At 42.4% G+C, this 224,147-nt stretch overlaps 3 protein-coding genes across 5 annotated transcripts; 1 reads left to right on the forward strand and 2 right to left on the reverse strand.

Moving 5' to 3' along the window:
• Window positions 1-14,934: 14,934 nt before the first annotated feature.
• On the reverse strand, window positions 14,935-31,508 carry LOC121293805. Its single transcript, XM_041217141.1, has 5 exons — window positions 31,348-31,508; window positions 27,672-27,806; window positions 22,256-22,335; window positions 21,182-21,561; window positions 14,935-20,022 (listed from the first exon to the last, which is right to left on the reverse strand). Exons 2-5 carry the CDS (start codon window positions 27,722-27,724, stop codon window positions 19,894-19,896), a joined length of 642 nt encoding a protein of 213 aa, XP_041073075.1. The 5' UTR covers window positions 27,725-27,806; window positions 31,348-31,508; the 3' UTR covers window positions 14,935-19,893.
• An 8,757-nt stretch (window positions 31,509-40,265) lies between these two features.
• LOC121293719 (transmembrane channel-like protein 6) lies at window positions 40,266-125,891 on the reverse strand. Its single transcript, XM_041216931.1, has 21 exons — window positions 125,514-125,891; window positions 83,370-83,547; window positions 81,225-81,367; window positions 80,278-80,388; window positions 77,645-77,800; window positions 74,667-74,769; window positions 69,652-69,745; window positions 68,967-69,218; window positions 63,791-64,020; window positions 61,854-61,998; window positions 60,895-61,050; window positions 56,075-56,250; window positions 54,233-54,317; window positions 52,644-52,741; window positions 50,819-50,914; window positions 50,280-50,355; window positions 49,810-49,943; window positions 48,853-49,020; window positions 45,031-45,109; window positions 43,762-43,860; window positions 40,266-43,110 (listed from the first exon to the last, which is right to left on the reverse strand). Exons 2-21 carry the CDS (start codon window positions 83,423-83,425, stop codon window positions 43,090-43,092), a joined length of 2,478 nt encoding a protein of 825 aa, XP_041072865.1. The 5' UTR covers window positions 83,426-83,547; window positions 125,514-125,891; the 3' UTR covers window positions 40,266-43,089.
• LOC121293720 (transmembrane channel-like protein 7) lies at window positions 125,532-189,151 on the forward strand. 3 transcript variants are annotated; one of them, XM_041216932.1, is made up of 17 exons: window positions 125,542-125,665; window positions 134,426-134,625; window positions 144,664-144,916; window positions 148,884-149,032; window positions 153,062-153,223; window positions 155,206-155,300; window positions 158,912-159,051; window positions 161,527-161,668; window positions 163,337-163,510; window positions 167,793-167,956; window positions 169,806-169,926; window positions 171,369-171,466; window positions 179,335-179,518; window positions 181,128-181,258; window positions 182,361-182,516; window positions 186,616-186,694; window positions 188,212-189,151. In XM_041216932.1, the coding sequence occupies exons 2-17, from the start codon at window positions 134,586-134,588 to the stop codon at window positions 188,401-188,403; spliced, it is 2,280 nt and encodes a 759-aa protein (XP_041072866.1). In that variant the 5' UTR covers window positions 125,542-125,665; window positions 134,426-134,585; the 3' UTR covers window positions 188,404-189,151. The 3 variants fall into 3 exon arrangements, with proteins under 3 accessions (XP_041072869.1, XP_041072866.1, XP_041072868.1); XM_041216935.1 differs by lacking the exon at window positions 134,426-134,625 and having other exon boundaries at window positions 125,532-125,665; XM_041216934.1 differs by lacking the exons at window positions 125,542-125,665; window positions 182,361-182,516 and having other exon boundaries at window positions 134,427-134,625.
• Window positions 189,152-224,147: the final 34,996 nt, after the last annotated feature.

A 224,147-nucleotide genomic window follows, 5' to 3' on the forward strand; every position in this document is an offset into this window, starting at 1 on the left:
ACACCCACAATGCTGTTAGGGAGGGAGTTCCAGGATTTTGACAGTGAAGGAACGGCGATATATTTCCAAAGTCAGGATGGTGTGTGGTTTGGAGGGGAACTTCCAGGTGGTGGTGATCCCATGTGTCTGCTGCCCTTGTCCCTGAGTTCCTGCAGTACATCTTATAGATGGTACACACCGCTGCCACTATGTGTCGGTGGAGGGAGTGAATGTTTGTGGATGTGGTGTCAATCAAGTGGGCTGCTTTGTCCTGGATGGTGTCAAGCTTCTTGAGTGTTGTGGCAGCTGCACACATCCATGCAAGGGAGAATTCCATCACTCCTGACTTGTGCCTTGTAGATGGTAGAGTGGCTTTGGAGAGTCAGGAATTGGGTTACTCGTTGCACAATTTCTAGCCTCTGATCTGCTCTTGCAGCCACAGTATTTATATGGCTAGTCCAGATCAGTTTCTGGTCAATGTTAACCCCCAGAATGTTGATAGTGCGGGATTTAGCAACGGTAATGCCATTGAACATCAAGAGACGATGGCTGGATTCTCTCTTGTTGGGGATGGTCATTGACTGACACTTGCATGGTGCGAATGTTACTTGCCACTTGTCAGCCCAAGCCTGGATATTGTCCAGGTCTTGCTGCATTTCGACATGCTCTGCAGCAGTATCTGAAGAGTCGTGAATGGTGCTGAACATTGTGCAATCATCAGCGAACATTCCCACTTCCGACCTTATGATGGAAGGAAGGTCATTGATGAAGCAGCTGAAGATGGCTGGGCCGAGGACACTACCCTGAGGAACTCCTGCAGTAATGTCCTGGAGCTGAGATGACTGACCTCCAACAACCATAACCATCTTCCTTTGTGCTAATTTTGACTCCAACCTGTAGATAGTTTTCCCCTGATTCCCATTGACTCCAGTTTTACTAGAGCTCCTTGATGCCACACTCTGTCAAATGCAGCCTTGATGTCAAAGGCAGTCACTCTCACCTCACCTCGGGAGTTCAGCTCTTTTGTCCATGTTTGAACCAAGGCTGTAACGAGGTCAGGAGCTGAGTGCCCCTGGTGGAATCCAAACTGGGCGTTATCGAGCAGGTTATTGCTAAGCTTGATAGCACTGTTGATGACCCCTTCCATTACTTTTCTAATGATGGAGAGTAGACTGATGGGATGGTAATTGGCCGGGTTGGATTTGTCCTGCTTTTTGTGTACAGTACATACCTGGGCAATTTTCCACATAACTGCGTAGATGCGAGTGTTGTAGCTGTACTGGAACAGCTTGGATAGAGGCGCGGCAAGTTCTGGAGCACAAGTCTTCAGTACTATTGCCAGAATATTGTCAGGCCCCATAGCCTTTGCAGTATCCAGTGCTTTCAGCCGTTTCTTGTTATCACGTGGAGTGAATCAAATTGGCTGAATACTGGCATCTGTGATGCTGGGGACTTCCAGAGAGGGCCGAGATGGATCATCCACTTGGCATTTCTGGCTGAAGATTATAGCAAATGCTTCAGCCTTCTCTTTTGCACTGCTGTGTGGGCTGCTCCATCATTGAGGATGGGGATATTTGTGGAGCCTCCTTCTCCAGTGAGTTGTTTAATTGTCCGCCACCATTCACGACTGGATGTGGCAGGACTGCAGAGCTTCAATCTGATCTGCTGGTTGTGGGATCACTTAGCTGTCTATTGCTTGCTGCTTATGCAGATGGCATGCAAGTAGTCCTGTGTTATAGCTTCACCAGGTTGACACCTCAATTTTAGGTATGCCTGGTGCTGCTCCTGGCATGCCCTCCTGCACACTTCATTGAACCAGGGTTGATCCCCTGACTTGATGGTAATGGTAGAGTGGGGGATATGCCAGGCTGAGGTTACCGATTGTGTTCAAATACAATTCTGCTGCTGCCGATGGCCCACAGCACCTCATGGATGCCCAGTCTTGAGTTGCTAGATCTGTTCGCAATCTATCCCATTTAGCACGGTGGTAGTGAGGGTCTCCTCAATGCGAAGGCAGGACTTCATCTCCACAATGACCGTGTGGTGGTCACTCCTACCGATACTGTCATGAACAGATGCATCTGCGGCAGGTAGGTTGGTGAGGATGAGGTCAAGTATGTTTTTCCCTCTTGTTCCCACACCACCTGCCAAAGACCCAGTCTAGCAGTTATGTCATTTAGGACTCGGCCAGCTCGATAGTGGTGCTACCAAGCCACTCTTGATGATGGACATTGAAGTCCCCCACCCAGGGTACATTCTTCACCCTTGCCACCCTCAGTGCTTCCTCCAAATGGTGTTCAACATGGAGGAGAACTGATCCATTAGCTGAGGGGAGGACGGTATGTGGTAATCAGCAGGAAGTTTCCTTGCCCATGTTTGACCTGACGCCATGAGACTTCATGGGGTCCGGAGTTGATGTTGAGGAATCCCAGGGAAACTCCCTCCCGACTGTATACCACTGTGCCCCCATCACTGATGGGCCTGTCCTTTCAAAGAACAGGACATACCCAGGGATGGTGATGGTGGCATCTGGGACATTATGGGAGGTTTTGCTGGAACTCGATGAAGTAGTAGTTATGCCAAGGCTGGAGTGTTGCATGTAGTTCTGGTCACCTATTGGAAAGATATGCTTGCACTACAGAGGAGATTTCTTAGGTTGTTGCCTGGACTGGAGAATTTTAGAGATGAAGAAAGGTTGGATAGTTTAGAGTTGTTTTCTTTGGAACAAAGGAGGCGCAAGGCATTTTAATATTTTGTGTATTTCTGTGATGCTGTAAGGCCCTCTTTTGTTTCTTTTAAATGAAGGGATATTTCAGAACACACAAAATATATACATTCCAATGAGAAAGAAAAATTCCAAGAGGAAGACCCACTATCTATGGTTAACTAAGGAAATTAAAGATAGTGTCAAACTTAAAGAAGTAGGATATAATTATGCAAATACGGCGACAGGTCAGAAGATTGGAAAGAATATAAAGAACAGCAAATGACAAAAAGATTAATAAGGAAGGAAAAATTAGAGTACAAGAGAAAGCTAGCTAATAATATAAAGATGGATAGTAAAAGTTTCTATAGATATTTAAGAGATAACAAAGTGAGCATTGGTCCTATAGAAAGTGCACCTGGGGAATTGATAATGGAAAGTAGGGAGATGGCGGATGAATTAGTTATTTTGCTTCAGTCTTCACTATAGAGGGCATAAGTAACATCCTGGAAATAGCTATAAATCAGGAAATGGAAGGAAGGAACTCAGGAAAATTACAAAGACCAGGGAAGCGGTGTTGAGCAAATTGTTGGGGCTGCAGGCTGACAAATCCTGAGATCAGGACGGACTTCATCCTAAAGGGTCTTGAAAGAGGTGAGATAGTTGATGAACTGGTTTTAATTTTCCAAAATTCCCTTGATTCAGGGAAGGTTCCATTAGATTGGAAAATAGCAAATGTAACTCCTTTATTCAAAAAGCAAGGGAAACAGAAAGCAGGAAACCAGAGGCCAGTTAGCCTAACATCTGTCATAGGGAAAATGTTAGAAACTATTATTAAAGATGTAATACATAGCAGGGCACTTAGAAAAATTCAAGGCAATCAGGCAGAGTCAACATGGTTTTGTGAAAGGGAAATCATGTTTAAACCAATATATTAGAGTTCTTTGAAGGATAAAGCAGAACCAGTGGATGTACAGTATTTTGATTTCCAGAAGGCATTTAATAAAGTGCCACATCAAAGGTTATTTTGGAAAATAAAAGCTTATACCGTAGGGTAACATTGGCATGAGTAGAAGGTTGGCTAGCTAATAGGAAGCATAGATATGGCATAAATGGGTATTTTTCTAGTTGGCAGGATGTGATGAGTGGTGTGCCACAGGGATCAGTGCTGGAGCCTCAACTTTTTACAATTTATATAATGACTTGGATGAAGGGACCAAAGAAATGGTGGCTAAATTTGCTGACAACATAAAGATAGGCAGGAAAGTAAATTGTGAAGAGGACATTGGAGTATAATGTGGGCAGGTGTCAAATTGTTCATTTTAGCAGGAAGAATAAAAAAACTTTTCTAAAAGATGAGAACTTGCACAGCATGAATCATTAAAAGGCTAGTATGCAGGTACAGCATGTAATTAGGAAAGCTAATTGAGAGGGCAATTGATTACAAAAGTAGGGTGGTTATGCTTCATTGTACAGGGAACTGCTGAGATCACACCTGGAGCATTGTGTACTGTACAGGTCCCCTTAAGGAAAGATGTAAATACATTAGCAGTTCAGAGGTGATTTACTAGACAAATACCAGGAATGGGGGAGTTATCTTATGAGGAATGGTTGGACAAGATGGGCTTGTATCCATTGGACTTTAAGAGAGGAAGAGGCGACTTAATTGAAACCTTTAAGATCCTTAAAGGTCTTGACAGGGTAGATATGGAGGGGATGTTGCCTCTTGTGGGAGAATCTAGAAGTAGGGGTCACTGTTTAAAGATATGGGGTTGCTGATTTCATACAGATGAGAATTATTTTCTCTGAGGGTAGAGTCTTTGGAACTCTCTCCCTCAAAAGGCAGTGGAAGCAGAGTCTTTGAATATTTTTAAGGCAGAGCAAGGGGTGAAAGGTTATCAGTGGTAGGCAGGAATGTGGCGTTGAGGTTACAATCAGATCAGCCATGATCTTGAATGGTGGAGCATGCTCGAGAGGCTCAGTGGCCTACTTCTAATTTGTTGGTTTGTATGTATATTCATATATGTATTATATTTATACTTCTGTCAAAATGCAACCAGTTGTGAGGTGGATCAATGTTTTGACCTCAGAACCGGATGGTAAGAACATGAGAGTGCGGAGAATATCAGACAAAGATTTCTGAACAAAGACAACAACATTGAGGCTTAAATGGACCTTTAAAAAAAAAATGAAGATTAGAGGATACACACATTCATGTCAAGACATGTCACTGGGGCAACTATTAACCACCAGCCACTGATTACAGAAACTGACAATGGTCTCTTGGCTTTGTGTGAATGGCTTTCTTCTTGCCTTAAGACACAGAAATCATATCCATTGCTGGTAGGTGCCTGGAAACACCCGTGCCTGGAGCAGGAAATGACCATGTGCAGGTTCTCTTTGCATAGCCCAGGGCGGGATTGATAATCCAATTGGATGACTTGATTTAAGGCTTTGGTTTATATGCCAAGACACCAGGGTCAGAAAGGGGTATAAAGCCACAGCTCCAAAGGACACTTAGGACCGAGATGAGAAGAATTTGTTTTTACTCAGAGGGCTGTGAATCTGTGGAATTCTCTACTCCAGAGGACTGTGGAAGCTGTCATTGACTCTGTTTAGAGATTGACATTTCATTTATATTGCATTCAGCCATTCACACCTCAACTGGATATATCCTTTGCTTCTTTATTGGATTTGCTCCCATTCCCATTAAACCCACTGTCATTTAATCACTGCTGCCCTCCACACCACCATACCATCCTCATGCCCCCTCCACACCAAACAACTTACTCAAAAATCAGAGCTTTTTAAAAATTCATTCACAGGATGTGGGCTTCGCTGGCTGGGCCAGCGTTTATTGCCCATCCCTAATTGCCATTGAGAAGGTGGTGGTGAGCTGCCTTCTTGAATTGCTGCAGTCCACAGTACTGTTAGCTGAAACATGAATGCGTCCTCTCCACAGATGCCACCTGCTCTGTATTTCCAGCATTTTGTTTTTTTGTTTACTGCTCACTGCCAGCATATGCAGTATTTCGCTTTTGTATCACTGAACCCAATGTAGTTTCACAGCAACCTGGTAGCTTTAGGATCAGAGATCAGCATTTTGTTCCAGGTTTATCAAATGAAATTGAAATTCCCCTGGCTGCCACAGTGGGATTTGAACCAGGGTTGGAACATAACTGGTCCAGTAACAATACCACTATACTATACCTTGCAGCCATTCTTTATTACCATCCCATTCGAACAAAACAGGCTTGGGAATGGGCACTAAGATTTTGTGTGAAGGGCCAACAGCATAAAGCAGGAACACCAAGTGGGGAATAAAATACTTGACCCTGTCCTCACCAATCTGTTGCAGATACAGCAATTCCATGACAGAATTGGCAGAGCTGACCACCCCATAGTGCTTGTGGAATCCCATCTTCACGCTGAGGGCATCCTCCAGCATGTTGTGTGGCACGACCACAAAGCCAAATGGGACGGAATCAGAACAGGTGCAGCAGTACCAACATGGACATCCATCGTGTACTGTGGGTTACTAGCAGCAGCAAAATTGTATTCAACCACAGTCTGTATGGCAGGCTTTAAAACACGTTAATATCCAAATAAATTGCAACATTAACATTTCTTGTAAAGTCAACCTGTTTTTTCAATGAGTGGCTAAAAGTGGTTTGGGTTTATTCAGTGCAAGGAAAGGTCCATTTAAGCATTTATGGTCAGTTATCCAAAGATCAGCTGAATAACATGCACTAAAACCGTTTAAACTCAGAACAAATGAGTTCAATTAATTTAGTACTTCTCTCCCAAACATTATAAAGGCTTTAGCCAATCATACATTTGGGGAACCAATGATTTCAATTAATTTAGCACTTCTCTCCCAAACATTATAAAGGCTTTAGCCAGTCATACATTGGGGCAATAAGATTTACAAGAAAAAATGTCTGAACGCAGTTTTCCAAAAGCTGCAATAGTGATCAGCTGAAAATCAGTTTAAAAAGTTAAAAATCTATTCAAGCTTTTCCAGCACTGAACATAGGAAAAAAGCAGCATTTTTTTTAAAAAAACATCGTTTTATTTGAACATCCACTGGATTGCATACCACTACAGTTCATGGGGATGAACACAAATGAATTTTCCAGGTTCATTTATGTTGAAGGATTGCCCACTTGACATTCCATCATGTTTGACTTTCTTATAGATACTCCAGTCAGTCAATACATGGTCCCATGTCTTCAGCAATCAGCAAAGCTTCAATATACAGCTCCAAAAATGAATATCAAATTCTCAGCTAATTATACATTGTATAAATGCATTACTAATCTACCCCCAAACTGTAACACCATGGAATTAAAGATTTACATAGCAGCAGGTAGAAGAGCGTCAGTCACATTTCCCTAGCCATCCTGAATATGGGGCAGCTCCCTGAGGCAAAGTGCTGTCTCAGGGAATTTACTGACAGGTAAGATAAGTCAAAAAAGGGAAATATTAAAATTAACATGTCCCCCTCATGCGACAATGTCACACGAGGTGAGACATGTTAATAAGAAACAAAGTTTACTAAATTTGTAAAAAAAGACATGAAACTTCATCCCGCCAGCGGATGAAGTTTCATGAATAATCTGGAGCCCTCTGGGGCTCCTGGCCAGCCTTAAAAGTTGGACGGGCAGGTCTTTAACAAGGTTAATTAGCCTGTCAAGGGGCTGATTTCGCTGTCCACCCGCCTTACTGAAGATTTAAATGGATCAGGATGACGTCAGGGGTTCCTCCCAACATCAGCCCGCGTCATTTTCGCCTTAGTGAGTGGGCCCTGCCCCCAAACCATCGAGGGAAAAATCCTGGCCAGGAAGTTATAGGAACTCAAGGGATCACTGAATCAGCACTGCAATTGGTCAATCCATGATCCAAGTATGTTCACTGATATGCAATGAACATATTCTGCTATCAGGTATTTCCCAGAGGAACAGTGATCTAAATGAGAAGACAAATACTATTTGCCACAGTTAAGTAGAAATGCTAAACAAAAACAGAATTACCTGGAAAAACTCAGCAGGTCTGGCAGCATCGGCGGAGAAGAAAAGAGTTGACGTTTCGAGTCCTCATGACCCTTCGACAGAACTTGAGTTCGAGTCCAGGAAAGAGCTGAAATATAAGCTGGTTTAAGGTGTGTGTGTGGGGGGCGGAGAGATAGAGAGACAGAGAGGTGGAGGGGGTTGGTGTGGTTGTAGCGACAAACAAGCAGTGATAGAAGCAGAATATCAAAAGATGTCAACAACAATAGTACAATAGAACACATAGGTGTTAAAGATAAAGTTGGTGATATTATCTAAACGAATGTGCTAATTAAGAATGGATGGTAGGGCACTCAAGGTATAGCTCTAGTGGGTTTTTTTTTTTATTTTATATAATGGAAATAGGTGGGAAAAGGAAAATCTTTATAATTTATTGGGAAAAAAAAAAAAGAGAAGGGGGAAACAGAAAGGGGGTGAGGATGGGGGAGGGGACTCACGACCTAAAGTTGTTGAATTCAATATTCAGTCCGGAAGGCTGTAAAGTCCCTAGTCGGAAGATGAGGTGTTGTTCCTCCAGTTTGCGTTGGGCTTCACTGGAACAATGCAGCAAGCCAAGGACAGACATGTGGGCAAGAGAGCAGGGTGGAGTGTTAAAATGGCAAGCGACAGGGAGGTTTGGGTCATTCTTGCGGACAGACCGCAGGTGTTCTGCAAAGCGGTCGCCCAGTTTACGTTTTTTGCCCCCAGTTTCATTTTATCCTTCGGCTCATCCGACGCCTCAACAAGAAACTTTTTCTCTTTCTCTCAAGTGCTAAGGAACGCAAGCTCCAACAACTCATCGACACCAACACCCATCTAGGACCCTCCACCCCTGCCTGTCCCTCCGTCCCCACCCCATCTTCCAATCCCAACCCCAGCCGTGTATTCACTATACCCCCTGACCTTCCCCTCTCCGATGCTGAACGTTCAGTGCTCAGCAAAGGACTTAGTTTCATACCCTTACGCCCTCACCTCAATGAATTTCGGGCTCGGCATGATACTGAACTCTTCTTCCGCCGTCTTCGTCTCCGGGCTCACTTCTTTGGGCAGGAGTCCTCTCCCAGTTCAACGGATCCTTTTACCCATCTTCAATATTCTCCCTCCACCTGGACCCCTCCCTCTGGATTCTTACCTTCTCTCGATCTTTTCATTGAGAACTGTCGGCGCGACATTAGTCGTCTCAATTTCTCTGCTCCTCTCACCCATTCTAACCTGTCTCTCTCTGAACTTACTGCACTCCATTCTCTCAGGTCCAACCCTGACATTGTCATCAAACCCGCTGACAAGGGTGGTGCTGTTGTTGTCTGGCGCACTGACCTCTACCACGCGGAGGCTGAGCGTCAACTCGCAGACACTTCCTCCTACCTCTCCCTGGACCATGACCCCACCACTGAACATCAAGCCATTGTTTCCAGGACTGTCACTGACCTCATCTCCTCTGGGGATCTCCCTCCCACAGCTTCCAACCTGATAGTTGCCCAACCTCGGACGGCCCGCTTCTATCTCCTACCCAAAATCCACAAACAGAACTGCCCCGGTAGACCGATCGTCTCAGCTTGCTCCTGCCCCACAGAACTCATTTCTCGTTATCTTGACTCCCTTCTCTCTCCCCTTGTCCAGTCCCTTCCCACCTACATCCGTGATTCCTCTGACACCTTACGTCACATCAACAATTTCCAGTTCCCTGGCCCCTACCGCTTCCTCTTCACCATGGACGTCCAATCCCTCTACACCTCCATCCCCCACCAGGATGGTCTGAGGGCCCTTAGCTTCTTCCTCGAACAGAGGCCCGAACAATCCCCATCCACCACTACTCTCCTCCGTCTGGCTGAACTTGTTCTCACGCTGAACAATTTCTCCTTCAACTCCTCTCACTTCCTCCAAATAAAAGGTGTGGCTATGGGTACCCGCATGGGCCCCAGCTATGCCTGTCTCTTTATGGGGTATGTGGAACATTCCTTGTTGCAGTCCTACTCCGGCCCCCTTCCACAACTCTTTCTCCGGTACATCGATGATTATTTCGGTGCTGCTTCATGCTCTCGTCAGGACTTGGAAAAATTTATTAATTTTGCTTCCAATCTCCACCCCTCCATCATTTTCACGTGGTCCATCTCTGACACTTCCCTTCCCTTCCTTGACCTCTCTGTCTCAATCTCTGGTGATAGACTGTCCACCAATATCCATTACAAACCCACCGACACCCACAGCTATCTCGACTACAGCTCCTCACACCCCACTTCCTGTAAGGACTCCATCCCATTCTCTCAGTTCCTTCGCCTCCGTCGCATCTGTTCCGATGATGCTACATTCAAAAACAGTTCCTCTGACATGTCCTCCTTCTTCCTTAACCGAGGTTTTCCACCCACAGTCGTTGACAGGGCCCTCAACCGTGTCCGGCCCATCTCCCGCGCATCCGCCCTCACTCCTTCTCCTCCCTCCCAGAAACATGATAGGGTCCCCCTTGTCCTCACTTATCACCCCACCAGCCTCCGCATTCAAAGGATCATCCTCCGCCATTTCCGCCAACTCCAGCATGATGCCACTACCAAACACATCTTCCCTTCACCCCCCTTATCGGCATTCCGTAGGGATCGCTCCCTCCGGGACACCCTGGTCCACTCCTCCATCACCCCCTACTCCTCAACCCCCTCCTATGGCACAACCCCTTGCCCACGCAAAAGATGCAACACCTGCCCCTTCACTTCCTCTCTCCTCACCGTCCAAGGACCCAAACACTCCTTTCAAGTGAAGCAGCATTTCACTTGCATTTCCCCCAACTTAGTCTACTGCATTCGTTGCTCCCAATGTGGTCTCCTCTACATTGGAGAGACCAAACGTAAACTGGGCGACCGCTTTGCAGAACACCTGCGGTCTGTCCGCAAGAATGACCCAAACCTCCCTGTCGCTTGCCATTTTAACACTCCACCCTGCTCTCTTGCCCACATGTCTGTCCTTGGCTTGCTGCATTGTTCCAGTGAAGCCCAACGCAAACTGGAGGAACAACACCTCATCTTCCGACTAGGGACTTTACAGCCTTCCGGACTGAATATTGAATTCAACAACTTTAGGTCGTGAGTCCCCTCCCCCATCCTCACCCCCTTTCTGTTTCCCCCTTCTCTTTTTTTTTTTTCCCAATAAATTATAAAGATTTTCCTTTTCCCACCTATTTCCATTATATAAAATAAAAAAAAAAAACCCACTAGAGCTATACCTTGAGTGCCCTACCATCCATTCTTAATTAGCACATTCGTTTAGATAATATCACCAACTTTATCTTTAACACCTATGTGTTCTATTGTACTATTGTTGTTGACATCTTTTGATATTCTGCTTCTATCACTGCTTGTTTGTCGCTACAACCACACCAACCCCCTCCACCTCTCTGTCTCTCTATCTCTCCGCCCCCCACACACACACCTTAAACCAGCTTATATTTCAGCTCTTTCCTGGACTCGAACTCAAGTTCTGTCGAAGGGTCATGAGGACTCGAAACGTCAACTCTTTTCTTCTCCGCCGATGCTGCCAGACCTGCTGAGTTTTTCCAGGTAATTCTGTTTTTGTTTTGGATTTCCAGCATCCGCAGTTTTTTTGTTTTTATCTCTGTGTTTAATTGACTGCCACTGCTCTTCAAGAAATGCCTACCTCCTTGAAGAAGTTCTGTTCCTCTCTGCGACAAGATTTCCGGATTTCTCTGTTGCCTTGTTCACCTTCATTGCTTTCCATTTCTCTCCTAGTGTTTGACAAGGTGTTTACTAAAACCCGCTTTCACAGCCATATCTCCTTTCTCAGTGACTGTCTCCGTCTCCGACTTACCCCACATGGATTTCAACTGAAATTCCACCCCTCATGTTTCGAACCCACCCAGGATTACAGGTATCTCCGGGACATAAAACGTTTCTCGGACTGCTGTTCCCGTCACATTCTGAAATCCACTCTCAGTGCCATGCGCCGCCATATGAACACACTCGACCTCTCCCTCCAGCAGCACCGCCGTACCCTTTTTCAAAGCTGCGCGTGCCCCCAGTTTCATTTTATCCTTCGGCTCATCCGACGCCTCAACAAGAAACTTTTTCTCTTTCTCTCAAGTGCTAAGGAACGCAAGCTCCAACAACTCATCGACACCAACACCCATCTAGGACCCTCCACCCCTGCCTGTCCCTCCGTCCCCACCCCATCTTCCAATCCCAACCCCAGCCGTGTATTCACTATACCCCCTGACCTTCCCCTCTCCGATGCTGAACGTTCAGTGCTCAGCAAAGGACTTAGTTTCATACCCTTACGCCCTCACCTCAATGAATTTCGGGCTCGGCATGATACTGAACTCTTCTTCCGCCGTCTTCGTCTCCGGGCTCACTTCTTTGGGCAGGAGTCCTCTCCCAGTTCAACGGATCCTTTTACCCATCTTCAATATTCTCCCTCCACCTGGACCCCTCCCTCTGGATTCTTACCTTCTCTCGATCTTTTCATTGAGAACTGTCGGCGCGACATTAGTCGTCTCAATTTCTCTGCTCCTCTCACCCATTCTAACCTGTCTCTCTCTGAACTTACTGCACTCCATTCTCTCAGGTCCAACCCTGACATTGTCATCAAACCCGCTGACAAGGGTGGTGCTGTTGTTGTCTGGCGCACTGACCTCTACCACGCGGAGGCTGAGCGTCAACTCGCAGACACTTCCTCCTACCTCTCCCTGGACCATGACCCCACCACTGAACATCAAGCCATTGTTTCCAGGACTGTCACTGACCTCATCTCCTCTGGGGATCTCCCTCCCACAGCTTCCAACCTGATAGTTGCCCAACCTCGGACGGCCCGCTTCTATCTCCTACCCAAAATCCACAAACAGAACTGCCCCGGTAGACCGATCGTCTCAGCTTGCTCCTGCCCCACAGAACTCATTTCTCGTTATCTTGACTCCCTTCTCTCTCCCCTTGTCCAGTCCCTTCCCACCTACATCCGTGATTCCTCTGACACCTTACGTCACATCAACAATTTCCAGTTCCCTGGCCCCTACCGCTTCCTCTTCACCATGGACGTCCAATCCCTCTACACCTCCATCCCCCACCAGGATGGTCTGAGGGCCCTTAGCTTCTTCCTCGAACAGAGGCCCGAACAATCCCCATCCACCACTACTCTCCTCCGTCTGGCTGAACTTGTTCTCACGCTGAACAATTTCTCCTTCAACTCCTCTCACTTCCTCCAAATAAAAGGTGTGGCTATGGGTACCCGCATGGGCCCCAGCTATGCCTGTCTCTTTATGGGGTATGTGGAACATTCCTTGTTGCAGTCCTACTCCGGCCCCCTTCCACAACTCTTTCTCCGGTACATCGATGATTATTTCGGTGCTGCTTCATGCTCTCGTCAGGACTTGGAAAAATTTATTAATTTTGCTTCCAATCTCCACCCCTCCATCATTTTCACGTGGTCCATCTCTGACACTTCCCTTCCCTTCCTTGACCTCTCTGTCTCAATCTCTGGTGATAGACTGTCCACCAATATCCATTACAAACCCACCGACACCCACAGCTATCTCGACTACAGCTCCTCACACCCCACTTCCTGTAAGGACTCCATCCCATTCTCTCAGTTCCTTCGCCTCCGTCGCATCTGTTCCGATGATGCTACATTCAAAAACAGTTCCTCTGACATGTCCTCCTTCTTCCTTAACCGAGGTTTTCCACCCACAGTCGTTGACAGGGCCCTCAACCGTGTCCGGCCCATCTCCCGCGCATCCGCCCTCACTCCTTCTCCTCCCTCCCAGAAACATGATAGGGTCCCCCTTGTCCTCACTTATCACCCCACCAGCCTCCGCATTCAAAGGATCATCCTCCGCCATTTCCGCCAACTCCAGCATGATGCCACTACCAAACACATCTTCCCTTCACCCCCCTTATCGGCATTCCGTAGGGATCGCTCCCTCCGGGACACCCTGGTCCACTCCTCCATCACCCCCTACTCCTCAACCCCCTCCTATGGCACAACCCCTTGCCCACGCAAAAGATGCAACACCTGCCCCTTCACTTCCTCTCTCCTCACCGTCCAAGGACCCAAACACTCCTTTCAAGTGAAGCAGCATTTCACTTGCATTTCCCCCAACTTAGTCTACTGCATTCGTTGCTCCCAATGTGGTCTCCTCTACATTGGAGAGACCAAACGTAAACTGGGCGACCGCTTTGCAGAACACCTGCGGTCTGTCCGCAAGAATGACCCAAACCTCCCTGTCGCTTGCCATTTTAACACTCCACCCTGCTCTCTTGCCCACATGTCTGTCCTTGGCTTGCTGCATTGTTCCAGTGAAGCCCAACGCAAACTGGAGGAACAACACCTCATCTTCCGACTAGGGACTTTACAGCCTTCCGGACTGAATATTGAATTCAACAACTTTAGGTCGTGAGTCCCCTCCCCCATCCTCACCCCCTTTCTGTTTCCCCCTTCTCTTTTTTTTTCCCAATAAATTATAAAGATTTTCCTTTTCCCACCTATTTCCATTATATAAAATAAATAAAAAAAAAAAAAACCCACTAGAGCTATACCTTGAGTGCCCTACCATCCATTCTTAATTAGCACATTCGTTTAGATAATATCACCAACTTTATCTTTAACACCTATGTGTTCTATTGTACTATTGTTGTTGACATCTTTTGATATTCTGCTTCTATCACTGCTTGTTTGTCGCTACAACCACACCAACCCCCTCCACCTCTCTGTCTCTCTATCTCTCCGCCCCCCACACACACACCTTAAACCAGCTTATATTTCAGCTCTTTCCTGGACTCGAACTCAAGTTCTGTCGAAGGGTCATGAGGACTCGAAACGTCAACTCTTTTCTTCTCCGCCGATGCTGCCAGACCTGCTGAGTTTTTCCAGGTAATTCTGTTTTTGTTTTGGATTTCCAGCATCCGCAGTTTTTTTGTTTTTATTTAAGTAGAAATGCTGACTGCTCAGTGTCATCTCCTGGTCTCAAATTTTCACTTAGCTAAATCAGGTAAGAACTACAAGGTTGTAACTGCCAATCATGCTTTGAAGCTGGGAATATTCTTGGTGATGTGCAGACACCAGCCAAGTCCAAAGTGCCAAGTGTGATCTATATATATTTAAACAAATTCAGTCATTTTAATTTTGTAGTTCCATTAGGAGTTCAATTCCCCAAGTATTTCAAAGGGTCGATTGAATTTTAGCTCAACAAAACAAAATTTTTACCTTGGCTGCACACTCTGGTTTTATTCAGGCGTTCAATTTCACAGGTATTTCAAAGGGCCGATGGAATTTCAGCTCAACAAAATGAAACCGCACACTTGGGTGCTTAATTTCACAGGTATCCCAAAGGGTCGATTGAATTTTAGCTAAACAAAATGAAATCACACACTTGGGTGCTTAATTTCACAGGCATCTCAAGGGGCTGATTGAATTTTAGAGATACAAAACAAAATCTTTACCTTGGCTGCACACTTTGGTTTTATTCAGGCGTTCAATTTCACAGGTATCTCAAAGGGCCGATTGAATTTTAGCTAAACAAAATGAAATCACACACTTGGGTGCACAATCGGGTGCTTAATTTCATAGGTATCTCAAGGGCCAACTGAATTTTAGCTAAACAAAATGAAATCGCACACTTGGGTGCTTAATTTCACAGGTATTTCAAAGGGCTGATTTTGTTTAGCTAAAATTCAATGAAATCGCACACTTGGGTGCTTAATTTCACAGGTATTTCAAAGGGCTGATTGAATTTTAGCTCAACAAAACAAAATCTTTACCTTGGCTGCACACTTTGATTTTATTCAGGCGTTCAATTTCACAGGTATCTCAAAGGGCTGATTCATTTTGTTTAGCTAAAATTCAAATCGCAGACTTGGGTGCTTAATTTCACAAGTATCTCAAAGGGCTGATTGAATTTTAGCTAAACAAAATGAAATCGCACACTTGGGTGCACAATCGGGTGCTTAATTTCATAGGTATCTCAAGGGCCAACTGAATTTTAGCTAAACAAAATGAAATCGCACACTTGGGTGCACAATCGGGTGCTTAATTTCATAGGTATCTCAAGGGCCAACTGAATTTTAGCTAAACAAAATGAAATCGCACACTTGGGTGCACAATCGGGTGCTTAATTTCACAGGTATTTCAAAGGGCTGATTTTGTTTAGCTAAAATTCAATGAAATCGCACACTTGGGTGCTTAATTTCACAGGTATTTCAAAGGGCTGATTGAATTTTAGCTCAACAAAACAAAATCTTTACCTTGGCTGCACGCTTTGATTTTATTCAGGCGTTCAATTTCACAGGTATCTCAAAGGGCTGATTCATTTTGTTTAGCTAAAATTCAAATCGCAGACTTGGGTGCTTAATTTCACAAGTATCTCAAAGGGCTGATTGAATTTTAGCTAAACAAAATGAAATCGCACACTTGGGTGCTAAATTTCACAGGTATTTCAAAGGGCTGATTGAATTTTAGCTAAACAAAATGAAATCACACACTTGGGTGCTTAATTTCACAGGCATCTCAAAGGGCTGATTGAATTTTAGCTAAACAAAATGAAATCACACACTTGGGTGCTTAATTTCACAGGCATCTCAAAGGGCCAATTCAATTTTAGCTAAACAAAATGAAATTGCACACCTGGGTGCACACTTGGGTGCTTAATTTCACAGGCATCTCAAAGGGCTGATTGAATTTCAGCTAAATATAATGAAATCGCACACTTGAGTGCTTAATTTCACAGGCATCTCAAAGGGCTGATTGAATTTTAGCTAAGCAAAATGAAATCGCACACTTGGCTGCTTAATTTCACAGGTATTTCAAAGGGCTGATTTTGTTTAGCTAAAATTCAATGAAATCACACACGGGTGCTTAATTTCACAGGTATTTCAAAGGGCTGATTGAATTTTAGCTAAACAAAATGAAATCACACACTTGGGTGCTTAATTTCACAGGCATCTCAAAGGGCTGATTGAATTTTAGCTAAACAAAATGAAATTGCACACTCGGGTGCTTAATTTCACAGGCATCTCAAAGGGCCAATTCAATTTTAGCTAAACAAAATGAAATTGCACACCTGGGTGCACACTTGGGTGCTTAATTTCACAGGCATCTCAAAGGGCTGATTGAATTTTAGCTAAACAAAATGAAATCGCACACTTGGGTGCTTAACTTCACAGGCATCTCAAAGGGCTGATTTTATTTAGCTAAAATTCAATGAAATTGCACACTTGGGTGCTTAATTTCACAAGTATTTCAAAGGGCTGATTGAATTTTAGCTAAACAAAATGAAATCGCACACTTGGGTGCACACTTGGGTGCTTAATTTCACAAGCTTCTCAAAGGGCTGATTGAATTTTAGCTAAACAAAATGAAATCGCACACTTGGGTGCTTAACTTCACAGGCATCTCAAAGGGCCAATTCAATTTTAGCTAAACAAAATGAAATTGCACACCTGGGTGCACACTTGGGTGCTTAATTTCACAGGCATCTCAAAGGGCTGATTGAATTTTAGCTAAACAAAATGAAATCGCACACTTGGGTGCTTAACTTCACAGGCATCTCAAAGGGCTGATTTTATTTAGCTAAAATTCAATGAAATTGCACACTTGGGTGCTTAATTTCACAATTATTTCAAAGGGCTGATTGAATTTTAGCTAAACAAAATGAAATCGCTCACTTGGGTGCTTAATTTCACAAGCTTCTCAAAGGGCTGATTGAATTTTAGCTGAACAAAATGAAATCGCACACTTGGGTGCTTAACTTCACAGGCATCTCAAAGGGCTGATTTTATTTAGCTAAAATACAATGAAATTGCACACTTGGGTGCTTAATTTCACAAGTATTTCAAAGGGCTGATTGAATTTTAGCTAAACAAAATGAAATCGCACACTTGGGTGCACACTTGGGTGCTTAATTTCACAAGCTTCTCAAAGGGCTGATTGAATTTTAGCTAAGCAAAATGAAATCGCACACTTGGGTGCTTGATTTCACAGGCATCACAAAGGGCTGATTGAATTTTAGCTAAACAAAATTAAATCCCACACTCGGGTGCTTAATTTCACTGGTATCTCAAGGGGCTGATTCATTTTGTTTAGCTAAAATTCAAATCGCAGACTTGGGTGCTTAATTTCACAGGTATCTCAAAGGGCTGATTGAATTTTAGCTAAACAAAATGAAATCGCACACTTGGGTGCTTAATTTCACAGGTATTTCAAAGGGCTGATTGAATTTTAGCTAAACAAAATGAAATCACACACTTGGGTGCTTAATTTCACAGGCATCTCAAAGGGCCAATTCAATTTTAGCTAAACAAAATGAAATTGCACACCTGGGTGCACACTTGGGTGCTTAATTTCACAGGCATCTCAAAGGGCTGATTGAATTTCAGCTAAATATAATGAAATCGCACACTTGGGTGCTTAATTTCACAGGTATTTCAAAGGGCTGATTTTGTTTAGCTAAAATTCAATGAAATCACACACGGGTGCTTAATTTCACAGGTATTTCAAAGGGCTGATTGAATTTTAGCTAAACAAAATGAAATCACACAGTTGGGTGCTTAATTTCACAGGCATCTCAAAGGGCTGATTGAATTTTAGCTAAGCAAAATGAAATCACACACTTGGGTGCTTAATTTCACAGGCATCTCAAAGGGCCAATTCAATTTTAGCTAAACAAAATGAAATTGCACACCTGGGTGCACACTTGGGTGCTTAATTTCATAGGCATCTCAAAGGGCTGATTGAATTTCAGCTAAATATAATGAAATCGCACACTTGGGTGCTTAATTTCACAGGCATCTCAAAGGGCTGATTGAATTTTAGCTAAACAAAATGAAATCGCACACTTGGGTGCTTAACTTCACAGGCATCTCAAAGGGCTGATTTTATTTAGCTAAAATACAATGAAATTGCACACTTGGGTGCTTAATTTCACAAGTATTTCAAAGGGCTGATTGAATTTTAGCTAAACAAAATGAAATCGCACACTTGGGTGCACACTTGGGTGCTTAATTTCACAAGCTTCTCAAAGGGCTGATTGAATTTTAGCTCAACAAAATGAAATCGCACACTTGGGTGCTTAATTTCACAGGTACCTCAAAAGGGCCGATTAAATTTTAGCTAAACAAAATTAAATCCCACACTCGGGTGCTTAATTTCACTGGTATCTCAAGGGGCTGATTCATTTTTAGCTAAAATTCAAATCGCAGACTTGGGTGCTTAATTTCACAGGTATCTCAAAGGGCTGATTGAATTTTAGCTAAACAAAATGAAATCTTTACCTTGGGTGCCCATCAGGTGTATAATTTCACAACTATTTCAAAAGACCAATTGAATTTTATCTAAACAAAATGAAATCTTTTCCTTGGGTGCACACCTTCTTGAGGCTGTTTGTTTGATCGGACATAATTCAAATATCACTTACAAAAACGGCACAAAGCTTCGTCTTGCAGTCAGCAGTCGCAGTGCAAGACGAAAAGCTTCAACGTCTGTTTTCAGTGATACATATTGCAATAATACCTCACAAAAGCTGCCATGAAGCCATACAAGAACTTCAAGCAATTGCACGTCGAGTGTGGTCCATAAAAACCTGATCAAGTCACCCTAAACCTCAATGCAAAAGGACTCAAGGCTACTGTCAATTAGACAAGGCAAATCCCATTTTCGGATTAAAATGTGAAAAATGCAGAGTCTCAAAAATAAAAGGGAAAATAAAGAGATATTTCAATTAGCAATAAAAATTGCAAAAATAAAGGGGGAAGAAAATAAGACAGCAAAAACAACTAAAATATTTAAAATTCATGACTGGTTATCCTGGAATAAAGCCAGCTTGCGTATCAACCCTTTCCTCCATCAGGTTGGAAGGGAGTTGTATAAACAGGAATGTAAGTATTCCAGAGTAACACTGTTAGTGTTGCTCTGTCAGAGGCGGAGTCTTTGACATGAGACATATGAGCAAGTGCGGCCTCAGTTTCTCAGTCACCATTTAAGTGCAACAAGGAAATAATCCTTCAAAAATCAATTCTAACATGGTCATTTTCACATTAGAATAAGTAGCTGTGCACAAACTGAACACTGCACTTCCAAAAAAGGCATTAAACCGGTTGGGATGTCCTGCGGTGGTGATTGACACCAACCTTCTTCGATTAGTACGGTAACCGAGTTCGCCACTCAAAGACCAAGAAATTACAAGAAATTCAAATCATCAATCAGTTGCTTCATTTCAGCTGCATTCTTGCTAATGAAATCCCTAGTGTCCTGAGAAATCTTTTCCAATCCTGCTTCCTTCAGGGCTGATTGGTATTCTTCATTAGTCTGAAATAATTGGAACAGTTATTAGTTACATCTTTACAGCTATTGTATTATGCGAGTTGGAGATTACGGACAAGAATTCATATCATTATAAATACTTTAGCTCCAGGCATACTGTAGAAGATACATCATCAGCAAAACCGTCAGCTCCATGAAGTTTAAATGTTATTGCAAAAAAAAAATGGAAGAATCAGCCAAAGCACGGTGAGCTCGAACACCAAGAAGCTCAACATCATCTAGGACAAAATAGCCTGCTTGTCTGGCACCCCAATACCTTCAACACCCACTCCCTCTGCCACTGACAGTGATAGCAGTGTGTACCATCTACAAGATGCACTGCAGCAACTCAGCAAAACTTCTTCAAAAGCACCTTTCAAACTCGTGACCTCTGCCACTTAGAAGGACAAGGGCAGCAGATGCATAGGAGCACCACCACCTCTAAGTTCCCCTCCAAGCCACACAACATCCTGACTTGAAACTATTATTGCTGTTCCTTCACTGTCACTGGGTCAAAATCCTGGCATTCCCTGCTCAACGGGGCCAAGGTGTATCTACACCAGACGGACTGAAGCAGTTTGAGAGGGCGGCTCACCACCAATTTCTCAACAGCAATTAGGGATGGGCAATAAAAAAAAAAATGCTGGCCGTACCAGCAATACCCACATCCAGTGAAAGAATTGATTAGGTATTTTCTGCCACAGCTTTTAGGAGTACAAAATAGCAACAAAGCAAAAACCCAATAACACTTAAGCAAGGGTAACTCTGGGATTAATTCCACAAAGATCCCAATCAGTGTTGGGAGCTTGTTTTGCATTATGAGCACTTGCTTGCAGCAAACTCCATTTATTATATTCTGTCAATGGCGAGTTAAAGCTGCCATACTGCAAAGTACATCTGCTAAATGCAGAAATATTAAATGTTCATGCTAATCACAGATCTCAAAACAAATAGTGTCATTCAATCATTTATAATGAAGGACATATAACTGTTTATGCAAAAGATAAAGCCACGTGTTTAATGGTTCAGAGGTTCCTTGCTCAAAAAAGGAACTTTCATGGCTTACGGTGAGCCTTGTTTTCAATATTGTTGTCTTCACAATACCATGCTGAATTTTAGCACACAAGAAAACAGAACCCTAATGTCACCATAAAACTTTATTTACCTTTGGCCTGAAACCTCTGCCATATTCATAGATTTCAGTTCCAGGGAATGTCACGCCTTCCGTAAAGAGCTGCTTTAAATTATTGGCAATTTTGTGCAACATTTCCTCTTCATAGGCAAATACTGGACCATCTTTTCCAGCGAGAATGACAAGTTGAAGCCCTGGAGCTAGGGACGGATAACCATCAATGGTACCCAGGACCACCATCTCCATTCTCTGCGGCAGGTAGAGATCCTCCCAACATTTAAGCATGTCAGGCCTTCCCCAATAAACTGTATCATCCAGGTCTCCAATTATAATTGGCAAGCCCTTACGAAGAGGTATAAGCTTTCCTTTGTGGGTGTTCACATTTTTTGTTACCAGTTGTAGATACTTTCCGCCTAGATTAAATAAGAGTTATCAATAACTGAAATCAAATACCTATTCAGTGGCTAAATACACTAGATAAAATGGTGCTGGAGATAAGCAATTTAGAAAGATTTCAGTTTGATCATTTTGTGCTCTGAGCTAGCCAATTTTAGCTAGGAAAGCAATCAAGAGATGAGCTGTGGGTATAGAGAAGGGAAAAAAACCAAAGCCTGTCTCCTTCTGTCATCTAGTGATACCGGCAAGGAACATATGTAGAGCAGATTTCACTTGACACCATCCCAAATGGGGAATACTGATGACTGAACCAATTACAAAAGCAGCCATTTTGCAAAGAGGTTGCTGGCACAAGCAGATCTAAACTCCAACACAATTTTAAACCATCTTCAGGAAAGGACATGAAAGAGCTGGGGTCAGGGAACGTACAATAAGAACATATTCCCTGGGTAGTTGGGTGGGAGATAAACAAAAAGTGAGCAAGCTAGCCAAACAGACAGATGTGCTCATGAAATTGAAAACCAAGCTCCTGTTAAAAGGAGATCTGAAGTGACTACCTACCACTCATGCAGAGAACATTGCAATATGGAGGAAAAAATAAAAGTAGAAAAACAAGAGAATGTTTCTCTCTACAATTGAGGGTGCAAAAAGATGTAAAAAGCTGGTTTTAGCCCATACACAATAATAATTTGCATAAATGAAATCTTTTACCTGGTGTCAGATTGCAGAAGTCAGTTATGCAAGATTGATCTCCTGGCTCTTGTCCTGTGATATTTTCACTACGGTCCTTCCTAAGGAAGTCAAAAATAAAAATTTACATATGCTATACTACACACAAACAGGTGAAATTGCTCAAGTCAAACACTAGAATATTTGAATTCTATCAGTATACACAAGGACATGAACTGATTCAAAGTGATCATAAAATGTTATTTCATAATGTAAAACAATCGTGGATTCTAAATAGCTTATGAGAACAAACCTAAGTCAACAAGTCAAAGGTAGGCTGTGTGACGTTCTCATTTTGAGATTGGATGCTAAGATCAAATAAGATTACCTTTCAATTATTGTGATCATGAAGCAAATCTACTGTATTTGCTTTGTTCCTTTAGATCTTGGGCATACTAGAAGTATCACATAACGCCAAGAACTCACTTCGAGACCTCATTTCATCTGCTTGGAACTGGACAAAACTAGCTCAAAAAACACAAACCAAATTGGGTGTGGCTCATTCCCAGTGTTGAGTTAACTATGTTTGGATGTGAACAATAGTGCGCTGACAGCATCCAGAATTATCACACAAATCCACTGTCACAATAAAAAAAGAGTATAGTGGTCTTTGACACCCAGAAGTTTTTATTCATTGTACACAAAATGTTCATCAGTATGACAGAATAATTACAGATAGTGCAGCACTCTTACAAAATTAAGACAATATTCATGCTCAAAATATTCACTGATCCCACTTCTATTCATGCTTAATAAAAGTAGGAGCCATATAGTTTTAAGTCTATACTCTCCCAACAGTGGAGTTCATGCTCCTAAACATTTCTATTCTTAAACAGAATTAGAATGCGTTGGGAGTTCGGCATACTTGGAATAAGAGTGATATAATAAGTGAATTTGCTGTCTCAGATTACCAAAAATGAAAGTTGTAAACTTAGGACAGCAGCAGAACTACACCAGTTTCTCAACCCTCATCACCACCCAAAACAGGACTAAACTGATCAATTATTTCCAATGAAACTGGATTATCTACTACCAGCCTAAAGCAGCATGTCCAGTGACACCAATTATATTCATTCTAAAAGTTCAGTGCAATATTCAAATCTGCAGTAATAATCATTTCATCTTTGTCTTCATTGTAAGATAGCAAATAGTGGTGCCAAGTTTCAGGGTTGAGAGACAGTACAATTTGCTGCAATTGTGCTAAAAATGTCAGGGTTTTCAGTGTTTTACAGCATTACGTTTCATCTTAACGTGGAGCGTGGAGGGGAACAAAAAAAGGATGGTGTTTACTATCTCTCCTTAAACTTGCCCCCTCAAATTAGTGGCACTGGGAGCATAAAGGCTGCTTTGTTTAGGCAGTAAGTTAAAACAAAATGGAACAGGTACACTAAAGGTTAGGCAAAAATATATTCAACACCAAACATGAATAGAACCAAGATCAGAACATTTTTACAGCCCTAATGGTGAATTAATATTCCCTTGATTACCATGAATATACTTTAAATAAACATAATTTTCTGTTAACAACTGCTTGTGTGCGTGTGTGTGTGACAGGAATAAACCATAAAACTGTGAGGTCATACATGAAACCTATTTACAAGGCAATTTTGTAAGGACACTTTAATATTTCAGACTGAAAAATTCCAAATATGAAGAGAGCTAGAAATTCTATAGCATTTTAACATAACTAGACAGACAATCAAATAAATAGAAAAGGAACAAGAGGATTAGGAAGTAACCAAGCTTTATCAGGGCTTGGTTTTAAGGATGGTCTCAAAAGGAGATGAGATAGAGGCAGAGGGTTTCTTAAGTGTGTGGCTTAAGAACCTGAAGGCACAGTTTAAAAAAAGTGGGGCATAAAGGGAGGGCAACACAAAAGGCCGAAGACAGAAGAGCAAGTTCTTGGGGGAGAGAGAGAGGAGAGATGGGAGAAAGGCCATAAGGGGAATTAAAACACAATCAAGGACGAGATTTAAACCTGAGGCAGTGAGGGCCAGGAAACAATACAGGTCAATGAAGATGAGTGATGAGAGCAAGGGTAGGTCATAGGTAGATCTTTCGATGAGCTATGGTTTAGAATTGGGATGTTGAGTGGCTAGCCAGGTGAACACTGAAATGACCAAGTTGGGATGGTGCATAGGCATGGATAAGGAACTCAGAGGCTGTGGGTTGGAGGAAGAGGTATTACAGAGGTGGAAGCAGTTAGTTTTTGTGATTGACAGGATAAGAGTCAGAAATTCAACTTTCCAAATAGGACAAGAAGCTATGTACAGTCTGGCTAAGCCCAAGATAGTAGCCAGGAGGAAAATGGACTTGCTGATGAGAACTGAAGATGATGGCTTTGATCTTCACTGTTTAGCTAGAAGAAACTGCAACTTATCTAAGGCTGTATTGGACAAGTGGTCTACTCTTGCACTGCCCCAATGGTCAAAGAGAAGCAGACAGCGAGAGTTGGAGATCAGAGCACACTTGGAAGCTGACAAGTGAATGACAGTGCCAGGGAAACAAGAGTGGTTCTTTGGGGACACTGTAAAAAGGTGAAAACTCCAAATCTGCACGGGGTAGGCAAAGGTGGGACCAACTGAGGGCAGGGAGGTTACCGAGGAGGGGAATGCACTAATCACAAAAAGCTTCTCATAACTTTGGTTAGGACCATTTCAGTGATATGGAGGAAACCCAATTGCATTTGGGAGGTGAATTATGGAGGCAAGTTGTTTTGCAAGAGGGTCATAGTTGGTAAGAGTAGGAGGGGTCCAGAGAATCACATGCTTTCCAATACTCAAATTTATCCATGTATAACCAATGTAGATTTAGCAGAGCACAGTCTTACCACCAACTCAAATACTGCAAGTACTTTTTCTGGCTTTTCTTTCTCTTTGAAATGCTTCATCTTCAGAGGACTTCTGTAGATGGCACTGTTTAGCCTATCACAGCCTGCTGGACTTAACATGAACAGGTCAAACATTGCAGCAACTTTTCAGGTCATCTTCGGGTGAAAACAAGTTTAAAACAGATGAAGCAGAGATGTCAGTTCATGAGACAGTTCAGTTTCACTTTCGGATAAGTCAGCAAGACATGGAAAATACCGAACTCCTCAAGATAGCTTCAGTTCCTTGTAATAGCATGTTAATACTTTTAAAAATTATTCCTAAGTAGCATTCTTCCAATTTATTCAAAGAGCTTTATCTTCAGATGTATTAAATGTTCAAAAACCTCTATTTGTAAACAATAGGTTTCTGGTGGCAGAAGTTTAAAACCGGGGTAGAAGTCACTTAAAAAAAATAAAAGCAGATTTGTTTTTTTTTTTACAAGCAGTTCTTCAGCAGCTCAGACGCTAGCTGGTATCCTGTAGAGATCAGTATTCTTAATTCTGGTCGCCATAGTCAAGCCAGTCACTTCCAGGGATAACATTTATTCTTATGTATATTACTGTTTCATACAGTCTGTTGTTGAGCACAAGAGCTTGTACTTTTTAAACTTCTGTTGCAATCCCAGACCAGAACGAACACACACACACGTCAACAAACTGTAAGTACTATCTTATACTCTTAACATCCAGAATTAACATGCAAACATGAATTAACAGGCAAACCATGGTCAAACACACCACAAACTGCACACTGAACAGCAGACACAACAAAGACAGATCCCACGAATTTTGCAGCAACACACCCAGATGTCAATGAGTCAAAAATTATTTAAAACCATCTCCATCGAGGGATTTCAGCTCTTCTTTTTCAAAGATCTGGCTTCCAATTTCCCTCAAAAGCCATCCCAACTCAGACTGCCTCACCTTGCAGTTGCTCAATCGCTTCTCCCAAAACTGCATCCCACAGGATTCACAAGTTGGCACTCCAGTATCTAATCACTGGTACAATACTAGGTCTCAAGCTGCCTAGAAGAGAACCCCTTTGCCTTCCTTTGCCCCAATTGCCATCTCTTCAGCAGACAGCTTCCTTATGGCTTCACTGAGTTGCTGGGGCTTCCTGAGCCTTAACTGCCCAGCAGTATGGAGCCAGTGACACCTGCCGCAATCTTAGCTCCCCGCGGGCTTCTGAGCCTTCAGGTCCTCAGGCCTAACAGCAGCACTTCAGCTGTATGCAGCTAGCCACTTTTTCCTCCAATTGCTGTCAACTAACTGTTCACTGACCCTTGAACCGATCTGAGAAACCCATCAAAACATCCCAACAGGGACCTGCCTGTTCCTAGGTCGAATCCAACATAGCAACCACTGGAGCATTGTGCCTTGCAAGTTATGATCGCCAGTTAATTAACTGGTCATTCCCCACAGTTACTAACTTACAAGAACACAGAAACAAAAGAAAATTTAAAAAGATTGAATCACTCTTCACAAACGTTTGCAGTTTTCACAGAAGATTGAATTGTTGAACAGAACACTGATGTTCCAACAACAAAAAAAAAATCCCATGTAATAGATTATTAGCTGTTCAGTCATCAAATCAGTGCCTCAAATTGCAGAGAGATGGACTCAGGGAACGCAAGCCCATTCTTGCAAATATCCAAGGATTTCATACAAAAATAATGGAATTTGGTTTAATCCATCTAATAATTAGCTCTGCAACATTTTCTGTCTTTACTTTCTTCACTGTATCCAGGACTTTATAAAATCAGTGCCTTGATAAATCCTGTCAAATAGAAGTTCTCCCATTCGCAAATAAGTTTCAAAAGGTTATCAATTTCTAAGGTCCTTTCTTCCTGTCAATTCTTGTTGTACTAGGTACAGAAGAGTATTTATGGCTTGCTGAGTAGAATGAAAATGGGAAGATTATCAAATCTGGCAAGAAGTTGTGTACTTCAGGGAACAGGCAAGACTACAGTTGACTTCAATGTCCTCAGGGATCCTGATTACGTTCCAGCAAGTGTCAGTGTATGGATGCGAGTGAAGTTCCGCAGTATTGCTTCCCAGAGTCCATGTTAACATGCTTTGTGCAAGTTTACATATGAAGGATAGACATCTCGGCATTTAGATGTGGGAATTTGTGAAACTAAATACAAATCATTCTTCCAGAAGACAAGATGGGGCAGAAGATTTGAGAATGGGATAGAACAGTAGAGTCCCATGTTCAACCCTTGTCCTATTCACAGGTAACTCAAATTCAGCCTGTGCAGCAACAAAAATTCAAACCTGCCCCTACATTCCCTGGGCTTGGGGGGGTAAGGAGATAGAAAGACAAGGGGAAGTAGAAATGCAAGCAGGCAGATCTCTCTCCACCCTTGTTGGAGACGCACTTGGTTCGACTGGATTAGAACTCAAAATCATCCACTTACTGAAAAGATTATGCCTTACCATGTTTAACATAACACATTGGACCAAATGGCTTTTTCCTCTTGACAACATGCATGCCCTTTCATTTGAAATTGAAGTCAAAACACTTACCAGCTTTGTTGTACAAGGGGAGTCAAAGGAACCTGTTTCACAGCAGCAGTCATACTTCTTTCAAATGCAGTTGGAAAAACTGTAGCTCAACGAACCAAGCAGGAAAGGATAACTCACAGAAATAGTTACACCACCCTGCAGAATAGGCAAGTAGGATAGAAGCACAAATTTAGAATCTGCCCCATGTGCAGGAACACGTCAAATACAATTAAATAGTAACTATTCACATTTGTGTTGCATCTCCAAGGTAGAAAAATACTTCAAAGCACTTTTCACCTTTGCCTTCAGTCCCCTCCAGCCTTGATAACTATCCTCCCACTCCCCCCATTTTTCCTCCTAGCCTCTGCTCTTGCCCGAGCCCTCAGGTTATTTTCATTTGCTCCTGACTTCGCTCCTAAACCTAAGTCCTGGGTTCCATCTAGTGGCACAAGTTGGTCAGTGCAGGTAGCAGCAGCCAACTGCACAGATAAACCTCAGCCACTAGATGGAGTCTGGTCAATTTAAGTGCAGTGTAGAGGCAAGGACATTAACTAAAATTAGAAGAATTTGTATGTTGTATTTCTTTTAAATTTAACGATGTATTTTGTTTTCCAAGTTATTTCATCTAGGAATGTACAGTGCTGTATGTGTTTGGTGCAGTATTTCAATGCATATTTTTTTTAAACTGGGTGAGAAATGTCCGAAGGAACGTAACTGGTTTTAACACTGATTCATGTGTGAACCCACGATTCACTCAATGACGTTTCGCTTAATCACAATGTTCAGGAATGCAACCACAACTTGTCATTTTAATGTAACAATAATCATCTCATCAGCTGCTGATTTATAAGAATGGCATTTTAGTCCAGCTTGGAATTCTGCAAATTTTAGCCTAGATTAATTCAAGCAAATTTGGCACAAACCAGTAAATATCCCAACAAGCCACAGGTTAATATGGATAACTTTTGATATTAGCTTTCCCCAATTATAGCAAATTGCATTCACCGAATTGGTGCAATAATTATGCAGGACAATATTCAAGATTTATTATTTTAATTTCTAATAGTTTTGGTTTCTCGAATAGAAATTATAATCCTAAAGCACAGGAGAAAATAGCCTCTCCAGTTAATCCACCCACCCTTTCCCTAAAAACCTATAAATTATTCTTTCCCCCCCAGAAATTTTTATCCAATTCCTTTAGTTTCTATTGAGCTTGCTTCCATCACCCTTCAGGAATGCATTTCAGATCATCACCACACCACCCTGGATTTTGTCCCCCTCATTTTCTAGAGCCTCAAATTTAAGAATGTTCTCGCGACCTTGCCACATAGTACAATCTAAAGTCAAGTGGAATTTTAACACTATTTTGATAAGAATTTTTGCAATCGAGTAGCAATATATTAAAAACTTCCTTCAAAAAGAGGGAGCTTGGACATACAAAGGCTTATTTTTATTCATTCATGGGATGTGGGCTTCGCTGGCTAGACCAGAATTTATTGCCCATCCCAAATTGTCCCTGAGAAGGTGGTAGTGAGCTGCCTTCTTGAACCGCAGCAGTCAATGTGGTGTAGGTCACCCACATTGCTATTAGGGAGGGAGTTTCAGGATTTTGAACCAGTGACAGTGTAGGAAATACGATACGTTTCCAAGTCAGGAAGGTGACTGACTTGGAGGGGAACTTCCAGGTGGCAGTGTTCCCATCTATCTGCTGCCCTTCTAGATGGTAGTGGTTGTGGGCTTGGAATGTGCTGTCTAAGGAGCCTCGGTGAATTTCTGCAGTGCAACTTGTAGATGGTACACACTGCTGCTACTGCGCATCGGTGGTGAAGCTGAATGTTTGCAGACGGGGTGCTGACCAAGCGGGGCTGCTTTGTCCTGGACGGTGTCCAGCTTGAGTGTTGTGGGAGCTGCACTCATCCAGGCAGGACAAATTCATCTTATTTCAGGTATATAGATAACCCTATTACTTGTTTGCTTAATAACATTTTATTTCACCAACTGTTTTAGAGCATACTAATTTTGTTTAAAACAGGATGCTTTTTAGATTTGTATGATACAAGTTTTTTTTTACACTTAGTTACCATGACTCACTGGGCTAGTATGAAGGGCCAGCAACAAGAGACAATGTGTTTTCCAGAAAACAAGTTTGTTTGACTTCCATGACCACTCCATGCCCCAAGTCTTTGGCAAAATGAGACCCAGAAGTAGGTCTCCTAGTAATCCTCTAAAAGGCAGCCACAGCAGAAGTATTTTTAAGGTACAAAAGCTTTTCAATATATATTCACCTGCAACCAAATTAATTGAAATTTATACAGCTCTCTTCTTTATAAACGATTTAAAGAATTCCTTGCAGTTCCCTCAGATTCCAAAAAATAACATTTTCAAAAGGAATAAGTTTGAAATTAGCTTTATGATGCTTTGACAGTTATTTAAATTGGAAACATAGGATTACAAGTAGAACTTAAGAGGCACAATGAACCTTTTTTAATTCATTCATGGGTTGTGGGTGCCACTGGTGAGGCCTGCATTTATTGCCCACCCCTAATTACCCTTGAAAAGGGGATGATGGATGAGCTGCTTTCTTGAACCACTGACGTCCGTGTAGTGTAGGTCTCAGCCACAAAATTGTGGTCAGTACGAAAAATGAGGCACTTAGTTAAAACAAAAGTTACATTGACTGAATGACAAAGTCCCCAATGCTTATGGTGAGCACATCCATGTGGGCACCAAAAAAATCCCCAAATTTCCCTGATCACACTGCAACTTTTCAATTAACGAGGCAGCTGAAAAAGATTGCTATCTTCCCTCTCCCCCACACTGTCATCAGCTGCTTTCATTTCTATTCTTATTCAGGTTCCATGAAGTTTCCATTAAATATTTCTGAATCCCATGGCATTTAATAACTATCCTGTTGTTGAGCTGCTGGATTTAAAAATCATCTCATATTTGCCCTGCCTCAGTCGTGAGACCTAAAGCAGCCACCGTCAGGAGTTTCAGCATATTAATGCGTATTTTCCACTGAGCAAGGTCAAGCCTGAGCGAACATTGATCGTGGTGCTGGTGGGCGGAGCAGGGGGGGGTGGAGAGTGGGCAACTTCCTGGATCCAATCTTACGTCAGTGGCCTGCCAACCCGGGGCTCCGGGCCAACCAATCGGACGTCGCCGCCGCCACCCCAGAGCTCCGGGCCAACCAATCGGACGTCGCCGCCGCCACCCCAGAGCTCCGGGCCAACCAATCGGACGTCGCCGCCGCCACCCCAGAGCTCCGGGCCAACCAATCGGACGTCGCCGCCGCCACCCCAAAGCTCCGGGCCAACCAATCGGACGTCGCCGCCGCCACCCCAGAGCTCCGGGCCAACCAATCGGACGTCGTCGCCGCCGCCACCCCAGAGCTCCGGGCCAACCAATCGGGCGTCGCCCACCAACCGTTTGTTTGTCTGCTGATCGTGAGTGCTGCGCATGTGCAGTGCACCCCACCCACCATCGAAAGCGCCCAAAAACGACATTAATCATCAAAAAGACTATCACCGAAATATATATATATAAATATTTTTTTTGTGAGGAAAATAAGACTGGAATTAAAATCCACACATATCAAACTGCGACATAATACGATATTTTTTAAAAAACGCAGCGCACTTCGCTGTAATTTCAAATGATAAAAATATTTTTAAAAATCAATTTAAAACTATATTACCTGATTATGTACCAATAATCACGGTAAATCTAAATATTTCGGTGAAGTATCCTTTCATCCCGGCTCCCCGAAGCGGAACTGCCGACAAACACCAGTCACTCACTCAGCTCCAAACGCTCAATGCTCCCAAATTTCAGCTGCGTCGTCGGCCGGAAACAGGCGTCTCCAACGTCACATCCGGACACAACTTCCTCACATTACCGCACTGCGTGCACTCACATTACAACACTCCACATGCTCATATTGCAAATCCTCACATTACAGCACTACAAATCTTCACACTGCAAATCCTCACACTCAACACTACAAACCTTCACATTACAAATCCTCACATTCCAAAATCTCACACTCAACAATGCAAAACCTCATATTAAAATCCTCACACTTATAGAGTCATAGAGGTCTACAGCACAAAATAAAGCCCTTCAGCCCATCGAGTCTGTGCCGGTCAAACAAGTACCTAAAAATTCTAATCCCATTTTCCAGCACTAGGCCCATAGCCTTGTATTCCATGGCATTGCAAGTGCACGTCCAAATACTTCTTAAATGTTATGAGGGTTTCTGCCTCTACTACCCTTTCAGGCAGAGAGTTCCAGATTCCCACTACCCTCTGGGTGAAAAAATTCTTCCTCACATCCCCTCTAAACCTCCTGCCCCTTTCTTTAAATCCATGCCCCCTGGTTATTGATCCCTCCACCAATGGGAAAAAATCCTTCCTGTCTACCCTATCTATGCCCCTCGTAATTTTATACAAATAATTTTATTTGCAAATCCACATTACACATCCCACATACTTATAGCATCTCCATACCTATCATTAGTGCAAATCCTCACATTTATAACATTTCATCCTCTACATTTTTTACATTGTGGATCGTCACAATTGTTACAAATCTGATCTATGTCTATTTTAAGTTCTGAGCTAGGAACTCCTTTGGTAACTATATTATATTGGGTTTGGAGGTCTTCTGGGGCAGGGGGAGCTTCCCTTCCTCTGGGACTGAAGCTCTGGGTTCAAGTCCCACTTCAGGACTTGATGGCCACTGAAGGTGTATGCATAATGTGGCCAAACAGGTTGATTATCAGCCTGTAAATCCTTCCGATTATTCCTGATGGCAGCTGGTCAGCCATACTGCAGGAGGCAACGGCAAACCACTGAAGTACTTTGCCAAGCATAATCATGGACCAATCCAATTGAAGTCCATGGTCGCCAATGGGGTGAAGTACCTGAAGGAGAAGGAGGATCTACCCTGGCCATGTCAAGAATTTACTCAATTTAATTCAGGTCATAGGAAGTGGAGAGTGAGCATTCACACGAAGAGTGATCGTGTAGAGTGAGACAGGTGATCACATAAAAAAGCTGAAACATGAACTGAAACATACAACCACGTGTGCAAAACTTTAGCATTTCAATTGAACTTTGGATCAGGTCTTCCTGACTTGCTGAATGTTTGCAATATTTTTGTTTTTTGTTGCATCGGGAGTAAAGCTCGTTACAGAGTGGAGTCAATAATAGTACGATGAGCAGGGTGCAGGATATTCGTGATCAATATCGTGAATAACAATATCAAGTATCAATCTAAATATTAGTGAGTAAAGTGAACTAGTGGATTTTACAATGAATATTCTGATCGATGAAGGGTGAAGGATCACCACCGCTGAACTTGTGTCGGGTCGACTTTTGCCAGCACGGACACGGTGGGCCGAATGGCCTCGTTCTGTACTGTTATGACTGTTTGAAGTTTACTGTTCTGAATTGCCAGCTGTTTTTCGGAAATGGCGGTAATGTTCAGGTCAACAGCAGTTGACAAAATGTGGGTGAAGAGAAAGAAGCCGGGGAACTTGCCTCTGTTGTGAAATGTTAAGAGCTGGTGTCGCCATGATTGCCTTATGTTATTAACAAGCAATGAGCACGAGGCTGATGGGCAAACATGTTTCGGAGTCAGGAGATATGTTCAGAATTCCCATTGTGGAGTGAACTTCTGGGCTGCACTAACATCACTTTTCAAATAAAAAGTGCCTTAAACCCAAATCAAGGTCTGCAAGCACCAAAAATCAAGGGGGGAATTGTATTGTGGCGCAGGTGAATAGAGTAAAATAACACAGCATGTGTCAGTAAACCTCCCCAGAGATTGGTGGCAGTGGGCAGGTAGTCCTTCTTCCTTCTCAGAGCTGGTGTTAGGAATTGCCAGCGAGGGGATTCAGGTATGGTGGGTCCATTGCTGGAAACTGATTGAGGAAGAAAAGATCGTTAGTCCACGTGGCGCTTTTTTAAAAAATAGGAAATTGAGTCAGAAGTGAAGCGTCTCGATGCAAGAGAAGGACTGGGGACTTCTCTGTCCAAGGGAAGTCGATAAAATGACTCAAAGGGGCAAAAAGTCTGTGGAAGAGAGTTCACTTTAGGTAGCTTTTGGACAGGGGGAGTAAATTGATGACTCAGGGTTACAAGCACTACGGGATTAAAGTCTCCAGAAATTAATGATTAATCCTCAAGCAACCAGGATAAAATGGGTGGTTTTATTAACATTTTCTTTACCTACTTTGGAAATAGAGGATGGATGTAGTAACAGTCAAGAATCATCCAATCAGGTATCAAAGCGTGTTCTTTCCAATTGGTGTGGGAAACAGAACAGTGCCAGGATTGACATGGCGTGTGACCAATGGCAGGAGTGTGGGGTGGAGCAGGCGGGAGGCCATTAGATGAAAACTGGAATATGTCCAACCAGAATTGACAGTTCTGGACTCCACTAGCATTGGTAGTTTTACTGATGTTATTGTAGGTTGTGGTTTCTTACCCTATTCCACAGGTTAAGCAGATAAATTGCTGCTCTTCAAATTGGAAAAGAGAGAAAAGCAGCATATTTTAAATAGTGAGAGACCAAGAAATGTTGGTATTAAGAGGGACCAGCATATCCTTGTGAATGAGTCACAGGAAGTTAACCAGCAAATACAAGAAGCAATTAGTAAAGCAAATGGTATGTTAGCATTTATCACAAAGGGATTCGTGTATTAAAGAAGTCTTGCTACAATTATACAGGACTTTGGTGAAACCGCACCTGGGATACTGTGTACTATTATGCTCTCCTTGCCTTACTGAGGGTAACGTAGAATCACTTGACTGACTCCTGGCAGAAGGACATTGTCCCATGGCAAGAGATTGACAGACCAGATCTATATTCCTGAAAGTTTAGCAGTTTGGGAGATGATCTCTTTGGGACATATCAAATTCTTAAGGGAGTTGGCATGGTAGATGCTGGAAAATTTGGGGAGTTTAGAACTTAGTGGTTACAGTCTCAGGACACAAGGTCAGCTATTTAGGACTGAGATGAGAAGAAAATCCTTTGGCCAGAGGGTTGTGGGTCTTTTGAATTCTCTACCCCACAGAATTGTGGATGCTCACATTGCATATATTCAGCACAAATACACATAGATTTTTTGGATACTAAAGGAATCAGGAGATTATGGAGTTGGTGCAGGAAGGTGAAGCTGATGGGGTCAGTCACCATTTTATTGAATGGCAGAACAGGTTCAAAGGGACGAATTGCTGTCTATTTATTATTTATTATGGGTACTGCACGCAGTTCTGGTTTCCTTTTTATAGAAAGAAAATGGAGACACTCAAAAGATACAGATTTACAGGCACGTTATCAGACTGAAATGCTATACTTATCAGGAAAGACTGAACAGGCTAGGGCTCTTTAGAAAAAAAAATGAGGGCTGAGGGATAATGCGATAAAGATCTTTAAAATTATGAAAATGTTTCAGAGTAGACATAGAGAAGATGCTTCTATTTGTGTGAGGACCCAAAGGTATGGATCATAAGAATAAGATAGTCTAACAAGTCCAATAGGGAATTCAGGAGAAACTTCTTTCCCTAGAGTTCGATAAGAACGTGGAATTGCAGCCATAAGTAAATGAGGCAAATGGCATAAATTTATTTAAGGGTAAGTTAGATAAACATGAAGGAGAAAAGAATAGGTTTTGCTGATATGTTTAAAGTTAGAGGCTCAGATGAAGCATCAACACTTGCATTGAATAGTTGGGCTGAATGGCCTGTTTCCGTACTATACATGCTGTGTAATTGGGGAGACACAGACTAGTGGTATTGTTGCTGGGCTAGTACTCCAGAGACCCAGGGTAATTCTCTGGGGACATGGGTTCGAATCCCACCATGGCAGGTGATGAAATTTGAATTCAATAAAATATCTGGAATTAGAAGTCTAATGATGACTATTAAACTATTATCGATTGTCATAAAAACCCAGCTGGTTCACAAATGCCCTATAGGGAAGAAAATCTACTGTCCTTACCTGGTCTGGCCTACATGTGACTTCAGACCCACAGCCACAGCAATGTGGTTGGCTCTTAAAAATGACCTCTGAAATGGCCTAGCAAGCCACTCAATCCCAAGGGATGGGCAATAAATGCTGGCCCAGCCAGCAACACCAACATCCCATGAACAAATATATGCAAAAAAAAATTACAGCCCACAAGATGCCTTTGCCTGCCACACAAGTGCATGCTAGTAATGGGTGTACCCTGCCTGTAAAAACCTGCCCAACAAGGAACAAGTTGCTTTCTGTCTGATCTGCCCAGATGTCAATTCATTTTAATTCAAAAAGTGTCACCTGTCTTGATAAAACTGATCCACCCATAAGGAGAGGTGACTAATAAAACAATTCTTCGGGTACATTCTGAATTTAACCCATCCCTTTCCCCATAAAGAATTTCTTTATTTTATGGTTTCCTCCTTTTCTCTGCTTTTGTGCCTGATTACAGAATATGCAAGCATTAGGATGGTTAGGAAGTTAACTGTTGCTTGGAACTCTGCTCATGTTGATTGATTAATTGGGGTACAACACCCTGTTTTGTGATTTTTCTTTTGTTCTACCTGCATAATCAAATATTATTTACTGTTTCAGAAGTGCAAGCATAATCCTATACCCAGTCAGATGGAATGCTGCACCATGTGTACTTAATGTGTGCAATAACTACAAAAGATGTTTTAATTTAGAGAAAAATCCATTTTTCTTTCCAGACTGCAATCATAACTTTTATGTTCAAGGTTGTTGTCACAAATGTTTAGTTATGATATTATAGATTCTGTTAAAAAGCTAATCTTTCTTTCAAATGGACACAAGAGCAAGGATATCAGCGCAAAAGATGAGGTTGAAGCATTCGCAACCATCTTCAGCCAGAAGTACCAAGTGGATGATCCATCTCCGCCTCCTCCAGAGGTCCCCAGCATCACAGACACCAGTCTTCAGCCAATTCAATTGTAATGCCAAAAAAATGGCTGAAGGCACTGGATTCAGCAAAGGCCCTGATAAAATTTCAACAATAGTACAGAAGAATTGTGCTCCAAACTAGCCACATCCCTAGCCAACTTCTTCCAGTACAGCAACAACACTGACATCAACCTGACAATGTGAAAAATTGCCCAGATATGTCTTGTCCACATAAAGCAGGACAAATCCAACCCAGCCAATTGCCACCCCATCAGTCTATTCTCAATCATCAGCAAAGTGATGGGAGGTGTCGTTGACTGTGCTATCAAGTGGCACTTATTCAACAATAATCTGCTGGTCCTCAGTTTAGGTTTTGCTAGAGTCACTTAGCTCCTGATCTCATTACAGCTTTGGTCTGAAAATAGACAAGAGAGCTGAATTCAACAGGTGAGATGAGAGTAACTGCCCTTGACATCAAGGCAGCATTTGACCAAGTGTGGCATCAAGGTGTCCTGGCAAAACTGGAGTCCATGGGAATCAAGGGGAAAACGCTCCACTGGTTGGAGTCATACCTATTAAAGGAAAATGGTTGTAGTCTTTGGAGGTCAATAATCTCAGTCCCAGGACATCGCTGCAAGAGTTCCCCAGGGTAGTGTACTTGGCCAAACCATCTTCAGATGTTTCATCAATTATCTTCCCTCCATCATAAGGTCAGAATTGGGGATGTTTGTTGATTATTGTACAATATTTAGCACCATTCATGACTCCTCAGACACTGAAGCAGTCCATGTCCATATGCAGCAAAACCTGGATAATATTCGGGTTTGGGCTAAGTGGCAAGTAACATTCTTGCAACACAAGTGCCAGGCAATGACCACCTCCAAAAAAAATTACCATTGGAGTCCCCCACTATCAACATCCTGGAGTCTACCATTGATCAGAAACTGAACTTGATCAGGTTCCAGAGCCTGGGAATTCTGTGGAGAGTAACTCACCTCCCGACTCTCCAAAGCCTGTCCACCAACTAGAAGGCACAAGTCAGGAGTGTAATGGAATACTCTCTACTTGCCTGGAGCGCAGCTCCAACAACACTCAAGAAACTTGACACCATCCAGGACAAAGCAGCCAGCTTGATTGGCCCTCCAAAGACTATAGGGCCTGACAATATTCCAGCAATAGTACTGGACTTGTGCTCCAGGACTTGCCATGCCCCTAGCCAAGCTGTTCCAGTACAGCTACAACGCTGGCACCTACCCAACAATGTGGAAAATTACCCAGGTATGTCCTCTACACAAAACAGGACAAACCCAACCCAGCCAATTACTGTCCCATCAGTCTACTCTTGATCATCAGTAAAGTAATGAAAGGGATCAAGCTTATTGATGCTCATTTTGGGTTCGCCAGGGCCACTCAGCTGCTGATCTCATTACAGCCTTGGTTCAAACATGGACAAAAGAGCTGAACTTCAGAGGTGAGGTAAGAGTCACTGCCCTTGACATCAAGGCTGCATTTGACCATGTGTGGAATCAGGGGGCCCTAGCAAAACTGCAGTCAATGAGAATCACAGGGGAAACTCTCCACTGATTGGAGTCATATCTAGCACAAAGGAAGATGGTTGTGGTTGTTGGAGGTCAATCATCTCAGTTCCAGGACATCAGGGTAGTGTCCTAGGCCCCACCACCTTCAGCGGCTTCAGTGGGGATGTTCACCGATGATTGCACAATGTTCAGCACCATTAGCGACTCCTCAGATACCGAAGCTGTCCATGTTCAAATGCAGCAAGACTTGGACAACATCCAGGCTTGGGTTGACAAGAGCAAGTAACATTCACACCACACAAGTGCCAGGCAATGACCATCTCCAACAAGAGAGAATCTAACCATCGCCCTTTAACATTCAATGGCATTACTATCACCAAATCCCCCAATATCAACACCCTCTGGGGGGTTACTATTGACTAGAAACTAAACTGGACTAGGGATATACTGTGACTACAACAGCAGGTTAGAGACATTTGCAGCACCTCCTGACTCTCCAAAGCCTGTCCATCATCTACAAGGCACAAGTCAAGACTATGATGGAATAATCCCCACTTACCTGGATGACAGTAGCTCCAACAACACAAGAAGCTTGACAACATCCAGGACAGAGCATCCCACTTGATTGGCACCCCATCCACACACATTCACTCCCTCCACCAATGTCACACAGTGGCAGCGGTGTGTACCATCTACAAAGTACACTGCAGGAACTCACCAAGGACCCTTAGAAAGCACCTTTCAAACCCACGACATCTGGAAGGACGAGGGCAGCAGATACATGGGAACACCACCGCCTGGAAGTTCCCTTTCAAGCCACTCACCGTCCTGACTTGGAAATATATTACCGTTCCTTCACTGTCGCTGGGTCAAAATCCTGAAATTCCCTTCCTAACAGCACTGTGGGTGTACCTACACCACATGGACTGCAGCGGTTCAAGAAGGCAGCTCACCACTACCTTCTCAAGGGCAACTAGGGATGGGCGATAAATGCTGGCCCAGGCAGCGACACCTACACCTCATGAATGAAAAAAAGATTTCTGACAGGTTGGTACAGAATATTAAAAATGATTTCATGGATTGAAAAGAAAAACTGTCTCGGCCACAATTTTGTAATGTTCTGCTTGCTAATATAATCTCTGTGGTACCTATAGCAATATTCTGCAGGCATCTCATATATATCAAGATGTGCCCTGCATAGAGTACACCAATGAAAAGAAAGTATCCTGCTCCTCTCCTACACTTGTAATCGTTGCAAAAAGTTATAATTGTTGCAAGATGAAATCACAGAGAAAGGGATGCTTTTTAAGAGCATTTCATATTCAAAAATACATCGGCCCTGAACTTCTGTGGTGTGGCAGTCGGATTCCTACTCAGCTCCTTGTTTCTTAGCTTAAAATCCAGTCAATCCTTTCTTGCCCAACCTTCTGACTCAGGCTGGGCGAGAACAGTGGAGTCCAGACGCCTTGTGTCAAGGGCTGGAGAGTCAGAGATAAGGAAGCATGCCCCCCTTCTCTTTTTTTTTTTTACAGCACTAACTGCTGTAAAGCAGGTAAGGTTAAAAATTCCAGCCACTTTGAGAAGCTAGGGAGAAGGTAAGTTTTTCAAGGTATATGCATAGGATTGGGGAGAGGGGGTGGGGTGTAGGTGGAGTCAGTACTGTAGCTAGCCAGGAGTTAGAATTGGTTTTAATTCTTCTAACTTTTCCTGGGTAGCTATTCTGATAGGACAGCTGGAACCATCCAAAGTTTGCCATTTATACCGTACAGGGCAATGGCCCAATGGAAGTTTGAACTTTCCAGGAAATTGCCGTGCAACCCTTACCTGGGGACTTCCGGGTGGAGGGGAGGGGCTCCCCAGCACATTAGTCACCACACCCCAGAGCTTGGAATTTACGGGCCATTATATTCTAATATACTGCTCATGTTTGCTGCATTCCTGACTTGAGGTCTACATAAATAGACGTAAAGATGAAACTTTTGATATTTCTCTCACATACACTCCTGAAAGATACATCATCATATATCTGGGGCTTGTACAGGAAAAGTAAGTACAATGCCATCCAAGAATGTACATAAGATTTGCTGCCACAAATGTTCCATTGGAGTGATAGAATTGGAACCCAGTATTTCATTGACAACACCAATGCATATTTTTAAGTTTCAGGACATTTTAATAGTTCAGCACATTTTGTAACACAAATGTATACAAGTTGAATTCAATGGCACCCCCTGGTGTTTGGTAACAGTGGAACATTGTAACCCACTGTTATTTAAAACAAAATCATAGTTCACTTGGCCAGTGTTGAGCCTCATTTTGGTTTGTATAGTAAAACATTTCAGTTTGTTCTAATTCAATAACAATTGCTACAGTGAAAGGAGCTTTATTTCATTCTTTATATAAATATAAACATAGTAAAAATACCGTAAATTCTACATTCTATTAAAACTATGAACATTGACTACATGATCCAGAATAATTCCTTACTAAGATTCATAAGAAGAAATGCTTTGAATCTGCAGTGAGTGGGAATTGGCTTTATAGAAAAATGTCACTTTCCATTTGCAGGTAGGCAGTGGACATCTCTTACTTCAAGCACCAAACACATTCAACAACATTAAAATTGTGATATTTTTAATCTATACAAGACCCTATTTTTCAATAGACAATTGACTTTTTAAGGAATATATTGCATTGGTATCCATTGTATAACAACTGCATTTATATTGTACCTTTAACATAAAACATTACAAGGTGCCACATAAGGAGATGTTATGATAGATGACCATAAGCTTGGTCAAAGAGGTAAGTTCAAGGATGGGTCTTGAAGGAGGAAGGAGAGATAGTAAGGCAGAAAGGTTTAGGAAGGCAATTCCAGAGCTTAAAGCTTTGACAACTAAATACATGGCCACCAAATGCGCAGCGATTAAAAGCAGGGATGCTCAAGAGGCCAAAACTAGATGAGTGCAGGTAACTGAGGGTTTTGGGGCTGGAGGAGATTTCAGAGATAGGAGGGGTGAGGACATGGAGGGGTTTGAAAATATGGATGATAATTTTAAAACTGAGGTATTGCTTAACTGGGCATCAGTGTAGGTGAATAAGCATGGAGAAATGGGCGAGTGGGAGTTTAGTCAAGACTAGAGATAACAAAGGAATGGGTGAGGGTTCCAGAAGCAGATAAGCTGAGGGAAGGGAGGAATTGGGCAATGTTACAGAGGTGGAAATAACCAATCTTGGTGGTGGCACAGATGTGGTAGGAGGATCAACTCAGTGTCACAAACAAACAGTCTGGTTCAACTGCAAATACTTGCCAGGGAGAGGGCTGGAGTCAATGGTTCAGGAACAAAGTTTGTGGCAGGGACTGAAGACAGTGGATTCTGTCTTCCTAATATTCAGCTGCAGAACAGTACTGCTCATCTAGTACTAGATGTCAGACAGGCAGACTGACAGTGTAGAGACTGTGAAGGGGTTCAGAGAGGTGGTAGTGAGGTAGAACTGGGTGTCATCAGCATACATGTGAAAACTGACTGTTTTCAGTTGATATTACTGAGGGGCAGCACGTAGATAAGAAATTGAAGGCGGGCACAGATAGATCCTTGGGGGTTCACCAGAGGTGGGATGGGAAGACACTCAAAAAGTACACAAAAAGAATAGTGATCACTATCCATTTTTGAATTGTGCTGTTGTGCAGTATTTACAACATAATACCTTAAAATCATAGTTTCCACTCCCTAGCTCAGACAAGGAGTCATTGTTCACCTAAACTTAGTAGGTTAGTAGATCAGTACTGGACAAAGGGAGAAGCTGAAATATCAGTTTGTTCCCAAGATGTGCATTACACATCTGTGCTACAACAACAGTTTGAAAAGTTAGCATTTCAAACTTTGTGAATACAAAAAATGTCTGACCTCCTGGCATATGGCTGTCACAGTACAAGTAACAAAATTCACAGACTGCTGTGGAGGTATTTCCCAGATTAGTTATCCTGGTCTCCACACAGTACAAGGTAGGGCTTTATTCATACTAAAGTCGTCAGTAGCTTAGTTCTGAATTTTTAAGGGACAAAACATAAGCAACAAATTTGCTCCATTTACTGTAAACTAAAAATCTGAAAACGTCTGTCAGTGCAACACATCAGTATTTTGTTCCTAGTCACTGAATATTTGCATCTGTAATTACAAATGCAGCAAAATAAGCAAAACATTAGTATAAGTTATATGAACCCACCATGCTACATAGAAGGTTACTTCGTTAAAAAAAGCTCAAGTCTGATTTAGGCCACCGTTTTAAGCATAATGTTAAGTGAATTGAAATCCGTATTATAAATATGAAAGTCAGAACTTAAGGTTTACCTATAATTTGTTATGCCCTGTTTTGCACTTTATATTTGGGCACCACATTGTTGCAATAATGCCTGCTGCTGCACACTTCCACCACAAGATGGAGCATCAGAACACCAGACCCCTCCAGCACAAACAATGCACTTGGAGGGAAATTCAATCAGCCCTGAATTTCTGCAGGCAAGACCATTGAACAACCACTGTTTCTTTTTTTTTAATAAAAACTGTGCAATTGGTAACAAGGTTCATAATTGGAAATTCTCAACGAGTCTGCAGCAGGTTGCCTCTCTGACTCATATTTGCCATCCAAGGAAGCACTCGAGTCAACTAACACAGAATTCACATCCAAGAAAGCAAAATGCAACAATGGTAAAATCAGTTTGAGATATTCCAGTAATGCAGTGCTATGAGGAGATCAATATTACACCATGCAACTTGTTGCAGCAGTGATTCCAGCTTTGTTTAATGTGCTTGTACCTTTACTGACTTAAAGTGCAGACAGCCGAATAACACATCAAAAAAAGATACGATTCCAGGCATCTCCTAATAATTCACAGTCAAGTTATAATAACTGCTTCACTGTTTTTGTTTTAATTGCTGATTTTCTCAACAGCACAAATTATATCTTCTTCCCTTCTAGTAATTGTCAGGATAAACCTAATAAAATGACACAGATAAGAGGAGTTAACAGAAATGAGCTGCAATACATTTAAAAAGACAATAAAATTCTTAACCAAATACTGCTCATTAACCTGTCAGAGTAACTCTACTATCTTGGCACTGAACTTGCATTTCTAAAAACCTTTACTATTTAAAAAAGATAAAATGAGTATGGGGAACTGGGTGGTGTAGCATGTCACCATTGCCCTTCACCTCTGGGGCAAGGATTCAAATTCTGATGGGAGAAAAGCCACTCCTGATGGATACGAGGAACCTCTGCAGCATCCGTTTGGATTTCAACGGAATGAAAACTGTGCAGGTTATATAAAGCACGGGCAATCCCCTCCTCGAGGTGGCCGCTTAAGCAGCGAAGTGGAAAATTAACCCCAATGCACTCATTTGTGTCCCACCATCTCCCCTAGATGGTTTTATTCTGCAAGTTTGCTTTTTCTTCTGGCGTTTTTCATGACCTCGGCATGGCACAATGTCCTTCACAGTCAGTCAATGAAGTACTCCAGAAATGCAAGTCACGGTTGTAACATAGGAAAAAGTGTGCAGGGGTACCGAGCAGGGTATACACGCATGATAATCAAAGTCAACACAGCTATCCCTAACCATATAACACACTTGGAAAACAATTCCAGTCACCTCATCTTCCCTTTGTGTGCGCCTCTTCTTTTGAAATTTAAATTTCTTTCTGTTGAAGTCTTGGAGTTTACCAATAAGAAACTTCTTGTCATTTCCTTCCTGTACCAAAAAAAAAATCTGTATGCATTGACATGGAATGTTACATGTTAAATATTAATTCAAGAAATATCTGCTACGATTGCAAAAGAGGTTGTAATAAAATCTGGTTGAGAGCCAAGGGTCAAATCCAAGTTTGTACAGAAAATTCTCTCTTTAACTCAATTCATCAGCCTAATTGATAAGTGATTTAATCTGAGATCTAACTATGAGGCAATTTGATTTTTAATACAAAGGCCCAGTGGCAATTCAAGTCTGAAAGTATCTAACTTTATAATAAACCCTGATCCACCATTTCAATTTATTAAGGAAAACAGTGAAAATAGCTTTCAATTGAAAGTATAAATTAATTTGGGGAATTATAATTTAATATAAGCATTCAAATTTATAAGGGCTTTATTAGAGTAAATAACTGTTTCCACTAGTGGAGGAGTTGGTAACCAGAGGATACAGACTTAAGATGGTTGGATAAAGAACCAAAGGGGATAATGAGGACTTTTTTTTTTAAAAAAAAAGTCAGTAATACAGAAAGCACTGCCCTTTAGCAGCTTCAATCATGACTTTCAAAAGGGAATTGGATATCTACTTGGGAAAAGATGGGAAGTCAGTAATACAGAAAGCACTGCCCTTTAGCAGCTTCAATCGTGGCTTTCAAAAGGGAATTGGATATCTACTTGGGAAAAGATAAATATGCAGGGCTTCAGAGAAAAGATTGGGGGAGCAGGGCTACGTAGGTAGTTCTTTTAAAGAATCAGCACAGGCAGGACAGGCTGAATGGCCTATCAAATTATCTCCTGGAGCTCAACTATACATTCACAACATAGCATCGTAAGTGTTCCATTTTGTATACTATTTCCACATGCTTAACTCAAAATTTTAATAGGAATGAAACTGAACATGATATCAACAACGTACTGTACAAAAATTCTTATCAAGATTCTTTCTCCACCACTATCACAGTTATATTGACCCAATGATGTCGACAATTCCATCTAGGTGATTTAATACAGGAATTTGAACTCTGCAGTGTTCATCGATGGTATTTTTTGGCATTGTGCTTTTATTCATACCCTTGGTATGCCAAATGAATAATCACTTTAGTGAAAGGTGGATTATTCACATTTAAATAAATAAAACATTAAACATACGTTGATCAAAAATTTGGATACTTACATTGGCAATTTGTTCATTTAATAGTTTAATTACTTTCCTTTGACCATCAACAACTTGCCAGTGGAAATAAATCACTATACTGAAAGAAAAAAAGAACAGAATGCCAATGTTGAACATTAACTACAATTCAGTATGTAAATCCTGATACTGGACTCAAATCCATGCTGTCTTTATCTTTTTCCACTGATACGCAGATAAATAATAAGCAGAAACCACAATAATCTTCTGGTTTCAGTATAATTTTTTTTCATGGTGTTGACTCTGCCCAGATTCCACATCTAAAAATTGCAGCAGTGACTTGCACATTATTGTTCCGGTGAAATAAAAGCAAATGCCCGTTACTCCTCATTATAAAGATAGAATTCTAAGAATTCACACACACAATCCTTACTCAATTAAACTAATCACTGTCACCTACAACTTAGCAAGGGCAAATTGTATCATACTTAAATGACCAGATTGTCCAGCTGTTTTATATTAAGTAGTTCTGAAAACCACATTGTGGTGTTGCGTTTCTGGGTTTCATAAAATGCCCGAAGAGCAGTTAGGAGCTCATTTTACCAAGCTTGAAGGGGGAAGGTTATTAGCATTAGATGCTTGGATCCAAGTCACCAGCTTGTTGGATCCTGTTTGCATGCTTGTTGTAAGGGGTGGCCAATTTGGTACTAATGATAGAGTCGAGTAGCAGACACTTCATAGGTAGAAACTCTGTTTCAGCAGCAAGTAAATGTGTGCTTGCACTTCAGACTCTACCTCTACACTACTGCTACCAACTACTGACTACAGAAGTAGCCTGTGCTACTCTGCTATTGGCTACTAAGATCCTGTGATCCTCCATTATAGTTTTCTTCTTAAAGGTATATTACACATCAGATTGTCACACACTTAAACCACTTTACATCTCCAAGTTATTGCTGGGGGTCTGATGCAGCATGACAAAAATTGTAAACCCCATGAAATGCTCAACTTATCCATACCCAGCTTTTACAAGACCACTGCAGGAGGATGCTACAGTAAATATAACAGGTCAGCAATATTTACATATACAGTTTACTTCCAAAAATATTAATGAAATCTGTTACCACGGCATTTTTTTTGCCTATGCATGAATCAATGATTCGCTGATTTCCCCAAGTACTATTTTTCTGTTGCAACCCTCAGAAATACAGAGTTCCAGCACCCATGTAAGTCATTCAACCCAAGCAGTTCTAGTAGGCGTTTACTCTGCACACAAAAAAGCCCAAATCTTATTAACCACCCTGTTCCCATACCCTTCACCTCCTCCTTCTTCGTCCAGTTATCCAATCTATGCTTGAATACTAGCAGTTTCAGAATTGTTACGATGCACCAGCTCTTCAAATGAGCATCATGACTTAGGTGCCATTCTCCTGCTTTATCCCCGTACCCTTGCACATTGTTTCTATTCAAATAATCATCTATTGCCCTCTTGAATGCCTAAATTTAACCTAGCTCCACCACACTTCCAGGCAGTGCATTCCAGACCAGAAATACTTGCTGTGTGAAAAAGTTTTTTCTCACATCACATTTGCTTCTTTTGCAAATCGCTTTAAATCTGCGCCTTGTTCTCGATCCCTTGACAAGCGGGAACAGTTTCTCCCTATCTACTCTATCCAGCCCCCTCATGATTTTGAAAGCTTCCATCAAATCTCCTCCTCTCCAAGGAGAACAGTCCCAATCTCTCCAATCTATCTTCATAACTCAAAGTTTCTCATCCCTGGAAACATTCTTGTAAACCTCTTCTGCACTCTCTCCAACCCGATCACATCCTTCTTATAGTGTGGCGCCCACTGTACACAATACTTCAAATGAGGCCCTTTGAGCCTGCTCCAACATTCAATAAGATCATGGTTGATCCACTTGTGTTTTGAGTACTACATTCCCATCTACCTGCGATAACCTTTGATTCCCTTGCTTAACAAGAATCTATCTACCTCTGTCGTAAAAATATTCAGTGACCCTGCTTCCACTGCCTTCTGAGGCAGAGAGTTCCAAAGTCGCACACAACCCTCAGAAAAAAAAAATTCTTACCTTTGTCCTATAAGGACAACCACTTATTTTAAAACAATGCCCCCTAGTTCTGGAATCATCCCCAAGAGGAAACATCCTTTCCATATCCATCTTGTCAAGGCCATTCTGAATCCTATTTACTTCAATCAACCTGATTCTTCTTAAATCCAGAGAAAGAAGCCTAGCCTGTCCAACCTAACCTGCTCAATTGCAGGTATCAATCTAGTAAACCTCCACTGAACTGCATTTACATCCTTCCTTAAATAAGGAGACCAAAACTGCACAGTATTCAAGGTACAGTCTCACCAATGCCCTGTATAACCAAAGCATAACATCCTTACTATTCCTCTTGTAATAAAGGATAGCATTCCATTAACCTTCTTGACTACATGCTGTACCTGCATACTAACTTTTTGACTCATGCATGAAAACACCTAGATCCCTCTGCACCTCAGAATTCTGCAGCTGTTCTCTATTTAAGTCATACTCTGCTTTTTTATTCTTCCTGCCAAAGTGAACAACTTCACATTTTCCCACATTATACTCCAATTGCCAGATTTCTGCCCACTCATTCAATTTATCCACATCCGCCTGCAAACTCCTCATGTCTTCTACACAACATACTTTGCTACTATCTTTGTGTTATCTGTAAATTTAGCCACCATGCCTTTGCTCCCCTCATCTAAGTCATTGATACAAATTCTAATAAGTTGAGGCCCCAGCACAGACTCCTGGGGGACTCCACTGGTCACATTCCCGCTGTTAAATCTCATATTCAATCATGCATCTATGGCCCCTTGTACTGGAAACTTTCTGGGGGGTTGGGGGGGCATACAGTTTTAATGTGGGTGAAATATATGGGTTTGGGTGCTGGCGAAATCCCAGTAAATGCGAGTGTGCTAAGAAATTAGCTCCAACCTGCCAACTTAACTGTAGCCTGTTAGGCTACATGTGAACAACCCTCTCGGAAGATATGGGTTACCAATTTCAATATGTTAATTGCTCAGATATAGCAATATTAATATGGATTTTGCTGTTTAACTTTGGCTCCACAGGTTTCCCATGCTTCCTGGAACTCACCAGTCAGTGGTCAGTAGAAAGGAAATGGATAAAATTAAATATCACCATTGTCCAATTATCAGCCCAATCACAGTCATTGTAACCTTAAACTGAGGTGCATAACAACATGGTGATAACAAGGAGGATTTTAAAAAAGGTTTTCTCTAAAGCATTTTCAGATACAGTAATTTGTCAAAGGTTCTGACATGTTAAGAGGCTAAACAAGTCATGAACAAGGATCATAAACCAACTCAAACTATATGGATTTATGTTTGAAAAAGTAGCAACTCATGATTTAAATACAAGCTTCCTTAATTTATGATTGGTGGGGTTGGCATTACTGCAAACCATAGATTTTGTGCTGTATAGCAAACCAAAGGAGAAATGTTCTCCAATCTTATTAAGTTAGGCAAAGCCATTTCCACCACAAAATACACCTAGCACCTTGAAACATTTAAGGTGCCTGGTAAATACCAATAATGAACACTACTTTAGCTTATGCTCTTGTGACACGATGCACAAAAAGTGTAATGTTTCCATCAAAGATACATCAAAATTTAATGATATTTGTCTCCTTATTTAACCATGGATGTCTGTCAAGGCAATGCTATCATTTGAAACAATGGAGACAGATCCTATTCGACATTTTGTAGCTTTAACAGCAGTTTTTATAGGTATTGTAGAATACAGAGGTAGATCTTAAAACTGAGAGCTCATTAAAATACTTAAACTTACAGTAAGATGCCTGAAGCCAAGAGAAAGATGAAAGGATTTCTCAAGAAGATCCATGAAAGCTTAAAAAATTTAGAACCATTTTTATCCAGTTGATGGACCCAGAGCGATGCAGAATCATACATAGCATCCAGTGTTTGGAAGGGACCACAAGTTGGTGATGGCTTTATGCTAATTTAAGAAAAAAATCAAAATCAGGCAAAAAAAAGACTTGGTTATGTTAATATTCACTGTTGTAAGTCAGTTTCAGGGAATATGAAAAGTGGGAGATGGCATTTGGCAGTCATTGTACACCACTTTTACTCTAAATCGCAAAATGGTTCATGGTTATAGTCAAACTCCACTTGAACAATAATCATCATTAATTGAAAATGGGGTGAATTTTGCCTCATATAAGAACTGGTTAGAAAAGGAATATGACAGAGGCTTCCCTTACACTTGTACATTATCTGTAATTTCTGAAAGATAAGTTCAGCAAATAAATGGCTGGACAAGTGTTAAATTTACACTGGTAATCAACAGGCTGAAAATATCAATTACCTTTAAGCTAATATCTATATATAGTAATGACAGGGCAGATACAACTACCGCAAATATTGTGCAGAATAACCACCCTACTGTCACGAAGCCAGAACACTAAGTCAGCAGAACATGGACTCGGACATCTCCAACACTGACACCTTTATCATTCTGTAATTCACCATGGAAAATGGAAAATTTTCTGAATCTTATTAGGCAGCCCATGCAATTAGTGAGTTTAGAAGTGAAAAATTCAGCCAATATAGTTTTAGACAGATTGTAGTGTTGGATGCAATAGAATCTTAATGGCTCCATTAAAAACTTAGTTCCTGAATTTAAACAGATGACTAGTAGCAAGAACCAAAAATAAATTCTCTCTTCTCTGCTGAATCATAACTTGCACCCAAATTTGGCTACAAAATTAACTATGCGTATACTTACTACCATATAGTGTAGGAATAAACCACAGAGGCTCCAAGGAAGGATGGGAAACACAGAAGACTAATAAAGATGGTCTTCATATGAGATGCCCGCCAGAATTTATGTGGAGGCTGACAGTTCTTCATCAAGCTGAGCTGAAAAAGACCCAATAGTTTTGTTAATGTATATACGGTGCACTGCAAAGTACAGATCAATCTTCACAGATTGCGCAAGTGGCTAAACATTTTTTAACAACTGGACAAGTCTTGATTCCTAAGCAACTTGTTGAAAAGTACATAAAGCCACGACATGTACAAAGGTTGCCAATGATGGTGACTATTCTATGAAGGACAAACACGATTATCATAAATCAACAAACAGCACAGACTGGAGTCAAAATAAATTCAAAGCAAAGGAAATTTCTAAAACTAAACCAAGCCATCTCCTGTACATTCTATAATTTTCAGCCATTTTATAAACGTGAAAATTACCTTTTTAATATAGAAGACAATGATAAATTTGATTATTTGAATTGCAGGTAGCAGTGGTGCAAACAGAAGACCCAACCTACAAAATAAACAGAACTAAATTAAATTAAAGGAAGTTCATCATAATTCTGTTGTCTTTTTTCCCCTCTTTTATTCTTAAGGATAGACTTTTCACTGTTACTGCTGCACGGAACTGGCAGCCGATTCATATGCTGCATAAGTACCCACTCTTCCTAGCCAGTGCGTTATTTACATGTGAGGAGCATCATCACTCAAGCCCAGCCTAGTGCTCATTTGAAATCACGCTTTCTGGGCAACGGAGAGGACACAACAATCGGTGTCAGCCAGTAGAGCTGCATTCCCGTCACTGCCCACCCAAAAACGACTAACCCATCATAGACTGATTCCAACTTGATGTTGTCCCAATAATGTATTGTTCACCACCACACCAGCTGGTGCAGTTACCATGAAACCACTGGTCAAGCTTTTCAGCAGGTGCCATTGTTTCTACATCAATGTAGCATGGTCAAATATGTTATTACCATGTGATAGTCTGTCCAAAGATCAAATCCAACACATTCCTGGCAATGTCAAACTCAGGCTTTCTTTTCCTTTTCAGCAGTTTGATGCAAATTACCCTGGATAGTGAAGGAAGGAGAAATGCTCATTAGAATAGTATTGTAGCTTACTCTCCAACTTTACTGAACTGCTTTCTCTTCTGCACAAAACAATCACATCAACAAAGGAGTATAGAGAGAATGTCGACTGATTTTGACTTTTCAGACTCCAACTCTAGGACTGCTCAGGATTCTTTGACAAGTTACTTCCAGTAAACAGAGATAGCTAGCAGACCAGCCACTCTAAAGGTTTGTATCATATTCCTGCAACCTTTTCTGCATGTACAATCTTGAAACTTAATGGAATTTCAGTATTAGTGCATCTTTTAAAAATCAAAGGATGCATAGTGCTTTGCAGCACAGATGTAAAGCATTGTGCTATAGTGGAAATAAGGTTTGATCTCCACTCTACTTAGTCCCTGAATTCGCCCTTCTGACTATGAAGGAACACTGAGTCAAGTCCACAGCAACTCCCCTTTTACGAATGAACTCTGCTGTTAAATAGCATTTTAACAATTGATGGTATTGAAAATGCACGATAGAGCATTTAGAAGAGAAAGTTAGATTGATGCTTAACGTGGAACCCTTTGCTAAAAATAGTCCTGATAAAAAGGTCTCTTTGAAAACACAGCCTTTTTAAGATGTTGATCAAAGTTTTCTCCATTCTTCTAGATGAGAGGGAGGGTGCATCTGACAACACTAAAGGCAAATTGGGAAGCACTGCTCTACCCCATTGCCACTGATTCCAACCCCTGTTACCTCCCCCCACCAACCAGCACAGCCACTCATTCAGGGTTCACCCAGACCACGCCTTGTAGCCCTTCTTGCAAACATTCAGGGCCAAATGCAAGTGTCAGTGGGGGTAGTGTTGACTCCTCCTGCCTCAATAAGGGTCATGTTGACTCTACCTCCCTCAATAAGAGTCATGCTGAATCCTCCTCCCTCAGTGAGGGGAGTGCTGACTCCTCCTCCCTCAGTAAGGATAGTGCTGACTCCTCCTCCCTCAGTAAGGATAGATAGATAGAAAGGACTGGATGGTGATTCCACCTCAGGCCATTCTTGTATAGTGCCTAAAAGCCAGACTAGGAACAGGCAGGACACACTAGAAGTATCAATGGAAAGACGAACAGAGTTAACATTTCAGGTCTGCAATCTTTCATCAGAACAGTTTTGAAATGCTAACTCTGCTTCTACTCCACAAGATGCTGCCAGATCTGAGTATTCCCAGCATTTTCGGTTTTCATTTCAGATTTCCAGCATCCATAAATATTTTGCTTTTGCGTAGGCTAGATGCAGCAGATTGTGGCTAGGAGTGGAGGGCTTTGAATAGAGAAATGGAGACTCAGAAATTTTACTATGTAAAATGATGTTTTTTGTTTTCAGTGTTTGGTTAAACTGGGTGCAACATCAACGATTTGGTTTGAACCAAGCCAAACTCAACAGTATGAGGGAGCAACATCATCACAGGTGAGCCAACAACATGACTAAAAGGAACCAGAGTTAGTGATGACAACTTAATATTCCTCACACTGTCAGTGTCACCTAATTATACCAAAGAAAAGGTACACCTCAAAGAAAGAAAGGAAAAACTAGTAAGTGTATAACCCGAAGCTAGTTTTACATGCCTCAGTGTAAAAGCTATACGTTTGGTAAAACAATTGGTTAAAAGTTGGTGTGGCCTACAGACTGTTGAAACAGCATAAGTAATTATCAATAGATTAAAAAATATCTTCTTGTGTATAAAACTCACCTCCAGACATATTCTCCAAAAATTGTATCCAGTATAATGAATATAAAGTCTATCACCATCAAACGGTACAGTTCTTGCCCTACAAAAGTCTCCCAGCACTGAGGCAAAAAACAAACAATGCATGGATGGTTAAGTGTTTGACAATACAAAATTCATAAGACAGGTGCTATATGTATCCTATCTTCAAATGCAAAAGATTAATTTTTAAAAATTCATTCATGGGATGTGGGCGTCGCTGACTAGACTAGCATTTATTGCCCATCCCCAATTGCTCTTGAGAAGGTGAAGGTGAGCTGCCTTCTTGAACCGCTGCAGTCCATGTGGAGTACGTACACCCACAATGCTGTTAGGGAAGGAGTTCCAGGATTTTGACCCAGCTATAGTGAAGGAACGACTATATATTTCCAAGTCAGGATGGTGAGTGGCTTTAAGGTGAACTTCTAAGTGGTGGTGTTTCCATGCGTCTGCTACCCTTGTCCTTCTAGGTGATAGTGGCCGTGTGTTTGGAAGAAGCCTCGGTGAATCCCTGCAGTGCAGCTTGTAGATGGTACACGCTGCTGCCACTGTACATCGGTGGTGAAGGGAGTAAACATTTGTAGATCAGGTGTCAATCAAACAGGTTGCTTTGTACTGGATGGTGTTGAGTTTCTTGAGTGATGTTGGAGCTGCATTCATCCAGGCAAGTGGAGTGTCACACCCCTGACCTGTGCCTTGTAGATGGTGGAATGTTTTGGGGAGTCAGAAGGTGAGTTATTCGCTGCAGGATTCCTAGTCTCTGACCTGCCCTTGTAATCACAGTATTTATATGGCTAGACCAGTTCAGTTTCTGGTCAATGGTAACCCCCAGGATGTTGATAGTTGATGTTGCCATTCCAAGATCAATTGTTACATTATTATTACATAAGGTTATTCAAAATGGAAATGAAATGGATCATCTAGCTATTCTGTTCAAAAGGAGATCTGTCTAAAAAAAAGTCAACCAAGACAAAAGAAGCAGTGAAGACACTTGAGTAGCCTTGGTAACAGTACTAAAAAGCACATTTATACCAGACTTGGACTCTGGTCTGCATTGAAATTCCAGAAAAAAAAATAATTTATAAAAAAATATTTCATAAAATTTTTCTGAGGTTAAAACATAATTCCAATAACAGCATTTCTGTTTCACCTCACAACACTATTTATAATGCTTGGATTGAATTAGAGGGAATAAAAACAAGATAACTGTCATCCGTGTTAAGCTGCTGATTTATGACAATGATGAGAAGAAATTATGGTTAAAATGACCCATAACAATTAAGATGTCAACCACATTTCAACATGGCTTCATTTAAAATTTGTGCCAATCTACAACTATAAACAAAAGGCAAATTTGTGCTGTTTTTAAAAAGCCAGATGGTTTCCCATGAGTATGATAATCTAAATAAAATTACCAGAAGTACAAGTATCTTCTGTATTCTTAGAACTGAAGTGGGGATATCAAAGGTTCAATGAAACCAATCTCAAAAACATTCAATTTTTGTAAACAGATTGTGTAGGAGCTTCTGTTATTTTGGTTTAATTCATTCCTGACATTTTTTTTAAAAACTTACTGATATTTCTGCTAAAACTTTTACATTTCCTCCCATCCAGTGGAAACATAGCACTCCCAAAATGGACATCTTCAACAGCAGGTTTCTGTATTAAAACAAAATCACACAATCACATCAGAGGGAAGATAAAATTGTCTATCTATCGTGGGACCTTTAAAACACAGGGGCTTTTGTTGCTTGCACAACAAGGCAAAATAGTTTGGATTGGCACTTGGTCTGGATTTGCCACCACGAGCAAACTGAGCTTCCGGTCTACAGACCAATCCACAGTTTAGTTTACACAAAATATTTTACCGCACATTCTGAAATTGGCTCGGGGACACTGAATAATAACGTTACCATTGTGTGTGTGCAACATATGTGTGAATGGTGGTTTGATTACCAACTTGTACTATACAAAAAAGAGAATTTCACCAAGAGTTGCTGAAAAACAAACCTTTTGAAGGAAGTAGATGAACTTGCATTTATGTAACAGCATTCATAACCTCAGCCAATAATGTAACTTTTAAGTGCAGCCATGATTATAAAATTTGCACATAGCAAGATTCTACAAATAGCAATTGGATAAGGGACCAAATAATATTGGCTAAGGGATTATTGTTGGTCAGGACGCTAGGACAACTTCCTTGATGTTCTTTGAATAGTGTCATGGGATCTTTGACATACATGTGAGAGGACAGACTGGGCCCCCGATGAATATCTCATCTGAATGGCATCACCTCCTACAGTGCAGTACACACTCAATTTTCGCTGAAGCATCAGCCTAGATTGTATGCTCAGGTCTCTGGAATGGGCCTTATATCTACAACCTTCTGATCAAGTACAAGAATATGATCACTGAACTAAGGTTGACTATTCAAAACTAATAAACATGCAAATTTTTCTTAATGGACCTTCTGATTTAATGTCACTTAGTGATTTAATTTTCAGTAAATTCCCCACAGAAAGAGACATCTGTTTAGAGCCATTCTTAAATTTGTGGCCATAATAAGTTAAGCAATGACTACCTGTCTATGGCAATGTCATTACCTGCAAAGCTTTAAAAGCAACTCCCTATAGCTCTTGGCTTCCACTTAAAGCTACTGTTGGTGCAGTTTCACAGAGCAAATAATTAAATTAACACACACACTCAAATTTGTATAAAGCAAGAATACGCAAATTCAAAATGAGGTAAAATGATAGCTTTAAATTGAAGAGATGAACACTGCAAATGTGAGAGAGAAAATACTAGCAATGGAGAAAACTTTGATCAACATCTTAAAAAGGCTGTGTTTTCAAAGAGACCTTTTATCAGGACTATTTTTAGCAAAGGGTTCCACGTTAAACATCAATCTAACTTTCTCTTCTAAATGCTCTATCGTGCATTTTCAACACCATCAATTGTTAAAATGCTATTTAACAGCAGAGTTCATTCGTAAAATATAAATTTAGGACCATTGTTTGGTCTTCTGTTTTTATTTTTATCTCACATATCATGTATTTACAGCATCAAAGGTGACCACCACCAAAAGGTGCTCCAATGTGCTGTTCAATGGTGCACTTTAACATTGTGGTTTTTTTCACCCACATCTCCATCTAGTGGAATCCCAATCACAAATTTACTGGGGTAGCATGCAATATGAAAACCAGACACTTTGACACAGACGCAAGAAAGAACCTAACAGCGTCATCCAGGAACACTCACATGATAAATGTTACAACTATGGACTTTGGTACCCTCCTCCTCTCATTTGGATAAAGAGCTTGCATATTCAGCAAAAATAAAACACGACATAAAACAACGTTTGAAAATTTTGAAAGACCATTTTGTCCCTAACATTAGCAAAACAAAAGTATTCATACCTGGTAATGGAAACATAGATCTGTTGCTGTGGGAAGTCATATTTTTCCAGTAACCCAATTAGGTTATAAATATACGGCATCACAAGATTAATAACTGACACAAGCATGGGAAGCATTAGCAAGCTGCACTCCACTTGCTTCTCGGGCGTTTCCTCTTGAATGTTTTCTGAATAATCCTAAAACAGAAAACATTTTAATCAGCTGAGGACAGACTTTTAGAGAATCAAAAAAGCACAAAAAAAATGCAATGGTTACCTCCATCATATAAATACATATTGCCTCTTTGAAATTTGAAAAATTGATTTGCAAAGCTTGCAAAGTTGCTAATTTCACAGACAGGGTGAGACATTCCATAATGTCAAAATTTTGTTCACTTGTATAAATTAAAATTGCAATCTACGTTTCCTTGTAGGACAGATGATGTTTATTTTAATTTGGAAGGGAGAAGGTAGAAATTCTCATCCAGCTTTGAAGCTTCACATTATAGAATGAACAATTTAATGTAAGAAAGAGTGAAGAGAGTTCAGCACTGATCTCATCAAGTAGGGTAAACAGTTAAATGGTATTGAAATATTCCCTCAGTCAACAAACCAGAAAGTAAAACTCCATGAATTTTTCACTTTTAAATCAAGATTTAACAGAGCAAATGAATAATTGGGTCATACACAGGGGGTTATGGTTGCAGCTGTCAGTCCTGTCATTTGATATCAAAGCGATGAAACTCATAAATCACAATGGCCAGAATTTTTCTGTCAGTGAGTTGGGGGCGAGGCCCGCTCGCCAACGCGAAAATGGCCCCCCATTTAAATTTTCAGGAAGGTGGGTGGACAGTGAAATCAGCTGTCCGCCCGCCAACTTGTCAATGGCCAATTGAGGTCATTGACAGGATAATTAAGACAATTAAAGACCTGCTTGTCCAACCTTAAGTTTGGCGGGCAGGCCAGGAGCCCCGGCGGGCTTCTGAAAAAACATGAAACCCCATCCACTGGCAGGATGAGATAACATGTCTGTTTTTAAAAACTTTAAAGTTTCTGTGTTTCTTATTAACATGCCCCATCTCGTGTGACATTGTCACAAGGGGGACACGTTAATAATTTTAATATTTTTCTATTTTTAAAGCTTTTTAGACGGTCAGTAATCTCCCCGAGACAGCACTCAGCGCACGTGTGCGAAAGAGCGCACTCTGACAGTTGGGGAATCCCTCCCCTCCACCCACTCAGGAAGCGCATGGCACTTCCTGTCGGGCAGCCCGCTGGGCGGGGCCTTAATTGTCCCGCCCACTCAAAATGGCGGTGGGCCCCATTTCGGCAGCAGGGGTCAGCTGCCCACTCGCCGCCGAGCCGGTGGGGCCCAACCACCCGCCAGCCAAGGGCAAAATTCTGCCCAATGAGTTTAACTTGAAATTTTCACATTTAAATCGAATTGGGAGGTTCTTCCTTTTTCGAAATGAATACTGTTTAGCACCAACTGTGAATCTTGGGTTACAAAACAACCTCAGACCACAAGATCTTGGAAATCTTTTGACGTCAACATTTGTGGTTCCTGCCTGACACACACACAACCCCTTTTTCGTGCTATAATTATCTAATTCATTTTCCAATGAATGTTCATGAATTTACGATAAGACTGCAATAAAATTCAAGCAACAATTTTTGACTCATTATTTGAGTATTAAAGGATACTTTGAACAATAGATTTATTGGATTCACCACTTTACAGGTGTCAATTTAAAAACCTTTAACATACACCAACAGATACAATGTAAATTATACTGTTGTTTCTTTCATGTCAACATGGGATGAGAGTGCAACAAAATAAACTGCGGCACCCAGATAAGATTACCTCAGTTTCTCCCAAAGAGTACAGCTCAGATCAGACTCACTAAGTAACATGCTTTGATGTGCTGTGATGTCTCTCACACACAGCCATCTCCAAGTAACACACTCCTCAGAGTTGGAGAAAGAATAGGAGAGAGGAGGAGAGATTCTTCAAAATTTTGCAGTGTTTTGCTGACTGCTCAGTTTATGGTGCTGTCTCTTGCAGGAATACCGGCCAAATTCTGTCCCTCCCTTCACTGTGTTTTTCATTTCTTTTTTTCCCAAACCAAACCCAACAAAACAGCTGTTCTTTTTGTTTTCAAGTCTTACGTAGGGTTAGACCACAAGCACAAAATGGCCCTTTCTCTTTACAGATCCAATACATTACCTTTTAATATTTCAGATTTCCAACATTTCTGGAAAAAAAATCTTGGCTTCTATGTTCCCATATTTCATCTGCACATTCTCCACTATTGAGGTTGGCATACTTTGTCATCATAATTCCTACCTGGGAACAGAGCTGAGGCAGTTCGGGGGCTAGGAGCATTTCAGCTTCCGAAGAAGCCGAGTGGGGGAAAAAAAACAACTGTGACATCACAGTAAACCAGCGAGTTGATTGGCTGGTAAGTGCTTGGTGTAAGGGACAATGTGTCAAAAGCCAGCTAACAAGTAGTAAAACGTTAAAATATAAGATAACAAAATAAAGTAGTTAACATAAAATAATTAAAGTAAATGATAGGAAACAAAATAGTGATAAATGGTTGTTTATCAGGTTGGAGGAAGGCTTGTAGTGGAGTTCCCCAGGGGTCAGTGTTGGGACCCTTGGTCTTCCTGATAGATATTAATGACCCAGGCTGTGGTGTGTGGGGCATGATTTCAAAATTTGCAGATGATACGAAGATTGGAAAGGTTGTCAACTGTGATGGGGAAAGTCTTGAATTTTAAAATATGTCCTTTTGAAATTCAAAACTTTCCTCATCAAAATAATTGACAAAAGGAGTAAATGTGATGAGGAAAAATGTTTTCACCCAGAGGGTGGTAGGACTCTGGAACAAACTTCCTGAAAGGGTGATGGAGGGAGGTTCGATCAAGGTATTCCAAAGGAAATTGAATTGCTGCCTGAAAAGAATGTGCAAGGTTACGGGAATAAGGCAGGGAAGTGGGATTAGGTGGAATGCTCTTTCAGAGATCCGGTGCAGACCAAATGGCCTCCTTCTGCACTGTAAAGATACCATGATACCGTGAAGATGCATCTACAGAATAAGGGAGTAACTTGGGTTGATTACAGGGCAGGAATTTTATCAAGGCTTTTAAAAGATTTATGATGTGACACTGAAATAAACTGTAGTAGTTTAGAATAACTTTCTACATTCAAGGTATGATTTTTAACCTCATTTCATGATGCACCATGAAATACACACACTGACTTTAATCATCAAATACTGAATAATTTTCCCAATAGCGAGTGCCACAGACAATGGAAATTGCCTTTGCACTTTATCATGCTGGAATGGCCACAATCTGATCATTGCTGGCTATACAGGGAGTATGGTGAGACATTTCAACAAGGAAGTGATGCAGCTCAGTACATTGCTTGCACAAAGATTCAGATAACAGAACCAGTGCATAGTCAAATCTACAATGACAGGAGCAGAGATTTAACAATCATGTTGCAAACTCATGAGATTAGATATTTTACCTGCAAACACAGTAGACTTTGTGAAACTGATGCAATTCATTTAGTTGCAAGATTATTGCATTTGGCTTAACTGACTATGACAGTGAGTCAGTGTCAGCTCATTTTGCCTAGGTAGGCAATGAGGCAGGAAGTCTTGGGGCGCAGTGATAGTACTCCTACCTATGGGCCAGAAACTCCGGTTCAAATCCCACCTTCGGACTTGATGGCTGTGGAAGGTGCATTCAGAATGTGGCTGTACAGTTTGATGACCAGCCTGTAAACCCTTCCAATATGCCTGATGGCAGGTGATAAAAGTAAGAGTGTTTCATGGTCAGCCATACTGCAAATGGAAGTGGCCAAACCACTGCAGTACTTTGCCAAGCATAATCATGGCCAATCCAAAGGAAGTCCATGTTTGCCAACACCCTCTCAGGGCACGGTACCTGAAGGAGGAGGAGGCAATGAGGCATTTCAATCAACACCTTTGGTTTTGAGAGGTGGAGAAATACATTTTGCTTGGGTTCTTGCTTCTGGCCATCGTTTAATCAGCCCTGGCAGACACTGGGAGAACAGAACTGGACTTGGCATTGGTGCTCCCATACGTCAGTAACCCAGTGACACTCCTCGCATAGGCTTAAATCTGCAAAAAGTTGGCCAATTGGATGAGGTGCCAGAAAATGCCTACCGAACAAGATTAGGGAGAATATTGATAGAAAAGTTGAAGAATTGTTTCTCAAAAGTAACCATATTTATTAAATAGTCTTGCAAAAAAATCATATCATTTGCCATTATTTAAAAAAATCTGCTTCCCTCCATTTTGGAACTCAACACAATAATATTTCTTGTATTTATTTTCACTGTCACTTATAAACATTTCTTTTTAGTAAGTACTGGTTTCTAGTGAACTTTCTCCAAAAGAACAAACTGTATAATTTCTCAATGACAATGTCTAATATTGGTCCAAGCTCAAGTAATTAGATAAAGTTAGATCTGTTTTTTCTTCCTTCTCTATTCAGTACTGAGGGAGGAGGGAAGTTCCCTCTACAAACATCCACTATGAGGGTTGATACAGTTTAGAAAAAGAAACTTGCTACAAATGTTCTTAATTGACTGGAGTATAGAACAGTCTTGGGGTTAGCATCAGTGATCGATCAACTCTTAAGGGTATGATCTTCACTTCTAAGGGTATAAGCAAGCAATGCGAAATTTATCAAATTTTTCCACGAAGCAGATAAATTAGTTCACCCCGACTGAATGTTTCTTGATCATGATTGCACATTTATGAGTGGTCAATGATTAACAGAATCACATCACATAAAACCCACCTTCAGCATGTATCGTGAGTAGTAGTAAACTCCAAAGGCACATCCAACAACACTCCCCAAGGACAACAGCCAGCCCAGAACATGAACTGACAGATTAACCAACCACTGATAAATGCTCGAGCGAGTAGCACGAAAATCATGCTCAGTAAGATATTCCTAATTGGGGGGGAAAAAAAACAGTAATGTTTTAGCAGAAGTAAATATACTTAGGATATTCTTTAACTAAACCGCTCAACAGTGCAGCCCTTCCGCTGGCCATTAATTGGCCAATTCAGAAAAACAATCACTGCTGGGTGACTGTTTCCCCACAAACAGCGGTATGTGACCCCCATTTGACCGCAATGACCCAAAACTCTGCCCCATATTTCTGCTAAATTCTGGTTTGTAACAAAACATTCTTTCAGTCCTGAACATGAAATTGATTGCCTTGTTGTTTCCAACTTCAACAATAGAAATTGTGAAAAGGCAACAACAGAAGGTAGCATTTCGGTGGGATAGTGGTTCCTCTGATGAGGAACCAAAATAATCAAAAACAACAACTATTTTAAAACAAATTAAATCACTGTCTCTAGTGACTGCCACGAAAGAATACTAGCTATTTTAACTCCAATGCCCATTATGGATTAAAAGTGAATGGAAAATTAATGGAATCAAAGGGGGAATTTAGAAAAGTAGCCAAGAAGTAACAAGATGATGTTAAAAGTTCCATATCATTATTGTGTCATGGCCTTTGGTACCACATGACTAATCCTCCCCAAATCCAGTGTCATCTTGCATCTGTATCGGAGACTGTTAACACCCTATTCTACTTCACATAAAAGTGCAATAGCCAGAGTAACAGGTTGATGGAAGGTGGCTTTCTGGTTGTGAATCAAACATGCCAAACTGGCAGACCAACAGATGTGTGAATGTCTGGTTCAATCGCACAACACAATAGTTAGCACTAAGACACAACTCACCTTTAACTGGGTGCTGATGTTCTCGTAATTTGACTCAACTGACTGTTTCTGTGTCATCTTAAAATCCCACGAGCAGAACACTTTGGCTACCAGATTCCCGTAGTTGCTGCCCACTCTATAACTCTCTCCAAAAGCTCTGGACAAGCTGAAAGGTTAAAATTCTTAAGTTATTTATGGCTGCCACAAGCTGCAAAATCATTTCTGCACATATTATGAAAAATAGGCTTCAATTATTTTTCGCTCAGTGAATCTTGAATGGATCTATTCAAATTCAAAAATCTATTCAAAATTCACAGTCATTTGTTGGAATCCATAATCACATCGTGAGACATACACATCAACCCTTTAAGACCCTCAATTTGCCTTAAAAAGTCAAATCTAAACCGTACGTTTTTTTACCACCTAACTGGATTTGCTATTTTGTGGTTCGGTATCAGGGGACATTTAAACTTTTCATCTTCCTTCTTACATAACTTAGATACTGTCACACAGTTTTGACACTGATACAGGAAAAAAATATTTTGGTCTTTATTGACATGATTTTCAGCAAAGGAAACAATCTGGACCCTCCCTCAGCTACACAATGTTACCAAAGATAGCTGTTGAGCAAAAACAATAGTTTTGCACACTTTCACCCAATATCATTTATATACAATGATGAGGCATGACTACATTTTTGATTAGATCTGCCATTTAGTGGTTAGAGTTTCAAACAACAGAAGAAAATACACATCAAGCTGTCAGTATCTCACCTATTCTTTAAAAACTACAGCAGGATTAGTGTCAGATTGTCACCACACCTCTAAATCTATGCACAGTCTCTATTCTACAGAGAAGCTTAAAAAGAACCTGATCACTAATAATTGTAATCAATTGGCATTTGACATTGCTATTTCTTCTGGAAAAAAACCAAATGGTGTGAACAATCTTGGTTCACAAATGCAGAACACAAATTGCTGTCCCAAATGTTGTAAACACAGAAAAGAATGAACCTAGAGACTTATAGTGCATTTATACACAGAATCTTTTGCTCACGTCCACTCAAAAATCAATGGTAAATTGTGAACATAACCAGTAATTTACTTATATCACTGGAGACTGTACACACCATCAAAACTTCAACCTCCATCTCAGACAGCAACCTGAATGGAGAGTATGGTGCTTTTAGAGGTACAGAGTGGTAATTTGTTTGGTGGCTAAGATCCAACAAGATTCTATCACTGTTGTCCTTTATGGACATTCCTCAACTACACAGTGAAAGATTACAAACTGAGCAAAATAGTTTATGTTTGTGATTTTGAAGTAACTACACTTGCAAAACTGTTTTAGGATGGATCTGCCGGTGTAGAAGTGGCCCTGCAATATTACTAAGAGGCTGTTTTTGATGCTGGGAAGAGCAACAGGCACTAGAGACAGACAACTTCAGAAAACAGTTATTGAACATAAAACACTAAAGGTAGTCAATGGTGATAAAGGACAAATAAGCAACTCAGGAGTCAGAAATCATGAGAGTCCCATGATCCTGCTGGCAGCAGAGACTGCATGTGCCGGAAACCATTTTGAACAAGGTCTCAAGCAAAAGTCATTATTTTCCTGCACGTTTTATTTACATTATATAATCAACGATAAGGGGTGCCTTTGATCTACAGTCCCACTGTTCAAAATCAGTTCTGATGGAAAGTTCATTGACCTGAAGTGTTAACTCTGTTTCTCTTTCCATGGATGCTGCCTGACCTGCTGAACATTTCCAGCATTTTCAGCAACTGCAGAACTTTGCTTTCGTCCAACTTCAGGATCCCCAACATATAAACATACATAAATTAGAAAGCAACCCCAAAGTAGCACAACATTCATTCCCCCATGAAATATGAAAAATTAGAGGTCTACTGCCGTGGCTGGTCAGTACAGAGTAACATAAGTGGAAAAAGATATTTTACCAATGGACCAGGATGATGCAGGTGACGAAGAAAGAAGTTCCAAGCGTGTAGATATATGCTATCGGCATATTGTACCATACTTTAAGGGCATCAGTATTGGATCCTTTACTGTCCAAAATATTCCAACTGCTGTTTGTAACAGCACTGATGTTGGATACTCCACTGTCCAAAATATTCCAAGAGCTGTTTCTATAATATCCATAGTATAGAACTGTGTCTGTGAAATAACCCTAAACAAGAAAATAAAACACAAGTTGAACAGCCTATGACAACATTGTAAGGGTGTTAACTCAGTCTGCTATTTTTTTTTGCAGCGAAGAGCACACACTTCCCCTGAACTGTTTGTAGCTTCTCATAACATCAAGCATCCTGTGCTTTGTTCCTTCAAAGCCATTTCTTTTCATCAAACTCCTGTAATGATAAACAGTTGGGAAGGTCAGGCACCAATGTGCTGGGTTCCCAAGTTGGGTAACTATGTTCTTTCATGAACAGCAGCAGAGTCTTGAGAGATATAAAACCAATGAATGTTTTCATATCATCACTTACTTTGAAACAGATACTCTCCACATTTGATTTCCATATGTATTCCTTAAAAAAAAAGTAACAAGATAATTTGTTCTCACACAAGGAGGCAGGGATGAAACAGGTCTGCTTGACCTCTGCTTTTTTTTGTCCCTCGCTTCAGTAACTTTCCCCTCCCTTTGTGATCATTCAACAAAGGTCTGGAATGCAGCCAAGGAGATTTACAGACACCAATCTACACCCTACCCGTGGGAGCATCAAGTTATCGACAGAATCAGATTTTGCTGCAAATTGGCTGCTAAATCTTTCTACTCTTGACCATCCTAGGAGAGAAATTTGCAACTTAAATTCTTCCCCATCACTTGCATTCATTTCTGTTGTACTACATCACCAAGAGGTTTGCTTCAATGTTGGTTTCAGGCGCAAGAGAAGTCCAGAGATCTAAGGTAGCTTTAGCACTCCTTCCTCCTGTCTGCCCATTTACTCGCCCACTAATAAATTACAGTTACATAAACATCTGCAAATGTATTCACTGTCTTTTTATTAAGACAAATAAATTGCGAGAAACTCAACGTAAGCTTACGACTGTTCGAATAATGTAGCAAAAGGACAATTTATCGTGATAGATAACTTCAGGTTTAATAATGAAAACAAAAATCCCAAGAACAAGTTTGACCAAATTTCACTTTAAAGCAGTTTTTATTGAACACCATTTCTCTTTTCTTTTTACACATTTCCTCAGGGGAGAAAACTGGCAGACACCCTACTCCCAGCCCATAAACTTCCGTTCTGGAGTCTAAGTTTGGTGACAGGAGTGGGAAGTGAGAGCGATTTGAGCTGGGGGTTGGGTGGTGGGCGGTACAAGGTGCAGACAGCCAGTTGCAATCATGTCCTGTCCCCACCCACCCCCACCCCCCTCAAAACCAGCTTTTATTTCACCTCTTTTCTATTTTTTCTTAGTTCTGTTGAAGAGTCATACAGACTCAAAACGTTAACTGTGTTCCTCTCCGCAGATGCTGTCAGACCTGCTGAGTTTTTCCAGGCATTTTTGTTTTTGTTTTGCAAACATGTGCTGTTCAACTCGTTAAATGCTTCTGCGAGGAGCTCAGCAATTCTCACAGTGGGGGTGGGCAGGGAGTCACTGTCGCCACTGTTACCTCATGGGTCGAAGGTCCAGGCTCCAGATTTCAAGGACACCCAGAGATTCTGCACCATCCTTTCCACCTTCACCTAACCGCTTGCCCACGAACCATTCCACCCTCCCTTGGTCATCCTGCATGCAATCCTACACTGCCACCAGTCTCAAGCATAGGCTGGCACTTACAGACACTCCCCAAAGAGGACAATGCAGTGGCAACTCACCGTAAATCATGGAAGAAATCTGCCTCGACAGGTGCACGTCAGTTCTGCCCAGTCGTAAAAGTGAAAAGTCCTAACTTCTCACTGGCAGGGAACTTAATTGGGAAGGGGAACTTAATTCTGGCAAGCTGCTCCTTTAATGAGCATGCTTGGCATGCAATAGGACTTCCAGACATTATTTGTCAGGAAGCTCGACTCTCCTTTGAAACCCAGGGAACTTAACTGCAAAAGTTCAACCCACCATCAGAAGACTGATTTTTGGCCCCAAGCCAAATTAAGATACCCCGTTCGCCAAGCCTGCCGCTGCTGGCGGACCAAGAAGATTCCACCCCTCGGCCGGGATTTTCCGTGCCCGCCAGTGTCGGGCGAGTTTGGTGGCATGAGCCAACAATATGGCATGATCAGTTTCACGACTGGTGTGAAACCAGTTCACAATCGTCCGCTCAGCACGCCGACAGTTCTCCACCACCAGATGCCTCATTGTAATACATCAGCATGTCATTATTAGGCCTGCCCGCTGGAATCGTTCCCCTCCCCCACTGCATTGTCCACCCACATTGGCGGAAAACATGCCAACGTGTTCCACAACAGCACATAAACGATATGAACCTGGCTGGCTGCACTTGGCTCGGGACTTCAAGGTTCGTTTGCCTACCTTGCTCCGCGCCAGGCTTCACAGGCAGCACCACATCACTTTTATGGGGGCTCATGGGTCGGTATCTACCTACCAGGTCAGCCGTATGCGGGTGGCTTTTCAATGGCTGCAGGGCTAGGTCTTGCTTGGCGAAGCGGGAGAGTTGGCCTCAGGCAAGGGAAGAGGCTGCGGGACGAGGGCTGTACTGGGGAAGGAGGGTAACCCAGGAGTTGTGTGGGGGCACATGTTGATCTGTGCAAGTGGCCTCAAGTTGGTGAGGGCTGAGGAGGTAGTCTCCAGAGGAGATGAGGCCAGATGGACATGTGAGGGTATGTGTGTGAGAGAATGGATGATGATGTCCCTTGAGCTGGCAGTGAGTGAGGTCAGTAAATGTGAGAGCTTATAGAGAGTGCGCGAGAGCTTATAGAGAGTGCGCGAGAGCTTATAGAGAGTGCGCGAGAGCTTATAGAGAGTGCGCGAGAGCTTATAGAGAGTGCGCGAGAGCTTATAGAGAGTGCGCGAGAGCTTATAGAGAGTGCGTGAGAGCTTATAGAGAGTGCGTGAGAGCTTATAGAGAGTGCGTGAGAGCTTATAGAGAGTGTGTGTGAGTTTATACAGAGAGTGTGTGAGTTTAGAATGTGTGAGATAGTTGTCATACCCTGGCTGTATAGATGAGATCATTCATCCTCTATCTGCATTAGATGGCCAGCCTCTTCTGTGCAACATTGGCACTGAACACCACTGCCTCCATCTCCCAAGCCTGGTTGGTCACACCACTGCCCATCCTGTGGCCAGAGTGGGGGTAGAGGACGTCAGACATCATGGCAGACCTCCACGGCATCCATAAACCTGGGGGCCGCAGTCTTTTTGCCTTTTGTGGACATCTTCCCTGCAGTAGTCGTGGGTTGGAAGCACTGAGTTGTGTGCCCACGCCTGGACTTCAAATATGGCACCCAGCATGATGAAACGGCGAGATGAGGGTGTGGCGGGTGAATGAGACCCTACCCACCATGGAAACAGCGTGTTTCCCGGGAATGCATAACTAATACAGTGGGACAATGCGGCATGAAAACCCACCATTGCAGCCATCGGGTAAACTCACTTGCTACCACACTCAGAAACCGGGGACATAATTGTCCCAGATTTGCACTCCCAATATCACTCAGTGATCCACTGGAAGGAGCTATGCAAGAACCAGCGGGACTGTTACCGTCTGGTAGGTAAATACTTGGTTTGCCTTTGTCCTGCCATCTGATCGTTTAATCCAGCAAATATTATTAACTCTTCCCTATCATAATATGGTAATACACCAAAGCATACCACCATAGCACCTTAAGAAGAAATTAGTATCAAAAAATGCAAGGAGTTTTCCTCGTATTACCCTTTTATATTGGGCTTAGCATTTAATATTCGTGGCCACGTGCTTCTCTTATAGGCCTCGCTCTGGGCTCTTGGATTCTTTGGATCAATACCATTGGCTATCATGAAGGGTTGGAGAGGAGGAAGAAGGGTTGGGGGTTGTCTTTGTTGAAGGATTTATGATGATGAGGTCAGCTGGGTAATGTTGATTAGGGCCCTGTTTATTTCACCATTTCTCTCACTGCTTTCGGCCATTTTTGGTGTGGTTAATTTGAGTCACGTCTTTCACCACCATCTTGAAATTTGGTACTGAAGGAAGAGGGAAGCTCTATTCTCAAAATGGAGAAAGCGGAGCTGGAGTTTTAGTCCAGTGCAAATGAGCGTGCACAAAATGAGCCTGTAGTGAGCACGGCACTTGTTGCTCCTAGTTCATTTTCTGTTAAACAAATCGTTAAATGAGATGAGCAGACCTTGGGCAGCAAACAGACACAAAGTACATTTTGGACTTCATAAATTCTCCATTTCGCAAGGTGCAAAAATACACTAACCTCTCCAGTCTGGAATGTTTGAAACCAAGACGTTTCTGGGTTATAGAATAACATTAGAATGTCTAACCAGAAGTTTGTGAACTGGTCAATAAATGTGTACCTGAGACATAACATATGCCTAAGATTAAGACACATAAGTGCACGTTTTCAAATCCATTGATTTGAAAATATTGCACTAATGTGCAGGGGTCCAGAATAAAATTAAGCATCATCAACATTTAAGCAATAGAATCCATTATAATGTTCCTTTAGGCCTGTAAATCCAAACTACAAGTGTCTTCAAATGTAATGCATTATCTCAAGCTCTTATCGAATCTGAATCCGCTACTCCAGTCTTCCAATGTGACCCCATTTTAACACACACAGCCCATGTGTGTGTTATAATCAGCCCCTCTCTTCGCACACACTAATCCCCACTGGCAACTGGTGATGGAGTTACATTTGCTCATCTTTGCCTGCACCAAGTCAGTGCATGCACATCCAAAGCCCACTCAGCACTCACTGATAAAAGTGTTTCTTAAAGTTAAAGAGCACTTTGGGCTCACCATCCGCCCCTTGTTCTTTGGTGGCACCGATCCAGTGGGTCCAGGGATGTCCTATCAGAGCCTCCAGACCAGATCATCTCCTCTCCACAGTTAACATTCCTGTCAGAGAAGGTGGAACCCACAGCCCCAAAAGCTCCCTCGGTGACCTCTCAGAGCAGAGCAAGCCCTCAAAGCAAAGTGGGTAAGAACCGTGGTTTTAGGTCACTTACAATGCCGGTCAGGAGCTCCAGCCCGCTGAAGTTTACTCTCATGCTGACAGGAGGATGAGTGGCTTGGGGAATAACAATGAAGAGTAGGTTCATGACAAGGTGGAAAACATTGAATAGCAGCAGCATCTTGAGGAAAATGAAGTACGAAAGCACACCCGTTCCAAAGCGACCACCAATTTGTTTCTGGGCAATCTGCCACAGGTGAAGCGAATGCAGAAAGGAAAGAAATCCATACCAACATTGCCTGGCAGCCTAATAATAAAACACAAAGATGACGTTAAACAGTCCATGGGAAGAGAAGTCTTTTTTTTTTTTTAAATCCTTGATTTACAGGATAATTGTTAATATTGGCAGAAACTCATATGTACCATATATTTCATTGTCGATATTTTAAAAAAAAAATACATTTGGGGAAACCTGTAAAACTTTGAGGAAATAATATTTTCTACAGCTGCACTTTCAGATATGTTTTGACGCTATTTTTATTTTAAAAACATACAAATATTACTTTAACCAACTGAGTACAAATTAAAGTTTTTAGAAAAGGGACAAGAGATTGGATAGAAATTATATAGTTCCTATTATTATTAGTAATATATTTAAAATAGTAGTACCAAAAAAGTAGAAATATATAATATTTAAAGGGTTTGACGGTTTTTAAATAAAACCATTTTCAGCTGCTTACAATCATCATATTGTACTTTGTGTGACTCCAACAAGACAGATGATTCTTTTCAAGCAGGTCACTACTGCAATCTCTACAGTTTGATGTCATACGCCTGTAGGAACACAGAAGCATTAGATGAATTAAAGCCCCTTAAAGCAAGTTCAAACTACCAACCTCCACACTTCTTCCAACAACATTTTTGGCCCACATGTATCCCCTCTTCAGGTTACTTAACATCACTGAAAGCACGGTCAAGTAACTTGTTTCCAGCTAGCTACAAACATGCTTTGCTCTCTCTTACTTGAAGCAGGGAAGTTTCAGGTTATACTTCGAAGCAATGCACTCTCTAATTTTATTTTTGGAGCATGCAGGCAACTTGTTTAAGTGTGTGGCCTCTAAATTTCTTTGCTCAACTGCACAAAAACTTAAAGGGACCGAATTGCGTGCAGCCTGCGCAGATGCTTCTGGGTTGCTGCACAGCCACACGGCTTAGGGGGAACGCTGCTAAGAATCCACTCCTGTCACCCTTTGGCATTACAGATGAGATTGAGCATTTGCACGCCCTATAATAGTGTTCTTCAGTAGTAGTACCATTATATGCCCAAAGGTTGAGCTCACCTTCACAATTTCTTTCAATAATTTTTTTGTGTAACTTTACTTTTGTGCACATTAGTCAGCCTAGCTTCGGTAGCCCTGCACTCCGGATGGCAGGAGGTCGGCGCAGCTAAGTGGACTACTCTACCTAATTTTGTCACCAGAGCTTACATCAGTCACTTTCAGGTGCAAAGCAAAGTGTTACCTTTACTCCATTCTTGAAGCATATTCAAAAGTCCGAGCACTCCCAATGCACTGTCTATTTTTCCCACTTCTCATGCCAATAATAATTAAGTACCTACTCAATATCGAGAAATTCCTCTGTGCTTTACATCTAAAGTCCTGTACCCATTATGATCTTGCCTTTGATGAATGTAACTCATGAAAGGATTCCTATTACTGACAATTTGGGGACTTTTTTTGCTGTAGGTCCACAGACGACATGAACTGGATCAAAATTATCTAAATTTCTTTTATATAGAGCATTTGCAGCTTGAACATCAATTTCACCCAGCTGAGCTAGGTTTGAATTCACCTCCCAGTTATGACTGCGAAGAGATGGAAGACAATATTGTATTGATTCTTACTTTCTGTTAAAGCATGAAAAACTCAGTTCTTAAAAGCCTGTCCAAATCCTATATGATGAGCAGAGTAAATCCTTAATGCGATGGATAGTTCTGAGGCAAAAGGACTGCTGAGTATTTTGTGGTTATGTAATTGGCCTACTAACATTATACTGAAAATTAATCCGATCAATGAAAGCCCACTACTAAATCAGTTTCAGAATGTCTGAAGGAATAGGACTCTTAAAAAGACACATTGTAAAAGACCATACAGTGAAAGGGTAGCTCACCATGGCAACAAACATTTGTACCTTTACTATGGTAAAGCATCTGAAGATATTTCACAGGAGCATTTTCAAACAAGGGCAGATGAGCGAAAAGCTAGATTTTCACCGAGGTGAAGAGGGCTCAGATAGCTGAAAGCAATGCTACCAGTGGTGGAGAGATCAAAATTGAGGATACTCAAGAGGCCAGAAATGGAGGAGAATTGATATCTCAGAGGAGATTACAGAGATTTTGCCAAGGGTGGAGAGAGAGAGAGAGAGAGAGAGAGAGAGAGATTGGGGTATGCCATGGAGAGATTTGAAAACAAAGATGAGAATTTCGAACTAGAGACATTGCTTAACAAGAACGAGTCTAGATCAGCCCACGGTCATTTGAACACCTGTACGCAGTACATTGTGGATCCAGAGAAAAGAAAGGATGTGTCAATCAATCCTGCAGTATGTTTGTATGAATTAATTGGCAAGTCACTGCGGTTCTATGTCTTTTAAAAGCTAGGCAGCTTTCAGAGTGGGTAAAGTCACTGCTCCAACCTCGCCTTTGGTTTTATGTCGACATTTCACCTAGTCTTTTCCTCACTGTTTACTATCTCACATCTTCATGCCTGTGTGTGCTTACAGATTGCCTATGAAGAAGCTGACTTGCCTACAAAGGAAAACCACAAGGTATCCATCTAAAATACCTGGAATCTTCCCAACAAGCCCGAGTTGACAGTGATTACATTACTTAAATTACAGGGTTAACCCAAAGTAGACATCTGTTTTCCAAAAAAGTTTTGTTTTTGTGAACTCATAAGCTGTGTTACATTGATAAATCCTAATCTGTGCATAAACCACATGTTTAGATTTTAATGTATTAATAAATTATTGGCCCTTTATAAAGCCATGATTTGTGCCTGAAGCTTCTTTAGGATGAAGAGCCCATTAAGGTGAGAAAAATAAACCTTGGAGATAAAAAGGTAATTCCTCAAATTGAAGTATAAAATCACTTTGTACCTTTTTGCTCTTCCAACATTGAGTTTTTTATTATGTGGCTGAAAAATTAGTGCAGGATGGAAGAGAAAAGGGCTTAAAATTATATTTAAATCACCTGACTGAACACATCTTTTATCAACTGTTTCTTACAATCTTTGCTTCCCCTATATTCTTGTATCCTCTCCCCAAGGTGTATAGGATGTCATAAACACTTTAATCACAGAAAATGAATCATCTTCAAGGGCCGATGACATTCTGAAAGAATGTGTGTTTTAAAAGACACTGTCCATCAAAGGGTTAACGCTGGACTCTGATTGCTATTCCGGGGGAAAAAGCATTCTTTTACAAGAAAGGGTAGTTAAACAGTTGTAAAAAACTGTAAACCTCTTGACCCTGGTGAACTGTGCACAGAGGGACTCACGTGGGTTTTAAGGCTCTGAAAAAGCCATGCCTGGAACAGTGCTTTAAAAAAAGTGTGTTTTGCTTTTAAGAGGAGGACCAACTGCTTGAGAAGGGAGACAGCAGCCTTTTGCAGGCCAGAGCCAGTCCAAAGCCGAAAGTGAATACAAGCTGCTCCTAAGTTGCTACGTGCTTGAATAGTGTTCCTCAAGCCCACCTGAAAAGCAGGTGCCAGAATCACTGATTGTTTCACAGATCAGTGCTGAGACCCCAACCGTACAACCCAGATGTCATTTCAAGGACTCCACCATCTATCCTTTGCCTTTGAACCACTGACTATTGATAAGCTTTGCCTTTCTATTTGACAAGACTGGCTTTATAATAAACCAAAAAGTTTTTGAAAGAAGCCTGGTTAAAGACTCTTTTATTCTGGGTACCAGTAGTGAAGGTAAACAATTGGCCATTTTGGTGAGTAAATTAAACTTCTAAAATATTAGTACAACCTGTGGAGTCGTGGGACTAAATCAACTGCATATTCCTCCCAGCCCGGTCATAACAAGGTATGGACAGTTTTGGGCTTTTGCCTAAGAGGCCATTTCCCTTTGAAGATGAAGTCTAAATCGGTTGGTATTTTGATCAAACGGGTTCTAAACAAGCAAGAACCACATTGCACCCCTTGTGCTTTTCAGTAGAATTATCGTCTAGAACCTTTTCTCCGGCTGATGGTTTCCTTTTGCTCAAGTCTAGATTCTGAGCCCAACTGTTATTGCCCTACCTCTGCCCAGCTAATTTAGGTACAAATAAAAGATCAAACCTAGGGCCTTTCTTTGTCTGTTAAAGCTCAGTAGCAGATACTGCATTTTCTGGGAAGGTCACAGATGTATATAACCACCCATAATACCTAATGTAACATTCATGGAAATTCCCATACCTTTCATAGAGTTTAGCCTTGCTTTGGCTTCGAGGTATGTTTTCAGTAAAGTGCCCAGGGAGAACAAAAAACAGCAAATCCTTTCTGGTAATTTTATTTAACCTACCGAAAGTGATCCTACGCCTCAGTCATGTTGGGAGAATTTAGACTATTTTTTTCCCCTCAGACTATTTGGGGGAGAAAAATGTTACATTTGTGTTTTACTTCAAACACTTTTTGAAAAGGATGAAATGAAAGGTGGTTAAAATGTAAATGATCATGAAGTAGTTTCCTCAAAGGCTTTAAACAATGCACAAATTGTTAGCCTGTCTTGATAATCAATAATGATCTCACGTGCATTGTGTTGGAAGATCCCTAGACATGAGCCCGCAGTAGGGACTGCCTGGCATAGGCCAACCTCTTGGATTTTGAGCATAGGAGCTCAAAACAAGGGCCATGCACAGATGGCCCAATTTTTAGACAAAATTATGAGAGAAAGATTTCACCAAGCTTAGATGATTGGAATGAGGACGGTTGTCAGAAATTATTTTAAGTCATGCAAAATGACTGATAGAAAAATGTAACTTGTTCCTTATTTTGCATTACTGTGCCAAGATTTATTAATTTTAATAAGTAATATAGCTTCACAATACACCTTGATTTAAACTTAAAATATTGAATCGATTTATTACACTAACAACAAAGAAGTAAATAACCCAAGTGATGTAATACAGTTGTATATGTACCAGAGAACTACCGATATCTATCTTCTGGAGATGATAAAATAATAAAAGATCTTAACTCTTAAGCATTAAACTAAATCTTTGTAAAACAACTTTTGAATATATATTTTCGTTTCCTTGCATTTTGTGAGCACCTACATTAATTCAAGTGGTTTCTTCCAAATCTAAACAAAATTTCAAATTGATTTCAGTATCCAACAGATTTGCACTTTGTACAATACTAGATTTTCCTGAATTTTGATTATATGGCCACTCAAAATTTAATAAAGGAACTATTAAAAAAGAATCAATCGCACACCACTGCTTAAGTCTAAACTATTCCTCTCTCCAGCTTGCACCCAATAATTTTTGCAACACTATATCAAAGTAAGGTTGGTGCAGGAATCTGAATTACAACTTTTTAAATTTTTTATGAAAACAACTGAATTTAAAGAAACAGTGACCAAACTAAAATTAGACAAAAGTTTTTTTCACAGCCTTCTTCTGTTGACTGCAACAGCATCGATAAAAGAATAGGGGCAGCAAAAGTAAATCAGTTTAGTACCACACATCAAATTATCCATCTGACCTGAGTTCCCGCTTCATAGAGAGGTTCAGTGGCATAGTCCGCAACATCCTAGTGCATTCATTCCCTGTTAATTGCTGTAACTCAGCCAACAGTTTTTGCTTTTCTGAAATACAAAATCAAACATGACATATACAATCCTATTGCAGCAACGAAACAGCAATCGATATGTACAAATCAAGACACGGAAAATCATTCAACTGCAGAACTGAAAGCGTCTTCTTACTTTTAAAAGATATTTTGCAACTTTTCTCAAACATAACTACTGAGAATTAGAGTATAAATTTTCAATCACGTTAAGAATCTGGTGGAGGAAAAGGCTCACAACAGATCATACTGGGACTGGGCCTCCCTGCATGTGACATTTTGGGACAAAATGTATTTTTCTGGGAACCCTGGCATACAAATGCTAACTTCTATCCCACTGAGAAACCACAACATTAACTGCTGAGATTTGAAGTGGAAAAATCATTTCATCTAATCCAAGTGAACGAGAGCCTTTATTTTAAAGATGTCTCTTAATGCAAATACCAGCTATATCAGATTGGCATCAGCAAGTTATTTTTCAGACCCGCACAAAACTTTGCATATGTACAGGATGGACTGGCAATAACTGAAATTGGGTTAGATGAGGCTTCACTTTTGCAAGATTGCTCCAATTCAGTGCTTAATTTTAGAGTTATGGAGTGCAGCTGATCTGAATTTGGGACCTCTGGGTGAGCTGAATTCAGAGGTTTTTGATTTTCTAATGAACACAGTTAAAAGTGGAAAGCTGAGCCTGTCAGCTTTGAGCAACTGTTATTGATTTTGATATTATTCTGAACTTAAAAAAAAATAGGGGAGATTGGGAACATCTGCAAATCCTCTGAACCACTTTGCTTTTGCAGTCAAATGAATCATGAATTTAAATAATCCCAGGGCATTTGTTCACCAATTGCCAAGGCTGCCAATATCAACATTACATAGCAGGAAATTTCTTTGGCTGGAAAAAAAGACTATAAAAATCCCTGACAAAGGATTTTTCAAAAAAAAAAAACGGGAAAAGCAATGATGAGGTACAATTTAACACTTTAGGGAATTTGGTAAAGTCAGAGCTTTTAGGTTTCAAATCTTGCTATGGCAAGTAGAACCTAAAGGGTTGCTTTATTCAAATTGCAATGGTGCTCCTTCACATTTTTCAAAAATAAAGTGGCCCACTGGACAGCAAGAGCATAAGGCTGATAGCTCAATAATCATATTGTCGGTTTGACCTTTTACAGTGAACAGGCCTGCTCTTAACCCAGAGGGTCATTGTTCAAAGACCAGGGAAAGCAAAAGTAATCACTCTCAGTACCTATGTTTTTTCTGAAAATTTCCATTTTACCATCCACTCCTCTCTTTTAGATATACTTTGAGCTGAGTTGTCTCCCTAGCTAAAGGACAAGACAAGAAACATACTTGTCAGACTGTAAATGCTGTCGTGTATGTGGCTGTTAAGAGAACACCACAACAGCGAATCAGGGCAATCTGGCTTCCTTCTCACTTTCCCTCCCTTTCTTTTGAATCACATCCAGCCACCTCTTAGTGACACTGGCAGTTTCAAAATTTCACACTGGACAGACAAACCCACATCACACTGTTCTACTGCAATAGAAATTAAATTAGGACACCATGGTGCAGAACTTCTGATCTCCGGATGGTCCTGTTGCCAAAGTAATCCCCCCGCTCCAAGATGCACTGCGGGACCCCTGTGAATACATGGGAATTACCCAGGAAGTTTGGACTTCCGATGGCCAGTTCTCCTGTGTTCAGAACCCTCTGAAAATCTCCAACACTGAATCAGAGTCTGACACTTTGGATAGTTCTAACTTACTTACCTGGATAGTTACCCAGGAAATGTTAGACAGAAAAACAGTTCCAACTCCTCCCCCCACCTCCTCTGCCCCACCGCGACAAGACTATACTTCCCGGCCCACTGACTCCACCCCCTTGACTCGCTGGCCAAATCTGACTTGACCTCACCACCCTGCCACTACCACCCTACCCATCCTGCCCTATCTAGCTGGCACCCTACCTACCACCCTACCCACTTAACCTCACACACACTCATTAACTGACACGCATGTCCTAGAGCTTTTCAGTGTGCTAGTGAATGAAGACTTAGCAGAATACGGCAGCTAGCGCCATAAAAAGTGAGCATGACTTGGCTTCCCCCCATGATCCTGCACGACGAGGAAGGGCACTGAGAACAGGTACGCTCCGCATTTCTGAAGTGGCCCGGTTTGGAAGTCCGGGCCAGAAACGCAGAGCTCTGGTGCTGTGTAAAAATTAATAGCAGCGGTGTGTCAATCCGATGATTGCCATTCCTTGGAACTTTCAGCCCAAAGTGCCTCAAATTTGATCCAATCGCCTAACAAAAAGATACAATTTGCCACTGCCAAAATATTAATCATTCTCCGAGGCCGCTTTACCACCATGTAACAAATGAGTAAGATGGTAGGATAAGTAGTGGCAGATATTTAAGTTGATATTTCATAATTCTCAACAAAGATATATGCCATTGAGGAAAAAAGGGAAGGATAAAATCAGCGGCTAATGAGGGATGTTCAGTATAGTATCAAATTAAAAAAGGTATACAATGCTGAAAAGATTAGTGGTAGGCCAGAAAATTGGGAAAATTTTTAGAAACCAGCAAAGGATGGAGAAAAGAAAAGGTCAAAGTTGATGAGAATTAAAGGTAGCATGAAAAAAAAAATGATAAGAGCTTCTACAAGTATATAAAGGGTGAGGCTGGGGAATTAATAATGGGAAAGGAGAAGACAGCAGAGGCTTTGAGGGTATATTTCAATTTGTCCTCATGGTAGAAGATACTAAAGCATCCCAAAAATAGTAGAAAATCGAGGCGGGTGGAAATGAGGCACCATTTGTACAACAAATTAGCACATTGGATCAGTGTTTCTTCTATAATTTCCAGATAACTTCACTCTTGCACTCATACTTGCCTATTTCTTCTTCACAATTCTCATCTAATGCAGCTACATCCCGTATGCTGGGCCTCATAGATCGAGACATATCTGTCAGAGAAGGCCGAGCATTTTTTCGCCGTAATCTTAATGTGCGATTGTAGTACTCAGAAATAACAGCACCTCTGGAACGACCTGTAGTGACATGAAATCCAGTTGCTTAAAATTGTCCTGGTGCTTTCAATTACTTTGAAAAACAGGAACATTAACCTTGTAAATCGAACACCTATATTAATTCCCTCATAGCCTTCTGGTTCGCACTCTCTGGTCTTGGTCTGAGGGACAAGAAAGATTGTAGACTTTTTTTTAAACAAAACAGCACGAACAACCACAACCTTCCCCCAACAAAGTGTTGTGATACCAGCTGTTAATAAAATGAAGTGGGGCTAGAGATGAATTCTATAGCAGATATCTTTTTGTGTATTTTTCTTTTTCTCCCTTGCGTCATTTCTTTTCAGCACACAACGAATTGATTACTCACTGTCTGGGGAAGAAGCGAAGTGGGATTGTGAACAGAGCCGCCTTTTCCCTGCTGTGGCTATACACCAACCTCAAAAAGCCACTCCTCACAAGGTAATTGTTTGAACTTCCTACATGATTTCTTACTCAATGCCCAATTTGCTGAGCTTAGTGTTTTAGTATGAAGCTTGCATTGGGGACTCACCAACAGGAACTAGAATGTTTATCCTCAGAGTTGAAAGGTAACTTAAGACATTGTAAATTTGGCATCTTGTTTATGAAATTATCCCATTTCATATTGCCAGATAATTTACATAAAAGATCTTTTTACAAAAGTGCAAAGAACCATAAAATGGCAACCGTGCTCTTTGCTCCCTTTTTATTTGTAGCAGGGTGAAATCGCTGAAGTGCGGGTATTATTGACCTCAGGATTTGTTCAGAAGAGTGAAGAACTGAAACTAGGGGTAGGATTTTCACGTCCTCCTAGAGTTGAACATGGGGTCAGGAATTGCCGAAACGCTTTTTTTATTTCACAGAAAATAGGCCCACACAATCTTCCCATTGGTAGGAAGAGGTTGGAGTTCGGGCTGAGTCTCAACATCACACGCATGCTCTATGACGTCAGAGTCGCTACTGACAGCCCTCAGGGAAATTCAAAAATACTGGGGGAGAGGGAATCCGTCGACTCGGGTGGGTTTTGAAAGACTTCTGAAAACGCACCTTCTATGAGAGTTCATGAACCTTGGGGGGAAACTTGCTGATGAGTTGGGAATATTCAGACAGGTAAGTATTAAATGTTTTGGCAACTTCAGATGTCATTATTAGATGCTGTCTTATAAGTTAGATATGCTTTTACTGCAATGAATGATCATAAGGGTGTGTCCTGCAAAGATAAGTTGACCTTGATCAGTATTGTGTAAGTTGTGAGATGTATTAGAATACTTATCCCATTTGGTAAAGTGTTATTTTGTATTCAAAACCTGAACAAAACTGCTTTTGGGAACTCTAGTGTCATGATTTGAAGTGATACAAATGTCCACAGTGCTTCAAATTTGAAAAAGAAATTGGTCTGCAGCTTTCACTTAAAAAAAAAAGAGCTACCTGTTCCTGGACAGCTTCAATCGACAGATCATCTGGTGTAGTTTAGAAAAAATAGCCACCTGTTTCTCCAGTTTCAACAGGCCCTATTGTTTAGAGTTATGACAGTTTGTTTTGAAAGTAGAGCCCATTATGGATACTTTGAGTTTCAAAAGCTTCTGAACCACACATCCCAGCAAGGGGTTGTGTACCTAGCTTCAAGAGGCTATTAAGTAGTATCTGTTTTTGATGTGGTTACTACATAGATGTTTGTTTGTTTTGACAACTCAATGACCACTTGAGGAGATTCATGTTTTTTCCCCCCATTGTGTCTGGAATTTTACTTCCAGTCATTCTTTTGAGTAATAGTTGTATTAGATTGTTAGAGGTTAACTTTTTCTTACCCCCACATCCATTTCAAAGACTTCCCATTGTTATTACATGGCTCCTGAGGTCTGTGCAAAGTGGATACTGGGTGAGTGGCTATCAAGGGTACATGGGAGGGCATTGGGGATATGAGGGAGTAATAGGGATTATGAGGGGGCATGGAAGGGACATAAAAATAATATGGAGAGCTAGGCCAATTCCCAGCAAAGCGAGGCAGGCCTTCTAACCAGCCCATCTCAGCACCTTCACTCCTCTGATGCAGTCTTTGGAGTCAGGAAACCTGAACATTGTCTGCCCACATCTCCAGGAGATGAAAATATGGCAGATATGGGTGGAGGTGACAGGCTCAGGTTTTCAAAATTGAGAAATGGCCAGTCTCGCATTTCCCAAGCCCAACACAAAAATCCAGCCCTGGAAATGAAAGCATCATTACAACAAGAGCAAAAACAACAAGCACTTCTAATAAAAAAGAAAATGGATAAGTCAAAGTGCAGTGTGGTTTTATTGACATTGGTGGTATGATGGTAGGGCTGAAGTTAAGATTGCATCTTGTGGGCACCTTCCACCATACTTATAAATATATTCTCAATCTCTCTAAAAGTTGTATGGAAGACTATGTATTTATATCGAGTGATACAAAATAAAGTTCATGCAAATAAACTGGTACAATCAATAACATTAAAAATCACCTATAGTTCTGCTGGGCATGAAGGACAGCACTTTCAAGGTAGCAGGATCATAGCAGTCATCATTGAGCTTACATTGTGCACGAGGGGGTGATCTAATGTAACCTTCATTTCCTGAACAAAATCAGAACACAAATCATTTGCAGCAGCCAGTGCTCATTTTATTTTCTTTTGTAAATTCCAACTCCATATGCTCTCCATCACCAATATCACCCATTTCCACCTCCACCCATGTCTAGCCTATCTGGAGCTGAAACCTTTTGCTAGCTCCAAGCTTCCAATATTCTCCTGAATGGGCTCTCATCCTCTCTGTACTTTAAAAACTATTCGACTTGTAGCCCACCAGGTTCAGCTGTCACTTTTCTCATAGCTGACTTGCATGAGCTCTCAGTCCCCAATGCCTCAAATGTACAATTCTCATCATTGCATTAAAATCCCTTCATTATCCTGTCTTCTTCCCATCTCTAAAACCTCCTCTAGCCCTCCAACTCTCCAAGAGCTCACTGCTCCTTGGACTTTGACATCTTATGCATCCTTCTGTTCCTTCGCCCCATTTTCAACTACGTCAGTCTTCTGGGCTCCTGCTCTTGGAATTCCTCACAGAAACCTCTCTGCCTCTCCATCTCCCACTCCTCCTTAAAACCCATCTCTTTGGCCAAAGCTTTAGTCATCTCTCCTAACATCTACTGCTTTGGCTCAATGATTAGTTTTCTATGATTCCACTCGTGTGAAATAAAAAAACATTAGATTTTTATATTAAAGATGCTATGCAAATTCAAGTTCTTGTTAATTTCTTCGTACATAAACCAATTTTGCTCTAAGTGTTCTTCATAAATGAAAGTAAGATTCAACTCTGATCATAATCATTAGGCTTGTAAATACACACAAGGAAGAGGAAATTATTGTTTTATAACACACAAACAACACTGAAATGTTCTGAATCTTATTACCTATTCCTGCACCCAGCTGATCCAACTCAATCATCACTGATGCTTCAGATTCTAGGGCACTCTGTTCAGAGATAAGACGGGCAAAAGAATGGTGCACCAAATCTTCTTCAAAGCAGGAATCAGGAGAAGCAGGGCCATAGTCACTGGAATAAAAACATTTTTTCATTGGAAGTACCACCCCTACTGGATTCTCAAAATAATAAACATAGATAATCATTTCTCCTCAAGAAACAACTGATCTTCTCATGCCCAAAGTAGAAATCAGTTGCCAGCTCAAATCCTATCCTGATACACAAGACACATCAGAACTCCTTAGCACCTATTATGAATCAAGAAATGGGTCTGGCATTTGCCCAAGTCATTACGTCCCAGCTTACTTTGCAAACAGATCTCTGAAATCCAATTCTGATCGGACTTGAGAGATGTTTGCAAAGTAATCCGGGACTTAGACAAATGTCAAACCCATTTGTTGGTTCATAATAGATGCTTAGGAGTTCTGATGTGCCTCATGTGGTTTTATAAAATTAATATCAATAAATCCAGGCACTTTTATAATGGACTAATGTGCCAAACACACATTCATAAGTTTTAACAGAAGCAAGCATTAAGTTGTTGAAGTCAGTCCAAATAAGACAATTTTGGACCCTTTTATGAAATGACAAACAGACAAACCAGTTAGTTGGAGCCCCCTGATTGGATTTCCTTGCAGAACTCATTAGCAAAAAGGCTACAGGAGCACCCTTTGAATGGCGGGGTGAGGGTGGTAGCTATCCAATTCCTGTCAGTCATCATCTTTCTCAGAATTACACTGACACAAGGAGCTTCATCATGTAGCAGTATCTGGCAGAAGGTTAAATACAGTTTTCAACAGAATGTCAAGAAGTTTTAGATTGTTCTATTCATAAAATCTTCTGAAACACGGACACACCTGGTCACCAGGTCAGTCTGCTTGACAGTGATAATTCATTCAAACAACAGGTGGGTAGCTTTCCAATATAACCATAAAAAGGATGCTAATCGCCACCTTATGTGCTTGACTAGACACTTTTGCATTAAGTGTATCTTGATGAAATTATATTTATAGCCAGGTGCCTAGCACATGCTAATTATTTCTACAATATAGCTGCTTGGCATCAAGTGGCCTGAGTTGACCCGCTGGTTCTCTATGTATTTCACGCAGAGCTGGAAGAATCAAAGCCGTTTCCTCAGTACACAGTTGCAGAAGTCATTCTGAAGGTAGTAACTTTCTTAAATGAATCCAATTTTAAGGCAAAATGAAGTAAAGAGAAAAATCCATAAAGTTGACAAAAATATCCCAACATCTTGTTGGAAAGTTACTCCTTGGTAAGATTACTGTCAGAATGGTACACTTTTCTGTTCAATCAAGCATAAGCTAAGGACATTACAAATGTAATTTCTATGATGGTCAAACAGCTGAGCTGTAATTCCGCTTTCACCGGAATTAAAATACAAAATTAAAGTTCCAAAATTCAATTAGGCAAAATGCATTCATGCTTTTGATCTGAAAAGCACTGACCACAATAATATTTAGGACACCAAAATATTTGCTTGAGGGAAGGAATTTGAGGGTCTTGGACAGCACAGGGATCACCCAACAGAAAAGTTCTCTCGTCTTCCAAGGCGGTGTCTTTCTTGCTGTTCAAGTCTGAACTTTTTTTTGTATCAGGCAAGGGGAGGGTGCGGTGGAGGAGGAACGAGAACCAACATGGTGTGTAAAATTTCAGGGAACGTTCATCAAAGATCACAAGATTGACAGATTCCTCAGGGGGCGAAATTTGTTCCTGTTCTTACTGAAAATTTTGAGTAGAGAGTTTAAAGCAATCACTGTCATAAAATATCACTTGTCCATTTAGAACATCTAACTGCAGTGGCACGATGCCACCCTTAATAAATCAAGACCTAAAGGCTTGCAGTTTATCAGGCCACTTGAAGTCTGCCCTGGTGATTAGTAAATATTTTGATCCATATTATTGTTTACAGTTCAACACTGATTTGGAGTTACAATCCCATTTGTATTCATTGGAATAGCTAAATTGAGCCATTCAAAAAGGGAAGGGGGGAGGAGGCGGGCTGCAATTTCTCATGGAAGCAGGAAGCAACTCTCCACAAGAACAAATTACTCACCTAATCTCTGGGATCACATCATTGATATCTAGGTGAAAGTCCACACTGTGCGCCATGGTGTTTAAGTGAGCCCTTTAAAGGTTTGCAGCTTGGACTAGGTTAGCGGCTGCTCAATCAGCTTCGGCCACCACTTTCAATGAACCACTTCATAGCTTTTTTGTCACCTAATGGAAGAAGACTGAAAAATATGCTTTATTATACTTATGCAGATCAAAATAGACATTGTGTACCAGCAGATGGAAAAAGTCACTTTAATGCATATCTCTCCTGTCACTCAACAACAAATTGAGTTTACAATTTGCTCTTATATGGCACATTTAATGTAGGAAAAAATCCTGCAATGCTTCAGAGGCATAATGAAACAAAATAGAAGTTGAACTTGAAAGTAATATGCCAATTACGGGCCGACTGAAATCATCATCCCAGCTGTTGGTTGTTCTACTCATATAATGGAATGCCAAAAAATGTTTTAGTAAAAAATTGGTGATATTCTGCCTCAGTCACATGTACGACTGATTGAGGCACCACTTCCACATTAAATATTTCAGACAATAATTTTTTTTTTAAAATATGTTCAACAAACTGAACATGTTTCTAGCTCTTTTAAGGACACGAAAAAGCATAAAAATTAATGCAATCTTAAAAGATGGAAAGCAGTGTAAAGGAGATAAAGAGTAATGTGAAAGTGTTTCTTTTCCTCAAAAATTGTGCAAAAAGATAGGCTTCACCTCTATGAACGTAGAACAATTCTGCTCCATTTTCTCAAAACAATATTAAACCAGAATTAAACATGAAATAATTTTTATGGAGATAATGGCCAGGTTTTGCTGTAGAAATAAAAGTGAGGTTATCAGCTGTTATTAAAATGAGAATCAGATAGCAACTTTTGGTGACTGCATATTTGCAATTAAAATTGGGAATCAGGAAAGTGTTGTATGAGTTACCCAGCTCCTCCTGAAGCTGCCCTACACCAGAATCTTGCTAGAGATTCTGTATGAAATATATGGAACCACGTGAAGTTGGGGTCCTAAGGTGATAGATGCTCAATAAACTAGCCAAAGATAGGACTTCTCATTCTGATGGAGTAAACTTTTAAATCAATCTCAATTAATACCAATCAGCCTTTCTGGCACTGAAAATTAACTTTTATAAGTTTGGAGCTACATTCCTTCAGATTTTAATTGCTGGAGCTTTTAAGAAGAGAAATAGATTTTTTTCTCACTTTTTCGTTGTGGCTTCTCTCTTTCTCTTAATCCCATCTTTCTTTCCTTCTCTTCATTTCACTCTCTGTACTGTGATTTGACACTGAATTGAAGTATTCAACTGACACTTCCCGGTTCAGATTACACTGTGCTTCAACAATTCTTCAGTCTGATTGGTTAAGGTGGCGAGCTCCCGCGGTGTGGTGCGGCGCACCTGGATCCAGTGCCGCAAGCGCTGCAACGATTTGTTGCGCTCTGGCAGGGTGGAGTACCATGTTGGCATTGGCCATTTAACCCAGCAGGTTGGCTTACCCATCTGCTGCAAGCACACGCACCCCCCCCACCCATCCCCAAGTCTGAGTGCAGTGACTGCATTGGATCATTGACAGCATGTGTCCTTCGCTGGGTGGGCCAGCAGATATCGCCCAAGCTGAGGTCAGCCTGAGAGGCTGATGAAGAGATGTGTTTTGACCCTGTAACATTTGTTACACTGAGTCCCACATAACTGGAGGAGCTGCACCCAGGTGCTGTGTCAGGACATGTCCAAGTCAGGGTGATGAGATGCTGGGGGGGGAGCTTCAAGGTGGCGTGGCAACGAACTATCTGCTCCCCTCTGCGCTCCACATGCTTGCGCCTCCTTGCTATGGAAGGATATACCATGTGGTACCTAATGTGATGTAGGCAGCATATGTCCAAGGGGAGGGTGGGAAGCAGGCCTAGCATCTTTTGTGTGTGTGTTTGGCAGCAGCAGGGTGAGGAGCCCTGATATGTCCCACTCTGGTTGGGGTGGGCCGTATGCCAAGAGAGTCCATGTGCAATTTGCACTAATCAATGCTCGTCTCTCATTTTCAAGAGAAGAATGCTCATAACGCGGCAAAGCGTGCGAGGACTGGCGGCGGCCAGGTGCAGATCGCCATTTTTAGCCACTTCAAAACAGGAGACCCTGGATCTGGAGAGGCACCATGAGCCCAGGTCCACTAGTGTCGGTGAGGCTGGGGTGCCACGGCCAGGTATTTATGCCCAACAATGAGGTCAGCATTGTTCTCCCAACAACCATAGCACTGTTGAATGTAAATTGATTTAATTTTGCAACAAGGCTTGACCATTGCTTATGGAAGGATGAGCGCATCATGATCTAGGGGACAGGGTTGCACTTTGTCATTGTCTCCACGTTAACTGATCCACTGTCCTTGTTCTCCCTTTCAGCATCATCGGAGCAGGGCCGGGAGGAGGAGCAGCAGAGGCCCCCTCTCACACCTGAGGGACCTGAAATCTCACCAGCGTCACACCATTTCTGCGAGGCAGGCACCAGTGCAGATACTAGCACCTCTGTGGAAATTCGAACATCAGCTAGTGAGCCGGGGCACAGTGGTGAGGCCACTTCACAGTCGCTGGAGGAGCGGCAGAGACAGAGAGTGCTCATGGTACCAGCAGTCGGAGGACTGCAGGGGGCCAGGCACATGCTCAGTCGGTGCCTGATGATGTGTCTATGGAGTCATCCACAATGCAGCAGCTGCAAGAAATGCAGCTGGGTGTGCGGGAACATCTGGGGGAGATACATGGGGCTATGCTTGGCTTGGTGTCCACGGTGGAGAAGACTACATGGACAATTGCCAAAGCAATGAGCCATATGTCCGAGTGCCATGCATCCTCCATGGACAGTGTGGCAACTCTCGTGGAGAGGTTCCTGCAGGAGACCTGTCAGGGCTTCCTGGGGATGCGCTCTGACCAGCAAGCCCTCACATCGGCATTGACCTCAGCTGGTCAGTGCATCAAGTTTCCCAGCTCGGTGCCCACCCATCCACGGTGAGCAAGGAAGTCCAAAGCGACCTCACGTCAGCGCAGCAGCTGCCTGTCATCTCTGCGGGCGCCTCTCAGTGCACTCTGGATGAGGGCGGCAGTTCCTCCACCCCTCTCCCAGTGACCGTAACATCCAGTGATGCTGCAACAACTGGGGAGATGCCAGCTGTGGAACCGGCAGCTCCCTCCCAGGCAGGGCCAGCACAGGCTCCACAGGCCAGAGGACGACCGCCAAGGTCATCGAGACCAACAGGACAGCTGAGTCAGCAGGCATGGGGTGTCCACCCACACAGGTTGGCTGTCTCCCTCAAGAGCCTCCTTCGGCACTGCATCTCAGACATATTGAGCTTCCCCGCCTGTATACCTTGGCAGTAGGACAGTGGTGTCTTCTACGGCCCCTTCCGCCGCGGACTACCTCTTGGCCCTGAGCCCCTTGTGCCTGCGCCTGTCCTCCCAAAGGTGGCTCCCCTGGAGGCTGAATGTGCAATCCTGGCCTCCTCCCCCTTCTAGCCCTCCCTTCTTCCTCAGAGAAGCTGCCTCCAATGGACAGTTCAGCTCCCATTCCCAGGCTAAGGGAAGGCTTCCTGAAACTTGCAGGCCCAGAAAAGATTACCCAAAGCAGAGTGCTGACCTTAAGGTTGAGTCCAGAAAAGGCAGCTTGTATGTGCTTTGAAATACTGCAGATCACACAGGCATGTTTCAAAAAAATAAATACTTGACTGTGCACACTCGTGACCCCAGTGAACTCTCTTATCCCACCCGTGGATGAGGTTAATACAAATGTGTCCTACCTGCCTGCCCGTTGTGCCCATGTGTCGACCCGAAGATTGCACGGGTGCTGAAAAATTGGCGTCAGTTGGTGAGTCAAGGGCCTTAAGTGGCCTGTTAACTAATGGCAGGCACGCGTCAGACATCATCGCGCACCCACCTAGCGAAATACCACGATGGTGTGCAGTGACGTCGGGACGCTTGCCCGATGTTACTGCGCATCATTTTACACGCAGACATGTAGGGTCCACTCCCGTATGCCAACGGGAAAATTCTGCCCAATGAGGAAGTAACAAAGTCAATGAACTACCTTCACTACTCAGCAGTTAAGTTGCAAATGCAAAAGGCAAGAACGATCATCTTGTATAGTACTTACAATCCATCATGAAAGCATCACTCAGCTGAAGCAAATAACAAAGGAACTGCTACTCTGGCTGAATATTTAATGGTTTTCAGTATTCTGTTGGGTGGAGGTATCAGAGGTACAGAAACGAAACAACTGCTTAAAACTAGAGCAGGAAATCCTCATCATCTGCAGGAAAGTAACTAACTGGGTGACTTCCTTCTGTCATCTGTTGTGTTATCTTTCTCATCAGCAAAATACGGTGTCTTACAAACCTTTGCCTGTCGAGTTTCCCTTCTGATCTTATAATTTGGAATTATATTTTTTCTGTCAAGATAAAAGCAGCCTAGGTATCATACTGCATTTAAACTAAGTAATGAAAATGTCCCTTCTCCCAGCTGTGATAATCCTAAATCATAGCACCACCAATGGTTACACTGGATCAACGCCAAAGAATATATAGAAAAATACATCAAAATTCATATTTTAAGAAAGTTAATTAACTCCAAGAAAATTTAAAACATGATTTGTACTGAGGCACATGAACATAACTTCATGCTGATCATCCTGTGCTTCTCCCAATATATTAAGGGTGAAAAAATGTTTCACTTTGACGTTGGTGGTGGTGGGGGTGGGGGGGTTTGCAGGGCCCGCATATCAGTGGGTAAAATGACGCGCGGTGACATCGGGTGAGTGTCCCAACCTCACCGAGCACCATCGCAATATTATTTCGCTGGGCGGGCACGCGATGAAGTTCGACGCATGCCTGCCGATAATTAACGGGCTCATTAAGGCCCTTAAATTGTCAATTGATGGCAATTTTCAGCCGCCCGTGTGATCTACAGGTCGGCGCACGGGTGGGTAAGAGACTTTTTAATCAAACTCCTCCACGGGTGGGATAAGAGGGCTCAGTGAGGTTGTCAATCTGGTCTGTGAAGTATTTGTTGTAGAAAGTTTTCTTAAACTTGCCTGTGTGATCTATAGCAGTTCAGAACAAATTCCAACAGTTTTCTGTGTACTTTTAACCCTCAGCTCAGCACTCTGCAGTCAGTAATCTTTATCGGGCCTACAGCTTTCCAGGGACCTCTCTTTAGCCTGGGTATGGGTTCTGACATGTCTACTGGATGCAGCTCCTCTGAGGAGGAAGGGAGGTCTAGAATGAGGAGGAGGCCAGGAGTGCACAATCAGCCTCCAGGGGAGCCACCTTTGAGAGTACAGGCGCATGCACAAGGGGCACAGGGCCAAGAGGTAGTCCGAGGCGGAAGGGGCCACAGAAGGCGCCACTATCCTGCTGCCAGGGGATGCAAGCAGCGAATATGACTGAGGCGCAGTACCGAAGGAGGCTCTGACTGTCAAGGGAGGCAATCAACTACATCTGTCAGATGATTGGCCCTGAGATCTCTCCCATGTGGGTGAACACCCCATACCAGTGGCTCTGAAGGTCACAGCTTCCCTCAACTTCTATGCCTCTGGTTAACTTCCAGGGGTCAGTGGGTGATCTTCGCAGTGTCTCCCAATCAACTGTCCACACTTGTTCTGGATGTGGGCAACAGCTGCTCCGCCCCTCTCCCAGTGACCACTTCATCGGGTGAGGCTGTGACAATTGGGGAGATGCCAGCTGTGGACCTGGCAGATCCCTCCCAGATGGGGCCAGCACAGGCTCCACGGGCCAGAGGACGACCACCAAGGTCATCAAGGTCAACAGAGTCAGCAGGCTGTCTCAGATGCCACTCTGAGCGATGGGGTGCCACCAAGATGTAGCACACGAGAGTCGCCACTCTCTCCATGGAGGAAGCATGACGCTCTGCCATGAGGCTCATTGCATCACTGATGCTTCACGTGGACTCCTCCACTACGGACACCAAGTGAAGCATAGTCTCATGCAACACTCCCAGATGGTCCCGCACACCCGGCTGCATTTCCTGCAGCTGCTGCATCACAGACGACTCCAGAGGCACGGACTGAGCATGTGCCTGGTCCCCTGCAGTCCTCCAACTGCTGGTGTCACTGGCACTCTCTGGCTCTGCCAGCTCCTCCAGCGATTGTGGTGCCTTCCCCACTGTGCCCCAGGACACTAGCCGATGTTGCAATGCCCACTGAGGTGCTAGTATCTGCGCTGGTGCCTGCCTCACAGAAATGGTGTGACACAGGTGACCGTTGAGGGCCCTCAGGTGTGAGACGGGGCATCTACAATTGTTCCTGGTCAACAGGCTCTGATGAAGCTGAAATTAACAACAAGGACAGTGGATCAGTTGCCATGCACACAGTGACACACTTCATCCCTTTCCCCTTGGCTCATTATGCACTCAACCTTCCAGAACTATGGACACAAACATTGGTGGGGTGACACGTAGTAAGGAGGATACCTTAACATTACAGGCGGATACAGACGGGCTGGTCAGATGGCCTAAGGAATGCCAAATGGAATGTAATGTTAATAAATGTGAGGTGATGCACTTGGGCAGGGGAAACAAGACACGGGAATACACGAAGAACGGTAGGACTGTGAAAAGTAAGTAGGATCAGGGGGACCTTGCTATGCATGTTGACAGGCCCGATAAGGTAGCGGGAAAGCTACAAAAGGTGTTTAAGAAGGCAAATGCCGTACAAGCCTTTATTAGCCGAGAAATAGAATATAGGAACAGGGAGGTCATGTTGCAAGTGCAGAAAATGCTGCCTAGGCCACAGCTATAATTCTGTGTGCAGATGTGAAATGCGCTTCATGGGAGGGATGTGATTGGTGGGGAGAGAGTGCAGGGGTTGTTGACCAGGATGCATGCTGGGCTGGAGAGTTTGACTTATGAGGAGGCATAGTATAGACTGGGTTTATTTCCCCTGGATCAGAGGAGATTGAGGGGTGACATTATTGAGGTTTATAACATTATGAGAGGCATAGATAGGGTTGACAGAAAGGAACTTTTCCCCTTGGCCGAGGGATCAGTAATCAGGTGGCATTGATTTAAGGTAAGTAGTATGAGGTTGACAGGTGAGGTAATGAGCAACTTTTGCACACAGTAATGTGGGATGCACTGCCTGAAAGGGTGGTGGATGCAGAAACCCTCCTAACATGTAATAAGTATTTGGATGTGCAGTTGCGATGCCATGGCATACAAGGCCCTGGGGATAGTGCTGGGAAATGGGACAAGGCGACTTTGGAAGGGCTTGACACACACATCTTCAAAGGGCCGAGGGACCTTTTTCTATGACTCACACCTCTGACTCTATCACTCTGTGACCAAGCAATGTTGCAGCAGCAACAAATTAAACAATCAGTGCTATGGATGTTGGGAGGACATAGCGGATATCATTGTGCGCCTCAAATACCTGGCCGTAATGCCCAGCATAGGATGCCTGACTGAAGAGCAAATTCAAGCCCTCACACCAGCTCTCAACCACGTTGTGGTAGGGGATGGGTGAAATGGAGCAGATGTGGGGTAAGTCTGAAGGGCCATTGTGCTGCTCCTCATTTTGTTAACCAAGTTAGAGCCAGCCATCTTAGCAGAGGCTTTGGATATGGTCAACCTGAGAAGGTGCATCATCCAGCAACATCTGAATAGGTGGGTGAGAAAATGGACAATTAAACAAAACACATCACCTAGCCAACTAAACTGGTCAAGTCAAGAAGTGAATTTTTGGGGATTTTTCCACTGATAATCAACAAATGATTTTAGCAGTTGATCCTTGTTTACGTTTTTTTTAAATTAGCATTTTTAGACCCTGTTTGTATCTTAGGGCAGGAGCAGGAGTAGCCACGGATCCGATTGGGGCCGCGCTGCCATTTTGGGCGGGCGGGGCCAATTAAGGCCCACCCAGCGCATTTCCCGACTCCTGCGAATAGCGGGAGCATGCGGGCTGCGGTGGGTGTGCACAGACCGCCAGGTCCAATGGCGACCTAGCAGTCTGTTTAAATGAAGGTCTGGCAGCCTCCTGTTGGCTGCTGACAACGGCCACTTCCAGGTCACACCACTGGGGGGGTCCACCACAGGAGCGGGGCAGGCCGCAGGGCCCGCCGCAGGAGCGGGGCAGGCTAGCGGGGGGCCTGTGCACCCCTCGCTTTTGCTGCCCTCCTCAAGCAGGAGATGTTGGTCCCCCAGGATGGGAGGAGGAGGCCCCCCCACATGGCGTAGCGTGCCTGGGAGGAGGTGGCAGAGGTGGTGAGCTCCCGTGACGTGGTGCGGCGCACCTGGATCCAGTGTCGTAAGCGCTTCAATGATTTGTTGTGCTCTGGAAGGGTTGGCATTGGGCATTTAACCCAGCAGGTAACCTTAGCCTTTGAGGCCCCCCACCCCCACCAAGTCTTACTGTCATGACTGCATTGCATCATGTTGGGCATTTCTCGTACACTGGGTGGGCAAGCAGATAGTGCCCATGCTTAGATCAGCCTGACTGGTCCATGAGGAGATGAGTTCTCCCTCACACCATGTGTTGCTCTTAGTCGCACACGACTAGTCTGGGGGCAAACTGCAGGAGATGTAGCTCGGCGCATACTCAGAACTCCAACACATGTCCTATTCACGGTGATGAGACTGTGGAAGGGGAGCCTCAAGGTCTCATGGCCAAGAGCCATCTGCTGGCCTTGATGCTGCACGTGGTTCTGCCTCCTTGCTATGGGAGCAAAGACTGTGTTCCCTAATGTGATGGACGCAGAATGTGTCCATGGCCGTTGTGGGGGGGGGGGGGGGTGCGCAGGCGTACTGTGTGTGACTGATCTGGAACTTGTAAATTTTGAAGGGTTTAGAATTAAGGAAATTCTCTGCTGCACTGCAATTTGCAAAAGGTTTTCTTCAAACAATGATCGTCACTCATTTCAGTTTTGAACTTCTCATTAAAACACACCCACACAATCAAAGGCAAACTTATGCTGCCTTATTTAAATTTAACTCTTTTTTTTAAACCAGGAAATGGGTAAACTGTGCTTCATTATAAAGGGACACATATCTGATTGGCAAAGTGAACGTGGTGAAGATTCTAAGTTGTGATACTGGACAACAGTTCAACTACTTTTAGTTTTGACTAGAAGCCCATTTCTTTCTGCCAATATAAAAGATGCAAAGCAGGAGCTCGGAATAATGCACTGAACAAGGTTACGAGCCTGACAACAGATCACACACACATGCAAATATTTAACTATGGATCTGAGAGAGGTATGCACCTTTATCTGACTTGGTAAGAACTATTACCCCACATCACTCAAAAAGGTATACTTAAAAAAAATATAAACAAACCATGCAAACTGCAGCCTGTGTAAACTTCAGGTTTCAATGCTACACCAGTAATGACTAATGGGCAACTCTTTATCCTTCCCCACAGAGAAGAGAAAATAATGCATTATAATGATCGCAGTATTCAGATTTTGAATCTTGTGTACAGAATCCCCATAAGTACTTGTTTTTTTTCCCCCAAAAGTGAACTAGCTGGATGTTTGAAATCATACTGAACTGTGACTGTTACGCCAAGAAAAAAAATCATTTTGCGCAACCTCTGATGTATATTTGAGGCAATTTTTCCACACAATTTAGTCAGAGTAATTCCAGACACAAGGCGGGACACAGAATGTCTGAGGCACCCAGAAAGGAGTTCCTTTCAGACTTCCCAATTAGTACAGCAGTTAATTGTGTAATTTTCAAGCTTGCACTCAAAACCTGTGCTACCTGCTTCATATGGTAAATAGAAGTGACTCGAGTACAGGATTTGGTGTTCTTGGATTAACACTCTGTCCCTTCACCTCTGGTATCTGGGTTCCCTCCGCTGGCTGCCAAAGTCTGATCTGAAATAAATTTGTGCAACCTAAACCGAGCTGTAAAGAGAGGTGACAGTGGTGTAATGGTAGTGTCACTGGACTAGTAATCCAGGCTAATGCTCGGAGGACATGGATTCAAATCCCACTGCAGTTGGTGAAATTTAAACTCAAATTAATAAATCTGGAATTGAGAGCTAGTCTCCATAATGGTGACCATGAAACAATCATTGTTGTAAAAACCCATCTGGATTCCCCTTTAGGGAAAGGAATCTGCCACCCTTAACTGGTCTAGCCCATATGAGACACCAGACCCACAGCAGCAATATGGTTGACTCTTAAATGCCCTCTGAAATGGCCTACTCAGTTCAAGGGCAACTAGGGATGGGAAACAAATGCTGGCCTTACCAGCAACGCCTACATCCCATGAAAGAATAAAGAAAAAACATGGATGGTCGGAGTAAGAAATGGAAAAGGTCACACTCGTAAGGAAGCTTCCAAGGTCTGGAGTAGAGTCACCCCGTTAGGTCAGAATTGAGAATGATTTGCTAATCTCTGCCATGTCTGACCAGGGCAGACCTAGACCCATGGTATGGCTTGTCTGGAAAACAGCAAAACTGTGCACAAAAAGCATTGAAAGATTATGGTGAAAGGAGGACAAGATGCCAGGACCTGACAGGATTAGTCAGAGGGTCCCAAAGGAAATGAAATAACAGAGGCCATAGAAAATATCTGTGTTTTAGAGAGCGCACATGCATGCCTGGACTGGAAAGTGGCCAAATGATCCTGGTCGACTTGAAGGCTCACTTGCAGACATCCTTGTATTGCGGACGTGGCTGACCTGTTGGCCTATTGCTGATAGCAATCTGGCCAAAGAGCATGTCTTTGAGGATGCGGTTATCACCCATTCAGTTCACAACACTATAGAAAGAATATCAAGCCAATAGAAGATGCACTGCAGATTCATGGTGATGTTGCCTAGTATGAGCAAGTACAAAAACCAAGACAGACTCTAAAAAAAATGTGGATGTTTGCACTAAAATAGGGATAATTATTGGATGATTTGATAACAGTGTTTACATTTACAAAGGAATGGGCCAGAGAAAATTCAACGGCCTGCGCCCAATGGGTGAAGTGGTCTAGAACAAGGGGTTATCAATTTTATTATTAAATGTCAAATATTTAGAACAGAGAAATTTTGTTTATGCAGAAAGTTCAAGGCTGTGAAATGTACCATTGAAATGCACCACAGGCTATGTTGCCATTTGAGAACAGGTTGGACAGGTAGCTGAAGGAAAGGAATGTCGGATCATGCCATGTGGAATTAGCATCACTGTTCATGTGGATGATCAACATTTACAGACTGGTTGGACCAACAGGCAAGCTTCAGTCTTGAAAGCAGACAAAAATAGCAGCAGGTTTAAAGAGGAAGCATTACTGAAAGCTTGATCAAAGAGGTGGATTTTAAGGAGCGTCTCAAAAAGGGGGACAATTTAGGGAGAGAAGAATGTTCTAAAGGCACAATGATGAAGGGAGAGTTCAGAGGGTGTTGGATTGGGGGTGGGCTGTGTCTTGCTTCTTGTTTTAAATGATGCACGCAGGCCGTCAACATTGTAGCTAAGCAAACTTTATTAATAACACATTTTCCTAACATGAACACACATCTGCAGTGTTGGAACTCCCTCAAGGCAGGCTCCAACATGCGTTACCTAACCTTCAACCTCCCCCCAGGTCAGGTAACCATGTATATAATAGAGTACCGTATAGCATCTAATACTGGAGAGTCCACACCACAATCGGCTATTATCACGACAGGATGTATGGCTGAAGGTTCAGAGATGGGAATGGATGAGGCTACAAAAGAGGCTTAAACCAGAGGGCGGGAATTCTAAATTGAAAGCTTTGGGAATTGCAACCTCGGTGCATTTCCCATTCCCTAACCTAGAGGCGCACCATGCCCATTCCTGCTGAGATCCACACAGATCAAAAATTCAAACCTGGGACATGCCTGGTCCAGTCAGGTCAGCCAATCAGTGGAAAAACTGAGTGATCAAATAAAGCCACTTCCAGAAGACAACTAAATAAATTAACCATTGCATCAGTTATACTTTTACAGACAAATATTCGTTTCTATGCTAAAATTCATTTGTTTCCAAAAAGTAAACGTCATTTTGTAGTAGCTGCCTACTGCTAATGGTTGAAATTGTGGAAATTCTCATTTTAATTTTAAGTGAAGCTACCAAATCATTTTGCTTCTCACTTTTTTTTTTACAATCTGTCTTTTCACCTCATTTCATCTATGTTCTCATTAAGTTGCTACTTTTCTTACGCTTTCTTCTATTTCTTGTTACCCCTCTCATTTTCATCACTCTTTCTTCTTTATCTTCATTTTCTTGTTTTCAGGGCATTTCTCTTTAACCGAACATGTACGTTTTGTCCACAACATTGAAAGGCAGAAATGTTGAAATTCCAGAACAAAAAAAAAATACAGCTTCAACTATAAAATGCTCTGTGCAAATCTATTTGACAAATGCACCCTTTCAAATACATTAGAACATTGATGGGATGGCAGAGGCAACACATTGGCCTAGTTTCTGTGGGCAGTGGTGAAGCAACAGAGTTCACGAATGACCTTAAAAGAAAGCTGACCACAAAGATCTAGTAATTCTGCAGAGTGGACTTCCGTTTCCGGACGTCAATTTGTTTCAGGCACCAAATCAAGGAGACCTTCATGCATGCGGCAGTGATGTCATCAAGCAGGATAGGCAGCCAATCACATTTAAGTATTCTCATAGAAAGCAAATCAGGAAATATAAACCACTGAATCTCTTCACTTTTAATTTTTAGATCTTTCATGTAGTGAACTATGATTAGGACAAACATATGGGGTGAAGGTAGCAGAAGAAAAGTCAAAGAAACCTTAGAAATGATTTTTGAAATGTGTAATTGATCAAAATGGAGAAATGTGACATTCAGCTACTATAAAATACTCCTAAGGCCACTGAGGGTTTTTAGTAATAATTTGCAAACTTAATAGACCATTAAAAGCCCTGTTACAGCTTGTTAAACAAGGTGCAACACTTGAGGACTTTTATAGTGAAGCTAACAGCATTAGGAGGTGGAATCTCTTGGATCTCATCTGCGATGGAAACCATTTGCAAGGTAATCAAAACAACGTTTTTAGTTCCCATCTCAAAACAGAACACTAACATGACCTAAACAGTCAATACACAACGTTCAACTGTAACATGTAAAAACCAGAATTATCTATTAAAAAATGCATAAACAGGACCCATAAAACAAAAATCTTCTAGATGAAAAGGATATATTTCTGTAATGATAAAATATGAATGGTTTAAGGGGTGTTACGAGGTGACTCTTTTTCTCCCCCACTCCTCGGTTGATTATAACAAGTCTTTTTTTAAATTTAAGGATGAACGTGTCAATTCAGTGCATGTACTTAACCATTTATGTGCTAATTTAAAGAATTCAGTCCGACAGGCTCTCTCGAGTTTAAACACAAAAAGGATTAGTTTTTAATTGTGTTAAAAATCCACCCAGGTAAAGATTTTAAAAATTTAAAAAGGTAAACACACCGTCACCACACACACACACAAACAAACACTTTACAGAATGGAGGAGATGGAATTGATGAGAGTTACTGTCTGTAAGGAAATAAAGAAATATATGCTCCGACATCTCTGGTGGTCTTGAAATTCCAGTGGAGGTTGCAGCTGATGTAAGATGTAATTTCTGGAGACAGTCTCCTTTAAACTGTAATCTGTCCTTAAGCCCCAGAGGTTCCTTAGGTTGAAATTCTCTTATCTCTGAAGTACTCCAAAAACGTAACAGAGATAGGGTCTTGAACTCGAAATTCAGAACAGCAGCAGAGATGGTGTTACTGCTCCATTCTGCAGGCGACTTCTGGCTGCTTCAAAAGCAGCCAGGATGTTGTAATAATTACATGATTCTCTCTCCATAATGATTTGAGTATTCCATAAAAGATAATTGATTATCTCGTGTCCGGATACACCTTGGCTATTGACTTATGACCTAGGTGATTATTTCTTTAAAATCCAAGCCATCACTTCTGAATGGTCCTTTCCTCCTCGTGATGAGCTCAGAAGAACATAACACCACCTAAACATAGCAATTGTCTCAGTAGATTGTCCGTCTCTGCCTGATAGCATGGAATGTAGCTTTATAGTAATGCAAATGGTGACAGTCATACAAGTTTCAGGCCACCTTTGAAGAAATTCTTGACATCAGCAATGTGAAATTCCATAGGTGGTCTGCCTGGGCATGTCCTAATTGTAATTCACACTGGAAACTTCCAGAAACTGACCATGATGTAATTGCAGGTGTCAGGTGACCTGTGGCAGCCATTTTAAGTCAGTGCCTTTGCTTGGAAAATTCCTTGGATGAAATTAATACTCCACATGCACATGACACATCGTCATGACAGGAGGTTGGGTTTTAACTGGTTTTCAAATAGGTACCATAATGACTCAAGCCATGTAGACACACAATCTCATTATATGCAGTTGTGCTTATGAAGGCAAGGATGGCCAAACTGACATTAATTTCATGTACCATGAAAATGCTATATCAGTATCATTTTCCAAACAACTTTGACAAATTCCAGTGCATCGCTGAATTGGGATTATTTGTACCAGTAATGGGAATAAACAAGTGGAGCACCTTAGAACCACACTCATTGGCAGTTCAAGAGTGAGTGTTCTGCACATTTATTGCGCACTTGGCACAATTGTGTTGAAAGAGGGCTATAACACTTAAGGTTTTTGTATACATGTGAAGGTCTTTTAATGTAAAACCCTAAAAATAAAACTGCACCAATATATTTCAGACTGTGCAAAATATCTTTTTAATAGGACATTTAGAATGGAAAGACATTTTTTGAAGAGATGTGCTAATGTTATACAGGTTTTCCCTCGTTTTCAATCACTCCAACAGTGATATTGTCCTTCAGCTGCCTGGACCCTTGGCTCTAGAATTTTCTCCCTAAACCTCTTTACCTCTCTCCTCTTTCAAGGTGCTCTTAAAAGCTACCTCTTTGACCAAGCTTGGTCATCAGTCCTAATATCTGCTATTGTGCCTTGGTTTCAAATTTTGTTAGATAACGCTCCTGTGAAGTGTCTAGGGAAATCTGACTATATTGAAGCTGCTTGATAAATGCATTGATTACCAGGAGAAACATCACAAATGATTAATCAGGATTTTTGTATTTTTATCTCCTTGGATATAAATGAATTTTAGAAGCAGCCTGAGTTTAATGAAACAGCAGTTTTTCAAAAACACAATTTCTTCACTTTCAGTAAATGCCTTTTTTGTCTGGGCATGTCAAGGCGTGGTCTGTTTCATGTATTTTGTATTTGCCAATGTGCTTTTTCAGGATGCACATATGATGATACATACATTAGAGAGGGTTGTGATTAGTCAGCATGTAGTCTGACGAATAGTATTCGTCAGGCTGAGTGTTTATAGCTTTAACATGTCCTCCATGTTGGTCCGATTATAGCTGCAGCTAGTGCTCACATGGTTAGCCGGGGCTTCCTGAAAGAGGGAACAAAAAGTAATGCTTTTCTGCCTCAAGGGATTTGCTTTCTGAGTGCTATATGCATTCTGTGTATGTAGTGTGTGCGTATATTATGATTTCAGTAACAAATAAATATGAATTGGATGGAAATTGGCCATTTTAAAAAAGATTCCTGCCTGGACACTATCCCTGACTCTGCTTGCTTAAAAGTTGTTCTCCTCCAACACCTTTCAGTGCTGATGAGAGATCATTAATTGAAACAATAACTCTCATTTCCCTCTCCACAGATACTATCTGATCTGAATATTTTCAGAATTTTCTGTTCTTATTTTTAACAAAATTGCTGTTAACAATAACTTGTTCAAACTACTAAATCTTTTGAACATGTCTCATAATGCATTCCAAAAATAGCCAAGGGCCGCGATCGGAAAGTTAAAATACTAAATGGATGGGCATTGATAACCCAAAAGAGAGATTGTTCTCATAATTGACTTTCCTCACATTAGCATATCAATCACAGCTCATATGTGGTTCAACAGGACATTTGCTACAAGGTAATAAAGTCAGAAAATGCTGGAAAACTCAGCAGGTCTGGGAGCATCTGTGGAGAGAGAGACAGAAACAGTTAACGTTTCGAGTCCAGATGACTTCTTCAGAGGTAAAGTAGAAATGTGACGGATTTTATACTGTTTAAGAGGGAGTGGAGCAAAATAGAAACTCAGGGATAGGTGGGAGCTCAGGAGAGAATGACAAAGATGTCTGGACACAAGACAAACAGAGTGTTAATGGTAGTGCTGTTTAACATCTTTGTCAATCTCTCCTGAGCTCCCACCGACCCCTGACCTTTTATTTTGCTCCAACCCTCTATTAAACAGAATAAAATCCATCACATTTCTACTTCTCTTTAACCCTGAAGTCATATAGGACTCAAAACGTCAACCATTTCTCTCTCCATAGATGCTGCCAGCTGTTTTTATTTCAGACTTCCAGTATCTGCAGTATTTTGCTTTTATATTTGCTACGAGGAGCTGCTTTGATGACAAAGAAAGAGACTTTAATAGGGTATTCAAAGCAAGCTTTCAAAGAGACCAGGATGAGAACGGGTTCTTTTTTCTCTCCATCGCTTTAGAATAACTTAAATTTTACAGCAGCGTCATATCCTGATCACACTTCCTGTCAGTAATAAATCTTTGTTTTCTTCCTGTTTACACAGGAGTACGAATGCAGCAAGGAAACATAAAAGCAAAGCAGTTTTCACCTATTTTCACATTTTGACTGAAGAAGTTTAAAAATTAAAGCTTGTTCCTTTGCTTATCCATGGCTTTTTATGGCTTCTCTCCAATTCTGTTCAGTCTTATCTTCCCTTTCTGCATTACAATGGCTCGACATGTCATATTGATATCGGAGCATTTTCATGCATCATTAGTGCTCTAATAGCTAGTAAGATGCTTTGGAGGACAGTGATGCAGTAAACTCCCCTTCCTTCCTCTTCATGTTTCATGAATACATCTCTGTCCACATCAGAACAAAGAACATAAAAGTCTAGGTTGAAATTAAAGGTCACTGGCCATCCAGTCAACTTCATCCATCCAGAGCATGTGGCCAACTACTGTATGATGGGTTATGCTTCCCCTTGCTCATCTCATTTATGAAACATTATATTTCTCCCTGAACCTCTGGGGGAGTTGAGAAATAAAATCAGGCAGTTCTGCTAATATATTGATAACTCTCAAACTTCCAGATCTTCACCCTTCAAAAAAATTAGGAACTTAAGTGCTAGTTTCTGTAGTTAGAAAACCTGCTGTGAATTTTATTTGCATAATAGGTGGTGGTGTTATATTGCTCCTTAACATGCCACTTATATAGTTTTAATGGCAAATAAGTCAGTCACATTTAAAGTACATTTGTCTACAAGAGGAACTTTTAGAAAAGGTACATACTGGGTTTCTGGAAGTTAGTGGTTTGACAGACAGACAGATATTTATATAGTGCTTTTCATCACAACCAGCAGACATCTCTAAGCACTTTACAGCCAGTAAGATACTTTTTGAAGTGTAGTCACTGGTGCAATGTAGGAAACGCAGCAGCAAATTTGTGTACAGCAAGTAATTACAAACAGTAATGTATAATTGCCAGATAATCTGCAATTGCGATGTTGATGGAAGGATAAATATTGGCCAGGACACCAGAGATAACTCACCTGCTCCTCTTTGAAATAGTGCTGTGGGGTCTTTTACATCACCTGAGCAAGCAAATGGTGCCTCAGTTTAATGTCTCATCCAAATGACAGCACCTCTGATAGTGGAGTGCACACTAAGTAATGCACTGGAGTGCCAACCTTGATGTTTGTGCTCAATCCCTGGAGTGGAAATTTATGCCTGGAACCTCATGACTTGAGGCAAGGGGGCTACTAGCTGAGCCATGGCTGACATGTTTGGAAAAGCTCGGAACAAATAGCAAATATTCTGGCATTGTGATTGCTGCGTAAATTGTAATTTCTGGTGCATATTTTAATTGTACAGCTGCAGCATTTTCCACCCAACCACATCAGTCAACGTTATATGTTCTTGTCTCAGTGTGGCACACAAGTCTTAAATTAGAACTGAAAAGTAATTAGACTGTGCAGCAAAATTAGGGAAGAATAACAAGTGGTTTAGGGACAGAGGGCATCAGGGTAGAGGTGGGAGTGGAGGCAAATTCATTTAATACTCAAATGTTTCAAAGATTAAAACAAAGGCGGACTTGAATCGAAATCTGTGCAGAATGAGGAGCCCCTGAAATTATCCAGTTTATTTCTCGTTTAAGACAGTCTTTACTGGCTCTACACTTCTTGCATTTCTCATTGTTTTAAGAGTACAAAATTAAAGTCATTAAAAAAAAAATCCTATTTTTCTGAGTTGGGCACAACAGAAAAAAAAATTGTACATTTCAGCCTTTTCAGAAAGGTTTCAAAATACAACAATACTGTTAATTGGAATTCAGCTGGATTTAGTGTTATTTGCTAACAAACGCAAAGGGAATAAAGTTAGATAAGTCCTCTAAGCAGTAAGTAAGGTTCTCCAAAGTATTTATTTTAGGTCATTCTGCTGTTATAAACGCAACTGTTGATAAGCTGCAAAAAATATTCTGGGCTTTTTTGTGTAAATTGTAAAATTGCAATGCTCTGCACCAATATAAATACTTGGCCAAATAAGTAACTGGAAATTTCTGACATTAAGAACTTTTCTGCAACTTTCACAACTAACTGTACAGAACTGTCTCCTTTCCTTAAATTTTAACTAAATACAGCAGATTTGTATTAGAACAGCAGTTGCAATAGGATGGGGGAAACTCACTCCACGCCCACCATCACCAAATAAAATAATTGCGACAACTCTACATTTGGCCTCTAAATCTATTACAGGACAAAAACTCTCTTAAGTGCAAATGGTTCAATCTGAAGATGCCATAACAAGATATTGTACACACAGAACCTTCTAGAATAAGGACTCATTGTTGGAGGAAGCTTCATCTTGGCAATCAGATGTCAGTTACGAGTCAGTGATCGTTATCTGCTGAGGGCAATGTGTTACTGGAACAGACATATTCTGGATAACACTACTAGGGCAGGAACACCCATCATTCAGATAAAAGCAAAAAGAGAGTGGATGTTGGAAATCCAAAACGATAACAAAAATACCTGGAAAAACTCAGCAAGTCTGGCAGCATCTGCAGAGAAGAACATAATTAACGTTTCGAGTCTGTATGACTCTTCAACAGAACTAAGTGAAAATTGAAGAGGTGAAATATAAGCTGGTTTAAGGGGGGCGGGGTTGGAGAAGTAGAGCTGGATAGAGGGCCAGTGATAGATGGAGACATCATTCATATAGATTACTGTCAGAAGAAAATAATCCATTTTCTTAAGTAAAATATTGTATATTTCAGGTAAGGAAACATATCTTAAAAGATACGTAATATGCTAAACAAAGCAAAAAAAAATCTGATTTTGCTAATTACAGTAGTTTTTCTTCCAGCTGTCTCCTCCCTCATATACAGACACAATATTCACATTTCCCTTTCAACAGCCAATTATTACTTCATAATTCAATGCCTAATAAATAATCCTTCAGTTCAAAACAAGTTGAAACAACAAACAAGCAGGTGGCATTCAAATGTTCACCCTCAAGGTGCCAGACATATTTGACTTGAAACTAATGTCACGTTCCAGTTCAGATAATGACATATAAATTTCGAAGAATCACTTTGTAAGACCAATTGCTATGTGCTTTTTCCATTGAATAAGCAGTTTTAACAGTTGCGGTTATAGATTTATCAGAATTTCTAAAAAAAATTCCCCATTCTTTCCTTTGCTGTTAATTTTTTTAATACCGAAGGCCAAGACTGTTCAGGAAAAGTATCCTCACAAAACCAATCCAGCTGTTTGCCACCCCATCAGTCTACTCGTGATCATCAGTAAAGTGATGAAAGGAGTGCTCAGTGCTGTCAAGTGGCACTTGCTTAGCAATAGCCTGCTCACTGACGCCCAGTTTGGGTTCTGCTGGGGCCACTCAGCTCCTGACCTCATTACAGCCTTGGTTCAAACATGGACAAAAGAGCTGAACTCCAAGGTGAGGAAAGAGTGGCTGCCTTTGACATCAAGGCATCAAGGAGCCCTAGCAAAACTGGAGTCAATGGGAATCAGGGGGAAAACTCTCCGCTGGTTGGAGTCATACCTAGCACAAAGGAAGATGGTTGTGGAGGTCAGTCATCTCAGCTCCAGGAAATCACTGCAGGAGTTCCTCAGGGTAGTGTCCTAGGCCCAACCATCTTCAGCTGCTTCATCAATCACCTTCCATCATAAAGGTCAGAAGTGAGGATGTTCACTGATGATTGCACAATGCTCAGCACCATTCGCAACTCCTCAGATACTGAAGCAGGCCATATCCAAATGGAGCAAGACCTGGACAATATCCAGCCTTGGGCTGACAAGCAACATTCACAATACACAAGTGCCAGGCAATGACCATCTCTCCAGAGAGAAAGAATCTAACCATCACCCCATGACGTTCAATGACATTACCATAATTACCAACTATCAACATCCTGGGGGTTACCATTGAGCAGAAGCTGAACTGGACTAGCCATATAAATACTGTGGCTACAAGGCTAGGTCAGAGGCTAGGAATCCTGTGTCAAGTAACTCACCTCCTGACTCCCCAAAGCCTGTCCACCATCTACAAGGCACAGTCAGGAGTGTGATGGAATACTCCCCACTTGCCTGGATGAGTGCAGCTCCCACAACACTCAAGAAGCTTGACACATCCAGGACAAAGCAGCCTGCTTGTTTGGCACCCCATCCACAAACATTCACTGCTTCTACCACTGACACACAGTGGCAGCAGTACATACCATCTACAAGGTGCACAGCAGGTATTCATCAAGGGTCCTCAGACAGCACCTTCCAAACCCACGACCACTACCATCCAGAAGGACAAGGACAGCAAATACATGGGAACACACCACCTGAAAGTTCCCATCCAAGCCACTCACCATCCTGACTTGGAAATATATTGCCATTCCTTCACTGTCGCTGGGTCAAAATCCTGGAACTCCCTCCCTAACAATGCTGTGAATGTACCTGTGAATGCAACAGTTCAAGAAGGCAGCTCATCACCACTATCACCTTCTCAGGGGCAATTAGAGATAAGCAATAAATGTTGGCCTAGCCAGCAACACCCACATTCCATGAATGAATAACATATAATGTTGTTAATTGACTTTTTAAAAAATAAGCATGTATCTTCACCATATCACATACATTGCGCTGTTCGACATGGCCTGCTCTCAGTCTTCTTGTAAGGATTAGACTCTAATTTTCACAGCCATTGTTACTGCTATCCCACTTTCAATTTGAACAAATCTAGGAATCTGCCAAGTGCATAACTCCACATTGTAGTGCAGTGTGCCTTCGTACTGCAGTGTGATGCTATCTTCCACTTAGACCCACATCCACCTCTGGATATCTTCCAGAAAGATGTCATCTTGAAAACTCACCCATCTTTGTATGTAAAAGCTCAAATGCTCTGTTATCCATTATTTATTACAGAAAGGCAAAAAGACATGAAGTGAATTAGGCAGTGGGACAACTGTGATTTTACCAGCACAGAAAATTCACGCCACATCTACCCGGTCTCCTTTTATTCTTTTCTTATTTTCACAGCTGCAACTTGACTTTATTTCTTCCCAATTCGGTGCTGTCAACCTTCCTGGTGGCTCAGGGTGGTACTTGGAATCTCATGCGCGCTCCTGCCAGCAACCCAGAAGAATTTCAATTTTTAAAAATTTTGTAGCAGTCCCCTTACCCATTATTGATGTAACTGGCAACCACCCCAGAGTGAGGTCTCAATTCCCACTGCTGCAGAGGAGGCCACCCCACATAGAAGGTGACAGAAAATGGGACCAGCCGAGACCCTGGGTGGTGTTGGGGGTGGGTGGGTGGGTGGGTGGGTGGGTGGGGGTGGGGGGTGGGGGGGGGGGGCGGGGGGGGGGGGGGGGGGGTAGAGAAATGTGGACTGTTTGCTTTTCATTGTAGCGAGGTTTGGTCAGTCGAAATTGTAATGAAGAAATTAGCACAACAGGGTGCAGGCAGTGATAACAGTAACAAGGGCAGATATCTCAGTTAATTTTCAATGCTATGGCAATCATCAGCAATGCAGGAAGGCTTCAATACTCAATAGGCAGATGTGAGATGGTACAACACCGAAATAGACTTCCACAAGCAGAAGGTGTTGTGCATATTTGAAGATTAGAGCGTGACCGTTTGCCTCTTCTAAAGCGGTAACCTGAAAGCCATGTGTGAACAAGGGAAATGGGGACTGGGTGGAAAGTGAATTTGAGATCAAAGATCAAGCATAACCTATTGAATGGCGAAGCAGGTTCAAGGAACTATATGCCCTACTCCTGTTCCTATTTATGTCCTTTCATTAAATTAATTCATGCGATGTGGGTGACAGTAAGGTGAGCATTTATTATTCACCAATACTTGCTTGACATGATGGTGGAGGGCCACATTCTGGAACAGTACGAGTGGTTTGCTGTTCCAGTTGATAGAGAAGTTCAGAGTGAACCACATTGCCATGGATCTGGAGTCAAATGTACACCAGACTGGGTAAGGGCAGCAGATTTCCTTCCTCAAAAATACATGGTTTTTAATGTCTTTAAAAACCCATTTGGTTCACAATCTGGTTTCTTGTCGAAACTACGTCTCATTTAGCCAGTTGAACTTAAGTTCCCTGGCAGCGATTGTGGTGTTTGAACCCATGTCTCTGGATTTTAGCGTTCCTGGATTACTAGGCTAGTTATTTAACCACTTTGCTACAGTAAAACCTATGTTCTTCTGTCTGGTGGAAAAAAGAAAACCACAATAAAGAAAAAATGAGGAACTCCAACTGTGCTCAAGTTAATTACCTGTACCTTAGTTAGCTGAGCAAGTACAGGGAACTCAAGTGAAAACAAATCCTTCAAACACTTTCCAAATTTAATAAAAAATGGGGTTAACTGCAACTTGAGAGCTCAAGTCCTGAGAAAAGGCACACCCGGTGAGAAGCTAGAAGAAAAATGTGTTTCCCATTTAGTAATTTTGTTGAGGCCTGCGAAGACATCAAACACATGGTTTCTGCTTTTCTATGTTTTCTCCCATCTTAAAGGGACACAGTCGCCATGGAATGTAGGAATTAGGAGTGTTCCTACATCTTAGGTGACGTAAGGCAGGCAAAGCATGTCCTTTGTCTGTTTCTTTGGCTAGGTTTTCCGGGAGCAGATTTCCAGCCTGCAGCCAGAGGCTATAGCTCGAGGGGCGCCACTTTGCATCGAGCATAGCTGACCAGGAGACTCTCCCACCTCCTAGCACCTGCCACAGGTGAATTGGAAGGATTTACAGGTTAACCATCGACTGGCTTGGCCATGTTATGAACGCACCTTCTGCGGCCATCAAGTCCCGAGTGAGATTCGAACCTGGAGCTTTTGGCTCAGAGGTACGGACGCTGCCACTTCACCCCAAGATCTCCCTGTCACTATGGCAATGCATTTAATAATTTTTATGCAGAGAAATGGGCGTGATATGATTGTCACTGCAATTGTCCTACAATTATATTCTCCTTTGGTATTAGGAATAGAGGAAAAGTGCACTGAAAATACTGCCGGTCCGGTAAACCGGTGGTAGCAGTTAATAAGTTGTTCCTGCTCTTTAACAGTCCAAACTGCGCCATTAAATAAGATTTGCATTTTAAATGCACAAGGAAACTTTTTTTTTAAGAACATAGGCTTCTGCTGTTGCACAGCATACCTAAGTAAATCGACCTTGCTACAATATAGACAGATGAGAAATAACTACTGAATATTTATTTCATCAAGCTGAGATTGGCTCAACACATGGTATATTTAGTTTTCTAGTTTTGAAACCTATATCAGCAACGGTTAAGATACAGCAGAGAACAGTGCTATCATAATACACTTATCACAAAAACTCTCAACAATGTGCCTCAATGCCACCCAAACATATCTTATGGAGCTAAAAACAAAAAAACTGCGGATGCTGGAAATCCAAAACAAAAACAGAATTACCTGGAAAAACTCAGCAGGTCTGGCAGCATCGGCGGAGAAGAAAAGAGTTGACATTTCGAGTCTTATGGAGCGACTTGCAATTTCCAAACCAGCCATTAAGAATGCTAAATCAGTGGCAATTACGGCCATGTTTCTGATATAGCCCAAAATTGGGATGAGTCTGCCTAGAGCAGTTTTATTTTGATCCTGACTTCCAAGGCTCCAAGTCCCCTTTCTGATTTTTAAAAAAAAATGTTTACAGGATGTGAGCATTGCTGGCAAGGCCAGCATTTATCATTCATCCATAATTGTTCTGGAGAAGGTTGACTAGGTGCACAAAGTAAAGTAACTAACTGAGTCCCTTGAAGAAACTACAGTAGTTGCCAGACCAGAGGACAGACTAGTTGCAGTGGGACATACTTTCCATGATTGGGCCATCACTAAGATACAGCAAACAATAACAAACAAGCGATAAACAATCTCCAGGGCATATCAAAGGAGTAGACATAAACATAATAAACCCACGGAACCACCAAACCCGAAAGGCGAAAGGCGCTGACAAAGAAGAAGTAGGAGCTGGCACAGAGCCTGTGTGGGTGGATATTGATGGCAGAAAATGTGATAGGTTACAACAAATTAAACAGAGATGAATGTAACTACTGTAAGGAGATCATAAAGAGTGATCTAGGTTAGTGTCTCATCAAATTACTTTGTTAAGGTTTGTTAATTACATTTTTTTTTAAAGTTAATTCATGGGACGTGGGCATTGCTGGCTAGGCTAGCATTTATTGCCCATCCCTAATTGCCCTTGAGAAGGTGGTGGTGAGCTGCCTTCTTGAACCACTGCAGTCCATGTAAGTATACCCACAGTACTGTTTTGGAAGGGGGTCCCAGGATTTTGACCCAGGTGACAGTGAAGGAACGGTGATATATGTCCAAGTCAGGATAGCGAATTGACTTGGAGGGGAACTTCCAAGTGGTGTCCTTCTAAATAGATAAAAACAAAAAAACTGCGGATGCTGGAAATCCAAAACAAAAACAGAATTACCTGGAAAAACTCAGCAGGTCTGGCAGCATTGGCAGAGAAGAAAAGAGTTGACGTTTCGAGTCCTCATGACCCTGCGACAGAACTTGAGTTCGAGTCCAAGAAAGAGTTGAAATATAAGCTAGTTTAAGGTGACTGGGGGGGGGGGGGGGGGGGGGGGGGGGGGGGGGGGCGGCGGCGGCAGAGAGAGAGAGAGAGAGAGAGAAGTGAAGTGGAGGGGGGGGGTGTGGTTGTAGGGACAAACAAGCAGTGATAGAAGCAGATCATCAAAAGATGTCAACAACAATAGGACAAAAGAACACATAGGTGTTAAAGTTGGTGATATTATCTAAACGAATGTGCTAATTAAGAATGGATGGTAGGGCACTCAAGGTATAGCTCTAGTGGGGGTGGGGAGAGCATAAAAGATTTTAAGATATTCAAAAATAATGGAAATAGGTGGGAAAAGAAAAATCTATATAATTTATTGGAAAAAAAAGGAAGGGGGAAACAGAAAGGGGGTGGGGATGGGGGAGGGAGCTCATGACCTAAAGTTGTTGAATTCAATATTCAGTCCGGAAGGCTGTAAAGTGCCTAGTCGGAACATGAGGTGTTGTTCCTCCAGTTTGCGTTGGGCTTCACTGGAACAATGCAGCAAGCCAAGGACAGACATGTGGGCAAGAGAGCAGGGTGGAGTGTTAAAATGGCAAGCGACAGGGAGGTTTGGGTCATTCTTGCGGACAGGCAAAGCGGTCGCCCAGTTTACGTTTGGTCTCTCCAATGTAGAGGAGACCACATTGGGAGCAACGAATGCAGTAGACTAAGTTGGGGGAAATGCAAGTGAAATGCTGCTTCACTTGAAAGGAGTGTTTGGGCCTTTGGACGGTGAGGAGAGAGGAAGTGAAGGGGCAGGTGTTGCATCTTTTGCGTGGGCATGGGGTGGTGCCATAGGAGGGGGTTGAGGAGTAGGGGGTGATGGAGGAGTGGACCAGGGTGTCCCAGAGGGAGCGATCCCTACGGAATGCCGATAGGGGGGGGTGAAGGGAAGATGTGTTTGGTGGTGGCATCATGCTGGAGTTGGCGGAAATGGTGGAGGATGATCCTTTGAATACGGAGGCTGGTGGGGTGATAAGTGAGGTCAAGGGGGACCCTATCATGTTTCTGGGAGGGAGGAGAAGGCGTGAGGGCGGATGCGCGGGAGATGGGCCGGACACAGTTGAGGGCCCTGTCAACGACCGTGGGTGGAAAACCTCGGTTAAGGAAGAAGAAGGACATGTCAGAGGAACTGTTTTTGAAGGTAGCATCATCGGAACAGATGCGACGGAGGCGAAGGAACTAAGAGAATGGGATGGAGTCCTTACAGGAAGCGGGGTGTGAGGAGCTGTAGTCAAGGTAGCTGTGGGAGTCGTTGGGTTTGTAATGGATATTGGTGGACAGTCTATCACCAGAGATTGAGACAGAGAGGTCAAGGAAGGGAAGGGAAGTGTCAGAGATGGACCACATGAAAATGATGGAGGGGTGGAGATTGGAAGCAAAATTAATAAATTTTTCCAAGTCCCGACGAGAGCATGAAGCGGCACCGAAGTAATCATCGATATACCGGAGAAAGAGTTGTGGAAGGGGGCCGGAGTAGGACTGGAACAAGGAATGTTCCACATACCCCATAAAGAGAGGGGCATAACTGGGGCCCATGCGGGTACCCATAGCCACACCTTTTATTTGGAGCAAGTGAGAGGAGTTGAAGGAGAAATTGTTCAGTGTGAGAACAAGTTCAGCCAGACGGAGGAGAGTAGTGGTGGATGGGGATTGTTCGGGCTTCTGTTCGAGGAAGAAGCTAAGGGCCCTCAGACCATCCTGGTGGGGGATGGAGGTGTAGAGGGATTGGACGTCCATGGTGAAAAGGAAGCGGTTGGGGCCAGGGAACTGGAAATGGTTGATGTGACGTAAGGTGTCAGAGGAATCACGGATGTAGGTGGGAAGGGACTTCTAAATAGTGCTGGTTGTGGGATTGGATGGTGCTGTCCACGGAGGCCTGGTGAGTTCCTGCATTACATCTTATAGATGGTACACACTGCTGCCACTGTGTGTCGGTGGTGGAGGGAGTGAATGTTTGTCGATGTGGTGCCAATCAAGCAGGCTGCTTTGTCCTGGACGGTGTCAAGCTTCCAAGTGTTGTTGGAGTTGCATTCATCCAGGCAAGTGGAGAGTATTCCATCACACTCCCGTGGATGGTGGACAGGCTTTGGGGAAGTCAGGCGAGTTGCTTGTCACAGGATTCCAAGCCTCTGACCTATCCTTGTAGCCACAGTAGTTATGCCTAGTCCAGTGCATGCCTAGTCCAGTTCAGTTTCTGATCAATGGTAACCCCCCCACCCCAGGATGTTGATAGTGGGGGATTCAGAGATGGTTCTGCCATTGAACGTCAAAGGACGATGGTTCGATTCTCTCTGGTTGGAGAATATTTGTGCCATACAAGTGCCAGTCAAAGACTGTTACTTGGCACTTGTCAGCCCAAGTCTAGATATTGTCCAGGTCTTACTGCATTTGGGTATGGACTGCTTCAGTGTCTGTGGAATCACGAATGGTGCTGAACGTAGTGGGGATGTTTGCTGACGATTGCACAGAGAGTAACCAGGTGATGGGCATTCATTGCCTTTGAGCATGGGACACCAGTTGGGAGGAAGGGGAGCTGTTATACTGCACAAGTCAATACACTCTTTCAATAAATAAAAGTTCTGTGTCTCGGTTTCTGGTTCACCAACCGGCTTGGATCCCATTAAGAACCTATGCCAAAGTCTCAGTTGCAAAGGGACCAACCTACAGAAAAACACACAGGAGTGTTCACTTCCCGAAAAGGATTTATTTTCATAATTTTCCAATCTTTCATTCTCAAGTGTGAAGAAGAAACCTTTTCCTCCCCTACTGCGTAGGGAAGACCATGTTTAAGGTCAGCCAAAAGTTGGAAATAAAGCAATCAGATTATGCCAAACCAGTTTTAATAAACTTGAATTTGTTTGCAAACTGATCTTGGATGTTACAGTGTCATGGAGACACTGATGTGAAAGTTTCAAAACAAGTGGCAAAGTTGTTAAAAGTTCTATTTCATCTTTATGGTAATAAGAGACATTGTTACCCCAGTTTCTCTGGCTAAGCTTTTAAAATCAATTACATAAGTGTAAAAACTTTAAAGTCAAAAGGGACTCACAAATTTATTAACGTCTACTTAAGAATCAGTCAGAAAACTTGCATCTACACACCCACTTTAACAAGCTGACAGTCTGACAAATACAGGCACAGCATTCCTGCTGTTGCACAATATTGTGGCATCACCTCTCCCTTCGATAATGAATGACTAAGAGCTATGAGACACAGTCACACCTTTTGAGTAATGCAAAAGGAAATAATGTTACCACTTTCCCAATTATAATACTTAAAAACCAAAGTCAATTACAGCTGAATCCAAAAACACAGACCATGAGAACTCACTTCAACAAGGAACAGTTGAAGCAAATAGCATGTATGCAGTTAAGGGAAAGCTAGATAAGCAAGGGGAAGAAAGGAATAGAAAAATATATTGATGGGGGCAGATGAAGATGGGAAATGGTGTGGAAAGAGATGGCTTGTATGGAGCATAATATTTTATTTGGACCAAATCCATTCTAAGCAAAAAAACTGCAGATGCTGGAAATCCAAAACAAAATCAAAAAATACCTGGAAAAACTCAGCAGATCTGACAGCATCTGTGGAGAGGAACACAGTTAACGTTTCAAGTCCGTATGACTCTTCAACAGAACTAAGGGAAAATGGAAAAGAGGTGAAATATAAGCTGGTTTAAGGAGGCAGTGGGACAGGTAGAGCTGGATAGAGGGCCAGGGATAGGTAGAGATAACCAAAAGATGTCATAGACAAAAGGACAAAGACGTGTTGAAGGTGGTGATATTACCTAAGGAATGTGATAATAAAGGTACAGATAGCCCTAGTGGGGGTGGGGTGGGGAGAAGGGATTGAAATAGGCTAAAAGGTAGAGATAAAACAACGGATGGAAATACATTTAAAAATAATGGAAATAGGTGGGAAAAGAAAAATCTATATAAATTATTGGAAAAAAGGGGGATCGGAAAGGGGGTGGGGATGGAGGACAGAGTTCATGATCTAAAATTGTTCAACTCAATATTCAGTCCAGAAGGCTGTACAGTGCCTGGTCAGATGAGGTGCTGTTCCTCCAGTTTGCATTGAGATTCACTGGAACAAGGACAGACATGTGGGCATGAGAGCAGGGTGGAGTGTTGAAATGGCAAGCAACAGGGAGGTCTGGGTCATGCTTGTGGACAGAGGGAAGGTGTTCCGCAAAGCGGTCACCCAGTCTGCGTTTGGTCTCTCCAATGTAGAGGAAACCACATTGGGAGCAGCAAATGCAATGGACTAAATTGAGGGAAGTTCAAGTGAAAGTCAGCACTTCCCTTCCCTTCCTTGACCTCTCTGTCTCAATTTCTGGTGATAGACTGTCCATCAATATTCATTACAAGCCGACCGACTCCCACAGCTACCTTGACTACAGCTCCTCACACCCTGCTTCCTGTAAGGACTCCATCCCATTCTCTCAGTTCCTTCACTTCCGTCGCATCTGTTCAGATGATGCCACTTTCAAAAACAGTTCCTCTGACATGTCTTCCTTCTTCCTTAACTGAGGTTTTCCACCCACGGTCGTTGACAGGGTGATCAACCGTGTCCGACCCATCTCCCACACATCCGCCCTCACACCTTCCTCTCCCTCCCAGAACCATGATAGGGTCCCTCTTGTCCTCACTTATCACCCCACCAGCCTCCGCATTCAAAGGATCATCCTCTGCCATTTCCGCCAACTCCAGCATGATGCCACCACGAAACACATCTTCCCTTCACACCCCCGGCGGCATTCCGCAGGGATCGTTCCCTCTGGGACACCCTGGTCCACTCCTCCATCACCCCCTACACCTCAACCCCCACCCATGGCACCTTCCCATGCAACCGCAGAAGGTGCAACACCTGCCTTTTTACTTCCCCTCTCCTCACCGTCCAAGGGCCCAAACAGCTGCCTTGCTTTACCTGCATGAAATAGTAGAAGAAATAAAATCACCTTCTTATAAAGTAGATGATGTGGTTGACATTATAAATGTCAAAGCAGCATTTCACTTGCACCTCCCTCAATTTAGTCTATTGCATTCACTGCTCCCAATGCGGTTTCCTCTACATTGGAGAGACCAAACGCAGACTGGGTGACTGCTTTGCAGAACACCTTCGGTCTGTCCGCAAGCATTACCCAGACCTCCCTGTCGCTTGCCATTTCAACACTCCACCCTGCTCTCATGCCCACATGTCTGTCCTTGGCCTGCTGCATTGCTCCAGTGAAGCTCAATGCAAACTGGAGCAACAGCACCTCATCTTCCGGCTAGGCACTTTACAGCCTTCCGGACTGAATATTGAGTTTTTAGATCATGAACTCTCTCCTCCATCCTCACCCCCTTTCCAATCTCCCTTTTTTTCAATAATTTATATAGATTTTTCTTTTCCCATCTATTTCCATTATTTTTAAATGTATTTCCATCCATTGTTTTATCTCTACCTTTTAGCCTTTTTCGAACCCTTCCCCCCACCCCAACCCCACTAGGGCTATCTGTATCTTGCTCGTCCTGCTTTCTACCCTTAATGTCACCTATTATCACATTCCTTAGATAATATCATCACCTTCAACACCTCTTTGTCCTTTTGGCTATCTCCACCTATCACTGGCCCTCTATCCAGCTCTACCTGTCCCCCACCCCCCCCCTTAAACCAGCTTATATTTCACCTCTTTTCTATTTTTCCTTAGTTCTGTTGAAGAGTCATACGGACTTGAAACGTTAACTGTGTTCCTCTCCGCAGATGTTGTCAGACCTGCTGAATTTTTCCAGGTATTTTTGTTTTTGTTCTGTTCAAATAACTTAATTCTAGGTGCTAAATACTTTATACCTGTAATTATAATACTTTTGCATTGCCAATGCCCATATCATAGAATTACAAAAAATGTATGCAAATATGTGCAAAACTCTCCTAGTGGCGAGATTGAGATTCAAGATGGACAGGATTTTACTCGCTGCACTGTGCACCCTCCAGTTACTGATTCCAAATTTGCAGTGTGGTAAGACTACAGACCTACTTCCCCGGTACACTTCCTCAACAAGTGTCACTGCAACGTGCACAACTGAACGTTTACACAGGCTTCACTTTCTTTCAATCCTTACTTACACAAGTATATCTCCTATTCCAGACACCTATAAAATCATTCTCCGTATTTTCTGTAATGTATAAATTTGAACTGTTATGTCATTTTACAATTTATGAACTTAAACTATATTTTTTGGGGAAAAAATATTTCTCCAAATTAGGAATCAAATGGTTTAATTAAACGGTATGTAATTTGAAAGTAACAAGACAGGACAGGTTCTTGAATTAGCAACCCAGAGGCCTGGACTAATAATCCAAGCATTGTGAGCTCAAATCGCACCATGGCAGTTTCAGAATTGGAACTTAATCTAAAAAAAGTAATACCTGAAAAAATTGTCCAGTTGTGCACGTCACTGTGACACTTGTTGATGAAGTGTACTAGGGAAGTAGTCCTGTAGTTTTACTATATACACTGCAAATTGGAATTTAATCGAAAAAGAAATACATGATGCATCAAAACCATCTCAAGTGACTTTATGGCTGAGGATATATTTGTCTATCCTCACCCCTCTTTCCCCAACTCTTAATAAAATAGCCCAATGTGAAGATCCAATGTTTGATTCCTGGCTAGTGTCAAGTTGCCTGATCTCAAATAATGCAACAACAGTACTTTAATGGTCAGCTTCAAATTTTCACCAGCTATAAAGGGAAAGAGCAAATCAGCATCCTCTCTCCCGATTGCTATCTAGATCAGGATTCGCTAACAATCACCAGCAGTAATTTTAACTTTGTTTGATGTCCATCAGCTGGTTTCACATCCCTCATGAATGTTGCTGATTCATTGTGCAAGTCTAAAACGGGTGATAAAGGAAACACTACCCCCATTATGAGAGATTTTAAGATTTTTCTTCTAAATCGAGAGGTACGATATAAAAGTTATGAGACTCACACGAAAAAGGTGCTGCAGGGGTACCAAGCCCTCTTCAGCCTGTGTAGTGTAGATGCCTGAAGTATTGTACCCCAATCTCAGACAGACAGTCTCTTTAGGGGAGATGGGAAGGCAAATTGGAGATTAGTTACCTTCCAGAATAACAAGTTCTCCTTAAATTAACTGTGGCACTGATCACATTGCACTTTGACTCCTCTATTTTTTCCATATAGTTGCCCCATCAAGTGTGGATTTCCAATGATTGGTGGATTACAGGCTGTAGAATTACAACATGGTTCAGAATGCCTGAACTCAAAAATGACAAAACAGAAAATGACAGTGATTAAACACTGACTGAATCAACCAGAATTTTTTTTTCAAATCATGTTGGGAAATAGTGCTCTAATTAGATTTCTTGTCCGTTTCCAGTGATAAGCTCAATTAATTGCAGCATTTTCTAAAACTAATTTAAAGAATGTGGGTGGTGCTGGCAAGGCCAACAATTGCTATCCATCCCTAATTGCCCTCAAGAAGGTCAGCGTGAGCCAATCTTATTGAACTGTTTTAATCCTTATAGTGCAGGTACACCCACATTGCTATTAGGTGGGGAGTTCAAGGATTCAGACTCAGCAACAATGAAGGAATAGCAATAGAGCTCCAGGTCAGAATGGCATGCAACTTGGGAACATCTCCAAGTTCCCCTCCAGGAGCCTGTTGCCCTTGTCCTCCGAGGTGGTAGGGGTCGCAGGTTTGGAAGGTGCCAAAGGAGCCCTGGTGAATTGCTGCAGTGAATCTTGCAGATGGTGCAAATTCCAGCCACAATGCACAAGTGGTAGGGGTGCATATTTAAAGGTGGTGGATGGGGGTGCCGATTAAGCTGACTGCTTTACCCTCGATGGCCTTGAGCTTCTTGACTGGGTGCAGCTCCAACTCCATCCAGGCAAGTGGAAAGTATTCCATCACACTCTTGAGCTTGTGCCTTGTAGATGGTGGACAGGCTTTGAGGGACCAGGAGGTGAGTCACTTGTTATAGAGTACCCAGTCCCTAATCTGCTCTTGTAGGCAATGTTTATATGGTTGGCCAGAAACATAGCTCGGCCAATAGTGGTTCCCAGGATGTTGATGGTGGGGGAGTTCAACAATGGTAATGCTGTTTAAAATTCATGGGGAGATAGTAGGATTCTCTCTGGTTGGAGATGATACTTGCGTGGTGTAAATGTTACTTGCCACATCAGCTCAAGCCTCAATTGTTGCCCAGTGTCTTGATGCATGTGGGCACAGAATGCCTTATTGTCTTAGGAATTGCAAGTGGTAGAGAACACTCCTCTTTCAACCTTTTGATACAGGGAAGGTCATTAATCAGCTGAAAATGGTTGTGTCTAGGACACTAGCCTGAGAAATTCCTGCAACAATGTCCTAAGGCTCAGATGACTGGTCTCCAAAAACCACAACCACCTCCCTTTGTGCTAGTTTGACGCCAACTGGTGAAATTTTATTCCTTATGCCCACTGACTTTAATTTTACTAGGGCTCCTTGATACCACATGGAGACAAAAGCTGCCTTGATGTTAGTCTCAGTTTACCCACTGGAATCCAGCTCTTTGTCCATGTTTGAACCAAGGGTTGAATGAGGTCAAGAGCGGAGTGATCCTGCTGGAACCCAAGCTGGGCATCACTGAGCAGGTTATTGCTGTTTAAGTACTGTTTAAAAACACTATCAATGACATCTTCCATTACTTTGCTGCTGATTAAAGGGTAAACTGATGGGACAGGAAGTGGCCAGATTATACCAATCTTTTTGTGGCCAGGACATACCTGGGCAATTTTCCATATTATCAGGTAGACGCTAATGTAGCTAAACTAGAATGGTATGGCCAAGGGTGTGACTAATTGGAGCTGTTTATATGCTCAGACAATTTTGCACGCTTAGAATGCTCCTTATCTACTTGTTCACACAACATGTGTCTATTGCAAATATCCCTGTAAGATCTGCAATTTTCTTCTGTATTTTACTGATTACATTATTTCCCCCACAGGCATTTCCTGACACGGTTCCTGGCATTTATAGCTTGCCTTTTGTACATTCCAATGTGCTTCACAATCAATTAATTATTCTTGAAACGTGATAAAACATGGTTTCCAATTGATGTACAATGCCCGTTAAAAAGAGTAATGAGTTGATTGACCAGCCACCGTTTTTGTGGAGTTAATTGATGGATGAATGTTGGCCAATGCAACAGAAAACACTGTAGCACTTCTAAGTACTCCACTGAAGTGACAACTAACGTTACTTGGTCAAGTTCCTGCAGCAATCTTCAACTGTCAATCTTCTGACTCAAGGCAAGAATACTGCCAAAGCTTCAACTGTTGGTGTCACGCCCACCTTTCATTATTTGCATACTTCTTGATTTGATTGGTGTGCAAAGCACCCTGAGACCTGACCAGATCTTATGCAAGATAATTCTTATGTCTGAACCAAATGAAGTGTCGGCAGAGTCATTTATTAGTCATAGTTTGAAGGAAAGATACCCTTTCTCTCTAACAACAGGACTTTTGAGAAACCCACAACAATGGCTCCCTCTAAAACAGCAGGTTTTAGTCAAAAGGCGAATACCATGTGAGCCAGGTGAAAAATCAATACCATCGGGAAAAAGTAAAGCAACGTTTGCTCTTGATAAATGGGTAGCAAATCCCGAGAAAATGTAACCCCTTTTACGGTATGATATGCACAAGGGCTTGAAGATTATTTCCTGACAAAGCATCACTACAAAAGAAACAAAACACTTCGCCTGCAAAGAAACCCTGAACTTAATTTTCAGCTTTATTGCCTTTGCTAATTGATTCACGGAGGCAACCATACAAAAAGGTTTAGCACTGTTCTTTAGGTACCTTTTGCCATTTTCTCCAATCACCAAGAAGTACATCAGTGAGCTTTTCCAAAGGATTACACAAAAGCAGCTTGGACCAGTTTTACTAAAAGATGTTGCACTGATTAAATGTAATGTTTACATCACAGAGATGCAGAATCTGTAGCACAAGTTACAATTTAGGTCATGTCAATTCAAGCCAAGGTCAATTATTCTGTGAATAATTTTATAACACTCAGGCTTCACAACAACTGCAGAATGTCAGCATTTTTAAAACTTGAATGTTTTAATTTACAAAGCACACCACCATCCTCTCAAGTCGCTTAGTATGTTAATACTGTTTTCAATGAATGTCCAGGTACCACATTGACAGAACTCTGCTGGCCCTGAGCAGACATCAATGTGAATGAGGCAGCACAACTCAGTGCTCAGTGATGTCAAGCCTCAAGTGTAGCTGCAGCAATTAGTAAACATATTAGTGCAGTAAAAATTATAAACTCTAAGCCATTTTATATTGCACACTATGCATTTAACATTTCAAACTGAATTATAAGCACATTAGTAAATTAGGTGAAGGATTCACTCAGGAATAGATTGTACTGTGCAAGAGAAATGTAGTGATTGTTTACAAGATGTTTATGCAAGATTTTCTCTCAGCCAATCACAGAATTGTTTTTAGTAAATATTGATCAACGGAACACCAGTTGTTAACCTTCAGGTCTTCTGACAAAAATATACTTAACATCATTAGATTTTTGGTAGCACGTCCAAATTATGGTCAACAAGTTTGAAATATCATTTTTTGGCTGAGGTATGACTTCTCAGTCCCATGTCCTGCTACACAATAAGATCAATGGAATATTGATGCAGAACATGATTGGGACATTAGCAACGGTCTTTTTTGGATTTCACTTATGATTTTGTTTTAGAATTCACTTCATGTTTTGTGGGCCCAAATCAAGCACTTGTCAACTGCTCGAAAATATTACTTGTTTAAAAACCTACATTTATATTTTTGCTTAAAAAATTGATCTCAAATGTGGCTTTTTACACAGGTATTTACAGTAGCCATAATACATGAAGCTCAATTACAACTGACAAGATTTAGGCCACAAAATGTTATGCTGTTTTGTAAGGGAAACAATAATGATCGATCTGAAACACTGATAGCTACTATCAGTATATTTTCCCTCATGACCCAAAGAATTAAACTTTCTTGACTGTCTCTTAGTTAGAATGCAGGATACGGTGGGATCCATTCTCTTGCTCCATCCTGTGCCTGAGTGCTAGGCAAAGAGCCAAAGCTTGTTCTTTAATTTCAAGAATGAAGTTCCTCTGACAGCAATCTGCCTGTATTTGTGGCTTCAAGTCAATAGCAAAGACCCAAAGCACTGCAGGCTCAGACTCATCCCCTGGCAGGACCTTGCACCTGTGAAAAAAGGATTGCAGCTGTCGCTGGGCCTAAGACGACCAAAGCAGCAAACTTCTTTCAAACAGAGCTGCAATAAAATAAAGCCTCTCATGCTGCACCCAAACAGTAAAAATAGAAGCCTACCAGCTTTGGTTCTCTGAACTCCTTTGTCTGTCCATCTCAGATTCTCTACATCCCATTTTTTCTTTTAAAAAGACACCCATCAAAATAAGCACCCCTTCAAGCATGGAGAAGGGGGTGGTGGTGGGGGGGAGAAAATAAGGAAGAAGAACCAGTTACATTCTACGCCAACCCCCGCCTCACCTTTTTTGCTTCCATCTTCTGCAGAGACAAGCACTTTACCCACAGGCGTCGCCTACCCCTTTTTCTGTCCTTTGTGCCTAGGAACTGAGCATTCCCCAGATACACTGGACTGGAAAAATTGGTACTGATGATTTATGAATGCTTAGGCTATTAGGGTGAAAAGCGAGCTTGATGGACCAGCTGTTTCTCCCACCTCACCTTGTAGATTTTTTATGCAATTAATAAATGACTGACTACTCTATATCACTTCTAAATGTTGAATAGGTGTCAAATGTGTGAATTCTACAATGTTCAGTATCACAATTAGACCCCTCTCAGAATTAACTACAAAGTGCAGCTATCATTGATAAATGGATCTTTATTATCCCAATTCACTGTCTCCATATTGTATAGTGTAAACACTAATATCAGGGGAGCAGGTACAGATTCCAAACTAAGTAAATGCACACAAGTTTCACATTTTTCTCAGATCTCTTTTTAGACAGAGGGCTTGCTAATCCATTTTGTGACAGATGCAGCACCAAGTAAAACATCCAATTAGAAGAGGGGACTGGGTCTGACGGTATTCCACTCTACTGCAACAAAAAATGACTTTACACTTCAAATATATGATAATGAAACTAGACGCTAGAAAGAATGCAGGCATGTAAAATTCAATTCTCAGTTCAACAAACCAGATATATTCTGTGGCTGTCATAATAATGAACTGCACTGCCACTCAACAGGCTATTTGACACAGCGATAGGTTCACACTCAGAGATATGGGACTAAGCTATGCCATTGGAGTGCAGAGCACAGGTTGAGAATATCAGGCTGTTCTCCTGAACCTCTTCACAACTGGTTCAAAAGTGGGATCAGAGGAAAACGGTCAAACATCAGGCCTCTACATCAAGGAAATGTGTTTATTAAGTAACAAAACCGAAACAAAAACTTGTCACTTCAATTTCTAATTTTGTAGAATTGTTCTTTATTTCAACAGCTGTTAGTTCAGATATCATCTGACTGACAGTGGCCACAACAGCTGGAAAAAAACGACAATGCATTTCCCTTCAGAATAATTTGCAACTGTGGTTTAACTTTATAACATGTGCTTATGGGGGAACATGCTTTTTGTCTGAGGACAACTGAGCTGATTCAGTCCCTTAAGCTTTGTTTTGCCAACAAAGGGCAATTGAATTCACATCTATTTCTGCACAACCAACACCCTAAAAAATGAAGCCATTTTCAGACAAGTCAATTCATGAGCCAATTGCATTGTGGGTACTGATTCTGGAACCATGAAAGCAGAAAACAATTAAACATCACATGAGGTCATACCATCTATTTCGACCAAAGGTCAAAGGCAGCACATTGCAGCATCTACAGTGAACCATCACAGACCAAGGAGCTTTACAACCAGTTGTCAGTAATGTGGGATTGTACAGCTATCTAACAAACTACCAGTGGCTGAAGTCTGTACCCAGTACAAACTAAGGTGTCACTGCCACAGCTAACAGGCAACAATCTAGGTTTGAGATAAGAATTGATTTTTTTCTAAAGTATTCATAAACAAAATGGTAATAAGTTCATAAAAACCACAGATTATGGTAACTGCCCAAAATTTACATTTATGACTTTGTTCGGCTGTGTAAAGCCTAACTAGTTTCGATTTGTTACAAACTTGCCCTCCTGGATGCCTGGTAAAGAGCCATCAGATGTTGCTACTTTTCAATCCACCACAGATTCATAGATTATTGGATGTAAATCAGTTTATATATTGCAAAAGCAGAGCAAAACTTGAAGTGTTTTTAAAAATTTCAGCCCAACTTCACTGATGGGTCATGGGACCCATACAGAAAATATTAATCTTTTCCTTCTCAAATGCCAACAGATTTGCAATGTAGTCCCAATATTTATTTTAAGGTTTCCAGTTTCTTTCCCTTAAAAAAATAAATCATCTTCCTACGATGGATCATGCATAAATTCATGGTCTGAAAGAGGACCAAGCCAGGTAGATAAAAAGGATTCTTGGTTCCATCTCAGGAGTTAATTAACCTCACTTGGTGCAGAGAGGAATCCCACCATTCCCCTCAGTGTCTGCCAAGAAGTAGGCTGAGCTAGGAGAAAAATGATTTACATTTATATAGTGCTTTTCATGACTACCAGACGTCTCAAAGCACTTTACAGCTAATGATGTACATTTGAAGCGTAGTCACTGTTGCAATGTGTTAGTTCCAGTTATCATTACAATTTGCTGAGAACAGTGCACACGTGGGAGCTTTGTGGTGGACCTCGCCGGAGGACATGACCAAATATCCCTACTGACACACTGTCTAGAAAGGCTCACACACGGAGATTGGACTCGGGAAAAATATAGCAAAGCTATTGTCGCTTTATCACAACATCAAGCAAACTCTGCACCTTATGGAAAGAAAACAACATTGAGGGGCTCAGGAGGGGAAGGAAAAAAAGCTTGGATTTAAGGAAACACTTGAAGTTTCAGATACTGGGTATGACAGTCCTCACTCAGTTTTATAAAGCCATTATGCACATAAATGCAATGGCTTACTGGGAATGTTGTGTAGATTGCAATAATACTGCAGCCTGTGTACCTTTTTCCCAGCATTGTCACCATAGCACCATGAGTTGTATCATGTATGTTGCAGTCAGACTGCAATGGCTTTATTATTGAATAAAAACAGAAGTTCTAATTCAGACTATACATAGACCCAAATGCTTAAGAGTTGATAAAGTGAGAAAGGAAGTTCCTGATTTAATATGAGCAACTTGTCAGTTAAATATGATCAGTGCTGCCAAGAACTGAGTCCAGATGTGGTTTGCAGGGGTCCCATTACCAAATACATTTTTCAGAATTGAGTTTTGTACGTCTCCCTCCAATTCCCTCCACCACTTCCACGCCACCTACACTTCCCCAGAAAGCAGACACAGGCTTGGCTAAAACCACATTGCCCTTTTTGACCAAATGTGTCATATATAGGGCAGGGGTGTGGAAACTGCAAATAGCTGAAGCCTGATAATCTCCACCCAAAAGTTTGACCAATAATCAACTTCAATTGTGTTAGGCAGCAAGCTCCATTTTATAAAAACAAAAAACGAAAAACTGCGGATGCTGGAAATACAAAACAAAAGCAGAATTACCTGGAAAAACTCAGCAGGTCTGGCAGCAACGACGGAGAAGAAAAGAGTTGACGTTGAGTCCTCATGACCCTTCGACAGAACTGTCTGTCGAAGGATCATGAGGACTCGAAACGTCAACACTTTTCTTCTCCACCGATGCTGCCAGACCTGCTGAGTTTTTCCAGGTAATTCTGCTTTTGTAAGCTCCATTTTATACCACACACAACCCTACGGGCTATTTTACAGTTGGCAGTGTTGTCACAGGGCAATGGAAGAGCTTCAGGTAGTAAACAGTACAGCATTCAAATGTTTACTGTGCTGTACTAAATGTTTGACCTGACACCTCAGATATTGGCCATGTCCAGGTCCATGCCTAATATTGTGTGTTTGCAGGTCTCCTGGGAATCTGTGGCATGACCTTAAACAGTTTCCTACCAGCTTGCTTTGCCAAAACCATTACAAATTAAAAGATAGGTTAAATGTAATTACTGAAATTGTTTTAAAATTACTCAAGTTTTTAAAGAAGTGTTTCTTACTCTTTTCAATGATAGTTCTTGTCATGAACATTTGTTTTTATGATAAACAATATTGCTCCGAAGGTTTTAAAAGTACAATATGACATACTTGCCGAAGACAAGTACAGTCATGCAATGTAAAATCATAAAGAAAACAAATACCATTACTTCTGGCTGGCTTTGTTAATTCAACTTCACTGGCCAATGAGAATTTACAATGACTATAGGGACTGGCCAGCTGCCAGGTTTGACAGAGCAGTATTCTTTCCGATTGGAGTCACTCCACGAATGAACTGCAAACACTTTTGTGCAATTATGCATGTATTTTTTTTAAATGGCATCCAAAACAATAAACACAAGGGCAGAATGTGCTTTAATATTTAATAGGCCACGTGAACCATGTCTCATAACCTCTGATAGCAAGTAGCCAATCATACTTGTATTTCAATTGTGACTAATTATTCCAAAAAAGTTCTTTTGCAAAAGAACTGGATAAACCACTCATTAGGTCAAGGATTAAAGGTTATAGAAATGCTAAAACATCACCTTCAACAGTATAATTACTGCAAATAGGAAAAGTCATTCCAATGAAATTTAATGCCAATTATTCTGGATTTTCACTCAAATGTGTTCAAGGGCATAATGCTTTCAAGGACAATTGTTAAATAATTAAATAAGCTGCAGAGGGCAGTTTGTTTAGTAAGTAAAAAGAGTTGGGTCAGTGGATTGTTTTCCACGTATTTTTTTTAAAAAAACCTATCCTTCTGGCTGAGGCAAAGTAGCTGCAAGGGATCTTCAATTTGACTGAAGAACCAGATGTCTTGCTTTTCTAACACAACAATGTTTGCAGAATTGGGTGGAGAATTTTCCATCCAATGTGCAAAATTATGGCATGAAACACAGCAACACTTAAACTGTAACAGTACATTTGTACAATGTGTTATTCTTTATAATAACCATACATACACACTATATTAGTGAACAGGCGAAGAGTAGAGAGCCTATCTCGCCTGCTCCCTCTAATTTGGGAGCACATAACATCACAAAACACATTAGTGGTTTTCTTCAAACACCCTTGGGCAACATCTCAATTTGTATGACAGACCTCATAGCCCTCTTCTGTACCTCAATTTTCTACAATTAGTTCTGGTTTCTCGCAAAGAGTGAAAACTAATATAGCTGCCACCCCTGTTTGTGATGGTCTTAAGCTCCTTTCCCTTCTGTGTAACTCTTTCGAGTACAAACACATTTCCATCTGTTCCTATTCAAATGAAGTTACATTGTTTCATAGTTTGCCATTGTGAGATTTGAACTCTTGATCTTGGGGTTACAAACCAGTACCATAACCACTTGGCTATTTAAGCCAAACCATGAGGCTCATTTATCGGTTCTAAACAGGTTTTAACTACTCAGGCAAGGCTGGCGAGCCGCCAAACGTTAAGTGGCTCTTTGCAAAAAGCTTCCAAATGGAAAATGTATCTGCCCCAGGAATACGAATGTAAGAACTTAACGATGCGGGAATTGGAATTGGGGGAACCTCCCGAACGCTGGCCCCTCTCGATTGAGTTTGAAAGGCTGGAATCTCCCTGGGCTTCAGGACCCAGGTAACCGGATCGCACGGAAACCGAATGAAGCGGGCGTCCTGATAACAATAGCTTCGAAGTTGCTGAGCGTCGCCCAGTGAAGGGATTCTGCTCGAGGCTGACTGTTTACTTTTACGTTGTTAAACAGCACGAACCAAATGCCGCCTCGAAACACTGTATCCAAAAAAAAGAATAATAATTATTACCTGAGGGGTTGTATCGCTCTGTGTGCTCGGCTTCCCAGCTCTGTCTCTCGGTTGTAATAATCTTGTTGCACTCCACAAGCGGACTCTCCCCGCCAGCAGAGCTCTGCACGGACCCGCCTCAGCCTTCTGGGAGATGTAGTTCACCTTCCTCGGTAATTCATTCCATTGAACATTCGCCAAAAATGTACGTTTGTAATTTGCAATTGACCGTCGACTATTTATTTCAAAATCTAAAAAGAAAAGACTTGCATTAATAGAGCGCCACCTCAGGATGTCCCAAAGCGCTTTACCGCCAATTAAGTACTTTTTTTTTTGCAGTGTAGCCCTTGTCGAAAGCAAGCCTTTAACTCTTGTCAACCGCAAATGTTGATAGAATATGGGATAAACATAAATTTCCTGCAGGAAATGGGTGGTTGTGGTGGTAATGTCATTGCTCTCCCAATCTAGGGGCCAAGGCTAATCCCCTCTGGCATGGGTTCAAATGGCAGCTGGTGGAATTTTAATTCAGTTAATGAATAAAATGTTTGGAATTGAATGCGCCTTTCAGTGATGGTGCCATGAAACTATCATTGATTTTCGTTAAATCCCACCTGGTTCACTAATGGTGTTGAGGGAAGGAAATCTGCTGTCCCAACCTGGTCTGGCCTACATGTGACTCCAGGCCCATAGCATTGTGGTTGACTCTTAACTGTCCTTTGAAATGGCAGAGCAATTAGGATGGGCAACAAATGCTCACCTTGCCAGTGTCATCTGTGACAGAACAAAAGAAAAATTAAACATTGGACAAATCAAAGCCATTGTCCTTGACCACCACCACAAACTCTGCTCCCTAGCCCTCAATGCCATCATCTTTCTGGCTACTGACCCAGACTATTTGCTTGATGTTCTATTTGGCCCTAAGCTTCAGACCACATATTCCCTCCCTTCCACCTCCATAATATGGCAGATCTCTGCTCCTCCCTCAGCCGAACGGCTGCAGAAACCCTCATTCATCCCATTTTTTTCCTTCTTACTCCGTTGCTCTAATACTGTCCTGATTGGCCTCCCATGCTCCACCTTCAAATAACTTGATTTCATCCAAAGCTTTTGCTGTCTGTATCCTAACTCAAACCGATTTCCATTCCTGTGTCGCTGGCTTGCATTGGCACTTGGTCCACCAGTGCCCCAATTTAAAATTCTCAATCTTGCATTCAAGATTCCTCCAAGCCCTTACCCCTCCCTATCTCTGTAACTTCCTCCAACCCTACAACCCTCTGAGAACTTGATTTCCTTCACTGCACCATTAGTGACTGTGCCTTCCACAGTCTAGGTCATAAACTCTAGAATTCCTTCCATGTACATTTCTCCTTTAAGACACTTCCTAAAATCTACATTAACTATACTATTACCACCTTCTTTGTTTCCATGTTGGTCTTTTTACTGTCTGATTACATGGCATGGGATATTTTGTAATATTAAAGGTGCTTTTAAAAAGCAAGCCATGCTGTAGGTTAGAATATTATATAATTATCTTAGAACTTTTCTTTAGAAATAGTACTAATTTTGTAAAAAACTTGGGGCATTTTATTTTAAACATACTGTTTGATTTGTGTTGGGTTAGCCTGAGTCCAGATTCCATGTGAAAGCTTAGTTACTTGTCCCTTAATTTCAGCTTGAATGGCTGACGGCTGAATGGAAAGAATAACAGTGACATTGTACAAAATACAATTCTGAAAATTCATTGACAATCTTTTAACTTTCCTTCAACATCCTGCAAGGACTCCCCATGCAGCCTGATCCCGCCCATTCTAGTTTCCTGTTTACACCTTTAGACAAATGTCAGAAAGTTCTCTCGAATTTCCATCCTGCTACACAGTATAAATAATTCATATTTAATTTTTCCAGTCGTATATGTAGGGTTTTGTAAAGCAGGAGTGATGATGGCAAGGTGTTAAGATCATGTCTACATTTTTTTAAGCTCAGTCACAGGATGTGGGTATCACTGGCAAGATCAGCATTTATTCACTATCTCTAATTGCCTTGAGCAGGCGATGGTGAGCTGTTTCTTGAATACAACAGTGACTTGCTAGGCATTTCAGGAGACAGTTAAGAGTCAACAAGGTTATTGTGGGTCTGATCAAATACAGGCCAGGCAGATTTCCTTCTCTAAAGGACATGAATGAACCAAATTAATTTTTCTATTCATGGTCACCATTACTGATTAGCTTTTTAATTCCAGACCTGTTTAATTGATTGATTTTAAATTCCCCAGCTGCCATGATGCAATTTGAACTCATATCGCTGGATGATTATTCCAGGCCACTGGATTATTAGTCCCATAACATAACCACAATGTATTGTATCCCTGCAATGGCTACAGTTCAATGGGCCCCTCAAGCATCCTGATTGGGAGTGACATTTGCTTACTGTTTTTAATCACTGGAAATAATTCATATGCTCAAATAGGTTTGCAGTTGAGGCTGATCACATGTATCAGTTTTTGACTCAGTGATCCAGACCTCTGAGACAGATGATTTTGATTCAAGATTTAAGCACATAATCTTTGCTAATGCTTAAGTGCTGTTTACTGAGGTATTTCTGCATGCCCAGAGATGCAGTATCTCAGTTGAGGAATGAAACCTTGTCTTTGGTGTTGCATGGACCGAAAATGTTCCATGGCATTATGCAATGAAAAGCACCTTGGCCAATATTTATACTTTAATTGAAACAAATATAAAATGGATTAACTGATCCTTTATCTCACTGCCGGATGCAGAATTTTGCTATGTGCCAATTGGCTGCTGTGCTTTCTTACATTACAACACTGACTACATTTTGAAAGTATTTCATTGACTGTGAAGCCCTGATGCCCTTTGCTATGTCCTGAGGACATGAAGGGTGCTATATAAATGCAAGTTCTTTCTTTAACATTTCTTCAGTGTTGACAGATCTGCATCCTCAGTGAAGTAAGTTGCTTCAACTGGCTGCTGGTTTTGTACTGTATAATTTGGCCACAAACGATTATAACAACATGCTTTAGTAGTGGCAAGTTTCCAACTATTCCATATCAATGCCAAGCAGAAGACTGAAAAGTGTCAATGGGGCTGGATACATTTGCAGAAAAGTGAAACTTAAAAACTTAAATGAAAGATAAAAATAGTGTAGAAGTATGAGTACAGCTTCATGCATTTATTGTACAAAATACAATTATGATCCTACTGTTCATGTATCAAAAATATGTCCTTGTAAGCAAGGTATCACATGGAGAGCTCAGAGCTCTACAAAGGTTCAATGACAATGGGGAGACATCACCAGGAACTAGGTACTTCAATTGGTTCCAATGATTCAAAAGGTTGAACCCTCAGATAACCAAATATAAATACAGACAGTAGGGTCTTTAGATAGCAAGCCATGTCATCTAATGCAGACATTTCTGCTTGAGCAACATAACAAGTGACCATTTTTTTATGTTTTGTAATATTCTTTTAGATATTTTATGAGTAAAGTATATTTTTGCAAAGAAAAGCATAAAAAGAAGTCTTAGTGCATGATTCAGCAGAAGTTTGTTACATACTAAGTATGTTGAGAACAACACGAAGAGCTCTTCATTATATTCATCGACCTGACTAAAACATTTGACTTCGTACATCGCGAGGGTCTCTGGATTCTGCTCCAAAGATTTGGATGTCCAAGAAACTTCAGAATCCTACAACTGTTTCATGGTGACAGCTTGGACAATTTTAAAAATGTTACCTGTGATCAAACATACTTGGACGGGGATGTGTGTGCTCCTTACCCTCAAAGCAATTAAGTCACCTTAAGTAATCCAACAGCAAGCTTTTTGTATTTAAAAAGGAAAAGGCTAGTTTATTTTCTTACACCCTTTGCCCTGGAGATCAATAAAGAAGACAACATTTCACTCACTCTCTCAATCACATACTCTATCTCACACACACGCACACACACACACAAAACCAGCTACAGATAAAGAATAAGAATCAGAATTATAAAAATGGAATTTAACTCAGTCTCTGTTTTGGTGCAGGCCAGTTGTTTCGTTGTTGTGTTGTACAGTGAAACCTTTTGTTTCTTGAAAAGGCAAATTTGCATTTTTACAATGAAGGAGTCAGCGGAGTTTTGCTTATCTCCTGGCCTGACAAAAATGAGAAAGAGGGGCCTCTTGTTCTGTCAGGTGACAAGATGATGTTTTATAATCCACAAGAGGAGTCAAGTGATCATCAGGATCCATTTTGATTCAGTCTTTTTAGACAATAATTTTTATTGGAAATATAGATTTTTAAAGAGTCACAATATCAACTTGTTAGTATGGCTGTGACAATGGCATGACTGCAACTGTCATGGGTGGGACATCTGAAGGAGACAACTTCAAAATCCTTACCGGGGGTCATCTCCCAGACGGTGATTATTCACCTCATCAAAGATCTACTGCCCTCTGGTGTCAGAATTAAAAACTGTCCAGATGGAAAACTCTTTAATCTCAGTCACCTCCATGCCAAAACCATTGGTTTGCATGATTTACAGTTTGGGAATGACTGCACTAGATTTGTAAACCACTCTTCATCTCTCAATTCTGTATACAAGAAACTTGGCCTGCCTTTGAATGTTGTTAAAAAAAAACTCATATCAACCCACGCCTGGTCAGTCAAATACTCCACTGCCCATATACGTTGAAGGGAAGAGCACATCCCAGCCTTAGCAGCCACCTCTCTTGAAAGGCCAGCAGGGAGAACCAGTACCAGATCAGCTGTACCAGCTCAGCCATCTACAAACTAATGCAGTGAGTATTTGACAACAAAGACATCTGCATGTCAACAAAAGTCCCAAGTGTGCAGAGCAGTTGCCAGCATACCCCTGTACTACAGTGAGACCTGGACTGTGTATCAGTGACTTTTAAGAGCGCTGGAGAAATTCCATCAGAAATGCCTCCGCTGCATCCTCCGGGTTCAATGGAAGGACTGTTGAACAAGTGCTAGTGTCCTTCTTGATGCCAGTTCCTCAAGCAAAACTCCTGCAAAGTCAATTTTGATGAACTGGGCACTGTCCGGAGGGCTAAAAACCATCTCCCTCACCAGGTCCTGTTTTCTCAATTGTGAAACGGCCAACATTCCAGGGGAGGGCAAACAAAATGCTTCAAAAACACTCTGAAGCTCCCCTTGAAGTGCGGCAGCATTGACATAATGACTGGGAGGAGCTTGCTACCAGTCGTTCAGAATGGTGACAAATTATCCGTCAAACTGAATTATGTTTTGAGTCACAACTTCTTAATGATGAAGTAGTGTGGTGGCAGAAAAGGAAACGAAAGGGCAGAACATGGCAGACACTCATGACCCTGAATAGACATCATTGTTAAACTGAGGGACAAACAATTGTATTACTAAGTAGGATTTCAGCAGAAAACCAGAACCAAAGTTGTTTACCACAAGAAGTTCTGAAACTCCCAAGTTTGACAAGTGAAATTTGCTGTACGTCACTCAATAAAATCTACATCAAAAAATTTTCATAACTTGTTCCAGTGAACTACCACAGCAAAATTAGTTTTATTTTATGGAAAAGGTTAAGAATAAATATTTCATCACTGGCTGTATCTCCTCATCAATACAAAGTTTGTAGCAAACAAACTTGTAGCAAATGAAATCACTGAACTTATGGCCAAGGAATTGGATTACATATGTACAAACATATGAATCAGGAGCAAGAGTAGGCCACTTGACCTCTTGAGCCTGCTCCATCATTCAGTATGATCAAGGCTGATCTGAATGTAACCTCAAGTTCACATTCCTGCCTACCCCTGATAACCTTTCACCCCCTTGCTTATCAAGAGTCTATCTACCTCTGCCTTAGAGATACTCAAAGACTCTGCCTCAAACACTTTTTGAAGAAGAGAATTCCAAAGTCTCACAACTCTTTGAGAGGAAAAATATTTTCCTAATTTCTGTCCTAAATGGCTGACACCTTATTTTGAAACAGTGACCCCAATATCTAGATTGTCCCACAAGAGGAAGGATCCTTTTTACATTGACCCTGTCAAGTCTCTGCAGGATCTTATATGTCTCAATCAAGTCGCCTCTTACTCTTCTAAATTCCAGTGGATGCAAGCCTAGCCTGTCCAGCCTTTCCTGATAAGACAACACACCGATTCCAGGCGTTAATCTAGCAAAACCTTCTCTGAACTGCCTCCAATGCATTTACATCTTTGTAAGGAGACCAATACTGTACACAGATGAACATGAGAAGGGCAAAGGCTCAGCGTGCATGGGAGACCTCTTGCACATGGTTCACAAGGGCCCTGGCAAAGATCCTTGCCTCCCTGCACATATATTCCCGGGGACAGAGACCCAGCCTGGGCTGTCCCTCAGAAGCTGATGGGAGGGATGGGGCTGAGGGACTACCGTACAAATAAACCACATCAGACCTCATTATAGTGCAAGTGGACTATTTTTAAAAAAGTGTCATAACATTAACAATCGTAGTGCACCCATACAACATGTGATGTCCAAAATTTTTAATCTTGCGTTCCCTACCACTTCTTCTCGGTGCTCCATTGACATCCACAGCAGTGGTGGAGGTAGCCTGCTGACCAGTTTGCACTGTTGTGTTGGATGACCTTGGTGACCGCCCTCTGGGAACCTGAGGCCTGGAGGACCCTGGCTTACTTTAGCTGCCCTGTTTTGGGGTAGTTGCTCTCTCAGTGGTCACAGAGGATGAAACTGAAGGGATCATTGGCAAAGGGGAGTCAGAAGGGCCGGACACCCTCAGAGAGCCCTGAGTTGCTCGTCCTCTCTTTGGGTGCCCGAGGGTCCCTGCCTGACTCCTTGAGGGGAAAGGGCACCTAGAGGGAGGTTGAGGTGCCCTGTTTCCCTTTCATGTAGCCACTGCAAAAGCTCACCCATAGCTACAGCAATGGAGTGCAGGTCTGCGCGTATCTCTGGCAGAAACTGGGCATTCTTTTGGACCAGGTTCTCCATGGTGTCCGCCACCCATGGTGTCAGCACCACTTCATCAGAGAACAAGCAGATTGACTCCTTTACCTCATGTATCACACTGTTGAGGGCCTCCGCCACCTCTGCTTGATGTTCCCTTGACTCTTGCATCTTCCCCAGAAACTCGTGGACAACACATCCCAGCGTCTTGTCATCCAACTTGGACATCGCAGATGCCTCTTTCCCAGCTGTCCTCTGAGTGCCAGCGAGCTTGGTTAACCCTGCCTCCTTTTGCTGCAGACATGTGTCCATGAGGTGACCATCAGAATGTGAGACCTGGCCTGAACTACATCTATTGCCCACTGACGTTTGTGTTTCTGCACTGTTGGAGGGTGCAAGTGACTGCTGTGATGCCTCTACTGGTGCATTTCCTTCCTTCTCTCCAACGTCCTCAGCCCTCTATGGCTGGGAACTGCTGGACAGAGTCTGCTCTTCTTCCCTTGCCCTCTTTCTGCTGGCACCTGTAAGTGAGAGAGGAGAGAGTGAGAGACTGCATGAACTGCCTCCAACATGGAGGAACACATGACCTTCAGGTTTCTATGTGACTACGCTATGCATGGATCCTTACTGAATGGAGGCCACCCACCAACTTCTCCATCACAGCAGACTCGGTCTGGTTCCTCCCCAGCCAGTTGGGCTGCCCAGTCTTTGAATTCGGTCAGGTTCCTGAGGTCAGGCCAGCCTCCTCCCTTCTTCACTCTCTCTCTCTCTCTCCTGTTGTGCCTCAACTTTTCCTGCACAAGGATAGAAAATAGTGTTGAGAGCAATTGGGTTTCATGTATCTTCCTTATGCTTCCAGTCTTACAAATAACCTGCTGGATTGTGTGCCATGTGATTGATGCACTGCAGGTTGTCTAGAATGGTTCTGGGGCAGCACCCTCCAGAGCGGTGAGCCCATGCAGATAGGCGGATAAGGCTCACAGAGGCATTTCAATAACAGTGCTTGCTGGTGGCCTCCACACCTAACCCCCTCCCCACATCACCCCCAACCCCAGACAGCAGCTGAACTCTGTATGTGGAAGGGTCAGGGGCGCACAGTGGCCTCTCCACCTAAGAACTAGAGGGACTGCAGTGAGACTACGAGGCATCGCCTTCTAATGTTGAGTAACCCTTTTTTGCATGGGCCACATGGATGGTGGCCTTACCACTAAGTCCCTTGTCCCCTGTTCAGTTAGATGAATGTGAGCAGTTCAGTGCTCACTTACCCTGTTGGAGCGGATGAGGTCATTCATCCATTTGCAGCATTGCAGGGCAGTCCTCTGGTGGAGTCCCTGGGCACTGACCTCCCTGGAGATTTCCTCCCATGCAGGGTTGGTATAATAGCTCGGCCTCCTCCTTCCATCCCCTGGATAGAGGATGCTCCTCCTGGACGCTGCAGCATTGAGAAGGACATGTTACTGAATCTGGGGACCAGAGGTCCGTGTGATCAGTGGGCCACCTTCTGCTTCAACGGTGGAAAAGTGTGATGTTTGGGCACCTTTTCAAAATGGTGTCTGGATATGATGGCAGGGGCACATGCCATCCAGTCTGCCCTGCCATGGGAAACCCTCGACAGCATAATTAATAATTGGCATCTTGCGATTTGGCGTGAATCCCCACCAGCCTCCGGAGCGGGAAACACTGCCTGTTTTCACCCTTTGTATCTGTAAGATGATGTCTTGAAATATTTTTCTATGTTACAGGTGCAATATAAGTATAACTTGTTACCCTGTTTCCTACGTCGAGTATTTTACAACATTGTGAAAATGTCAAATGTGTCTGAAATGGTTTAAGTTCATCCTTGTAATATGGTAACAACAATTGAGTCAAATGAGGATGGTAGATATGTGGTTTAATAATAACCTTTAGTTATGCAGTTTCCTTTCAGCTTGCAGTTTGCAGCTTGCTGTACGTGTTTATCAGCTTCATGCAACAGTTGCCTCTTCATTTAAGGAAATTGTGTGGTGTCTCTGGTTCCTGTCACATGATTGGTCTCTGACATACGGATAAAACTCCCCAAAATGAGTACCTTCAGAGAGATGGCTGAAATGTTGCCATTGAAATGAAGATTCTGTCCGCTATACCCAAAATCTAATGGGAGAAGTTGCAAAGTATGGAGCAAGTGGTTACATATTGTACAGATATAGATTCAGGTGAGATTGAACTGATAACTAAATTAAAGTGCGAGGGGGAAGGGCGGTATTTTTGGACCTCAACAAGTTATGTTCAAAATGTACGATTCTTTCTCACTTGTTCTGAACAATCATTTGTTGAGTCTTGGTGGACATTAGTTTAATAAAGTAACCAAATATAAACACAATCTTCATAAATTTTAATTTTTTAATCAGCTCATTGAACTTCATGTTTAATTGCATCAAACTATGTAGGTTTCTATTTATGTAAAATGCGGTCATCAGCAGCTCGATGAAGGGAAGTATTTTCAACTCCCTGACTGAACAAGTTTAGAGAAAGGAGTCATTACTTGGTTGCAGTTTTCTTCTTTTATTCTAGGAATTTTGTGACTTTCTGCCCCTTTCGCAGTAACTGGAGCTTTCCTCTTAGCTGCAGATTGTTTCCCCACAGAAATGATTAGGCAGCTGGTTCCCAAACATCTGCTGATGCCACTCTTAAGACTTATTTTGTTTTCTGCCGTGTGGTCTGAAATACCTTACTGCATATAACCAGCACCATTGACATATTGAGAAGTTGTTGCTTGTTAGGTGTTGAATGAAAGTGGCCACAGGTAAGTTGCTCAGTGAGTTTTCCCTTTTTGTCAAGGAGTGCGGGGGGAGATGGGGGGGGGGGGGACAAAACAATCTTCTACCTGGCACCTCCTTGAAATGATAGGATAATGGGAACTTGGTGTGTGGAGAATTGTGGATTGAACCATGTTGTCACACATTAACACATAAGCACACATTATTGGTGCTACAACTCCACCAGTACTCAGTCTTTAATTGTTTTAAGTTGAGTTGCAATAAAAAAGATATTGAACAAGAAATTGGGTTCATTAGTGCCCCTTTTAGCACGATGAGTGCCCTTAGAGCCCCAAAATGGCGTCCACAGCGCACATGGACATTTGTGGGGTGAATCATGGAGAACATCAACGTGGGCTTTAGCGCAACAAAAACAGAAACAGAAATACCTGGAAAAACTCAGCAGGTCTGGCAGCCTCGGCGGAGAAGAGCACAGTTGATGTTTCGAGTCCTCATGACCCTTCAGCAGAACAGTTCTGCTGAAGGGTCATGAGGACTCGAAACGTCAGCTCTTTTCTTCTCCGCCGAGGCTGCCAGACCTGCTGAGTTTTTCCAGGTATTTCTGTTTCTGTTTTTGTTTCGGATTTCCAGCATCCGCAGTTCTTTGCTTTTATCTCTGGGCTTTAGCACACGTGTACACACAGTGAATGTCCACCAGAAGCTTGTAGGGCAGGCAGATCATGGTATCAACAGCATGCATCACTGATCTGATGCCAGCGGTTCCACTTTGGAGTTCAGTGCTCCAGCTAGTGCTCTCTCTTAACCTCATACAGCAGAATATGTATTCAGCAGCAGGAAGGACCGCACCCCCCAATACCCGCCCACCAGTACTGTTTAAAGGGATCATCAGGTAAGTTGCTAGTTGACTTCTTCAGGTTGTTGTTATGATTCTACAACAATTTAGTACTTTCTGTAGTTGTTTACAGTTACAAAAGTATACAGGGCATGGTATAGCAGGTCCTGCACCACAACTGCCATCTCAGAGCAGGGCAAGGACTGCATTGCCAGTGATGCGAAGGTGACTCTGGCAATGAACTTTAATTCCAGGCTGGAGCTGGATCAAGCATAGTTTTTGCCCAAATTGCAACCTTCCCCATGATGTCATTAGCCGCATGCTCATCACTTTGTCTGTGCCCCATGTCAACATTGCCCTATACCAGAAGCAAAAGTGATTCCATTCCTTCAACGTCCAGCTGCTGTGTGACCAAAGGCAGTCATTATGCAGGTCAAAGCCCCGTATGCTGGCAGCAGCCATGATGCCTCCATTCTGTGGCAGTCCACCGTGTCAGCTGCATTTGAGCCATCAATGCAAATCAAAGACCACCACGTGACAAGGACTATCTGCTAGTGAAATGCTGATGATTGGGGTGTGCAACCCATGCACAAGTGAACAGCGTACTTACAATGAAAACCATGTTGCCACACAAAGAGCAGACCACTGGCATGCTGAAACAATGCTTCAGCTGCCTGGGCTACTCTGGAGGTGCTCTGCCATATTTAGCAGAGTAATGTCAAGATTTGTGATGATCTGTTTATGTTGCATATCCTCCCCATCATGAGCAGCCCTTGCCACCGGTTATGTGGCGAATAGTTGAGGAGCAGGAGGATGAGGAGGAGGAAGAAGAGGGAAAGGAAGAAGAAGAGGGGAGAGAACCTAGCCAGCCCAATACCAGCCTGACGGCAGCATCGCTGGTGGGAGGCTGCTGCCTTTCAGTGGAGGAGACAGCACATGTTCATGGAGGACAACCTCAAGCGGTTCTGTCCCTATAAAATCTGCCTTTGGACTGCGCCATCTCAGCATTGGTGGCAGCAGTCTAGGCTGGATGGCTGACATGCAACAGCAAAGGCAGTGGTGGAGCGGCAGGGTGGGGGAAACAAATGCTGTCCTCCTGAGTGAGGACAGCAGATTCACGATCCATGGAACCACTGCCCACACGCCTGGGGCAGCTCCTCAGTAATCCTAGTAATTCACTGGAGGACAGATTACTGGACTGCTGAGGCACCCTCCAAACCCCTTTGCACACTTTAATCCACTGCCTCGATGGCAGCAGCCTGAGTTTGCATGGCATCAAGCTGACTGTATGATAGAAGTTTGAGCTTCCACTCCAACAATGCAGGCCTTGGGTAGCTGCTTCTCATGCGGCAATGGAAGCTATGACATCAGCCATTAAATGCTGCATCATGGTTAGGTCCCCAAGTGTGCAAATGGAGTTGGCCAGCACTTCCATACTGGGAAGGATGGGTTCCAAGTTCCACAGAGTTCCACACCAAGTTGATGCTGAACTCCTTCATGCTGCTTGAAAATGACTACAGGCATTATTTGCATCTGTCTTTACCAAGGAACAAGATGCTGTGCAGGTCATGGTGAAAGAGGAGGTAATTCAAACACTTGAAAGTTTTAAAATTGATATGGATGAGGTCTTGGATGAGCTGTCCGTACTTAGAGTTGATAAGGCACCAAGACTGGATGAGAGGCATCCAAGGATATTGAAGGAAGTAAGAGTGGAAATTGCAGAGGCACTGGGCATAATTTTTCAGTCTTCCTTCATCTCAGGGGTGGTGCCAGAGGGCTGGAGAATCGAAAATGTCACACCCTTGTTCAAAAAAAGGGTGTACAGCAACTACATGCCACTCAGTGGTGGGCTGCTTCTAGAAACAATTATTCAGGACAAAATTAATAGTCATTTGGGCAAATGCAGGCTAATTAAAGAAAGCCAGCACGGATTTATTAAGGGAAAATAGTGCTTAACTAACTTGTTGGAATTTTTTGATGAGGCAACAGAGTGAGTTGATGAGGGTAATGCTGTTGATGTGGTGTACATGGGCTTCCAAAAAGCATTTGATACAGTGCTGCACAGCAGACGTGTGGGCAAAGTTATAGTTCAAGGAATAAAAACAACAGTAGAAACATGCATATGAAATTGGCTGACTGACAGGAAACAGCGAGTAACAGTTAATGGATGTTTTTCAGGCTGGAGGGAGGTTTGTAGTGGAATTTTCCAGCGGTCAGTGCTGAGACATTTGCTTTTCCCAATATATATTCATGTCCTAGTCCTTGGTGTACAGGGCACAATTTCAACATCTGAGGATGATACAAAACTTGAAAGCATTGTGAACTATGAGTAGGATAGTGTCGAACTTCAAAAGGCCACGGACAGGTTGCTGGAATGAGTGGGACAAGTTGCAAGTGAAACTTAATTTCAAGAAGTGTGAATTGATTTGCTTTGGTAAAACTCAGGGAGACAATATAAAATAAAAGGTACAATTCATGGGTGCAGGAGCACAGGGACCATAAATCATAAATCATCTGGTAGGACAGATTGAGAGCACGGTTAATCAAATACACTGTATCCTAGGCTGTAATAATAGGGACATTGAGTATAAAAGCAAGCAAGTTATGTTAAACCTGTATAAAACACTGGTTTGGCTTCAACTGGAATATTTTGTCCAATTCTGGGCACCACACTTTAGGAAGGATGTGAAGGCATCCGAGAGATTGCAGAAAAGGTTCATGAGAATGGTTCCAGGTCTGAGGAACTTGAGTTATGTAGATAGATTGGAGAAGTTGGGACTGTTTTCCTTGAAGAAGAGAAGGTTGAAAGGAGATTTTATAGCGGTGTTCAAAATTATGAGTGATCTGAATAGAGTAGATAGGGAGAAACTATTGCTATTGGTGTAAGGATTGAGAACAAGAGGGCACAGATTTAAGTTAATTGGCAAAAGAAGCAATGTCGATATGAGGCAATACTTTTTCACGCAGCAAGTGGTTAGGATCTGGAATACAATGCCTGGGAATGTGGTGGAGGCAGGTTCAACCGAGGCATTCAGAACAGATTTGGATTGTTAACTGAAAAGGAAGAATGTGCAGAGCTGTGGGGAAAAGGCAGGAGAATGGCATTCTGTAAATTGCTCCTACTGAGAGCCGGTGCAGACACGATGAGCTGAATGGCCCATTGGTGCTGTAACAATTTTGTGATTTTGTGATTCTGTGATTATGGTAGCCTAATGTACCAGTCCTTTCATTGTACATATCCCTCAGAGTTCTTCTGTAAGCTGCCCCCTCAAAGTGCTCATCTGAATCCTCTGTGCAGAACCCATGTGCGATTTCTCTTTGCAGCAGGCTGGCCCCTGCACTATCCTTGCCCTGGCTGCAGTCCACTTGTGTCCGGTGTCTCACCATGTAGTTTAAATTATTCTCTAGGATATGCACTTTGTTAGTGTCTGAGATGATGGATGCGAGTGTGAAATCAAGTGATGGTTCTGTATCTTCATCATCATTCTCTTCTTGGTGTTCCTTAGGTTTTACCTTTTGCTGTTGGAAAGGAGAAAGGCATAAGAGTGAGGTTGTGGCGTACGGAATGGTGAAAGCAAGAACTGCATGCTTACACCAACCACAGGTTGTAAATCCGAAGAGAAGGTGGGAATGAGGAGGAAGTTGGATGTGGAAAAACAGATTAGGGTACGAGGAAACAATCAGCTAACAGCTTTGATAGTTTCAGCTGGCCACAGCCTCAGCAATGGGTAACCCAATAATGACCAACACCACCTCCTCCATGGGGTTAGGACATACAGGCATGTCTGTTTTCCTCAAGTTAGCTCCTGCTGACTCTGGTTGTGCATCAATTGGTCGTGCCAGAGATAGAGAAGTGTGTCAGTGATTGTCATGAAATCTGTTTGGGTGATGTGCATGCTGAATATCTGGCAGTGTGTGCAAACTGCAGGATGTGTTTGTGAGGCTTGCAGCAGGGGTAAGTGTATGATGATAGGTTGAGCATACAAATGTTAGGTTTGATTCCTGATTGATAGAGATTATTGGTAGGTTAGTGATAGGAGTGTAGTGAATTGAGTAATGTCTGAGGCTACTGGTGCAATTAGTAGGATATGGCATTTGAAGATGCCGTTACTGACCTTGACCACTCGTATGAGGCTATTGAACTTCTTGTGACACTGCATGCAGGTCCTGAGGGCTGGACTTTTAGCATTGACCTCTACTGATATCTAACCCCACTACCTTTTGATCATGTGGCTGGAAGGTTTCCAGATACAGGACATCTCTCCTAATTTCCACCTTTTCCAGTGCAGCATCCAAGAATCTTGGAGCCAGTTGTCTTCCATGTTGTGCCATTTCAAAGTTTCCCAAGTCAGATTCACTTCCTGCACAACTGCCAGCACTTACTCCAGCCACAATGCACACCACCCCTAACCCCACCAAACCCCCTTTAAGAGATGCAGGTTAGTTTCTTAAGTCTTGCCAGCAAGTTAGAATTCTGGGCTCCCTGTGGATGTATGCAGCCCATGAACAATATAGTTAATGCTGGCTGCATGCAGCAATCATTCAAATGAGCAAGCAGCACAAAATTGGCACATTGCTTGCATTAAATTGAATGGGTGAGGGTTAATCATACAATATGATCCCTGCCTGTATTTGGGGTCTATCCAATTTATCCCCCCATTGACTTTAACAATTTCCAGCCTTGATTACAACTCCTAATTTCTCTAAAGTAGTTAGTGCTGGCAATGTGGGATAGGTAGGCCAGTATGGCCGGGGATAAGGGGAGAGAGCATGCTGATCCTTTGAGTGGGCACCACATGGTGGAACACCACTTTTGTGGTGCTCTGCACTGTTGACCTGATTATTTTTTTTCTTCTCCTTCCACAGATCATTGGATTATGCTTTGTCTGACCAGTTTTTTATCCTTCCCTGTTTACCTGCCTGCCTTTAGCTGTTTAACTGTGCCTTGTCACTGGACTAATAATCCAGAAGCCCAGACTAATGCTCAGGAGACACGGATTCAAATCCCACCTATGGCAACTGGCGGAATTTGAATTCAATTAATAACTCAGTAATAGTGACCATGAAACTATCATTGATTGTTTAAAAAACCCACCTGATTTATTAATGTCCTTTAGGAAAGGAGATCTGCCATCCTTACCTGGTCTGGCCTACATGTGACTACAGACCCACAGTAACACGGTTGACTCGAAACTGCCCTCTGAAATGGCCGAGTAAGCCACTCAGTTCAAAGGCAATTAGGGATGGGCAACAAATGCTGCCTTGCCAGTGACACCCACATCCCATGAAAGAATAAAAAATATCTCTTATTTCTTTGATTCTCATAAGATGCCCCCACTTGTCCCCTGCTAATATCAAAGTTAATAATTTCCTGTTTGCCAGTTCATTACTCTGTAGGTCATCCTATTTATTTCAGTATGATTCTGTTTTGCACTATTTTCCTGCCTCCATTCAATTACTGTGTTCCCTTTTTACTACTGTTCATCTACAAACTCTCCTAGTCTTGAGAAAGGTTCTTTTGGCCTGAAATCTTGACTGACTCCTTTTTTCCACAGATGCTGCCTGACTTGCTGGGTATTCCCAGCTCGCTCTGTTTTTGCCTTTTTATTGGATCATTGTTTGCATTGTACATTTGATTTCTATATTTACAGTTTTGGACAGATCATTTTGACAGTAGATTACAAGCTTTATAGCATTACCCTGCTTTAAGTATTTGATTATTGGGAATGTACATCTTTCTATAGGTTTGTACTAGTCTAAGTGAGGTGGTTAATCACCCATTTTACATCCTGTTAGAATCCAAAGAAATGTTGGGATTGTTGAAGGGAGATAGCAATAAGGACAATTTGTTACATTAATACATGCCAAAATTAAGTTCCAAGCTCTATTTGTTTTGTCCAGCATTCAAATGTCACAGTATTGTTTTTAAAATCTTTGCACAATGGCGTTCAGTTACACATGGGACACAAACTTAAGTTATATGATTCCCTTCAGTGGTGGCGGTTAGCATGATGCTATTTGACTTTAATAGACTTATAATGAAGCTTGGATCTGCTATCATAAATTTTTAATAGTCTTACCTACATCATTCACCCAAACCCCATTCTGTATCCATTGTGGCTTTGAATGGTCATTTCTGTTTGTTTCACGTCTGTTTCTGGGAAATCTCTATCGAGGCTCAGATTAGGGATCTCACTGCAGCAGTTGTGCTGATTCTTTTGTTAAGATAAAGTACAGACTTGCATTCATATAATGCCTGTCACAGCTTCAGGGTATACCTAAAAGCTTTACACCCAATGAAGTACTTTTAAAGTGTCTTCACCATTGTGATGTAGGAAATGCTGTGTTCAATTTGTAAGCTGCAGGGTCCCACAGTCTCCAGTGCAATAATGACCAAGTAATCTGTTTTAGTGTAAAACTGCAGGCTTTGTAAAGATGGAACCCAAAGACAATTCTGGATATACAGCATGGCTCGTCAAGGTATCTTTCGAGGGCTCATTCAGGCGCTACTTTTGCTGCCCGTCCAATGTTACGGTTGGCAGGCAGCCGAATCGGCCAGGCGGCCTTTGGGTTTTTTAGGAAACCTCATCCACAGGCGGGATGAGGTTTCTGACATTAATTTATAAAAAAAAACGAAACTTGTTTTGACGTAATTTTTATTATGATTCTGTTCATGCGAGTGCGTCCAATGTGAGGACATTTTGTGTCCGATTTTCAACATCTTTATTTTTGATTTTAGAATTGTTCAACTCCCTGAGGCAGCTCCCTGTCTCCAGGGAGCTTTCACTGCGTGCTCCCCCAACGCATGCGCAGAATTTTACACTCGCCCTCCTCCCGCTCCCTCAGCGTTAATTGGCCAGCCAGCATGAAATCGTGGTCAAGGATCGATCAGAGGCGGTGGGCCGCTTCCCGGCCGCCCCTGGGCCCGCTCGATGACCTGAAAATCCTGCTCTAAATGCCTCATTATCTCCAGTTAGTATGGAAGAATGAATTTCTGATCTGAATTAAAACTACACGGCAATGTTTGGCTGCACTTACTAAGTTGTAGAAATGGAGTTATGGCATTAATCTAACAGAAGTGCAGTGTATGGTGCAGTTTAATTATCAGTAATTGGTTCCCGGCCCGGCAACATTGCATCATTGTGTTCAAACCCCTCGTTGGTCAAGCCTCTCCCTATCTTGTTGCTTTCTCAGGCACTCCCTGCCTTCCTTCAATCGTGGCCTTTTGTGAACACACATGCCTTCAGCTGCCTCTGGAAAAATCTGAAATCCCTCCTTGAAATTCTCTGGCCCAGGTTTTTGTCCCCCGGTCGGATTCGCAGAGTCGAGAGATTTCTCACACTGGCGAACCCGGCCTTTACAAATGGCCACCCACAGGTGGGACTTTTGGTTGGGGTCGGTGCGGGCGGTGGTGTGGTGACCCCGGAACGAATATGCAGGCTGCCAGGTATGGAGGTGGGCTCAGTGTAAGGCCTGCCTTTGTGCTCTAGCACTGTGTTTAAACAAATAAATAATAATAAAACAAAAGAAATGCCTCCATCCCTCACCCCCTCAGCTCCCTTGCACTCCCAAGCCTCATCCATGCTAACATATGCCAACCCATGCCCCCCCACCCACCACACTTTGCCCTAGCCCCCTCCATGCCAACTCACCTAATATCCTTGGAGGGCTCCTTTACAGCTTTGACACTTCTGGACAGGTTTGACAGCTTTGACAGCTGTTTTGCAGTTCCTTGACAGCTGGACAGTTCTTTGATAGCTGGACAGCTCTTTTACAGTCCCTTGACAGCTGGACAGTTCTTTGATAGCTGGACAGCTCTTTTACAGTCCCTTGACAGCTGGACAGTTCTTTGATAGCTGGACAGCTCTTTTACAGTCCCTTGACAGCTGGACAGCTCTTTGACAGCTTGACAGTTCCAATGAGTTTGTGCATTAAAAGTGCATAATCTTGTTCACTTCCAACAATCTCCCACAAGTGTCCCAGCAGGCTATCCAAAGGGGTACCTTACCACGGCTATCCAAATGAATCCGCCAAGTTTACCTGTTTTAATCTGCACACTCTGGATTCCACACTTCTGTTCCTTCCAAAACTCCTTTTCAGTGGAGGCAGCTGGTGATTTAAATGGCCAGCTGCCTTTGCGGATTGTGCATGCATGAACCTCGGCCCAATTCCAGCCCACCCCCGTGAAGATACTGGGTTCGGGGGTGGGACTTAGAAATTTCGACCATTTCCTGGATTTTTACCATGACAGAGAGCCTCTCCGATGTGACGCAAATCTGGGCCTCTGTCTCTCCATTTCCCACTGCTCCTTTAAACTACTCTTAAAAACCTATCTCTTTGACCAAGCTTTTGATCACTTGTCCTGATATGACTCGGTGTCAAATTTTGTCTGGCAATGCTCCTGTGAGTTGCCTTGGAGTGTTTTTAAATGCAGTATATAAGTGCAAATTGTTGTTGAATAGAATATATACCAGGAACTGACAGTTTTTGAAGTGGGTGCCACTTAATGGTTTATTTCCTATAAACCAATGATGCCCCACACATATAATCTGGTTAATCCTAATAATTACTCAACAGACCAATTTAAAGATTTATCCAGATAGTTGCTGGACAGTAAACAGGTATTTGCTCTTTCCTGACAGATCAAAACTCATTGTCCAATGTTTCTCTGCAACCCTACTATCAAACCGGCATTTTCCAGGAACTGCCAAGTCACAAGGCAGTGAGAAGAAGAACAAAATGTCTGTCTTCCAAAAAAGAGTATTCTTCAATTCGCAACTCAGGAAATGAGACTTCAAATTTACAGTTCATATATGAAGAGGTGCTGCTATTTGAAGATAGCAAACAATGCCTGACAGACCTTCCTATTAATTTGGCAGAGAAAAGGAAAGTGAGGTCAGTTCTATCTCTTTACAGTCATGTCTTGCATTTATATTTAGTAAGTTCAGTAAAATATAGGCAACTGTGCTGTCTTACCATTTTATATACAATCTGCTTAGATTTGAATGCTATTTTCACAACATTCATCTATAAGAAGTAGGTGAATAAAGCTTTAAAAATTATAGGATTATTCAAAAGATCCCAATGCACCTGCTGCCATCAAACAATCCCTGACCACTTGAATGCCTTTGCTCCCAGAGTGTTCCATTATCCTAAACATCCATGGTTTCTGCTCTCTTACTTATATCCACCTCCCTCCAGTGTGTTCCTTGTTTTTCCCTGCCTGATTGCCCTCCCGCTGATGTGTTCCTGTTTCCCCAACTTGGGATGACAGCTCCTGCAGGGTGTCATCTGGATGAGAACACAAGCTCATATATTCAGGGTTTCTCAGGCTGTTGTGAAGCTTTGCATCCAGTGGAACCACCATTTCATTAGGATAGAAGCATTGGTGGCAAGGCTAGCAGTTGTTGCGAAGGTGGTGGTGAGCCACCTTCTTGAACTGCTGCAGTCCATGTGGTGTAGATACATCAGCAGCGCTATTGGGAAGGGAGTTCCAGGTTTTTGACCCAGTGACCATGAAGGAACGGCGATACAGTTCCAAGTCAGGATGTTGTGTGGCTTTGAGTGGAACTTGCAGAAAGTGGCGTTTCCATACGCCTGGCTTTGGAGAGTCAGGTGGTGAGTTACTCTTCACAGAATCCCTAGATTCTGACCTTGCTCTTGTTGCCACATTATGACTTGGATGAAGGATCAGATGTATGGTTGCTAAATTTGCTGATGATACAAGGATATGTAGGAGAGTAAGTTGTGAAGACGTCAGGAGTCTGCAAAAGCATACAGATAGGTTAAGTGATTGGCAAAAATTTGGCAGCTGGAGTATAATGTGGGAAAACATGAACTTGTTTATTTTGGCAGGTTATTATTTAAATGGAGAGAGAGATTGCAGAACTCTGAGGCACAGGGAGATCTGGTGTCCTGGTACATGAATCAGGAAAAGTTTGTATGCAGGTACAGCAAGTGTTTAGGAAGGCAAACAGAATGTTGTTGTTTTTTGTAGGGGAATGGTATATAAAAGTAGAGATATTTTGCTCCAGTTGTACAGGTTGTTGGTGTGAGACCACATCTGGAGTACTGTTAACAGTTTTGATCTCCTTATTTAAGAAAATATATAAATGCATTAGAAGCAGTTCAGAGAAGGTTCGCTAGGCTGATACCTGGGATGGGGGGTGGGGAGGGGCGTGGTTATCTTACTAGGAGAGGTTGGAAAAGCTGGGCCTGTACCCACTGGAGTTTAGAAGAATGAGAGGTGGTCTTATTGAAACATATAAGATTCTGAGGGGACTTGACAGGTATGGGGGAGGATATCCAGAGAATGTTTTCCCCTGTGGAGGAGATGAAAATTAGGGGACATGGTTTAAAAATAAGAGGTCTCTCTTTTAAGACAGAGATGAGGAGAAAGTTGTTCTCTTGCTGCTTGGAATTCTCATCCTCAGAAGGTGGTGGAGGCTGGCTCTTTGAATTTATTCAAAGCAGATAGACCCTTTATAAGCAAGGGAGGGGTGAAAGGTTATCGGGGGTAGGCAGGAATGTGGAGTTCAGGTTATAATCAGATCAGCAATGATCTTATTGAATGGCTGAGCAGGTACGAGAGGCCGAATGGCCTACCCCTGCTCCTAATTCGTATGTTTGTATGTATGTAGTATTTACATGGCTGGTCATGTTAAGTGTGTACCCATGCTGTGGTCAAGCAATTGATATGTACTCATACATTTCATAGTCAGTAAGGTTGCTGTTTATGGGATGGTTCTTGGTACCGAGGGGTGAGGTAAGTAGACTATCTTTGGGGTTAAACAGGCTTTAAGATGATATCTCTAACAATGAAAGGCTGGAACTGAGTCATCCATCTACAAGACTTGGTAACCAATTACCTGAGCATAACCATGCAATATTTCAATACTCCATTCTGGATTATAAATGAGACTTTGTGGAGAAAACATATCAAATCACCAACTAATCCTTTGGGGGGTCCAAATGCCTTGACATTTGTTAACCTGCACTATTATTCTCTGGACTGAGGTAAATAAAGTGTGTCCCTACAAGGAGAGAGTGTGCAACCCATTGCAGACAAACAGAAACTTGTCTTGGGAAAATTGCCCAGAGCCCTTGTTTGGAAACTCTTCGACATCCCTATGTATTTCGGTGTGTTTCTGACATCCAGCTGGCCAAATATATTTTTGAAAATCCCTTCTATTTCCTGCCTGTTCCAGATCACATCTCAACCATTTCAGAATGTGTTAGCTACCTTCTGCCGAATGTGCGTAAACCCCAGATTTATAATGTTGCAAAAGCAAACTACTGAAGATGCTGGAAGGCTGAAATAAGAGCAAAAAATACTGGAAAACCTCAGCAGATCAGGCAACATTTTGGAGAGAAACAGAGTTGATCAGGCTGTAACTTCTGGTGGAGTGGCATTTGAGTCAGATTGCCACTCTGCTCGAAATTACTTACCTGGAAATCAGCCGCTCCTATCTCGCCCGACCTTCCAATTCAAGCCAGGCAAGATCTGAGCAGCGCAGCAGGTTCCCACGGCCTTCTGTCCAGGGCTGCAGCGATAGAGGGAAGGAGGACACACCCCATTTTTTATGGCACTACCTCCCGTAAAGTAGATAAGTTTAAAGGTGCCACTGAACAGATTGGTGGGGAGGGAGGTGGGGAGAGAGGTGGGGGTGGCTGGCATAGAATGGGTTGGGGGGTGTTGGGGTGTGGACGATGGGAGAGGTTGGGGTATGGGGAGGGCAGTTGGGGGGGAGTGGGGGTGAAGTGGGGGCTGGGGGGGGCAGTTGGGGGATAGTTGGGGGTGGGGGGGCAGTTTGGGGTGGGGAGGGAATTCGGGGGTTGGGAGGATAGCTGGAGGGTGGGGAGGGCAGTCAATGGGTGAGGGTGTAGTTGGGGGTGTCCAATGGGGGATTGGAGGGCTCTGTGAGTGATCAGTGAGGGTAATTGAGGGGTGGGGAGGGAAGTAAAGGGGTGGGGGTGAGGTTGTGGCATTCCATGAGGATGTTGGGGGGTCCCGTGGATGTTCAGGTGTTGGGGTGTACTTCGGAAGGGGTAGTTGGAGGATCCCGCGGGGGTTCAGGGGTGGTGGTGGGGGAGATTGTGTGTGAGGGGCAGTCGCTTGGCCTCGGGGGGGTTCTCGGAGTGAGGGTGTCCCACGGGGGCTCAGTATGGGTCAGTGCAATAGTTACCTAGAAGCTAGAAGTGGTTTTAATTCTTCTAACCTTTTCTGGGTAACTATTACTGTGACACAGTCAGAATCATCTGAAGCTTGCAATTTAAATCGGAATATCAGACGGTTCCCAGTGCAGGGCAATCGCCCATCGGAAATTTGAACCAGGCAATAGCCAGACAATCCTAACCTGGGAACCTCTGTGGGATGGGGAGGGGGGGGTGGTTCCCCAGCGGATCTTTGGGGTACTTCCCCTGTAGACTGCCTGGAGCTCAGAAGATATGGGTCAATGTTTCAGGCGATGACCTTTCATCGGAACTGGAAAAGGTCATCGACCTGAAATGTTAACTCTGTTTCCCTCCACTGATGCAGCCTGGCCAGCTGAGATTATCCAGCATTTTTTGTCCTGGTAACATTGCAACCCTCATTGATAGGAGGGAAGGAGTGTAATAGTTTTGATGCCAGTGACTACAAATCAAAGGAAATCTTTCAGAAACATACAACTTAAATACGTCTTACAACTGGCTTCATTTTTGGGGATATATTTAGTTCATTATAAGCCACTGTCGTAAACCTATAAATTAAATCTGGAATTCTGATCCAAAAATTCATTCTGTCCATTAACTCTCAAGGTGGATCAGTAGGGAAGTGACCTAATTCTTTGTCCACTGCATTTAAGTTTTAACTTTTCCACAGAGAGAAGAGAAGGTGTGATAATGGATCTCTCAGCAGCTGGGAGACTTGGAAGCAAAGCCAGCAGAAATCACTGAAGAGGCTCATGGACGAAGTGACACATGTCGTATCCTGGTTAGAACTGTGGAAGAGCTCTCTGAGTAAAATAGAAGGTGTGAGTGACTTCTTTAGTTTGTGATGGTGTTCATAACACAGGGAACACCAAACTGTTGAGTGCTTAAGTGAAATCAGTTTTTAGAAGGTGTTTCCATAGGAAGATGGAGATATGTTTTAGTCAAATCATTACAACTCGGTTAAATTGCCTGAACAATTTTGATAGAGAGTAGGATTTTTTTCAAGTCTCTCATGTAATAAGTTGACAGAAGAGAAAACAGGGGACAAAGTACAGAATAACAGATACACCTGGGAGTGATCACTCATCAAGTGGTTCAAGTGTTTATGCAGTAAATACTAGTTATCAGGAGGCTATTACAACACTTCATTAAGTTTTCCAAAAAATAATAGAAATTAGCAGGGAGGAATGGATAAAGAGTAAAAGAGTGAGTGAAGGAAAAGGATGTTTGTTTATATAGCACCTTTCACAACCTCAGAGTATCCCAAAGCATCGTACAACTAAGGAAACTGTCGTAATGTATGGAAAAGCACCAACAAATTTGAGCACACTAAGGCCCTGTAAACAGCAGTGAGATTACAACCAGATTTTTACTGATGTTGATTACTCGGCTATAGTCTCATTGAAAGGTTCAGATTGTTTATACAGAGAATATCATGCATACCTAGGAAGCATTTTAAAGCTTTACATTTATTAAGCAGTTATATCATTCATGTCAAACTCATGGTCAATTTTGAAGGTATTGAGAAAACAATGTTCATTAATATAAAAACAAAAAACTGCGGATGCTGGAAGTCCAAAACAAAAACAGAATTACCTGGAAAAACTCAGCAGGTCTGGCAGCATCGGCGGAGAAGAAAAGAGTTGACATTTTGAGTCCTCATGACCCTTCAACAGAACTAGGTGAATCCGAGGAGAGGGTGAAATATAAGCTGGTTTAAGGTTGGGGGGTGGGGGGGGAGGTTTTGAGGCGGGGTGGGGGGAGAGAAGTGGAGGGGGGGGTGTGGTTGTAGGGACAAGCAAGCAGTGATAGGAGCAGATAATCAAAAGATGTCATAGACAAAAGAACAAAAGAACACAGAGGTGTTGAAGTTGGTGATATTATCTAAACGAATGGGCTAATTAAGAATGGATGGTAGGGCACTCAAGGTATAGCTCTAGTGGGGGTGGGGGGCATAAAGGATTTAAAAATCATGGAAATATGTGGGAAAAGAAAAATCTACATAAATTATTGGAAAAAACAAAAGGAAGGGGGAAGAAACGGAAAGGGGGTGGGGATGGAGGAGGGAGCTCAAGACCTAAAGTTGTTGAATTCAATATTCAGTCCGGAAGGCTGTAAAGTGCCTAATCGGAAGATGAGGTGCTGTTCCTCCAGTTTACGTTGGGCTTCACTGGAACAATGCAGCAAGCCAAGGACAGACATGTGGGCAAGGGAGCAGGGTGGAGTGTTGAAATGGCAAGCGACAGGGAGGTTTGGGTCATTCTTGCGGACAGACCGCAGGTGTTCTGCAAAGCGGTCGCCCAGTTTACGTTTGGTCTCTCCAATGTAGAGGAGACCGCATTGGGAGCAACGAATGCAGTAGACTAAGTTGGGGGAAATGCAAGTGAAATGCTGCTTCACTTGAAAGGAGTGTTTGGGCCCTTGGACGGTGAGGAGAGAGGAAGTGAAGAGGCAGGTGTTGCATCTTTTGCGTGGGCATGGGGTGGTGCCATAGGTGGGGGTTGAGGAGTAGGGAGTGATGGAGGAGTGGACCAGGGTGTCCCGGAGGGAACGATCCCTACGGAATGCCGATAGGGGGGTGAATGGAAGATGTGTTTGGTGGTGGCATCATGCTGGAGTTGGCAGAAATGGCGGAGGATGATCCTTTGAATGCAGAGGCTGGTGGGGTGATAAGTGAGGACAAGGGGAACCCTATCATGTTTCTGGGAGGGAGGAGAAGTCATGAGGGCAGATGTGCGGGAGATGGGCCGGACACGGTTGAGGGCCCTGTCAACGACCGTGGGTGGAAAACCTCGGTTAAGGAAGAAGGAGGACATGTGAGAGGAACTGTTTTTGAAGGTAGCATCATCAGAACAGATGCAACAGAGGTGAAGGAACTGAGAGAATGGGATGGAGTCTTTACAGGAAGCGGGGTGTGAGGAGCTGTAGTCGAGGTAGCTGTTGGAGTCGGTAGGCTTGTAATGGATATTGGTGGACAGTCTATCACCAGAGATTGAGACAGAGAGATCAAGGAAGGGAAGGGAAGTGTCAGAGATGGACCACGTGAAAATGATGGAGGGGTGGAGATTGGAAGCAAAATTAATAAATTTTTCCAAGTCCCGACGAGAGCATGAAGCAGCACCGAAGTAATCATCGATGTACCGGAGAAAGAGTTGTGGAAGGGGCTGGAGTAGGACTGGAACAAGGAATGTTCCACATACCCCATGAAGAGACAGGCATAGCTGGGGCCCATGCGGGTACCCATAGCCACACCTTTTATTTGGAGGAAGTGTGAGGAGTTGAAGGAGAAATTGTTCGGTGTGAGAACAAGTTCAGCCAGACGGAGGAGAGTAGTGGTGGATGGGGATTGTTCGGGCAATTTTCAGTACGTAAAATTTGGTAAGCGTGGATGTTTGTCGCTTAGGTACTGATGAAACTAGGTAGCCGGTCACATGGTTAGTGGTCTGAATGTGTGTTACTTTAATAATTATTTATTTACATTAACAATGTTCATTGTTTGTATTCCCAAAATATTTAGCAGGAATTGAAAATCTGCAGCACCTCTGGCAGACTCCCACTGTCACTTAGGCAAAAAAGTGGCAGAAGGTCTGGTGATGAGGTTGAGACCCAGATATATCCATCAGGGATGACCTGCTGGGAGCAGAGCTTTCTACCCATCCCAAACAAGGCCATCAATGTCGAAGAAGTCATGGGTGGGATAGGGACACCCAGTTTTGGAAGTTCCTATATTCTTGGTTCTCAGAGAAAACCTGGTGTAGGAATGGCAGGGAAATGCCAAGTGAGACCTTCTGTGAACCAATGAAGTGCGGCCCACTGGGAGAACTGAAGAAGAACTGGACTGATATTTTAAAGAAAAAAGTTTAATGCTACTTGGTTACAAAGAGGGTACCTTAAAGATACTTCTGGGATTAGAATGAGGCGGGTAAACTGACCAGCATGCCATGTTTCCAGCTCTCCAGTAGTTGGGAATCCTAGATGCTTCTCCAGTGGCCTGTGTGCCTGTCAAACAATGGGACCAGCAGCAAATGTCCCAGGTGGGCACTCCTGCCAGGATGTGAGCCCTCTGATTTCTGGCCTCTATGTTTTTTTATGCAAGAAACTCACACAGGAATATTACTTGTTGCCTGTGATATTGGCATTTTCCATATTTCAATGATCCTATTCACCGATTTCCCCTAACATTATATAACATCTAACAATAACACTTGGATGACAATTTGACCTGCTGGTTAGACTGGAATTATAAGCATGTTCTTTACACTCACATTTACCATGTTGTTACAAATATCAAGTGTATCTAAGATTTTTGACTTTGTAGGTGCCAGAGGCATTTTATGGTGTTTTCTCACAGAATAGTAACAATAATTTGCATCAATTTAAGCTGCGGATGCCAACAATATTAGTCTTAGATTTAGGGGTTATCCATCGATAGCCCTATGCAAATCTCCAGATCAATGAAATTTGAACAGGGACAAACCAACCAGCAGGAAATATAAGGGCAAATAGAATTGTGCATTATGGGCTGCAGTGATGGAATTCACAGGGAAATTCTGACTTTATACCAAATTTCCACAAGTACAGACTTTCTACTCACTTTAGTATGTAATAAAGTTATGCTGTTCAGCATGGTTCATGAGCAAACGATGAATATAATGGCTGGCTGTGTGTCTCCATCAGGATTTCTGTACTAGGGAAGTAACAGAAAGTACTTTGTCATGTTGGAGTGTTTCCTTGGATGAAATAATAGTTGGAGTCACGTAGGTTTACCTATTTTAATGTGCAAAGGCTGAGAACGTTTTGGCTGGAACCATGTGTCAATTCACTCCTTTGTGCTGTGTTGCGGACTAGGTCGATATGGCACCGGCATCCAGTCATACTTCACCTTCCTGCGCTTTTTGATCTTCTTGAATCTTTCCGCCTTTCTTTTGGTTAGTGGTTTTGTGCTCGTCCCATCCATCTATATCAGCAAAATGAAGCTCAATCAGACAGCCACAGAGCACACGAGGAACAGTGAGTATGTCAAGAGGTTGTGTCACATGAAACAAACGCACCAACATAAGTCACTTTTAATGCACTTTATGGCATCATTTTATGACAGCGGGATATTAGGTTCCCGCCGAAGTCAGTGAAGTTTAGAATGACTTACCGCATTTTATGGCCCTGTCCCCGACACAGCAGGACTGTAAAATTCCGGCCCATGTGTGTTTTTTTAAAAAAATGCAGAGTCCGGTTTAACCAGTTAAATTAGCCGTTAAATAGATTGGCTCTCTAGGTATATGCACTATTAGCTACCTATTTAGCAATCAATGCAGAGATGGGTGCACATCCGGTAGCCAACATTCAACATATCCAGGGAATTATTCTTCCATTGCTTTGTTTAACAGTTCATTAATGAGCGTACTGCTGTGGTGGAGGCATTATTACTTACAAGAGTATTTTTGAGAGTCTCTTCCTGGATTGAAAGGCCATTCTTGCTCCTTCATTGTGTTGCTTAATACATTATTTCAGATTGAGCTAATTCTTGAGGTGCTAATTTAAAAGTACCTCTGCAGTCCCTAGTTAATTTTTTAATTCAATAGGGAAACTTGGTGAGACGTCTGTCCTATTACCGCTATCTTCAACTGCCCTGTTTGGTAGCAAGAATCTGAGATTATCTTAAAGAAATTTTACTGAAGTATCAATGGATTAGTCAGAGATTTCTGCAACCTAACGCATACCCCTAAAAACCCTTGATTTACTCTCTAGGTTTTTAGGCTTAAGCAATGGAAATGGTAGGTCATCTATATCAAAGGTTCTATCCCATTTACATTGTAGGCACAGTCTCAAGTTGAAAATATCCCACTTATACTGTCACTGCTCGTCTCAGACTGGCCAGTATCCCATTTACACTGTCACTGCTAGTCTCAGACTGGTCAGTACCCCATTTACACTGTCACTGCTAGTCTCAGACTGGTCAGTACTCCATTTACCCTGTTACTGCTAGTCTCAGACTGGTCAGTACCCTATTTACACTGTCACTGCTAGTCTCAGACTGGTCAGTACCCCATTTACACCATCACTGCTACTCTCAGACTGAGAATATCCCATTTACACTGTTACTGCTAGTCTCAGACTGGTCAGTACCCCATTTACACTGTCACTGCTAGTCTCAGAATGGTCAGTACCCCATTTACACTGTCACTGCTAGTCTCAGAATGGTCAGTACCCCATTTACACCATCACTGCTACTCTCAGACTGAGAATATCCCATTTACACTGTCACTACTAGTCTCAGACTGAGAATATTCCATTTACACTATCACTGTAGTCTCAGACAGGCCAGTGTCCCATTTACACTGTCACTGTCAGTCTCAGACAGGCCAGTATCCCATTTACACAGTCATGGTCAGTCTCAGACTGGCCAGTAGCCCATTTACACTGTCACTGCTAGTCTCAGACTGAGAATATCCAATTTACACTGTCGCTGTTGGTATCAGAATGGGCAGTGTCCCGTTTACACTCCAGGCACCAGTTGCAGACTGGGCAGCAACCCATTTACACCATTGCTGGTGGATTTAAACCATACAACACATTATTTGCAGAATTTGGCTGTAACAAACTCTGCACCAGTTTAGTTGTAGACATCATGCACCTCCCCAATTTTTAAATGGTTCAGCAATGGGATAGCAGTATCTGCATTGTGTTATACATTCAACTCAATAGGTTTATCTGCAATTTGCACCAAAATGTCCAAGGGCTCCAAAGGAGCTCCCATCCCATGTCAAGCCCATGGGTGTGAAACTACCCTCACCCTTCCTGGGATCTCACACTTCTTTTCTCCTAGCCAGGTTTACATTTACAGCTTTATGTTACAATTTCAGCAATGATGTTAAACACAACTCAGTAGCCCACTCTTGTTGTACTAGCCCACATTATATTACACTGTAGTCAAGTAAGATGCTGAGGACTTAACAGTAAATCAGCGGACACATAATTAACAGCCGTGTTTCCAGTTTCTTTTACAGCACCTGAATGTTTCAAGTACGATCCATACCTTCATGGCTTGGTTCCTTTTTATGCATATATCTTGGATCTGTTCTCTGGAACGGTAAGTTATTATTGCTGGAAAAAAAGACATGCAATTGAAGCTTTTTGTCTTGCATTCATCAGAACAGCTACACAAGATAAACTAACAGTAAAGGGAACACCAATTTATACTGAACAAAAACAAAAATACCTGGAAAAACTCAGCAGGTCTTACAGCATCTGCGGAGAGGAATATAGTTAACGTTTCGAGTCCATATGACCCTTCAATTCTGATGAAGAGTCATACGGACTCAAGATGTCAACTGTATTCCTCTCCGTAGACGCTGTAAGACCTGCTGAGTTTTTCCAGGTATTTTTGTTTTTGTTCTAGATTTCCAACATCCGCAGTATTTTGCTTTTACCAATTTATACTGCGTTGCCATGGAGAATGCAGCAGAGTTAACTGTTAACTCCCACACTTTTGTTTCAAATTCGAACCAGGCAGGTCGACTCTGATTGGTCATGGTGTTGCCACTGGGAATGAATCAGGGAATGGCTGTCCCACAAGCTTTTGATAGTTGGAAAAGGTGTAATGTGTGGACATGCTCCTTCTTTCTGCAAAGAACAGGGCCCTGTGTGTGAATATATGTGGCTTCTAGCATGTAAATTATTATTTGAATTAAAAATTTGATTAAAATTAAACATTCTGAGCATTAAAAAGGGTTATTTAAACCTAGATGAGTAGTTGTCAGTTCCCAAGTGATGAATTCACAATCAGCCATAGTGGTATTTGAAATCATGACCTCGCTGTGGTTGGTCCAGTATCACAACCACTGGGTAATTCGAGGAAAGAATGAATGCAGCTAAATTTGATCACACACATGGGGCTTGTGGTAAGTAATGAAGAGAACCAATGTTGAACACCTTCCTGCAAATGGGGGTGCATATGACCACGGAATCCCTATATCCACCGCATTAAGTTTGTGCAGAGCTCACGAAAATCTACCTGAGAAGCTGTGATTAATGCCCTGTGGTCTCAGTTCAAGTTTTTAATTGAGGTTTGTAAGAAATTACCCCTAAAATCTCCCTATCTGCTTCTGTGTACTGTAATTTGGTAAATTAACTCAGATAACGAATTTGAGCTGGCACTCATAATTGAAAATCTGTTTAGTATTTATGGTTAGGGAGGTAGAGTGACAGAATATTGGAAAACCTGATTGAGTTGGCACACAGAATTTAAGAGGCTGGGAATGTTCCATGATCTACTTATTTTCCTCTCTAGAATTTTCAGTCCCTTGATGGTTTCTGAGGTATGGACGTGGGTTCTCCATTAGCAACTGGTATGATGTGCAACTTTACCAAAAACAGAACCATGCAAATGGATCTCTTAAAATCATAGAGTACAATCAGATTTACAAATTTAAAAAAAATCAGAATATGCTAACTGCTGCAAAAAATTTCAAATAAAAAAATTCAAAAGTAATTAAGGCAAAATAACTTATTTTTTCTATTGCCTGCAGAATCCAGCCAAAAAGTGGACACTTTGAAATTTTCTCACCACATTTATAATTGCTATTTATGTCATTCAACTATTCTCGATAAAATAACTGTACCTTGGGTGCCTATCTCACCACTCTCCCCAGTCAAGAGAGCAGATAAAAGCTGGAATTTTCCAGCCCCTACCCTTGTAGCGGGTGCCCCACGGTGGGGCCAGCAAGCCATTGAAATATCCATTCACATCAGCGGGACTGGAAGATGAACTAGTGTGAAATGCTGGAAAATTCCAGCCAAAGTACCTGTTAGTAGGTACTTTGACCTATGTTGATTTTAACCAGACACCCTGAGAATATCACAGGTCAAATGGGTAACTTGCTACATGTAAAATTAGGGGTACAAACAATACTAAATTCTGGCACAGTGGTCAAGAACTCCAACATATCAAATTTAGAGGGCGGTGAAGGTAGGGTCACACAGTTTAAGTTATACTTGGCATCCAGGTCCATGCAATCTGCATTAGATTTTAGTGGAGAGACTTCTTGAAGAATCCTCAACTATTTAGCTGCAACTAAGAAAATGTACCATCTTTAAAGGAGACTTTAACATGAGTGTGTGTGTGTGTGTGTCTGTGTGTATGGCTAAGGGCAGGAGGAGGTCTGGTCTCAGAGCTCCGTGTTCCTTCAGTGCTGAACAGCATCAGCATATATTCCTTTAAAAGAGAAAATTGAGCTATTGTTAATTTTATTTCTTTTCTGTGTGAGGGCCATTGTACCATTCACAATGAAGCATTACAGAGAACCAGAACAAGAGACACACTGCCTGGTAGGCCCTCCAGTGCCAGTTAATCACTTCAGTTTATAAGTTGTTCTAAAAAATTTGAAAGGTCACTTATTTAAACTGTGTGGACAGTCTGGCACTTCTCATTTAGCTCCTTTAACAGGCAAATCTGGTTTATATAGCTTTAGAGTTTAATAAAGTTTTCAACTACATGTTACTCCACTAGACTTTTCTGTAACTTTTGGAATGTGTTAGGTTCAAAATTATTTCCAGGACATGCTATTTTGAATTGATTTTCATCAAATGATTTATAAAATATTTTTAATAAACCATCTTATTACAACTAAAAGTCCTGACAGAAAAATTAAGTTTCAATTAAGTACCACCATTGGAAAGTGCTTTAAAAACATTTATATACCCCAAGGCATTTCACACTTGGTGAAATGGACTCTGAACTAGAATTGGGTAAGAGATAGGAAAAGCAACCAAAGGCACAGATATGTTTTGAAGAGGATTTAGAAGGTGCCGAGAAGTAATGGAGGCGGTGTCGTGACACTCTGGTAGCATCGCTACTTTTGGAGCGCTGGGTTGAAGTCCCATTTCAGGATATGACGGCCACAGAAGGTGCGTTCATAACATGGCCAAACAGAATGCTTATCAGCCTGTAAATCCTTCAAATACACCTGATGGCAAGTGATAAGAGCAGGAGTGTTTCCTGATCAGCCATACTGTTGAAGGCAATGGCAAACCACTGCAGTACTTTACCACGAATAACCATGAACCAATCCAGTGGAAGTCCATCGTCTCCAATGCCCTCTTAGGGCATGGTAGCTGAAGGAGGAGGAGAGAAGTAGCAAGAACGAGGGTTGGAGAAGAGAATTCCATACCTCAGCCTTGCAATGGGTGATGATGACATTCACCAATTTTGGACGATAGTGAGGGAGGGAGCTTTTACAGAGTGGGAAGTGGAGAAGATGCCACCTGGGATTTTGACTGAAAGAGGTTGCAGTGGCTCAGAAGGGTGAGGCCATTTTGGCATCTTAAATGGGGATGAAAAGATTTGGAAATCTGTGTGCTGGGGGCTGAGGATTCAATGGAGGTTTTCCAGGGTGGTAGTGAATGCAACTCAGCAAGGCATAAGATATGGACAGTGAAGCTTTGCACAAAGTGGAGATTCTGTGAATGGATTTCAGAAGATGAGCATTGGAGAAGTAGAAAGAAGGCTACAAGAAGAAGAAAGTTCAGGCTCAACCAAAACCTGCAGAACAGTTATCAAATATGTTGGCTTGAAAGACTCAATGATCTAGTAACTAAATGTACAGATGTACATTGGAAATCGATGTGGGCTATTAACTTCTGAAGTTACGATTAAAATAATTAAATAGTTTCTTTCGTAATATTGATATTCTTTGTTTACAGGGATTCGTGGAAGCTTCCTATATGTTCTATGGCTATTATAAATTTGATGTACACCAGAACGTTATCTATAACCTCCCTCTGGCCTATCTGCTGACCATGGTCCTCTACTTTCTACTTTGTCTTTGCTGGATTATTAGAAGGTTAGAACTGCCACAGCTCTTTGCACTTTCCTCATTTTTAATTCACTGCTGGTGACATAATCACTAAATATCAAAACATTCCAAGAACTCAGAAAAAACGATCTTCAGGAAAATATAAATCAGATTAGAATTACAAGCTGTCTGCTTTTGTCGGTTTGATGCATTCAGATTGTCATCCTGTTCCTGCCTGGGGGTCAAGAGTAGAACTCTTCTGCCAGGCTTAACCTTTCCACAGGAGCAAACATGAAGTTAAAGGAAACCTTGGTGGAAAGGAATTGGGAATATTTATTCAGTAATGTTCTCTGTGCATTAAAGGGAAAAAAAGGGTAATTAAAATGTTATGGAAAAGAACAGAACTTTAAAAGTCAAAGGAGTTTTCTAAAGAGGAAGCAAGAGCAAGGGAATATTTTGTAGCACTTACAGATAATAGTAACATATGGGGTGCTGTTTATCTCAGTTGGTTAGATGGCTGGTATGTGGATCAGATTCGTGCCAATATCATGGGGTTCAATCCCCATTCTGGCTGAAGTAGATTCAGGGCCTGCCTCCTAACCCTACCCTTAGAAAAAATCACAGCACTTTGCTGTGATTCTACAAGTAATCACTTAAAGATCTGCCTTCAGGCAAAGAACTGAAGAAGAAGATATTGTATATTTTGCACTACTTCACATAAACTGGTGAACTCCTTTAGGATACAAATTGTTAAACTATTGAAAAGGAATCAAGCAATTCACCTAGTAAAGAAGACATTCATTGAAGCTGGCAGCAAGCTCAAATATGGGGGAGAATTTTCTCCCAGTCAGGGCTTTGTGTGGGGGCGGGCATGGTGGGCACACAGCCGATCAGCGCCCCCAATTGGCTGGGTGCTGCCATTTTTTGTGGGCAGGCCAATTAAGGCCCGCCCAGCGTGATGCACGCCCGGAAGCGCTGAGTGTTACCTGTGTGGGCAGGGTGAGGTTACCTGATTCGGGAGTGCGCTCTTTTCCGCACACGCGCGACAAAGCACAGAAATCTCCTTGGGGCACAAAGTGTTGAAAAAATTCTTACGACATGCCCCCTCATGTGAAACTGTCACATGAGCTGGGACATGTCCATTAATTTTAATAAAGATTTTTCTGAAAATTTTAAATCATTCATGAAACCTCATCCTGCCCGTGGATGAGATTCCATGAAAAATGCCAGGGCTCTTTGCCTGCCCACCAACCTTAAGGCTGGATGGGCAGCTCAGCTGACTGCCTTAATTACTTTTTAACAGGCTTTCGGCTGTGCGCCCACTGAACTGAAAATGTGAATGATGCGCGGTGATGTTGAGACGCACGCCTGACGTCAGGCCCACCATTTTATGCCTCGGCGAGCGGGGCCTGCTCCCACTCACCGAGCCGAAGATTCTGCCCATGGAAATGAGTAATGTCATAACTTAATTTGATCTATTTATAAAGACTCTTAAATGTTGTTCTAAGGTTTACTGTTATCATGTTGTAGAGGCCAGGGTATTGATGACAAATGATCACGGATGTATCCTAGATGTGTTTGTAGTCCTGAGTGAATTTGGTAGTAGTACATTTTTTGACATCGTGCATATTATTACAAGGTAAATATGCAAGCTGAGGTTTGGGGTGACACCATATCACATCAGAGTGTTGAAAACTCAATGAGAGACCCTGGCAGTATTTAATGGAGACAATGGGGGCCTCACCTACCAACCGGGAAGCTGCAAAAGCTCCATGTTGTCTCTTTTAGGAAAGGCCCACCACTTGGATACTTAACTGGACAGTGGCGGGCCTGCCCTGGGATCAATCAGAGGCCGGTGGCTCTAATGAGTGGCAGCGTAATCAGGGAGGCAGTGGCTGCTGCAGGTATGACACCCACCCAAGGCCTAGTATCATCGCTGTATCCCAGGCCAACAGTCTAACATATAACAACAAGTTCCATTTTGGCAGTTCAGGGAAAAAAGGTAAGTTGGTAAGTCTTAGATTGATCTGAATGAAAGCCGCAACATTATGTATTACAGCTTTAAGGTAGCGAAATGTCCCAAGGTGCTTCACAGTGACATAATTTAAAATAAAAATAGACACCAGCTAAAATATAATATTGGGGGTCTGGAATAAACAGATTTTATACTGGACTGTCCTCTTATTTCTGGGAACAATCCAAGGGTAATCAGTGTTTTCAGTGTACTATTGCACACGTGATATAAATGCTTTGTTATTGCAATCTCATTGAATTTTCAATAAATTTACATCTGAAAGCGACCATGAAACATGTGCTCCTGTTTATTTGAAGCTGTGTGCCAGCTGCAATCTTCTGGTATTTTGAAAAATAATGAAGAAGAAATATCGATGACGTTAACAGTTGAAAAGAAAGCAGAGAAGGTCACCGTGTGTGAAACACTACAGCAGTCTTGGGGTCAAGCGCATGATTTAGTGTGAAAGCCAGTGCTCCTTCAAAAATGTAAAAGCTTTCTCTTGCCTCCAGGATCGTGAGTGGATTTAAGCAGGAATGCATGCATGAGACGGGCTACAGACACAGTGCCAAAATCTTCACTCTTTGGGACTTCTGTATCAAGGCAACCATTATGGCTACGCTTAAACAACAGAGCATTGTAAATGACCTGAAGGTATTGCAATTCAATATTTAGCTTTATTGAAGTGGTGCTTCAAAATATCACTCTGAAACACCATAACGTGACATCTCACATGGTTCTTTAATTAATTCAGAAACTATGTTTATTCCTAAACTATGCTCTTTACATTTGGTTTTTTGATGGTATTGTCACAGATTCTAGAATATTTGATTTCTCAATATGAGATCGATAAAATATACCTTATTGCAATATATCCATCAGTTTAAAAATGTCATACAACTGAATTTTATTCATTGGCAAATCTTAGGTTGATCTGATTGAAAACCGCAACATTATGTATTACCGTTTATGATATTCTCAGCTATTACCTAGTAAGGCTTGATATTTGTTTACTTGAAGGATAAGGAAAGACCAGGGACTGAATTATTAAGAAGCACCCAACATTCTTGCCAGGCTGCAGTTGAATTTAATGGTTTGAGGGGATAGTTTATTCACAAGATGGGAGTGCAGATTTTGTAGTACTTTGTAAGCCTGGAACTGTGTTTTCACTATGATTTTTTTCAAGCATGATATGGTTTTATGAATTGAGCCGCAAAAAGAAACAATTAGCACCAGAAGCAGCGGCTGATATCTAGCCCATCATCAGCATCACAAAGTGTGGCAGGACGTTTAGGTGAAATGTTGTCTTCATCATGTTGTTTCAATGGCTGGTGTCATTTTTCAGGGATAGGGACTGCAAATTAGTTGAGGTATTGCATTTAGCAGAATTGTAGGATAGAATCAAAGAATGCTTACAGCACGGAAGGAGGCTATTCAGTCCATTGACCCGGTGCTTCCTCACTGCAACAGCACTCCACTGCCCTTACCCCATAATACTGTAAATTCTTTCTTTTTAAGCGTTTATCCAACTTCCTTTTGAAAGCCACAATTGAATCTGCCTCCACCATGCTGTGAGGCAGTACATTCTAGATCCTAACCACTTGTGCTTTAAAAGATATTTTTTTCATGTGACTTTTGGTTCTTTTGGCAATCACCTTAAAACGATATCCTCTGGTTCTCGAACTCTCCGCCAAAGGGAACAGTTTCTCCCAATTTGCTCTGTCCAGACCCCTCATGACCCCTCTATCAAATCTCATCTCAAACTTCTCTCCCCTGAGGAGGACAATCCTGGCTTCTCCAATCAATCTACATGACTGAAGTCCCTCACCCCTGGAACAATTCTTCACCCGAAATCCTTTAGAATTGGGCACAGTATTCCAGCAGGGGGCGCACCAGTGATTTATAAGAGTTTAGTGTAAATAAACCTGCTTGCAAACAAATTATTCACTAATGCTTTACAAAATTGGCATTTCTCAACAAAAAAAAATTAATTTGACTGAATTGGAGTTGGCGAAACGTGTGGTGATTGAACAAAATATGGAACCCCGTTAAGCTTGACCTGGTAAGTTAGGCCATCAATTCATCTTCGTTGGCTTGATTGAATTTGACTTTCAATTCCTGGAAAACGTCACTGCAAGTTATTTTCAGAAGTCAGGATCCAAAATGATAATTACAGTGCAGATTCAAATGTAGCGCCTTCAAAGTTTAGGATTCAGAAGTCAGTTGAATATAAATTGGCAATGAAGTGGACTGTAGGAAACTGAAGATCTGAATCGAGACAGATTCCCTAATCAATGGTTTGTGTTTTTCATTTTGAACTAGATTGATTTGCAAGAGCAAATGTGCAGGAGGAGAAAAGCAGAGCGAAGCACAAAGGAGAAAATATTCCTCTACTTCATCCGTTTTGTGCTCAATCTGTTCATCATGATTTCATTGACTGGAGCGTTTTACTGCATTTACCAAGCAACTAAATCATCTCAACAATTCCAGCAGAAGGTCAGTGCATTGACACAGCTGTTCAGGTTGCAGAATATCGAATGACCAAATTACAGGCATAAAGTTCCATAGAAATTGAAGCACAAAAACAGGCCATTCAGGCCAACTGATTTATGACAATGTTAATGCTCCACAAGAGCCTCCTCCCACCCTACTTCATCCATCCCTATCTGCATATCACCCTATTCCTTTCTTCCATGTGCACTTATCTATCTTCCCTTTAAATGTATCTAAGCCTATTCACCGCAACTATTCCAAGTGGTAGCAAGTTCCACATTCTAACCACTCTGGATAAAGAAGTTTCTCTTGCATTCTTTATTGGATTTAGTAGTGCTTGCCTTACAGTTATAGCCTATTATTTTGGGCGGTATGAAAAAAATATAATTTTTTTTCTTAAAAGCAGCCAAAACAAATCTGTTTTCAATTTAAATAATATGCATTTCAAGATTCTTAACCTATTTTTCCCCAGTTTTAGAGATTAACCAGACAATTGGTCATTAAATAATTAAAGTTCTTGAAAATCTATCATGAGACCAGATTCAGAAGCGGTTCACCTGATACTTCTAAACTGAGAGTGAAAATTAAAGGAGTTGTGACATAATTACTCATAGGTTAGTGGTATGGTAGGTTTTTGGTTGCATAACTAGAAGTTTTTACTGAAGGCCTGGACTAATAATCCAGAGAACATACATTCAATACCCTCCATGATGGTTTGAGAATTTTAATTCAGTTTAAAAAACCTGGAAATAAGAAGCTGGTGCCAGTACAAGTGACCACAAAGCTGTTAAAATTATCATAATCGTTGGTTCACTAATATCCTTTAGGGAAGGAAAGTTGCCTTCCTTCCCCAGTCTGGTCTATAAATGACTCCAGTCTCACACTAATGCGGTCGATTGCCCTCTGAAACAGCCCCACAAATGCCAGGAGGTCCACCACCACTTTCCCAGGAGATACTAGGGATGGGCAATAAATGCAGCATTTTCCTGGAATGCCTACTTTCCAAAGTATAATTTAAACCAAAAAACTTAGAAATGGTATCAGAAATTTGAAAACATCCATAACATTATTTCAATTAAAAAGATTAGGAACACCATCCTTGCAGTTCGAGGGCTACAATTTTGTATATACAATCTTTACATAGTACAGCTGGACTTTTCAAAAGCATTTGATTTTGGTCCCTTGGCAAATGCCAGCAAATTCAAAGTTGGCTGATTCTGTTTAGTACAAGACCTTCTCAAGGGAAATTAAGGATGGGCAATAAATGCTGGCCTAGCCAGTGACACTCACATCCCATGAGTGAATCAAAAAGATAAATTCCTTATACCCGCAACTTTTAAAATGAATAAATGCTCGTATCAATGAACTAGTTCAATAAAAGAGAGTGGGGGTGAAAAACAAAATGGCTTTCATTCTTATGCCGGAAGAAAGCTGTGGTTTGCTTTTATAAATTTATCAATTTAATCGTGCTGACATCATTACCACATGAAAAGTTTCTGCAAATTCCTTCTTTTTAATTGGCATCCTCTGGCTTCCAATTGCTTATTTTGTAACTAAAACAGATAGGGCAGGATTTTCCAGTCAGCGAGTGGGGGGCAGGGCCTGCTCGCCGACACACAAAATGACATGCGGAACCCCCGACGTCACCCCGCCCCATTTAAATTTTCAGGTAGGCAGGGGCTCAGCAAAATCAGCTGTACACCCGCCAACCTATCAATGGCCAATTGAGACCATTGACAGAGTCATTAAACTAATTAATGGACCTGCCCGTCCAACCTTAAAGTTAGCAGGCAGGCCAGGAGCCCTGGCGGGAAGTAGAAAAAGCATGAAACTTAATCCACGGGCGGGATGAGGTTTCATGTAGGTTTTTAAGAATGTAATCAAAGATTTTTAAAAAATTATGGACATGTCCCAACTCATGTGACGGTGTCACATGAGGGGATATGTCAGGGAATTTTTTTTTCTATTTTTAATATTTTTGACAGTAGAGGCGATCTCCCTGAGGCAGCACTTAGTCTCAGGGAGATGAGTGCGCTCTTTTGTGTACATGCGCGAAACAGCACGCTCTCAGGTTTAGGGATTCCCCCCACCACCCGCACAGGGAGCCCTTAACACTTCCATGTGAACGTCACGCTGGGAGGGCCTTAATTGGCCCGCCCATGTAAAATGGCGGCACGCCCCTGACTAGGGACGCCGATTGGAGATGCACCTCTGCACGCCCCTGTGCGCCCCTGTGCGCCCCTGTGCGCCCGCACTTCAACTTTGCCCCCAATGGGGGGAAAATTCTGCCCATAGTTTTGTAAGAAGTATTTTTGCCTTTTCCCTATTAACTTTGCAATTATTTCTTTGGTTTGGGGAGTATGGGGATTAAGGCATTGAGGTAGAAGATCAGCCATGATCTAATTGAAAGGTGGAGCAGGCTCGAAGGGGCAAACAACCTACTCCTGCTCCTATTTCCTATGTTCCTATGAGTTTTCTTACTAGCTAATTTTGGAGCATTCCCCATGGCAATATCCCTACAATCAGAGTCTACTTTACAACCAATCAGCACCCTCTTCTCATGCAGTGTAAAGTGTTGTTCCCTTTGAGATTTGGTATTCTTGCATCTGTCCTGATGAGTGCAAGACACAACGTTTTGACAGCATGTCTCTTTGTTCAGCAATACGCAAATTCTGTACTACCATGCAACTACATTTATAATTAATTTTGAAAAAATAGAAGGTAAATTTTCAAAGTTTTTCAAATGTATCAAGTTGCTTGGAAGAGTCACCTCTTGAGAAGAAAGGTTACAGTTAAGACATCTACAAAAATTGACGAAAGAGTGGATGGATTACAGCTGATATTTAAAAGGCATCTCATCATTATTTCAGAGAGGTAGTTAGGAATTATTTGCTCCAAAATCTATCATAGCAGCTGTGGGAAAGTTTGTGTTGTCAACTGATAGGATGAAGCTTTTGTTCTTATCTCAATATTTCAATGTGCATTAATAATGTCACATCTTTGTACTTTTCATTTACAAGCCAGGTAAAAAGATAAGCATTAAGATAAAAGCAAAAAACTGCGGATGCTAGAAATCCAAAACAAAAACAAAAATACTTGGAAAAACTCAGCAAGTCCGGCAGCATCTGTGGAGAGGAACACAGTTAATGTTTCGAGTCCGAATGACCCTTCTGTTCTGTTGAAGGGTCATTCGGACTCGAAACATTTACTGTGTTCTTCTCCACAGGTGCTGCCAGACTTGCTGAGTTTTTCCAGGTATTTTTGTTTTTGAAAAAGATAATCATGTCATTCCACTGAGATAACCACACCCAGAGAGGTAAGACAAAGTTTGTTGGAACTAAAATTACTGAGTATTGTCAAAAAAATTAAGGGTTATAATTAAATGTTGGAAAAAAAAGCTGGTTATAATAGTTTAGCAAATGTTTGATTATAGTGCCAAGTCAAAGAGAGAGATTATTGGGTTTATCAGATTCATGGGATGAAAGCCCAACCTAGTTACAAAAATACACAGATGCTGGAAAACATAAGTAAAGATTAAGCAAACAAAATATCTGAATTTTGAAAAGAATGAATGAAATTGCGAAAATGAATTTTGAGGCAATCTTTGTCAAATCACAGTAGGAAACCTAGATAACATGACTAAAAGCTAAAGAAGCTGTGGATTAATTTGCACATTAAGCCATTCAAAGTTTGAATTAATTTATGGATAAAACACTCATCATATGCTGGAAATAGCCAATTTTAATATTACATTTGGTAATTCACCAAATGGCAATATTAACATCACAGCATAATGAGCATATTTTCAGCATAATGGTAAATGAGAGGAAATTATTGGTCCTGAAATTCATGAAGGTGGTACTGGGGTGAAACGTGGGGCAGGACCTAAGTTTTTATATTATGAAATTCAGCTGGGAGGAAACAGATGCTACTTGTGCCCACCGCTGTAGCTGTGGTGTCATTGCAACAGATGGGATGACCTCTCCTACCAGCTCCGCCTTTATGAGAAACATGGTAATGTTGATCTGCGTGAAACAGGCCTGCGAACTACATCAATATGGCACTGAGGGCCTAATACCAGTTTTCTGGTGACAATCAAATGCAGAGTTGGGCAAGTAGCTGTGGAGACCAACCCACAGTGTTAAAAAGACCCTATCCAGAGATTCAAAGTTAGGCTCCAAGGCAGGGCAAAATAGCACATCTGGAAGAAGGTTGCGGCTCCAAGAATACGAGGGCTACCATGTGTACTTTTTACATTTATAAAATAACACGCTTTTCTTTCCAGGGACACGGAAGTGGGGAAATTTATTTTGTCTTCGAATTCTTCATGGAATATCTTCCATCCATTGTCATCTCCATTAGTAATATTCTTCTGCCATTCTTATTTCGGATAATTGTCCGATATGAAGAGTATCCGCCAAACACTGAAATCAATTTGATACTAATCAGGTAAACCTTCTTAAATGTGTAATTAGGCATGGTATTTTATTGATGTGGCATCTATTGCCAGTCTGCCACTCATTAAAGGGAAGGCCAACAGTATTTGAAGATGTACTTTATTGTCCATCATTATTGTCAATTCCCCTGGAGATTGGTATAATTTAACTTTTTTCCCCATTAGAAATTATCTAATTTCACTTCAGTCACTTGAGTTCTATCATAAGGTTGTTCTAATCCAGTGTTATATTTGGCTGAGAACAATCTGCAAACTTAAGGAAAACACAGAGAGCTTTTGTTTGTTGCAGTATCGCTCACTGTCTGTGTTATGGAATGTTTTAGCATCCTGGACTATGCCTGAAGTAACTCGAGCATGAACCCCCTCTATCATGATTGCCTAACTGCGAAGTAGCAGCATTGCAGCAATAAACCAAAAGAAAAAGAATGCGTGTTTAATGCAGCACCTTCATGTCATTGGGATATTTCAAAGTGCTTCATAGATGATGAATTGATTTTGAAGTTAAGTCACTGCCATTATATAGATCAATGTGACAATTTTTGGTGGTGTTGGTTGATGGATAAATGTTGGGCAGAATGCTGGGAGAATTGTCCTGGTCTTGTTGAATGTGGAGGCAGTGGTATAGTGGCAATGTTGCTGGACAATAATTGAAAGGGCTAGGCTAATGCTTTGGGGGCACAGGTTCAAGCCTCACCATGGCAGCTGATGGAATTTTACTTTTATTATAGTAATTGAGAAATGTGGTCTAATGATCTGGAGGCATGAAGTCAAATCGCACTGTGGTAACTTAAATTGAGTCAATAAATAAAATCTGGAATTGAAAGCTAGTCTCAGTAATGCTGACCATGAAGCTATCATTTTTTGTCATAAAGGTTCATGTGGTGCACTAATATCCTTTAGGGAAGGAAATCTGTTGTCCTAACCTGGTCTGGCCTATTTGTGACTCTAGACCCACAGCAATGTGGTTGACTTTTAACTGCCCTCTGAAATGGCCGAGCAAGCCAATCAGCTCAAAGGCAATTAGGGATGGGCAAGAAATGCTGGCCTTGCCAGCGATGCCCACATCCCATAAAAGAATAAAACAAAGGATCTTTGATCGGTCTTGGTTTTAACTTCTCTGTGAACTGGGAAGGTCCAAGGTTTGTTCCTCTTGGCTGAGGTCGCAGTGGGAAATTGTTCCTCAGGTGGTGTGGTGAGGAGAAAGAGGCTAGGATTCATTCTGATTGCCCCACTGTCCATTCACTGGACTTGTAGCAGTCATGAGGTGACATTCTATAGCCACGCACTATTCCAACCAATATAAACCGTATCCATGCAGTATTTTCACACAACACTGTATCAACACTCGGTTTGCTGCAGCACAAACTGCCAAGTTAGTGTGAAACCTCATGTGGCTTTTGTGCCAAGAATTTTACAGCATAGGTCATTGGCTTGCATCATAATACCACCAATTTTAATTATAACACCACATGTATTTTTAACAATTGAAGCAACAGTGGGTAGGTTAGAGCAAGGTGTCCCGTTCCACAAAGTCAGGTGGTGTGAAAGAAAGAAAGAACTGGAGCTTAATCTTTCCGTTCTTTGTAAGCTTTTATTTGCAGAGATACACATTACAAACATGCACCTCCTAACTCAACAACCAGAATTTCAATAGGAGCACAGGATAAGCCCCAGTTAATGCCCACCAGCTCAATAGCATTAAATACTCATTCGCTACACAATGCAATTAACACAAGGAGAAGGAGAAAAACAGACAAAATGTCTTTCCGTTAAGAAAAATAATGATTTCTGCGATGTTCAAAGTTTCACTGTTTTTGAGTTTCTCCATTTATTTCCATTTAGGAGTGTATTCTTAAGGCTGTCCAATCTGAGCATGCTGGTGTTCTCCTTGTGGCAGCATATTACCTGCTCTGATGGCAAAAGTACAGATTGTGAAGCCTGTGGTTACAACATAAACTACCAGGTGAGTGAAAAGCAATAATAAATAGTAGCTTTAGAGAGCTCAGTGGTGCCAAAGAGTGATAGATTACAAGTCTATTCTTGCAACATCACAGAGTGGGCTGAATTTTGCCCTTGACAGGCGGGCAGCTGATCGCCACTGCCGAAACGAGCCGCGCCGCCATTTTGCGCGGCTGGGCCAATTAAGGCCTGCCCAACGTGACTTCCGCCAGGTGGAAGTGTGGGCGGGGAGAGATTCCCCAAATGCGAGAGTGCGCTCTTTCACGCATACGCACGATAGAGCGCACATCTCCCTGAGGCTAAGCGCTGCCTCAGGGAGATCGCTGAAAGGTTTTCAAAGTTTAAAAATAGATAAATAAAAAAATCATTAACATGACCCCCTCATGTGAAATGTCAGATGGGATATGTTAATAAATTGCACAAAAACTTTAATAAACTTTTTAAAAACCGACATGAAACCTCATTCCACCAGTGGATGAGGTTTCATGTTTTTTCAGAAGCCCGCCGGGGCTCCTGGCCTGCCCGCCAACATTAATGTTGGACGGGCAGGTCCTTTAATTGTTTTAATTATCCTGTCAATGGCCTCAATTGGCCATTGATAGGTTGACGGGCGGACAGCTGATCACACTGTGCCCCCACCTTCCTGAAAATTTAAATGGGGCGGGATGACATTGGGAATTCCCCCCAACATCATCCCGCATCATTTTCGTGTCGGCGAGTGGGCCCCTCCCCCAGCTCGCTGACAGAAAAATTCAGCCCAGTAAGTCCAATTTACTCCTCTTAAGTTTTTGGTTTCATTCATGGTGTTTTGGGCAGAAAGGGTAATTTTGGATGTGGCATTCTTGACTGGATCACTATCATTGGTCCTTATGGCAGCAAGACTGCTATTGCTGCTGACCTGAGAGTGTAAGGAAAAAACTTTCATTTGCATATCATCTTATCTCATCCACGGGGATGTTCCAAAGTGCTTTGCAACCAATTAATTTATTTGGAAATGCATGCTTGCAAATATGAAGCAAATTGACACACAAACTGTTACTGACCAATCTTGTCTATTTTGGCTGATTTCCCGGGTAAGTGATACAGTTCTCAGATAAGTGTTCTAAGTCGTCGGATGTCATTGGACAAAGTGCAATTGCTTTAGTTAAGGTATTCTTATGTGATTTTAGTTTGAACATTTCATGCGCTATATTTTGCTGCTTAAGGCAGTGTTTCGTTGCCAGGTAATGTCCCAAATCTTGCTGGACCCATTGTTTGCAAACAGTACCAGGGAGAGTTTTTAGAAAGTTAGATGAATAATAATACTTTTTCATTCAAATATTTGTTGGCGTCATCTACAATTTAAATGAAGGAACTCTTACTGTACAATTTCTCGGTAACAAATTGACACTCATTTCACAGTGCTGTTTACATGTTTACTGATATTGTTTCTGCTTTGTCCTCCAGTGTTGGGAGACCAAGATTGGACAGGAAATGTACAAGCTGATGTTGTTTGACCTTCTAGCTTGCATCGGTGTCACATTTTGTGTGGAACTCCCAAGAAAGTAAGCAATTAAAATGATATATCCATATGCACTAGAGCTGAGAACATTAAGGCCTGAATTTTCGTTTCTGGGTCGGGAGGGCAGAGTGTGGAAAATTCCCAACTCCACAAACTCGAACCAGGAAAATATGCCTTGGCTGCTCCGAATTTGGCTCCAGGGTGATATAGGAGTCGGGCCCGCAAACTCCAGAGATGTAGAGGTGGAGGAGGACCCAGAGGATTGGGTGTCTTGGTCAGGTTTAAACAGCGATGTAATAAGACAGCCTCTTGGTAAAGCTGAGTTTTAAAAAATCCCAGAGGGAATCTTTAAACAACTGTCATAACCTATATTTTTAAGTGGTATGTTTGAGATGCAACTCTAAATTTAGGGATCAGACTCCCAGTTCTCGAAAGGCTTTACATTAAACTAAATGAAACATTTTATTAAGTTACAACACATTAAACACATACGCACGGCTACAAATGACTACTATCATAATTCCTAAACTAATCTCCATTAAGGCAACAGCAACCCATAAACTTAACCATGCACCAGACAAAGCATTTTCACCTTACAAATTCCAAATGCGGTTCCTTTCACTTTGGTTCCTGTGGAGACAGTTGTAGTCTTACAGCTACTTTGACCTTACGTTGCCTCTCCCCTGCACACACAAAAACTGCTGAAGTTATACCTCGCACAACTCAATGAATGTAAATTCTCATTGTATCACCAGCCTCTTAGAACAATAAAACCCCTATCATAGTACCAATTTTATTAGTAATATAAACATATTGCTTGGTCTCTGCTTGCTAGGTGCCAGATTTCACCCCATTTCTTGAATGCTCTATTCAAAAAATGCAAATGCACTCCACCTGTCTTATATCTCAAAACTAGTACACATCAAAGCACCCAGACTAGCTGGCTTTAATCCAATTAAGATACACCCACAGACTAAACCTCTATTTTAATTGAAGAACATTTTCCAATAATATTATATACATTAAAAGCTTCATGACAAGCAGTCTGTTAGGGAGATCCATTTGTGAGCCAGGCAGTCTATGCTGTTATGCTGTTGTTACTGTGCCTCCAAGGAAATGTCACTGAGCAGTCAGGTGAGTACAAACTCTCTAAATGTTGTCCAACTGGTTGCTGACTCTGGAATAAATGGCCCATGATGGGTTTTCCACAGACAAAAATAAGCATTGTTGCTGCCTTTTCACATTGTAATGAAGGACTACACTGAACCGTAGAGCGTGGAGAGGCATCAGAAGACACAACCATGGAGATGGCAGCACCTTGGCACCACAAGCTGCTCACGATATTCAGGGTTAACGCAGGTTACTATCATGCCGCAGGAGGGGTCTGATACCCACTATGATTGCCCCAGTTCTTTGCCCTTCCACCTGCCTTCTTGCCACCCATTTATTAGGATGCACCCAAGCAGCTCACCCTCGACCAGGTCCCTCTCAGCTGCACGTTGGCATTGCACAACAGTGTGATTCAGAAGGAGTAAGCCAGTAGGATAATTAGTGGTCAGACACACATGCCATCTGGGAGCGACAGCAACAGAATCCATGGCATGATGCATTTATGCAGAGCCATTTCCTCCCCATCCACCCCCATCTTCAATAGTACTCGTTGATGTGATAAAGAAGATGGGTTGTGTATGTAAGCACACAAATATGTTTGAGAGCATTGTAAGCTGCACGCCGCACAGCCCTTTTCATTTTAAATTTGTATTGCCAGAATGTCACACAGAGCTGAGAGTGTGGAAGGAGTGGAAGGACAGTGTCCCGGTTTAGCGACCAGGACCTCCAGATTCTGGTGGAGGAGGTGCAGAAGAGAAGAGACATCTTATATCCAGTTGGATGTTGCAACCCTCCTGCGACCACAGTATCACAGAACTGTTACAGTGTAGAAGGAGGCCATTTGGCCCATCGTGACTGCACCAGCTCTCTGAGCATTTTAACTTAGCACAAATCTCCTACCTTTTCCCTGTAACCCTGCACGTTGTTCCTATTTAGATAATCGTCCAATACCCTCTTGAATGCCTCAATTGAACCTACCCCCAGGCAGTGCATTACAAACCCTAACTACTCACTGTGTGAAAAGGTTTTTCCTCACTTGGCATTTGCTTCTTTTGCAAAACACTTTAAAACTGTGCCTTTAGGTTCTCGATCCATTTACAGGCAGAAACAGTTTCTCCCTATCTACTCTGTCCAGGCCCCTCATTATTCTGAAAACTTCTATCAAGTCTCCTCTCAGCCTTCTCCTCTCCAAGGGAATCTGTCCCAACTTCTCCAATCTTTCCCCATAACTGACCACAAAGAGGACATGGACGGAGGCCACAAAGCAGAGGTTAGCATGCCGGTGAGCGTCGACGGTCATGGGTACAGTGCCAGAAAAGGTTCCACGACCTGTTGTTTCCGGAAACATGAGTTGTTCGGCACAAGCCCACAGAGGCCCCAGGGAAGGTTCACATGTGCATGCTGCAGATAAGGAGTGAAACATGCTTCTGCCATAGCACAGAGGCTTGTATGTTCATTTTGGTCCTCCAGGTGCACACAGTACAGGTGTGAATGAGCACTGTGACGCACAGACACATTCAAGAGATTTTTCCCTGACTGCATCATATGTCAGGCTAACATTACTTCATGGTGCCTTTAAAGTTTAAAAGGGCCGAGAACAGACTGGGAATATGTCAGAGGCTACAGGTGGTTTGTAATGTCAAGCTGATGGCCATGGAGGTAGCCAGGGTGCCTGTCTGGCTGGATGTCAGGGACAGAGAATTGTACGTAGCAGGTGATAAAGGCAGTGGTAAAGACACTTTGGAACATGGTGGTAATGGTGGAGGTCATTTGCTGTCAGCTTACTGAGTGCAAGGGGATGTTTACATGAGAGGGAGTGCAAGGATGGGGTTGCATCATAAGGGCAGTGCGAGCATGCTTAAAGGCAATGGCATGCATCAGATTGTGCTTTCACAATGTGAAGGGCTATACCTAAATAATTTCACACAGGTTCCAGCTCTGCTCACTCACACACCCACCCCACCCCACCCCCCACCACCACCACCATGGCCACCTCATCCCTCGGGCATCAGGTGGAGGAATGTCCGAGGAGGCAGTGTCACAACATCTGACTAGCCTACACTATGCCAACTCAGATACCAGCACTTCGAAGGGATGTATGTGTGTGTACAGTTGGTGGTATGGGATAAAGGGCACCGCACCAGAGTGCAGGAAGTGTCAGAGTCAGAGATACCCGTGCACAGTCCCCCTCAGAGGGAGGAAAGTCACAAAAATGCTCCACTGGGGAAGAACGTGGAGCCTCAGGAGTCACCTTTTGGGGCACAGCATTTGGACAATCAGTAGCAGATGCGTGGACATCTGGCAGAGTTCCCTGAGAGCTGATGCAGTGTGTGTTGGGGTCTACTATCCATGGATGAGCTCCACGTTGTCCCTTCCGCTCAAACGCATGAGCTCTGACCATGAGGGATTGGCCAATCTTGTGGAGAGACACATACAGCAACACTTGGACTGGATGCAAGAGCAGTGTCTCGGCCCGAAAAGGCTGCAAGACTCACACAGTAGCCTGGAGAGTCCATTCTGATCTTGAGTGCTGACATCCATGGATTACATGAGGATCTGCGTCCGCTGAACAGGACAGTCACTGTGTTGGCACAGTGGTTGCTGGAATTGATGACTCCTGCACACCATCCGCCAGCCCCATCAGCCCCACTTGAAGTTCAACCTAGGGCAGTGCTGTTACTGAGGATGGTGAAGATACTGAGAGCATCTCAGCACCCTTATCTTCTGCCAACCCCATAGCCTCACAGCCAGAGCCTTTGTCTGCTCCAAAGGCGCCAATGCCAGCAGCTGCCGATGCAGAAATGCAGAGGCCACTGTCTGAAGGAGGTCCCCAACGAGTTCCTGCATGAAGAGGTCGGCCACCACACTCCACAACTCCAAATAGAACGAGATGTGAGCAGCCTGGCTCCACCTCCTCCTTTGTAGGAGTGTGCATGAATGTAGCGTGCTGTCTCACCTAGAGCACTAATGAGTTCATTATTGTTGCACTTTTAATGTTGTCAATCTCACAATTAAGCACTTTATGAATATGGGTCAATACTCACCAAGATATCTTGGTGTGCATTTGTACACTACAAAACTCAATGAGAATGTTACCCTTATGAAGGATGTTCCTACCAGTGACATGGAAAGCTACATGCTAAAGCCTTCCTCGCATTTATGTCATCATGTGATTGACATTTATCGGGCACTGGAAGGTTTCTTCCTTCTCCAGTCCTTCACATAATGGAGTGGTGATCAATGCATTTTGAGAGACTGCAGTCAAGGAATGAGATGATCATTTGTTGCCCATCCACGATTGAGTTTAAGGGAGGCTCAAAGATCAGACACAATGATCAGATGGAGTTCACGAGGTGCAGCTCAAGCATGAGTGTTGGGTGCAAGGCAGTCATTGCCTGTCAGTGTTACACTGTCAACTGCGTGGAGGCTCCTCAGGTCAGGATGCCATGTATGCTCTAGTGAAGAGCACTTGTGAGCTCTCCCCAATACTTTGGAAGCCTTTGTCTTCTAGGTGTCAGAGGCTGTGGTTTGTAAGGGAGCTGAGGTCTATGACAGCATTGCATGTTGACCTTGGTTCGAATCCCATCATGGCAGATGGTGGAATTTGAATTCAATAAAAAAAAATCTGGAATTAAAAGTCTAACGATGCCCATAAAACCATTGTCAATTGTTGTAAAAACCTGTCTGGTTCACTAATGTCCTTTAGTGAAGGAATCTGCTGTCCTTACCTGGTCTGGCCTGCATGTGACTCCAGACCCACAGCAATGTGGTTGACTCTTAAATGCCCTCTGAAATGGCCTAGCAAGCTACTCAGTTCTCAAGGAAATTAGGGATGGGCAATAAATGCTGGCCTAGCCAGCAACAGTGCCATCCCTGAACGAATTTTTAGAAAAATATCACTCACTTCTGAGACTGGACCATGGAGGTGAATGGATAATGCAGCAGATCTTTCAAAGAACTGGTCTAGCATAGTTGTGGCCTAACCCTGCACAATGTGCATTATCTGCATCCTTGTTAGCACACACAGTCATATCAGTTGGTATTGGGCGTGAAGTCATGATTCCTACTACACACTCTCAGCATTGTGGGCGCAGTTGAAGCATGCACAGGGTGCCGGCTTTGACGCCTCATTGACAGCCGTTGGTGGTAATGTGAAGGATCCAGGCTGTGAAGGGCTTTTCAAGATGTGTGTTTGCAATACGTTGAGGGCAATGGTTATGATAGTAGTCTCTCAGCCATATCTATTCAACGGAGTAAAACTCATTAATATCGCTTTTCTCTCTTGTTCGGAATGGTCATTTCCATGTGTAACTGTGGCCCCTATGAATGTGAAAGATGTTCACGAGGGACTGGCTGAGGATAAATGTGAGATTTCAGGACTTTAGGTGAATCTATTGTGGATTAGTAGGCTTCTGGCAATCACCCGCTCCTGCACAGAATCAGCCATGGTTACATGGGCCTGCCCTTCAGCTGCTCTGCCATTGCTGCCCTCTTCCTCCTCCACGTCAGATTCCTGAGAATGGGAAGGGACATCCTCCTCCGGCCCCTCCTCCTACTCATCTTTCTCATCACCCTCCTCCTCAGATGCTGGAGCTCTGGATGTGACTTCTTCCCTTTCCAGTTGTAGGCCCCTGCTGTGCAACATTACATAGCATGCAGCAAGCCACTACTATTCGGGACACCCTTGCTAGGGAATACTGTAGAGCTCCACCTGAATGGTGAAGGCACCTGAAATGCATTTTGAGAGATTGCAATCAACCCATGACTGTTGTAATAGTTCTCGGGCTCAGTTTGCAGCTGCCTAAAGGAGGTCATTAGACAACTCCTTAAGGGGTATCCCTTGTCCCCCAGAGGCCATCCACAGATCTATGTAAGTGACTGAAAAAGTTGAGGCAGGTGGGAACTCCTCAGTATGAAGGAGTTGTGGCAACTACCAGGGAACCTTGCACAAACTTGCAGGAAAACCTTGATATGGTCACAAACCACTTGCACACTCAGGGAGTGGAATAAATTTTGATTCACAAAGGTGTCAGGTTAATGATTTGGAGCCTTTGTAATGATGTGGGTGCAGTTGAGAATGCCTGCATCTGAGGGAAAGCTGCTAACAGAGCAAACCCTCTGCTCTCTGCACATCAACTGGGAATTTAACGTTCTCCCCCATACGAGCAAACAGGCCATCAGTGACCACCTTGATGCAGCTGACTGTGATATTCCACATATTCCACGTTCTTATTCTGTGCCCTGGAACGAGCCTGATGCATAAACATTTAGAGCCATGGTAACGTTCAGATGTAATGGGAGGGCATGAGAATTGACAGACTGTGGTACATGATGCTGTTGTAACATGCCACATATGTCAGTTACCACTACTCGGCTTAACCTTGGCTGCCTTCTGCAATGGTTATCAGTCATGTTGAGATATGATCTCTGAGCTCAGTAGACCTTTACTTCAGGGTAAAACCTGGTTGTCCTTCTCTTCTTCCTTCTTGGTGCTGCTTCTACCTCCTGGCCTTGTGCCTACCCTCTGGCCTGACTTTGGTAATGTTCACTGGGCTCAGTGGCGCAATGTGTAAAGGTGTCATCCCCCTTTTGTTTCTTATTTGGCACAATGTGCAATGCTGCCTTCTCTGGCACACTCTCCTTCCATTTGTTACCTGGGGACCCGAGTCTGCAGGAGCAAAACGTTTGCCCTTCCAGGTCCAGCAGCAACCCCCCCCACCCACTCCCTTGGGTTAGAGTCAGCCACCTGCAATTTATTTTTTGCCACTTCTTTGGCAGTTGCTGCAACTTTTCATGGTTATCCAAAGGGATCCCTGGACCAATCAAAAAGGGACTTTATTCCTCCAAAGAACTCCACAAACTTTAGACCTTCTCCTGATTGGTCTAAAGGGCGCAAATCATATTTCCCATTCCTTCCTTGCGAAAATCAGATCTCACTGAAGACAGCTGCAGTTTTACATATGTAGCAGTCTCCGTGAAAAGCACATGTCCAAAGTGCAACCCGCCAGCATTTCATACTCCCCCCCCGCCCCACCCCGGCTTTGCAAAAAAATGGTGGGAGCCAGGTTTGGAGATGGGACTTCCAGATTCAGGCTACCAGTATCATTTTGGATAAGCCAGAGACCCTCCCCATCATGGCAATAAGTTCAGGTGTGATATGATAGAAGTTGTAAAATTGATGAAGAATTATAACAGAGTAAAAGGTAGTAGATCGCTTCCAATGATGGTGTGATAGTAAAATGACTGCAGAAAGTTAAAATACATGCAAAAAGAATTTTAAAGTAAGTTAGAAAACATTTCTTCTTATAGAGGGTGGTTAGAATGTGGAACTGTCCGCCTCTAAAGATTATTGAAGTAGAAATACAAATTCTTCTAAATTGGAATGATATGGTAACTTTAAGAAGAATATTAAATAGTATGGGCAGCTAGCAGATGAATAATACTGATGCTGACATGATTGGCTGAAAGGCCTCTATGCATATCGTAACATCCAATGATTCCATATATTACATAATATAATGCAGTGTAACTCCCAACTCCATGGGCAACATCATGGATGATATGCTAGTTTTAAATTATTGGAAAAAATTCTATATTTTTTAATAATCCCTGATATAGTTGAGGATGCATTCAAAATTTATTCCATCTGCAATTTTTGATGCATTTCTCTTCAGTTCAAATAAACCTGTTTGTAGATTGTACTGCTTTGTGTTATCTGCCTGTACCTCAATAAAATGGGCAATGTTTCTTTATTGTGAAGCAAGGGAATGAATATACTGAAACACTTTTTTCATTGTTTAGATTTGTGGTGCAACATGCTCCCTTTGAGTTAACTAAGATGTTGCAGAAGCAGCAATTCCTGGTTCCGGAGAATGTTTTGGATATTGTTGACGGACAAACTATCGTCTGGATTGGGATGTTTTATGCTCCATTATTGCCACTTCTTAACATTATCAAATATTTCATCACTTTCTATGTGAAAAAGGTAGGCTAGAGAAAATAATATGACTGCAGCTGCAATTTTGTTTTTAATTAAAGACACTCAGTAGGTAATAGTGTCTACTGGAGCTCATATCAATCTTCTGTCTGTGAACCTGATCCTCTGGTAATTGTAATGAAGGAAAATGGGACAAAAGGATCCCTGCTTTTCGAATTTGTAAAGAGGCTGTGCACATGAAGAAAGTTCATGTACAGACACAAACAGGTCAGTTTTGCACATGTTTATTCAACATCCCCAATTAGTGCATTCAAATCAGCCTCCCACCTGGAATAGGCAGGCACTTTGGTCGGTCATATGGAGGCCCTGGGAAAAGGCAGCAGGGGGGAATGAGCAATAAGGACAGCACCATGATTTTTAGACCACTACCCATCACAACCAGTGAATTTTTACCTATTAACTGTTTTCTTGCGTATCCTAAACCATTGGGATTTGGGCTTGGCGCAGCGCTGTTACTTTCACGACAGGTGACAAAATTGTTATTTAAGTTGTTGTAAGTCTGAACACATCAATGTGTTCCCTCCTTGCCAGCTTTTTACATACAGATAGTATGGACAGGAAAATGTGGATAAGCAACAAAAATGTTTCAAAAATTCATCATGTAGGGACTTGCCTCCCAATCAGACCCACCATCTCAGCATTTCCAAGGGCAGGCACTGAAACTTCACGTCGCATTGCCCAGCCTTATATTTCCAGGATTTCTGCTGCTCATCGAAATCATTCAAATCCAGTCATCAGAGGTGTAAGGGCAGCCAAGCGCATTGCATCATCCAACCCTTCCATTAATGCCTTGGGCTGACGGGGAAGTAAAGGACTAACTATATTTCTGTAGTGCCTTTCACAACCTCAGGGGGTCTCAAAATTCTTTAAAGCACTTTGTAATGACAGCCAAATGTAATGCTTTTTTGAAGTGTTATGACTGTCGTAATGTTGCAGCCAACTTGTGGACAACAGAGTTCCACAAACTGTGATGTGATAATAACCAGAAAATCTCCAGGGGAGTGCTTCCCAATGTTTTTTTCCCCAGTGTGACCTCATTTTAATGTCTCAGATTTCGTGTCATCCCCAAGGAGAACTGGGGGGCGGGGGGAGGAGGAAATTTGTTTATGGTGGGGGGAGGGTGGACAATTTAAACCTGCTGCGTTTTCCCTGAAAAAAAGCAAAAAACAACCTTTTAACATGCTAGCTGTGGCTATAAGCAGCAATCAGGCCTGTCAGAGAACAAAGGATTAAGATACGCCCACCTCCAGAGAAAAACACAAATATTTAAAGGTGCCTCGCAGCTGTCAAAACTCAGTCCAAGCTCCCTGGCTGCCATTGCTGCCTCGGAGCTCGTGATCCCAAAATCCTGCCTTGTGACTCCACTGGGGGTTGCGACCCACAGTTGGAAACTCCTGCATAGAGAGCTGAGTAACGGTGAATAGCTGTTATCTAAAATGTAAGATATTCAATACACAGTTGTGTTTTTTATAAACTCAGATGTGTATTTATGTATTTTTGCTTATTCTCTTTGTGATATGGAACAATACTTCAACCTGTAAAGTGCTGGCCTGTGTTGAGGTATAATGAGTTCTCTCCTTCCTGATTTTATCTGCAGCATTCTTTGTATAACTACTGTCGTCCTGGAAAAAGACTGTTTCGACCATCCAGCTGTAAGGTTTTCTTCCAGTTGATACTGCTGTTTGGACTGGCTGCAGCAATTGTTCCTATCATTGTCAATGTAGCTACGTAAGTCTCTCTGGGTAAAGTGGAACATTTTACACTTCTCTTTATTGTTTATGGGAGAGGGAACCAGAGGAGGAGGGAATGAGGGAATCTGACTAACTGGAATACTGTACATGGGGCCGATATGGTCTTGATGGACTAAATGGCCTCCTTCTGTGCCATAAAGACTCTATGACTCAATGATTTGTGGAGGGTTTAATATTAAGGTTCAGGATAAATTTCTAGCCTTGATGCAGTAATGCAAAGTTATTCTCAGGCCTGGTGATAGAGTGGGAAGAATGTTTTGTCCAGCCAAAGGCCATAATGTGTGATCTCCTCCCTGGTCACTGACACAGGAGGGAGTTAGCATCCGAGCTTTTTTAAAAAAAAAGCAGGCACATTGTCAGAGAATCAAGCTATCTCTCTTCTTAATTGGACTGCACAATATTTGCTTCAACAATCAAACCAAACTACCACACAATCACAAAATAATGCTGGCTGAGAAGCTAGCATTAGCAGAATTCAAATGCAAAAATGAACTGTTAATAAGATTGGCTATCTACCTGCTTGCTGGCATCACTGTTGCTGCATGCCAAGACATCCCTTTAATTTAGCATCAGATTTAAACTGCCAGTGGGAAAGGGGAAAAATCACACCTGAAGTATCACTTGTGAGTGGCTTTCTTCCAAGTGAGCAGTGAGTGTCCTTGCTTCACTGCTAACCGCAAAATCCAGGCCAATGATTCAACAACACGGTGACTGATCCAAATCTCACATGAAATAAACGTGGCTCAATTTTCTCGCTGACATCCACCCCCACCCTTTTCTGCCCTTCTCTCACTTGAGGCAATAATTCTTACATGGTCACTAGCGGTTCTCTTTTGTTTTATCCCTGTGACCAGCCTCAAGTACGAGCCTAACTGCTTGAGTGTCAGGAGGCTTTTCAATCATGAATTGTGCTTAAGGATTAAGTGAGCTAAATACTGTCTTCACCTGATCTCTCCACATGTATATCATTTGTTGCTGATGTTCCCAGATGCATTATTGATTTTGACAATATTTGTACAGATCCAGCAGCAGGTTTGTACCACTAAAAAGGCTGGATGTAACTATTGATTATCCCTCAGGGTCCAACCATCTGTGTCATGTGGTCCATTCCGACACTATAAAACAGCCCGGGAAATTATTCCAGAAGTGGTGTCAAAGCTTCCATTAGAAGCACAGAACTTTCTGAACTACATTATGTCAGAGCACTTTATCCTGTTACTCATCGTTGTTTTATGGTAAGAACTGCAACTGATTACTATAAGAAAATTTACAGTTAAGGAACAAGGGTTGTAATTTGACATATTAAATCACAAATAGAATAGTGAGTGGTCTGATGGAGATTTGTGACACTATAATATCCTCTTACTTTTTGATGGACTGTGCAATTATACTAAACATATAATAATTTTAATTCAATCTCAATATATATAAAATAAATCTTATGTATACATGTGCTTATATAGAAAAACAATCTGTAACTAGTTTAATTAAATAAATTGTGAACAGATTAATCCTGAAAGAATAAAGATACCAGCAATAATCCACAACATCCTGTGCATAGGTTGAATAGATTAGCATGTTACATGACTAAGCATTAATCATTACTCAAGATACACACTGGAAAGATCAATTGGATAGCTACCTCATCCTTGTAATCCTTCTGATTATTGGCATGACACTCCTTTAATAGCAACCATGGAGATTAAATTTACATTTGTTTCATTCAATCTGGTGTATTTGCTGTACCTGTCGGCACTCAAGGCAAGTGCAAAGGAATTCCAATCAGAAACAGCAGCCTTTGCTCCAATTTTAAAAACACAACATCCTCCCAGTGCCTTGTTAAACTTCCGATGCAAAAATGTAGTAAAGACATCGTTCATAACATGTGTCAAGCTGTAGCTCAGTTGGTAGCATTCTTGCCCCTGACATTCAAGGTTGAAGCTTTATGTCCTACTCCAGGGGAAGAATTTTTGGGTCAGCAAGTGGGGGCGGGGCCCGCTCACCAACGTGTAAAATTACGCACAGTGATGTCGGGCGGGTGTCCCAACTTCACCGCGCGTCATTTAGATTTTCAGTTCAGCAGGCACTCAGCTTAGTCGGCTGTGCACCCACCGAACTGTCAAAGGCCTATTAAGGCCATTAAGAAAGTAATTAAAGTAGTTAAGAACGCTGTCCGTCCAACCTTAAGGTTGGCGGGCAGGCGAAGAGTCCAGGCAGCCTTCACATTTTTCATGAAACCTCATCCACGAGCAAGATGAGGTTTCATGAAGGGTTTATTAATTAAATAAAAACTGTTCAAACATTTGATAAATATGTCCCAGCTCATGTGACGGGAAATGTCTAAATAATTTTTTCTGCCTTTAATGCAAATTTTAATTTTGAACTTAATCTCCCTGAGGCAGCTCCTTGGCCTCAAGGAGATTTCTGTGCTCTTCTGTGCGAGTGTGCGAAAGAGCGCAGGCCCCGACTCAGGGAGTCCCACCCCTGCCTGCACAGAGTGTGCTCAGCGCTTCTGGGTATGTATCATGGTGTTAACGGCTATTAAGGCCCGCCCATGTAAAATGGTGGCACGGCCCTGATTGGGGGCGCCGACCAGGTTCACGCCTGGCCCTGCCCACCCCCGCACATAACCCCCCCCTGACAGGGGGAAATTTCTGCCCCAGGACTTGAACACAAAAAATCTAGGCTAACATTCCAGTGCGGTACTGAGGGAGTGCTGGGCACTATCAGAGGTGCTGCCTTTCAGATGAGATGTTAAACTGGGGCCCTGCCTGCCCCTTCAAGTGGTTGTGAAAGATTCCATGGCACTATTTTGAAGAAGAGCAGGGGAGTTATCCGTGGTGTCTTGACCAACGTTTATCTCTTAATGTCACAAAAAACAGATTATCTGGCCATTATCATTTTGCTGTTTATTGGAACTTGCTGTGCAAATTAGCTGCCACGTTTCCTACATTGTAACAATGATTACACTTCAAAAACAGGCTGTAAAGTGCTTTGGGACATCTGGTGGTTGTGGAAAGCTCTACATAAATGCAAGTCTTTCTTTCTTTATGATGCAAGAAGGAACACATGTCTGTCATATCACCATAAAATGCTGTTGGAATGAGGTGATACAGTGAAACAGTTCAATCTATTTTTCTCTAAGACCTGAATCCAACCAGACTGATAGAAACATGGTTACAAGAGTAGGCCATTCAGCCCCTTGATCATGTTCCACCATTCAGTGAGATCATGGCTGATCTGTATCCTAACTCCATCTGCCTGCCTCGGCTCCATACCCCTTATTACCCATGGCTGTTAAAAAAATCTATCAATCTCAGATTTGAATGAAATTGAGATAGCATATACCACTGTCTGTGGCTACCACTTTTGCCACCCTTTGTATGAAGACATGTTTCCGAACTTCTCCCCTGAATGGCCTGGCTCAGGATTTAAGGTTATGTCCCCTTGTCTTAGAATCCTGCACCAGGGAAAAATTTCCTCTCTAATCTATCCTATCATTTCCTTTCAAAGTCCTAAAAAGCTCATTCAAATCACTCTATATATAATTCCAGTAAATCCAGGCCCAGTTTATGTCATCTCTCCTCATAATCAAACTCTTGGAGCCCTTGTGAGATTCTAGTGAATCTGTGCTGCACTCTTTCCAAGACCAAACTACTTCCCTCATGACAGGAAATACTCCTTTAAGGTAAACACCAAGACCTGGGGTACCTAGAAGAGTTTGGATTGTCTCAAACTAACTTGAAACAACATAAAAACTGTACTCTATGCAATGATTTGCTTGCTGGCCCTGTTTTAACTATATCAGTTTTAAATGGCAGCAAATAAGGAAACGTTGAATTTGCAATTGTTGCATAATACAGAAACCAAGGAATAGGTTTTGTTTACAGTATTCTTGGTTTCAATCAATTAGGGTGTGTCTTTTGTTACCTCCAATCTGAAATGCATGGAGAATAGAACATCTGCATGGCAGCTAACTAGAGGAACATACAAATTGCTAGATGAAAGAAGACTAAGGTGCATCTAGTTCACATTCTAATTCTGGCTATCCTTGAAGTATATAACACCAATACTGCATCTTTTACAATTGTTCTTTTATTATCATGAAAGAAAGAAGGCTGTTGCACCTAAAATAAATTATTTTATTCTCTGCTGTTTTGTGGCTGGAACGACAACATGCATTTCTTACTTTTAAAAATCTGTAATTTAAGCTTCACTGTTACTTGTGTTTAAACGAAAAGTGCAAACATGAATTGATGAGAATATTAGTGTCACATATACTTCCCATGTGTTAAATTATCATAGAGGGTCATGGGGATAGAATGTAAATTGTCCATTTTGGCAGGAAGAAGGAAAAAAGCATATTAGCTAAATGGTGAGAGGTTGCAGAGCTCTGAGAGTCAGAAGGATGTGGGTGTCTTAGTGCATGAATCACAAAAGGCTAGTATACAGGTGCAACAAGTAATTAGGAAAGCTAATAGAATGTTATTATTCATTGTGAGGAGAATTGATTGCAAAAGGAGGGAGATTATGCTTCAGTTTTGCAGGACACTGGTGCAACCACATCTGGAGTACTGTGTACAGTACTGGTCTCCTTATTAAAGGAAGGATGTAAATGCATTAGAAGCAGTTCAAAGAAGGTTTACTAGACTAATACCAGGAATGGCCAGGTTGTCTTATGAGGAAAGGTTGGACAGGTTAGGCTAATATCCACTGGAGTTTAGAAGAGTAAAAGGCAACTTGATCAAAACCTTTAAGATCCTGAGGAGTCTTGACAGGGTGGATGTGGAGAGGATGTTTCCTCTTGTGGGAGAATCTAGAACTCAGGGTCACGGTCTAAGATAAGAGGTCACTCATTTAAGACAAAGATGAGGAAAATTTTTTTTCTCTCAGTGGGTTTTGAGTCTTTGGAACTCTCTTCCTCAAAAGGCAGTGGAAGCAGAGTCTTTGAATATTTTTAAGGCAGAGCTAGATAGATTCTTTATAAACAAGGGAGTGAAAAGCTATCGGAAGTAGGCAGTTACATGGAGTAGAGGTTACAATCTTATCAGCCTTGATCTTATTGAGTAACGGAGCAGGCTTGAAGGGATGAGTGGCCTATTCCTGCCCCCAATTCGTAAGTTCATATGTGTGCTTGCAAATGCCATTATCTTCATGAATATTGTGTAAATATATATTGAAATTCCAAAGGCATCAAAACTTGGAAATCGTTGCTCATACGTCTGAAGGTTATTTTCAAGAATCTCCAATTTTCTTAGGCATTATAGGTTGAAAATACATATATTTGCATAAATATTTTAATACTTTTCCTCCATTTTTTTCTCTTGACAACAGTATGTTGCTGACAACATTGGTTTCTTTGGTTCAAACTAACAGAAGTACTATTACCCAGCTGAAATGCCATTTAGCCCTGGTAAGCCTTTTGTTGCATTGACGGTGCTATATTAAACCGAGGTAGAATGATTGGATTTTTCAGGCTAATGCACCCTTTTATTGCACAATATCATACCAATATAAATCTAACAAAATGAAAAACAGATTCACATATAGATAAATATCATTGAAAGTGGCTATACAATAAAATATATTATGGAAAAACTCAGCAGGTCTGGCAGCATCGGCGGAGAAGAAAAGAGTTGACGTTTCAAGTCCTCATGACCCTTCGACAGAACTTCAAGTTCTGTCGAAGGGTCATGAGGACTCGAAACGTCAACTCTTTTCTTCTCCGCCGATGCTGCCAGACCTGCTGAGTTTTTCCAGGTAATTCTGTTTTTGTTTTGGATTTCCAGCATCCGCAGTTTTTTTGTTTTTAAAATATATTATGGGATTGATAATATTGGTGTTATTTCAATTTGAATTTCAATTTGCCATGGGAAAGTAAATCTTAAGGGGGTTTTAATTTAAATGGGATTTTTTTCACCTTCAGACTGGAGATAGGCCTCAAACCACACAGCGTATACACTATACATTGCTGACCAGTGAAACCTCAACACACCATTATAATTAAAATAGGAATATGTGCGCAGGATTAGCAGTAGATTGTCCGTCTAATTCTTCACCAGAAAGGATGTGGTCTATGATTGGAGGGGATTTAAAAAGAAAAAGCAAAATTATTTGAAATGATACAAGTGAAAAAAAATGTCCTGAACTAAAACTTTACGCTTTACAGGGTTGGCTGCAAGTTCCTGGGCTGAGGAGATTTCCCGAGTTGGTGGGGTTTTGGGGAGGAGTAATAAGTGAACCCTCTAGCTGACAAAAGAGCATAGAGCCCTCGGAGAAGGGTACAAAGTGTCAACAAAATGGAGTGTGCATAAAAACTAATTAATTCCATTGTAACTTGCATTTAAAATGTAGATTGAAGCCCAAAGACTGAATTTATCCAACACACTTCTCAGATATTTTATTTAGAGACCTCAACTTGTTGATACCCTGTTTATAAGCTATAAATATGTGCTATCAAATATTTTGAGAGCAATTTCACCTTGTAATTTTTGTTAGCTCTCTCCTTGAGCTAGGTGAAGGCCACCAAGTTTTGCATAAAGAAATAAGAGTGCAATAAACATTCTCACAGCAAGAAATTAAGGAATCTTCATTCTCCATATTTAGATACATTCTTATTCTGATATGAAAGCTGTTGAACTTTTGTATAAATTACTTGCAACTTTTGTCATTTCAAATTACTAAAATGCTTTGCACAGAACAAAATATTTTAAATTGGTTTAAATCACTTATTTTAAGAAAATCAATGATAATTTTCTCAGCTTTGCTGCACCAAATAACCTGCTAGCAGCTTTTCCTACCCTCTTAAAACTCCATAGTTCGCTGCAGATGCTTTGAGGCAGGAAGGGTCTGCTGGTAAGACCTCTAATGCAACAAAACATTTTACATTAATGCAAAATATTAACAATTATGAACCATTTGTTTTACTAGGCAGGAAAGGATAAACGATATTTGGTGAAAAAACTATTGACACATTCTCAGCATCCAAGAGATGATCACTTTCAAGATAGTTCATCCCAAAGTTCCAAAGATAAATCCATATCATCAGCTGGACTTGAACCTTTCAACAATGGAACTTTATCAAAGAGAGAATCAGTTAGTTGCCAGTTTCAAGAGAAGTAGCACAATTGAGCGAAGGGAAGATATTGTGCAGTATCTTACACTGTTTATGAAAAGACTCAGTAATGTTTGTCAGGTGCTTAACCTCCCATGTTTGTTGAAAAGGGTTATCCTAAAAAATTTGTATGGTTGTGCATCTTTTCTTTCTGTATTTTATTCTTTTGAAGTTAGCAACCATTTTTATATGTAATATTTTCTTAGTAATACATCCTGACAAACATTTTGTGTGCATTGGTACGGAGGTTCCCGGGGTGTTTTGGAGCTTGGTCCAGGGAAAAGTTTTGAGTAAGAATGGTCCGTTATCAAGGCCAGTTACAGTATCTGATATATGACCTCCGCTGACAGATGTGAAGTATCAAGAGAAGATTTGAAGATAGTATCAAGACTTTCCATGGGTCTTTCTGTACAAAGTGTTTCCTTTCAAAAAATTTACATAGAAAAAACTATAGAGGGAGAGACAGTTGATGCCATTAAGAACTCACCACCATTGTTTCTAGTTATGCACAGATAGCCAACCTAAGGACACTCTAAAAATGTTTGGATTGTCCCCAAGCATTTCCTAATAGGCCGTGCACTTCCACCCAAAGAACCCTCAGTACTGAAGCATGTTAAAATTACTGTCAATATATGAAGAACTCAGATGTAAAGATGCTGTAACTTCCTGTAAATACTGTAATGATTTTTAGCACAGCTGGATCAATATGAAACCAGGCTCTGATTTATCATTTACATAAAACAAATACTGCATTTATTTTGTTATTTTAAAGAATTATTTCACAGGAAGTAAGTATCACTGGCTAGGCCAGCATTTATTACCCATCACTAGTTGCCCTGATAAGGTGGTGGTGAGCTGCCTTCTTGAACCGCTGCAGTCCATGTGGTGTAGGTACACCTGTTTAGAAGGAGGTTCCAGGATTTTGACACAGTGACTGTGAAGGGATAGTGGTATAGTTCTAAGTCAGGATGGTATATGGCTTGGAGCGGAACTTGCAGTGATGATGTTCCCATGCTTCTGCTGCCCTTGCCTTCTAGATGGTAGAGGCTGCAGGTTTGGAAGGTGCTGTTGAAGGAGGCCTGCTGAGTTGCTGCACATTGTATATGCTACACATTGCTGCCACTGTGTGTCAGTGGTGGAGGGAGTGAATGCTTAATTTGGTGGATGGGATGCCAATCAAGTGGGCTGCTTTGTCCTGGATGGTGTAGTATAATAGGTTAATAAACAGTTATAGTAATGGGTAATGTAGATCATGATGTAACAGTGACATCAGCAGTCACGTACCAGAGCCTCTGTACAACAGATGGAATAGTCTGCACTCAAGAGAGATGTTCCTACTTAGTAGATCATGTATATAGTGTACATAATGTTAATAAAACAGTTTGAAGTAACTACCTGAGTCTGACTACTGTCTCTCTGGATCAGATAGGCCATGCAACCAGCATACAAACTGATAGTGTTGAGCTTCTTGAGTGTTGTTGGAGCTACACCCATGCAGGCAAATGGAGAGTATTCCATCACACTCCTGATGTGTGCCTTGCAAGTGGTAGACAGGCTCTGGAAAGTCAGGAGGTGAGTTACCCGTCGCAAAATTCCCAGCCTCTGACCTGGTCTTGTGGTCATGGTATTTATGTGGCTGGTCCAGTTCAGTTTCTGGTCAACAGGATATTGATAGTGGGGGATTCAGTGACAGTAATGCCATTGAATGTCAAGGAGAGATGGTCGGATTCTCTCTTGCTGGAGACGGTGGTTGCTTGAACTTGTGTGGCGCAAATACACACTTAGAGCATCAATTGCTAAATGTTTTCCAAGTTGGCAGTTTAAATTTGTAATCTGTGTAAAATAATGCATTCTGGTTAATTTTGTAAGATTTGTTACTTCAGAGTTAAAGATTTAAAATAATTGAAACAGTTAGGTCATAAAATGAAAGAATTTCATTTTAAAATGTCTGCAACATCCACAAGTGCTTCATAGTCAATGAGTGCAGTTACTGTTGTTATGTCCCAAAATAGCAATGAGCAATTGTTCATCTGTTTTCATAGAATCATAGAGGGCAGAATCTTTAGCTCAGCGAGCAGGGGAGGGGCCTGCTCACCGAGGCATTAAATGACGCAGGATGACATCAGGTGTGCGACTTTCAGTTTTTCATTTGCGAGTTTAGATTTTCAGTTTGGTGGGTGTGCAGCCAGTTCAGCTGCGTGCCCGCCGAACTGTCAAAGGCCTGTTAAAAATCAATAAAGGCAATCAGCTGAGCTGCCCATCCAACCTTAAGGTTGGTGGGCAGGCGAAGAACCCAGGCGGCCTTGGCATTTTTCATGGAACCTCATCCAAGGATGGGATGATATTTCATGAATGATGTAAAATTTTCAGAAATTTTTTAATTAAAATTAATGCACATGACAGTTTCACATGAGGAGACTTGTCATAAAAGTTTTCTCGTCACTTTATTAGACTTTTTGGACTTAAAACTAATCTCCCTGAGGCACCTTTGTTCCCATGTAAAATGGCAGCGAGGACAGGATCCGTTGCACCGACTGGGTCCGTGCTTGCCTGCTCCCACACCGCCCGCCAACAGGCAGAAAATTCTGCCATAGTGTGGGAGGAGGCCATTCAGCCCATCATGCCTGTGTTGGCACAAAGACAAAGCTTTCTAATTAGTTCCTTTTTGACATTTCCCCATAGCCCTGCACTTTTTTCATTTTTCAATGTATGTCTAGTTCACTCTTGAAAGAAACTTTTGAGTTTTTCCCCCATCCTTTCAGGCAGTGCATTCCAAATCACAACAACTCTATAAAAAAAACTCTAACCTTCTTCTGGCTCTTTTGCCAAGTATCCGAAATGTCTGTCCTCTGGTTATGGATCCTCTTGTCTGTGGAAACAGTTTATCCCTATCCATTCTACAAAACTCTAAATAAATTTGAATATCTCACTGAGTAAATGTCTGCTTAATCTTTGTTCCAAGGGGAATAATCCCAGTTTCTCCCATCTCTCAATATGGCTAATGCCCCTCATCAGTCTCCACAGTAGAGAATGAGGATAAAACACCAGAGATATAAGTAAAATTGAAGGATTAGTGGAACAGAAAGTGCTGGAAACACTCAGCAAGTCTGGCACAACATCTGCTTAGAGATGGCTGGTTCAGGCATGGCCTTTCATCGGTACCAGATATTACAGATAAATAGCTTGTAAGGAGGAACAGTGAGAAAGAAAAGGGAGGAGAATGAAAGACGCATTGATCAGAAAAGAAAATGATAAGCTGTGAAGTGGTTAGGTAAAGAACAGCTGATGGTTAACTTTTCAGAAATTATAATTTCATGAATTAAAAGAAGACATGGCAAGATAAATCAAACAGATCAAATCAAGAATAGTTAAAGCAGGTTGGTTAAGTTGGAAAGGCAGAGCCTAAAATTGCATCAAAACACAATAAGCTCCGATGGCCCAGGAGAGTGGTGCAGGAGAAAGGAAGGTCAACATTGGGGGCACATTAATATCTGAATAACAGGAACTCCAACTGACCCACCATTATGTGGCTGAGGGTTTGAAACTGTAACCTGCCACAGTTTAGGCAAAGATAGGACTTTTAGTATTAACCATGAAGAAGAGTCATATGGACTCGAAATATTAACTCAGTCTTTCTCTCTGCAGATGCTGTTAGACCTGCTGAGATTTTCCAGCATTTACAGTTTTTGTTCCTTTTAGTATTCGGTGTTGGGTTACCAACTCTGGTTGGCTGTGTTCCAGGATTCCAATGCCTGCCAGTCACACCTTACACTCCTTCAATTAGTCACTCCACACGTCAATCTTGCTGACACATTGCAACCGGAAAGAAACATTCTTTGTAAGTAAACGGATGACTGTCCGCCAGTCAGCTTCGCCACCGTCACCAATATGCTTAAAAGTTTTTTAAAAATGTTCAAAGAACATAAAAAAAGAAACATAAAGGAGGAAAACGAGAGCTGGTGCACACATGATGGGCTGAATAGCCTCCTTCCGAGCCATATTCTGTGATTCTGTGAGCAGTGTCCAGCTCGGAGACCAATCTTTCATTTCTGGAAAGTCCAGGACAATCCGGGAGAGTTGGGAAGCTTGGACTGAGTTTTGACAGCTGCGAGGCACCTTTAAATATTTGTGTTTTTCTCTGGAGGTGGGCGTATCTTAATCCTTTGTTCTCTGACAGGCCTGATTGCTGCTTATAGCCACAGCTAGCATGTTAAAAGGTTGTTTTTTGCTTTTTTTCATGGAAAACCCAGCAGGTTTAAATTGTCCACCCTCCCCCAACCATAAACAAATTTCCTCCTCCCCCCCTCTCTCTCCCCCCCCCCCCCCCCCCCCCCCCCCCCCCTCCCCCCAGTTCTCCTTGGGCGAAGTTGGAGCATCAGGATTGAGCAGTGTGAACCTGCTGTACTTTCAAAACGTGACACTGCTGTACGTTTAACAATGTGAATCAGATACATTCTGCTTTCTTACCTTTATGCCACTATCAGCACCTTCTTTAGTCTTTAACACTACCAGTAACACTCCCTTTATCTTGTGCCCGACCTTCTTTGTCAATCTCGCCTTAGCTCCCACCTATCTCTGACACTCTATTTTACTCCACCTGCTCTACCCCCTCTTAAACAGTATAAAATCCATCACATTTCTACTTCTGTTTAGCTCTGAAGAAGCCATATGGACTCAAAACATTAACTGTTTCTCTCTCCACAGCTGCTGCCAGACCTGTTAATTTTTCCAGTATTTTCTAAATCTGATGAACTTTTTTTATTCATTCATGGGATGTGGGCTTTGCTGGCTAGGCCAGTATTTATTGTCCATCCTTAATCGGCGTTGAGAATGTGGTGGTGAACTGCCTTCTTGAACCGCTGCAGTCCATGTGACTGTCAATACACCCATGGTGCAGTTAAAGTTGTGGATCTACTGTATGGTTAACAATGTGGAACGCTTGTAGGTTCAAAAGATAGATCCATTGCACATTTAAAATGTTGACCTGGTGCAGGTTTAACGTTGTGAATTAGATGTGCATTTAATGTCATACGAATTTAGGTTTGTCCATGTGAATCTGATTATGTTTAAGATCATAAAAGCAATATACTGGGGATGCTGTAAATCTGAAACAAAAACAGAAAATACTGGAAAAACTCAGCAAATCTAGCAGCGTCAGTGCAGAGAGAAACAGAATTAATGGGCAGAATTCTTACCTCGATGGGCGGGCGGGACCCACCAGCTCAGCAGCGGGTGGGCAGCTGAACTCCGCTGCCGAAACAGGGCCCACCACCATTTTGAGTGGGCGGGCCAATTAAGACCCACCCAGTGGCCTGCCCGACAGGAAGCGCAGTGGGGCGGGTGGAGGGGGTGGGGTGGGGGGGGTGGGGTGGGGGGGGGGGTGCGTGGGAAGGATTCCCCATCTGTCAAAGTGCGCACTGCTCCCTGAGGCAAAGTGCTGTCTCAGGGAGATCAGTGACAGTGTCAAAAACATTAAAAATAGAAGAATATAAAAATTATTAACGTCCCCCTCATGTGACAATGCCACACGAGAGAGGATATGTTAATAAATGTAACATAACATTTATTAAAATTTTAAAAAGGGAACATGAAATCTCATCCCACCAGTGGATGAGGTTTCATGCATAATCAGGAGCCCGCTGGGGCTCCTGGCCTACCCGACAGCCTTAAGGTTGGACGGGCAGGTCTTTACCAATCTTACCTACCCAGTCAATGGTCTTAGTTGGCCTTTGACAGGTTGGCGGGCAGACAGCTGATTTTGCTGTCCGCCCGCCTTCCTGAAAATTTAAAGGGTTCCTCCCAACGTCAACCTGCGTCATTTTCCAGTCGGTGAGTGGGCCCCGCCCCCAAATCGCCAACGGGAAAATCCTGGCCAATGTTTTGAGTCTGTATGACCTTTCTTCAGAGCTGAGATCGTGCTGCTTTGGGCTTAATGTTGTAAATCAGAGGTATTGTGCAGTTGTTAGTGTGAACCAGATGCACATTTGACGTTTTGCTGATGTACGTATAATGTTGTGAATCTCATTTAAGTTTGAAACGTGTCTGAGGTCAGTCACTCTTTCAGTGAGACTGAGGCTTCCGGATGAATGGCCAGCTGCCTTCCTTCACTCAGAGCCCAAATCCAGGGGCTGAATTTTCCCCCCATCGCGGGAGAAATTGGGCGGGCATGCTTCCGATCGGCGCCATTTTACGTGGGCGGGCCAATTAAGGACCGTCCAGCATGACGTCCACAGGGAAGCGCTATGCATTCCCTGTGCAGGCGGGAGGAGAATCCCAAAATCGAGAGTGCGATCTTTCGCGCGTGCGCACAAAAGAGCGTACTCATCTCCCTAAGTCTAAGTGCTCAATATGTAAAAAAGATAAAAGTAGAAAAATATAATTTCCCTTACGTCCCCTCATGTGACAATGTCCCAATGTCAATAATTTTTACACAACCATTATTAAAAAAAATATTAAAGCCTACATGAAACCTCATCCCGCTCGTGGACGAGGTTTCATATTTTTTCTCGTTGCCACCGGGGGTCCTGAGCTGCCTGCTAACCTTAAGATTTGGGCAGGTCCTTTAATTGTTTAATTGACCTCAATTAATAGCCTCAATAGGCCACCGACCGTCCACTGGCGCACTTTTGGTTTAAAGTTGTAAGTTTCCTTTAAATTTTGTATTTAGTTTTACGGCTGAACTGAATTAGGGGCTGTGCTTGATTTGTCCTTCATTTTGTTGGTTTGATTTGATAGGTTTAACTCAAAAGATTCCACCGGCGCGCAGCTGATTTTGCTGCACTCCCGCCTTGATGAAAATTTAAATACGGCGCGGTGACGTCGTGATTTTACGCGTCGGCGAACGGGTCCCGCCCCCCTCCCCCCCTCTCCGCTTGCCGACTCGTAAAATTCAGCCGCAGGTGTGCTTCCAAGAATTCCCTCATTCTCCTTTCGACCACCATGGGGACTTGCACGATGATCTGCTCTGTTGAAATGTTCTTCCAGATATTTTATGAATAAAGTATATTTTTCAAAGAAAAACAACCATCTGTTCAGATATTTTTTATTACAAGTTATTTAGATCTCCAAAGAACAATATAAATATTTTTCTTCTGTACATTTTACATTATATATACACAGATAAAAGTGCCAACAATGAATGTAACATTTTTGGAAAGTAACTATGGAAAATCTATTCTGAATTTGGAGATGCCACCAGCTGCTGGTACGCGAGCTGGAAGTCTGCGTGACAGACAGACATCATGTAGTTGGTTAAAAAACAAAAAAACTGCGGATGCTGGAAATCCAAAACAAAAACAGAATTACCTGGAAAAACTCAGCAGGTCTGGCAGCATCGGCGGAGAAGAAAAGAGTTGACGTTTCGAGTCCTCATGACCCTTCGACAGAACTTGAGTTCGAGTCCAGGAAAGAGCTGAAATATAAGCTGGTTTAAGGTGTGTGTGTGGGGGGCGGAGAGATAGAGAGACAGAGAGGTGGAGGGGGTTGGTGTGGTTGTAGCGACAAACAAGCAGTGATAGAAGCAGATCATCAAAAGATGTCAACAACAATAGTACAATAGAACACATAGGTGTTAAAGTTAAAGTTGGTGATATTATCTAAACGAATGTGCTAATTAAGAATGGATGGTAGGGCACTCAAGGTATAGCTCTAGTGGGTTTTTTTTAATTTTATATAATGGAAATAGGTGGGAAAAGGAAAATCTTTATAATTTATTGGGAGAGACCAAACGTAAACTGGGCGACCGCTTTGCAGAACACCTGCGGTCTGTCCGCAAGAATGACCCAAACCTCCCTGTCGCTTGCCATTTTAACACTCCACCCTGCTCTCTTGCCCACATGTCTGTCCTTGGCTTGCTGCATTGTTCCAGTGAAGCCCAACGCAAACTGGAGGAACAACACCTCATCTTCCGACTAGGGACTTTACAGCCTTCCGGACTGAATATTGAATTCAACAACTTTAGGTCGTGAGTCCCCTCCCCCATCCCCACTCCCTTTCTGTTTCCCCCTTTTTTTTTCCCAATAAATTATAAAGATTTTCCTTTTCCCACCTATTTCCATTATATAAAATTTAAAAAAAAACCCACTAGAGCTATACCTTGAGTGCCCTACCATCCATTCTTAATTAGCACATTCGTTTAGATAATATCACCAACTTTAACTTTAACACCTATGTGTTCTATTGTACTATTGTTGTTGACATCTTTTGATGATCTGCTTCTATCACTGCTTGTTTGTCGCTACAACCACACCAACCCCCTCCACCTCTCTATCTCTCCGGCCCCCACACACACACCTTAAACCAGCTTATATTTCAGCTCTTTCCTGGACTCGAACTCAAGTTCTGTCGAAGGGTCATGAGGACTCGAAACGTCAACTCTTTTCTTCTCCGCCGATGCTGCCAGACCTGCTGAGTTTTTCCAGGTAATTCTGTTTTTGTCATGTAGTTGGTTCCCCGTCTCCGGCTACATCCCAAGTGGATGAAGCGGAAGGTGCGATCGGCCCCGCTCAGGCTGATCACCGGGGCCCCAGAGAAGCCGCTGACGGTGGACGCGTTGTGGTCCAGGATCGCGGGGGGAGGATTCTCCTTCTCGAAGCGGCTGCACTCAGAGGCCAGCCCCGCCGAGATGAAGATTCCCCCCGCCGCAGCCGCAAAGGGGAAGGCGGTGAGGGCGCTGTGGAGCTGCGGCCTCTCCCTGTACTGCCGGAGCCAGCGCTTCTTCTCCGAGGGGCGCTTCGAGCCCAGCACCGCCACCGCCTGGCGCCTCCTGCGCCTGGGCTGCGCAGAAATCGGGCTGCAGAAAGTTAGCGGAGCGCAGCTCGGTGCGGAGGATCAGGAAGTCGGGCCGGGAAGGGTCCCCTCTCCGCCCGCGGCTGCGGTAACTCCAGCTCTCCAGCTCAGCAGCCGCTCTTTGGCCGCCCGCGGTCTCGATGCTGAAGTTCCAGCTTCGCCCAGCGGGAGCTCCCTCTCTCCCGCTGCCTACAGGAGATGATCGGCCGATACGATCCGCTCCCGGCTGATGTAAAAGCCGGTGCCGTGGAATTGCTTGCCTCCCTGGGTCACTCTTACAGTCACCACCGCCGACACAGCCTCCAGCAGAGACTTCCGTTTCTGCAGCAGCTGATCGGCCAGGTTAGTCTGCACCTGGTAGCCGCTTGGTATCTCCTCGCCTTTCAATTGGTCCACGGAGAGAACGGGTCCCGCCTTTAGGAGGGGCTCCAAGCCGAGGTTTAAAATCATTGTCCAATATTTCTCCTTTCCTTCCTCCCCCTTCTTCCTGGATCCTGTCATGTTTTAACAGTTCACTTGAGAACATATAATGTTCATCTCGGATTTAAAACATGAATTTTTACATTAATTAGTAAACATTGGAATAGGAATTTGCATTCCGTGGATCCATTCACACCCCTCCGGAAATCTCACCCAATTCACATTTGTTGCAAAGCTGATTCATATTTGTCCAAGTTCTGAACCTGGCTGTGGGGGTGGGGGTTAGGAGCTGGCTTGGGAACCCGACCCATGGCAGTCAAGACAAGATCATAGCATTTGCGGAGTCAGCGATCACACAAAGACGGTTCATGTCAAGAATCAGATGCTTAATGTGTGCCACTGTTGAAGTTGTCAATATGCCTTGTATTTCTGCTCCTGTCAACGTTGTAAGTTTGATCCACGTTGAAATTCTGTTACTGCCAACATTGTCAATGTTGATTGAACTTCTGCTAATGTCAATGTTGTCAATGTACTTTGTACTTCTTACTATTAACGTTGCCATTGCAGATTTAATTTATGCTACTGTTAACGTTGTCAGTCGGACCTACGTTGTATTCTGCCACTGTTACCGTTGTCAACGTAGATTGAATTTCTGCTACTGTTAATGTAGTCAATCTACATTGTACTTCTATTGTATTTCTGCGATTATCAACATTGTCAACGTACGTTGAATCTCTGCTAAGGTCATCGTAGTGGGATCTACGTTGTATTTCTGCTCCTGTTGACGTAGTCAATCTACGTTGTACTGCTTACTGCTGTATTTTTGCTACTATCAACGTTGTCAATGCACGTTGAATCTCGGCTACTGTCAACGTTGACAGTGGGACCTTCGTTGTATATCTGCTAACGTTGTCAATCGGATCTATGTTTCGTGTCTGTTTCTGTTAACGTTGTGAATCTGTTGTACATTTAACATCAGTTTGATGCATATTTTAAAATGAGGACCTGCACTCCGCTCGCTTCCTAAGGCTGTCGCTCGATCTGTAAGACTGATTTCGCGAGCATTGCCCCCACGAAGCCAAACATCAGGTGCCTCATCGCCCCTTCGAACACCGGAAATCTGTGATCAAGACATTCTGTTCAGATTTTTTTTAAGTTACTTAAATGTACGTTTAGCAACAATAAACAGAAAATATATTTTTCTTTGATACTTTTTACGCTTAACTATACAGAGGTGTCTTCTCTGCTACTGTGAACGTAGTTGAATCTACGTTGTACTTCTTACTGTTTTATTTCTGCTACTGGAAACGTAGTCGGAACTACATTGTACTTCTTACTGTTGTATTTCTGCTACTGGAAACGTAGTCGGAACCACGTCGTACTTCTTACTGTCGTATTTCTGCTACTATCAAGGTTGTCAATGTACTTTGAATCTCTGCTACTCAACGTAGACAGTCGGATCTACGTTGCATTTCTGCTACTGTTAAAGTTATCAATCGGAACTACGTTTTATGTCTGCCACTGTTAACCATGTGAATCTGTTGTACATTTAACATCAGTTTGATGTATATTCGAAATAGAGACCAGCGCTCCCCTCGCTTCCTGAGACAGTTGCTCGATCTGTAAGACTGACTTCGCGATCATCGCCACCACGAAGCCAAACTCCAGGTCCCTCATCCTCCCTGCAACCACCGGAAATCTGTGATCAAGAGATTCGCACACTGATCTGTTCAGATATTTTTTATTAAAGTTACTTAAATGTACATTTAGCAACAATAAACAGAAAATATATTTTTCTTTGATACTTTTTACGTTTAACTATACAGAGTTGTATTACTGTTGTATTTCTCCTACTGTCAACACGTAGTGGGATCTACGTTGTCCTTCTGCTCCTGTTAGCGTAATCAATCTACGTTGTACTTCTTACTGTTGTATTTCGGCTACTGTCAACGTTGTCAACGTACGTTAAATCTCTCCTACTATCAACGTCGCTCGATCTGTAAGACTGACTTCGCGATCAATGCCCCCACGAAGCCAAACTCCAGGTGTCTCATCCCTCCTGCAACCACGGGAAATCTGTGATCAAGAGATTCGCACGCTGATCTGTTCAGATATTTTTTATTACAAGTTATTTAGATCTCCAAAGAACAATATAAATATTTTTCTTCTGTACTTTTTACATTATATATACACAGATAAAAGTGCCAACAATGAATGTAACATTTTTGGAAAGTAACTATGGAAAATCTATTCTGAATTTGGAGATGCCACCAACTGCTGGTACGCGAGCTGCAAGTCTGCCTGACAGACAGACATCATGTAGTTGGTTCCCCGTCTCCGGCTACATCCCAAGTGGATGAAGCGGAAGGTGCGATCGGCCCCGCTCAGGCTGATCACCGGGGCCCCGGAGAAGCCGCTGACGGTGGACGCGTTGTGGTCCAGGATCGCGGGGGGAGGATTCTCCTTCTCGAAGCGGCTGCACTCAGAGGCCAGCCCCGCCGAGATGAAGATTCCCCCCGCCGCAGCCGCAAAGGGGAAGGCGGTGAGGGCGCTGTAGAGCTGCGGCCTCTCCCTGTACTGCCGGGGCCAGCGCTTCTTCTCCGAGGAGCGCTTCGAGCCCAGCACCGCCACCGCCTGGCGCCTCCTGCGGCTGGGCTGGACAGAAATCCGGCTGCAGAAAGTTAGCGGAGCGCAGCTCGGTGCGGAGGATCAGGAAGTCGGGCCGGGAAGGGTCCCCTCTCCGCCCGCGGCTGTGGTAACTCCAGCTCTCCAGCTCAGCCGCAGCTCTTTGGCCGCCCGGGGTCTCGATGCTGAAGCTCCAGCTTCGCCCAGCGGGGAGCTCCCTCTCTCCCGGTGCCTTCAGGAGATGAGCGGCCGATACGATCCGCTCCCGGCTGATGTAAAAGCCGGTGCCGTGGAATTGCTTGCCTCCCCGGTTCACTCTTACAGTCACCACCGCCGACACAGCCTCCAGCAGAGACTTCCGTTTCTGCAGCAGCTGATCGGCCAGGTTAGTCTGCACCTGGTAGCCGCTTGGTATCTCCTCGCCTTTCAATTGGTCCACGGAGAGAACGGGTCCCGCCTCTAGGAGGGGCTCCAAGCCGAGGTTTAAAATCATTGTCCAATATTTCTCCTTTCCTTCCTCCCCCTTCTTCCTGGATCCTGTCATGTTTTAATAGTTCACTTGGGAACATATAATGTTCATCTCGGAATTAAAACATGAACTTTTACATTAATTAGTAAACATTGGAATAGGAATTTGCATTCCGTGGATCCATTCACATCACTCCGGAAATCTCACCCAATTCACATTTGTTGCAAAGCTGATTCATATTTGTCCAATTTCAAGTTCTGAACCTAGCTCTGGGGGTGGGGGTTAGGAGCTGGCTTGGGAACCCGATCTATGGCAGTCAGGACAAGATCATAGCATGCGCGGAGTCAGCGATCACACAAAGAAACCCACTTTAGGGTTCATGTCAAGAATCAAATGCTTAATGTCTGCCACTGTTAAAGTTGTCAATGTACCTTGTATTTCTGATCCTGTCAACGTTGTAAGTTTGATCCATGCTGAAATTCTGTTACTGCCAACATTGTTAATGTAAGATTGAATTTCTGCTAATGTCAATGTTGTCAATGTATTTTGTACTTCTCAGTATTAACGTTGCCAATGCAGATTTAATTTATGCCACTGTTACCGTTGTCAATGTAGATTGAATTTCTGCTACTGTTAACGTAGTCAATCTGCATTGTATTTCTTACTATTGTATTTCTGCTATTATCAACATTATCAACGTACGTTGAATCTCTGCTACTGTCAACGTAGTGGGATCTACGTTGTATTTCTGCTCCTGTTAACGTAGTCAATCTACGTTGCACTTTTTACGGCTGTATTTCTGCTATTATCACGTTGTCAATGTACGTTGAATCTCTAATACTGTCAACGTAGTCGGATCTACGTTGTATTTCTGCTACTGTTAAAGTTATCAATCGGATCTACGTTTTATGTCTGCTACTGTTAACCATGTGAATCTGTTGTACATTTAATATCAGTTTGATGTATATTTAAAATAGAGACCTGCGCTCCACACGCTTCCTGAGACAGTTGCTCGATCTGTAAGGATGACTTCGAGCGATCAATGCCCCCACGAAGCCAAACTGCAGGTGCCTCATCCCCCATGTAACCAACGGGAGTCTGTGATCAAGAGATTCGCACACTGATCTGTTCAGATATTTTTATTAAAGTAATTTAAATGTACATTTAGCAACAATAAACAGAAAATATATTTTTCTTTGATTCTTTTTACGTTTAACTATACAGAGGTGTCTTCTCTGCTACTGTCAACGTAGTCGGATCTACGTTGTACCTCTTACTGTTGTATTTCTGCTACTATCAACGTTGTCAACGTACGTTGAAACTCTCCTACCGTCAACGTAGCCAGTGGGACCTTCGTTGTATTTCTGCTAACTTTGTCAATCGGATCTATGTTTCGTGTCTGTTACTGTTAAGTTGTGAATCTGTTGTACATTTAACATCAGTTTGATGCATATTTTAAAATGAGGACCTGCACTCCGCTCGCTTCCTAAGGCCGTCGCTTGATCTTTAAGACTGATTTCGCGAGCATTGTCCCCACGAATCCAAACTCCAGGTGCCTCATCGCCCCTTGGAACACCTGAAATCTGTGATCAAGACATTCGCACACTGATCTGTTCAGATTTTTTTATTAAAGTTGCTTAAATGTACATTTAGCAACAATAAACAGAAAATATATTTTTCTTTGATACTTTTTACGTTTAACTATACAGAGGTGTCTTCTCTGCTACTGTCAACGTAGTTGGATCTACGTTATACTTCTTACTGTTGTATTTCTGCTACTGTCAACCTACTGGAATTTACGTTGTACTTCTTACTGTTGTATTTCTGCTACTATCAAGGTTCTCAATGTACGTTGAATCTCTGCTACTGTCAAAGTTATCAATCGGATCTACGTTTTATGTCTGCCACTGTTAACCATGTGAATCTGTTGTACATTTAACATCAGTTTGATGTATATTTGAAATTGAGACCAGCGCTCCCCTCGCTTCCTGAGACAGTTGCTCGATCTGTAAGAATGACTTCGCGATCATTGCCCCCAGGAAGCCAAACTCCAGGTCCCTCATCCTCCCTGCAACCACCGGAAATCTGTGATCAAGAGATTCGCACGCTGATCTGTTCAGATATTTTTTATTACAAGTTATTTACATCTCCAAAGAACAATATAAATATTTTTCTTCTGTACTTTTTACATTATATATACACAGATAAAAGTGCCAACAATGAACGTAACATTTTTGGAAAGTAACTATGGAAAATCTATTCTGAATTTGGAGATGCCACCAGCTGCTGGTACGCGAGCTGGAAGTCTGCCTGACAGACAGACATCATGTAGTTGGTTCCCCGTCTCCGGCTACATCCCAAGTGGATGAAGCGGAAGGTGCGATCGGCCCCGCTCAGGCTGATCACCGGGGCCCCGGAAAAGCCGCTGACGGTGGACGCGTTGTGGTCCAGGATCGCGGGGGGAGGATTCTCCTTCTCGAAGCGGCTGCACTCAGAGGCCGAGATGAAGATTCCCTCCGCCGCAGCCGCAAAGGGGAAGGCGGTGAGGGCGCTGTGGAGCTGCGGCCTCTCCCTGTACTGCCGGGGCCAGCGCTTCTTCTCCGAGGGGCGCTTCGAGCCCAGCACCGCCACCGCCTGGCGCCTCCTGCGCCTGGGCTGGACAGAAATCGGGCTGCAGAAAGTTAGCGGAGCGCAGCTCGGTGCGGAGGATCAGGAAGTCGGGCCGGGAAGGGTCCCCTCTCCGCCCGCGGCTGCGGTAACTCCAGTTCTCCAGCTCAGCCGCAGCTCTTTGGCCGCCCGCGGTCTCGATGCTGAAGTTCCAGCTTCGCCCAGCGGGGAGCTCCCTCTCCTCCAGTGCCTACAGGAGATGAGCGGCCGATACGATCCGCTCCCGGCTGATGTAAAAGCCGGTGCCGTGGAATTGCTTGCCTCCCTGGGTCACTCCTACAGTCACCACCGCCGACACAGCCTCCAGCAGAGACTTCCGTTTCTGCAGCAGCTGATCGGCCAGGTTAGTCTGCACCTGGTAGCCGCTTGGTATCTCCTCGCCTTTCAATTGGTCCACGGAGAGAACGGGTCCCGCCTCTAGGAGGGGCTCCAAGCCGAGGTTTAAAACCATTGTCCAATATTTCTCCTTTCCTTCCTCCCCCTTCTTCCTGGATCCTGTCATGTTTTAATAGTTCACTTGGGAACATATAATGTTCATCTCGGAATTAATTAGTAAACATTGGAATAGGAATTTGCATTCCGTGGATCCATTCACACCCCTCTGGAAATCTGACCCAATTCATAAATGTTGCAAAGCTGATTCATGTTTGTCCAATTTCAAGTTCTGAACCTGGCTCTGGGTTGGGGGTTAGGTGGTGCGTTGGGAACCTCATCCCCCCTGCAACCAACGGGAGTCTGTGATCAAGAGATTCGCAAACTGAGCTGTTCAGATATTTTTATTAAAGTTACTTAAATGTTCATTTGGCAACAATAAACAGAAAATATACTTTTCTTTGATACTTCTTACGTTTAACTATACAGAGGTGTCTTCTCTGCTATTGTCAACGTAGTCGGATCTACGTTGTACTTCTTACTGTTGTATTTCTACAACTGTCAACGTAGTTGGATCTAAGTTGTACTTCTTACTGTTGTATTTCTGCCACTGTGGACGTAGTGGGAACTATGTTGTAATTCTTACTGTTGTATTTCTGCTATTGTCAACGTTGTCAATGCACGTTGAATCTCGGCTACTGTCAACGTTGACAGTGGGACCTTCGTTGTATATCTGCTAACGTTGTCAATCGGATCTATGTTTCGTGTCTGTTTCTGTTAACGTTGTGAATCTGTTGTACATTTAACATCAGTTTGATGCATATTTTAAAATGAGGACCTGCACTCCGCTCGCTTCCTAAGGCTGTCGCTCGATCTGTAAGACTGATTTCGCGAGCATTGCCCCCACGAAGCCAAACATCAGGTGCCTCATCGCCCCTTCGAACACCGGAAATCTGTGATCAAGACATTCTGTTCAGATTTTTTTTAAGTTACTTAAATGTACGTTTAGCAACAATAAACAGAAAATATATTTTTCTTTGATACTTTTTACGCTTAACTATACAGAGGTGTCTTCTCTGCTACTGTGAACGTAGTTGAATCTACGTTGTACTTCTTACTGTTTTATTTCTGCTACTGGAAACGTAGTCGGAACTACATTGTACTTCTTACTGTTGTATTTCTGCTACTGGAAACGTAGTCGGAACCACGTCGTACTTCTTACTGTCGTATTTCTGCTACTATCAAGGTTGTCAATGTACTTTGAATCTCTGCTACTCAACGTAGACAGTCGGATCTACGTTGCATTTCTGCTACTGTTAAAGTTATCAATCGGAACTACGTTTTATGTCTGCTACTGTTAACCATGTGAATCTGTTGTACATTTAACATCAGTTTGATGTATATTCGAAATAGAGACCAGCGCTCCGCTCGCTTCCTGAGACAGTTGCTCGATCTGTAAGACTGACTTCGCGATCATTGCCCCCACGAAGCCGAACTCCAGGTCCCTCATCCTCCCTGCAACCACCGGAAATCTGTGATCAAGAGATTCGCACACTGATCTGTTCAGATATTTTTATTAAAGTTACTTAAATGTACATTTAGCAACAATAAACAGAAAATATATTTTTCTTTGATACTTTTTACGTTTAACTATACAGAGTTGTATTACTGTTGTATTTCTCCTACTGTCAACACGTACTGGTATCTACGTTGTCCTTCTGCTCCTGTTGGCGTAGTCAATCTACGTTGTACTTCTTACTGTTGTATTTCGGCTACTGTCAACGTTGTCAACGTACGTTAAATCTCTCCTACTATCAACGTCGCTCGATCTGTAAGACTGACTTCGCGATCAATGCCCCCACGAAGCCAAACTCCAGGTGCCTCATCCCTCCTGCAACCACGGGAAATCTGTGATCAAGAGATTCGCACGCTGATCTGTTCAGATATTTTTTATTACAAGTTATTTAGATCTCCAAAGAACAATATAAATATTTTTCTTCTGTACTTTTTACATTATATATACACAGATAAAAGTGCCAACAATGAATGTAACATTTTTGGAAAGTAACTATGGAAAATCTATTCTGAATTTGGAGATGCCACCAACTGCTGGTACGCGAGCTGGAAGTCTGCCTGACAGACAGACATCATGTAGTTGGTTCCCCGTCTCCGGCTACATCCCAAGTGGATGAAGCGGAAGGTGCGATCGGCCCCGCTCAGGCTGATCACCGGGGCCCCGGAGAAGCCCCTGACGGTGGACGCGTTGTGGTCCAGGATCGCGGGGGGAGGATTCTCCTTCTCGAAGCGGCTGCACTCAGAGGCCAGCCCCGCCGAGATGAAGATTCCCCCCGCCGCAGCCGCAAAGGGGAAGGCGGTGAGGGCGCTGTGGAGCTGCGGCCTCTCCCTGTACTGCCGGAGCCAGCGCTTCTTCTCCGAGGGGCGCTTCGAGCCCAGCACCGCCACCGCCTGGCGCCTCCTGCGCCTGGGCGGACAGAAATCCGGCTGCAGAAAGTTAGCGGAGCGCAGCTCGGTGCGGAGGATCAGGAAGTCGGGCCGGGAAGGGTCCCCTCTCCGCCCGCGGCTGCGGTAACTCCAGCTCTCCAGCTCAGCCGCCGCTCTTTGGCCGCCCACGGTCTCAATGCTGAAGCTCCAGATTCGCCCAGCGGGGATCTCCCTCTCTCCCGGTGCCTTCAGGAGGTGAGCGGCCGATACGATCCGCTCCCGGCTGATGTAAAAGCCGGTGCCGTGGAATTGCTTGCCTCCCTGGGTCACTCTTACAGTCACCACCGCCGACACAGCCTCCAGCAGAGACTTCCGTTTCTGCAGCAGCTGATCGGCCAGGTTAGTCTGCACCTGGTAGCCGCTTGGTATCTCCTCGCCTTTCAATTGGTCCACGGAGAGAACGGGTCCCGCCTCTAGGAGGGGCTCCAAGCCGAGGTTTAAAATCATTGTCCAATATTTCTCCTTTCCTTCCTCCCCCTTCTTCCTGGATCCTGTCATGTTTTAATAGTTCACTTGGGAACATATAATGTTCATCTCGGAATTAAAACATGAATTTTTACATTAATTAGTAAACATTGGAATAGGAATTTGCATTCTGTGGATCCATTCACATCACTCCGGAAATCTCACCCAATTCACATTTGTTGCAAAGCTGATTCATATTTGTCCAAGTTCTGAACCTAGCTCTGGGGGTGGGGGTTAGGAGCTGGCTTGGGAACCCGATCTATGGCAGTCAGGACAAGACCATAGCATGCGCGGAGTCAGCGATCACACAAAGAAACCTACTTTAGGGTTCATGTCAAGAATCAAATGCTTAATGTCTGCCACTGTTAAAGTTGTCAATGTACCTTGTATTTCTGATCATGTCAACGTTGTAAGTTTGATCCATGCTGAAATTCTGTTACTGCCAACATTGTTAATGTAAGATTGAATTTCTGCTAATGTCAATGTTGTCAATGTATTTTGTACTTCTCAGTATTAACGTTGCCAATGCAGATTTAATTTATGCCACTGTTACCGTTGTCAATGTAGATTGAATTTCTGCTACTGTTAACGTAGTCAATCTGCATTGTATTTCTTACTATTGTATTTCTGCTATTATCAACATTATCAACGTACGTTGAATCTCTGCTACTGTCAACGTAGTGGGATCTACGTTGTATTTCTGCTCCTGTTAACGTAGTCAATCTACGTTGCACTTTTTACGGCTGTATTTCTGCTACTATCACGTTGTCAATGTACGTTGAATCTCTAATACTGTCAACGTAGTCAGTCGGATCTACGTTGTATTTCTGCTACTGTTAAAGTTATCAATCGGATCTACGTTTTACGTCTGCTACTGTTAACCATGTGAATCTGTTGTACATTTAATATCAGTTTGATGTATATTTAAAATAGAGACCTGCGCTCCACACGCTTCCTGAGACAGTTGCTCGATCTGTAAGGATGACTTCGAGCGATCAATGCCCCCACGAAGCCAAACTGCAGGTGCCTCATCCCCCATGTAACCAACGGGAGTCTGTGATCAAGAGATTCGCACACTGATCTGTTCAGATATTTTTATTAAAGTAATTTAAATGTACATTTAGCAACAATAAACAGAAAATATATTTTTCTTTGATACTTTTTACGTTTAACTATACAGAAGTGTCTTCTCTGCTACTGTCAACGTAGTCGGATCTACGTTGTACCTCTTACTGTTGTATTTCTGCTACTATCAAGGTTGTCAATGTACGTTGAATCTCTGCTACTCTCAACGTAGACAGTCGGATCTACGTTGTATTTCTGCTACTGTTAGTTATCAATCGGAACTACGTTTTATGTCTGCTACTGTTAACCATGTGAATCTGTTGTACATTTAACATCAGTTTGATGTATATTTAAAATAGAGACCTGCGCTCCACACGCTTCCTGAGACAGTTGCTCGATCTGTAAGGATGACTTCGAGCGATCAATGCCCCCACGAAGCCAAACTGCAGGTGCCTCATCCCCCCTGTAACCAACGGGAGTCTGTGATCAAGAGATTCGCACACTGATCTGTTCAGATATTTTTATTAAAGTAATTTAAATGTACATTTAGCAACAATAAACAGAAAATATATTTTTCTTTGATACTTTTTACGTTTAACTATACAGAGGTGTCTTCTCTGCTACTGTCAACGTAGTCGGATCTACGTTGTACCTCTTACTGTTGTATTTCTGCTACTATCAAGGTTGTCAATGTACGTTGAATCTCTGCTACTCTCAACGTAGACAGTCGGATCTACGTTGTATTTCTGCTACTGTTAGGTATCAATCGGAACTACGTTTTATGTCTGCTACTGTTAACCATGTGAATCTGTTGTACATTTAACATCAGTTTGATGTATATTTAAAATAGAGACCAGCGCTCCCCTCGCTTCCTGAGACAGTTGCTCGATCTGTAAGACTGACTTCGCGATCATTGCCCCCACGAAGCCGAACTCCAGGTCCCTCATCCTCCCTGCGACCACCGGAAATCTGTGATCAAGAGATTCGCACACTGATCTGTTCAGATATTTTTATTAAAGTTACTTAAATGTACATTTAGCAACAATAAACAGAAAATATATTTTTCTTTGATACTTTTTACGTTAAACTATACAGAGTTGTATTACTGTTGTATTTCTGCTACTGTCAACACGTAGTGGGATCTACGTTGTCCTTCTGCTCCTGTTGGCGTAGTCAATCTACGTTGTACTTCTTACTGTTGTATTTCAGCTACTGTCAACGTTGTCAACGTGCGTTGAATTTCTCCTACTATCAACGTAGCCAGTCGGATCTTCGTTGTATTTCTGCTAACGTTGTCAATCGGATCCATGTTTCGTGTCAGTTACTGTTAACGTTGTGAATCTGTTGTAAATTTAACATCAGTTTGATGTATATTTTAAAATGAGGACCTGCACTCCGCTCGCTTCCTAAGGCAGTCGCTCGATCTGTAAGAATGACTTCGCGATCAATGCCCCCATGAAAGCAAACTCCAGGTGCCTCATCCCTCCTGCAACCACGGGAAATCTGTGATCAAGAGATTCGCACACTGATCTGTTCAGATATTTTTTATTACAAGTTATTTAGATCTCCAAAGAACAATATAAATATTTTTCTTCTGTTCTTTTTACCTTATATATACACAGATAAAAGTGCCAACAATGAATGTAACATTTTTGGAAAGTAACTATGGAAAATCTATTCTGAATTTGGAGATGCCACCAGCTGCTGGTACGCGAGCTGGAAGTCTGCCTGACAGACAGACATCATGTAGTTGGTTCCCCGTCTCCGGCTACATCCCAAGTGGATGAAGCGGAAGGTGCGATCGGCCCCGCTCAGGCTGATCACCGGGGCCCCGGAGAAGCCGCTGACAGTGGACGCGTTGTGGTCCAGGATCGCGGGGGGAGGATTCTCCTTCTCGAAGCGGCTGCACTCAGAGGCCAGTCCCGCCGAGATGAAGATTCCCCCCGCCGCAGCCGCAAAGGGGAAGGCGGTGAGGGCGCTGTGGAGCTGCGGCCTCTCCCTGTACTGCCGGAGCCAGCGCTTCTTCTCCGAGGAGCGCTTCGAGCCCAGCACCGCCACCGCCTGGCGCCTCCTGCGCCTGAGCGGACAGAAATCCGGCTGCAGAAAGTTAGCGGAGCGCAGCTCGGTGCGGAGGATCAGGAAGTCGGGCCGGGAAGGGTCCCCTCTCCGCCCGCGGCTGCGGTAACTCCAGTTCTCCAGCTCAGCCGCCGCTCTTTGGCCGCCCGCGGTCTCGATGCTGAAGTTCCAGCCTCGCCCAGCGGGGAGCTCCCACTCTCCCGCTGCCTTCAGGAGGTGAGCGGCCGATACGATCCGCTCCCGGCTGATGTAAAAGCCGGTGCCGTGGAATTGCTTGCCTCCCTGGGTCACTCTTACAGTCACCACCGCCGACACAGCCTCCAGCAGAGACTTCCGTTTCTGCAGCAGCTGATCGGCCAGGTTAGTCTGCACCTGGTAGCCGCTTGGTATCTCCTCGCCTTTCAATTGGTCCACGTTGAAATTCTGTTACTGCCAACATTGTCAATGTAGACTGAACTTCTGCTAATGTCAATGTTGTCAATATACTTTGTACTTCTTACTATTAACGTTGCCAATGCAGATTTAATTTATGCTACTGTTAACGTTGTCAGTCGGACCTACGTTGTATTCTGCCACTGTTACCGTTGTCAATGTAGACTGAATTTCTGCTACTGTTAATGTAGTCAATCTACATTCTACCTCTTGCTATTGTATTTCTGCTATTATGAACATTGTCAACGTACGTTGAATCTGCTACTGTCAACGTAGTGGGAACTACGTTGTATTTCTGCTCCTGTTAACATAGTCAATGTACGTTGTACTTCTTACTGCTGTATGTTTGCTAATATCAACGTTGTCAATGTACGTTGAATCTCTGCTACTCTCAACGTAGACAGTCGGATCTACGTTGTATTTCTGCTACTGTTAAAGTTATCAATCGGATCTACGTTTTATGTCTGCTACTGTTAACCATGTGAATCTGTTGTACATTTAACATCAGTTTGATGTATGTTTAAAATAGAGACCTGCGCTCTCCTCGCTTCCTGAGACAGTCGCTCGATCTGTAAGACTGACTTCGCGATCATTGCCCCCACGAAGCCGAACTCCAGGTCCCTCATCCTCCCTGCAACCACCGGAAATCTGTGATCAAGAGATTCGCACACTGATCTGTTCAGATATTTTTATTAAAGTTACTTAAATGTACATTTAGCAACAATAAACAGAAAATATATTTTTCTTTGATACTTTTTACGTTTAACTATACAGAGTTGTATTACTGTTGTATTTCTCCTACTGTCAACACGTACTGGTATCTACGTTGTCCTTCTGCTCCTGTTGGCGTAGTCAATCTACGTTGTACTTCTTGCTGTTGTATTTCGGCTACTGTCAACGTTGTCAACGTACGTTAAATCTCTCCTACTATCAACGTCGCTCGATCTGTAAGACTGACTTCGCGATCAATGCCCCCACGAAGCCAAACTCCAGGTGCCTCATCCCTCCTGCAACCACGGGAAATCTGTGATCAAGAGATTCGCACGCTGATCTGTTCAGATATTTTTTATTGCAAGTTATTTAGATTTCCAAAGAACAATATAAATATTTTTCTTCTGTACTTTTTACATTATATATACACAGATAAAAGTGCCAACAATGAATGTAACATTTTTGGAAAGTAACTATGGAAAATCTATTCTGAATTTGGAGATGCCACCAGCTGCTGGTACGCGAGCTGGAAGTCTGCCTGACAGACAGACATCATGTAGTTGGTTCCCCGTCTCCGGCTACATCCCAAGTGGATGAAGCGGAAGGTGCGATCGGCCCCGCTCAGGCTGATCACCGGGGCCCCGAGAAGCCCCTGACGGTGGACGCGTTGTGGTCCAGGATCGCGGGGGGAGGATTCTCCTTCTCGAAGCGGCTGCACTCAGAGGCCAGCCCCGCCGAGATGAAGATTCCCCCCGCCGCAGCCGCAAAGGGGAAGGCGGTGAGGGCGCTGTGGAGCTGCGGCCTCTCCCTGTACTGCCGGAGCCAGCGCTTCTTCTCCGAGGGGCGCTTCGAGCCCAGCACCGCCACCGCCTGGCGCCTCCTGCGCCTGGGCGGACAGAAATCCGGCTGCAGAAAGTTAGCGGAGCGCAGCTCGGTGCGGAGGATCAGGAAGTCGGGCCGCGAAGGGTCCCCTCTCCGCCCGCGGCTGCGGTAACTCCAGTTCTCCAGCTCAGCCGCAGCTCTTTGGCCGCCCGGGGTCTCGATGCTGAAGTTCCAGCTTCGCCCAGCGGGGAGCTCCCTCTCTCCCGGTGCCTTCAGGAGGTGAGCGGCCGATACGATCCGCTCCCGGCTGATGTAAAAGCCGGTGCCGTGGAATTGCTTGCCTCCCTGGGTCACTCTTACAGTCACCACCGCCGACACAGCCTCCAGCAGAGAGGCCAGGTTAGTCTGCACCTGGTAGCCGCTTGGTATCTCCTCGCCTTTCAATTGGTCCACGTTGAAATTCTGTTACTGCCAACATTGTCAATGTAGACTGAACTTCTGCTAATGTCAATGTTGTCAATATACTTTGTACTTCTTACTATTAACGTTGCCAATGCAGATTTAATTTATGCTACTGTTAACGTTGTCAGTCGGACCTACGTTGTATTCTGCCACTGTTACCGTTGTCAATGTAGACTGAATTTCTGCTACTGTTAATGTAGTCAATCTACATTCTACCTCTTGCTATTGTATTTCTGCTATTATGAACATTGTCAACGTACGTTGAATCTGCTACTGTCAACGTAGTGGGAACTACGTTGTATTTCTGCTCCTGTTAACATAGTCAATGTACGTTGTACTTCTTACTGCTGTATGTTTGCTAATATCAACGTTGTCAATGTACGTTGAATCTCTGCTACTCTCAACGTAGACAGTCGGATCTACGTTGTATTTCTGCTACTGTTAAAGTTATCAATCGGATCTACGTTTTATATCTGCTACTGTTAACCATGTGAATCTGTTGTACATTTAACATCAGTTTGATGTATGTTTAAAATAGAGACCTGCGTTCCGCTGGCTTCCTGAGACAGTTGCTCGATCTGTAAGACTGACTTCGCGATCATTGCCCCCACGAAGCCAAAATCCAGGTGCCTCATCCCCCCTGCAACCAACGGGAGTCCGTGATAAAGAGATTCGCACACTGATCTGTTCATATATTTTTATTAAAGTTATTTAAATGTACATTTACCAACAATAAACAGAAAAAAATATTTTTCTTTGATACTTTTTACGTTTAATTATACAGAGGTGTCTTCTCTGCTACTGTCAACATAGTTGGATCTACGTTGTACTTCTTACTTTTGTATTTCTGCTACTGTCAACGTAGTTGGATCGACGTTGTATTTCTTACTGTTGTATTTCTGCGACTGGAAACGTAGTCGGAACTACGTTGTACTTCTTACTGTTGTATTTCTGCTACTATCAAGGTTGTCAACGTACGTTGAATCTCTGATACTGTTAAAGTTATCAATCGGATCTACGTTTTATATCTGCTACTGTTAACCATGTGAATCTGTTGTACACTTAACATCAGATTGATGTATATTTAAAATAGAGACCTGCGCTCTCCTCGCTTCCTGAGACAGTCGCTCGATCTGTAAGACTGACTTCGCGATCAGTGCCCCCACGAAGCCAAACTCCAGGCGCCTCATCCTCCCTGCAACTACCGGAAATCTGTGATCAAGAGATTCGCACACTGATCTGTTCAGATATTTTTATTAAAGTTACTTAAATGTACATTTAGCAACAATAAACAGAAAATATATTTTTCTTTGATACTTTTTACGTTTAACTATACAAAGTTGTATTACTGTTGTTTTTCTGCTACTGTCAACGTAGTGGGATCTACGTTGTCCTTCTGCTCCTGTTAGCGTAGTCAATCTACGTTGTACTTCTTACTGTTGTATTTCGGCTACTGTCAACGTACGTTGAATCTCTCCTACTATCAACGTAGCCAGTCGGATCTTCGTTGTATTTCTGCTAATGTTGTCAATCGGATCTATGTTTCGTGTCTGTTACTGTTAACGTTGTTAATCTGTTGTACATTTAACATCAGTTTGATGTATATTTTAAAATGAGGACCTGCACTCCGCTCGCTTCCAAAGGCCGTCGCTCGATCTTTAAGAATGGCTTCGCGATCAATGCCCCCACGAAGCCAAACTCCAGGTGCCTCATCCTCACTGAAACCACGGGAAATCTGTGATCAAGAGATTCGCACGCTGATCTGTTCAGATATTTTTTATTACAAGTTATTTAGATCTCCAAAGAACAATATAAAAATTTTTCTTCTGTACTTTTTACATTATATATACACAGATAAAAGTGCCAACAATGAATGTAACATTTTTGGAAAGTAACTATGGAAAATCTATTCTGAATTTGGAGATGCCACCAGCTGCTGGTATGCGAGCTGCAAGTTCGTTCCCGACTCCGGTTCCATCCCAAGTGGATGAAGCGGACGGTGCGATCAGCCCCGCTCAGGCTGATCACCGGGGCCCCGGAGAAGCTGCTGACGGTGAATGCGCGCGTTGATTACATGATTAAGTTTGAAGGGAGTTCCCTCTTCAGAAATGCCAGCATGGTGAACTAAACTGGTCAAGTGGCATTTCCGAGACGTTGCTCATTATGAACCAACGTTCCACAGAGACTTGGATGAAGTGAAACTCGTAGCCCTCCTTGTCTCTGTTGTGAAATGCCTCACGTTATTAACCGGCTGGCTGGCAATGAGTGCGGACCAACATACGAAATTGGAGCAAAAGTATGACATTCGGCCCCTTGAACCTTCTCCGCCATTCGATAAGACCAGGGCTAATCTGTTTGTGTTTTGAATTCCACATCTACCTTTGATTCCCTTGCTTAACAAGAATCTATCTACCTCTGCCTTAAAAATATTCAATGACCCTGCCTCCACCGCCTTCTGAACAGAGTTCCAAAGTCACAGCACCCTCTGAGAGAGGGTTCTGCTCATCTCTGTCCTAAAAGGGTGACCCATAATTTTAAAACAATGCCTCCTAGCTCTGGACTCATCCACAAGAGGAAATATCCACATCCACCTTGTCCATACCATTCAGGATCTTATAAACTTCAATCAAGTCACCCCTCACTCTTCTAAACTCCAGTGGAAACAAGCCCAGTCTGTCTAACCTTTCCTCAGAAGGAATTTAGTAAATCTCCTCTGAACCACCTCCAAAGCATTTACATCCTTCCTTAAATAAGGAGACCAAAGCTGCAAACAATATTTGAGATGTGGTCCAATGCCCCGCTGTATAACTGAAGCATAACATCCTTACTTTTATGTTCAATTCCTCTCATAAAAAGAATAGCATTCCATTAGTCTTCTTAATTACTTGCTGTACCTGCATATTAACTTTGTGACTCATGCACTACAACACCTAGATCCCTCTGCATCTCAGAATTCTGCAGCCATTCTCATTTTAAGTAATACTGTTTTTTTATTCTTCCTGCCAAATGAACAACTTCATATTTTCCCACATTATACCCCATCTGCCAGGTTTTTTGCCCACTCACTTAACCTATCTATATCCACCTGCAACCTTTCCACAATATCCTTTGATGTGGCACCTTATCAAATGCCTTCTGGAAATCCAAGAACAGCACACCTAGACTCCCCTTTATCCACGGTGCATTTTATTCCTTCAAAGAACTCCAAAAAATTGGTTAAACATGAGTTCCCTTTCACAAATCCATGCTGACTCTTCCCAATTACCTTGAGTTTTTCTAAGTGCCCAGCTGTAACCTCCTTAATGATCGATTCTGGCACCTTCCCCATTGCAGATGTCAGGCTAACTGGCCTATAGTTTCCTGTTTTCTGCCTCCCTCCCTTTTGAATAGAGGGGTTATATCTGCTACTTTCCAGTCTGATGGACCCTTTCCAGAATCTTGGGAATTTTGGAAAATTAACATCTATGCATCTACTACCTCTTAGTCACCTCTTTTTAGACCCTCGGATGAAGTCCATCAGGACCTGGCGACTTGTCAGCCCACAGCTCCAACAGTTTGCTCAGTACTGCTTCCTTGTGATTGTAATTTCACCAAGTTCCCTCTCCCTTCCACCTCTTGATTTATAGCTATTACTGGAATGCTTTTTGTATCCTCTAGAGTGAAGACAGAAGCATATTTGTTCATTTAATCTGCCATTTCCTTACTATCTACTATTAACTCCCCACTGTCACTCTCTAGAGGACCAACACTCACTTTACTTATTCTTTTCCTTTTTAAATACCTGTAGAAACTCTTGCTATCCATTTTTACATTTCTAGCTAGTTTCTTCTCATGCTCATTTATTTCTCCTGATTAACCTTTTATTCATTCTATGTCCTTCTTTAGATTCTGACCAATCATCTGACCTGCCACTCATCTTTGTGCAGTTATATTTTTTTTCCTCAAGTTTGATGCTTTCTTTAACTTCTTTAGTTAACCAAGGATGGTGGGCCCTCCCCTTAGAATTTTTCTTTATAGTGGACTACTCCCACCAGTGACTCCTTTCCCATACTATTCCTCATCTCCACCCAACCTGATCCTACATGCTGATCTCCTGGACCAAGTTCATTTTTAATTATTGCACCAATGCCATCCTTGATAAACAGTGCTACCCCTCCACCTTTACCTAGCTTCCTATTCTTATTGAATGTCATATACCCCTCAATATTCAGGAGCCAACCCTTGTCATTCTGCAGTCATGTTTCCATAATGGCTATCAGATCATATTTATTACTTTAATGTGTGATATCAATTCATTTACTTTGTTATGAATGCTACACACATTCAGATACAGAGCCTTTAGTTTTGCCTTTTTGTTATATTTGTTATGTTTTTAAGCATTTAAAATAATTGAAATAGTTGGATTATAAAATGAAAGAGCTTGTTATAAAGAAGAATACATAAGAATTGTTTGCTGCAACATTTAATTATTCCAAAATGCATTATTTTAAAACAGGTTTTATTTCAAGAAGTGTATCATCTTAAACACACTACAAATTGAAACAAGTGAACTGGCAAATACGTAACAATTGATGCCCAAAATATCCAAGAAAAATGCAATGTCTGTTTTACAGAAAAGTCATACCTTACTTTCAAATTAACCTAAAACTAAAACAAAATATGGCGATGCAATATTTTGTTTATAACAGGCAGAATATAGATCGTAGTCAACCAGCCTGTTCTTGCAAAACCCAAGACAAGATGGCTACAGTTAGATGTGATTCTGCCACTGAGCAGTACTTGCTTAACAAACCTGAGTGTCCTAATAGCTACATCACAACAAATTTAAGATAATCAATCAGGCTCATAACATTACTCATTTAAGTTTGCCAGAAGCAACATACATTCAGATGCAAGGATCCACTCTCTGCAAACAAAAGGAATATGATCAAGCCTGTGTCTTTTTTGAATTACTCGGGAACTTGCAGAGCCGATAGTTCCCTGTTTCTTTCTCCATCACGATGTCTTGGCCATTTAGAGTAAACTTGCCAACCATTCAGCATCCTTTTCTCCTGTTGTGTAAACTGTTGTGATCATTTGAAATATGGCATTTTTGCATTTGTCCTGATGAATGCAAGACGAAAAGCTTCAGCAACATACCTCTCTTTCAGCAACATAAGAAATAGGAACCACAATCGACCATAATGCTCATCAAGCTTGCTCTGCCATTCAATAAGATCATTGCTAAACTTCTATATCAGCTCCACTTCCTTGCCTTGTACCTATGATCCCTCGATTCCTGTAGTGCCCAAAAATCTGTCAATCTCAGGGTTGAAAGTACTTGTCAACTGAACATCCACAGCGCTCTGGGGTAACAAACATGTAAGCAGATGACATCAAGCTCTACCTCACCACCACCTCTCTTGATCCCTTCACTGTCTCTAAATGGTCAGACTGCTTGTCTGATGTCTAGTACTGAATGGGCAGAAATTTCCTCCCATCAAATGTTGGGAAGACCAAAGTATTTGTCGTTGGTCCTCGACATAAACTCCACTCCCTTGCTACCGCTCCATCCCTGTCCTTGGTAATTGTTTGTAACTGAGACTGCTCACAATCTTGGTGTCAGATTTGACCCCAACATGAATGTCTGACCACATATTTATGCCATCACTAAGAATGCCTGATCCCACCTCTATAACATTGCCTGACTCTGCCCTTCCCTCAGCCCATCTGCTGCTGAAACCCTCATCCATGCTTAATTACCTTTAGACTTGACCATTCCATTGCACTCCTGGCTGGCCTCCTGGTTTCTACCCTCCATAACAATGAGGTCATCCAGAACCCTGCTGCCTGTATCTTAATTCAGACCAAGTTCCATTCAACCATCACCCCTGTGCTCGCTCACCCACACTGGCTCACAGTTAAACAACAAATGGATTTTAACATTCTCATTCTTGCTTTCAAATAGTCTTGCCCCTCCCTAATCTAATCTGTAATCTCCTCCAATCCCTAAACAGTCCAAGATATCTGCATTTCACCAATTCTGACCTCTTGGGCATCTCTGATTTTAATCACTCTATCACTGGTGGTTCAAGTGCGAAAGTCCCAATCTCTGAAATTCCCTTGCTACGTCTCTTTCCGTCTCTATTTCTCTTTCCACATTTAAGACAATCCTTAAAACCTACCTTTTTTAACCAGCCTCCTGGTCATCTGCCCTAGTATCTCAACCATGAACAGGTACAGAAAACAATTAAAAAGTTGAATTGAATGTTGACCCTTATAGCTAGAGAACTAGAATACAGAGGAATAGAAGTTATGCGCCAGCTACACAAAGCACTGGCTAGACCACGCTTGGAGTATTCTGAGCAATTCTGGGTACCACACCTTTAGGAAGGATATATTGGTCTTGGAGAGGGTGCAGTATAGATTTACCAGAATGATACATGGGTTAAATTGCTAGGAGAGAGTACACAAACTGGATTCAGAAGATTAGGGGGTGTTTTGATTGCAGTTTTCAAAATATTAAGGGGAACAGATAGAAATTGCAAATTTTATACCTCCATTCAAAAAATGGGAGAGGTATAAACCTGGTAGCCATGGCTCTGTCTAATGACAGTGTTGGAAAACTGCTAGAGTCCACTGTGAAGGGCAAAATTTATTCTCACTTGGTGAAGCAGTGGTTAATAAGGGACAGCCAGCATGGATTTGTTAAAGATGAATCATGTCTGGCTAAACTGATTGTGTCCTTGGTGAAGTAACAACAGGTAGGTGAAGGTAGTGTAGTAGATGGACTTTCAAAAGGCATTTGATAAAGTACCATATGACTGACTTATTTGGAAAATAGATGCACATGGCATTAAAGGAATGGTGGTGCGTTGGTATCTTGGGTACATAATTGGCTAAGGAATAGGAGACAGAGCCGTGGGGAACTGAAAAGTTTTATGACTGGCGAGAATTATACGGTGAGTTCCCCCCATCCCCCTCCCAATATTTTGATATTAAATCCATTGCTTTTCTTGTTATAGCTAAATGACCTGGACTTGAGTATAGGGTGTACAATTCTGAAGTTTGTGGATGACACAAAACTTGGCAATGTTATAAGGAATGAGCAGGATAGTTCTGGATGTCAAGGTACATAGACAGACTGGTGAATTGGACAGAGACAAGGCGGATGTAATTTAATACAGATAAGTGTGAGGTGATGCATTAAGAAACAATATGGAGAGGCAGTGTAATCTAAGAGGTACTATTTTGAGGGGGCTGCAAGGGCATATTCACAAATTTTTGAAGGTGTCAGAGTAAGTTGGGAAGATGGTTGAGAAAATGTATGGGTTCTTTGAATTTGCAAATAGGGACATTGAATGAATGCAAAAACAAAGAAGTCATCCTAAACTGTTACAAATCATTGGTTAGGCCTCAGCTGGGGTATTCTTTACAATTGTGGGCACCAAACTTAGGAAGTGTGTCAAAGCTGTAGAGAGGGTACAGATGAGGTTTACCAGGATGATATCAGAGATGAGGGACTTCAGTTTTGTGCTGAGGTTGGAGAAACTAGGGTTGTTATCCTTCACTCAGAGAAGATTAAGGCAAAACCCAATAATGTGTTTCCAAATTATGAGGGGTTTTAATAGAGCAAGTTTCCTGTGTGTTTTGATTTGGTCAGGGGCCCTTAACATTTAATGAGAAATCCAGACACCTTATTTTACCCAAACCATGCCACACAATTTCATGTTTTTAAACAAAAACACACTTTAGAGTATATAAAAGAATCTCACAAAACAGGCAGTCTTAATACTAAGTTATAACTAGGTACAGTATGTACTCAGTTTTACTCCTTACTTCCCCAAAGCCTTTCCCTTATAAGATACAATCTTAAAGTTATTTACTTTTGTATGGACCACCATAAATATGCCACAGTCCTCTGGAGATGACTTTAATTCTCCTCAGCTCCAGTTATTCTCAGAGGTAAGATGTTCATTAACTACCTCTTGACTGCAGATATCGCAGTCCCTTGTTCTGATTTGCCTTCTCAATACTTCCCTGCTCATTCAGCTGATTGCTTTCTTTTGTCACAATACACTATGAGGCCCACTGTAGATTCTTCCACCAGCTTCAAAATAGGCAATTTTCCAGTTTTTATTCCCTCACAAAATTCAAAATGAGATTAAGCCTCACCCACATTCCACATGGTGAATCTGATAAAAATAGTTTTTTTTGCTCTACTTGCAGCACATGTCTAGCTAGCTATCATTTACTTTGGCTACCTCTTAATGAGCTGCAAACCACTCCAGGTCCAAATTGCAACTACTACTGAGCCTACATGGCTCTGCATTCCATCATATAGCCTCAACCAGTTTTTATTTGCTCAGAAGTTTTGGTTTCCAAATCTCAGGTTCAGGTGTTGTTTAAACTGGAAAGGTTATTTCCTTTCTATGATTCTCTTTTTGGTTTCCATTTTCAGGTTGAGTTTTCAGTTAGGTCCTGCGTTACTTAAGTTTCTCCACCTATTGTTGAATATCTCTATCTCTTCTATTCTGATCTTTTAAGTGTAATAACCTCCCAGCTTGTTTATGTTGCATTTACTCCTTTTTTTGAAATTTTAATTTCCTCAAACTACAAGTTATATTCTAAAACACATGAAACATGAATTAGATATTTGCAACATCTGACAAGTGTGTCAGTAAACCAAAGGTCATAGGTTTAAAATAATTGGCAAAAAAAAACTAAAGGAGAAATGAGGAGACTTTTTCACACAGACAGTTGTTAAGATCTTGAACATACTACCTGAAAGGTTGGTGGAATTAGATTCCCTAGGAAGGTTCACAAGGCAATTGGTACTGTACTTGAAGAGGGCCAATTTGTAGAGTTATGGGGAAAAAGCTTGGATGTGAGACAATATTACAGAGCTCTTTCAAAGAGCTGGCATGTGATTAAAAACACCACATGAATGCAATGTTTAGGTTGCAATTTTTTTTAAACGTAGAAATATTCTCACAATTTGATCAATTTCCCTGTTCTTTCCTTTATGCTTCTTATTTTCATGTCAGTGTTTGACTCAATATTTTGATTGTAAATATTGAGTGTAGCATTACTTGTGGCCTGTTTCTTCTGTAACAAATAAATATATAGTGGATTCTGTTTGCTTTCTGTTCAGTGTTTAAGGTTAAATTTCCCCATTAATGTACAGATACTGTCCTCAGTGCAAAATGTATTATTAAGTAAGTCATAATAAATTAACTGTAGATTGAATAGAACTTACATTCATTACTAAAGTGCAGCAGTGAGTACATTTCAGAAGGTAGTCATTGGCTGCAAAGCATGTTGGGAATTCCTGAGGCCAAGAAAAATCTTACAGAAATATAAGTCTTTCTTTTGTGTGGTTTAACTGTTGAACTGCCTTCACTATGTTAATTTTTTGCTGTATGTTGTTTGTTTCTGCCTCCATTTTTTCAGTTGAATTTATTTAGTTTTTTCCTGTGTTTCTATACTCTATTTTGGAAGACAACATGTGTATGTAGTATGTATGTGTATGTGTTTTCCTTCTCCATTACCTCTGAACATACTGACTAACAACCTTGGTGTGATTCCATGGCCATTGCGACCTTGGCTATGAAGAAGCCATTCTTCATATATGAACTGAGAGAGTCTGTGTCAGAATGGTACTTGATCATGAAGATCATTGCATTTGCATTGTGGGGACATGCCTGAGATTGATAACTCAGTGTTTGTAAAGTTGAGTTAACAAGAGAGAACTCTCCGTGGTACAGTAGTGACCATTTATTGTACTTTTAAAAAATCATTAAAATATGACATAGAAACAGAAAATACTGGAGAAACTCAGCAGGTCTGGCAGCATCCATGGAAAGAGAAACAGAGTTAGGGTTTTGAGTCCATATGACTCTTCTTCAGAACAAATATAACTTCCTATTACATTTCAATCACAAGCAAAGGGGAATGTAGGTGGAGAACTACTCACCACCTTATGCCCAAAATGGCTGTTGTGGTCAGGTGATTCATGTCACAAAGAATGTCTTTTCGCATTTCCTCTATAAAACTTTGGCCAAAGTCAGCCTGTGGTGGGTCAATGTGACAGTGAGGCTACTACGATTATTTATCCATTTCATGATTTTTTTCAGGTCCAAGTCAATTTTTATGTTGTCTGTCAATAGAAAATTTAACTGTTAACAGGTGGAATTGAAATAATTTGAGATATTCCAATTGTTTTTTTAATTACTTGATTTAAAATAAAAAGTCTGAGTTTTAAAACTAATTGAAAGGAATGTCTTGTGTTATTGCATTGGCAATACTGTAAATTAGCAGAGACCAAGGCTCCTTCGACAGCACCTTCCAAACCCACGACCTCTACCACCTAGAAGAACAAGAGCAGCAGATGCATGGGTCAGCACCACCTCCACGTTCTCGCCCAAGTCACATCACCCTGACTTGGAACTATGTTGGCAACCTTTCATTATTGTTTGTTCAAAAGCCTGGAACTCCCTTCCTAATAGCACTGTGGGTGTTCCTGCAATGCATGGACTGCAGTGGTTCAAGGTGCCAACTCACCGCCACCTTCTCAAAGGCAACTAGAGATTGGCAATAAATGTTGGCCTAGCCAGTGATGTCACGTTCCATGAACGAATAAAAGGGAAACCCATAAAACCTTTGTGGTCAAATTAATATCTTTATTGTGGTAGTTATTGAAATGCTGGATTTCTTGTTAATCTTTTACCAAAGACCAGAACAGAATTAAAACTTCTCACTCTGGAAAAAGCTATATTAAGTTGTCCATGTGCAAAGAGGCCTAGAATGTAACTACAAATGTTGTCAAGAGTGGCCTTGTGTCTTGTTTAAGATATAAAAGGCTAATTGGAAACTGCTTTCTCCTGCATTGAAAAGGCAGGTTTACATCTGATGGGCCCAATATTTTTCAGGGAATAACCATTTTTATTTCCTTTCCTGTTATAACGTCAATATCTACTATTGAAGAAAACAGCTTCTTAACTACCAGTCATGTTCCATGACAAAGTCCTTGTTTAGGATTCACGTCTAATAGCAACATTATAACTGCTCCTTCCTTGAGTCTAAATTTGTGTGGTGGCATGCCCATTACGGTTAGGCTGTGTAGAAACTCGAGGGTATAGACTGTAATCATCATCTTCATCACTGATGTATTCTTTTTATTCATCTGACAGCTTATCTGAAACTTTTATATTTCAAATCTAGTGAATCTTTCCTGCCACTTTGCCACACTTAACCAATTCCACCATCTGATCCTCCCATGACACCTGCTCCCTCCAATTCCATCTTTCCCTTGCCATCCCTCTCATGCTATCCCCAATCCCATTCCCATCCTTCATGAAAACAATTTCCTCAGCCAGCGTAACTTTCTTGTTGGGCTCCCTTCATCTTCTGCTGTTTTCGTTCCCCATCAACCCCACTCCCCCAAACCCTGCCGCCAGCCATTGGCAGCCACACATGTGTCACATGCTCCAGTCCTTCACATATACTGGGCAGAATTTTAGGGCCATAAAATGCAGCAAGCCATTCAAAAGTCCATTTACTATGGTGGGACTGTAAAACCCCGCTGGTGTAAAATTCTGCCAGGGCCCCAGTTATGCCTGTTTCTTTATGGGTATGTGGAACATTCCTTGTTCCAGTCCTACTCAGGCCCCCTCCCACAACTCTTTCTCCGGTACATCGATGACTGCTTTGGTGCCACTTCATGCTCTAATCTGAATCTGGAAAAATGTATTAATTTTGCTTCCAATCTCCACCCCTCCATCGTTTTCACATGGTCCAACACTGACACTTCCCTTCCCTTCCTCGACCTCTCAGTCTCAATTTCTGGTGATAGATTGTCCACCAATATTCATTACAAGCCTACCGACTCCCCAGCTA

The sequence above is a fragment of the Carcharodon carcharias genome, chromosome 22 (genome assembly GCF_017639515.1).
Source record: "Carcharodon carcharias isolate sCarCar2 chromosome 22, sCarCar2.pri, whole genome shotgun sequence".
Taxonomy (NCBI): domain Eukaryota; kingdom Metazoa; phylum Chordata; class Chondrichthyes; order Lamniformes; family Lamnidae; genus Carcharodon; species Carcharodon carcharias.

What these genes read in the sequence shown, in the direction of transcription:
- LOC121293805 (XM_041217141.1), bottom strand. Translation starts at nt 27,724, where the DNA reads ATGACTGCTGCTGTGAAACAGGTTCCTTTGACTCCCCTTGTACAACAA. An exon ending in CCCCTTGTACAACAAAGCTG is followed by an intron (nt 22,336 to 27,671) that starts GTAAGTGTTTTG and finishes TGACTTCCTTAG; the next exon opens with GAAGGACCGTAGTGAAAATA. An exon ending in CTTCTGCAATCTGACACCAG is followed by an intron (nt 21,562 to 22,255) that starts GTAAAAGATTTC and finishes TATTTAATCTAG; the next exon opens with GCGGAAAGTATCTACAACTG.
- LOC121293719 (XM_041216931.1), bottom strand. Translation starts at nt 83,425, where the DNA reads ATGGCGCACAGTGTGGACTTTCACCTAGATATCAATGATGTGATCCCA. An exon ending in TGGAGCTCCTGACCGGCATT is followed by an intron (nt 64,021 to 68,966) that starts GTAAGTGACCTA and finishes TTTCTTGTTTAG; the next exon opens with GGTTATTTCACAGACACAGT. An exon ending in ATCTATGTTTCCATTACCAG is followed by an intron (nt 54,318 to 56,074) that starts GTATGAATACTT and finishes GTTTTAATACAG; the next exon opens with AAACCTGCTGTTGAAGATGT.
- LOC121293720 (XM_041216932.1), top strand. Translation starts at nt 134,586, where the DNA reads ATGGAGCAAGTGGTTACATATTGTACAGATATAGATTCAG. An exon ending in GCAGAGAAAAGGAAAGTGAG is followed by an intron (nt 144,917 to 148,883) that starts GTCAGTTCTATC and finishes ACTTTTCCACAG; the next exon opens with AGAGAAGAGAAGGTGTGATA. An exon ending in GTTACAACATAAACTACCAG is followed by an intron (nt 169,927 to 171,368) that starts GTGAGTGAAAAG and finishes TTTGTCCTCCAG; the next exon opens with TGTTGGGAGACCAAGATTGG.